Below are 271,318 nucleotides of genomic sequence, written 5' to 3'. Positions count from 1 at the left end.
CAAGGGGGCCCTACAAACTGACATCAGGAACCTGGACTGCTGAATTTTCTTTCCCAGGGAAAATGGAAAAAGGATGTGCCCAGGGGCCCCTGGCCCTGACTGCAAAAAATCCTTATATCGAAGGATGGACCCCACACCGAAGTTGTCCCCACCTCAAACTTGTGCTGCCCTGATACACCCAAGGGAGCCCTACAAACTGACATCCGGAACCTGGACTGCTGAGTTTTCTTTCCCAGAGAAAATGGAAAAAGAATGTGCCCAGGGGCCCCTGGCCCTGGGCAGGGACATCACTACAAAAAATCCATATATCGAAGGATGGACCCCACACCGAAGTTGTCCCCACCTCAAACTTGTGCTGCCCTGATACACCCAAGGGAGCCCTACAAACTGACATCAGGAACCTGGACTGCTGAGTTTTCTTTCCCAGGGAAAATGGAAAAAGGTTGTGCCCAGGGGCCGCTGGCCTTGGGCAGGGACATCACTACAAAAAATCCATATATCGAAGGATGGACCCCACACCGAAGTTGTCCCCACCTCAAACTTGTGCTGCCCTGATACACCCAAGGGAGCCCTACAAACTGACATCAGGAACCTGGACTGCTGAGTTTTCTTTCCCAGGGAAAATGGAAAAAGGATGTGCCCAGGGGCCCCTGGCCCTGACTGCAAAGAATCCTTATATCGAAGGATGGACCCCACACCGAAGTTGTCCCCACCTCAAACTTTTGCTGCCCTGATAGACCCAAGGGAGCCCTAAAAATTGACATCAGGAACCTGGACTGCTGAGTATTCTTTCCCAGGGAAAATGGCCAAAGGTTGTGCCCGGGGGCCCCTGGCCCTCTGCTGGGACCTCACTGCAAAAAATCCTTATATCGAAGGATGGACCCCACACCGAAGTTGTCCCCACCTCAAACTTGTGCTGCCCTGATAGACCCAAGGCAGCCCTACAAACTGACATCAGGAACCTGGACTGCTGAGTTTTCTTTCCCAGGGAAAATGGAAAAAGGATGTGCCCAGGGGCCCCTGGCCCTGACTGCAAAAAATCCTTATATCGAAGGATGGACCCCACACCGAAGTTGTCCCCACCTCAAACTTGTGCTGCCCTGATACACCCAAGGGAGCCCTACAAACTGACATCAGGAACCTGGACTGCTGAGTTTTCTTTCCCAGGGAAAATGGCCAAAGGTTGTGCCCGGGGGGCATTGGCCCTGACTGAAAAAAATCCTTATATCGAAGGATGGAGCCCACACCGAAGTTGTCCCCACCTCAAACTTGTGCTGCCCTGATACACCCAAGGCAGCCCTACAAACTGACATCAGGAACCTGGACTGCTGAGTTTTCTTTCCCAGAGAAAATGGAAAAAGAATGTGCCCAGGGGCCCCTGGCCCTGTGCTGGGACCTCACTGCAAAAAATCCTTATATCGAAGGATGGACCCCACACCGAAATTGTCCCCACCTCAAACTTGTGCTGCCCTGATACACCCAAGGGAGCCCTACAAACTGACATCAGGAACCTGGACTGCTGAGTTTTCTTTCCCAGGGAAAATGGCCAAAGGTTGTGCCCGGGGGGCATTGGCCCTGACTGAAAAAAATCCTTATATCGAAGGATGGACCCCACACCGAAGTTGTCCCCACCTCAAACTTGTGCTGCCCTGATAGACCCAAGGGAGCCCTACAAACTGACATCAGGAACCTGGACTGCTGAGTTTTCTTTCCCAGGGAAAATGGAAAAAGGATGTGCCCAGGGGACCCTGGCCCTGACTACAAAAAATCCTTATATCGAAGGATGGACCCCACACCGAAGTTGTCCCCACCTCAAACTTGTGCTGCCCTGATACACCCAAGGGAGCCCTACAAACTGACATCAGGAACCTGGACTGCTGAGTTTTCTTTCCCAGGGAAAATGGAAAAAGGATGTGCCCAGGGGCCCCTTGCCCTGACTGCAAAAAATCCTTATATCGAGGGATGCACCCCACACCGAAGTTGTCCCCACCTAAAACTTGTGCTGCCCTGATAGACCCAAGGGAACCCTACAAACTGACATCAGGAACCTGGACTGCTGAGTTCTCTTTCCCAGGGAAAATGGAAAAAGGTTGTGCCCAGGGGCCCCTGGCCCTGACTGCAAAGAATCCTTATATCGAAGGATGGACCCCACACCGAAGTTGTCCCCACCTCAAACTTGTGCTGCCCTGATAGACCCAAGGGAGACCTACAAACTGACATCAGGAACCTGGACTGCTGAGTTTTCTTTCCCAGGGAAAATGGAAAAAGGATGTGCCCTGGGGCCCCTGGCCCTGACTGCAAAAAATCCTTATATCGAAGGATGCACCCCACACCGAAGTTGTCCCCACCTCAAACTTGTGCTGCCCTGATAGACCCAAGGGAGCCCTACAAACTGACATCAGGAACCTGGACTGCTGAGTTTTCTTTCCCAGGGAAAATGGAAAAAGGATGTGCCCAGGGGCCGCTGGCCTTCGGCAGGGACCCCACTACAAGAAATCCTTATATCGAAGGATGGACCCCACACCGAAGTTGTCCCCACCTCAAACTTGTGCTGCCCTGATAGACCCAAGGGAGCCCTACAAACTGACATCAGGAACCTGGACTGCTGAGTTTTCTTTCCCAGGGAAAATGGAAAAAGGATGTGCCAAGGGGACCCTGGCCCTCTGCTGGGACATAACTGCAAAAAATCCTTATATCGAAGGATGGACCCCACACCGAAGTTGTCCCCACCTCAAACTTGTGCTGCCCTGATACACCCAAGGGAGCCCTACAAACTGACATCAGGAACCTGGACTGCTGAGTTTTCTTTCCCAGGGAAAATGGAAAAAGGATGTGCCAAGGGGCCCCTGGCCCTGACTGCAAAAATCCTTATATCGAAGGATGGACCCCACACCGAAGTTGTCCCCACCTCAAACTTGTGCTGCCCTGATAGACCCAAGGCAGCCCTACAAACTGACATCAGGAACCTGGACTGCTGAATTTTCTTTCCCAGGGAAAATGGAAAAAGGATGTGCCCAGGGGCCCCTGGCCCTGACTGCAAAAAATCCTTATATCGAAGGATGGACCCCACACCGAAGTTGTCCCCACCTCAAACTTGTGCTGCCCTGATAGACCCAAGGGAGCCCTACAAACTGACATCCGGAACCTGGACTGCTGAGTTTTCTTTCCCAGAGAAAATGGAAAAAGAATGTGCCAAGGGGCCCCTGGCCCTGGGCAGGGCCCTCACTGCAAAAAATCCTTATATCGAAGGATGGACCCCACACCGAAATTGTCCCCACCTCAAACTTGTGCTGCCCTGATACACCCAAGGGAGCCCTACAAACTGACATCAGGAACCTGGACTGCTGAGTTTTCTTTCCCAGGGAAAATGGAAAAAGGTTGTGCCCAGGGGCCGCTGGCCTTGGGCAGGGACATCACTACAAAAAATCCATATATCGAAGGATGGACCCCACACCGAAGTTGTCCCCACCTCAAACTTGTGCTGCCCTGATAGACCCAAGGGAGCCCTACAAACTGACATCAGGAACCTGGACTGCTGAGTTTTCTTTCCCAGGGAAAATGGAAAAAGGATGTGCCCAGGGGCCCCTGGCCCTGACTGCAAAGAATCCTTATATCGAAGGATGGACCCCACACCGAAGTTGTCCCCACCTCAAACTTTTGCTGCCCTGATAGACCCAAGGGAGCCCTAAAAATTGACATCAGGAACCTGGACTGCTGAGTATTCTTTCCCAGGGAAAATGGCCAAAGGTTGTGCCCGGGGGCCCCTGGCCCTGACTGCAAAAAATCCTTATATCGAAGGATGGACCCCACACCGAAGTTGTCCCCACCTCAAACTTGTGCTGCCCTGATAGACCCAAGGGAGCCCTACAAACTGACATCAGGAACCTGGACTGCTGAGTTTTCTTTCCCAGGGAAAATGGAAAAAGGATGTGCCCTGGGGCCCCTGGCCCTGACTGCAAAAAATCCTTATATCGAAGGATGCACCCCACACCGAAGTTGTCCCCACCTCAAACTTGTGCTGCCCTGATAGACCCAAGGGAGCCCTACAAACTGACATCAGGAACCTGGACTGCTGAGTTTTCTTTCCCAGGGAAAATGGAAAAAGGTTGTGCCCAGGGGCCGCTGGCCTTCGGCAGGGACCCCACTACAAGAAATCCTTATATCGAAGGATGGACCCCACACCGAAGTTGTCCCCACCTCAAACTTGTGCTGCCCTGATACACCCAAGGCAGCCCTACAAACTGACATCAGGAACCTGGACTGCTGAGTTTTCTTTCCCAGGGAAAATGGAAAAAGGATGTGCCAAGGGGACCCTGGCCCTCTGCTGGGACCTCACTGCAAAAAATCCTTATATCGAAGGATGGACCCCACACCGAAATTGTCCCCACCTCAAACTTGTGCTACCCTGATAGACCCAAGGGAGCCCTACAAACTGACATCAGGAACCTGGACTGCTGAGTTTTCTTTCCCAGGGAAAATGGAAAAAGGTTGTGCCCAGGGGCCGCTGGCCTTGGGCAGGGACATCACTACAAAAAATCCTTATATCGAAGGATGGACCCCACACCGAAGTTGTCCCCACCTCAAACTTGTGCTGCCCTGATAGACCCAAGGCAGCCCTACAAACTGACATCAGGAACCTGGACTGCTGAATTTTCTTTCCCAGGGAAAATGGAAAAAGGATGTGCCCAGGGGCCCCTGGCCCTGACTGCAAAAAATCCTTATATCGAAGGATGGACCCCACACCGAAGTTGTCCCCACCTCAAACTTGTGCTGCCCTGATACACCCAAGGGAGCCCTACAAACTGACATCAGGAACCTGGACTGCTGAGTTTTCTTTCCCAGGGAAAATGGCCAAAGGTTGTGCCCGGGGGGCATTGGCCCTGACTGAAAAAAATCCTTATATCGAAGGATGGACCCCACACCGAAGTTGTCCCCACCTCAAACTTGTGCTGCCCTGATAGACCCAAGGGAGCCCTACAAACTGACATCAGGAACCTGGACTGCTGAGTTTTCTTTCCCAGGGAAAATGGAAAAAGGATGTGCCCAGGGGCGCCTGGCCCTGACTGCAAAAAATCCTTATATCGAAGGATGCACCCCACACCGAAGTTGTCCCCACCTCAAACTTGTGCTGCCCTGATAGACCCAAGGGAGCCCTACAAACTGACATCAGGAACCTGGACTGCTGAGTTTTCTTTCCCAGAGAAAATGGAAAAAGAATGTGCCCAGGGGCCCCTGGCCCTGTGCTGGGCCCTCACTGCAAAAAATCCTTATATCGAAGGATGGACCCCACACCGAAATTGTCCCCACCTCAAACTTGTGCTGCCCTGATACACCCAAGGGAGCCCTACAAACTGACATCAGGAACCTGGACTGCTGAGTTTTCTTTCCCAGGGAAAATGGCCAAAGGTTGTGCCCGGGGGGCATTGGCCCTGACTGCAAAAAATCCTTATATCGAAGGATGGACCCCACACCGAAGTTGTCCCCACCTCAAACTTGTGCTGCCCTGATAGACCCAAGGGAGCCCTACAAACTGACATCAGGAACCTGGACTGCTGAGTTTTCTTTCCCAGGGAAAATGGAAAAAGGTTGTGCCCAGGGGCCGCTGGCCTTGGGCAGGGACATCACTACAAAAAATCCATATATCGAAGGATGGACCCCACACCGACGTTGTCCCCACCTCAAACTTGTGCTGCCCTGATACACCCAAGGGAGCCCTACAAACTGACATCAGGAACCTGGACTGCTGAGTTTTCTTTCCCAGGGAAAATGGAAAAAGGATGTGCCCAGGGGACCCTGGCCCTGACTGCAAAAAATCCTTATATCGAAGGATGGACCCCACACCGAAGTTGTCCCCACCTCAAACTTGTGCTGCCCTGATACACCCAAGGGAGCCCTACAAACTGACATCAGGAACCTGGACTGCTGAGTTTTCTTTCCCAGGGAAAATGGCCAAAGGTTGTGCCCGGGGGGCATTGGCCCTGACTGAAAAAAATCCTTATATCGAAGGATGGACCTCACACCGAAGTTGTCCCCACCTCAAACTTGTGCTGCCCTGATAGACCCAAGGGAGCCCTACAAACTGACATCAGGAACCTGGACTGCTTAGTTTTCTTTCCCAGGGAAAATGGAAAAAGGATGTGCCCAGGGGCCCCTTGCCCTGACTGCAAAAAATCCTTATATCGAGGGATGCACCCCACACCGAAGTTGTCCCCACCTAAAACTTGTGCTGCCCTGATAGACCCAAGGGAACCCTACAAACTGACATCAGGAACCTGGACTGCTGAGTTTTCTTTCCCAGGGAAAATGGAAAAAGGGTGTGCCCAGGGGCCCCCTGCACTGGGCCCCTGGCCCTGACTGCAAAAAATCCTTATATCGAAGGATGGACCCCACACCGAAGTTGTCCCCACCTCAAACTTGTGCTGCCCTAATACACCCAAGGGGGCCCTACAAACTGACATCAGGAACCTGGACTGCTGAATTTTCTTTCCCAGGGAAAATGGAAAAAGGATGTGCCCAGGGGCCCCTGGCCCTGACTGCAAAAAATCCTTATATCGAAGGATGGACCCCACACCGAAGTTGTCCCCACCTCAAACTTGTGCTGCCCTGATACACCCAAGGGAGCCCTACAAACTGACATCCGGAACCTGGACTGCTGAGTTTTCTTTCCCAGAGAAAATGGAAAAAGAATGTGCCCAGGGGCCCCTGGCCCTGGGCAGGGACATCACTACAAAAAATCCATATATCGAAGGATGGACCCCACACCGAAGTTGTCCCCACCTCAAACTTGTGCTGCCCTGATACACCCAAGGGAGCCCTACAAACTGACATCAGGAACCTGGACTGCTGAGTTTTCTTTCCCAGGGAAAATGGAAAAAGGTTGTGCCCAGGGGCCGCTGGCCTTGGGCAGGGACATCACTACAAAAAATCCATATATCGAAGGATGGACCCCACACCGAAGTTGTCCCCACCTCAAACTTGTGCTGCCCTGATAGACCCAAGGGAGCCCTACAAACTGACATCAGGAACCTGGACTGCCGAGTTTTCTTTCCCAGGGAAAATGGAAAAAGGATGTGCCCAGGGGCCCCTGGCCCTGACTGCAAAGAATCCTTATATCGAAGGATGGACCCCACACCGAAGTTGTCCCCACCTCAAACTTTTGCTGCCCTGATAGACCCAAGGGAGCCCTAAAAATTGACATCAGGAACCTGGACTGCTGAGTATTCTTTCCCAGGGAAAATGGCCAAAGGTTGTGCCCGGGGGCCCCTGGCCCTCTGCTGGGACATAACTGCAAAAAATCCTTATATCGAAGGATGGACCCCACACCGAAGTTGTCCCCACCTCAAACTTGTGCTGCCCTGATAGACCCAAGGCAGCCCTACAAACTGACATCAGGAACCTGGACTGCTGAGTTTTCTTTCCCAGGGAAAATGGAAAAAGGATGTGCCCAGGGGCCCCTGGCCCTGACTGCAAAAAATCCTTATATCGAAGGATGGACCCCACACCGAAGTTGTCCCCACCTCAAACTTGTGCTGCCCTGATACACCCAAGGGAGCCCTACAAACTGACATCAGGAACCTGGACTGCTGAGTTTTCTTTCCCAGGGAAAATGGCCAAAGGTTGTGCCCGGGGGGCATTGGCCCTGACTGAAAAAAATCCTTATATCGAAGGATGGAGCCCACACCGAAGTTGTCCCCACCTCAAACTTGTGCTGCCCTGATACACCCAAGGCAGCCCTACAAACTGACATCAGGAACCTGGACTGCTGAGTTTTCTTTCCCAGAGAAAATGGAAAAAGAATGTGCCCAGGGGCCCCTGGCCCTGTGCTGGGACCTCACTGCAAAAAATCCTTATATCGAAGGATGGACCCCACACCGAAATTGTCCCCACCTCAAACTTGTGCTGCCCTGATACACCCAAGGGAGCCCTACAAACTGACATCAGGAACCTGGACTGCTGAGTTTTCTTTCCCAGGGAAAATGGCCAAAGGTTGTGCCCGGGGGGCATTGGCCCTGACTGAAAAAAATCCTTATATCGAAGGATGGACCCCACACCGAAGTTGTCCCCACCTCAAACTTGTGCTGCCCTGATAGACCCAAGGGAGCCCTACAAACTGACATCAGGAACCTGGACTGCTGAGTTTTCTTTCCCAGGGAAAATGGAAAAAGGTTGTGCCCAGGGGCCGCTGGCCTTGGGCAGGGACATCACTACAAAAAATCCATATATCGAAGGATGGACCCCACACCGACGTTGTCCCCACCTCAAACTTGTGCTGCCCTGATACACCCAAGGCAGCGCTACAAACTGACATCAGGAACCTGGACTGCTGAGTTTTCTTTCCCAGGGAAAATGGCCAAAGGATGTGCCCAGGGGACCCTGGCCCTGACTGCAAAAAATCCTTATATCGAAGGATGGACCCCACACTGAAGTTGTCCCCACCTCAAACTTGTGCTGCCCTGATACACCCAAGGGAGCCCTACAAACTGACATCAGGAACCTGGACTGCTGAGTTTTCTTTCCCAGGGAAAATGGAAAAAGGATGTGCCAAGGGGCCCCTGGCCCTGACTGCAAAAAATCCTTATATCGAAGGATGGACCCCACACCGAAGTTGTCCCCACCTCAAACTTGTGCTGCCCTGATAGACCCAACGGAACCCTACAAACTGACATCAGGAACCTGGACTGCTGAGTTTTCTTTCCCAGAGAAAATGGAAAAAGAATGTGCCCAGGGGCCCCTGGCCCTGGGTAGGGCCCTCACTGCAAAAAATCCTTATATCGAAGGATGGACCCCACACCGAAGTTGTCCCCACCTCAAACTTGTGCTGCCCTGATACACCCAAGGGAGCCCTACAAACTGACATCAGGAACCTGGACTGCTGAGTTTTCTTTCCCAGGGAAAATGGAAAAAGGATGTGCCCAGGGGCCCCCTGCACTGGGCCCCTGGCCCTGACTGCAAAAAATCCTTATATCGAAGGATGGACCCCACACCGAAGTTGTCCCCACCTCAAACTTGTGCTGCCCTAATACACCCAAGGGGGCCCTACAAACTGACATCAGGAACCTGGACTGCTGAATTTTCTTTCCCAGGGAAAATGGAAAAAGGATGTGCCCAGGGGCCCCTGGCCCTGACTGCAAAAAATCCTTATATCGAAGGATGGACCCCACACCGAAGTTGTCCCCACCTCAAACTTGTGCTGCCCTGATACACCCAAGGGAGCCCTACAAACTGACATCCGGAACCTGGACTGCTGAGTTTTCTTTCCCAGAGAAAATGGAAAAAGAATGTGCCCAGGGGCCCCTGGCCCTGGGCAGGGCCCTCACTGCAAAAAATCCTTATATCGAAGGATGGACCCCACACCGAAATTGTCCCCACCTCAAACTTGTGCTGCCCTGATACACCCAAGGGAGCCCTACAAACTGACATCAGGAACCTGGACTGCTGAGTTTTCTTTCCCAGGGAAAATGGCCAAAGGTTGTGCCCGGGGGGCATTGGCCCTGACTGAAAAAAATCCTTATATCGAAGGATGGACCCCACACCGAAGTTGTCCCCACCTCAAACTTGTGCTGCCCTGATAGACCCAAGGGAGCCCTACAAACTGACATCAGGAACCTGGACTGCTGAGTTTTCTTTCCCAGGGAAAATGGAAAAAGGTTGTGCCCAGGGGCCGCTGGCCTTGGGCAGGGACATCACTACAAAAAATCCACATATCAAAGGATGAACCCCACACCGACGTTGTCCCCACCTCAAACTTGTGCTGCCCTGATACACCCAAGGGAGCCCTACAAACTGACATCAGGAACCTGGACTGCTGAGTTTTCTTTCCCAGGGAAAATGGAAAAAGGATGTGCCCAGGGGACCCTGGCCCTGACTACAAAAAATCCTTATATCGAAGGATGGACCCCACACCGAAGTTGTCCCCACCTCAAACTTGTGCTGCCCTGATACACCCAAGGGAGCCCTACAAACTGACATCAGGAACCTGGACTGCTGAGTTTTCTTTCCCAGGGAAAATGGAAAAAGGATGTGCCCAGGGGCCCCTTGCCCTGACTGCAAAAAATCCTTATATCGAGGGATGCACCCCACACCGAAGTTGTCCCCACCTAAAACTTGTGCTGCCCTGATAGACCCAAGGGAACCCTACAAACTGACATCAGGAACCTGGACTGCTGAGTTTTCTTTCCCAGGGAAAATGGAAAAAGGATGTGCCCAGGGGTCCCTGGCCCTGACTGCAAAAAATCCATATATCGAAGGATGGAGCCCACAACGAAGTTGTCCCCACCTCAAACTTGTGCTGCCCTGATAGTCCCAAGGGAGACCTACAAACTGACATCAGGAACCTGGACTGCTGAGTTTTCTTTCCCAGGGAAAATGGAAAAAGGATGTGCCCAGGGGCCCCCTGCACTGGGCCCCTGGCCCTGACTGCAAAAAATCCTTATATCGAAGGATGGACCCCACACCGAAGTTGTCCCCACCTCAAACTTGTGCTGCCCTAATACACCCAAGGGGGCCCTACAAACTGACATCAGGAACCTGGACTGCTGAGTTTTCTTTCCCAGGGAAAATGGAAAAAGGATATGCCCATGGGCCCCTGACCATGACTGCAAAAAATCATTATATCGAAGGATGGACCCCACAACGAAGTTGTCCCCACCTCAAACTTGTGCTGCCCTGATAGACCCAAAGGAGCCCTACAAACTGACATCAGGAACCTGGACTGCTGAGTTTTCTTTCCCAGGGAAAATGGAAAAAGGTTGTGCCCAGGGGGCCCTGGCCCTGACTGCAAAAAATCCTTATATCGAAGGATGCACCCCACACCGAAGTTGTCCCCACCTCAAACTTGTGCTGCCCTGATAGACCCAAGGGAGCCCTACAAACTGACATCAGGAACCTGGACTGCTGAGTTTTCTTTCCCAGGGAAAATGGAAAAAGGATGTGCCCAGGGGCCCCTGGCCCTGACTGCAAAGAATCCTTATATCGAAGGATGCACCCCACACCGAAGTTGTCCCCACCTCAAACTTGTGCTGCCCTGATACACCCAAGGGAGCCCTACAAGCTGACATCAGGAACCTGGACTGCTGAGTTTTCTTTCCCAGGGAAAATGGAAAAAGGATGTGCCCAGGGGCCCCTGTCCCACACTGCAAAGAATCCTTATATCGAAGGATGGACCCCACACCGAAGTTGTCCCCACCTCAAACTTGTGCTGCCCTGATAGACCCAACGGAACCCTACAAACTGACATCAGGAACCTGGACTGCTGAGTTTTCTTTCCCAGGGAAAATGGAAAAAGGATGTGCCCTGGGGCCCCTGGCCCTGACTGCAAAAAATCCTTATATCGAAGGATGGACCCCACACCGAAGTTGTCCCCACCTCAAACTTGTGCTGCCCTGATACACCCAAGGCAGCCCTACAAACTGACATCAGGAACCTGGACTGCTGAGTTTTCTTTCCCAGGGAAAATGGCCAAAGGATGTGCCCAGGGGCCCCTGGCCCTGGGGAGGGCCCACACTGGAAAAAATCCTTATATCGAAGGATGGACCCCACACCGAAGTTGTCCCCACCTTAAACTTGTGCTGCCCTGATACACCCAAGGGAGCCCTACAAACTGACATCAGGAACCTGGACTGCTGAGTTTTCTTTCCCAGGGAAAATGGAAAAAGGATGTGCCCAGGGGCGCCTGGCCCTCACTGCAAAAAATCCCTATATCGAAGGATGGACCCCACACCGAAGTTGTCCCCACCTCAAACTTGTGCTGCCCTGATAGACCCAAGGGAGCCCTACAAACTGACATCAGGAACCTGGACTGCTGAGTTTTCTTTCCCAGGGAAAATGGAAAAAGGATGTGCACTGGGGCCCCTGGCCCTGACTGCAAAAAATCCTTATATCGAAGGATGCACCCCACAACGAAGTTGTCCCCACCTCAAACTTGTGCTGCCCTGATAGACCCAAGGGAGCCCTACAAACTGACATCAGGAACCTGGACTGCTGAGTTTTCTTTCCCAGGGAAAATGGAAAAAGGATGTGCCCAGGGGCCGCTGGCCTTGGGCAGGGACCCCACTACAAGAAATCCTTATATCGAAGGATGGACCCCACACCGAAGTTGTCCCCACCTCAAACTTGTGCTGCCCTGATAGACCCAAGGGAGCCCTACAAACTGACATCAGGAACCTGGACTGCTGAGTTTTCTTTCCCAGGGAAAATGGAAAAAGGATGTGCCAAGGGGCCCCTGGCCCTGACTGCAAAAAATCCTTATATCGAAGGATGGACCCCACACCGACGTTGTCCCCACCTCAAACTTGTACTGCCCTGATACACCCAAGGCAGCCCTACAAACTGACATCAGGAACCTGGACTGCTGAGTTTTCTTTCCCAGAGAAAATGGAAAAAGAATGTGCCCAGAGGCCCCTGGCCCTGGGCAGGGCCCTCACTGCAAAAAATCCTTATATCGAAGGATGGACCCCACACCGAAGTTGTCCCCACCTCAAACTTGTGCTGCCCTGATACACCCAAGGGAGCCCTACAAACTGACATCAGGAACCTGGACTGCTGAGTTTTCTTTCCCAGGGAAAATGGCCAAAGGTTGTGCCCGGGGGGCATTGGCCCTGACTGAAAAAAATCCTTATATCGAAGGATGGACCCCACACCGAAGTTGTCCCCACCTCAAACTTGTGCTGCCCTGATACACCCAAGGCAGCCCTACAAACTGACATCAGGAACCTGGACTCCTGAGTTTTCTTTCCCAGGGAAAATGGAAAAAGGTTGTCCCCAGGGGCCGCTGGCCTTGAGCAGGGACATCACTACAAAAAATCCTTATATCGAAGGATGGACCCCACACCGAAGTTGTCCCCACCTCAAACTTGTGCTACCCTGATAGACCCAAGGCAGCCCTACAAACTGACATCAGGAACCTGGACTGCTGAGTTTTCTTTCCCAGGGAAAATGGAAAAAGGATGTGCCCATGGGCCCCTGGCCCTGACTGCAAAAAATCCTTATATCGAAGGATGGACCCCACACCGAAGTTGTCCCCACCTCAAACTTGTGCTGCCCTGATAGACCCAAGGGAGCCCTACAAACTGACATCAGGAACCTGGACTGCCGAGTTTTCTTTCCCAGGGAAAATGGAAAAAGGATGTGCCCAGGGGCCCCTGGCCCTGACTGCAAAGAATCCTTATATCGAAGGATGGACCCCACACCGAAGTTGTCCCCACCTCAAACTTGTGCTGCCCTGATACACCCAAGGGAGCCCTACAAACTGACATCAGGAACCTGGACTGCTGAGTTTTCTTTCCCAGGGAAAATGGCCAAAGGTTGTGCCCGGGGGGCATTGGCCCTGACTGAAAAAAATCCTTATATCGAAGGATGGAGCCCACACCGAAGTTGTCCCCACCTCAAACTTGTGCTGCCCTGATACACCCAAGGCAGCCCTACAAACTGACATCAGGAACCTGGACTGCTGAGTTTTCTTTCCCAGGGAAAATGGAAAAAGAATGTGCCCAGGGGCCCCTGGCCCTGTGCTGGGACCTCACTGCAAAAAATCCTTATATCGAAGGATGGACCCCACACCGAAATTGTCCCCACCTCAAACTTGTGCTGCCCTGATACACCCAAGGGAGCCCTACAAACTGACATCAGGAACCTGGACTGCTGAGTTTTCTTTCCCAGGGAAAATGGCCAAAGGTTGTGCCCGGGGGGCATTGGCCCTGACTGAAAAAAATCCTTATATCGAAGGATGGACCCCACACCGAAGTTGTCCCCACCTCAAACTTGTGCTGCCCTGATAGACCCAAGGGAGCCCTACAAACTGACATCAGGAACCTGGACTGCTGAGTTTTCTTTCCCAGGGAAAATGGAAAAAGGTTGTGCCCAGGGGCCGCTGGCCTTGGGCAGGGACATCACTACAAAAAATCCATATATCGAAGGATGGACCCCACACCGACGTTGTCCCCACCTCAAACTTGTGCTGCCCTGATACACCCAAGGCAGCGCTACAAACTGACATCAGGAACCTGGACTGCTGAGTTTTCTTTCCCAGGGAAAATGGCCAAAGGATGTGCCCAGGGGACCCTGGCCCTGACTGCAAAAAATCCTTATATCGAAGGATGGACCCCACACTGAAGTTGTCCCCACCTCAAACTTGTGCTGCCCTGATACACCCAAGGGAGCCCTACAAACTGACATCAGGAACCTGGACTGCTGAGTTTTCTTTCCCAGGGAAAATGGAAAAAGGATGTGCCAAGGGGCCCCTGGCCCTGACTGCAAAAAATCCTTATATCGAAGGATGGACCCCACACCGAAGTTGTCCCCACCTCAAACTTGTGCTGCCCTGATAGACCCAACGGAACCCTACAAACTGACATCAGGAACCTGGACTGCTGAGTTTTCTTTCCCAGAGAAAATGGAAAAAGAATGTGCCCAGGGGCCCCTGGCCCTGGGTAGGGCCCTCACTGCAAAAAATCCTTATATCGAAGGATGGACCCCACACCGAAGTTGTCCCCACCTCAAACTTGTGCTGCCCTGATACACCCAAGGGAGCCCTACAAACTGACATCAGGAACCTGGACTGCTGAGTTTTCTTTCCCAGGGAAAATGGAAAAAGGATGTGCCCAGGGGCCCCCTGCACTGGGCCCCTGGCCCTGACTGCAAAAAATCCTTATATCGAAGGATGGACCCCACACCGAAGTTGTCCCCACCTCAAACTTGTGCTGCCCTAATACACCCAAGGGGGCCCTACAAACTGACATCAGGAACCTGGACTGCTGAATTTTCTTTCCCAGGGAAAATGGAAAAAGGATGTGCCCAGGGGCCCCTGGCCCTGACTGCAAAAAATCCTTATATCGAAGGATGGACCCCACACCGAAGTTGTCCCCACCTCAAACTTGTGCTGCCCTGATACACCCAAGGGAGCCCTACAAACTGACATCCGGAACCTGGACTGCTGAGTTTTCTTTCCCAGAGAAAATGGAAAAAGAATGTGCCCAGGGGCCCCTGGCCCTGGGCAGGGCCCTCACTGCAAAAAATCCTTATATCGAAGGATGGACCCCACACCGAAATTGTCCCCACCTCAAACTTGTGCTGCCCTGATACACCCAAGGGAGCCCTACAAACTGACATCAGGAACCTGGACTGCTGAGTTTTCTTTCCCAGGGAAAATGGCCAAAGGTTGTGCCCGGGGGGCATTGGCCCTGACTGAAAAAAATCCTTATATCGAAGGATGGACCCCACACCGAAGTTGTCCCCACCTCAAACTTGTGCTGCCCTGATAGACCCAAGGGAGCCCTACAAACTGACATCAGGAACCTGGACTGCTGAGTTTTCTTTCCCAGGGAAAATGGAAAAAGGTTGTGCCCAGGGGCCGCTGGCCTTGGGCAGGGACATCACTACAAAAAATCCACATATCAAAGGATGGACCCCACACCGACGTTGTCCCCACCTCAAACTTGTGCTGCCCTGATACACCCAAGGGAGCCCTACAAACTGACATCAGGAACCTGGACTGCTGAGTTTTCTTTCCCAGGGAAAATGGAAAAAGGATGTGCCCAGGGGACCCTGGCCCTGACTACAAAAAATCCTTATATCGAAGGATGGACCCCACACCGAAGTTGTCCCCACCTCAAACTTGTGCTGCCCTGATACACCCAAGGGAGCCCTACAAACTGACATCAGGAACCTGGACTGCTGAGTTTTCTTTCCCAGGGAAAATGGAAAAAGGATGTGCCCAGGGGCCCCTTGCCCTGACTGCAAAAAATCCTTATATCGAGGGATGCACCCCACACCGAAGTTGTCCCCACCTAAAACTTGTGCTGCCCTGATAGACCCAAGGGAACCCTACAAACTGACATCAGGAACCTGGACTGCTGAGTTTTCTTTCCCAGGGAAAATGGAAAAAGGATGTGCCCAGGGGTCCCTGGCCCTGACTGCAAAAAATCCATATATCGAAGGATGGAGCCCACAACGAAGTTGTCCCCACCTCAAACTTGTGCTGCCCTGATAGTCCCAAGGGAGACCTACAAACTGACATCAGGAACCTGGACTGCTGAGTTTTCTTTCCCAGGGAAAATGGAAAAAGGATGTGCCCAGGGGCCCCCTGCACTGGGCCCCTGGCCCTGACTGCAAAAAATCCTTATATCGAAGGATGGACCCCACACCGAAGTTGTCCCCACCTCAAACTTGTGCTGCCCTAATACACCCAAGGGGGCCCTACAAACTGACATCAGGAACCTGGACTGCTGAGTTTTCTTTCCCAGGGAAAATGGAAAAAGGATATGCCCATGGGCCCCTGACCATGACTGCAAAAAATCATTATATCGAAGGATGGACCCCACAACGAAGTTGTCCCCACCTCAAACTTGTGCTGCCCTGATAGACCCAAAGGAGCCCTACAAACTGACATCAGGAACCTGGACTGCTGAGTTTTCTTTCCCAGGGAAAATGGAAAAAGGTTGTGCCCAGGGGGCCCTGGCCCTGACTGCAAAAAATCCTTATATCGAAGGATGCACCCCACACCGAAGTTGTCCCCACCTCAAACTTGTGCTGCCCTGATAGACCCAAGGGAGCCCTACAAACTGACATCAGGAACCTGGACTGCTGAGTTTTCTTTCCCAGGGAAAATGGAAAAAGGATGTGCCCAGGGGCCCCTGGCCCTGACTGCAAAGAATCCTTATATCGAAGGATGCACCCCACACCGAAGTTGTCCCCACCTCAAACTTGTGCTGCCCTGATACACCCAAGGCAGCCCTACAAACTGACATCAGGAACCTGGACTGCTGAGTTTTCTTTCCCAGGGAAAATGGCCAAAGGATGTGCCCAGGGGCCCCTGGCCCTGGGGAGGGCCCACACTGGAAAAAATCCTTATATCGAAGGATGGACCCCACACCGAAGTTGTCCCCACCTTAAACTTGTGCTGCCCTGATACACCCAAGGGAGCCCTACAAACTGACATCAGGAACCTGGACTGCTGAGTTTTCTTTCCCAGGGAAAATGGAAAAAGGATGTGCCCAGGGGCGCCTGGCCCTCACTGCAAAAAATCCCTATATCGAAGGATGGACCCCACACCGAAGTTGTCCCCACCTCAAACTTGTGCTGCCCTGATAGACCCAAGGGAGCCCTACAAACTGACATCAGGAACCTGGACTGCTGAGTTTTCTTTCCCAGGGAAAATGGAAAAAGGATGTGCACTGGGGCCCCTGGCCCTGACTGCAAAAAATCCTTATATCGAAGGATGCACCCCACAACGAAGTTGTCCCCACCTCAAACTTGTGCTGCCCTGATAGACCCAAGGGAGCCCTACAAACTGACATCAGGAACCTGGACTGCTGAGTTTTCTTTCCCAGGGAAAATGGAAAAAGGATGTGCCCAGGGGCCGCTGGCCTTGGGCAGGGACCCCACTACAAGAAATCCTTATATCGAAGGATGGACCCCACACCGAAGTTGTCCCCACCTCAAACTTGTGCTGCCCTGATAGACCCAAGGGAGCCCTACAAACTGACATCAGGAACCTGGACTGCTGAGTTTTCTTTCCCAGGGAAAATGGAAAAAGGATGTGCCAAGGGGCCCCTGGCCCTGACTGCAAAAAATCCTTATATCGAAGGATGGACCCCACACCGACGTTGTCCCCACCTCAAACTTGTACTGCCCTGATACACCCAAGGCAGCCCTACAAACTGACATCAGGAACCTGGACTGCTGAGTTTTCTTTCCCAGAGAAAATGGAAAAAGAATGTGCCCAGAGGCCCCTGGCCCTGGGCAGGGCCCTCACTGCAAAAAATCCTTATATCGAAGGATGGACCCCACACCGAAGTTGTCCCCACCTCAAACTTGTGCTGCCCTGATACACCCAAGGGAGCCCTACAAACTGACATCAGGAACCTGGACTGCTGAGTTTTCTTTCCCAGGGAAAATGGCCAAAGGTTGTGCCCGGGGGGCATTGGCCCTGACTGAAAAAAATCCTTATATCGAAGGATGGACCCCACACCGAAGTTGTCCCCACCTCAAACTTGTGCTGCCCTGATACACCCAAGGCAGCCCTACAAACTGACATCAGGAACCTGGACTCCTGAGTTTTCTTTCCCAGGGAAAATGGAAAAAGGTTGTCCCCAGGGGCCGCTGGCCTTGAGCAGGGACATCACTACAAAAAATCCTTATATCGAAGGATGGACCCCACACCGAAGTTGTCCCCACCTCAAACTTGTGCTACCCTGATAGACCCAAGGCAGCCCTACAAACTGACATCAGGAACCTGGACTGCTGAGTTTTCTTTCCCAGGGAAAATGGAAAAAGGATGTGCCCATGGGCCCCTGGCCCTGACTGCAAAAAATCCTTATATCGAAGGATGGACCCCACACCGAAGTTGTCCCCACCTCAAACTTGTGCTGCCCTGATAGACCCAAGGGAGCCCTACAAACTGACATCAGGAACCTGGACTGCTGAGTTTTCTTTCCCAGGGAAAATGGCCAAAGGATGTGCCCAGGGGCCCCTGGCCCTGGGGAGGGCCCACACTGGAAAAAATCCTTATATCGAAGGATGGACCCCACACCGAAGTTGTCCCCACCTCAAACTTGTGCTGCCCTGATAGACCCAAGGGAGCCCTACAAACTGACATCAGGAACCTGGACTGCTGAGTTTTCTTTCCCAGGGAAAATGGAAAAAGGATGTGCCCAGGGGCGCCTGGCCCTGACTGCAAAAAATCCTTATATCGAAGGATGGACCCCACACCGAAGTTGTCCCCACCTCAAACTTGTGCTGCCCTGATAGACCCAAGGGAGCCCTACAAACTGACATCAGGAACCTGGACTGCTGAGTTTTCTTTCCCAGGGAAAATGGAAAAAGGATGTGCACTGGGGCCCCTGGCCCTGACTGCAAAAAATCCTTATATCGAAGGATGCACCCCACACCGAAGTTGTCCCCACCTCAAACTTTTGCTGCCCTGATAGACCCAAGGGAGCCCTAAAAATTGACATCAGGAACCTGGACTGCTGAGTATTCTTTCCCAGGGAAAATGGCCAAAGGTTGTGCCCGGGGGCCCCTGGCCCTGACTGCAAAAAATCCTTATATCGAAGGATGGACCCCACACCGAAGTTGTCCCCACCTCAAACTTGTGCTGCCCTGATACACCCAAGGGAGCCCTACAAACTGACATCAGGAACCTGGACTGCTGAGTTTTCTTTCCCAGGGAAAATGGAAAAAGGATGTGCCCTGGGGCCCCTGGCCCTGACTGCAAAAAATCCTTATATCGAAGGATGCACCCCACACCGAAGTTGTCCCCACCTCAAACTTGTGCTGCCCTGATAGACCCAAGGGAGCCCTACAAACTGACATCAGGAACCTGGACTGCTGAGTTTTCTTTCCCAGGGAAAATGGAAAAAGGTTGTGCCCAGGGGCCGCTGGCCTTCGGCAGGGACCCCACTACAAGAAATCCTTATATCGAAGGATGGACCCCACACCGAAGTTGTCCCCACCTCAAACTTGTGCTGCCCTGATACACCCAAGGGAGCCCTACAAACTGACATCAGGAACCTGGACTGCTGAGTTTTCTTTCCCAGGGAAAATGGAAAAAGGTTGTGCCCAGGGGCCGCTGGCCTTGGGCAGGAACCTCACTACAAAAAATCCTTATATCGAAGGATGGACCCCACACCGAAGTTGTCCCCACCTCAAACTTGTTCTACCCTGATAGACCCAAGGGAGCCCTACAAACTGACATCAGGAACCTGGACTGCTGAGTTTTCTTTCCCAGGGAAAATGGAAAATGGATGTGCCCAGGGGCACCTGGCCCTGACTGCAAAGAATCCTTATATCGAAGGATGGACCCCACACCGAAGTTGTCCCCTCCTCAAACTTGTGCTACCCTGATAGACCCAAGGGAGCCCTACAAACAGACATCAGGAACCTGGACTGCTGAGTTCTCTTTCCCAGGGAAAATGGAAAAAGGTTGTGCCCAGGGGCCCCTGGCCCTGACTGCAAAGAATCCTTATATCGAAGGATGGACCCCACACCGAAGTTGTCCCCACCTCAAACTTGTGCTGCCCTGATAGACCCAAGGGAGACCTACAAACTGACATCAGGAACCTGGACTGCTGAGTTTTCTTTCCCAGGGAAAATGGAAAAAGGATGTGCCCTGGGGCCCCTGGCCCTGACTGCAAAAAATCCTTATATCGAAGGATGCACCCCACACCGAAGTTGTCCCCACCTCAAACTTGTGCTGCCCTGATAGACCCAAGGGAGCCCTACAAACTGACATCAGGAACCTGGACTGCTGAGTTTTCTTTCCCAGGGAAAATGGAAAAAGGATGTGCCCAGGGGCCGCTGGCCTTCGGCAGGGACCCCACTACAAGAAATCCTTATATCGAAGGATGGACCCCACACCGAAGTTGTCCCCACCTCAAACTTGTGCTGCCCTGATAGACCCAAGGGAGCCCTACAAACTGACATCAGGAACCTGGACTGCTGAGTTTTCTTTCCCAGGGAAAATGGAAAAAGGATGTGCCAAGGGGACCCTGGCCCTCTGCTGGGACATAACTGCAAAAAATCCTTATATCGAAGGATGGACCCCACACCGAAGTTGTCCCCACCTCAAACTTGTGCTGCCCTGATAGACCCAAGGGAGCCCTACAAACTGACATCAGGAACCTGGACTGCTGAGTTTTCTTTCCCAGGGAAAATGGAAAAAGGATGTGCCAAGGGGCCCCTGGCCCTGACTGCAAAAATCCTTATATCGAAGGATGGACCCCACACCGAAGTTGTCCCCACCTCAAACTTGTGCTGCCCTGATACACCCAAGGCAGCCCTACAAACTGACATCAGGAACCTGGACTGCTGAATTTTCTTTCCCAGGGAAAATGGAAAAAGGATGTGCCCAGGGGCCCCTGGCCCTGACTGCAAAAAATCCTTATATCGAAGGATGGACCCCACACCGAAGTTGTCCCCACCTCAAACTTGTGCTGCCCTGATACACCCAAGGGAGCCCTACAAACTGACATCCGGAACCTGGACTGCTGAGTTTTCTTTCCCAGAGAAAATGGAAAAAGAATGTGCCAAGGGGCCCCTGGCCCTGGGCAGGGCCCTCACTGCAAAAAATCCTTATATCGAAGGATGGACCCCACACCGAAATTGTCCCCACCTCAAACTTGTGCTGCCCTGATACACCCAAGGGAGCCCTACAAACTGACATCAGGAACCTGGACTGCTGAGTTTTCTTTCCCAGGGAAAATGGCCAAAGGTTGTGCCCGGGGGGCATTGGCCCTGACTGAAAAAAATCCTTATATCGAAGGATGGACCCCACACCGAAGTTGTCCCCACCTCAAACTTGTGCTGCCCTGATAGACCCAAGGGAGCCCTACAAACTGACATCAGGAACCTGGACTGCTGAGTTTTCTTTCCCAGGGAAAATGGAAAAAGGATGTGCCCAGGGGCGCCTGGCCCTGACTGCAAAAAATCCTTATATCGAAGGATGCACCCCACACCGAAGTTGTCCCCACCTCAAACTTGTGCTGCCCTGATAGACCCAAGGGAGCCCTACAAACTGACATCAGGAACCTGGACTGCTGAGTTTTCTTTCCCAGGGAAAATGGAAAAAGGATGTGCCAAGGGGCCCCTGGCCCTGGCTGCAAAAAATCCTTATATCGAAGGATGGAGCCCACACCGAAGTTGTCCCCATCTCAAACTTGTGCTGCCCTGATACACCCAAGGCAGCCCTACAAACTGACATCAGGAACCTGGACTGCTGAGTTTTCTTTCCCAGAGAAAATGGAAAAAGAATGTGCCCAGGGGCCCCTGGCCCTGTGCTGGGACCTCACTGCAAAAAATCCTTATATCGAAGGATGGACCCCACACCGAAATTGTCCCCACCTCAAACTTGTGCTGCCCTGATACACCCAAGGGAGCCCTACAAACTGACATCAGGAACCTGGACTGCTGAGTTTTCTTTCCCAGGGAAAATGGAAAAAGGTTGTGCCCAGGGGCCGCTGGCCTTGGGCAGGGACATCACTACAAAAAATCCATATATCGAAGGATGGACCCCACACCGACGTTGTCCCCACCTCAAACTTGTGCTGCCCTGATACACCCAAGGGAGCCCTACAAACTGACATCAGGAACCTGGACTGCTGAGTTTTCTTTCCCAGGGAAAATGGAAAAAGGATGTGCCCAGGGGACCCTGGCCCTGACTGCAAAAAATCCTTATATCGAAGGATGGACCCCACACCGAAGTTGTCCCCACCTCAAACTTGTGCTGCCCTGATACACCCAAGGGAGCCCTACAAACTGACATCAGGAACCTGGACTGCTGAGTTTTCTTTCCCAGGGAAAATGGCCAAAGGTTGTGCCCGGGGGGCATTGGCCCTGACTGAAAAAAATCCTTATATCGAAGGATGGAGCCCACAACGAAGTTGTCCCCACCTCAAACTTGTGCTGCCCTGATAGACCCAAGGGAGCCCTACAAACTGACATCAGGAACCTGGACTGCTGAGTTTTCTTTCCCAGGGAAAATGGAAAAAGGATGTGCCCAGGGGCCCCCTGCACTGGGCCCCTGGCCCTGACTGCAAAAAATCCTTATATCGAAGGATGGACCCCACACCGAAGTTGTCCCCACCTCAAACTTGTGCTGCCCTGATAGACCCATGGGAGCCCTACAAACTGACATCAGGAACCTGGACTGCTGAGTTTTCTTTCCCAGGGAAAATGGAAAAAGGATATGCCCATGGGCCCCTGACCATGACTGCAAAAAATCATTATATCGAAGGATGGACCCCACACCGAAGTTGTCCCCACCTCAAACTTGTGCTGCCCTGATAGACCCAAGGGAGCCCTACAAACTGACATCAGGAACCTGGACTGCTGAGTTTTCTTTCCCAGGGAAAATGGAAAAAGGTTGTGCCCAGGGGGCCCTGGCCCTGACTGCAAAAAATCCTTATATCGAAGGATGCACCCCACACCGAAGTTGTCCCCACCTCAAACTTGTGCTGCCCTGATAGACCCAAGGGAGCCCTACAAACTGACATCAGGAACCTGGACTGCTGAGTTTTCTTTCCCAGGGAAAATGGAAAAAGGATGTGCCCTGGGGCCCCTGGCCCTGACTGCAAAAATCCTTATATCGAAGGATGGACCCCACACCGAAGTTGTCCCCACCTCAAACTTGTGCTGCCCTGATAGACCCAAGGCAGCCCTACAAACTGACATCAGGAACCTGGGCTGCTGAGTTTTCTTTCCCAGGGAAAATGGAAAAAGGATGTGCCCAGGGGCCCCTGGCCCTGACTGCAAAAAATCCTTATATCGAAGGATGGACCCCACACCGAAGTTGTCCCCACCTCAAACTTGTGCTGCCCTGATACACCCAAGGCAGCCCTACAAACTGACATCAGGAACCTGGACTGCTGAGTTTTCTTTCCCAGAGAAAATGGAAAAAGAATGTGCCCAGGGGCCCCTGGCCCTGGGCAGGGCACTCACTGCAAAAAATCCTTATATCGAAGGATGGACCCCACACCGAAGTTGTCCCCACCTCAAACTTGTGCTGCCCTGATACACCCAAGGGAGCCCTACAAACTGACATCAGGAACCTGGACTGCTGAGTTTTCTTTCCCAGGGAAAATGGCCAAAGGTTGTGCCCGGGGGGCATTGGCCCTGACTGAAAAAAATCCTTATATCGAAGGATGGACCCCACACCGAAGTTGTCCCCACCTCAAACTTGTGCTGCCCTGATAGACCCAAGGGAGCCCTACAAACTGACATCAGGAACCTGGACTGCTGAGTTTTCTTTCCCAGGGAAAATGGAAAAAGGATGTGCCCAGGGGCGCCTGGCCCTGACTGCAAAAAATCCTTATATCGAAGGATGCACCCCACACCGAAGTTGTCCCCACCTCAAACTTGTGCTGCCCTGATAGACCCAAGGGAGCCCTACAAACTGACATCAGGAACCTGGACTGCTGAGTTTTCTTTCCCAGGGAAAATGGAAAAAGGATGTGCCAAGGGGCCCCTGGCCCTGGCTGCAAAAAATCCTTATATCGAAGGATGGAGCCCACACCGAAGTTGTCCCCACCTCAAACTTGTGCTGCCCTGATAGACCCAAGGGAGCCCTACAAACTGACATCAGGAACCTGGACTGCTGAGTTTTCTTTCCCAGAGAAAATGGAAAAAGAATGTGCCCAGGGGCCCCTGGCCCTGTGCTGGGACCTCACTGCAAAAAATCCTTATATCGAAGGATGGACCCCACACCGAAATTGTCCCCACCTCAAACTTGTGCTGCCCTGATACACCCAAGGGAGCCCTACAAACTGACATCAGGAACCTGGACTGCTGAGTTTTCTTTCCCAGGGAAAATGGCCAAAGGTTGTGCCCGGGGGGCATTGGCCCTGACTGAAAAAAATCCTTATATCGAAGGATGGACCCCACACCGAAGTTGTCCCCACCTCAAACTTGTGCTGCCCTGATAGACCCAAGGGAGCCCTACAAACTGACATCAGGAACCTGGACTGCTGAGTTTTCTTTCCCAGGGAAAATGGAAAAAGGTTGTGCCCAGGGGGCCCTGGCCCTGACTGCAAAAAATCCTTATATCGAAGGATGCACCCCACACCGAAGTTGTCCCCACCTCAAACTTGTGCTGCCCTGATAGACCCAAGGGAGCCCTACAAACTGACATCAGGAACCTGGACTGCTGAGTTTTCTTTCCCAGGGAAAATGGAAAAAGGATGTGCCCTGGGGCCCCTGGCCCTGACTGCAAAAACCCTTATATCGAAGGATGGACCCCACACCGAAGTTGTCCCCACCTCAAACTTGTGCTGCCCTGATAGACCCAAGGCAGCCCTACAAACTGACATCAGGAACCTGGACTGCTGAGTTTTCTTTCCCAGAGAAAATGGAAAAAGAATGTGCCCAGGGGCCCCTGGCCCTGGGTAGGGCCCTCACTGCAAAAAATCCTTATATCGAAGGATGGACCCCACACCGAAGTTGTCCCCACCTCAAACTTGTGCTGCCCTGATACACCCAAGGGAGCCCTACAAACTGACATCAGGAACCTGGACTGCTGAGTTTTCTTTCCCAGGGAAAATGGAAAAAGGATGTGCCCAGGGGCGCCTGGCCCTGACTGCAAAAAATCCTTATATCGAAGGATGGAGCCCACAACGAAGTTGTCCCCACCTCAAACTTGTGCTGCCCTGATAGACCCAAGGGAGCCCTACAAACTGACATCAGGAACCTGGACTGCTGAGTTTTCTTTCCCAGGGAAAATGGAAAAAGGATGTGCCCAGGGGCCCCCTGCACTGGGCCCCTGGCCCTGACTGCAAAAAATCCTTATATCGAAGGATGGACCCCACACCGAAGTTGTCCCCACCTCAAACTTGTGCTGCCCTAATACACCCAAGGGGGCCCTACAAACTGACATCAGGAACCTGGACTGCTGAGTTTTCTTTCCCAGGGAAAATGGAAAAAGGATATGCCCATGGGCCCCTGACCATGACTGCAAAAAATCATTATATCGAAGGATGGACCCCACACCGAAGTTGTCCCCACCTCAAACTTGTGCTGCCCTGATAGACCCAAAGGAGCCCTACAAACTGACATCAGGAACCTGGACTGCTGAGTTTTCTTTCCCAGGGAAAATGGAAAAAGGTTGTGCCCAGGGGGCCCTGGCCCTGACTGCAAAAAATCCTTATATCGAAGGATGCACCCCACACCGAAGTTGTCCCCACCTCAAACTTGTGCTACCCTGATAGACCCAAGGGAGCCCTACAAACTGACATCAGGAACCTGGACTGCTGAGTTTTCTTTCCCAGGGAAAATGGAAAAAGGATGTGCCCAGGGGCCCCTGGCCCTGACTGCAAAGAATCCTTATATCGAAGGATGCACCCCACACCGAAGTTGTCCCCACCTCAAACTTGTGCTGCGCTGATACACCCAAGGGAGCCCTACAAGCTGACATCAGCAACCTGGACTGCTGAGTTTTCTTTCCCAGGGAAAATGGAAAAAGGATGTGCCCAGGGGCCCCTGTCCCACACTGCAAAGAATCCTTATATCGAAGGATGGACCCCACACCGAAGTTGTCCCCACCTCAAACTTGTGCTGCCCTGATAGACCCAACGGAACCCTACAAACTGACATCAGGAACCTGGACTGCTGAGTTTTCTTTCCCAGGGAAAATGGAAAAAGGATGTGCCCAGGGGCCCCTGGCCCTGGGCAGGAAATTCACTGCCAAAAATCCTTATATCGAAGGATGGACCCCACACCGAAGATGTCCACACCTCAAACTTGTGCTGCCCTGATAGACCAAAGGGAGCCCTACAAACTGAAATCAGCAACCTGGACTGCTGAGTTTTCTTTCCCAGGGAAAATGGAAAAAGGATGTGCCCAGGGGCCCCAGGCCCTGACTGCAAAAAATCCTTAAATCGAAGGATGGACCCCACACCGAAGATGTCCCCACCTCAAACTTGTGCTGCCCTGATAGACCCAAGGGAGCCCTACAAACTGACATCAGGAACCTGGACTGCTGAGTTTTCTTTCCTAGGGAAAATGGAAAAAGGATGTGCCCAGGGGCCCCTGGCCCTGACTGCAAAGAATCCTTATATCGAAGGATGGACCCCACACCGAAGTTGTCCCCACCTCAAACTTGTGCTGCCCAGATAGACCCAAGGGAACCCTACAAACTGATATCAGGAACCTGGACTGCTGAGTTTTCTTTCCCAGGGAAAATGGAAAAAGGATGTGCCCAGGCGCCCCTGGCCCTGGGCTGGGGCCTCTCTGCAAAGAATCCTTATATCGAAGTATGGACCCCACACCGAAGTTGTCCCCACCTCAAACTTGTGCTGCCCTGATAGACCCAAGGGAGCCCTACAAACTGACATCAGGAACCTGGACTGCCGAGTTTTCTTTCCCAGGGAAAATGGAAAAAGGATGTGCCCAGGGGCCCCTGGCCCTGGGCTAGGCCCTGACTGCAAAGAATCCTTATTTCGAAGGATGGACCCCACACCGAAGTTGTCCCCACCTCAAACTTGTGCTGCCCTGATAGACCCAAGGGAGCCCTACAAACTGACATCAGGAACCTGGACTGCTGAGTTTTCTTTCCCAGGGAAAATGGAAAAAGGATGTGCCCAGGGGCCCCTGGCCCTGACTGCAAAGAATCCTTATATCGAAGGATGCACCCCACACCGAAGTTGTCCCCACCTCAAACTTGTGCTGCCCTGATACACCCAAGGGAGCCCTACAAACTGACATCAGGAACCTGGACTGCTGAGTTTTCTTTCCCAGGGAAAATGGAAAAAGGATGTGCCCAGGGGCCCCTGTCCCACACTGCAAAGAATCCTTATATCGAAGGATGGACCCCACACCGAAGTTGTCCCCACCTCAAACTTGTGCTGCCCTGATAGACCCAACGGAACCCTACAAACTGACATCAGGAACCTGGACTGCTGAGTTTTCTTTCCCAGGGAAAATGGAAAAAGGATGTGCCCAGGGGCCCCTGGCCCTGGGCAGGGAATTCACTGCCAAAAATCCTTATATCGAAGGATGGAGCCCACACCGAAGTTGTCCCCACCTCAAACTTGTGCTGCCCTAATACACCCAGGGGGCCCTACAAACTGACATCAGGAACCTGGACTGCTGAGTTTTCTTTCCCAGGGAAAATGGAAAAAGGATGTGCCCAGGAGTCCCTGGCCCTGACTGCAAAGAATCCTTATATCGAAGGATGGACCCCACACCGAAGTTGTCCCCACCTCAAACTTGTGCTGCCCTGATAGACCGAAGGGAGCCCTACAAACTGACATCAGGAACCTGGACTGCTGAGTTTTCTTTCCCAGGGAAAATGGAAAAAGGATGTGCCCAGGGGCCCCCTGCACTGGGCCCCTGGCCCTGACTACAAAAAATCCTTATATCGAAGGATGGACCCCACACCGAAGTTGTCCCCACCTCAAACTTGTGCTGCCCTAATACACCCAAGGGGGCCCTACAAACTGACATCAGGAACCTGGACTGCTGAGTTTTCTTTCCCAGGGAAAATGGAAAAAGGATATGCCCATGGGCCCCTGACCATGACTGCAAAAAATCCTTATATCGAAGGAAGGACCCCACACCGAAGTTGTCCCCACCTCAAACTTGTGCTGCCCTGATAGACCCAAGGGAGCCCTACAAACTGACATCAGGAACCTGGACTGCTGAGTTTTCTTTCCCAGGGAAAATGGAAAAAGGATGTGCCCAGGGGCCCGTGGCACCGACTGCAAAGAATCCTTATATCGAAGGATGGACCCCACACCGAAGTTGTCCCCACCTCAAACTTGTGCTGCCCTGATACACCCAAGGGAGCCCTACAAACTGACATCAGGAACCTGGACTGCTTAGTTTTCTTTCCCAGGGAAAATGGAAAAAGGTTGTGCCCAGGGGCCCCTGACCATGACTGCAAAAAATCCTTATATCGAAGGATGCAACCCACACCGAAGATGTCCCCACCTCAAACTTGTGCTGCCCTGATAGACCCAAGGGAGCCCTACAAACTGACATCAGGAACCTGGACTGCTGAGTTTTCTTTCCCAGGGAAAATGGAAAAAGGTTGTGCCCAGGGGCCCCTGGCCCTGACTGCAAAGAATCCTTATATCGAAGGATGGAGCCCACACCGAAGTTGTCCCCACCTCAAACTTGTGCTGCCCTGATACACCCAAGGCAGCCCTACAAACTGACATCAGGAACCTGGACTGCTGAGTTTTCTTTCCCAGAGAAAATGGAAAAAGAATGTGCCCAGGGGCCCCTGGCCCTGGGTAGGGCCCTCACTGCAAAAAATCCTTATATCGAAGGATGGACCTCACACCGAAGTTGTCCCCACCTCAAACTTGTGCTGCCCTGATAGACCCAAGGGAGCCCTACAAACTGACATCAGGAACCTGGACTGCTTAGTTTTCTTTCCCAGGGAAAATGGAAAAAGGATGTGCCCAGGGGCCCCTTGCCCTGACTGCAAAAAATCCTTATATCGAGGGATGCACCCCACACCGAAGTTGTCCCCACCTAAAACTTGTGCTGCCCTGATAGACCCAAGGGAGCCCTACAAACTGACATCAGGAACCTGGACTGCTGAGTTTTCTTTCCCAGGGAAAATGGAAAAAGGATGTGCCCAGGGGCCCCTGTCCCACACTGCAAAGAATCCTTATATCGAAGGATGCACCTCACACCGAAGTTGTCCCCACCTCAAACTTGTGCTGCCCTGATAGACCCAACGGAACCCTACAAACTGACATCAGGAACCTGGACTGCTGAGTTTTCTTTCCCAGGGAAAATGGAAAAAGGATGTGCCCAGGGGCCCCTGGCCCTGGGCAGGACCCTCACTGCCAAAAATCCTTATATCGAAGGATGGACCCCACACCGAAGATGTCCCCACCTCAAACTTCTGCTGCCCTGATAGACCCAAGGGAGCCCTACAAACTGAAATCAGCAACCTGGACTGCTGAGTTTTCTTTCCCAGGGAAAATGGAAAAAGGATGTGCCCAGGGGCCCCTGGCCCTGACTGCAAAAAATCCTTAAATCGAAGGATGGACCCCACACCGAAGATGTCCCCACCTCAAACTTGTGCTGCCCTGATAGACCCAAGGGAGCCCTACAAACTGACATCAGGAACCTGGACTGCTGAGTTTTCTTTCCCAGGGAAAATGGAAAAAGGATGTGCCCAGGGGCCCCTGGCCCTGACTCCAAAGAATCCTTATATCGAAGGATGGACCCCACACCGATGTTGTCCCCACCTCAAACTTGTGCTGCCCAGATAGACCCAAGGGAACCCTACAAACTGACATCAGGAACCTGGACTGCTGAGTTTTCTTTCCCAGGGAAAATGGAAAAAGGATGTGCCCAGGCGCCCCTGGCCCTGGGCTGGAGCCTCTCTGCAAAGAATCCTTATATCGAAGTATGGACCCCACACCGAAGTTGTCCCCACCTCAAACTTGTGCTGCCCTGATAGACCCAAGGGAGCCCTACAAACTGACATCAGGAACCTGGACTGCCGAGTTTTCTTTCCCAGGGAAAATGGAAAAAGGATGTGCACAGGGGCCCCTGGCCCTGGGCTAGGCCCTGACTGCAAAGAATCCTTATTTCGAAGGATGGACCCCACACCGAAGTTGTCCCCACCTCAAACTTGTGCTGCCCTGATAGACCCAAGGGAGCCCTACAAACTGACATCAGGAACCTGGACTGCTGAGTTTTCTTTCCCAGGGAAAATGGAAAAAGGATGTGCCCAGGGGCCCCTGGCCCTGGGCTGGGGCCTCACTACAACAAGTCCTTATATCGAAGGATGGACCCCACACCGAAGTTGTCCCCACCTCAAACTTGTGCTGCCCTGATAGACCCAGGGGAACCCTACAAACTGACATCAGGAACCTGGACTGCTGAGTTTTCTTTCCCAGGGAAAATGGAAAAAGGTTGTGCCCAGGGGCCCCTGGCCCTGACTGCAAAGAATCCTTATATCGAAGGATGGACCCCACACCGAAGTTGTCCCCACCTCAAACTTGTGCTGCCCTGATACACCCAAGGCAGCCCTACAAACTGACATCAGGAACCTGGACTGCTGAGTTTTCTTTCCCAGAGAAAATGGAAAAAGAATGTGCCCAGGGGCCCCTGGCCCTGGGTAGGGCCCTCACTGCAAAAAATCCTTATATCGAAGGATGGACCTCACACCGAAGTTGTCCCCACCTCAAACTTGTGCTGCCCTGATAGACCCAAGGGAGCCCTACAAACTGACATCAGGAACCTGGACTGCTTAGTTTTCTTTCCCAGGGAAAATGGAAAAAGGATGTGCCCAGGGGCCCCTTGCCCTGACTGCAAAAAATCCTTATATCGAGGGATGCACCCCACACCGAAGTTGTCCCCACCTAAAACTTGTGCTGCCCTGATAGACCCAAGGGAGCCCTACAAACTGACATCAGGAACCTGGACTGCTGAGTTTTCTTTCCCAGGGAAAATGGAAAAAGGATGTGCCCAGGGGCCCCTGTCCCACACTGCAAAGAATCCTTATATCGAAGGATGCACCTCACACCGAAGTTGTCCCCACCTCAAACTTGTGCTGCCCTGATAGACCCAACGGAACCCTACAAACTGACATCAGGAACCTGGACTGCTGAGTTTTCTTTCCCAGGGAAAATGGAAAAAGGATGTGCCCAGGGGCCCCTGGCCCTGGGCAGGGCCCTCACTGCCAAAAATCCTTATATCGAAGGATGGACCCCACACCGAAGATGTCCCCACCTCAAACTTCTGCTGCCCTGATAGACCCAAGGGAGCCCTACAAACTGAAATCAGCAACCTGGACTGCTGAGTTTTCTTTCCCAGGGAAAATGGAAAAAGGATGTGCCCAGGGGCGCCTGGCCCTGACTGCAAAAAATCCTTAAATCGAAGGATGGACCCCACACCGAAGATGTCCCCACCTCAAACTTGTGCTGCCCTGATAGACCCAAGGGAGCCCTACAAACTGACATCAGGAACCTGGACTGCTGAGTTTTCTTTCCCAGGGAAAATGGAAAAAGGATGTGCCCAGGGGCCCCTGGCCCTGACTCCAAAGAATCCTTATATCGAAGGATGGACCCCACACCGATGTTGTCCCCACCTCAAACTTGTGCTGCCCAGATAGACCCAAGGGAACCCTACAAACTGACATCAGGAACCTGGACTGCTGAGTTTTCTTTCCCAGGGAAAATGGAAAAAGGATGTGCCCAGGCGCCCCTGGCCCTGGGCTGGAGCCTCTCTGCAAAGAATCCTTATATCGAAGTATGGACCCCACACCGAAGTTGTCCCCACCTCAAACTTGTGCTGCCCTGATAGACCCAAGGGAGCCCTACAAACTGACATCAGGAACCTGGACTGCCGAGTTTTCTTTCCCAGGGAAAATGGAAAAAGGATGTGCACAGGGGCCCCTGGCCCTGGGCTAGGCCCTGACTGCAAAGAATCCTTATTTCGAAGGATGGACCCCACACCGAAGTTGTCCCCACCTCAAACTTGTGCTGCCCTGATAGACCCAAGGGAGCCCTACAAACTGACATCAGGAACCTGGACTGCTGAGTTTTCTTTCCCAGGGAAAATGGAAAAAGGATGTGCCCAGGGGCCCCTGGCCCTGGGCTGGGGCCTCACTACAACAAGTCCTTATATCGAAGGATGGACCCCACACCGAAGTTGTCCCCACCTCAAACTTGTGCTGCCCTGATAGACCCAGGGGAACCCTACAAACTGACATCAGGAACCTGGACTGCTGAGTTTTCTTTCCCAGGGAAAATGGAAAAAGGTTGTGCCCAGGGGCCCCTGGCCCTGACTGCAAAGAATCCTTATATCGAAGGATGGACCCCACACCGAAGTTGTCCCCACCTCAAACTTGTGCTGCCCTGATACACCCAAGGCAGCCCTACAAACTGACATCAGGAACCTGGACTGCTGAGTTTTCTTTCCCAGAGAAAATGGAAAAAGAATGTGCCCAGGGGCCCCTGGCCCTGGGTAGGGCCCTCACTGCAAAAAATCCTTATATCGAAGGATGGACCTCACACCGAAGTTGTCCCCACCTCAAACTTGTGCTGCCCTGATAGACCCAAGGGAGCCCTACAAACTGACATCAGGAACCTGGACTGCTTAGTTTTCTTTCCCAGGGAAAATGGAAAAAGGATGTGCCCAGGGGCCCCTTGCCCTGACTGCAAAAAATCCTTATATCGAGGGATGCACCCCACACCGAAGTTGTCCCCACCTAAAACTTGTGCTGCCCTGATAGACCCAAGGGAGCCCTACAAACTGACATCAGGAACCTGGACTGCTGAGTTTTCTTTCCCAGGGAAAATGGAAAAAGGATGTGCCCAGGGGCCCCTGTCCCACACTGCAAAGAATCCTTATATCGAAGGATGCACCTCACACCGAAGTTGTCCCCACCTCAAACTTGTGCTGCCCTGATAGACCCAACGGAACCCTACAAACTGACATCAGGAACCTGGACTGCTGAGTTTTCTTTCCCAGGGAAAATGGAAAAAGGATGTGCCCAGGGGCCCCTGGCCCTGGGCAGGGCCCTCACTGCCAAAAATCCTTATATCGAAGGATGGACCCCACACCGAAGATGTCCCCACCTCAAACTTCTGCTGCCCTGATAGACCCAAGGGAGCCCTACAAACTGAAATCAGCAACCTGGACTGCTGAGTTTTCTTTCCCAGGGAAAATGGAAAAAGGATGTGCCCAGGGGCGCCTGGCCCTGACTGCAAAAAATCCTTAAATCGAAGGATGGACCCCACACCGAAGATGTCCCCACCTCAAACTTGTGCTGCCCTGATAGACCCAAGGGAGCCCTACAAACTGACATCAGGAACCTGGACTGCTGAGTTTTCTTTCCCAGGGAAAATGGAAAAAGGATGTGCCCAGGGGCCCCTGGCCCTGACTCCAAAGAATCCTTATATCGAAGGATGGACCCCACACCGATGTTGTCCCCACCTCAAACTTGTGCTGCCCAGATAGACCCAAGGGAACCCTACAAACTGACATCAGGAACCTGGACTGCTGAGTTTTCTTTCCCAGGGAAAATGGAAAAAGGATGTGCCCAGGCGCCCCTGGCCCTGGGCTGGAGCCTCTCTGCAAAGAATCCTTATATCGAAGTATGGACCCCACACCGAAGTTGTCCCCACCTCAAACTTGTGCTGCCCTGATAGACCCAAGGGAGCCCTACAAACTGACATCAGGAACCTGGACTGCCGAGTTTTCTTTCCCAGGGAAAATGGAAAAAGGATGTGCACAGGGGCCCCTGGCCCTGGGCTAGGCCCTGACTGCAAAGAATCCTTATTTCGAAGGATGGACCCCACACCGAAGTTGTCCCCACCTCAAACTTGTGCTGCCCTGATAGACCCAAGGGAGCCCTACAAACTGACATCAGGAACCTGGACTGCTGAGTTTTCTTTCCCAGGGAAAATGGAAAAAGGATGTGCCCAGGGGCCCCTGGCCCTGGGCTGGGGCCTCACTACAACAAGTCCTTATATCGAAGGATGGACCCCACACCGAAGTTGTCCCCACCTCAAACTTGTGCTGCCCTGATAGACCCAGGGGAACCCTACAAACTGACATCAGGAACCTGGACTGCTGAGTTTTCTTTCCCAGGGAAAATGGAAAAAGGATGTGCCCAGGAGTCCCTGGCCCTGACTGCAAAAAATCCTTATATCGAAGGATGGACCCCACACCGAAGTTGTCCCCACCTCAAACTTGTGCTGCCCTGATAGACCCAAGGGAGCCCTACAAACTGACATCAGGAACCTGGACTGCTGAGTTTTCTTTCCCAGGGAAAATGGAAAAAGGTTGTGCCCAGGGGCTCCTGACCATGACTGCAAAAAATCCTTATATCGAAGGATGCACCCCACACCGAAGATGTCCCCACCTCAAACTTGTGCTGCCCTGATAGACCCAAGGGAGCCCTACAAACTGACATCAGGAACCTGGACTGCTGAGTTTTCTTTCCCAGGGAAAATGGAAAAAGGATGTGCCCAGGGGCCCCTGGCCCTGACTGCAAAGAATCCTTATATCGAAGGATGCACCCCACACCGAAGTTGTCCCCACCTCAAACTTGTGCTGCCCTGATACACCCAAGGGAGCCCTACAAACTGACATCAGGAACCTGGACTGCTGAGTTTTCTTTCCCAGGGAAAATGGCCAAAGGTTGTGCCCAGGGGCGCCTGGCCCTGACTGCAAAAAATCCTTATATCGAAGGATGCACCCCACACCGAAGTTGTCCCCACCTCAAACTTGTGCTGCCCTGATAGACCCAAGGGAGCCCTACAAACTGACATCAGGAACCTGGACTGCTGAGTTTTCTTTCCCAGGGAAAATGGAAAAAGCATGTGCCCAGGGGCCCCCTGCACTGGGCCCCTGGCCCTGACTGCAAAAAATCCTTATATCGAAGGATGGAGCCTACACCGAAGTTGTCCCCACCTCAAAATTGTGCTGCCCTAATACACCCAAGGGAGCCCTACAAACTGACATCAGGAACCTGGACTGCTGAGTTTTCTTTCCCAGGGAAAATGGAAAAAGGATATGCCCATGAGCCCCTGACCCTGACTGCAAAAAATCCTTATATCAAAGGATGGACCCCACACCAAAGTTGTCCCCACCTCAAACTTGTGCTGCCCTGATAGACCCAAGGGAGCCCTACAAAATGACATCAGGAACCTGGACTGCTGAGTTTTCTTTCCCAGGGAAAATGGAAAAAGGATGTGCCCAGGGGCCCGTGGCACTGACTGCAAAGAATCCTTATATCGAAGGATGGAGCCCACACCGAAGTTGTCCCCACCTCAAACTTCTGCTGCCCTGATAGACCCAAGGGAGCCCTACAAACTGAAATCAGCAACCTGGACTGCTGAGTTTTCTTTCCCAGGGAAAATGGAAAAAGGATGTGCCATGGGGCCCCTGGCCCTGACTGCAAAAAATCCTTATATCGAAGGATGCACCCCACACCGAAGATGTCCCCACCTCAAACTTGTGCTGCCCTGATAGACCCAAGGGAGCCCTACAAACTGACATCAGGAACCTGGACTGCTGAGTTTTCTTTCCCAGGGAAAATGGAAAAAGGATGTGCCCAGGCGCCCCTGGCCCACACTGCAAAGAATCCTTATATCGAAGGATGGACCCCACACCGAAGTTGTCCCCACCTCAAACTTGTTCTGCCCTGATAGACCCAAGGGAACCCTACAAACTGACATCAGGAACCTGGACTGCTGAGTTTTCTTTCCCAGGGAAAATGGAAAAAGGATATGCCCAGGGGCCCCTGGCCCTGGGCAGGGAACTCACTGCCAAAAATCCTTATATCGAAGGATGGACCCCACACTGAAGATGTCCCCACCTCAAACTTGTGCTCCCCTGATAGACCCAAGGGAGCCCTACAAACTGACATCAGGAACCTGGACTGCTGAGTTTTCTTTCCCAGGGAAAATGGAAAAAGGTTGTGCCCAGGGGCTCCTGACCATGACTGCAAAAAATCCTTATATCGAAGGATGCACCCCACACCGAAGATGTCCCCACCTCAAACTTGTGCTGCCCTGATAGACCCAAGGGAGCCCTACAAACTGACATCAGGAACCTGGACTGCTGAGTTTTCTTTCCCAGGGAAAATGGAAAAAGGATGTGCCCAGGGGCCCCTGGCCCTGACTGCAAAGAATCCTTATATCGAAGGATGCACCCCACACCGAAGTTGTCCCCACCTCAAACTTGTGCTGCCCTGATACACCCAAGGGAGCCCTACAAACTGACATCAGGAACCTGGACTGCTGAGTTTTCTTTCCCAGGGAAAATGGAAAAAGGATGTGCCCAGGGGCCCCTGTCCCACACTGCAAAGAATCCTTATATCGAAGGATGGACCCCACACCGAAGTTGTCCCCACCTCAAACTTGTGCTGCCCTGATAGACCCAACGGAACCCTACAAACTGACATCAGGAACCTGGACTGCTGAGTTTTCTTTCCCAGGGAAAATGGAAAAAGGATGTGCCCAGGGGCCCCTGGCCCTGGGCAGGGAATTCACTGCCAAAAATCCTTATATCGAAGGATGGAGCCCACACCGAAGTTGTCCCCACCTCAAACTTGTGCTGCCCTAATACACCCAGGGGGCCCTACAAACTGACATCAGGAACCTGGACTGCTGAGTTTTCTTTCCCAGGGAAAATGGAAAAAGGATGTGCCCAGGAGTCCCTGGCCCTGACTGCAAAGAATCCTTATATCGAAGGATGGACCCCACACCGAAGTTGTCCCCACCTCAAACTTGTGCTGCCCTGATAGACCCAAGGGAGCCCTACAAACTGACATCAGGAACCTGGACTGCTGAGTTTTCTTTCCCAGGGAAAATGGAAAAAGGATGTGCCCAGGGGCCCCCTGCACTGGGCCCCTGGCCCTGACTACAAAAAATCCTTATATCGAAGGATGGACCCCACACCGAAGTTGTCCCCACCTCAAACTTGTGCTGCCCTAATACACCCAAGGGGGCCCTACAAACTGACATCAGGAACCTGGACTGCTGAGTTTTCTTTCCCAGGGAAAATGGAAAAAGGATATGCCCATGGGCCCCTGACCATGACTGCAAAAAATCCTTATATCGAAGGAAGGACCCCACACCGAAGTTGTCCCCACCTCAAACTTGTGCTGCCCTGATAGACCCAAGGGAGCCCTACAAACTGACATCAGGAACCTGGACTGCTGAGTTTTCTTTCCCAGGGAAAATGGAAAAAGGATGTGCCCAGGGGCCCGTGGCACCGACTGCAAAGAATCCTTATATCGAAGGATGGACCCCACACCGAAGTTGTCCCCACCTCAAACTTGTGCTGCCCTGATACACCCAAGGGAGCCCTACAAACTGACATCAGGAACCTGGACTGCTTAGTTTTCTTTCCCAGGGAAAATGGAAAAAGGTTGTGCCCAGGGGCCCCTGACCATGACTGCAAAAAATCCTTATATCGAAGGATGCAACCCACACCGAAGATGTCCCCACCTCAAACTTGTGCTGCCCTGATAGACCCAAGGGAGCCCTACAAACTGACATCAGGAACCTGGACTGCTGAGTTTTCTTTCCCAGGGAAAATGGAAAAAGGTTGTGCCCAGGGGCCCCTGGCCCTGACTGCAAAGAATCCTTATATCGAAGGATGGACCCCACACCGAAGTTGTCCCCACCTCAAACTTGTGCTGCCCTGATACACCCAAGGCAGCCCTACAAACTGACATCAGGAACCTGGACTGCTGAGTTTTCTTTCCCAGAGAAAATGGAAAAAGAATGTGCCCAGGGGCCCCTGGCCCTGGGTAGGGCCCTCACTGCAAAAAATCCTTATATCGAAGGATGGACCTCACACCGAAGTTGTCCCCACCTCAAATTTGTGCTGCCCTGATAGACCCAAGGGAGCCCTACAAACTGACATCAGGAACCTGGACTGCTTAGTTTTCTTTCCCAGGGAAAATGGAAAAAGGATGTGCCCAGGGGCCCCTTGCCCTGACTGCAAAAAATCCTTATATCGAGGGATGCACCCCACACCGAAGTTGTCCCCACCTAAAACTTGTGCTGCCCTGATAGACCCAAGGGAGCCCTACAAACTGACATCAGGAACCTGGACTGCTGAGTTTTCTTTCCCAGGGAAAATGGAAAAAGGATGTGCCCAGGGGCCCCTGTCCCACACTGCAAAGAATCCTTATATCGAAGGATGCACCTCACACCGAAGTTGTCCCCACCTCAAACTTGTGCTGCCCTGATAGACCCAACGGAACCCTACAAACTGACATCAGGAACCTGGACTGCTGAGTTTTCTTTCCCAGGGAAAATGGAAAAAGGATGTGCCCAGGGGCCCCTGGCCCTGGGCAGGGCCCTCACTGCCAAAAATCCTTATATCGAAGGATGGACCCCACACCGAAGATGTCCCCACCTCAAACTTCTGCTGCCCTGATAGACCCAAGGGAGCCCTACAAACTGAAATCAGCAACCTGGACTGCTGAGTTTTCTTTCCCAGGGAAAATGGAAAAAGGATGTGCCCAGGGGCCCCTGGCCCTGACTGCAAAAAATCCTTAAATCGAAGGATGGACCCCACACCGAAGATGTCCCCACCTCAAACTTGTGCTGCCCTGATAGACCCAAGGGAGCCCTACAAACTGACATCAGGAAACTGGACTGCTGAGTTTTCTTTCCCAGGGAAAATGGAAAAAGGATGTGCCCAGGGGCCCCTGGCCCTGACTCCAAAGAATCCTTATATCGAAGGATGGACCCCACACCGATGTTGTCCCCACCTCAAACTTGTGCTGCCCAGATAGACCCAAGGGAACCCTACAAACTGACATCAGGAACCTGGACTGCTGAGTTTTCTTTCCCAGGGAAAATGGAAAAAGGATGTGCCCAGGGGACCCTGGCCCTGGGCTGGAGCCTCTCTGCAAAGAATCCTTATATCGAAGTATGGACCCCACACCGAAGTTGTCCCCACCTCAAACTTGTGCTGCCCTGATAGACCCAAGGGAGCCCTACAAACTGACATCAGGAACCTGGACTGCCGAGTTTTCTTTCCCAGGGAAAATGGAAAAAGGATGTGCACAGGGGCCCCTGGCCCTGGGCTAGGCCCTGACTGCAAAGAATCCTTATTTCGAAGGATGGACCCCACACCGAAGTTGTCCCCACCTCAAACTTGTGCTGCCCTGATAGACCCAAGGGAGCCCTACAAACTGACATCAGGAACCTGGACTGCTGAGTTTTCTTTCCCAGGGAAAATGGAAAAAGGATGTGCCCAGGGGCCCCTGGCCCTGGGCTGGGGCCTCACTACAACAAGTCCTTATATCGAAGGATGGACCCCACACCGAAGTTGTCCCCACCTCAAACTTGTGCTGCCCTGATAGACCCAGGGGAACCCTACAAACTGACATCAGGAACCTGGACTGCTGAGTTTTCTTTCCCAGGGAAAATGGAAAAAGGTTGTGCCCAGGGGCCCCTGGCCCTGACTGCAAAGAATCCTTATATCGAAGGATGGACCCCACACCGAAGTTGTCCCCACCTCAAACTTGTGCTGCCCTGATACACCCAAGGCAGCCCTACAAACTGACATCAGGAACCTGGACTGCTGAGTTTTCTTTCCCAGAGAAAATGGAAAAAGAATGTGCCCAGGGGCCCCTGGCCCTGGGTAGGGCCCTCACTGCAAAAAATCCTTATATCGAAGGATGGACCTCACACCGAAGTTGTCCCCACCTCAAACTTGTGCTGCCCTGATAGACCCAAGGGAGCCCTACAAACTGACATCAGGAACCTGGACTGCTTAGTTTTCTTTCCCAGGGAAAATGGAAAAAGGATGTGCCCAGGGGCCCCTTGCCCTGACTGCAAAAAATCCTTATATCGAGGGATGCACCCCACACCGAAGTTGTCCCCACCTAAAACTTGTGCTGCCCTGATAGACCCAAGGGAGCCCTACAAACTGACATCAGGAACCTGGACTGCTGAGTTTTCTTTCCCAGGGAAAATGGAAAAAGGATGTGCCCAGGGGCCCCTGTCCCACACTGCAAAGAATCCTTATATCGAAGGATGCACCTCACACCGAAGTTGTCCCCACCTCAAACTTGTGCTGCCCTGATAGACCCAACGGAACCCTACAAACTGACATCAGGAACCTGGACTGCTGAGTTTTCTTTCCCAGGGAAAATGGAAAAAGGATGTGCCCAGGGGCCCCTGGCCCTGGGCAGGGCCCTCACTGCCAAAAATCCTTATATCGAAGGATGGACCCCACACCGAAGATGTCCCCACCTCAAACTTCTGCTGCCCTGATAGACCCAAGGGAGCCCTACAAACTGAAATCAGCAACCTGGACTGCTGAGTTTTCTTTCCCAGGGAAAATGGAAAAAGGATGTGCCCAGGGGCCCCTGGCCCTGACTGCAAAAAATCCTTAAATCGAAGGATGGACCCCACACCGAAGATGTCCCCACCTCAAACTTGTGCTGCCCTGATAGACCCAAGGGAGCCCTACAAACTGACATCAGGAACCTGGACTGCTGAGTTTTCTTTCCCAGGGAAAATGGAAAAAGGATGTGCCCAGGGGCCCCTGGCCCTGACTCCAAAGAATCCTTATATCGAAGGATGGACCCCACACCGATGTTGTCCCCACCTCAAACTTGTGCTGCCCAGATAGACCCAAGGGAACCCTACAAACTGACATCAGGAACCTGGACTGCTGAGTTTTCTTTCCCAGGGAAAATGGAAAAAGGATGTGCCCAGGCGCCCCTGGCCCTGGGCTGGAGCCTCTCTGCAAAGAATCCTTATATCGAAGTATGGACCCCACACCGAAGTTGTCCCCACCTCAAACTTGTGCTGCCCTGATAGACCCAAGGGAGCCCTACAAACTGACATCAGGAACCTGGACTGCCGAGTTTTCTTTCCCAGGGAAAATGGAAAAAGGATGTGCACAGGGGCCCCTGGCCCTGGGCTAGGCCCTGACTGCAAAGAATCCTTATTTCGAAGGATGGACCCCACACCGAAGTTGTCCCCACCTCAAACTTGTGCTGCCCTGATAGACCCAAGGGAGCCCTACAAACTGACATCAGGAACCTGGACTGCTGAGTTTTCTTTCCCAGGGAAAATGGAAAAAGGATGTGCCCAGGGGCCCCTGGCCCTGGGCTGGGGCCTCACTACAACAAGTCCTTATATCGAAGGATGGACCCCACACCGAAGTTGTCCCCACCTCAAACTTGTGCTGCCCTGATAGACCCAGGGGAACCCTACAAACTGACATCAGGAACCTGGACTGCTGAGTTTTCTTTCCCAGGGAAAATGGAAAAAGGATGTGCCCAGGAGTCCCTGGCCCTGACTGCAAAAAATCCTTATATCGAAGGATGGACCCCACACCGAAGTTGTCCCCACCTCAAACTTGTGCTGCCCTGATAGACCCAAGGGAGCCCTACAAACTGACATCAGGAACCTGGACTGCTGAGTTTTCTTTCCCAGGGAAAATGGAAAAAGGTTGTGCCCAGGGGCTCCTGACCATGACTGCAAAAAATCCTTATATCGAAGGATGCACCCCACACCGAAGATGTCCCCACCTCAAACTTGTGCTGCCCTGATAGACCCAAGGGAGCCCTACAAACTGACATCAGGAACCTGGACTGCTGAGTTTTCTTTCCCAGGGAAAATGGAAAAAGGATGTGCCCAGGGGCCCCTGGCCCTGACTGCAAAGAATCCTTATATCGAAGGATGGACCCCACACCGAAGTTGTCCCCACCTCAAACTTGTGCTGCCCTGATACACCCAAGGGAGCCCTACAAACTGACATCAGGAACCTGGACTGCTGAGTTTTCTTTCCCAGGGAAAATGGCCAAAGGTTGTGCCCGGGGGGCATTGGCCCTGACTGAAAAAAATCCTTATATCGAAGGATGGACCCCACACCGAAGTTGTCCCCACTTCAAACTTGTGCTGCCCTGATAGACCCAAGGGAGCCCTACAAACTGACATCAGGAACCTGGACTGCTGAGTTTTCTTTCCCAGGGAAAATGGAAAAAGGATGTGCCCAGGGGCGCCTGGCCCTGACTGCAAAAAATCCTTATATCGAAGGATGCACCCCACACCGAAGTTGTCCCCACCTCAAACTTGTGCTGCCCTGATAGACCCAAGGGAGCCCTACAAACTGACATCAGGAACCTGGACTGCTGAGTTTTCTTTCCCAGGGAAAATGGAAAAAGCATGTGCCCAGGGGCCCCCTGCACTGGGCCCCTGGCCCTGACTGCAAAAAATCCTTATATCGAAGGATGGAGCCTACACCGAAGTTGTCCCCACCTCAAAATTGTGCTGCCCTAATACACCCAAGGGAGCCCTACAAACTGACATCAGGAACCTGGACTGCTGAGTTTTCTTTCCCAGGGAAAATGGAAAAAGGATATGCCCATGAGCCCCTGACCCTGACTGCAAAAAATCCTTATATCAAAGGATGGACCCCACACCAAAGTTGTCCCCACCTCAAACTTGTGCTGCCCTGATAGACCCAAGGGAGCCCTACAAAATGACATCAGGAACCTGGACTGCTGAGTTTTCTTTCCCAGGGAAAATGGAAAAAGGATGTGCCCAGGGGCCCGTGGCACTGACTGCAAAGAATCCTTATATCGAAGGATGGAGCCCACACCGAAGTTGTCCCCACCTCAAACTTCTGCTGCCCTGATAGACCCAAGGGAGCCCTACAAACTGAAATCAGCAACCTGGACTGCTGAGTTTTCTTTCCCAGGGAAAATGGAAAAAGGATGTGCCATGGGGCCCCTGGCCCTGACTGCAAAAAATCCTTATATCGAAGGATGCACCCCACACCGAAGATGTCCCCACCTCAAACTTGTGCTGCCCTGATAGACCCAAGGGAGCCCTACAAACTGACATCAGGAACCTGGACTGCTGAGTTTTCTTTCCCAGGGAAAATGGAAAAAGAATGTGCCCAGGCGCCCCTGGCCCACACTGCAAAGAATCCTTATATCGAAGGATGGACCCCACACCGAAGTTGTCCCCACCTCAAACTTGTTCTGCCCTGATAGACCCAAGGGAACCCTACAAACTGACATCAGGAACCTGGACTGCTGAGTTTTCTTTCCCAGGGAAAATGGAAAAAGGATATGCCCAGGGGCCCCTGGCCCTGGGCAGGGAACTCACTGCCAAAAATCCTTATATCGAAGGATGGACCCCACACTGAAGATGTCCCCACCTCAAACTTGTGCTCCCCTGATAGACCCAAGGGAGCCCTACAAACTGACATCAGGAACCTGGACTGCTGAGTTTTCTTTCCCAGGGAAAATGGAAAAAGGTTGTGCCCAGGGGCTCCTGACCATGACTGCAAAAAATCCTTATATCGAAGGATGCACCCCACACCGAAGATGTCCCCACCTCAAACTTGTGCTGCCCTGATAGACCCAAGGGAGCCCTACAAACTGACATCAGGAACCTGGACTGCTGAGTTTTCTTTCCCAGGGAAAATGGAAAAAGGATGTGCCCAGGGGCCCCTGGCCCTGACTGCAAAGAATCCTTATATCGAAGGATGCACCCCACACCGAAGTTGTCCCCACCTCAAACTTGTGCTGCCCTGATAGACCCAAGGGAGCCCTACAAACTGACATCAGGAACCTGGACTGCTGAGTTTTCTTTCCCAGGGAAAATGGAAAAAGGATGTGCCCAGGGGCCCCTGGCCCTGACTGCAAAGAATCCTTATATCGAAGGATGGACCCCACACCGAAGTTGTCCCCACCTCAAACTTGTGCTGCCCTGATAGACCCAAGGGAACCCTACAAACTGACATCAGGAACCTGGACTGCTGAGTTTTCTTTCCCAGGGAAAATGGAAAAAGGATGTGCCCAGGGGCCCCTGGCCCTGACTGCAAAAAATCCTTATATCGAAGGATGGACCCCACACCGAAGTTGTCCCCACCTCAAACTTGTGCTGCCCTGATACACCCAAGGCAGCCCTACAAACTGACATCAGGAACCTGGACTGCTGAGTTTTCTTTCCCAGAGAAAATGGAAAAAGAATGTGCCCAGGGGCCCCTGGCCCTGGGCAGGGCACTCACTGCAAAAAATCCTTATATCGAAGGATGGACCCCACACCGAAGTTGTCCCCACCTCAAACTTGTGCTGCCCTGATACACCCAAGGGAGCCCTACAAACTGACATCAGGAACCTGGACTGCTGAGTTTTCTTTCCCAGGGAAAATGGCCAAAGGTTGTGCCCGGGGGGCATTGGCCCTGACTGAAAAAAATCCTTATATCGAAGGATGGACCCCACACCGAAGTTGTCCCCACTTCAAACTTGTGCTGCCCTGATAGACCCAAGGGAGCCCTACAAACTGACATCAGGAACCTGGACTGCTGAGTTTTCTTTCCCAGGGAAAATGGAAAAAGGATGTGCCCAGGGGCGCCTGGCCCTGACTGCAAAAAATCCTTATATCGAAGGATGCACCCCACACCGAAGTTGTCCCCACCTCAAACTTGTGCTGCCCTGATAGACCCAAGGGAGCCCTACAAACTGACATCAGGAACCTGGACTGCTGAGTTTTCTTTCCCAGGGAAAATGGAAAAAGCATGTGCCCAGGGGCCCCCTGCACTGAGCCCCTGGCCCTGACTGCAAAAAATCCTTATATCGAAGGATGGAGCCTACACCGAAGTTGTCCCCACCTCAAAATTGTGCTGCCCTGATACACCCAAGGGAGCCCTACAAACTGACATCAGGAACCTGGACTGCTGAGTTTTCTTTCCCAGGGAAAATGGAAAAAGGATATGCCCATGAGCCCCTGACCCTGACTGCAAAAAATCCTTATATCAAAGGATGGACCCCACACCAAAGTTGTCCCCACCTCAAACTTGTGCTGCCCTGATAGACCCAAGGGAGCCCTACAAACTGACATCAGGAACCTGGACTGCTGAGTTTTCTTTCCCAGGGAAAATGGAAAAAGGATGTGCCCAGGGGCCCGTGGCACTGACTGCAAAGAATCCTTATATCGAAGGATGGAGCCCACACCGAAGTTGTCCCCACCTCAAACTTCTGCTGCCCTGATAGACCCAAGGGAGCCCTACAAACTGAAATCAGCAACCTGGACTGCTGAGTTTTCTTTCCCAGGGAAAATGGAAAAAGGATGTGCCATGGGGCCCCTGGCCCTGACTGCAAAAAATCCTTATATCGAAGGATGCACCCCACACCGAAGATGTCCCCACCTCAAACTTGTGCTGCCCTGATAGACCCAAGGGAGCCCTACAAACTGACATCAGGAACCTGGACTGCTGAGTTTTCTTTCCCAGGGAAAATGGAAAAAGGATGTGCCCAGGCGCCCCTGGCCCACACTGCAAAGAATCCTTATATCGAAGGATGGACCCCACACCGAAGTTGTCCCCACCTCAAACTTGTTCTGCCCTGATAGACCCAAGGGAACCCTACAAACTGACATCAGGAACCTGGACTGCTGAGTTTTCTTTCCCAGGGAAAATGGAAAAAGGATATGCCCAGGGGCCCCTGGCCCTGGGCAGGGAACTCACTGCCAAAAATCCTTATATCGAAGGATGGACCCCACACTGAAGATGTCCCCACCTCAAACTTGTGCTCCCCTGATAGACCCAAGGGAGCCCTACAAACTGACATCAGGAACCTGGACTGCTGAGTTTTCTTTCCCAGGGAAAATGGAAAAAGGATGTGCCCAGGGGCCCCTGGCCCTGACTGCAAAAAATCCTTATATCGAAGGATGGAGCCCACAACGAAGTTGTCCCCACCTCAAACTTGTGCTGCCCTGATAGACCCAAGGGAGCCCTACAAACTGAAATCAGCAACCTGGACTGCTGAGTTTTCTTTCCCAGGGAAAATGGAAAAAGGATGTGCCCAGGGGCCTCTGGCCCTGACTGCAAAAAATCCTTATATCGAAGGATGGACCCCACACCGAAGTTGTCCCCACCTCAAACTTGTGCTGCCCTGATACACCCAAGGGAGCCCTACAAACTGACATCAGGAACCTGGACTGCTGAGTTTTCTTTCCCAGGAAAAATGGCCAAAGGATGTGCCATGGGGCCCCTGGCCCTGGGTTGGGGCCTGACTCCAAAGAATCCTTATATTGAAGGATGGAAACCACACCGAAGTTGACCCCACCTCAAACTTGTGCTGCCCTGATAGACCCAAGGGAGCCCTACAAACTGACATCAGGAACCTGGACTGATGAGTTTTCTTTCCCAGGAAAAATGGCCAAAGGATGTGCCAGGGGCCCCTTTCCCTGGGCTGGGCCCTGACTGCAAAAAATCCTTATACCAAAGGATGCACCCCACACCGAAGTTGTCCCCACCTCAAACTTGTGCTGCCCTGATAGACCCAAGGGAGCCCTACAAACTGACATCAGGAACCTGGACTGCTGAGTTTTCTTTCCCAGGGAAAATGGCCAAAGGATGTGCCATGGGGCCCCTGGCCCTGACTGCAAAAAATACTTATATCGAAGGATGGATCGCAGACCGAAGCTGTCCCCACCTCAAACTTGTGCTGCCCTGATAGACCCAAGGGAGCCCTACAAACTGACATCAGGAACCTGGACTGCTGAGTTTTCTTTCCCAGGGAAAATGGCCAAAGGACGTGCCCAGGGGCCCCTGGCTGGGCCCTGACTGAAAAAATCCTCATATCGAAGGATGGAGCCCAGACCAAACTTCTCCCCTCCTCAAACTTGTGCTGCCCTGATAGACCCAAGGGAGCCCTACAAACTGACATCAGGAACCTGGACTGCTGAGTTTTCTTTCCCAGGGAAAATGGCCAAAGGATGTGCCCAGGGGCCCCTGGCTGGGACCTGACTGCAAAGAATCCTTATATCAAAGGATGGACCCCACACCGAAGTTGTCCCCTCCTCAAACTTGTGCTGCCCTGATACACCCAAGGGAGCCCTACAAACTGACATCAGGAACCTGGACTGCTGAGTTTTCTTTCCCAGGGAAAATGGCCAAAGGATGTGCCCAGGGGCCCCTGGCCCCTGGCTGGGGCCTGACTGCAAAGAATCCTTATATCGAAGGATGCACCCCAGACCGAAGTTGTCCCCACCTCAAACTTGTGCTGCCCTGATAGACCCAAGGGAGCCCTACAAACTGACATCAGGAACCTGGACTGCTGAGTTTTCTTTCCCAGGGAAAATGGAAAAAGGTTGTGCCCAGGGGCCCCTGACCATGACTGCAAAAAATCCTTATATCGAAGGATGCAACCCACACCGAAGATGTCCCCACCTCAAACTTGTGCTGCCCTGATAGACCCAAGGGAGCCCTACAAACTGACATCAGGAACCTGGACTGCTGAGTTTTCTTTCCCAGGGAAAATGGAAAAAGGATGTGCCCAGGGGCCCCTGGCCCTGACTGCAAAGAATCCTTATATCGAAGGATGGACCCCACACCGAAGTTGTCCCCACCTCAAACTTGTGCTGCCCTGATACACCCAAGGGAGCCCTACAAACTGACATCAGGAACCTGGACTGCTGAGTTTTCTTTCCCAGAGAAAATGGAAAAAGAATGTGCCCAGGGGCCCCTGGCCCTGGGTAGGGCCCTCACTGCAAAAAATCCTTATATCGAAGGATGGACCTCACACCGAAGTTGTCCCCACCTCAAACTTGTGCTGCCCTGATAGACCCAAGGGAGCCCTACAAACTGACATCAGGAACCTGGACTGCTGAGTTTTCTTTCCCAGGGAAAATGGAAAAAGGATGTGCCCAGGGGCCCCTTGCCCTGACTGCAAAAAATCCTTATATCGAGGGATGCACCCCACACCGAAGTTGTCCCCACCTAAAACTTGTGCTGCCCTGATAGACCCAAGGGAACCCTACAAACTGACATCAGGAACCTGGACTGCTTAGTTTTCTTTCCCAGGGAAAATGGAAAAAGGATGTGCCCAGGGGTCCCTGGCCCTGACTGCAAAAAATCCTTATATCGAAGGATGGAGCCCACAACGAAGTTGTCCCCACCTCAAACTTGTGCTGCCCTGATAGACCCAAGGGAGCCCTACAAACTGACATCAGGAACCTGGACTGCTGAGTTTTCTTTCCCAGGGAAAATGGAAAAAGGATGTGCCCAGGGGCCCCCTGCACTGGGCCCCTGGCCCTTACTGCAAAAAATCCTTATATCGAAGGATGGACCCCACAACGAAATTGTCCCCACCTCAAACTTGTGCTGCCCTAATACACCCAAGGGGGCCCTACAAACTGACATCAGGAACCTGGACTGCTGAGTTTTCTTTCCCAGGGAAAATGGAAAAAGGATGTGCCCAGGGGCCCCTGGCCCTGACTGCAAAAAATCCTTATATCGAAGGATGGACCCCACACCGAAGTTGTCCCCACCTCAAACTTGTGCTGCCCTGATACACCCAAGGCAGCCCTACAAACTGACATCAGGAACCTGGACTGCTGAGTTTTCTTTCCCAGAGAAAATGGAAAAAGAATGTGCCCAGGGGCCCCTGGCCCTGGGCAGGGCACTCACTGCAAAAAATCCTTATATCGAAGGATGGACCCCACACCGAAGTTGTCCCCACCTCAAACTTGTGCTGCCCTGATACACCCAAGGGAGCCCTACAAACTGACATCAGGAACCTGGACTGCTGAGTTTTCTTTCCCAGGGAAAATGGCCAAAGGTTGTGCCCGGGGGGCATTGGCCCTGACTGAAAAAAATCCTTATATCGAAGGATGGACCCCACACCGAAGTTGTCCCCACTTCAAACTTGTGCTGCCCTGATAGACCCAAGGGAGCCCTACAAACTGACATCAGGAACCTGGACTGCTGAGTTTTCTTTCCCAGGGAAAATGGAAAAAGGATGTGCCCAGGGGCGCCTGGCCCTGACTGCAAAAAATCCTTATATCGAAGGATGCACCCCACACCGAAGTTGTCCCCACCTCAAACTTGTGCTGCCCTGATAGACCCAAGGGAGCCCTACAAACTGACATCAGGAACCTGGACTGCTGAGTTTTCTTTCCCAGGGAAAATGGAAAAAGCATGTGCCCAGGGGCCCCCTGCACTGGGCCCCTGGCCCTGACTGCAAAAAATCCTTATATCGAAGGATGGAGCCTACACCGAAGTTGTCCCCACCTCAAAATTGTGCTGCCCTAATACACCCAAGGGAGCCCTACAAACTGACATCAGGAACCTGGACTGCTGAGTTTTCTTTCCCAGGGAAAATGGAAAAAGGATATGCCCATGAGCCCCTGACCCTGACTGCAAAAAATCCTTATATCAAAGGATGGACCCCACACCAAAGTTGTCCCCACCTCAAACTTGTGCTGCCCTGATAGACCCAAGGGAGCCCTACAAAATGACATCAGGAACCTGGACTGCTGAGTTTTCTTTCCCAGGGAAAATGGAAAAAGGATGTGCCCAGGGGCCCGTGGCACTGACTGCAAAGAATCCTTATATCGAAGGATGGAGCCCACACCGAAGTTGTCCCCACCTCAAACTTCTGCTGCCCTGATAGACCCAAGGGAGCCCTACAAACTGAAATCAGCAACCTGGACTGCTGAGTTTTCTTTCCCAGGGAAAATGGAAAAAGGATGTGCCATGGGGCCCCTGGCCCTGACTGAAAAAAATCCTTATATCGAAGGATGCACCCCACACCGAAGATGTCCCCACCTCAAACTTGTGCTGCCCTGATAGACCCAAGGGAGCCCTACAAACTGACATCAGGAACCTGGACTGCTGAGTTTTCTTTCCCAGGGAAAATGGAAAAAGGATGTGCCCAGGCGCCCCTGGCCCACACTGCAAAGAATCTTTATATCGAAGGATGGACCCCACACCGAAGTTGTCCCCACCTCAAACTTGTTCTGCCCTGATAGACCCAAGGGAACCCTACAAACTGACATCAGGAACCTGGACTGCTGAGTTTTCTTTCCCAGGGAAAATGGAAAAAGGATATGCCCAGGGGCCCCTGGCCCTGGGCAGGGAACTCACTGCCAAAAATCCTTATATCGAAGGATGGACCCCACACTGAAGATGTCCCCACCTCAAACTTGTGCTCCCCTGATAGACCCAAGGGAGCCCTACAAACTGACATCAGGAACCTGGACTGCTGAGTTTTCTTTCCCAGGGAAAATGGAAAAAGGTTGTGCCCAGGGGCTCCTGACCATGACTGCAAAAAATCCTTATATCGAAGGATGCACCCCACACCGAAGATGTCCCCACCTCAAACTTGTGCTGCCCTGATAGACCCAAGGGAGCCCTACAAACTGACATCAGGAACCTGGACTGCTGAGTTTTCTTTCCCAGGGAAAATGGAAAAAGGATGTGCCCAGGGGCCCCTGGCCCTGACTGCAAAGAATCCTTATATCGAAGGATGCACCCCACACCGAAGTTGTCCCCACCTCAAACTTGTGCTGCCCTGATAGACCCAAGGGAGCCCTACAAACTGACATCAGGAACCTGGACTGCTGAGTTTTCTTTCCCAGGGAAAATGGAAAAAGGATGTGCCCAGGGGCCCCTGGCCCTGACTGCAAAGAATCCTTATATCGAAGGATGGACCCCACACCGAAGTTGTCCCCACCTCAAACTTGTGCTGCCCTGATAGACCCAAGGGAACCCTACAAACTGACATCAGGAACCTGGACTGCTGAGTTTTCTTTCCCAGGGAAAATGGAAAAAGGATGTGCCCAGGGGCCCCTGGCCCTGACTGCAAAAAATCCTTATATCGAAGGATGGACCCCACACCGAAGTTGTCCCCACCTCAAACTTGTGCTGCCCTGATACACCCAAGGCAGCCCTACAAACTGACATCAGGAACCTGGACTGCTGAGTTTTCTTTCCCAGAGAAAATGGAAAAAGAATGTGCCCAGGGGCCCCTGGCCCTGGGCAGGGCACTCACTGCAAAAAATCCTTATATCGAAGGATGGACCCCACACCGAAGTTGTCCCCACCTCAAACTTGTGCTGCCCTGATACACCCAAGGGAGCCCTACAAACTGACATCAGGAACCTGGACTGCTGAGTTTTCTTTCCCAGGGAAAATGGCCAAAGGTTGTGCCCGGGGGGCATTGGCCCTGACTGAAAAAAATCCTTATATCGAAGGATGGACCCCACACCGAAGTTGTCCCCACTTCAAACTTGTGCTGCCCTGATAGACCCAAGGGAGCCCTACAAACTGACATCAGGAACCTGGACTGCTGAGTTTTCTTTCCCAGGGAAAATGGAAAAAGGATGTGCCCAGGGGCGCCTGGCCCTGACTGCAAAAAATCCTTATATCGAAGGATGCACCCCACACCGAAGTTGTCCCCACCTCAAACTTGTGCTGCCCTGATAGACCCAAGGGAGCCCTACAAACTGACATCAGGAACCTGGACTGCTGAGTTTTCTTTCCCAGGGAAAATGGAAAAAGCATGTGCCCAGGGGCCCCCTGCACTGAGCCCCTGGCCCTGACTGCAAAAAATCCTTATATCGAAGGATGGAGCCTACACCGAAGTTGTCCCCACCTCAAAATTGTGCTGCCCTAATACACCCAAGGGAGCCCTACAAACTGACATCAGGAACCTGGACTGCTGAGTTTTCTTTCCCAGGGAAAATGGAAAAAGGATATGCCCATGAGCCCCTGACCCTGACTGCAAAAAATCCTTATATCAAAGGATGGACCCCACACCAAAGTTGTCCCCACCTCAAACTTGTGCTGCCCTGATAGACCCAAGGGAGCCCTACAAACTGACATCAGGAACCTGGACTGCTGAGTTTTCTTTCCCAGGGAAAATGGAAAAAGGATGTGCCCAGGGGCCCGTGGCACTGACTGCAAAGAATCCTTATATCGAAGGATGGAGCCCACACCGAAGTTGTCCCCACCTCAAACTTCTGCTGCCCTGATAGACCCAAGGGAGCCCTACAAACTGAAATCAGCAACCTGGACTGCTGAGTTTTCTTTCCCAGGGAAAATGGAAAAAGGATGTGCCATGGGGCCCCTGGCCCTGACTGCAAAAAATCCTTATATCGAAGGATGCACCCCACACCGAAGATGTCCCCACCTCAAACTTGTGCTGCCCTGATACACCCAAGGGAGCCCTACAAACTGACATCAGGAACCTGGACTGCTGAGTTTTCTTTCCCAGGGAAAATGGAAAAAGGATGTGCCCAGGCGCCCCTGGCCCACACTGCAAAGAATCCTTATATCGAAGGATGGACCCCACACCGAAGTTGTCCCCACCTCAAACTTGTGCTGCCCTGATAGACCCAAGGGAACCCTACAAACTGACATCAGGAACCTGGACTGCTGAGTTTTCTTTCCCAGGGAAAATGGAAAAAGGATATGCCCAGGGGCCCCTGGCCCTGGGCAGGGAACTCACTGCCAAAAATCCTTATATCGAAGGATGGACCCCACACTGAAGATGTCCCCACCTCAAACTTGTGCTGCCCTGATAGACCCAAGGGAGCCCTACAAACTGACATCAGGAACCTGGACTGCTGAGTTTTCTTTCCCAGGGAAAATGGAAAAAGGATGTGCCCAGGGGCCCCTGGCCCTGACTGCAAAAAATCCTTATATCGAAGGATGGAGCCCACAACGAAGTTGTCCCCACCTCAAACTTGTGCTGCCCTGATAGACCCAAGGGAGCCCTACAAACTGAAATCAGCAACCTGGACTGCTGAGTTTTCTTTCCCAGGGAAAATGGAAAAAGGATGTGCCCAGGGGCCTCTGGCCCTGACTGCAAAAAATCCTTATATCGAAGGATGGACCCCACACCGAAGTTGTCCCCACCTCAAACTTGTGCTGCCCTGATACACCCAAGGGAGCCCTACAAACTGACATCAGGAACCTGGACTGCTGAGTTTTCTTTCCCAGGAAAAATGGCCAAAGGATGTGCCATGGGGCCCCTGGCCCTGGGTTGGGGCCTGACTCCAAAGAATCCTTATATTGAAGGATGGAAACCACACCGAAGTTGACCCCACCTCAAACTTGTGCTGCCCTGATAGACCCAAGGGAGCCCTACAAACTGACATCAGGAACCTGGACTGATGAGTTTTCTTTCCCAGGAAAAATGGCCAAAGGATGTGCCAGGGGCCCCTTTCCCTGGGCTGGGCCCTGACTGCAAAAAATCCTTATACCAAAGGATGCACCCCACACCGAAGTTGTCCCCACCTCAAACTTGTGCTGCCCTGATAGACCCAAGGGAGCCCTACAAACTGACATCAGGAACCTGGACTGCTGAGTTTTCTTTCCCAGGGAAAATGGCCAAAGGATGTGCCATGGGGCCCCTGGCCCTGACTGCAAAAAATACTTATATCGAAGGATGGATCGCAGACCGAAGCTGTCCCCACCTCAAACTTGTGCTGCCCTGATAGACCCAAGGGAGCCCTACAAACTGACATCAGGAACCTGGACTGCTGAGTTTTCTTTCCCAGGGAAAATGGCCAAAGGACGTGCCCAGGGGCCCCTGGCTGGGCCCTGACTGAAAAAATCCTCATATCGAAGGATGGAGCCCAGACCAAACTTCTCCCCTCCTCAAACTTGTGCTGCCCTGATAGACCCAAGGGAGCCCTACAAACTGACATCAGGAACCTGGACTGCTGAGTTTTCTTTCCCAGGGAAAATGGCCAAAGGATGTGCCCAGGGGCCCCTGGCTGGGACCTGACTGCAAAGAATCCTTATATCAAAGGATGGACCCCACACCGAAGTTGTCCCCTTCTCAAACTTGTGCTGCCCTGATACACCCAAGGGAGCCCTACAAACTGACATCAGGAACCTGGACTGCTGAGTTTTCTTTCCCAGGGAAAATGGCCAAAGGATGTGCCCAGGGGCCCCTGGCCCCTGGCTGGGGCCTGACTGCAAAGAATCCTTATATCGAAGGATGCACCCCAGACCGAAGTTGTCCCCACCTCAAACTTGTGCTGCCCTGATAGACCCAAGGGAGCCCTACAAACTGACATCAGGAACCTGGACTGCTGAGTTTTCTTTCCCAGGGAAAATGGAAAAAGGTTGTGCCCAGGGGCCCCTGACCATGACTGCAAAAAATCCTTATATCGAAGGATGCAACCCACACCGAAGATGTCCCCACCTCAAACTTGTGCTGCCCTGATAGACCCAAGGGAGCCCTACAAACTGACATCAGGAACCTGGACTGCTGAGTTTTCTTTCCCAGGGAAAATGGAAAAAGGATGTGCCCAGGGGCCCCTGGCCCTGACTGCAAAGAATCCTTATATCGAAGGATGGACCCCACACCGAAGTTGTCCCCACCTCAAACTTGTGCTGCCCTGATACACCCAAGGGAGCCCTACAAACTGACATCAGGAACCTGGACTGCTGAGTTTTCTTTCCCAGAGAAAATGGAAAAAGAATGTGCCCAGGGGCCCCTGGCCCTGGGTAGGGCCCTCACTGCAAAAAATCCTTATATCGAAGGATGGACCTCACACCGAAGTTGTCCCCACCTCAAACTTGTGCTGCCCTGATAGACCCAAGGGAGCCCTACAAACTGACATCAGGAACCTGGACTGCTGAGTTTTCTTTCCCAGGGAAAATGGAAAAAGGATGTGCCCAGGGGCCCCTTGCCCTGACTGCAAAAAATCCTTATATCGAGGGATGCACCCCACACCGAAGTTGTCCCCACCTAAAACTTGTGCTGCCCTGATAGACCCAAGGGAACCCTACAAACTGACATCAGGAACCTGGACTGCTTAGTTTTCTTTCCCAGGGAAAATGGAAAAAGGATGTGCCCAGGGGTCCCTGGCCCTGACTGCAAAAAATCCTTATATCGAAGGATGGAGCCCACAACGAAGTTGTCCCCACCTCAAACTTGTGCTGCCCTGATAGACCCAAGGGAGCCCTACAAACTGACATCAGGAACCTGGACTGCTGAGTTTTCTTTCCCAGGGAAAATGGAAAAAGGATGTGCCCAGGGGCCCCCTGCACTGGGCCCCTGGCCCTTACTGCAAAAAATCCTTATATCGAAGGATGGACCCCACACCGAAGTTGTCCCCACCTCAAACTTGTGCTGCCCTAATACACCCAAGGGGGCCCTACAAACTGACATCAGGAACCTGGACTGCTGAGTTTTCTTTCCCAGGGAAAATGGAAAAAGGATATGCCCATGGGCCCCTGACCATGACTGCAAAAAATCATTATATCGAAGGATGGACCCCACACCGAAGTTGTCCCCACCTCAAACTTGTGCTGCCCTGATAGACCCAAAGGAGCCCTACAAACTGACATCAGGAACCTGGACTGCTGAGTTTTCTTTCCCAGGGAAAATGGAAAAAGGTTGTGCCCAGGGGGCCCTGGCCCTGACTGCAAAAAATCCTTATATCGAAGGATGGACCCCACACCGAAGTTGTCCACACCTCAAACTTGTGCTGCCCTGATAGACCCAAGGGAGCCCTACAAACTGACATCAGGAACCTGGACTGCTGAGTTTTCTTTCCCAGGGAAAATGGAAAAAGGTTGTGCCCAGGGGCCCCTGTCCCACACTGCAAAGAATCCTTATATCGAAGGATGGACCCCACACCGAAGTTGTCCCCACCTCAAACTTGTGCTGCCCTGATAGACCCAACGGAACCCTACAAACTGACATCAGGAACCTGGACTGCTGAGTTTTCTTTCCCAGGGAAAATGGAAAAAGGATGTGCCCAGGGGCCCCTGGCCCTGGGCAGGGAATTCACTGCCAAAAATCCTTATATCGAAGGATGGACCCCACACCGAAGATGTCCCCACCTCAAACTTGTGCTGCCCTGATAGACCAAAGGGAGCCCTACAAACTGAAATCAGCAACCTGGACTGCTGACTTTTCTTTCCCAGGGAAAATGGAAAAAGGATGTGCCCAGGGGCCCCTGGCCCTGACTGCAAAAAATCCTTAAATCGAAGGATGGACCCCACACCGAAGATGTCCCCACCTCAAACTTGTGCTGCCCTGATAGACCCAAGGGAGCCCTACAAACTGACATCAGGAACCTGGACTGCTGAGTTTTCCTTCCCAGGGAAAATGGAAAAAGGATGTGCCCAGGGGCCCCTGGCCCTGACTCCAAAGAATCCTTATATCGAAGGATGGACCCCACACCGATGTTGTCCCCACCTCAAACTTGTGCTGCCCTGATAGACCCAAGGGAGCCCTACAAACTGACATCAGGAACCTGGACTGCTGAGTTTTCTTTCCCAGGGAAAATGGAAAAAGGATGTGCCCAGGCGCCCCTGGCCCTGGGCTGGAGCCTCTCTGCAAAGAATCCTTATATCGAAGGATGGACCCCACACCGAAGTTGTCCCCACCTCAAACTTGTGCTGCCCTGATAGACCCAACGGAACCCTACAAACTGACATCAGGAACCTGGACTGCTGAGTTTTCTTTCCCAGGGAAAATGGAAAAAGGATGTGCCCAGGGGCCCCTGGCCCTGGGCAGGGAATTCACTGCCAAAAATCCTTATATCGAAGGATGGACCCCACACCGAAGTTGTCCCCACCTCAAACTTGTGCTGCCCTGATAGACCCAAGGGAGCCCTACAAACTGAAATCAGCAACCTGGACTGCTGAGTTTTCTTTCCCAGGGAAAATGGAAAAAGGATGTGCCCAGGGGCCCCTGGCCCTGACTGCAAAAAATCCTTAAATCGAAGGATGGACCCCACACCGAAGATGTCCCCACCTCAAACTTGTGCTGCCCTGATAGACCCAAGGGAGCCCTACAAACTGACATCAGGAACCTGGACTGCTGAGTTTTCTTTCCCAGGGAAAATGGAAAAAGGATGTGCCCAGGGGCCCCTGGCCCTGACTGCAAAGAATCCTTATATCGAAGGATGGACCCCACACCGATGTTGTCCCCACCTCAAACTTGTGCTGCCCAGATAGACCCAAGGGAACCCTACAAACTGACATCAGGAACCTGGACTGCTGAGTTTTCTTTCCCAGGGAAAATGGAAAAAGGATGTGCCCAGGGGCCCCTGGCCCACACTGCAAAGAATCCTTATATCGAAGGATGGACCCCACACCGAAGTTGTCCCCACCTCAAACTTGTGCTGCCCTGATAGACCCAAGGGAACCCTACAAACTGACATCAGGAACCTGGACTGCTGAGTTTTCTTTCCCAGGGAAAATGGAAAAAGGATGTGCCCAGGGGCCCCTGGCCCTGACTGCAAAAAATCCTTATATCGAAGGATGGACCCCACACCGAAGTTGTCCCCACCTCAAACTTGTGCTGCCCTGATACACCCAAGGCAGCCCTACAAACTGACATCAGGAACCTGGACTGCTGAGTTTTCTTTCCCAGAGAAAATGGAAAAAGAATGTGCCCAGTGGCCCCTGGCCCTGGGCAGGGCACTCACTGCAAAAAATCCTTATATCGAAGGATGGACCCCACACCGAAGTTGTCCCCACCTCAAACTTGTGCTGCCCTGATACACCCAAGGGAGCCCTACAAACTGACATCAGGAACCTGGACTGCTGAGTTTTCTTTCCCAGGGAAAATGGAAAAAGGATGTGCCCGGGGGGCATTGGCCCTGACTGAAAAAAATCCTTATATCGAAGGATGGACCCCACACCGAAGTTGTCCCCACTTCAAACTTGTGCTGCCCTGATAGACCCAAGGGAGCCCTACAAACTGACATCAGGAACCTGGACTGCTGAGTTTTCTTTCCCAGGGAAAATGGAAAAAGGATGTGCCCAGGGGCGCCTGGCCCTGACTGCAAAAAATCCTTATATCGAAGGATGCACCCCACACCGAAGTTGTCCCCACCTCAAACTTGTGCTGCCCTGATAGACCCAAGGGAGCCCTACAAACTGACATCAGGAACCTGGACTGCTGAGTTTTCTTTCCCAGGGAAAATGGAAAAAGGATGTGCCCATGGGCCCCTGGCCCTGACTGCAAAAAAGCCTTATATCGAAGGATGGAGCCCACACCGAAGTTGTCCCCACCTCAAACTTGTGCTGCCCTGATACACCCAAGGGAGCCCTACAAACTGACATCAGGAACCTGGACTGCTGAGTTTTCTTTCCCAGGGAAAATGGAAAAGGATGTGCCCAGGGGACCCTGGCCCTGGGCTGGGGCCTCACTACAACAAGTCCTTATATCGAAGGATGGACCCCACACCGAAGTTGTCCCCACCTCAAACTTGTGCTGCCCTGATACACCCAAGGCAGCCCTACAAACTGACATCAGGAACCTGGACTGCTGAGTTTTCTTTCCCAGGGAAAATGGAAAAAGGATATGCCCATGAGCCCCTGACCCTGACTGTAAAAAATCCTTATATCGAAGCATGGACCCCACACCGAAGTTGTCCCCACCTCAAACTTGTGCTGCCCTGATAGACCCAAGGGAGCCCTACAAACTGACATCAGGAACCTGGACTGCTGAGTTTTCTTTCCCAGGGAAAATGGAAAAAGCATGTGCCCAGGGGCCCCCTGCACTGGGCCCCTGGCCCTGACTGCAAAAAATCCTTATATCGAAGGATGGAGCCTACACCGAAGTTGTCCCCACCTCAAAATTGTGCTGCCCTAATACACCCAAGGGAGCCCTACAAACTGACATCAGGAACCTGGACTGCTGAGTTTTCTTTCCCAGGGAAAATGGAAAAAGGATATGCCCATGAGCCCCTGACCCTGACTGCAAAGAATCCTTATATCGAAGGATGGAGCCCACACCGAAGTTGTCCCCACCTCAAACTTGTGCTGCCCTGATAGACCCAAGGGAGCCCTACAAACTGACATCAGGAACCTGGACTGCTGAGTTTTCTTTCCCAGGAAAAATGGCCAAAGGATGTGCCATGGGGCCCCTGGCCCTGGGTTGGGGCCTGACTCCAAAGAATCCTTATATTGAAGGATGGAAACCACACCGAAGTTGTCCCCTCCTCAAACTTGTGCTGCCCTGATAGACCCAAGGGAGCCCTACAAACTGACATCAGGAACCTGGACTGCTGAGTTTTCTTTCCCAGGGAAAATGGCCAAAGGATGTGCCATGGGGCCCCTGGCCCTGACTGCAAAAAATACTTATATCGAAGGATGGATCGCAGACCGAAGCTGTCCCCACCTCAAACTTGTGCTGCCCTGATAGACCCAAGGGAGCCCTACAAACTGACATCAGGAACCTGGACTGCTGAGTTTTCTTTCCCAGGGAAAATGGCCAAAGGACGTGCCCAGGGGCCCCTGGCTGGGCCATGACTGAAAAAATCCTCATATCGAAGGATGGAGCCCAGACCAAACTTCTCCCCTCCTCAAACTTGTGCTGCCCTGATAGACCCAAGGGAGCCCTACAAACTGACATCAGGAACCTGGACTGCTGAGTTTTCTTTCCCAGGGAAAATGGCCAAAGCTGTGCCAGGGGCCCCATTCCCTGGGCTGGGCCCTGACTGCAAAGAATCCTTATATCAAAGGATGGAGCCCAGACCAAAGTTGTCCCCACCTCAAACTTGTGCTGCCCTGATAGACCCAAGGGAGCCCTACAAACTGACATCAGGAACCTGGACTGCTGAGTTTTCTTTCCCAGGGAAAATGGAAAAAGGATGTGCCCAGGGGCCCCTGGCCCCTGGCTGGGACCTGACTGCAAAGAATCCTCATATCGAAGGATGGAGCCCAGACCAAACTTCTCCCCTCCTCAAACTTGTGCTGCCCTGATAGACCCAAGGGAGCCCTACAAACTGACATCAGGAACCTGGACTGATGAGTTTTCTTTCCCAGGGAAAATGGCCAAAGGATGTGCCCAGGGGCCCCTCACCCTGACTGCAAAAAATCCTTATATCGAAGGATGGAGCCCAGACCAAACTTCTCCCCTCCTCAAACTTGTGCTGCCCTGATACACCCAAGGGAGCCCTACAAACTGACATCAGGAACCTGGACTGCTGAGTTTTCTTTCCCAGGGAAAATGGCCAAAGGATGTGCCCAGGGACACCTGGCCCCTCCATGGGCCCTGACTGCAAAGAATCCTTATATCGAAGGATGCACCCCAGACCGAAGTTGTCCCCACCTCAAACTTGTGCTGCCCTGATAGACCCAAGGGAGCCCTACAAACTGACATCAGGAACCTGGACTGCTGAGTTTTCTTTCCCAGGGAAAATGGAAAAAGGATGTGCCCAGGGGCCCCTGGCCCTGACTGCAAAAAATCCTTATATCGAAGGATGTAGCCCAGACCGAAGTTGTCCCCACCTCAAACTTGTGCTGCCCTGATAGACCCAAGGGAGCCCTACAAACTGACATCAGGAACCTGGACTGCTGACTTTTCTTTCCCAGGGAAAATGGCCAAAGGATGTGCCCAGGGGCCCCTGGCCCTTACTGCAAAAAATCCTTATATCGAAGCATGTAGCCCAGACCGAAGTTGTCCCCACCTCAAACTTCTGCTGCCCTGATAGACCCAAGGGAGCCCTACAAACTGACATCAGGAACCTGGACTGCTGAGTTTTCTTTCCCAGGAGAAATGGCCATAGGATGTGCCAGGGGCCCCTTTCCCTGGGCTGGGCCCTGACTGCAAAGAATACTTATATCGAATGATGCACGCCACACCGAAGTTGTCCCCACCTCAAACTTGTGCTGCCCTGATAGACCCAAGGGAGCCCTACAAACTGACATCAGGAACCTGGACTGATGAGTTTTCTTTCCCAGGGAAAATGGCCAAAAGATATGCCCAGGGGCCCCTGGCCCTGACTGCAAAAAATCCTTATATCGAAGGATGGAGCCCACACCAAAGTTGTCCCCTCCTCAAACTTGTGCTGCCCTGATAGACCCAAGGGAGCCCTACAAACTGACATCAGGAACCTGGACTGCTGAGTTTTCTTTCCCAGGGAAAATGGCCAAAGGATGTGCCATGGGGCCCCTGGCCCTGACTGCAAAAAATACTTATATCGAAGGATGGATCGCAGACCGAAGCTGTCCCCTCCTCAAACTTGTGCTGCTCTGATAGACCCAAGGGAGCCCTACAAACTGACATCAGGAACCTGGACTGCTGAGTTTTCTTTCCCAGGGAAAATGGCCAAAGCTGTTCCAGGGGCCCCTTTCCCTGGGCTGGGCCCTGACTGCAAAGAATCCTTATATCGAAGGATGGAGCCCAGACCAAAGTTGTCCCCACCTCAAACTTGTGCTGCCCTGATAGACCCAAGGGAGCCCTACAAACTGATATCAGGAACCTGGACTGCTGAGTTTTCTTTCCCAGGGAAAATTGAAAAAGGATGTGCCCAGGGGCCCCTGGCTGGGACCTGACTGCAAAGAATCCTTATATCAAAGGATGGAGCCCAGACCAAACTTCTCCCCTCCTCAAACTTGTGCTGCCCTGATAGACCCAAGGGAGCCCTACAAACTGACATCAGGAACCTGGACTGCTGAGTTTTCTTTCCCAGGAAAAATGGCCAAAGGATGTGCCCAGGGGCCCTTGGCCCCTGGCTGGGACCTGACTGCAAAGAATCCTTATATCAAATGATGGAGCCCAGACCAAAGTTGTCCCCACCTCAAACTTGTGCTGCCCTGACAGACCCAAGGGAGCCCTACAAACTGACATCAAGAACCTGGACTGCTGAGTTTTCTTTCCCAGGAAAAATGGCCAAAGGATTTGCCCAGGGGCCCGTGGCCCCTGGGTGGGACCTGACTGCAAAGAATCCTTATATCGAAGGATGGACCCCAGACCAAAGTTGTCCCCTTCTCAAACTTGTGCTGCCCTGATAGACCCAAGGGAGCCCTACAAACTGACATCAGGAACCTGGACTGCTGAGTTTTCTTTCCCAGGGAAAATGGCCAAAGGATGTGCCCAGGGACACCTGGCCCCTGGCTGGGCCCTGACTGCAAAGAATCCTTATATCGAAGGATGGAGCCCAGACCAAACTTCTCCCCTCCTCAAACTTGTGCTGCCCTGACAGACCCAAGAGAGCCCTACAAACTGACATCAGGAACCTGGACTGCTGAGTTTTCTTTCCCAGGGAAAATGGAAAAAGGATGTGCCCAGGGGCCCCTGGCCCTGACTGCAAAAAATCCTTCTATCGAAGGATGGAGCCCAGACCAAAGTTGTCCCCACCTCAAACTTGTGCTGCCCTGATAGACCCAAGGGAGCCCTACAAACTGACATCAGGAACCTGTACTGCTGAGTTTTCTTTCCCAGGGAAAATGGAAAAAGGATGTGCCAGGGGCCCCTGCCCTGGCCCTGACTGCAAAGAATCCTTATATCGAAGGATGCACCCCAGACCGAAGTTGTTCCCACCTCAAACTTGTGCTGCCCTGATAGACCCAAGGGAGCCCTACAAACTGACATCAGGAACCTGGACTGCTCAGTTTTCTTTCCCAGGGAAAACGGCAAAAGGATGTGCCCTGGTGATCCCCCAAACCCTGTCCAAAGTACTCACCGTCCTTCCATGAGACAGCCCCGGGAGCCCCCCATAAACTCTTCTTCTCCAGCAGCTCCGTGCAAAATTTGGCTGAGGCAAACCCTCGCCCTTCAATAACCTCCCCCACAGGGACCCGCCCCTCCTCCTCATCAACTTAACAGCTCGCACCTGTGGCTGCTCTGAGCTCTCATCATGCTAACAGCTCACACCTGTGCCTGCTCTGAGCCCTCATCAACTTAACAGCTCACACCTGTGCCTGCTCTGAGCACTCATCAACTTAACAGCTCACACCTGCCACTATTGCCACTCTCCAACAGCGTCTCTTGGTCTCTCCGTCTCCAGCACACAGCCCACTTCTCACAGACACAGATCCAACAAAAATCTGCTACAGGTGTCAGCTTTTCTTAATCCACATGGTTACACGATTAAAACACATACATGCATTGATGGTCATTGAGAGAAAGCTTTCCCCTGGAGAAAGCAGTCCTTTTGCCGGCACACTTTGATACACCTTCAGAAAAATCAGAATCTGCACCAACTCCTAAGACCCCTGCCGAGGAACCTAGCCCTGCCTGAGACACCCAAAGCTGCAGACCTCGAAAAAGGAGGGGAAAAGTCAAGCTTGGAGTGGAAAAAGAGGATAGAAGTACAGCAGCCTTTAAAAATGCCTGCACGGAGCAATAGTGGGAACCAGTCACATTTCTTCTTTCCTTGCTTTCTGTGATGACATAAATAGGAAGTAAGAACACGTTAAACAAAAGGCAGAGCTAGGATTTTACAGGTCTTTATTTTGGCAGGCTGCATGACAAACACCTCTTCCAGGACTGTGACGCCTTTTGGAGAATGGCAGAGAACGGAGGCAAAAGGTGCCGGGAGCCCTTTCTGTTCCCTTCAGCCCTTGCAGCTGCTTCGCTGGTTTCAGGGCACTCGCTTGGTTCGTTCCTAGGGAAAAAGGCTAGGGCATGATTTTCAAAACTACTGCCCGTCCCCAGTCAGAGTTTCCTACATTCCTGGGTACAAATGAGTGGATCGAGAGAGGGCTTCTTTCCAAATGAGTTTAGCCATAGATTCCTATTCTTTACCAATAGCTATAAAAATGAAACACTTGCCAGGTTTTAGTATTCTACACACACCCCTCCTTGGGAATTTTGGGGCAGCTTTGGGTCCCTCTGCGGGACGGCACCCAGCGTGACTCCCTCCACTCATTCGTCACCCACCCGCTCCCGCACCGCAGTGTGCGTCCCTCTCCTAGCGACTTTGGGGTGCCCCAAATGACATCAGAGCCTCGAGTCTTCAGCCCCTTTTCCTGACCCCCGAAGAAGGCACAGGATGAGTCCAACTGCCCCGAACAGCAGCCCAGCACTCCCTTCCAGCCCTTCCCACACCTCCATCCCCCAGAAAGGGACTCCGCCGCAACAAGGAAGGGGGGACAGCCCCCAGAAGGCTCGAAGCTCCCGCCCCGCCTCGCTGTCGCGGGCCAGGGGCAGAAAGAGGGAGCGGCAGAGGCGGCGGGGACGCGGCACGGCCGGCACGGCACAGAGCGGGGGCCGCTCGCAGCACGATGCCGGCGGAGCCGCAGGTCCGGCAGCGGCGGGGCGGGGTCCGAGCGGCGCGGGGGATCCGCCGAGAGCTCCGGCCCCGTGCGGAGACTCCCGCAAGGCCCGGGGGGCGCCGGGCTCCGGCCCTCGGGGCTTTATTCTCCGGCGCCCTGAGCCCCGCGGCTGCGGGGGAAAGAAGGGAAGGGGCGACGGGAAGAGAGGAGGGAGAGCGGGACATGCGAAAGGGCGGGGAGGGAGGTCGGGCTGCGGAGGAAAGCGGGCGGGGAAGGGAAAGGCCGACAGGGCAGCAAGAGGGACGGTGGACAGAGGAGGGAGAGAGGGGGAATGGAACGGAGCAGCGGGGCAGGGACAGGACAGGAAGGAGCCGGGTTTGGGGGGGACACGGAAACGGGGGAAAGAGAGGTAACTGAGGGGAATACGGGCAGGAGGATGGAGCGGGAGAGAGAGGGACAGGAGGGGATCCTCCCAGCGCCCCGGCTCCGCCCCGGCGCCCCGCTCCGCCGCTGCGCTCGGCAGAGCTCGGCTCCGTTCGGCTGGACTCGGCTCCTCGCCCAGCTTCGGCTACTTTCGGCCACGCTCGGCTATTTCCGGCCGCATTCGCCTCCATTCGCCTCTTCGGCAAAGCTCGGCTCGCCTCGGCTGAACTCAGCAAAGCTCGGCTCCGCTCGCCTCCTCGGCCCCTTTCGGCCGCTTTCGGCCACGCTCGGCTATTCCCGCCCGCGCCCGCCTCCATTCGCCCATTCCCACACCTCGGCTCCCTCCGCCCGGCCCCGGCTCCCTCCGGCTCACACATTTCCTCAGGGCACCTCATTCCAGGGCACACAAACTGCAGCCCCTAAAGGCTTGCGGCTCTTTCAACAAACACACACTTGCTCCTTTAGGACAAGAATAGTTACATCTAAAAGCAATTCCCTCATTTTGCATCTCCTTTTTATTTAACCCCCCCCAAAATCCCATCCATATCACAAGGAATGTGCAGTTCTGGTTCCCCCACCCTCCGTACCCTATTTGTACAAAGGACCTGGGCACAGCACACACTCAAAATTCAACTGAATAAAGCCCGGCTTCAATAATCAGAACAACTGACGTTTGTTTACAAATTAGGTGCAGTTTTGTACGGTGCTCCGTACTCTCGGAGCCAAGTCGAGAAAAAAGAGCTACAGCACTGGAACCTAAGTTTTAGCAGCCAAGTCATCTGTAACTTGTGCCATAAAGTAAACCAAGGATAACTACAGTATTATCTGCTGAAGTTCTCCACTGTGGGTTTCTGGTACAGCAGCACATGCTTTACTCCCAGCAAAAGCTGCTCAGGTGGGAGCCAGGAAGCCAAGTCTCTCCACTTTGTCTGAACACCATCTTCCAGGAAGGTACTGCTTCCTCTCTCCCAGGCTCCCTTCAGCAAAGTAGCAAATACAGAATCCGGTGCCACAGGAGGCTCTCGGCTGACCTCCTTGTGGTTTTCAAACTGTTTAAAGCAAAACCAGGCTGAGGGGAGGAGGTGAGGGTAGGAGGGGCCACCATATATCTCACAGACCAACGCTGCAGCAGAATGCAATTCTGGTTGCTGAGGCAATACCAAACACCTGCTGCAAACCGACATCAGGAACCTGGGCTGGAGAGTTTTGTTTCAGAGTGAAAAGGGCCAGTGTTCATGTTCAGGGGCCTGTGGCCCTGCGTGGGCAGCCGCCTCCAAAAATTCTGGACAGTGCTGGATGTGTCCCAGACCCAGCCTCCCCACTAATTCAAACTTGTGCTTCCTTGAGAGTTCCAAGCGGATCCTGCAAACTGACATCAGGAGCCTGGGGTGGTGATCTTTCTTTCACAGGGAGATCGGTGTGGTCTCGTTAGGGTTGTGTAGGCTATTGTTAGTCGGGATGGTTAGGGCGAGGTTCGGGCTGGGGTGAGGTGTGGTGCATGTGTACTCTAATTTGCCTCCTTAGCTGTACCCAGTAGCCCTTATCTCCATTGGACTGTCTAGCCCTCAAGCCCTCCCTCAGCCCACAGGCTCTGTGTGTCACCCTCAAGCCCCACCTCTGCCCTTCAAACCCTCTCTCAGCTGCCCCTCAGCTCCTGTGTGTCATCCTTAATCTCTCTCATTTGCCCCACAGCCCCCAGCTTCTCTCTGTCACTCTCCAGCTACCCCTGCCCCCTAAAAAACTCTAACCCTCAAAATGTCCTAAAACCCCAACAAAATTCTCAATATTGCCTTAAAAGACCCTTAAAATACACTAAAAATACCCTAGTTCTTAAAAAAATCCTTTTTAAAACCCTAAAAATTAAAAAAAATCCCTAAAAATATCCTAAATGGTCATAAAAAAGCTCTAAAAATAGCCAAAAATCCTTAAAATGTCCTGATAAGACTCTTGAAAAACCTAACAATTCCTTCAAAAACCCAAAAAATACTATACTCATAAAGAAGTCCTAAAATTACTCTCAATAGTTCTAAAAAATCCCTCATCACCTGCCGAGTTAGACATTGGGTGAGGAATTAACTTGGGCTAGAAATCCATTTCAGATTTAGGTTTTGAATTAACCAACTTGTTTAGTCTGTTAAATTTTCTGTGTTAGAAAAAGCCTGTAGCTCGCAAAACTGCCTCAAACAAGGTGAAAGGAATGTGAACTTCCAAGCTAGAGGAAGATAAGAGGGGCCCCTTGGACCTTGAAACAAGAAGTAAGCCAAGACTGAGGCTGCAGGAGATGAACGGACAACCAGACAGCTCTCTGAACAAAGACTGATAAGAACTAATTGTAGCGCGATGAATATGCATGAATGTATTGCGAAACTTAATGCATATGCAACAGGCTGGGGGACAAGGGGGAGTTTGTCCTCTCGGAGGGCGCGCATGTTCGTTAAGGAGCTCTCCTGCATACGTCCGGCGCTGAATAAAGATACATACCTACTTCGCGACTCTTACTAGCTGTGGAGTTTTTTTCCGCAAATCACGAGAACCCTGTGGAAAACCTGTGTTATGTCATTGGGGCGCGGGGACAGCGGGGGCTGTGGGCGTGATGGAGCGGGAGCCGCGGGCGGCACTCGCGGGGGTGGGCCCCGGGACAGGCGCGGCACCGCGGGCTGCGGCTCTGCCCCGGCCCACCCCGTGTCCGCCGGAGCGCGCCCCGCGGCGTAGCTTCCAGCAGCAGGTGCCGGCAGCATGGACAGCTGCCTTTTGAGCCTTGTTCTCCCCTTGGGTTTTACAGAAGGTGACAGACTCGTCCCTTAAGGGTCCAATGTTTATTTTAAACATTTATCCTGCAGCGGGATAGTTCAGGTAACAACCCCTCCGTTGCTTTGCACTGCCTTACCTGGCCTACCCCTCCATTTCCTTTCCTTTCCTTTCCTTTCCTTTCCTTTCCTTTCCTTTCCTTTCCTTTCCTTTCCTTTCCTTTCCTTTCCTTTCCTTTCCTTTCCTTTCCTTTCCTTTCCTTTCCCTTTCCCTTCCTATGTCGCCTTCCACTGCCTCCCCTTGCCTTGCCTGGACCCCTTGCCTTGCTTTCCCTTGCCTGCCCCTCTGTTGTTTTCCCTTGTTTAACACCCTCTTACCTAGCGTTTCTTATCCTTCCCTTTCCTTGCTTTACCTACCCCACTCTTTCCTTGATATTGTTGGCCCCTTGAATTGCCTATCCCTCCTTTGCCTTTCCTTACCGACTAACCCTTCCCTTCCTTTGCCTTGCCTACCTCTCCCATGGCGTTGTCCGCATTTGGACATACGACCCTGGGGCACGGGCGGTCACGTCCCGTCCCTGCCCCCTCCTCGCTATTCTCTCTCGTGTTTTTGCGTCGAGGGCAGCGCTTCTGGCCTCCCGCTCCCTCGGTATTGTTCGGAGCCGGCACTCAATCCTGCAGCGCGCACCAGCTGCCCGCTCCTCGAGTCCCTCTCTCGGGGTGTCGCTCTGGGGTCAGCGCCCTGCTCCCCTCCCGCCCTCAGCAGCTCCAAACCTATCAGAACTATCGCTCGCCAGGCACACCAACCCTCGGCCAATCAGAGCGCCTCTTGCTTCGAGTCATCTGTTGCCAGGCAGATCAGCAGAACTCTGCGCCACCTGCCCGGTCCCGCCGGGCTGCGCCGCCGGCCCGGACCGCAGCCTCTCCGGGGAGGGGCTTTGCGGAGCGGGGAAGTGCAGATCAGCCAGCCCAGCATCCCCTGATACTGTCCGAGGGTTGTGGCTGTGGTGGGTGCCAAGAGTGGCCAGTCTGGGTTGGGGACAAGACTTGGCTTCGGGCCTTCCGGAGGTTTTGGGTGCCCCAGGAAGAGTCGGGACTTGCGAGGTGAGGCCAAAAGAATAAATTTTATTGGGAGGAGGTAAATGGGGTCCTCCCACACTGCATTGACCCTGGCATCGAGGGGAAACCCAGGCATCTAGGGTGTTGAATGGGGACACCCTGGGGTCAGGCAGGGACAAGGTAGAATCAGGTGGAGTGAGGTGGGGTTAGTAAGGGTCAGGTGAGTTGGGATGGAGTCACGCAGGGTTCAAGCAGGGTCACATGGGGTTAGATAGGGTCACAGCTGGGGTCATAGCCAGTGTCAAGGAGAGGTACAGGGTTGGCAGGGGTGAGACCGAGGTCAGGTGGGGTCAGTCAGGGGGTCACGGTCAGTCAGGTCCAGGCAGTGTCACACAGGGTCAGGTGAAGTCAGGTGTATTCAGGAAGGGTCAAAAAAACTCAGGCGAGTCACAGTTTTCAGGAAAAGTAATAAAGTAGTCAAGTGGAGTCAGGCCAGGGTCAGGGTGAGCCCAGGGGCTGGCAGGGCACCATGCGCAGGCGAAAGGGGGGACAGCGCAGCACCGTGCCCGGCGACCCCTTCAGCCCCGGCAATCCCCCCGGGCCCGGCTCCAGACGGAATTCCCGCAGGATCAGCCCCAGAAACACGAAGAGCTCGGCCCGCGCCAGCCCCTCCCCTGGGCACGATCGCGCCCCGCAGCCGAACGGCAGCAGCGACCGCGAGGGAGCACCCGGGGCCAAGAACCGCTCTGGGGGGCGATAGGTCAGGTTTGAGAGGGGTCAACGGGGATGGAGGGGGACCCACAGGCTTTAGGGGGGACCGAAGACTTTGGGATGGACCCACAAGTTTGGAGGGAACCTGGGCATTCCCCAGGTTGGACCTCGGGGTTCAGAAGGGAGACACAGCAGTTTGGGGTGACCCGGGGGTTGGAGGGAACCCTGAGGCTTGGGAGACACCCCAGGGTGACAGAGAGGATTCACATGCTTGGGGAGGGTTCAGACACCCGAGGGGAGGGGGGGTCTCAGGGGTTCGGGGGGTGGGGGGTCAGAGGGGAGGAACAGACGGACCCACAGGTTTTGGGGGGTACACAGATATATGAGGAGAACTAATGGGGATGGGGGGAGAACCACAGGTTTGGGGGGGGGGGTGTGGATTTGGGGTCATTCAGGCATCAGGGGACACTAATGACACCAAGGTGTTCCCAGGATACCCAGGAATCCGGGGAAACTCCATGGTTGGGGGAACCCAATTTGATGTTTGAGGAGACCCCAGGAGTTTGGGGGGGCACTCAGAGTGCAGGTGTACCCACATACCAGGCAGGAAGAGCTCGGGGTGCTGCCAGATGTCAGGGTCCTGTTGGGCTGCCAGCAGATTTGGGACCAGGACAGTGCCAGCCACCACGGGGAGCCCCCCAAGACTGGAAGGGGACAAGGTGCACGGAGATAGACTGGGGTCTGCTGGGGACTACTGAAAACTACATGGGCCATACTAGGACCTACTGAGGCTCTGTGGGGGCTGCTGGGTATTACTGGATGTCTGTTTGGGTCTACAGGGTCCATACTGGGATCTGACAGGTACTACTGGGAGTTATTTGGTATCTGTTGGAGTCTACTGGGGCTCTCTGAGGTCTTCTGGGATCTAATGATGCCTATTGGAATTTACTGATGCTATACTGGAATCTACTGGAGCCATACTGAGACCTCCTAGAATTTTTTGGGGTCTACTGGCATACTGGTGGGACCTACTAGTGCCATACTGGGATCTGCTGTGAACTACTGGGTGTCAATTGGTGTCTATTGAGGCCATACTGGATCTGCTGGAGTCATATGGGAGCTCTCTGGTATCTGGGTATCTGCTGAGGTCTACTAGGGCCATACTGGAGTCTACCAGGACTCACTGGAAACTGCTGGAGCCATAGTGAGCTTTTCTGGGGGCTACTGGATGTCTACTGGGGTTTTAGAGGGCTACACTGGGACTTACTGGGATATATTGGGAACTCCTGCTGGGATCTTCTTGGCTCTGCTGGGGCCTACTGGGGCTATTGTGGGGTCTCCTCGGATCTACTGGGTGTCTGTTAGGGTCTACTGGGGTCATTCCAGAACCTGTTAAGGCCTAGTAGGAGGTACTGGGGTTATTATGGGGCCTTACTGGGGCCTAATGACTCTTACTGAGATTTACTGGGGTCTCTTGAAGCCTACTGGGTCCTACAGGGACTTACCAGGCCGTACTGGTCTATTGGCGTCTACTGTGGCCCTACTTCTACTGGGTCCCCCTGGGATTTACTGGCACCTACTGGAGTCTTACTAAGGCCATACTGGGACCTGATGGGTCTTACTCACTGGGGTCTAATGGGCTCTGCTGGGTTCTCCTGGACCCTACTGATGATACCAGGTGGTCCCTTACTGGTCTGCAGTGGTTCCTCTCAGTTCCCCCTCACCCAGACTGGTTGTAGCAGCTCCTCCCAGCATCTCCCCCACACTGGCACCGCTCTGTCCTGGTACCTGGTATGGCGCAGGGCGCAGTGGGGCAGCGCCAGGGGTGCAGGGGGCCGCAGACGCAGGGTCTCACTGACGGTGGCCTGAAGAAGGGGCAGGCGCCCCATGTCCCCTGGCCCAGGGGGTCCCTGTGCCCCCTCCAGCTCCGCCCGCAGCCGAGCCTGCAGCTACACAGGTGGAGCACAGGTGTGCCATGTCTGTCATGGGGCATCAGGGGAGAGGGTGCATCCCAGGGTGCACACAGTGGCAACGGGATGACAGGGGGACTCCACAGAACCCCAGACCCACCCCAACTCACAAACCTGCCCTTAGGACCCCAAACAATCCCCAAACCTGGCCCTCTCCCTTGGGGACCCCTTTGAGCCCCAGATCCCTCCAAACCCCCAAACCTGCCCTGGGACCCAAGCACCCCCCACAGACCTGATCCTCCTTGAGGACACCCCCGAGCCTCCAGATCTGTATCTTGGGACCCTCTGTCCCCAGACCCTGAGTCACCTCTCCATGGAAACCCCAAACCAAGGAGCCACATGGGGACACAGACACAGCTCTGAAATGTCTGTGACATCCATGTGGCACCTCAGGGTGGTGCAAGGGCATGGTGTCAGCCATGGGGAGGAGGACATGGGGGACATGCAGGACACAGGTGGGTATATAGGACCGCCAAGTACACACATGGAACCTTGGGACTGTACAGGGAACACATGGTGCCACACATTGTCTGGGGGCAAAGCAGCAGGAAACTCATGGAGAAGGGAACATGAGGGACATATAGAACATATACAGGATGTGGGTGGGGACATAGGACCCCTGGAGACACACAGGACCCTCCAGGCCTGCATGGAAGACATGGAAGGACATGTGTTTCACCTCAGGGCGGTGCAGCAAGAAGGCCACAGCCCAGCCCAGAGCAGCTGCCGTGGTCTCAGTGCCCCCAATGAACAGGTCGACCAGCGCCATGTGCAGCCGGGGGGGGCTCAGGGGCCCCCCCCGTGCCCCAGAACTACGCCCCAGCAGCGCCCCCAAAACTGTGTCCAGGGGAGGGGAGGGACACGCCTGGCAAAGGAATGATACATGTTGGGAGTTTCTCCTGATCCCTGGCTGCCCCCAAACATGGGAGTCCCTTCCAAATCCACCCAAACCCCTGGTTCCACCCCCAAGCCTTACATCTCCCCAATCCCACATCCCCCCCAGACCCTCGGGTCCTCCCATCCCCTTGGGTCCCCCCAAAACCTCTGTTTCCCCTAAAATATGTGGGTGCCCCCAAGCCCCCGGGCACACCCCCAAACTCCTGGGTCCTTCCAGACCCCCGTGTATTTTCCAAACCCCTGGGTTTCCCCTGACCCTCTGTTCCAACCAGGCCGCTCCTGACCTCTGGCTCACCCCCAGCTCTCTGGGCCTCCCCACCTGGTGCCGCTGGATCTGGGCCTCCACAAAGGTGTCACGGTGCTGGACAAGCCGCAGCAGCTTCCGCAATCCTGGGTTGGGCAGGCCCTGGGCATAGGGACTCCATAGGGACCCCCAACCCCCAAGAAATCTTTGACCTCAGAGAGACACCCCCTCCCCCAGAGATGCTGTGTAAGTGTCCTGAGCCCCACAGAAAATCTATGGCTGCTCCCCTGGGCCATACAGACCCTATAGGCACCCTCAGCTCCATAGAGACACTTTGCCCCACCTTAGCCCTATAGAGCCCCCACAACTGCCCCTCCCAGGCCTAAAGTGCTCTCCAACACCATATAGATCATGTAACACTCACCCTACCCCATATAGACACAATAACCCCTGTCCAGCCCCATAGAGATCCCATAATTCCCCTCCTAGGGTTACACAGTTCCTTCCCACTGCCATAGACACCACCCAAGCCCCTATGGACCCTATAAGCTCCCTGTCAGCCCCACATACCCTTCTCCAGTCCCATACAGATCCTATAACCTCACTCTCAACCCCATACAACCCCACCAGCCCCATATCCCTCACATGGGCCACATAACCCTGTGACTCACAACCCTTCCCAGGGCCCTACAGCCCCCCTATAGTCTCCCACAATTCCCTCATTGCCCCCATGGGGCTCTGTAGCCCTAGGCTCCATAGACCCTCATGCAGCAAAAAGGCCGCAGCCCCATAGGCCACCCACAGGATCTGCCAGGCTCACCCGCAGCAGGGGCAGCAGGTCAAGCGCGCGTACGCTGCTGTGCCCCCAAACCTGCAGCAGCTCCCCCAAGCAGCGGGAGAAGGCCCGGAGCTCCCCTGGAGGGGGCACCTGGAGGAGAACACACCTGTGTACTGTCCAGTACTCAAATTCTCTCTGGATCCCCCAGAACACCCCCAACATCATTTTAGACACTTGGGTCCCCTCAAACTCCTGTGTGCCCCCAAACCTCTGCCACCCACCCACAAATTGCTCAGTCCCCCGAACAGCTGGATGTCCCCTCCACAAACTCCTGGGTCCCCCCCAAACCCCTGGGCCCCATAAAAACTGGGGTCCTCCTCCAAACCCCTGTCTCCAACCTGGCCCCCCCTCAAATCCCCACCAGGTCCCCAAAGAGGAGGCGTGCGATGGTGCTGCAGGTATGGAAGGTGAACACCTCAAAGGGGTCTAGGGGAGCTTCTCCATGGGAACGTAGCTCCTGGGGGAACAAGAAGGTTAGAGAGATCCCTAGGGTGGTTTAGGGGGTTGCAGGAGATAAGTGGGAAACTCTAATGGAGTTTTGGGGACTTACAGGTATAATGCCCTTTTGGGGTGCAGAGGGTGAGGTTTGGGTGGGTCAGTTTTGGGGGAAAAGAAGTGTGGTGTGGGTGCAGGGTTTGGGGACCAGGTTTGGGATGCAGAGATTGGGGACTGAATGCAGGGGACAGGGTTTGGGGGGCAGTTTTCAGGTGCAGGGACATGGTTAAGGTACATGGGTGGGGTTTGGGTGAAGGGAGTGCATGGGGCAGGGTTTTGCTGGTCAATATTGTGTGGGGATCTGTTTTGGAATGCAGGGAGGAGTAGTTTTGGGGGTGTCAGGGTTGCAGGAGGATCAGTTTGGGGAGAAGTCAGTTTCAGGGTCTCACCTCACACAACTCCTGGCCCTGCAGCCAAAGGAGGGGCCCAAGACGCCCCCCAGCCCGTGCCAGTGCCCCCCGCACTGCTCCCCGCTGCCGCCGCCAGCCAGGACAAGGGCCTCCCAGTGCCAGGTCCCGGCCCCCCTGTGACACCAGTGACCCTGGCGTTGGGCAGGAGGAGTCAGGGACACCCCAGAAACCCCCCCAGCCCCACCTCCAATACACCAGGGGTGTTCTGCAGGGCCCCTCTACCTCATAAAGCCTCCTTCAACCCCACAGCCACCTCCTCCACGGGACCCTCCTAATCCCACCAGGAATCCTGGAGGTTAAAGGGTGTGTCTGGTGGGGCAGAGACCTCTAGGGACTGCTCTAGCCCCTACAGACAACCCACCCCTCCAGAACTGCCCCCACCCCCTCCCAGTACCCATGTCCGCAGCCCCATTGGGACCCCCTCCAAATCCTGTAACAATCCCTAAAATCTCATAGGGATGCCCTCAAAACCTGTAAGGACTTGCCATCCCATAGGCCCCCCAAACACTTAGTGACCCCACCTCCCCAAGCCCCACAGAGAACCCCACAAACCCCATAGTGACTCCCTTCAAATCCCCCGAAGGGCTTCCCCACACACACTCCATAGCGACTGCCCAAACCCCACAGGAACCCCTCCAACCCCCCTCAGCACAGCCCACCGGCCTCCCCTGCCCTCATACCCAGGTAACTGGTGGGGCGCCCCAGCCAGTCCCCCCAGTGCCGGACCAGCGCCTCACGGATGGTCGCCACCGAGCTCGGCACCAGCACGTCTGGAGGGAAGAGGAGGGGCTGGGGGCGACTCCAAAACTGGAGGAGATCCCAAACCAAGTGGAGAGTCCTGGCGGGGGATTTTGCGGGGAGCATCGAGGGATTAGGGCCCCAGGAAAGGTGTGTGGGGTTTGAGGAGAGGTCTGAAGTTTGGGGAGGTCCCCACGGCAGGGGGAAAGGGCAGGGCTGGGGGTTCGGAGAGTCCCTAAGGAGTAGAGAGAGGGAGGTTTGGGGGGCCGTGGGGTCCCAGGACAGGTTCGGCCGAGGTCCGTTTCGGGGTGCCCGCCCCCCTTCACTCACCGCGACCCCCCAAGCGCAGGCGCAGCACGGGCCCGTGCCGCCGCGCCAGGCGGCTCAGGTGTAGCGCCCCCTGCGGGTGCAGCAGGTGCAGCGCGCCCAAGCGCGGGCCGCGCCCATCGCCCCGCCGCCGCAGCGACAGCCACAGCGACAGCGACAGCAGCAGCGACAGCAGCAGCACGCACAGCAGCGCCATGGCCCGCTGGGGGCGGTCCGCAGAGCCCCTATATTGGGGAACCCCGAAACCACGCCCCATGGAGCCCCACCCCTTAAGTCCTGCCCCTCACAGGCGGTGCACGCGCACCCCACCACGACAACCCCATCCTTTGGAAGTATGAACTGGACCCTAAGCCTCGCCCCATAAAGAGGGCCCCTTGAAACCCACCCCTTGAGGCTCGGCCCTTTTATAGGAGGCTCAAAGCCCCGTCTCTCATTAAACCTGGCGCCTCGGCGGCCGCTGTGCCGTTGTAAAGGGGAGTCCTGCCCCTGGAGGCAGCCCCCCCCATCCTCTATAAAACAGACCCGTAAACCCTGCCCCAGAATCCCTGCCGCTAATCCCTAACTCCCTCAAAATGACCCCACCACTATAAAAGTGTCCTCTCAAGCCCTGCCCCTCCAAACACCACCTTAGAAAGGGGACATGTTAAGCTCTGTTCTCTCGAGGCCTGGTCTGCAATTGCACTGAACTCCGCATCAACTTCCCAGGTGCACCCACTCATTCCTCCCCCTTGGGGACCCCCTGAGTCCTCTGTGGGTGCCCCTAACTGAAATTTCCCAATAACCACCCACCCTGGGAGTGCCTCATCTCTCAAATCCTGACCTCCCCAAATATCCCCTAGTCCAATCCCCACAGCCCTTGTGGGGTGGGAGCCCCTAAGTCCCTGCACCTACAGCCTCCTTCATGGGTGCCCACCCCCAATTTCCCTCACTCTGGCAGCAGCATTTGAGGGTCAGAGGCATTTACTGGGGTCCAGCAGTAGTGAGGGGGGTCTCCAATAGAGCATGAGTCCTAGAGATGTCCCTTTGAGGGGAGACATCAGGATATGGGGAAGACAAGGACATGCTGCTCTGGGACCATCACCCTGGGGAGACCTTGGGGACATGCTGGGAACATGGGAACACCCTGTTTGTCACCATGGGGAGACTGGGGGGACAGCCCGGGGACAGGTACACACTGGACAGGGACACCCTGGGGACAAGGGACTGACATCTTGGGGATATTCTGGGCATGGACACTTACTTGGAGGGCAACCCCTGGGGACATCCACTGTAGGGAAAGGGGACCCACAATGACATGTAGGGGCACGGAGACAGCCACCTAAGGACCCCCAAATGGGGCAGGGAGACAGTGCCACTGCAGGGGAAGCGGCACAGGGGACACCCAGGCTGGGAGGCCTCTGGGGGATGGGTGGACACAAGGACATCAGGAGGCACACAAGGACACTGAGGGAGGACAAGGCCACCATGTGGTGGGGGGAAGGCAAGGACATGGGCTGGAACAGTGTGTGTGTGGGGGGCTTTGTGTAGCAGGGGTCCCAGGGAGTCTTGGGGGGGGGGGGGGGGCAGGGTAGATTTTGGGGGTCCCGGGGACTTCTCAGATGTTTGCACATCTCAGGGTGGATTTGGGGGATCCAGAGGGTGGTGAGAGACCCCAGGGAGTCAGGGGGGACCCTGGGGTAGATTTGGGGGCATCTAATGGGGGTTGAAGGGTCCCAGGCGGGATGGGGGTCCCAGTCACTCGGGTGTACCTAGGGTGGATTTAGGGGGTCTGGAGGGTTCCAGAGAGTTTGCGGGGATTCTGAGGGTGAGGTTTGGTGTTCCAGGGTCTGCCTGGTGCATCAAAGAAAAGCTTTCCCCCCGGCACTGCTTCGGTGCCTTGCAGTAAAATTCCCCCTGCCTCGCCTCAGTGCACCACCAAAGGCCCCCCGCCTATGCCTCCTCTACTCTACAGCCCGGGGGCACCCAGCCCTGGAGACTCCAGTGAGGATGGGGCAGAAGCTGCTGCTGATTTCATCTTCCCCTCGGGCCCTGTGGGCTGGGCCACCAGAACTGCGGGGTCACCTCACCAACACCAGGGTCCCATCCAAGGCAGAGCCCACACACGGGACGTGGTGGTGCAGGTCCAGGTCCACGGGATGGGAGTTTAGCACCCTTCAGGTGTACTGTAAAAGGGGACAAGGGTCCAGCCAGACCTTACCTTGCTGGACCCACAGGGTCCTAGAGTTTACTCCCATCCAAGCACCTTTTAACTGGAAGCACTGGAATCACCCTGGAACTGGGTACCCAACCTTGAACTGGGTGCACCGATCACCCAATTGCCAAATGCAACTGTGGCAAACCTGGTATTCTTAGAGCTAAGCACCCCACAAGCTGGGACCAGCATCCCCTAACAGGGACCACTGGGATACACGTGACACAGAACCACCTCCTAACTAGGTTGCCTTAATAGGAAGATTGCAGACTGGAACTCTCCCTTACTGGAAAAACTGTGATCCTCATCTTCCCAGGACAACCCACACTAGCTCTGCGAAGTGTCACCTGTTAAAACAGACCTACAAGGCACCCCATGGTGGGTGTCACTGCCCCTCCCACACTTGCAAGTGCAGTGCAGTGGGCAAAGGAACAGAACCAGTGGAAGCCCTAAGGACCCCCATGGATCAGTTCAGTGCCCAAACCAGCTTACTCTCTTCACTCTGGATCCTACTGGGGGGGCTGGTGTAACCACCCCACTGACAGAGGCCCTCCTGCCCCCTCAACGCCTTATTTTTCCTCCACCAGTGCTGAACCCTGCCTTCCCCAGCTAGGGACAGAAGGGGACTGCTATGGTGTATGTAGTTTAACTCGTTTTATTTAGACTTGAAGGTAACTACGGCCCAGTGGGACCGTGACCCAGTAGAAACGCAGCAGTACATCAGGACTGGGGTGGGAGCGGGTGAGCTGCAGTGGGATGTGGTGCCCAGGCTGCTCAAGGAATGGTCAGTTGATGAGAGAAGGGTTTACGAGAGCTGCCCGCAGTCGGTGATGGTGATCTTCTTGCTTGTTTTGCCATCTTTGGAGCCACAGCGCTCCATGGCCTCCACCACATTCATCCCCTCCTTGACGCGGCCGAAGACGACATGCTTGCCATCCAGCCTGCCGGAGAAGCACCAGTAACAGCTGGCCCCCGATATCCCCCAACAGAGGGCATCTCCCAGATGCAGACCCCCATGCTTCTCCTCCCATAGCCCATGACTCACCACTCAGTCTTGGCAGTGCAGATGAAGAACTGGGAACCGTTCGTATTGGGGCCGGCATTGGCCATCGACAGGATTCCAGGACCCGTGTGCTTCAGGATGAAGTTCTCATCTGGGAACTTCTCCCCATAGATGGATTTGCCTCCAGTGCCATTGTGGCGTGTGAAGTCACCACCCTGTGAAAAGGCAGCATTTCAGGTCATGGGTGCCAACACTCTGGAACTGGGTGCAACGTCTCACTCTAAATCTACCAGTATCCAACTCCAACAGCCAGCTGAGTGCCAGACTGCCTGACCCACCCACCCACCCACTGCAGCAGGAGCACCACGCACCTGGCACATGAACCCAGGAATGATTCTGTGGAAGCAGGACCCCTTGTATCCGAAGCCCTTCTCACCAGTGCTCAGAGCACGGAAGTTTTCTGCAAAGGCAATAAAACCCCACCATGAGAAACTTTATTTGTTGAGAGTTCAGGACAGTACTAGGGCTTGGTGCAGTTGCAGTGCAGCCAAAATTGCTTTACCAACCTGCTGTCTTCGGGACCTTGTCTGCAAACAGCTGTGAAGACAGGAAAGGCATTTGTCAAATCTGGGTTGATGACTGGCCACTGTCCCCCATGCCCAGAGGCCACCTCCACACTGCAGGGATCCCCCCAAACACTGCTCAGCGCCCAGGGACACTTCTCAGCCGTGCCAGCAGCTCTAGATTCCTCCCGCATTACACCGTTATCTGCAAGCTCTGAACTAACAGCTGTGCCATCGCGCATCTCACTAGCGGGGCAGAGAAGTGTTCGTTCCGCTGGCCTGAATTAAATTAAACATTAATGTGCCTGAAGCCTTCCTGGGCGGGGCGCGCGCGCCGCCTCCCAACGCTTCAGGAGGATTTTCGGCTGGATGCGCCACCCGTGCGGGAACGCGGCCCCGAATCTGCAGCAGCCGCGGCGCCCGGAGGAGGCCCAGCCGCGCCAGGGATGCTCCGCGCCCCGGGCGGGGCGATAAATGCTTTGCCCTCCAGCGACAATCCCGCGGTGATCGGGTTGCCAGCACCCTCCGCCAGCATCCCCGGACTCGGGAAGCACTGCCCGGGAGCCCGACACGGCTCATCCCGATGCTCCGGGGGCCTTGCGATAAAATGGCGGCGAAGCAGCCACAGCCGCGACCCGCAGTGGGGGGGGAACTGCCGCGCCCCCCCGGTCCCAGGGCGGAGCGGAGGCGCGGCGGGAACGCGGCGGTGGCGACGCCAGCCGTATTGGGATGCAGCGGTAGCGGCCCAGGTGCGGATGGATTCCCGTGGGCGATGGCGCGCCCTGGGCTGGCACCGCGCCGCCGCTCCGGGCCCTTTGTTCGCCCCGCCGGGCCGGGGGCGCCGCGGCCCCGCAGCCACACCAACGCGCCCCCGCCGCGCACGCGCAGCGCGGGCTGGCCCCCCACCGGCCCCGCGCACCCGGCAAGGAAATGGCACCGGCGCCCCCCACCCCCCCTCAGTCGCCTCCCGCGCCCACCTCGAAGGTGACGCGACCCAGGGGCTCGCCATTAGCGGCGATGTCGAAGAAGACGACGGGGTTGGCCATGGCGAGACACGAGCAGTACAGCAGACTCTCGTCCGGGCGGCGGGCGCGGCGCAGCAGAAGGAGCGCAGTTCCCCGCCGCCCATTATATAGGGTGGAGGAGGGCCCGCCTCCCCCGCAGCGCCGGCCAACGGCCGTTGGTGTAGTGGCGGAGTGGCAGGGCACGCAACCAATCGGCGGCGCCGGTTTGAAAGCGGGGGGAAGGGGGAAAAAAAGCGCGGGCGGGGCGGGGGCCGCGGTCCGGCGCTGGGCAGGGCGCGGCGCGCATGCGCCGTGCGGAGAGCAAGGAGCGGCGGGATGGGGCGGGAGCGGCGGCGGCGGCGCGGGGCCGGGACGCGGGGCGGATGCGGCGGCACCAGGGCGTGTGGGGCTTGGAGCTGCTGGATCTGCGGCCCAGCCCTGGCAGCCTACCGCCCGACGTGGGGAGACACCGATTCCCCTCCTCCGCCGTCCGACCGCAGCGCCGCCCAGCCGGCCCCGGTTAATGATTGACGCCACAGGCCCGGTTCACCGCCCGGCCCGGCCGCCGCTGCTCGGGGATAGGGCAGGATCCCCTCGCTACTCGGCACGCACCCTCTCCCCCTCTGCTCGGAGAGAGAGCTGGATACTCCAGCCACCCGAGGCCCTCCCCTGCTCGCTCAGAGCTGGGTCGCGGGGCCAGCCCCACAGCGGGACGACAAAAGATGGGGGGACACGCATGACCCTGCAGAAGGATCCTTTAATAGCCATCGGGGACATACAGGGCAACCCGCCGCGGGGGCAGTGGGAGCTGAGTGCTACACCCCACACCAGACCCGTGCGGTAGAAGGGACAGCAGCATTTGCACATTGATGGGGGGCACGGGCAGCCCCGCAGTGACACACTTGCCTTTAAATATGGGGAGTTTCAGGGGAGCAGTAGTGTTTCTACACTATGTACAGCCTTGTGCTTCTGGGGGGGCTCAGCCCCTCTGTCCCATCGCAGCCCTTTGAGAAAGCCCCCGCTGTGGGGGGTCCCAGCTCTGCAGCAGGCAGGGGCACACAGTGCTGCCCCCCAGCCCCGGGAGGAGGGCGAGGATGGCTCAGTTATTCTCGAAGAGAGAGAGGAGGTCATCGTTGCTGCTGCTGGGCAGGTCGGGGGGCCCCAGGTAGGAGAGCAGCTCATCAGGATTCGTCAGCTCAGGCAGGAGCTGGAGACGGCAGTGTGTGATGATCAGCTCCCTGCAGCTTCTGCCCACCCCCCCACAGCACCTGGGGTCCTGAGCCACCTTGTCCACCCCCCTGAGTACTCACGTCGAGGGCAGCCTCCGAACCATCGCCCGCCGCAGCCATGCCGGGTGCGGGGGGGAAGACGAGGTCGGCAGCGTGGGCCGGGGGTCCCAGGGGTTGCCGTACCACTGCGCCCCGGGAGTGCAGCGTGGAGCTCGGCTGGCTGCCCGAGGGAGCGCTGTGCAGCCCTGTCTGCACTGCGGGGTGGGACGGCTCCATTCGTCCCGGAGGGGGAAGCTGGGCAGCGGGGGGAAAGAGCATAGCCATGAGATCCTCCCTCCCCTGGGACACCCCAGCCCCCCCAGAGTGAGACATGAGAGCTTGGGGGAGTCTCTCCACCCATAGCGCAGCTCACCTGTGCAGGCAGAGAGGGCACAGGAGGCTTCTCAGGGGCCAGAAGGCTGCCTGGGATGTTGGGCTGGTAGGAGATGGAGGAGGGGCCTGGCGTGAAGTCACTCAGTGTTGAGGTGCCAGGGACACCAGCGGCAGCAAAAGGTTCTGGGAAGCCCCCAGGACCCAGAAAGCTGGAACCTGTGAGAGGAAATGGGGCAATTGGGGGGCACACACACAGGGATAGGGTTCAGTCCTGTCCCCCATGGATCCTGTCCCCCATGGATCCCCCCTGTACCTGGGGTGCCATAGTCGGTGGCAGGCCCTGCTGGAGGTTGTGACAATGCCGGGAAGGGCACAGAGCCAGGCCCCAGGGCCGCAATCATCTCCATGATGTTGGGCAGCACCATGTGCGCAGGACTTAGTGTCCGGCACCGCTTCAACGCTGGTCCCTCCTGCTCCTCCTTGATATGGACATCAGGTTTGATAGGGACGGGTTTCCAGCTGCAGGTCGGGTCAATGGTGATCTCCTCATGCTCTGAACTGGGGGCAGCAGGAGCACAGGAGAGGTGAGGTTGGGGGCACTGGCTGCACAGCCCCCAAGTACTGGCACAGGACCAGGCACGGATGGACAGACAGCCAAAGGGAAGGCACTTACTTCTGGATGTAGATCAGGATGCCCAGCATGTACTGGTCAACCTCCAGCCCCTCCAGCAGGGCTGTCTTACTGTGGGCAGAGTGAGAACGGAGTGAGGTAAGAGAACCCCCACCAGACAGGAGCCTCCCCCTAAGGCAAGAAATACTCCTCTCCCAGGGCAGGAAATACATCCCCCACAGGTAGTGAAACACACCCCATACCCTTCAGGCAGAGACACCAGGACATGGCCCCATTGTGGACCCCACTCACTTGCAGACAGGACACCGCCACGTCCCCCTCTCACAGTTGAGCTGCAAGTACGACTCCAGGTCAAAGCACTGTGGGAAGAGCAGCTGAGATGCAGGAGGCAGGATATTGGGTGGGGGATACCTCCAGCACCCTGTCATCACCACGCCCTACCTGTATGTGCCGGCAGTCATGGCCCCTGGCTGGAAGCTGGATCCTCCGGAAGGTGATAGGGCACTTGAGGGACACCTTGATGGCTGTCTGCTCCACACCGTCCTCACCATTGGGCCCTGGTGTCCCCGGGATAGTCCCACTGCTGAAGTTGCGCTTGACTGGGAAGGTGGGGGCACCAAGGGTCAGAACCAGGACCCTGGCATGGGGGTGGAACCTGGGCAATACTGCACCATCACCCCCATGCTGCTGTGGCCTCCCTGCCACAGTGCATCCTCCTAACCCCTCAGACCCAGGTGCTCACTTTTGGTGATACAGTGCTCAGCGGGGAGCAGGCGCTTCTTGATGAGCCCCTGCAGCACTGAGCGCACCGAGGGCCGATGCACCAGCTGCAGGACGAACAGGTGGGACTGTGGAGAGATGGGAGGCTGAGCTGTGGCCCCAGCCACCACCCTCCCTCTCCTGGTACCCTCCTGGTGACTCACACAGCAGCAGGCGGTGACAGTGATCTGAATAGTATTTCTGCCGGGCTGGCAGACGTGCTTCAGGTAGAGCGGCTTGTGGGAGGTCTTGTTGTCACCACGCTCAATGGTGAGTGGCGTGGCGTTGACGCTCACCTGCACAGAGGCCGGCCAGTTGGTGTTCATCTGCCGGTCCTCGTGGTGGTAGCACTTGAACTGCAGCTCCAGGTCAGGCCTGGGGACAGGCAGGGTGTGGGCAGGGGGTGTGTCCACACGCGAGCCATGGCACCACCATGTCAGCACACCATGCTGCTCCAAGCCATGCAGAACCATGCAGTGCTAAGCCATTCTATGTTACACTGAGTCATATGGCACTGTGACAAACTCCAACAGTACCACAGCACAGCACTGTGCCAGGCCCACCACGTCCCACCATGCTGAACACTAAGACAGCAGGCTGAACCACGGCAAGTACAGCTGTGCCACGCTTCGCACCATGACGCAGGACAGTGTCATGCCAAGTCATACCAGGCCACACACCCCCGTGCCACATGGCACCATGTAGTGCCTAGCTGTGCTGCCCAGCACAGCCCCACTCCACACAGTGCCATACAGCACCCCCCGAGCAGCACTGCATGACACTACAAAGCTTCCCCACCTCATCATGAGGGTTTTGTAGACAGAGTCACGGAGCTGGAAGACGTGGTTGCTGACAGCCAGGTTGTGCTGCAGGCGGAAGGGCTCCAACACCACGCCATCCCGAACCGGGAAGGTCAGTCGCAACTCCTCACCGGGGGCCGGCCCTGTGGTACACCACCATCAGGGAAACCCACACCTTCCCCTCCCCTGGGCGCCAGCCACACCCCAGCCATGCCCCAGCCACACCCTGGCCATGCCCCAGCCGTGCTCCTCCCACTGCATGAGGATCCACCTTGCAGGAAGCCCAACCTCCACCACGCTACCCTGCCCACCCCGGAAACCGCACCCCATGCAATGCAGGAAGCTCCTCCTACCCGAAGTGACCCCACCCCTGGGGGCCACCCCACTCCCACCGCTGTAGAGGAAACCCACCCCACCGCAGATTCCTGCCGCTAGTCCCAGGAAACCGCACCCTATCCAAGCCCCTCCCGATCCAGGTGGTCCCACTCTTAAAGCTGAAGCCCCCCACCAAACCAGCACTCCTGATAAGGCCCTGCCCCCTGAGCCACACCCTTTTAACAAGCCCCTCCCACTAGTCACAGGCAGCCCACCCCCTGCCTCAGTCAGCCCCCAAACCCTGGCAGTGGTCATGCCCTCTTCTCTGGCGCCTCTCCCACCCTCCACGTAAAGGGGCAAAGGCCACGGAGCTGTCAGAAGCGAGGTCTACACCGGACTGCTCGAGGCATGGGGGTCATCTCTGTAAAACACCCCCCTCACTCACACCAGGGACACCCACCTGAAGGGGACGGGTGCAGGGGGGCAACGCTGGGCTTCATGTCTGCCAGGAAGGGCGACTTGACATCCTGACCAGGGGACGCATAGGCGGGGATACCACTGCCTGGTGTCATGGGCGGCGTGGGGTTCCCGGCCAGCGGCGAGCTGGGGTACCCCGGCAGTGACCTGCCCGGCTGTAGAGGCAGCATATCTGCCCTCAGCGTCCAGCCAGGCCAGCAGAGCCCCCACCCCACCCGCTGCCAGACTCACCCCACTGACGGCTGCTTGGCTGTAGGTGCTGAAGCTGGCGCTCTGCCCATTGAACTGGTCAGCTGGCTATGGGAGGAGGAGGGTCTCCAGGGGCTGGCACCGGGGGATGGTGGACACCCAGACCTCCACCCCTTGCCCACCGTTCCCCCTGTGGTACCTTGTAATAGGGTCCAGCACCGCCTGAAGTGGAGAGGTACTGGCCCATGCTCTGCTGCAGCCTGTGGCCAGGGTATGAGGGGGACGGAGCGGAGGACTGGGGGGCGCTGGGGGCATACTGGGCACCAGCTGCAGCGTACTGCCCGCCCTGGAGGTACTGCTGTGTTGGGTACCCCTGTAGGGCCAGGGAGTCAGCACCAGTGGGAAAGGGGGTCACCGTGTGCCACAGCCTTCACCAACGCAGCGCTCACCTCACTAGAGTATGCCCGCTTGAGGCCCTGGCGGGGCAGCTGCTGGCTCTGGGGAGGTCCAGGGTAGGTGTGCTGAGGCACTCGCTGTCCACCATAAAGGGGGCCAGTCCCGGGTGCCCGCACTGGGCTCATGCTCACAGGGGAGACACCAGAGGGGGCCACAACACCTGCCATGCCAGCTGGGCTCATGCTGTTGGGGCCACGGGGTCCAGCATGGGGCAGGAACTGGCTGCTGAAAGACTGCCCTGTGCCCATCTGCAGCAACGAAGAGAGAAGAGTCATGGCAGGGCAGGGGGGCTGTCAGCTCCCCAGTTCTGCCACAGCCAGGCTCTTACCGCACTATACTGGCTCAGCTCCTGGCTCTGTTTCTCCTGCAGTGCAGCCACCGTCGCTGTGGCTGTGGCCGTGGCCGTGGCAGCAGCAGCAGCCACAGCAGCAGCTGCTGCTGCCTGGGTGAAATCAGCAGTAGCCCGGCTGGCATGCGAGGGGAGCCCTATCCCTCCAGGGCCACTCGGGCCACCATTGTAGCTGGAGAACAGAAAAGCAGAAAGGGGAATGCAGTGGCCCTGCATCAGGGCACACACCAGGCCACAAAGCACAGGGCTGTCCTTACCTGGCAGCGAAGCCCGGCCCACTGGGGTAGGCAGTGCGCCCATAGACACTTGGTTGCACATACCCCTTTGCTGGTGCCCCCTCAGCAAAGGGCTGCTGTGGCAAGAACGGCGGTGAGCTCATGCCTGAGCTGGTGCCTGCCATGCCAGGCAGCAGTGGGGTGCTGGAGCTGCTTCCCCCAGGGCCCATGGGGCTGCCAAAAACCTGGAGGGTGCAGTGGGAGGCAGCGGGTCAGGCAGGGGCAGTGGCATCCAGGTGCAGTGGATGCCTGGGGAGGGGGTGCTGCTGGTACCTGGCTCTGTGAGGGGTTGCTGACACCCCAGACAGTGGTTACCACGGAGAGGGATCCCGGTGGCTGATTGGTGCTTGGTTGCCAAGGAACAGCCTCGTATGCAAATGAACCATCACTAGAAAGAAAAACAAATTAATGAAGATGAAGGACAGAAGGATGGAAGGACAGAGGGATGGAGGGATTGAGAAAATGAAAAGATGAAAAATGCAAGGGATGGAGGAACAGACAAGGGGATGGATGCATGGATGGAAGGATGGAGAAATGGATGGAGAAATAGATGGATGGATGGATGGATGAATGGATGGATGGATGGATGGATGGGTGGATGGATGGGTGGATGGGCGGATGGAGGGACGCTGCCCCGGCGCCCACCCGTGGGGCGCAGGCGGCAGCGAGGGTTTCATGGGGTTCATGGAGCTCATCAGCGGGTGTGGGCTGGGTCTTCCGAGGCCGCGGCGGGCACTGCGGGACGGCGGCACCGTCTGTCACTGGGGCTGCGGGAAGCAGTGGAGTGGCGGGTGAGGGGCGGCCGCCCCCGGAGAGGCTCGAGCGGGGGGACAGCCCGTAGGCTTCGCGACCCCCCAGCCTCCGCGGCCGGGACTCGGCGTCCGGCCTGCGGCTGGCACGGGGCGCCGGCCGGCACGCGCCGCCCCTGCTCCGGGCCGCCCCCCCGCTCCGGCCACCGCGGCGTCAGACCTCCCCGGGGCGGCGGGCACCGGGGGCTGCCCCCGCGCCTGCGGGCGGGGGGAACCACGGGGACTTCCCGGGGAAGGGACGGGGCCCCCGGCTCGGCATTGCGCCCCAGCGCCTGGGGTATTTCCAGCCGGGCCCGGCAGCGGGGGGCCGCGGGGTCACCGGCGCTTTCGGTTCCTCCCGGCGCCGCGGGAGGGCGGCGGACACGGGGGCGTCGGGAGGAAAGACACGGACAGGGAACACCCCGCGGCGGGCCTGCCCCGGCTCCCGGGAACCGCCACCATAGCACCGCCGGTGGTGACAGCCCCCCTCCGCTCCTTCCCCGGCGGCACCGCGGGGACAGGCCCCGGGACCGGGCCCCCCCCCATTGCCATGGCAACCACCCCCACCACCCCCGGCACGGCGGGGGGGCTCGCCGGGGCACCGCCGGCCCCGCCCGTCTCCCGCCCCGTCCGCCCGCCCGGCGCTCCCGCTCTCACCGCGGCGGCGGCCCAAGATGGCCCTGGCGGCGCGAGGCGCGCGCGGCTGCGCGGAGGCTGCGCGGGATCTTCAGCCGCGCGCGGCCGCGGCTCCGCGGGGGGCGGGGCCCAGGGGCGGGGCCGGGCCGCCGCCGCGCACAATGGGGCCGCGCGCTCATCAGCATGCAGGCCCCGCCCCCGCCCGGCCAGGCGCGGATAGCCGAGCGCCGAGGAAGGGCGCGGGCTGCGGGAGGGGGGAGCGCGGGAGCGAGCGCCGTGTGCGGAGCGCCGTGGGCAGCGCGCGTGGGGCCACGCCACGGGCTGTCCCCGCACCACGGGCTCTGCCCGCATCACGGGCTGTCCCCGCATCACGGGCTGTCCCCGCGCCACGGGCTGTCCCCGCACCACGGACTGGCTGTCCCCGCATCACGGGCTGTCCCCGCATCACGGGCTGTCCCCGCGCCACGGGCTGTCCCCGCGCCACGGGCTCTGCCCGCATCACGGGCTGGCTGTCCCCGCGCCACGGACGCTGCCACCGCAGCAGCGGCACCGCGACACGCGTGGGCATGTGGCACCTCGCACACGTGTACGCGTGCGGACGGTTTGCTCGCGGGGACGCGGAGCCCCACGCACCACGTGGACGTTGCGCGGTGACATCGCGTGCAACCCTGTATGTGACAGCACAGCCACGAGTGTGTGACGGGGCGTGGCACGCGAACCCCCCGACCTCCCTCCTGCAGCTGAAAGACCTGAGTCACACGGAAAAGTGGCGGTGGGTTCCGAGATCCCAGCTGAGATTGCCCCCGTCGCCCCCACCCCCAAAGAACGTCCTGTGGGAGGACGCGGTGGGCTCTGGAGATGCCAACAATGATCCCCGTTTGAGAGATCACCTCCCTCGACCCCCACTCAGGATCTCCAATGGGAGGACACACCACCCAGCACCCGCCCTGTCTGTCCCTGTGGGGGCTCACAGCCGGGGGACGGTGCAGACGCAGAGGGAAAAACATGCTCCCCAAGGACAGGTACAACTGAGACAAGGGCACAGCACTCTTACACCTGTTTGGGCCCTCAGGACGTGCAGATGCACTATCTCCTTCCTCCAAGAGGCAGTGGCTGCACAGAGGCAAGTCCAAGACTGAGACGAACTGGGCAGAACCTGATTCATTGCACTGGACACCCCCACAGAAGAGCTGTGGGGACCAGCCCCTCTTGGGGGGTATGGGACACCCCCAGAGAAGCGCCCCAGGGACCAGACATGCCAGGGGTCTGGGGGGCCATGGGTCTTACCCACCATGGCAGCACGCAGCCCCCAGACCCTCATGCTCCCAGGGCAGCTGTACTGGAGCCACCCTGGCATGAGGCAGACAAGGACTCCAGGCACCAGTGTGGGGTTGACAAGATCTGTAGTTGAGGGGGGGAGGCGAGCAAAGGACAGAGAGATGAACAGACAGATGGAGGAGCATGCTGCGCCGCGACGGCGCTCAAGCCAGGTCCTTGAAGGCATCGAGGTTGAAGGCTGTATCGAGTAGCCGCTGCAGCTCTGTCAGGTGGGTTTTCTTATTGCCAGTGGCAGGGGCAGCTGCTGGCTCCCGCCCTGCATACCTACCAGGGAGAAGGTGGGCCATGAGAAGGGTCTGTACCGACCAGTTCCCTCCCAGCCTCTCACCACCCCGTGTCCTTACCAGACAGGCTTTGCACGGTTGATGGTGGTGCGAAGCCGGGGTTTGACATAGTCATAGTAACCCTGGTTCTTGTGCTCCTCCTGGCACCACACCAGCTCGGCAGCTGGGTATTTCTGGGCTTCTCGCTGGAGGAGGTCAAAGGGGAACGGGGAGAGCTGCAGGGGACACAGAGTGGTGTCACAGGAGACATGGGGCAGTGTCTCGGGGGCTACAGAACCCCCAGCCCACAGATCATGGTGGCAGAAGGACCCTACTCACCTGCTCCACCCTGGTGATGGCCACATCGGCCTCCATCTGCCGGGCCTTGCGCTCACGGGTCAGGTCATAGTACACCTTGCCAGTGCAGAACAGCACCCGCTTCACCTGCTCGGGGTTCTGGGCTGCAGGGCCACTGTCAGGGATGACACGGAGGAAGTGGGTGCCTGCCAAAGAAGAGAACGGCACCCTGAGCCACAGCAGTTCACAGCACTGTGCCAGCAGCCACTGCACCCACATGCCATGCCAGCCCCTTCCAGGACCCTGAGAGGCAGAGTCAGTTGACCCAGGTACAGCAGGCACAACTCCCACCACAAACCATCACATGCCACTTGGGGCTACCAAATCCCAGCTGCAAGTGGCTGTTGATGGAGGAAGCACCATGGAGCCAAGTCTCCCAAGGGTGCCAGGCTCAGCCTTAATGAGGCTCTGGTGTGCCAAGGAGGCCCTGGCCTCACTCGGCCAGCCTCCACCATGGGGAGGCTGCTGTCAGGCAGACTTTACCCAAGGCGACAGACTCCTGCCCTTCACCCTGCAGAGCAGCGTGGGAGAACACAGGCAGCTCTGTGCTACTTGTACCTGGCAGCATGTCATCAAAGCTGGAGCGGGCTTCGGGGTGGCGCAGCAGTGACTTTGGAGTGAAGATTATCAGCTGGAGTGGGGGAGAAGAGGCAGAGCAATGTGGTCAGACCTGCCAGAAACACCTCCCCTACAAGCCAGTGCTGGAGCAGCCACCTGCCTGCCCTCCCCTGCCCATCCTGCCTGAGCAAGGGAGCAGCTGCCAGAGATTTGCTTCTCAACTCAGCTGCAGTGTTCTGCTAGATTGGGCACTGATTCCCAACAGCACCAACCATCCCAGCTGGGATGTCCCCTGGGGAAGAGGCGGAGGGGCTTCCAGCCTGTCCCATGGCTAGAGCTGACTGGAACTGGCTGAAGTAGGTCATGTAGCAGTGTCTGTTGGCTTCAATAGCCCTGACCTCCCCATGGAGTTTGGGAAGGGGTCACAGCCCTTGCAACCCACATTGAGACAGCAGCCGTACATCAAGCGCCAAGCCAGTCCTGAGCACAATAAGCTCCTTGGCCAGGCAGCAGCCAACTGCCCATGTCTGAGGTGCAGGAAGAAGCTGCACCCAGCCCAATCCCAGTCCAGGGAAATATCCAACAGGAAGACAGCACCCTGCCTGGGCACCAAGCTGGGCATGGAGCTGCTGGCACTGACCGGTTTGCGGAAAGGCAGGAGGATCTGGCGCCGGAGGACGTGGAAGAAGTTGGCTGGAGTGGAGCAGTTCACGACAATCCAGTTGCACTCATAGAGCTGACGCACATCAAAGTCATCCAGCTTCTGTCTTGGCCAGAACGGGTGAGGGGATTTCAGGAAACACAAGGTACCTCTTGGCCTTGTGGCTCCAGTAGGAGGTAGAGGAGTGGTCCCCAGCCCTCCCTCCCCTCCCTCCTTCCCTCCCCTCCCTCCCCTTCTCTCACTCTTCAGAGCACACAGAGATCCTGGAGAGGCTCCAGGGCTGTGCTCTCCACCTTGGTCTGGCCATAAGGGTGGCCAGCAACCCCCTCTCATGCCACTTTCAGGGCCACCTCTCCCTTGGACTATGCCACAGCCCCAGGTTCCATGGAGGTGCAGCCTGGGCACCAGGTTCAGGCTCTTTCCCCACACCCTCCAGCCAGCATGAGACCAAGGCATCCCATGCCTCCTGCCATCAGCTCCCACTGTGCTAAGCCCACACGGGTGTTGCTGCCCTCCACTGAGCTCAATCCAGGGCACAGGAGGGCCAGGCTGAGCACCACACCATGGGGGCCACCACTCACAGGGAAGACATCAGGATCATCATTGCACATCTGCAGGAATCGCTCTGGGCGGGCAGAGGAGTGCTCGGGACCCTATGGGGACCAAGAAGGCGGAAGGTCATTGCAGGCCAAGGAAAGCATGAGAACCCGAAGTCAGGCACTCCCACATCATGAGTAGTGCCACTGCTGTCCAGGGTTCCACCTCCAGGGTGAGCCTTACCATGCCCTCCATGCCGTGGGGAAGCAGCAGGACAATGCCGTTCTGCCTGACCCACTTGGCCTGCCCGGGACAGATGAACTGGTCGATAATGCATTGAGCAGTGTTGTGGAAATCCCCAAACTGGGCTTCCCAAAGCACCAGGGCATTGGGACTGGCCATGGCAAACCCCAGTTCAAATCCTGAGAAACGGAAGAGCAGTGAGAGGGTTGGGCTGCCCTTCCAGAGTGGCATCACCCTGGGCAGTGAGCACATACCCACTCACTCACCCAAGACACCGTACTCTGACAGGGAGCTGTTGCAGACAGTGTACGGAGCCTGGTTGGGCCAGAGGTGGTTCATGGGGATACAGGTCCTCTTGTCCACATTCTGATCATGAAGGACATGGTGGCGATGGCTGGAAAAGGGAGAAGAGTAACTTCATCATCAGCCTTTGGATCCCTTCCAGAAGGGCTGGAATTGCCTTTAAAGCCTCCAAAAGCAGGGCTTTACCTAAATGTCCCCCTCTCAACATCCTGGCCACTCAGGCGGATGTGGATGCCCTCTTTGAGCAGGGAGCCAAATGCCATGTACTCTGCCAGGGCCCAGTCGACTGTCCGGTTCTTCACCATCTCCCCACGGGTTTTCAGAATACGGCTCAAACCTGCCGGGACAGGAACTGGTTCATAGGCAGCACAAGACAGAGCTCCAGTGACACCACGTTTGTTCCACAACCAGCCCACGGGTTTTGCTTGTTCTGAGGCCCTCAGGGCTCCAGGCAGGGTCTCAAGAATGCAGCACCCAGGGAGAGGATCCCCACCCTTGACCTGCTACCCACCCATATTGAAGCAGTCCAGTATGTCCCTTCCTTCCAGGCCACATCCCAGCCCTATCTCACATCTCTCCAGAACAAATGCCCAGTCTGGCACAGCTTTCACAAGCTCCTACCTCCATGGATAGTGAAATCCTCCACCGGCACCGAGCTGGCCACTTGACCAATGTGCGTCAGGTCCTCTTCATTGAGGCCAGTGGAAGGGCAGGTCATGCTCCGGGGCTGCCCGTCCAAAGTGAAGAAACCTGTCAGAGAAGGAGAAACACCATGCTGCAGGAGACGTGCCAGATCCATGGGAAGACCTCAGGTCACAGACACCCTCAAGCAAAGGTAGAGACACCAGGAACGGGAAGGGCACTACTAACCTCCCCTGTGGGGTGGCTCACTAGAAAATCTCTGCCATGGATCTAGAGAGGCCGGGTGCCTTGCTATGGCCTCTAAATCGCTGCTAGTGACTTACCTGGCCAAGGTGAGTCCAGCCAGTGTTTGATGTGCAAGATCTTCTCATCCTTGGATCTGGCATGGGCCTCCTCACAAATCTTATCGTACTTGGCAATTTCCTCCTGAAAGGCAGAACCAAGAAAAACATTAACGGGGGATCTCTAAACGAGGGTGTTGAGTCTGAGGACCTTGGTGAGCTTGCAAGGGTGCTGGAGGACAGAGGTGGTCCCAAAGCTGTGCAGTTCAGCCTCAGAGAGCACAGCCACAGCTGGGACCCCTGTACCCCAAGGCATAGCTCTGCTACGCTCAGAGCTGATATCTTGTGTCCAGTCCTACTGATGCTGAAAGGTGGTGCCAGGGCAAGCAGGGCTGGTGGAACCTCTGTGCCGTGAGCTGCCCAAGCAGCAGAACCGGGACAGGATCTGCCCCAGGTACCCGTGGCCACAGCAATCCCAAGCACCGAGACCTGCCTGTGCTGCAGTGGCCCAGAGCTGCATGGCCTGTTCCACATTGATCACAGGGTGATCCTTGAACTAGATGTTCCTGCACTTTTCAGAGCTGGCACAGTTCAAGGATGAGCCTTGGCTCTGAACTCCATCGCTGCAAGGTCTGCAGCACACACCCAACCCCAGCACAGCTCTGCCACCTTTAGGTTACAAGCACAAGAACGTGATTCTTGTAGGCCCATGTGGGCCCTTCATATGGGTCACACCCAGGTCTGAGCCATGAAAGTAGCCTGCCCTGGAGATACCACCAGCAGTTTTCCCCTTTCAGGCCCCGCAGATGGTACCTCATACTCCGGCTGATTTACCACCCCCTGGGAAATCAGCAGCTCTGCGTATTTCTGCAACACTGGCTTCTGTTTCCGGATCTGTTTGTACATCAGGGGTTGCGTGAACATAGGTTCATCCATCTCATTGTGTCCGTTGCGCCTGTAACAAACCTGCCAGAAAAGGAAAGATGCCTGCCTGTGACCTACCACTCCAAAAGCACTTGGCAGTTACCTGGGTCATGTGAGGGAGGGTCCTAAGCAGCCCAGGAGGGACCCAAGTACACCCATGGCAGAGTCCCAGCCTCAGGGACTTGTGCCACATTCCTCACCAAGTCCACCACCACGTCTTTGTGGAAGGTGCTTCGCCATTCTGCTGCCACATTGCAGACATAGACCACGGCCTCAGGGTCATCGGCATTGACGTGGAAGATTGGCGCGTTGACCACCCGGGCTACGTCAGTGGGGTATGGGGAGGAGCGGGCCATCCGGGGGTCTGTTGTGAAGCCAATCTGTAGCAAGTGAGGGCAAACAGGATAAGCACAGTGTTACCAACTACATTTGGGATACAGCTTTGCTATGCAGCTCCTTCTTTGGACACTGATATCACAGCTGGCTCAGCATGAGGCATCTGCACTTTGCTGTCCCAGGAAATTGTTCACACAGCTCCAACAGCAGCTCAGCTGCAGCTGCTGGGCTGCAGATGCATAACCTGCCTGTCTCCTGTGTCTGGACACAGTGGCACATCCTGATACCTGCTGCAGCTGTGGGGACAGGCTGGTCTCAGTGAAACACCTCTGGCTTCCATGGCAGCAGACAGGATCGGCCCTGTCAGACCTTGCACACTGAGTACCAGACTGGGCTCAAAAGCTGCTGCTGTTGAGCAGCTGTGTGAGAAGCACCCCCTGTTGACCCCAGGTTAAGGCTCCTGCCACAAACACTGGCAAGGGAAACAGCTGCTGTTGGTACCAGCTACTCCCTGCCTCAGAGCCTGCAGTGACAGCTCTGCCAGGGACCCACAGGCACAGGGTATTTGCTTCTCACCTGGTTGTTGACCACAACATGGACAGTGCCGTGGGTGGTGTAGGAGGGAAGGTCACTCAGGTGAAATGTCTCGTACACAATGCCTTGCCCTGCAAATGCAGCATCTCCATGCAGGAGGATGGACATCACCTGGGAGAGGGTAAGCCGTGGCGGTCATCAGGGACAGAGAGCAGGGAACCACCAGGAAAGGGCCCAGCTCTCCTCCCCATGAGCTTTCAGCATCCCAGAAAGGACATAGAGTAGCTCATCAACATATCCAATGCCTTCCCAGGGGATGGGAAGGGAGTCAGCCACGGCTGACACACCACTGGGCAGAGACTGTGGCCACCAGCACCCCCCCAGCAAGGGCAGCACACTTGGGGCACCCTGAGCAGAGAGCAAAACAACAGCCGGTATGCCCCAGCTGGGCAGCAAGTCCCATTCCCAAATACATACATCTCACAGCAAAGCCTTTTTCTCACTGGGGGGAGAAGAAGCCTGGTTCTCTCACACTTTCAGCCCAGAAGCCCCATGGGCAGCAGCAGGCCCAGGAGCTTCAGAGCCACTGATGTTATTTTGTCACCATCCCAGGGGCTGGCTAAGGACACCGCCTGCCAGGCGAGGACAGGACCAGTCTATTTATATCCAGCCCATGGGGTGTAGGAGGGAGGGAAGCACTTTGGATCTCACTTCCACTTTTTGGGATTGGAGACAGGTCTGCAATGAATCACACAGCAAACAGCTCCCCACAGCCCCTTCCCACCAGGGTGTGGAGAACTGCCTTCTGTTGCCAGCTCCAGCTTTCCCAGTCCCAGGAATGGTTATCTCTAGTCACACTGAGATCCTGCTGCCAAGCCCCCCAAGGTGTGGTGCTTGGATTGCCTTGGGGTTCCCCTCATGTCCCTTCTTCCAGTCATGAGCTGTGCATTTGCTGCGTCCACAGCCCAGCTCAGTTCAGAGATGAAGAAAGCAGCAATGGGAGCCTAGGGTGGGCAAGCACCTCCAAAAACAAAAGGGAAGGATAGGGGAGCAAAGCCAGGGTGACAGTAGGGGAAGGGGCCCATCAAACAGAAAGCAGACAAGTTACTTCACTTTCCCACCAGCCTGTCTCCACCAAAATCCATCCAGCCTAGGCCACGTCACTATACGCATCTGAGCAGCACTCACCTTCTTCCCCTCCGTGTCTCCACAGTAAAACTGCTCTGCCTTAGTCTTGCCTTGAACAACAGGATCAGCTGCTTCCAAATGAGAAGGATTTGCCACCAAGGAAAGGGTGATGTTCCTGTCAGTGACGCGGTTAATCCGCCGATGGTACATTCCCAGATGGTACTTCACGTCACCAGAGCCCTGGTGGAGGGGAGAAAAGAGTCACTCCAGAAGCATGAGCGGCTTATGGGGCATGGAAGGAGACAGAGAAGTGCTGACCCCAAGGCTGAAAGAGAGGAGCGTTTTTTGGACGTACTGCCACAACACAGCAGGCACTCACTGCAGGAACTGAACGGGCACCCAGGAAAGCCTGTTCCAGATGCCAAACCACCACCAACTTCAGACATGCATCCAGCCCATCTAAATAGAGCTGAAGGTGTGGGGGATGAAGCAAGTGTGGTGGGCTGGGCAAAGACTCTGAATAACAGGTAACACTTGCCTGAGCTCTACCCACACTGCAGCAGCATGGCCATCCATGATAACCATTCCCAATATGCAGCCACCTCGAGACCCTAGGCTGCTGCTTTCTCACCTTGATATCCCACTGAAGTTCATGACAGGATCAAACCAGCCCAGCCCAGCTTCCCAAAAGCCAAATCATCCCAGCTTATGAGGATGAAGCTTTGGAGCATGAGTTCATTGCAGTGACAGAGCTGCTTCTGGAGCTGCTTTAGAACCCCAGACAGGGACCAGGGGCGCAAATAAACTTCTGCTCCTGGCCACCTCTCAGCAACCACCCCAAAGCTGCTTCATGCCCTGGAGAGCTGCCAACAGCCAAGTTTGTGCTGGAGACAATGGCACATGTCACCCCCAAGAGAGGCAAGGACAGACCCATACTGGCACCTCTACAAAGGTTCCCATCACCCGGGTGTGCTTGCAACGTGGAAATCCTCGCAACACCGCTGCCACTGAGTTACACCAGAAGCAGTGGCACAATCCAGCCACAACCCTTGGGAGCTGCTCAGGGACAGGCAGCAGCAGCCTGCTGCAGGCATGGGAGAAGCTCACCTCATCAGCAGCCTCCAGCTTGGAGTCAAACTGGCAGAATATCTGCTCCAGCTCTTTCCTGATCACGTTGGCAAGAACATTCAGGCGTCCCCTGCAAAAGCAAGGCCACTGCTGACAGCCACTGAATGCTGATGGTGATCTACAACCCCCACTGCCACAGGCCACACCTCCTGTGATCGCTGTGGGGCCACCCAGATACAGGGACTCCCTAAGAGGAGTCTGAAGATCTCCCAGCACAGGGATGGGTTGGCCAACACAACATCCTACATACTTGCTGAGATGCCCCAGGGTGGGTAGGTGCTGGGATTCCAGCATGATTCCAGCTCTGACCTCAAGCCACCACCCCTCTCCAGATGAATTTACAAAGAAGCTGGAAAGACCCTGATGAGCAGAGAGCAGCCTCTCAGCTGAAGGCCTGAGCTCTTCAGCTGAGGCTCATCACCAACCAAGATCAATTTGGTGATGGTAGAAACCAATGTGCCCTCCAGTAGCAAACCCCAGCAGCTCCCCCCACCTTCTACGTGCACCAAGGAGCACCATGGCTAGAGGCAAGGTTACCTGTGGGGCATTCCCATGATCACATAATCCACTCCCTTCTCACTTGACTTATCAATAATGGTCTTTAAGGCTGGGATCAGCACTTCGCATCCCTCCAGACCAAAACGCTTCTCTGAAGACCATTTCCGATGGAGGAACTCCTCAAACCTAGGAGGCAAAGGGAGGGAGGGAGGGATCAATGAGGGCAGAAAGCAGAGAAGGGACAGGGACTGCACCAAGGGAGCCACAGCACTGACTGATGCTCAAGCTGGTACCATGCAGCGCACAACATTCACTTCAGTGTCTTCCCAGAGTTCAGCTGGCCATTTCCCCCCACTCCAACACCATGCCACACTTAATCCTCATTTTTAGACCTTTTCTTTCAGGCTCATCCACATTTTCAGGCTGTTTGCCAGCACCTCAGCCTGCCACACTGGCAGCTCAGCTGTGCCAACCTGCTCATTAAGCTGATGGCAACAGAAGATGTCATGATGTGACTCAGCTGGTGACTGCATCACTCTGGCTGGGAGGAAACCTCCTGGGGAAGATATGGGGAAGGTGAAGCCAACCCCCAGGGTACCTGGTAGAGCGGACCAGCCTGGCCAGCAGCGTGCGCTTCTCTTCATTGGTGAACTGCATGATGCCTGGGGTCTCAAACTTCTGCCGGATCCACTGGCACTGCTCCAGGTCGTTGATGAACATGAACTCCACACCAATGTGCTGGCAGTATGCCATCTGCTCCAACAGGAAGTGAGGGGGCATCAGACAACAGCCAGGGCTCCAGCACCTCAAACCCCCAAAGGACTGGCACTTGCAGCACCCTGCTGGCTCATAGGGCCAGGGGCTCCTCATTTCCCCATTTACCCTTTCAGCCAAACAGCCCTTCTATGCCAGCAGGGTGTAGCAGGAGGGGGATCCTGGGGGAACCTAGCCGCCAGCCCTGCAACAGCCCCACTTCAGAAGCCTTGCTTGAGTTGTATTCCCAGGAAAAGGGATGCAGCAGGACATGTTTCAGTATGCTGCAGGGCAGCTCGGACCATGCACATGACTCAGCATCAAGCTGTTTAATTCCCTTTCCCTGAGGGGCCCACAATCATTCCCTCAAATCCTTTACATCCACCTCAGAGGAGAGATTTTCCCTCTTCACGGCATCACTGTGAGCAGTCCAAAATCCTGTATCACAGGGCAGGGGAGAATCAGAAGAAGCTCCTCCCACAATGAGGAGCCCTTTCCTGCAGATGGGCTAAGATGTCGGCACAGTTTTGCTTCTTCCAAGGTCTCAGCAGAGATCATCTGAACAGCCTGCAGCGTGCCTGAGCTACTTGAGATCAGTCCAAGCACAGGAGGGGATGAAATTTGGCAGGAAAGGGGAACTGCCTGTACGAGCTGGAAGCCCCAGCCCCAGAGGTCTCAAACCTGCACCAAAACCCTCTGATGGATGCCCATGCAGGACAGCAACACTGCTGCAGTGCCAGAAGAGGGGATCACAGGCCTCCAGCCCACTCCGGTGCTCTGCAAGTACCAGCTGCTGTTTCAAACTGGAAAGCATAGCTGGAGAGGTTTCAAAAAAGGCAACATCCAGCTGCCTGGGTTTGCTCCACCTTGAGCAAACCAAGTGCATTGCTGCAATGCAGCAGAAAGCTGGAGACAATCAGAGCTGAGTGGGTTACTCGAGGCGACTCTTGTGAGTGGGGCGAGTGCTGATAAGCACTTCCCAAACTGAAAATCTTAAAATGTGCAGGCTGACCCAGGACTTTCCAAGGACAACTGCTCTGCCTCTGGCCCTGGCTGCACACAGAGCTGGCGAGACCCCTGCCCTCCTCACCTCGAGCCGACGGATGATTTCCCGGAGTGGAAGAGCTGATTCATTTCCACCGATGAAAGTAGTTGTGGGCAAGTGGAAAACTTTGTCGAGGTCAGATTCATCCAGACCATAAAAGCCTGCAGGATTTGTCATGGGTGGGAGAAGCAAGAGAAAGAAGGAAGGAAGAGGGACGTGGATACCATCACACAGGGACCAGGTACGTTTGGGAGAAGTGAGAAAGGGACAAAAAAAAAGCAGCATAAAAAAATAATAAGCATGGATGGAGCATAAAAAATAATAAGCATGGAGGTTTATATGAATAAAAACCAAGCCATAATTAAACGAAAAGACATTAAGCACAGAACAATTAGTTATTATGGAAGGCATCACAGGAAATGTACCACAAAGCAATGTATATGCATGGAAATGGGCAATTAAAATCCAGGGTGAGTCAGGGAGTTTGAAACCCCAAGAACACAAAAAACACACAACAAATTATAACAAAGGGGAGAGAAAAGAAACAGGAATTGAAGAGTCACCAAGCACATCAGAGGTATTGGCACACAGCGATAAATGAAGAGTCAACACAGAGAAGGAAACAGTTAAAACAGACACAACCAAACAGACAAAACCCCAAGGTGGAAGAGACAGAGAAGCAAGAAAGAGAAAAGGCAACAGGGCTCTGATGGACTCTCCTGAATAGCTCAGCCCAGGAGCAGGGTGGTCAGCAGACATTCAGAGGTTCGGCTGCCCAGGTACCCTCTCACCCCAACCAACAGCTTTTTAATTAGAGCTTTTGCCTAGCTCTGCTCAGTAAATCTCCACCCTTTGGTGCTGGCAGCTGACAATTTGGAGGCAGCTCCTCCTACTCATGGTATGGGGCTGTGGGGAGCTGAGCTGGGCCTGGAGAGGGGCCAAGCAGGCCTCAAGAGCTGGAGGTTGGGATTTAGGGATGCAGGCGAGTCCTGCTGTACCCCAAAGCCATCAGAGATGCCTCACTACCCGCTGAAGCTCAAGGCTGTCTTTGGGGAAACTGAGGCACAGAGAAGGAGGGGCAGTGCTGATCTCGCTAAACCAATGCAGAAAGGCAGAAGCAGGTCCAGGAACTGGAGAGTCCCATGACCCTTCTGAACCAGGAGCTTGGACGAAGGACTCAGTCCACAGCCCTGGCACCTTTTTCAGGCTTCTGCTCATCCCTCCCGCACTCCCAACAAGGCCTGGTCCCAAGGTGTTTCCTAACCCCAGGGCAGAAGCTGCAGCAGACACACATACCACTACTTCTCCCAGCTTCCTCCAAACCAGTCCAGGACCCCAGATTTTAGAGAGGGAGCTTTTAGAGGACCTGTTCTTTTAGAGAGGGGTTGGGGAACACCATCTAAGCATGGCAGGGCAGTGTGACCCACCTTCCTCAGAGGAATGGGTGGCAAAAACTGGCCCCTCCTGAGCTGGCCCCTTCATTGAACTTCATCTTAAAAGTCTATCCCTTGCTGACTGGTCAGGAATGGACAGTGAGCTGTAGACAGCCCACTCCCTGGAAGTGTTCAATGCCAGGCTTGGAGCAACCTGGTCTAGTGGACTGGGTAGTATGAAAGGCCCCTTCCAGCCTAAGCCAGTCTGTGATTCCATGATGACAGGGCTGCTCATGGCTCGTTCCTGTGCAGCCTTGAGGGGCGAGTCCAGAAACTGGGAACACTCCAGTCAGCCTGTAGTGGACACATGCCTGGCTGCCACTGCTGTTCATCCCCTCTGCTCCTGCCACACTAGAGTCCCAGGAGAGGGAATTAAGCCAGACCCCAGCAGCTCTGCTCCAGAGCTATGCCTAGGAACACTGAACCAGACAGGAATTGAGAGTTTGGCCCCATGTCTCTGGGACTTCTCTTTGGTTCCCATTCAAACAGAAATCCCAGAGAGATGCAGCAGGGAGCATCCCACACAAACTGCCTGTTGAAGGGTTTCAGGGAATCCTCAGTAAGTTGCTGAAGCTTGCAGACCTGCAGCACAGGGCTTTGGCTTATTCTGCTGCGATGCTTTGAAGACACTCTGGCACACTTTGGGAGTATCAGATTTTACAAGGAGTTTTAGGACATTTAAGCATCTTTGCTTCTTTGCTGCAACCTGACAGCTCTGACAACACTCAGTATTTATAGGCAGCAACACCATTGGATGGAGGAAGGCAAGGGACAAGATGCCAAATTTTCCCTGAGACAAAACCAGGAGAAGACAGCTTCGATTTTTGGGAGTCTTGAACCAATGAGGGAGATTGAGGCCTTGTAAAATTAATATTCACAACAAAACATGTACTCTAGCAAGCCAGGCATGCAAGCACAGTATAGAAAAGGCCAGCAAGGCTCAAACTGAGGATTTATACAAGGCAAAGTGTACTAACCACACACCTACATCAAGACTTTGAGTAGAAATTAAAAATAAAACATGCCACAAAACTCAGAAGTGGTGAGAGATGGGAGTGGTCCACTTTACCAGCTCAGTTCATGCCCAGAATAACCTATTCAAAGAGAGTCCTGCACTCCAGAAGGTTAAGGGTTCATTAATTGCATACCTCCTACTGTTAACACTCTCAGCCGCTCCTTGAACACTGCAAGGTCTGGGGAGGGCAGGGAGGGGGGATGTAGAAAGGGACAAGACAGAGAGATGCAGTCAAAGTTAGTATAAAAAATCTGGCACTGTGAAAACTAGTCATGGAAAGCACAAGTCAAAAAAATACAGTATTTAAAATACAGGCAAAATCCAACAGAGGCAAAAGGGCAAGGATGGAGGATGACTACACACTAGGCAGAAGAGGAATCTTCGTGGGAAGTCTGATGAGAGGAGGGAGGAGCAGGAGGGGAAGGGGGCATCAGACACTGGGGAGTAGTTGAGCTGCACGGTTTGAGATCTCCTTTTGCACCCTGATGGGAGAGAGGGTGGCCTGGCATCTTCATTTGCCACGACCGAAAGCATCCTGCCAAGCTGCATCACAGGGACTGGGACCCTCTGAAGCTGGGAGCTGCCTCCCACCAACACCTGCTCCAGAGGGTTTGCTCTGCTCGTGCTACTGGGAGGATTTCAAGGTCAACCTATGGAGGTAAGGCTGCTGCCTTTGCACAGAGGAGGACTGGGGTGTTGACAAGCAGGCAGTTCATAAGGAAGACAGCAAAGATGGCAGCACAGCAGGCATGCACAGCCGTCTCTCTGGAGCATGCTTGGTGCAGGCAGGAGTGCCGGCACACTGCAACAGTGGGCAAGCATGAGCACCAGAGCTGCCTGCCCAGCTAGGTTAGGTGACCCAAGTGCCTCAATCTCACCTAGGTTACAAAAAGACTTGGAAACACTTGTCATTTGGGTCAGCAGGGAAAATCAGACACTTCCCCAAAGTGGGGAAAAGGAAGGTGGGAACACCTCAAGCCCAGGTCCCTGCAGGGACTCGCCTGGCTCTTCCTGAGTTGGAGGAGGATTTCTATCAATTTCCCTTTGCATGAGGCAGAGGCAGCTGCCTTCCACGGGGAGAAAGACAGACAGACAGACACTTAGACACACACAGTCTTCCACACACCACCTGAATTTCAGTGTACTAAGGTACTATTTCTTTCTTTCTATTTTCAGGATCATACTGGGTTCCTGTAGTCATCCTGTCCTTGTTTTACACACTTACCATGCCAGACCAGCTGCAGTGGAAGACCAGGATGAGATTACTTGCATTTTTTTTAAATAGAAAAGACAAGAGAAAGGGGAATTGGGTGGCTCCAGCCCCACCACTCCTCAGAGTGAGTAGCCCTGGGTAGGTTTTCTCTCTCTGACACTTTCCCCGAAGATTGAACTGCTTAATCCAAAGAGAGCTTCCAAAACAGAACCAAACCAGTTGCTAAACAAAAAGCAATTTAGAAGAAGGATCAATTTCTGCTATTAACAATTCAACTCATTTGAATCACAGCACTGCCACTTAAACTGTTGGCAAATGTGATCACACTACAAAAGCTGACCTTTAAAGGACTTTGCCGTTCAGAAGAGGAAACAAGATTGTTTCCAAGTTTCAAAACAACTCCTGTTATTAACCACCCTGTTAAGTGCTACACACTCCTTCAAAGCAAAAAAAAAAAAAAAAAAAAAAAAAAAACCAAAAAAAAAACCACCAAAAAAAAAAAAACCAGCAGGATCTGCTTACAAATTGGCTTTTTCTGCCACAAGCAGGCAAAACCCAACCTTAGTTATAGCTGGAGTTCTGTCTTCTGCACCACCACAGCTCCTTCCCCACTTCCTGAACACTATTTGCAAGCTAAGTTCATTCAGTTACAGCTAGGATTGACTAGATGAGGTTTTTCAAGATAAAAATATCAAGGGAAAATTTATTCCATATAAATAATACTTAGAGTAAATAAAACAAAGTCTTTTGCTAAGACCTAGCCACCTGAGTGTGAGGTTCCACCATGAGACACAACCCCAGCACGAGCTGGCAGGTGCCACCATTATATCTTGTGACCAGGACTCGTTATTTCCTATGAATTCATGGATCCCTGGGAAGCAAATCAACACCACTAGCCACAATGACAGGTATTTTAATATCAAAGCCACAGATTAACAGAGATTAAGCTTAAGGGCTTGCTCAGACACAAGAGATCCCATGCTGAGGCTCCTTCCAGCTAATGCCTATGGACTATCTACACCTGAATGCTTCCCACCACAGTGAGAAGCATGTCAGAGTCCAGACTATGGGATGAAGCAGCTTCCTCATCATCCAGTGAACTGGTCCAACCAAAACCTACTCCCTTCCCTACCTCCCCTGGTACATGTAATCCTGTCCGAAGGTCCAGCAGGTCCAGGGCTGGTGTCCCTGTTGCTGGCAGATGAATAAGGAATCAAGGCGGTTTACATGCACCGTGCATTCTGATCGGCTGCTTCGATTGGTGAGGTTAGTAATCATCACTGCTGCTCTACTCTACGTTAGGAGCATGAGCATGCCTCTGGAGCACTCGGAGTGCCAGGGAACCACCCTGGGAAGCACCAGTGTGGTGACAGAGTTCAGCAACCTCATCCTGGCTAGAAGAATGGTAGCAAACTACAGAAAACAGCTCTAAAGCACATGGAGAGGTGCTGGGTTTAAGCACTTTCAGATCAGGATTTCAAGTCCTGAGAACCACACACACTTCTGTACAACACTCATGCAGCTCTCACTCAAACGCGTTGGAATTTCCACCTCTCTACTTAGACAGGAATGCATCCCAAAGCTTCCTTGTTATGATCACCAGTAGGAACTCATAGCTCAGTCTTGGACAAAGGGCAATTAAAGGATATACAGATGCTGGGGCAAGCTGGAAGTTCAGGAGAGCAGCCTCAGCCCCGCAGAGATGAACCCAGTACATTCACTCCCAACTCTGAGGGTCCCCAAGGGCAGCAACAGGAGCTGAGAGAACAAGCCTCCAGCTCTCACCCAACAAAAAACCTCTCTGCTTTGCATTTTTCGAAGATGCAATTGCTTCCAGCCCTTCTGGGTTTTTGCTTCTGGGTGAGCAAGATCAGTGATAACACTGTTTGGTACTCATTGAAGAAACATGAGCTGAGTACTGGAGTGACAGCCGGAGGGTGGCAGGACTGCACTGCTGCTGCTACCGGCAACTACAGTTTTAGAGTGATCATTACTAAGGAAACTTCAGACCCCTGGCCTGTGAAGCAATCTACCTACGAAGCTGTGAAATAGAGGGGAGCTCAAGCAATGCAGCACCAACTGCTCTCAAAGCCCTCACCCAGTTTGTCTGTGGATGTGATAATATCGGCAGGAAGGGAGGAGTCCAGATCTGCATCCAAGATGCCCAGTGGATCGAGTTGTGCTACATGGTGCCCTCGAATCTATGAAATGCATCAGGAATGGAAAGGAGAACAGGAACCAAAAGGGAGAGAAAAACAAAAGAGGGGAGGGGTAAAAAAGTTAAATTACATTAGAATTAATTTGCAGAGTAATTCTCACCGACGTTTGGAGAAACAGTTACTGGCGCATCATCAAAATTTACACAACTAATGCCGAGAGGATCAAGCTTTGCAATGTGGTGACCCCTGACCTGGAAGCAACAACACAGATTAGTCATTAAAACAAGTTAACTGAAGAGACATTTCTTTAAAAAAAAAGTTAGAAAATTTAATTCAGAGTTTCCCTCTTTACATTTTCTGCTGAGCTACCTCAATTCTAGTTGCAGCTAAATCCTGCAGAAATTGGGTTTACTGTCACGTACAGCACACAGGAGAGTGCTAACAGCCATCAGGACTGCTCTGTTCTACCTGACACCAGGTTTGGCAGGGGTACAGGGGGATGGCAAGCTCCTTCACAGCAGAGACAGCATCTAAGGGTCTCCTGATGCTTTCCCAGTGTCCAGCTTGGGCAGCTCCTCTCTACAGATGCAGTACTTCACACTGATGGTCTCCTAAGAATCACAGGTACATGAAGAAGCAATTTGCCCAGAGAAGCTGTGGCTGCCCCATCCCTGGCTCATGTTCAAGCCGAGGTTGGATGGGGCTTGTGGAGCAACTTCAAAGGTTGTATGTGTCCTTGCTTGTGGCAGGGGGTGGCAGGGTGAAACAAGATAAGCTTTAAGGACCCTTCCAATCCAAACGATTCTGGGATTATATGAATTTTCTGGCTTTTGGCAGATATAAGTGTTCTCTTGGCAACAGAGCAAACAGGCATTGCCACTGGCAGCAGTAGCTCCTGAAAGGCCAAGGAACATGTCTGAGGAACGTTTGCCCAGATGCTCTGCAGCAGGTCACAGTGTCCCTCTGGAGAGAGGAGCCCACCGCAGAAGCTGGAGCACTCTCCTGTGAAGGGCCATGGAAATAACAAAGAGCTTTTGTACCAAGGGAGTCCTGACAGCTCCTGGCAGCAGCAGTCAGGCCAGGAATTCCAATGCTGGGTCTGAATCCACATTGGGTACCACAGAGAACAGGAGGCGATGAGGAGTTCTGGGGTTTTGCTGCTGCAGAGGTAGGTACCCACAGACAGATCCTAGCACATTAACTGGGTAAACTCAGGTCATCTTGGTGGCCAGCACTCTCCAACTGGTGAGTCACAGGTTACTCCTTGACAGTTTCAGGCTCAGCAATGCTGGGAATGGGGCAGGAAATACAACTGCCATGGTACAGGGTGCAGCCTTCCTTGCAAACAACACTCTGGGCATCAAATCTGCTACCAGTTAGGAAAAGCACTCAAATACAAGTGGATTATTAAACCTCTTGTACAAACCAGACACAGTGCTCTGAACTTATTTACTAGAGCTCATTCCTATTTAGAGCATCCCGTGGGGATTTTAAGATGTGATTTTTGTGGTTTTACCAGCCAAGGAGCCTGAAATCAGTCATCAGCATTAAGGCAAACTGAGAAGAAAGCACCATTACCCCTTGCTCTCTGCAGGGCCAGGTGACATCATAGTCCTGAGCACTGATGGCCACAGGACAGCTCCTCTGGGCCAGTTCTGGCTGTGAACCATTTGCTTGTCCATCTCTCAGCAAAGCACAGGGGTGAGTCCATCACATAACAGTCAGCAGGATGGAAGCTCACCATGCTGCTCCCCATGGCCAGGATGCTCTCAGTGGGACGAGGAGGCTACTTAATCCAGCAAACAGCTTTGAGCTGGGGACAGCTGGTGGCTTTTAGATTACCTCAGCAGTTTGCAGGTACACAGAAAATCCTCAAATCAGTGGGAGAAAACACCTTTTTCCCCAACAGGAGCCATGCTGTTTGTTAGTGTCCATATGCAACACAAGCCAAAACAAGGAATAAGAACGATGCTCCAAGGGCTGGAGCCTCTCTTCTCTGGAGTCAGGCTGGGAGAGATGGAGGTGTTCAGCCTGGACAAGAGACAGCTCTGGGGGAACTCAGAGCCCAGTCTAGTGCCTAAAGAGAGCTGGAGAGGGAGTTTGGACAAGGGCCTGGAAGGGCAGGACATGGGGAATTGGCTTCCCACTGCCAGAGAGCAAGGTTAGATGGGTATCAGGAAGAAATTCTTCCCTGTGAGGGTGGTGGCCTTTTATTTTAGGACCTTGGAAGTTCTGTCAGCAACAGTGGGAAGCAGGATGGGTGCTCCATGACACTGCTAAGCATGGCAGGAGCCCACAGCATTGGGGCAGCATTCCAAACAGCAGCAAACCACCCAGTGTGGAGAAGATCTCCCCCTCCCTGCCACCCTGTTTCGATGACAATAGCTTTAATCTTCTTATTGTCCAGCAACATATTAGCTGAGTTTCTGCCCCAACAGAGCAGCTGCTCCTATTCCAAATGAGGCAGCCCAGCTCCTATCCTTCATGCTCTCCATGCAAACATGTGCATCATTCACACTAACTCCAGCCCACCTCAGCCACTGCAAGCCCCTCTACAAAAGATGTGACCCTCCTTGGCACAAAGTCCCCTTACCTGATACGCCCTGATGAGAGATTGCACTGCAAGATGGTCCTCTACCAGTTTATCCACATTAGGCTGAGCCTGAATGAGGGACTGGGCTTGGGACAGGGTGGAGAGGCTGGTAGTCAGTGGAGGGGGGCTTTGGTAAGCCGTGCCTGGAGCAGCTCCAGCATTGGCGTTGCGAAAAAAGATGTCCCATGACTAGGAAAAAGGAAAGAAGAGTGGTGACCAGGGTCTTCACTTGCAGTCCAAACACCTCCTCAAGGTTACAGAAGACTCAACTTTACTGCCAAAGCAGGGGACAGAATTGCCTCCTCCCCTGTACCTCAGCTCCATGCAGATGCTGCTAAGAGCACCCACCTGCCTTGAACAAAAGAGCACTGATGATCTCCCACTATTCCAGCTGCATCACTACCCACCTCCCATCCATCTGGATTGTTTCTTTTGGCATGAGGCCAACCCCAGAGCCACCCCTCCTTTGGCAGTGGCACCAGGACAGGACAGTGATACCCCATCCCTTGGCTCTGCTCTTGGAACTGAGCAACAAGCCCCAGCCTGGACTTCCAGCTCATTTTCTTCTCCCCAGGGGAGGCCACTGCTCTCTAAACACCCCAGTATTTTCTGAAAAATATTTCTGCCCTGTAAATACATCTCTTCTTCTTTCCATGGTCTGAATGGCCAAAGACCTAAATACCAGCATAAGCTGTGTTGTTCAGCCCTCAACCAGCAATATTTTTATTTTTCTATCTCTTCTTCAATTTTCCCCCATCCTTTTGGTGACACCAATAACAGCACTACAGAGGTATTCCCATACCAGCTCTCCCATGCCCAGAACAAGGCAGCTGCTGCAATGCTCCTGTTCCCTTTGCAGATGGGAGTTTTTGTCCCCTGGAAGCAGGGTGGAAAGGACTGAAAATCTGCCCTTTGCTGGAGTCACCCCAGCTGAGCTGTTCCCCCAGAGCTCCTCCAGTTACAGCACCTATCACATGCCCCAGGAAGGTATTTCCAGTCCCAATTCACCCAAATACCCCATTGTCCCATCACATGGTGAATAAATTTAGAAACAGGTCACGCTAAAGGAATATAAATAAGATCTGGAACATTTTGACACTGATAAACAATCACTCCTCCAAGGGGAAAATAAAGGGAAGACAGAAAACACCCAACCCTGTTCTGACTGCTAAAGGAAATTTCAGTGGGAAAAGAGGGAGAGCTGCTTTTTGTTCCACCCCAGCTTTTCCCTTCCACAGGCTCACAGAGCTCCTGGGTACCCCCAAAGCCATCAGCTCCTGTAAACAGAGGGACAAGCACCCAGGAATGGGCTCTGTGCCCTTGGGATGGAGAGGAACCTGGCTGGATACTTTGCTTTGGTTTAATTTTGGTTTATGTACTGGCAAATAAAGACAGGCAAGAGAAAAGGAGCACCTGTCAACCTGAGAGGGGGTGATGGGGACAGACACGGAGCCAGGGGTGTTGCCCTTATAACCTTCTCCCTTCTGCCATTCATTTCTCTTGGAGTTGCAATTAGCTTCTGTTTTGGAAGAAAAAGTTCACTTTAAACTCTGCAAACAAGGTGTGGCACTTTCACTGAGTGCTTTATTGCTCCACATAATGATGCCTGCATGGCACAGGGCAGGCTAGGACTGTGATAAGGGCCATAAAGACATCAGCTTTCAACTTGCTGCAGTGGTTTTAAATTCAAGAGAAGGCAAGGGCTATCCCATGGGTTTCTGAGGAGCACAAAGGTGCCTCTGGAGCTCACATCTACCATGGGAGAGGCTGCCCCATCAGAGTTATCCTGCTTTATCATGGAAAGGAGAACTTTGAACTTAATCCAGCACTTGCCAAAGGTAACAGCAGTAATAAACTCAGGGATTATCGTCCTCTGACTTTTCTGTGCCCATGGCAGCTCTGTGAGTGCTCCACTTGCTTTTATACCCTGTATAGATGCATACAGGATATAAGATACATAGATATACATTTTGGCTCAGATTCAAGGCATTTTCAGACAGTCCCACAGCTGCAAGCCAAAACATTAGCCTGGACTGGCTTTCCCAGTGCTCCTCCATGCACTGGCAAAGCGGGATTGGTGAACCAGCTGCCTGCCACACACCAGAAGAGTTCACTCTTTAGGTGGATCCTGAGCTCAGTTCTGTGACTGGAGCTCAGGGCAGGCTCCTCTATTGAGAACAATCCCAAACCAGCTCACCAAGCCAAACCAGCACCTTCTACCAAATTCAACTTCTGAAGAAGGGTGTGGGCTCATACTGTCATGTCCCAGTTTCTCAGCTTGGAGATCAGGCATGCACACCAAGGGAAGAGGGGTAACATTTCCCATCAGCTTCCATTTGGAGCCGAGGTACAGGGGAGGAGGCAGTTCTGTCCCCTGAAGCACTGAGGGTGCTTCAGGCTGGGACGTGCATAAGGGACAAACTGCTTCCTGCTCTTTCCCCTGCCACGGGCTCCAGAAGCATCAACCCTACTTGGCATGGCCTGCAGGTCTGGCAGCACTTCCTGCTCCAGCAGGGAGAAGATGATGAACGTCAGAACTTAAGGCTGCAGGAGGATGAGGAGTAGCCTGAACCAAATTTAAGGCAAATCTGATCTTTGCTGAGAGGAGGCAGTCAAGTAGCAACCAATACGTTCATGCTGTGCACGCTGCTGTGTCCTTTATCAACCCAGATAAGGACCTTCAGTTTTCTGAGGGTGATGGGATCATCAAACCCCTTTCAATTTAAAATCCCAAACATTGCAAAGTTAAAGGGTCTGTGTTAAGGGCTGTTTCATGTATAGATCCATGGGGAGACCTGTGTCCTGGTCACCCAGTTCAACCCAGACTTCAGGGCTGCTGCTTAGGGAGACTGAACCGACCTGAGATGTATGCAGGTACCACCCACCTGCAGCCACAGCTGTTTGGCCACCTTCCCTGAAGCACCCATGATGTTGCTTAGGGTATGGTCAAATGGAGGCCAGGAGGATGGTGTCCCCACTTTTAAGGGGACACAGACCCAGGAGCAAGCAGCACTGACTGACCCCATGGCAGCCCACCGGCACCCATACCCCATGCCTTCACCTCTTCTTTCTCCCACTCTAATTTTTATTATTTTACTGTTATTCTTATCCAACTCTGTTCATTGGACTTGAAAACTGGAGGTCAGCTAAAGGATTCCATGCAGAAAATGTCCTAAAATAACCTTTTTATCTTCCCTATTTTAAGCAAGCACTAAAGCTTGCTCTGCAGTTTAAGCCCCTGGTGTCTACACGGAGGAAATGAATTCAGGGTGCTCAGCTGGGACCATCACACCAGCAGCAAGCCTCAGAAGTTTTTGGTGACAACAGCAAAGGCACTCCAGCTCTTCCCAATTGAACAAGTCCCTCGTCCCTGGTGGGACACACCACAGCAAGGAGCAGCTGGTCTCTGCGCTACACAGGGATAGAAAAACCTCAGCCAGGTCCCCATGACAGCCTGACTCCATCCAAGAGCTCCATCCTAGCAACTGACCCTCCATCTGGCAGGACAGAGGACAGGAGTGGCACTTTCCTCCCCTGGGCAGGGCACACAGGCTGATGAAGCCTGCAAGCCAACACAACTAGAGACAGCTGCAAGCCCAGACAGAGCATAGCAGCTCAGCATCGGGGGACCCATGAAAAAGTGCAGGGAGCACAAAGGAGTGGAGAGGAGCTGCGACAAGGTGGAGTCCACGCAAGAGACAAGGCCAGAATGAGGCCAAATCTGTAGATCAGCAGTCTGGCTTTACACACACAAGCTCAAAGCCAAGCTTAGCTACGTCCGCCCCAAAACAGAATACCACCCATGCCTGAGACAAAAAAAAAAACAGTCACAATGTGGAGAATACCCTCCTTGCCCCCCTTTCCCCATCCTCCACTCTGGAATCAATCCTCTTGATGAGCCACCAGAGATGAAAAAATACAGCATTGGGAGCTTGCTACAAGTAGATTCCCAGAAGCCATTCCTTGTATCCACTTGTGATCCAGGATGCTGCCGATGTCAAGCCCATGGCGTTTCCTCTTGAACAGAAAAAGCTCCTCTTGGTTCTTGCTCAAGGAATCACTGCTGTTTCTTTCAGGCAAAGTGAGGCAGACGGACCATCCACAAACATCCAGCCCCGACTGATGAATTCACTCCTCCTCAAGAGGTGGTACTTACCTGCACCCACTGTTCAGACACACAGAGAAGTGAAGGTGATGTCCTGGCAAGGTTGATCCTTACCTTATGTACACTTTTGGGATTTTCCAGCCAAGCATAATACATTTCCTCAACATAGTTTGAACTAGTCCCACTCAGAAATGGCTCGGCAGCCACCGGTGCACTGTAGCACCTGAGCTGTTGGAACGTCCTGGGTGCTGCCGGTCTGTGTTGGGAAATTGTCTTTACAGTCTGTGAGGCCGTCAACGGCCTCAGTTTTGCTGCACAAGTCCTTAAGTTAAGCATTTTTGTCCCGTTGCCTCACACAAGTTCCTGTTGAGGGCGAACAGAAAAGTGGGTTACAAATTACTTCAGGAGAGCACTGAACAGAGACCACCCCCTCCTCAAGTACAGAGAACCGAGCTTAGGATCAGTTTTTAGTTTGGATTAATCCCTCCACCCTGTCCCACAGCACGGTCCCTGATGGCTTGGAAATACAGTTTTCACTCAGTACATTCAGAATGACCAGGTCTGCCTTTCCTATCCCTGGCAACATTGCACTGTCATCTCCCCTGTCATGACAGTGCGAAGCAAGTCTGTTTGGTGGGTACCCAACACCAGCCTCGAATGAGCCACTGCACACCAAAGCCACCCACATCTCTTGATTTCAGCTTCTTCCATCACTCTCCTTCCCAGGCTGGTCTGGGCTTCCGTGACCACTCTGCTTGTTTATTGTGATGTGCACCAGGATAATGCTGGGAAGAAACCATCCACAGGGAAAATCGCTTGCAAAGTAGGGGTATAGTAGTGCAAAGCACTTGAGAAGTGGGCTCCAGAAAAGACTGCTGCTCCTCAGAAGCCCAGACCCATGAATATCATTGCAGGTGGAAGATCCAGAGAGGGGCTCTCCCCTGCTCAGAGAACCCAGAAAAGTAATCTGGAGCCGGTGTAGGACCTCTGAGAGGTCTCACCTTGCAGTAGGGCATGTACTGGGAGGCCTGGGGGTTTGCACAGGGTCAGCCGTGGGGTTTGATGCACATCCAACCAACCACTGCAGCCCAAGGAAAGCGGTGGAAATCATCCTGAAGGAAGTGCAGGCACTTGGAGCAACTCCTCTTGGAGCTGCCCTTTCCACCCAGCTCCTCCCGCAAGAGGTAGGACCCAAGACTAGAGGTGACCCAGCTGGCTGGTTTCCATATCCCAGACCAGTTTAATGAGCAGCAGCCCAATGTCAAAGCAGTTACCATGTGTACACCAGATTAAAATGAAATTTCTTTTCCTAGTCCAGGGACTAGGAAAAGAACACACCTTCATGGCCAGCGTTTTGCTAGCCAGCCTTCCAGGTTTGTCTTGCTGAATCTAGTTCAGACACTGAGCTCTCCCCTGTAGTGACCAGTAACAGGACCCAAGGGTTGCACCAGGGGAAGTTTAGGTCAGGTATTAGAAAAAAGTTCTTCACCCAGAGGATGTCTGAACACTGTAACAGCCCCCCCAGGGAAGTGGTCAAAGCACCAAGTCTGAGAGTTCAAGAAGTGTTTAGACTGTGCTCTCAGGCACAGGGTGTGACTCTTGGGGATGGTCCTGTGCAGAGCCAGGAGCTGGACTTGATGATCCTTGTGGGTCCCTTCCAACTGAGCATATTCTGTGATTCTGTAGTTCTGGCTGCCCGGCATGACAGGCTACACTTCCCACTGCAAACTATAAGGTTTTGGTTCAAAGAGCCTGAGGAAGACCCAGATTCACCTGAATTCAGATAAAGTGTTTGACAGATTTACCCATAGGAAAAAGGGAACCATTTGTTGTTTCCACCCTGCCCACAATAACACCTGGCAAGGAAGGCCAGCAGGTGCAGGACCACAAGTGCCACAGCACTGGGAATTCTCCCAGTTCACCCTCATCAGATCTACACAGTACAACACACTTTATTTTTCTGAAAGGCTAAAAAAGTCAAGAATGTTCAGCCTAGAGAAAAGAAGGCTCCAGGGAATCTTTAGAGACCCCCACAGTCCCTAAAGGGGCTCCAAGAGAGCTGAGGAGGGACTTTAGACAAGGGCCTGCAATGACAGGTCAAGAGAGGATGGCTTGCCACTGCCAGACAGTAAGGTTAGATTGGATATTGGGAGGAAATTATTCCCTGTGAGGATGGTGAGATCCTAGTACAAGCTGTCCAGAAAAGGTGTGACTGCCCCTGGATCCCTGGAAGTGTTCAAACCCAGGGTAGATCGGGTTTGGAGCAACCTGAGCTAGCGCAAGGTGTCCCTACTTATGGTGGGGGGGACAGAACTGGATGATCTTTAAGATCCTTTCCCACCCAAAGCATTCCATGATTCCGTGATATTTCAGAGAGCCAACTGAATCTGGTGCCAGAGCACAGGCATGCATATGGGAGGGAAAAAGCTTTAGGACAGAAGTAGCATCATCATCTCCAGTTTCAAAACCAGTTCTGGTGCTGTCACTCAGCAGCATCCAGTGACCTCTCTGGAAAACAGTGAGGTTAATACCAGAGTTTGACCCAAAGTGAGCAGAACTAGCTGCTCTTTGAAGATCTCTTGAAGCAAAGGTTAGCTAGGAGCCTGGACAGAGAAAGGCAAGCTTGGAGCTGGGATGAATGCAAGTTGGATCAAAATAGAGAACCAGAAGCAAGAACGTAGGAAACCAAGTAGGAGATAAGGAATATCAGGGTCACACAGAAATGCAAAGGTCAGACTTCAAGTGCCAACTGAGGAGTGTGTAGAGGGGCAGCCAGTCACAGCTCAGACCTCACCAAAAGGTCATACCTCAGGAATGCCTGCAACAGATGACGGCCCAGAGTGCGCCAATAAGCAGATTAAAGTGCTAAGTGTGACCCACCGGCAGTCGGGTTGGGGACACCAGCCTAGAAGGCAGGTACTTGATAAGGACTTGTGACTTAGAAATACTTCCTAGGTTAAAAACAGCAGGAATTCTACCTTCTAGGAAGTGGTGGGGGCAGAGCCATCGGCTACAGCTACAGCTGATCCAGCACCGGGCACCGTCGGGCGAGGGCCTCAGAGCGGGCGGGGGCCGGGGCAGACCCTCCGCGTCCGCTACAAGGCCGACCCCGGCCCACCAGAGCCCTGCCGAGACGTCCACGAGGCGCCGCGGGCTCGGACGGCATTCCCCGGGCGGGCAAACGGAGCGGATCGGCCCCGCGGGGGAACCGGGGTGGGCGCGGGGGGCCCGGGGTGGGCGCGGGAAGGGGCAGCGGAACCCCCGCCCCGGCCCCGAGCGCGCCAGGCCCGCCTCCCCCCGCGCCCGCCAATCACCGTCCGCCGCCGCCGCCCGGGACCGGCGTCCCTCGCTGGCTATAGGCCCGCGGCGAGCAGCTGAGCCTTCCCATTGGCCGCAGGCCTGCCCATCTCGCCGCAGTCCCGCCCCCCTCGCTCCCCTCCTCCCAGGCGCCCAGGCGGCGCCAAGGACACCGGGGCGCGACCGCGGGCGACCGGCCCGGCGCGGCCCCCAGCGCAACCCCTGCCCTGCTCCGGTGCCAGCCACGGCCCCCGCTCCCTCTCCCAGCCCTCCCGCCCGGCTGGGTCCGGCCCTACCGTCCGGCCCTGCCGCGGAACCCACCGGCGCGTCCGCACACCCCACTCGTGGTCCCGGCTCTGACAGCAGCCCCGACCGCCGGCCCCGCCCCGCCCCGCCCTTGCGTCACCACGTCGCGTCCCCACGCCCCTCTTGCCACGCCCTTCGATCCCGGCCCAATGCGTCTGCGCCGCCTGGCGTGACCGTGGGCCCGGGCCGGGGCGCGGCCCAGCATGAGGGCGCCGGAGGGGCGCGGGACGGGGCCGGGGTCCGCTCTGCGGCCTGGGACCCCGCCATGGCCGGACAGCTGGACACGGCCTGGGGACCCTTGGCATGGCCTGGGGACCCCCGACATGGCCGGAGAGCTCCCACACGGCCTGGACACCTTGGCATGGCCTGGGGACACCCACCGTGGTTCATGGCTCACAGCCCTCATCGTGGCTTGGTAACTCACCATGGCTTCAGGACCCCAACTATGGCCTGGGCACCTCTGCCATGGTCTAGGGACCTCCACTGTGTTGTGGAGAAGCTCTTGCTCTGGGGTACCTCAGGCTTTTGGGAATATCCCACCATGTGTGACAGCCAGCGGATGTCCAGCAGGGCACAGGAGGTGTTCTGGGAGATCTCCGTTTCTGGCAATTTCCTGACAATGAGTCATGGTGGTGCCAGTCTCGGCCACAGGAGCTATGCAGGGCTGGATGGACACTTTCAGGAAGTGAAACAGGTCCAGGAAAACACCCCAAAAGTACGAGTCCATGCAAGCCCGGCCACGCACATCCCCCGGCCCTCCCAGCATGGTGCAATCTCTGGCACACCGGATGGACATGAGGATGAGGAGTGCCCCTAAAGGCTGTGTCTCTGAAGGCCATGTCCCCATGGTGGCATGAGTGGGTACAGGAAATGTAGCGGGCAGCAGGTTCCTTCACCTACTGGTGTTGGGGCAGTGAGGCAAGTGGGGTGACAGAGCAGGCACAGCTGGCCATGGCACCAGGGGTCTGGGCAGTACGGGAGTGTGAAACATGCCAATCGCTTGGTTTTAAAAATTATAAAAGTTTAATAATATTAAAATTATTATAAAAATAGTAATACAATAAGTAATAAAAATTTAGAGTTAAGACAATTACAAGACAAAGAATAAAGAACAAAGAATTACAGACGTCCGGATGTTTTTGGACACTAAGCTACCAAAAATATGTCTTGTGAACAAAGGAATAATCCTTAAAAGCAATAACCTGTTGCATATTCATACATCTCATACATGATGCATAAATTCCTTGCAAATTAAGAACTTTTCTGGGTTTTGTCAACTTCTTTCCCTGAATGCTGGTGGTTCCATAAAGATGGAGAGAAGGTGGAAGAATGATTGTCTTTTCCGATAAGGAGGCTGTAACTCTTTATGTGCCCTCTTGCTGTTATCTCTGTGCAAAGAATTTCTTGATTATCTCATCTCTTTCTTGAGCTAGTTAAAAAGTATCTTACATCGCAGAGTTTCTATTTTAACATTGTTATAACCTAAAACTATATTTAACATACCACTCAAGAGAACTAATACAGCATAACCTTCTAACATTACACATATAATAATAATTTTAATATTTGTGAAAAGCTAATCATAAAATACGCATTTTTCACAGGAGGAAGCTGTGGGGAAATGGTGGAGTGGCAGCACTTGCACCACCGGCCCCTTCCGGGACACTGACAATGATGGGTGTCATCACAGCTGGGCTGGACCTGGGAGCTGGCACTGAGTCCAGCTCCCTGCTGGGTCAACCAAATAGCAGACTGGCACATGGTCAGAAGCCTCACACATCAACCCCAAACATCCCCTCTGCTCTCTGCCCCACACACCAGCTCTGGGGCATCCTTCTGCTCTGCCCCACCATCCAACTCCGGATCATCTGGTCCTGGAGTATCCCCTGCTCTGCTCCATGCTCTGCCTCCCCACTGCACTGCAATCAACCCCCACCCCCAGCCTCCAGTAATTGGACAAAACCGGGTGTTGCGAAACCTGGAAATCCCACTCTGACAGCGCTTCCTTCTGGAGGCTCTTGAAAACCAGCCACACTGACGCCAGGCTCAGAGAGCAGCCAAGCAGCACTGCAGGCAGGACAGGCAGGAGCAGGCAAGCAAGTGCCTCAGAGGTTTGCAGATAGTGTGACGTCTCTGCCCAGGATTCTGCAGTCAGTGGCGGCAATGGCATTTGTCCCTGATTTGGACACACTGGAGAGCAGCAGGTAAGAATAGACATGCTGGAGAGAACTCTGGGGATGTGATGCTGCATTCCTGACCCTGACTTCACTATCTCCCTTTGCCTTTCAGCCTGAATGAGGAGACATTTTATGGCCCCAACTGTCTGTGCCCACAGAAGGTAATGCTGTGGTGGTGGGAGTGGTAGGGTCCAGGTCATATGGAAGCCAGGCTCTAATCCTACATCCCCTTTCTTCCCCAGAAGCCCCGACTGGACTTGGAGGGGACATCGCCTGGGGTGGGCATCCAGGTGACAGTGACAAAAGGAACCCTTTCCAGGACCTTTCACCAGGCTGCTGTCCTGGTGGTTGCTGTGACCAAGCTCCTAAAGCAGCCATCACGCAAGGACTTTTCTGATAGTGACCTTGGCAGCTTCTTGGATGATATTTTTGGTATGAGGGGATGTCAGGGGTGGCACCCCAGCCACAGGATATTCTTGGGGGATATTCTTGGACCTAGGAGCAGTATCCTCCTGACTGTCTCTCTCCCCACAGAGCCCGTCTCCTTCCAGTGCATCAGAGGCAGTTATACTCGGGCACCCGTTTTCCGCTACACTCGCTCGCAGTCCTTCGACATCCTGGACATTGACCACAAGTGCTTCGTGCTGGAGTCACCCACCCAGCTGGTGGCCCTACACCTACAGGGACCCTCTGCTGGACAGAAAGGTGAGACCATATGCTCCCATCCCAATGCCCTTGTCCCCAAACCCAGGACTACCTAGGAGCCACCCCACAACCCCAGGACCACCCATTTACCTGTCCCTTCTCTCTGCAGTGAAGCTCAACATTGCTCTGTACCGTCCCCGGCCATCGCAGGGCGGTCCAGGGTCTGGAAAGATGCCGGTGGCGTTGGGTATCAAGGGCTACCAGCTCTACATGTCATGTGTGATGAGTGGCACCAAGCCCGTGCTGCAGCTGGAGGTGAGCAGGGGGTCCCACCAGTCTTTCCTCTGTGGGGCTGGGGGCTCCATTCCACCTTGACGCCCATTTCACCCCCCTGGCTGTAGGAAGCTGACATCAGGAGGGATATTGAGAGTGTGGAGCTGACCCGCTTCATCTTCTACCGCCTGGACAGCCCATCTGAGGGGACCACCCGCTTCGAATCGGCCGCTTTCCCTGGCTGGTTTGTTTGCACATCCCTGCAGCCCCGCCAGCCTGTCAGCATCACAAACACCCCAGACCAGGTGAACATTGCTACCTATGAGCTGAGTGGGCGCTGAAGACCCTGCATCAACCCAACCGGCAGTCACCGGTTTTCAGGCTGTATGTACTAAGTACAACCCTCTGGGACACAACCCCCCTCCCCATCTATTTCATGTGAAATAGCAGCTCTGGGCCCCATGGGCTCGAGCCACCCTAGCCTATATTTATTTATTTATTGTGTCTGCCTATTACTTTGGTACTTATTTACTGTGCCTACATATTTATTTTTGCTTTTAACTTGAGTGTGGATGGAGGTGGAAATAAAAAGTTTTCTAGGACAGCATTGCTCAATTCATTGCTTATGGGGGATGGAGTTATGGTTGAGAAAATCCTTCTGCTTTGGCTGCTTTTTGGGTAAAAATCCAGGGCGTGGGGGTCCCACAGCACAGCGACCACCCTGACCATGCAGGACCCTCCACCACTCTGTCTCCATGCCCACACCACAGCGGGGAGGTGACTGAGGTGGTCATCCCATGGTGGATCCCCAGCAGCACTGGCAGCTGCCTGAAACTGTCACCTCTCCCCAGCTGTGGCCAGCACATGGCATGGTGGGCCATGTAATAAATGGGCAGGAGATGATTCTCCTTAAAAATGCCTTTATTTAGTGAGATCAGCTCGGGTAGGGGCCCGACAGGCTATGCACATGCCGCCGCTGCTTCCCAGAGGGACGCCGAGGAGGAGGAAATGCAGCTTTGTCTGCTTCACATGCAGGCGGAGCTGGGGGATCCGTCCTCACAGGAGTGGCAGGATTTTTCCCCTTCTTCCTCGCAGTCTGTGCTATGGTATAGGGTCCTCATGCTATTTGAGGTCTCTGTTGGTTAGAGCGACAGATTAAAAGCATCTCTCTAGGTACTAGGGTTCGTTGCTTACCCTTCTGCAAGTGTCCCGCAGGACAATGAGTGGTGTGGCATGACATCACATAATATCATGTGCTGTACTGTTGGTTTTGGCCCCTCTTGTTGGGCCTCAGGAGGCTCCCTTGATGGGGAAAACCTCCTTTAGCAGTTCTCTGTCCAGACTGAGAGATGCATGGGACTCTTCGGTCTTCAGGTTGTTGTTTTGTTGTTATCAGAAAGTTGGCACGCTGTCTATACCCAACTTAGCACGCAGGGAAACACCGCAAAATGGCTACAGGATATACAGTTGCAAGGTCTTTTAAAGTTGTTTCATCCAATTAACTCTTAAAAGGTACTTTATTTCTACCTTTCTACCTATGACTCCCCTTGTCTGTCCATGTAACTAACCTCTGCACTGTGGCTTTCCTCGTCCAATCACTCTGTGCCACCAACACTGCAGAAAATGGAGTAGATGAAGAAGAAGAAGCAGTTTGGGACAACACCCAAAGACCTCCATCTTGCCTTCATACTAAAAATTCCCAAAACCTAAATGTTTCACCCTGTGACAAACTACAATATTATCTATTATCTACTATCTATTATCTCCATTATCTATTATCTAGTTCACAGTCTGGTAGACTCTAGTCTATCTTGAAGTCTTGGGAGCTTTCTCCATGGGTGTGGCCGGGTTCCGCGCGGCACGGCGCGGCACGGCGCGGCACGGCTTGTCACGCGTGTCATTGCGGCCACCCGCCTGCAGGGGGTGACTGCCGGAGGGGACGCGTTGTCACGCCCCCTGCCCTCTCAGCCAATAGCGGGGCCGGAGCCGGCGGCTGGCTCTCCCCATTGGCCATCTTGAAGAAGGCGGCGGCCAGTAGCGGCGGCGCGGCGGTCGTTGTGCCGCGGGCGCCGGGACGGAGCGCGCGGGAGCGCCCGGTGAGGGAGCCCTGGGGCTCGGTCTGAGGGGTGCCGGTACTGGGGCCTGTGGGGACACGGGAGAAGGGCGCTGTGAGGCCCCGCGGTGCGGGGAGCTGGGATCTGTGGACCCTCCGGGGCGGGTACCTTGTGGGGCGGCCAATAAGGGAGCCAGAGCCGGCATTTGGCTCTCTCCATTGGCTGCCTTGAAGAAGGCGGTGAGCGCGCGGGAGCGCCCGGTGAGGGAGCCCTGGGGCCCGGTCTGAGGGGTGCCGGTACTGGGGGTGCGGTGTGTGTGACTGTGAACCCGCGGGAGGTGCCCACAAAACGGGCACACTGACGCGGTTTGGGAGAAGGCAGTGTGGGAGCTGGGGGGTCGTGCTGCTCTGGGGCTCAGCGGAAGTCTTTCTTCAGACTGAGCCGTGCACAGTTGACGTGTTGAGTAGCATCACACTGTGAAGGTCAGGAAGCTTAAGCTCCGATCTGCATCTGGGCAATATCATGTGCAAGGGAGTTTCTGGAAACAGTATTGCCAGGCTCCCCAGACAGGGAGTTCAAGAGGTGTGCAATGTAGTGTTTGCGAGTAACATAAATCCACTGTCATGAGTGCACATTCTTTGAGGACTGAGACCGTCCTGTGTGCACTGCATTTCCTGTCATCTCTTTGCAGTACAACAGAGGAGCCAGCTGCAGAATTGCCAAGGAACCGAGGAAAGGCTGAAATGCACAAGTGCAATGTAAGTTAGGAGGATGTTTGGCTTGGATTAGATGATATGTAAAGTTCTGAAGTATAGCTGGCTTTCCCCCCAGGCCTGTGTACAAAGAACCAGCTCCTATCAGGGCCTCGCTGTTTGGGCTCTGACCCCACAGCACCCTGGCACCAGTCTGTAGTTACTGGCAGCAGGAGCAAAGGAATGGTTTGAGTGCTGGCATTTCCCAATGGCTGATGGTGTCTCTTCTGCATATTTTACGAGACTCTGTAAAACTTTCTAATCTCAGCTTCTGGCTCTGGCAGAACAAGCCTTGCTGCTAAAAAATTCAGATTTGGAACCAAATCTCAAGGAAAGGGTGATGGGAGTCTCGCCACTGCTTTTTAATGGCAACTTCCTGGAATACGTTAATATCAGGAAGGGGCATTTTCTGTTCATACAGCAGGAAAATGTGAAGAGAAAAAGCAGCATCAAAGAGAAAACTAGTCCCTGTGGCCAGGTTCTGGGAAACACCACTAATACGATAAAAATGAGAGAAGATTCATGACCTTTCTTTTCGGCATAGTGCAGCACTTGGGCAGAACAGAGGATGGTGCCCTCACTCTCTAGGCTCTTTCTAACAGATAACAATTTACACAAGCATTAATCTTTGCGGAGGGCTGAGCTGCTACCCTGTAGCAGGGGGATGGGAGAACTCCACAGCTGGCTGCTAACAGAGGGCTCCAGTTCTGTGCAGAGGAGGAGGAGGGGATGACAGAACTGTGGGACCTGACAGTGGCCTGCTGTCCCACCTTCCTGCTTAGCTGCCAGTGCCTGGACAGCTGCAGGGCTTGTGGATCACCCCACTGCAGTGAACACTGGCCAGGATTCTCTGAGGTACCACTATGATCTGGAGCATGGCATGACCTCAGCTATCTGTGACACATGGGGCAGTTTGGGAGCCTCCAAACCCACTACCTGCCAGACCACTGCCTGCAGGAATCATTTTGGTTAGTTTTGTTGTCCATGGAAGTTTTGTGACAACCTTGCATGTTAATGGCTTGTGTTGCTTTTCTGTTGCCACACAAAAGAAAAATAATTAGTAGTATGTGGTAGTATTCCTTGACAGGTTTTTGATTTCTGAAAGCTACTCCTAAGATCCTGTGTCTGAGACAACCAGCAGTGGGTTAGATATTTAACTCTTCCTCCTTTTCTTATGGCTGATAAATAACCTAATAATTTGTTAAATAACCTGATAACTTACTGGACTTTTACAGACCCTTTTTAAAGGACTGGACTAATCACCTGAATCCACCCTTAGAACCAGTTTCTCAACTCAAGCCTGTAAGTACAGAGCTTTTGAGTCTTTCATGCTTTAAGTGAGTCTGGGCAGAATGGTGTGCCCTGTCACGAATTAGTGTTTTATGGCTGCTTAAAGAATCATTGGCAAAGGTATCAGCACAAGAAGGTTTAATATTAAAGTGAAAGCATGACAAAGTTCATTTTCAAGGTTCACTCTACTACTTACTGGATGGTTAAAGTACATAGAGAAAAAGGAAGCAAAAATCTAAAATCAATCCATCTGAAACCAAAACCAACCCAAAAATTATCTGTGTGGAATCTGGGGGAGTGGAGCAGGGAAAGGGAAGGGTTACTATATAAGGGAATAAGGAAGTTTGATTGAGTCACAAGATTTAGAGCAGACTGCTTGTTAATCTGAGCACTGGGCTTGACCAACAATTTAGGCCTGAAGGCTTTAATAGCACTTAAATGTAACAGCACTTAATGAATAGGTTAAATTAAATAATTTAACAAAAGATTCATATAGAATTTACTGTAGCACAATAATAACTTGCTTACAGGCCTGACTTAAAAATCTAAAGTATTTAAGAACCAAAGAAAGCTACATTCATGGAACATTTGCTCTAGCATACTTAAACACACATAGACCTAGAGAGTTTGTATAAGGTATATATCTGTGAAAAATTCCCCTTGAATTCAGTGAAGAACTCATGTTGATGCCTTTGTTTTGCTGTTGACAAAGGCAACAAACATAAGATATTAGGAAAAAGTTTTTCACAGAAAGAGTGATAAAGCTCTGGAATGGTCTTCTCGGGGAGGTGGTGGAGTCACCATCCCTGGATGTGTTTAAAAAAGGACTGGATGTGGCTCCTGGTGCCACGGTTTAGTTGAGGTGTCAGGGAATGGGTTGGACTCAATGATCTTGAAGGTCTCTTCCAACCTTATGATTCTATGAGTTCCTGACTCCAAATGGGGAACATACCACAGATTGCTAAATAGCTGGCAATGCGTCATGCATGGTTTGACAAGGAAGTGAATTTTCTCAGTAAGTTATGGTCAAACCAATCAGTAGTCAGGTTTGGATACTGGCGTTTAGAGTGACCACTGAAGGCATTAGACATGCCTCTGAGAGCACAGGGGGTTAAAAGCAGAGAACTCCCAGGGGAACTCTCTCTTCTGTTCTGGTCAGCGAAGAGTTCAGACCTCCCCTGCCCAGGGAAGGGAAGCCAGGTGGCCTGAGGCTGAGGGAGGCTGGAGCCCCAGAGAGAGAAGGGGGTGAGGGGAATGGAACCAGGCCAGCCCCCCACAGGCCAAAAGGGTGGAGAAACACTGAGATGTCCCAAGCAGCCCCCCAGAGTTGTGGGGAGAGAGAGTGAGAAAGAGCCTGTTCCACCTGGAAATTTGATATCATGTGCTGGCAGTACACCGAAGAGAAGACAGAGGTAGGGGAGAAGAAGGTGCCCAGCCTTCTGTGAGATCTCAGCTGTCCTAAGAGCCCAAAACTTTTAAGCCTTTCCTGAGAAAAAAAGGCTTTACAAAACACTACTCCTCCTAGATTTAAAAGAGAAAAAAAACAGTCTAAGACCTGAGATGTTAAAAGAAGAAATCCTAAGTAGGAGGAGATGATGGAATGGCCTTAGCTAGATTTTTCTTGTATAGCCATAGGTTGAACCAATTTCTCCTGCAACACAAGAGACTACATTTTCAAGAGGATGCAATAACTTGAGCCAAGACAGTGCAGGAGTAGAGTAAGCAGAGAAAAAAATTGAGAAGGGTGTAGTAGTGCCCTCTGTCTTCAAGGAAGAAGATCTCTGTTCTCAAGACCCTCAGCCCCAGGGGAGGAGAAAATGGAGGAGACTGTTTGTCCCAAGATGAGAAACTGTTGTTCTTTTAGTCCTTAGCAAAGCATCCTTAAAAGGAACCCTATGAGCAGTTTCAGTCCATGCATGGTGGTGAGAGCACTGTATCATAGAAAAGAAGGTATCACAATAGCAAATTTTCTCCAGGTAGTTGCAATTGTGTTTCCTAGGAGTCTCTAGTACAGGAGAGACTCCTTTCTCCCTTGATGAACTAAAAATTAATTATCTGAAAGGTGGTGACTTGATCAAGAATTCAGAGTTATTTCTCAGTGTATTTTAGGAGAAATTAGATAGGGGAGAGGAGGAATGTTTTGAGGAGGTTTTCATTCTAGATTCTCTGTGGTTTTTTTATTATAGTAGTAGAGTAATAAAGCTTTTTCCTTTGTTTTTAAGCTCAAGCCTGCTCTGCTCTGTTCCTGATCACATCTCACAGCACTGATTTAAAGAAAGTGCATTTTCATGGGAGCACTAGCATTGCACCAGCATCAAACAATGACAGTCAACTAGCTGTTTTTCAAAGTTGGGCTTAGTTAGGAGTTTCAGTTTGGGAGACTGCTCCTTTGCCCATGTTTTGGTGGGTGTTGTGTTATTGTCCTGTTGACAGCTGCTTTGTCACACGACTGTCCCCTGGGCAAGCTGTCAGGGTCTGACCAAGCTATGTTCTCCTTGGACCTGACACCTGCTTTGTCTTTCCAGGTTAACAGGAACAAGAAAGATATTCTTGGGACTGTGATGGAGGATGCTCAAGAGATTGGCAAGCTTGGAGCCAAATCCACACAGCACACTTGCCACACTGCTCTGAAGAAGCCTTCAAATACATCTCAGAGAGCAGGAGGGGTGTGTCCAGTGCAGCCAGGGAACAATGCGATGTTTCCTGCATCTGTACAGACTAGAGACATGCTCCCATCTTCAAGCTCTGGTCAACTAAATCCAGGCAGGAGCCAGAAGTTTGCACAGGAGTCTGTCACTGCAGCAGAACCTCAGGTGGGAAGTGACCACCCTCTTCCAGGAGCACCTCACACCCTGAATGTGGGGCTGCAGGACAGGCTTGTCTGCAACAAGGAAAACCTCAGCCCACAAGCCTCCACATCCTCAGAGCTGATCAACACTTTCCAACCTAGTGAAAACAGTCTTAAGAAGGAGAGAGTCTTGGTCCACAGGCAATGCCCAGCTGTAATGTCAAGGCCCATTCTGGGTCCAAAAGGCAGAACGAGTAACCACCAGCCTAAGGAAAACCCAATTCTGGATAAATTTAGGAAAGCCCTGCCAGAATCAAAGAGCATGTCTCAAAATACAACTATCAGAACTCAGCCACTGCAGCCCTCTCAGTTCCTTCCTACTTCTGCTAATTTGATACATAAAAGCCCAGGGACAAAGCAGGGAGAAAGGACTGCTGTGAGGCAACCTGTCACAGCTCCAAGGGGAAGTCTTAAGCAGCACAGCCAGCCTCACCCAGTGAGATTTCCTGCCAAGCCTCCCACCTTGGGCAAGCCCCAGGGGAGCACAATCCTGAAATCCAACCTGAACCCAGGTGTCACTTTGCCATGGCCAAGGCCCATGCTTAAAGAAGTGATGGGCAGGAAGGACATGAAGGTGATGCCTCCTCGACACATGGCAGCATCCCAAGGAACAAGTCACCCAAACCAGTCTCCCAGCATACACAACTCCAAAACTCACATCTCTGAGGATGATTTGAGAAGTAGGAGAGAACAGCTTAAACCAGAGCTGTCCAAGGCAAGTGGCATGCAGGCTAGGCGCGTTCCAAGGATCCCATCAGCTCCAGATCGTAAGTAAGTGGCAGCTCTGGCCGCCTGGGTCCTCCCTCCATGAAACCAGCAGAGTTTAAAGGGTTTAACTGGCTGAGTCAGCACTATCCTGCTGAAAATTGAATCCAAAGTCTTTTATCAGCCCAAGCTTGTTGGGAGATTGGTGCTCTGAAAAAGATGGGGTTGGGGATAGTGTTGGTTGGCACTCTGGGTTCCTCTCCCACCAATTCAGTAAGTGGAAGGAGAGTGTGTGGCCACTCTCCTGCTTTGGTCTCAGGGCTTCTGCTTGAGAGTGTTTTCCTTTCCCTGTCTAGAGCTCAGGGGTGTTTCTGAGATAGCAATACTGATTTTTTAAGCACCTGAAGTTGGCTAAAGGAAGACTGCAAGGAAAAACAGCCAGCTCTTGCCAAGCTACTGTCTGCTGGGGTGGTAACTGTGATCTCTCCATCCTTGGACAGGAAAGAGCTGGAGGAATGGGTGGCATCCAAAGGCAAGACCTACAAGCGGCCACCGATGGTGCTGCTTCAGAAGCAGGCAGTGAAGCCATCCTGCATAAAGGTCAAAGCAAAGGAGAAACAAGAAAATCCAGAGAAGCGCTGCCAAGAAAAGATCAACAATATATTAACTGAATGCCAGAAGCTCATTGAGGAGGTGGGAATAGGAAAGGAGCTGCTTGAATGAGCTTTTCCTGTCCTGAAGCATGCCATAGGATGAGGGCCATGTCCCTCCAGTAGCTAAGAGGGATTGGGAACAAGTGTTCAGTTGCCAGAGGGGAAACATAGGAAAATAAAAATCCTCATAAAGTTATGGGTAGGCCAAAGGCATGCAGTGAGCTGTGCTGACTGGGAGAATGGAGAGATACCCTGTCAAAAACAACAGGTTTAACCCCAGCCAGCAGCCAAACCCCGTGCAGCTGCTCAGGCAGTCCTCCACCAGTAGGACTGGGGAGAGAATCATAAGGGTAAAAGGCAAATAATTGATGGGTTGAGGAAAAGACAGTTTCATTGGGAAAGCAAAAGCTGCACACACAAGCAAAGCAAAATATCAACTCCCTCCCATGCCCAGTTAGGTGTCCTACCAACTCCAGGAGAGCAGGGCCCCATCACATGCAGTGGCGAGTTGGGAAGACAAACTGCATCATTCCAAATGTCCCCCTACTTTATATACTGAGTATAAGGTCTGGAATGTCTCTTTGGTCTGTTGGAGCCACCTCTACCACCTCTGTTGGTATCTCCTCTCAGCTTCCCACACATCCCCAGGCTCCTTGTGTGGCAGCATATAAAGTAGAAAAGGTCTTGGTCCTGTCCAAATCCTGCTCAGTAATAATGAAAATATATCTTATCATCACTGTGTTTATCACAAATCCCAAGCACAACCCCATACCAACCACTGGGAAGAAAATTAATTCTACTCAGCCAAAGCCAGCATGGACCTTGTGTGTGCCACTGACAGCGTCCTGGAACCTGGCAGTGCAGTCTGGCAGCAGTAGCCCAGGCTGATTGAGCCAGCTTGAGGTAGATCCCTGGTGGGTAACTTGCTGAGAACACTGACCACTAGCCCTGCTCCAGGGTTTACTGTCCCTAATTAATGCCAGCACTGGAGTCTATCCTTCGACACCTTCCTGGAATCCTAGACACAATTATCCAGGGGGAAGGTAGAGGCACGACAGTTTTTACCTGCCATGGTAATGTAGGAGATTTGCAAAGCTAGACTTTTGAGGCCCTCCTCCTGGTGAGTGCTGGGAGCTGTGGTCAGGCACAGACTGCTTCCTGGTGCACATGCTTGTCTGTGCCATGGACACCTTTCTTCAGCCCCTTACCCTTCTCCTTGCAGGGTGCCCATGCAGAGGAGATCTGGGAAATGCTGTCCCTTGTGCCCCAGGCAGAGAAATTTGCCAAATTCTGGATCTGCCAAGCAAAGCTGCTGGCCCGGAGCGGCCCCTTTGATGTGATGCAGCTGTACGTAGAAGCAGTCTGTGCTGGGGCTGAGGTGAGTGGGACATGGCACCTCCCTATGTTCCCTGTCTCCGTTCTGGAGGGCTTCCTCGAGATCCAGGCGCCAGGTTTTGGAATGAGCTTAGCAACATTAGCCTCTGGTGAAGAAGTCCTTTAGAGCTGCCAGTCCCATTCCATGCTGCAGGATGTACCCATGCAGGGTGGGCACGCAGCCATCTGTGCTGTGTACTGATGGATCCCGCTGGGCAAAGGGGCATACTGCAGCCTCTTCCTGCTGTCCTCAGCATAGGCTGTTGCAGTGCAGCAAAAGCCTTTCCTCCTGTTCAGCTGTAACTCTGCTTTCCATTCCCATGCTAGACCTGCCCTGACCCATGTTCTGCTTTTCCTGCAGCCAATTGAAGAGGTCAGGAGAGCTGCTATAAATATTTTGAAGAATGGAGGCCAAAAACTGGAAGGTAATCCAAGTGTTGTGGGGCTGACTGGAGCACTGGCCGGTGGGGGTTCCCTGGTGTTGCCAGCCTGGAGGCAACACGGTTTACAGTCTGTCCCAGCACTTCGTGTCCCTCCTGATGAGTGTTGTTAAGGCCTGGAGGCCTGATCTGAAAAACGGGACACTTACTCTGTCTAGCCTAGGGAGGGTCCTGGCCTGGCAAGCCTCTGCAGGTGGGCACTCTGCCCCTGTCCAGAGTGCCGAGGTGTAATCCCTCGCCTGTGGCTGCTGCAACTGTGTTGCCCTTTTCCTTTCCTGCCAGGAGAAAAGGCAGAGGAACCCATTCTTCAGGAGGCTACCACGCCTTGTCCAGGTGAGAGGCAGTCCACAGTGTCAACTCCAGGCCTGGTGGGGAGACCCATGACCTCCCTTCCCTCCTCAGTGAAGTTACAAGTTACATCTGCATGCAGGTAAGGCTGAACCTCCTGCTCCAGGTAGCACATATCCTCTATGCCAGTGGTCCTCTGCAGAGTTTACCCAAGGCTCTTCTTCTCTGCACAGAGGAAGGAAGTTCCTGGAAGGCTCAGAATTGAAATTTGTAACACCCGTGCGGCGCTCACAACGGATTGAGAGGGTTGGGAGTCACTACCCAGAGATGCTGAAAGACCATGACCCTGTGGTGTCATCCCTTAGTGAAATTCTGGATGCTGAGGAGGAGACTTGCTTCTTCTTCCGTAAAAACAAGGCTTTGCCAGAAGTGACAGAGCTGGAGGGTTTGAGTTCATATTCCCCCAAGAGCTCCTGAGAGGTTCCCAGCAGGTATAAGGCTGCCTGCCCACTGTGCTGCCTCATACGCGCTCCCTAGACTGCTCTTGCTGTCCCACATATGTAGAGGGGAGGGGATGGCAGAGAATAAGCATGTTTTAAATATCTAATTGCAGTTTTAAACATCTATAAACATTAAACTTTGCAGTGGACATGTGTGTGGGCTGGTGAGTGGTGTGGAGACACCAGCTGTGTCTCGTGGGATTGTGTCCCCCAGGACTGCCCTCAGCTCCTCTGCCATGACACACACTTCTGGTTTTCCTGCTGTAGAATGGCGTCAGTTGGATTACAATGGTCCAGGCACCTCCCAGTGTCTGGAAGCAATGTCCTGAGCAATTTGCACTGGAACAGTCTTGTGCCCCACCTGGACAACATCTGTATGTCCCCTACTGAGAGGCAGACCCAGTGTCTGTAGGCACAGGTGGTAGCAACGGCTGTACCTGAGCAGCTGGGGGACCTGTAGTGTCCCAGCAGCTTCTGTGCAGGCTTCCAGGCTGACAGCAGAACCAAGGGTTGCAGAGGACCTTGGGGTACAGCAGGCCAGGTCCCCAGCTCCTGGGGACAGATGAGCCCTGTAAATGCACGCAGGCCGCCTCTGCTGCTGTCCCTGCACTTGGAGCAGGCAGCAGCACAAGGTACCAGGCAAGAGCTTGGAGATACTCTCTGCTGTGAATAGTGACCATAGGGCAGTTGTGGAAGGTGGGGGAGCCCTACTGTCATCGACCCAGCCCCAGCAAGCAGTGGTCCTGGCCTCATCATGCCCTTTCCTCCTCTCCCTCACCCCAGCCTTGGTTCAGCATCTCTATGGATGCTGGCAGAAGTCTCAGAGCAGTGTCCCAGAGTTCTGGCATGGGGCTGGCTCCACTCTGTGGAGTGATGCTGGCCTGCCCCCCTCTGCAGAGATGGGGATAGCTCGGGGCTGCCACCTTCTCCCTAGGAGCTTGTGCTTGTCCCAGCTGCTGGGCAAGGACTTGGGGACTGCCCTTTGCCCCCACCTCTCAGGTGCAGGGACAAAGCAGTTTTCCTTTAAAACCAATTTTATATCTCTGCGGTGCCAGGAGTTTTGAGTATCTTTTATAAATAGAAAAGGGTAGAAAGAAAAGAACAGCAGATGCAGGGGCAGGTGTCACCTCCAGAGCCCCCCACTCCACCCAGCAATGCAGTGCTTGTGGCCAGGCCCAGAGGCTAAAGGGGCAGGAGCTGCTGGGACCCCGGCTGCTGCAGTGGGGCTTCCAGTGATACTGCAGTAGTGGCACCGCCTGTTCACCCTGGTGTTGGATGCCCTCAGGCTGGCATTGAGCTGGTGGAAGAGGAATGAGATAAAGGAGCACCAGGTAGATAAGAATTCAAGGGGCAAGAGCTAGCAAACCTGGGGACCCTCTCCTGACTCTGGGCAGTCAGGAGAAGGTCCCAACTACCCAGGGACAGGTGTGACAAGGGCTACCAGCCGTCCTGTGGCCACCAGAGGTGGTAGCTGGCCATGAGTGCAAGTGGTCCAGGGCCACTCAATGTCCTCCCATGGGCAGCATGACAGCAATTGTGTTGTGCTCAGGCTTCTCCATCATCTTCCTCCTCCCCACTTGAGTCCTGGGGGACCTGAGGCAGTGCAGAAGGGGCTCAGTGGGCACAGGACCCCAAGGGCATCATTGTAGCAGGATGCTCATGTCCTTCTGCCCCTCTGTTCCTGTCACCCACCTGCTGGCCAGGGCCACCATGCTGGGCCAGCCAGGGAGGAAGGGCAGTGACTGCATCCCCTGAGTCCCGGTGAGAGTGCTCCACCGTTGACTCATGGGCCATCTGCAGGGGGGTGGATAAGGCTCCCAGAGAGAGGCTGGCACCAGCCAGCCAATGGCTTGGGTGTCCACCCAACACCTCTATCAGTCCCATGCCCCCTCAGGCAGGGAGGGAAACTGAGACACAGTGGGTGACAAGCAGGGCCTGGGGGCTGCGTACCAGGACAGGGGGTGCCCGGAAGAGGTAGCTGAAGGGGTAATAGAGAAAGTTGATGAAGGAGGCAGCATAGAGGTCTGCATAGCGCATCAGCTGGTTGGCAAAGAGCGTCTGACGTGAGCCACAGCGGAACAGGCTGCCCATCTTCCCATAGCACATGTCCATCTCATGTGTAACTTTCTGTGGGTGCAGCAGGACAGTCAGGGCACCCGATGGCCCCTGCGGGCCCCCCCCCAGAGGAAGTTGTGGCAGGGGGTTGAGCTGAGCTGTGTGCCAGCAGGCACAGTGCCCTGGGTGTCACCTGGATCCGACGCTTGATGGAGCTGATGTCTGGGCGCTCACTACTGCCACTGTCCAAGTGCCTGGAACGGAGCAGACCCGGCTTAAGGGCTCACCTGGAGGGTTCCCTACAGGTGCTCCTATCCCTGCCTGTTTCCCACCCCAACCGACTCACTGGTACAGCTCGGCCAGGAAGAGATCCAGGCTCCGCAGCTCCTCAAACAGCTCTGCAAGGGCAACAGGGCCAGTTCAGTGCAGGAGCATCACCCACTGCCCAGCACAATCAACAAAGAGGGTCAGGGCATGGCCCACTCAGGCAGTTTGGCCATCAAAGGGTGTAGGAGGCTCCAGGCCACCTCCTCCCCTTGAATGGTAAAGCCTGTGTCCCCAACCTGGCACTGCTCACCACTCTTCTCTGTCCAGACCTGCAGCTCACGGGCCAGCTCGGGCACCACCAGAAAGGTGCGCCAGCCCTGCCGCTTCTTGGATTTGAGAATGTCACCAAAGATGTGGTCCCCCATGTAGAGGATGTCTTTGCCCTTCACACCCAGGAGGTCACACACCACATCTGAGGAGCCTGTGACAGCCAGGGGTCACAGTTGTGGGGGTGGGCATGTCCCCCTCTGCTGCCCACAGAGCCCAGACAGAGCCCAGCTGGCTGCTTACCACCGGAGTAGACAGCACAGTGCTGGAGAGGGCCAGTGTATGTCCCCATGCGCAGCTTCCCTGTGTCCTGCAGAACAGAGACACTGTCACCTGTGCCTCCTTGGTGTCCAATCAGCTGTGAATCTACCTTGCTGTGCCCACAGGACCCCCCTCAGTGCCTAAGCAGTGCCCACCACCCCAGCTAGCCCTGCAGCAGGGAAGAGGTCCCCACCGTGTCAACTTGGCGCAGGACGGTGCCCTCAGCAAAGAAGAGGGGCTTGCGGGTGTCCACCACGATCAGGTCAAAGTAGGACCTCCAGGGGCGCCATGGGACATCAGCCTGTGGATGCCAGGGCAGGAGTCAACAAGAGGATGCTGATCACACCCTGTGCCCCCCACCCAGCCCACACTGGGGACAGACTCACCTTGTCCTCATTGCTGAAGTCGAACAGATAGGACATGATGGCCTGCAAGGACATCTGGCATCATCACTGCTGCCCCCAGGCAAGGCAGACCTCTCGGGGTCTGGAGGTCAAGGTGACTCCGAGAATGCAAAAGTCCTTGCTTCCCAGCCCACGCAGCCAAAGAAGAAGTCGGAATGCCCAAAGTAGGGTCGGCTTCTCAAGGTTGTTTATTTTTCTTATCTCTAACACGCTTTCTCAAGGAGCTGCGGTCTGTCTAGCAGGTCAGTCTGTGGCAGACTCCCACACCCTTGGGCTGGTGTTACCACTTTATACCAAAAATTACGTGTACTATGTTTACAATAATGTGCCAATATCTGTCATTTACGTTGGACAGTGTCTCTACCTTAAACCAATAGAAAAGTGTCACCATCACAGCAAGACATGGAGGGCAAGGAGAAGGAGATGGTCAGGACACACCCAAATCCCTCCATCTTGTCCCCTTGAACCCCTTCTTCTAAAACACTAAAATTCTACCTTTTCACCCTATGTTAATCCAACTACCACACTACTCAAACCCTTGTGGCTTGTAATTCCTCATACAAAGTTGGCAGTTTTTTTTCCACAGGCTAAAATCTAAGGCACAGGTGTGTTTGACTTCATACCAAGGTCTCCGAGCCCTCTGCCAGGGTCTCAAGACAGCCACGGCAGCCAGAGGGAGGTCCTGGGTTCCCACACAGACCCTGCCTGTGCTTCAACACAGCCCCTCTGCCTCCCCCATGCAGGGCAGGCTGCACCTGGTGGTGGGGGACATGGACACCCCCTACTCACATCAGTGTAGGTGTAGTCACTGTTGGTGGCCAGGAAGACCTTCCCCACCTCCTTCATGCGGCTCAGCAGCAGCGGCACACGGGGCTAGTGAGGGGCAAGTCAGTGGTGAGAAGCGCAGGTGGGGCCACAAGGAATTGACTGAGGGGAGCAGAGTAGGGAGGGGTCCCTAGGGGTCTGTACAACTCACATCCTTCACCACATATTTCTCCAGGTTCTCTAGCGTCTTCTCCTTGAGGCAGCCCTGCAGAAAGAATGGGGTGGGGCTGGCCAAAATCTCCCAGGGTGTGCGTGTGAGAAAACCCTGTCACTCTCAGCACCCAGCACCACCAGCCCCTTGTCCATTGCACCCACAGAGAGGTGGACATGGTCCATGGCCTCGCGCACATCCTGGTACATGCTGCGGAAGGACATGAAGAGGTTCCCATGCTTGTAGCCGGTCTCACAGCTGCAACAGTCAGGAGTGGAGGGGGTGAAAGGGCTGCCCTGCTAAGGGAAGCTCCACCCAAGATTTACACCTGTCCAATCCAATACCAAGCCCCCACCCACCCACCACCTCCCTCTTACTTGACATATCTGGAGCAGTTGGTGAAAAAGTCCACGAGACAGGCATAGAGGTGGGCCTCTGTGAGGGAGGGGGTTGTGAGAGGGGGTGCAGGGCAGGACAGCACCCTAGAGTGGTGGGAGGGCCAGGGCAATGGGGGTTCTCACTCACCTGTGAGGTTGAAGAGGGTGTTGAGGATGTGGAAGCGTTTCATGTCATCCCGCTGGATGAACTTGTTGGGGTAATAATGGAGGATTTCGGCTCTAGGGAGAGAGCACGGAGCTGCACTCCACCCTGAGGGACCCCCAGCTTCCCCCTGCCCCAGGGGTGGTGAATTCCCAGACTCACCCCTTGAGGAAACGGAAGCCATGGGCACAGACCAGCAGGTTCCCGTGGGAATCCACCTTCAGCAGGTTCCCATACAGGGCATCAAACACCAGACCCCTGCATCACACAGCTGTCAGTGGGTGGGGGGCTCACTTCCCCTCCCCTCCTGTCTCTGGTCTCTGGGACCCCCTCCACAAACTGACCGGGTGGGGAAGGTAGGGTCATATTTGTAGGCAAGGATCTCAGGAGGGTACCCAATGGCAACAAGGTGCTCCAGCAACAGAGTGAAGGCCAGCTCCTCGTAGTCAGGGGACTTGTACACTGCAGGGGGGAAAAGGGTATGTGGGCAGGGGCTGGGGGAATCCCACCACTACCCCACCTGGCTTTAGGGGCCCCCAAAACGCACTGGCCAAGGTGTAGTCCATGTCAAAGCCGAAGCACTTGATCTTCTCCAGCGCCAGGCTCCGGTTGACGAAGATCCTGGGGGTGACCACAGGGGGAATTATGGGGTGAGGAGAGGTTTAGGGCTGGGGGTGGCACAGGGGAAGAGATGGAATCGTGCTTCCTAAGCCCAGTCCGTGGTCAGTGCTCTGGAAGGGTTGTGTGCTCATCACAGCCCAGGGCCTCCACAGCAAGTTACTGGAGCAGAGAAATGGGCTGTGGAGCTGGAAATGGAGCTGGAGTTGGAAGGGGGGATAGTAAGCCCCTGTTTGGACCTGCCCCCACCCCGGCATGTCGACATGACATCCAGGGCCTCTGCCCCCTCCCGTACCTGCACCCCGAGGCCCTTCCTTCGGGTCCTGCTCCCCTCCCTACCTGTCCTTCCCCAAGCCCCGGCCCCGCATCCCCAAGTCCTGCTGCCCCCATCACTCGTCAATCCCCCCGCAGTCCCCAGCCCACCGGTGCTGGCAGTCCCTCCGCAGGGCCCGGGGGTCGCCCTGCCCCGGGCCCCGGGCCGCCGCTGGGCCCCGCTGGCCCTCGCTGCCCATCGCCACCGCCTCCGGCCACCGCCTCCGGCCGCCGCCGCTTTAACGGGGCCCGACGGCACCGCCCCGCCCCGGGGCGGCGACCCCAAATGGGGCGGCCGTGCCCCCGTGCTCCCCCCGTGCGGTGCGGACACCTCTTCACGCGTGGCTCCCGCACACGGGGAGTGCTCCCTGTGCCCTCCCCGAACGGGGCTCCGCGCTCCTCGGCGCCGTCCCCCCACCCCGGAGCCCCGGGCTGCAGTTTGCCCAGCGGCACCGCTGGCAGCGGGCAGCTCCCGGCGGCGAATCATTAACTGGGGTCAGGGACCGGCCCCGCCGCCGCCCCGGCGGGCGCTGCGTGTCCGCCCCAGCCTCCCACCGGGGGAGATGGGGAGGACGGAGCGGCCCCGGCCCGTGGGACACGGGGATCCCCGCCCCACGCGTCCCCACGCGGCACATAAAGCGCCTCTCGAAACCCTCGTGTGCCGCCCCCCGGGACCAGCCCCCGCCCGCAGCCCTCCCGGCTGCCCCACCGAGGCTCTTGCGACACCCGGGGGACGCTGACGTGGGGCCCCGGGCCCGGCCTTGACCCAGCCGGGGGGAGCATCCCTCAGCACATGGAGGACAGAGTGTCCCAGGGCTGCGGAGGGACGGATACAGGCCCGGACACACACCCACACATCGCCCCACACGGAGGATAGGGCTGCCGAGCGGGCAGGAGCCACCCCCAGGTGCACGGCCCCGATAACCCCGGCGCACGGCTGTTTACAGCCCCGCCCATGATACAGCGGGCACGTGGGGCTCTTATCTTTATGCCCAGCTCCCTCCTGGGGCCCAGGGCCAAGGTAGGGGAAGGCTATGGGGCAGCATTTGGGGCCCCCACCATATCCCAAATCCCCAGAACCACAGGCAGCACCGGCGTACGAAGGAAATCTTTATTAAGTCCGAGGTAGCAGCAGTGACAGGGGGCCAGAGGGCAGCCCCCCCAGGACCCCCGAGCAGGATGGTGTCCACAGCACTACAGCAATGGAGGCAAAGCTGAACACTGCACAGCCTGCAAAAGAGGACTCCCCAGCCCTTTGTTCCAGGGCAGGCAAGGACCAACCTCTGTCCTTCCCCCAAGAAATCACTACCAGGGGATCGGTAGAAGTGAGAAAGTGGCCCCCAGTAACTGCTTATCTACAGCTACAGCAGACCAGGGGGGTCACCTGGGGGCAGATACAGCCCTGGCAGTGCACCCCCATAATGTTAGCGCCAAGACAGTTATATTAAAAAAAAAAAAAAAAAGATACTTCAGTGACAGCACTGTGCGCAGATGGGCGCAGCCGCCACCCCACAGCAGGCAGCTTCAGTGGCTCCTCGAGGGAGGACAGCAGTGGGAAGCAGGAGCAGTGGGAGCCCTGGTGCCCTCACACCTTCCGGAGGGCAAACTTGAAGACAGCCATGATGGCAGCGCTTATGAGGCCGGAGATGGGGACAGTGACAAACCACGCCATGAAGATGTTTCGGAAGAGGCGCCAGTCCACTGCCTTCCTGGAGCGCAGCCAGCCCACTGAGACAACTGAGCCCACCTGCACAAGGAGTCAGGACACAGCTCAGCACCAGAGCAGCCATCTGCACCTCCAAAATGTGCTCCTTCATCCCTCAGGCCAGAGCCCTGGGTCCTGCTCGAGCCTGTGGGGACCTCACAGAGCACAGGCAGGCAGTGCAGGGCCAAGAGTTGCCACCCCAGAGGGGTGACAGGACCAGGATGCCACAGCACTTGGGCTCCCATGGCCTCTTGGCAGAGCCTAGGGGACCATTAAAGGGGTTTTGTTCTCCCATGATTTCCCGAGTGCCCCAGAGACCCACCCTGAGGCTGGGCAGCCGCTGCCACCTCACATTGAGATGCAAGCAGCAGAGCTGGGAGCTGACAGTGGCCAGTGGCCCAGAGCAGGGCCTCCCACACAGCTCAGTCCTATGAGCACCAGGATTTGGGAACACTGTGCTCACACTGAGCCAAAGCCAGCCCCCGCTACCCCTCCTACCTTGCAGTGGGTTGTGCTGATTGGGAGGCCGACATTGGAGGCAATGACCACTGTCAGTGCTGATGCCAGCTCAATGCTGAAGCCACTGCAGGGACAGAAAACAGATCAGAATAGGGGCACTGCATACCCCAAAGCACCCGGGGGCTCAGCTCAAGGCAGCAGCTTGGCTCTCCACACCCCCAGATGAACCCCCCAGGATGCAGCGAGGTGTTGGAGCCATGCAACCCCAGGTCCACCACTGAAACCCCCAAGAGAGAATGGAGAGGGGCTCCTGGAGCAGAATGCAGCTCTCAGGCTGCATGGAACCTCTTCTCTGCTCCACAGTAGCCCTTACCTGGATGGTGTGATGGGAGTCAGGTCCTTCCCCATCGTCTGGATGACTCTCCTTCCCCAGATCCACAAGCCAATGCAAATCCCTGCACTCCCATAGAGAAGCAGCCAGATGGGAGTTGCCGCCCTGGTAGCCACATCGCCCGTCTGATAAACCAAGAAGAGTGCAACCAGGGGCCCAATGGCATTGCTGGAAGAGAAAGAGGATCTGGTCTAGAGGGCCAGAGGCTCTTAGCAAGATAGAACATCCCTGGAAGTATGCAAGGCCAGGTTGGATGGCACACGGAGCAACCTGGTCAAGAGGAACATGACCAGGCAGGGAGTTGGAACAAGATTTAAGGTTCCCTCCACCCAAAACTATTTGGCGATTCCATGATTCTGTGAGCACTAGCCCCAGGTAGCAGCCTCCCTGGCTCCCACTAACTCCACTAACCTGACATCATTGCCACCATGAGCGAAGGAGCCAAAACAGGCTGTGAGGATCTGCAAGAACTGGAAGAGTAGAGCCACCTCTGGCTTGTCCTGCTCATGCCACTCTTCCAGGGAGCTACTGCTGCCCTTGCGGTCGCTGGCACCCAGCTCTGCCTGGGCTGTGTTCAGGTCCACGTCTGCAGCCGCGTGTGCATCTGCCACTGCGTTGCAGTAGCTCGTGTAGCTGTCCATGCGGACCCTCTTCTTAGTGTCCACCACAGACCAGCTGAGCTTCTCCCCCTCCTCGCTGTCCCTGGCACGCAGAGAGTCCAGAGGCATGCCACAGATGGCCATGGTGTAGGAGGTATAGCTGTTATTGCGCCGCAGGGGCTTGTCCCCCGAGTCCCCCATGCAGTCCCCCATCTTGGCTAGGTGCAGCTTGTGCAGCAGCTCCTTGTAGAGGCCGGAGTCCTTATGCACGGTGTGGTACTGGTACTGCCCACCTGAGCCCAGCTGGTGGCCCACTGCCTGGCTCAGGTGGACCAGGTTGCCATTGGGCAGCCGCACAGCTCCTGCCAGCAGGGACAGCGGGTGTAGGGGTCAGCACCAAGGGCTGCCTGGGGTTGGGGAAGTCTTACGACCCAAATCACCCCCTGCTACTCACCACTGTCGATGCTGGTTTCCTTCAGGTCGAGGCTGGGAAGCCTCTCCTGTTCTGGGGCCTCCTCCAGCTCCCCCAGGTTGAAGGAGACCATCCTCTCCTCCACCACTGCCCGGGGTGGGGTGGCTGACCCTGCATCACCAGCCGCGCCCTTGGCATCCCCCAAGGGCATCTTGGCCTCCTCTGGCTCCTCCTTTGGACAAACATTCTTCTCCATCAAGGGGCTTTCAGAAGGACTTGATTTTATCTCTCCTGCAAAGAGGGCCAGCCACCATCAAACCCCTTTCCTCCACTGCACCCAGTGCCAGCAGCAAGCCCACACCCCTTGCCACTCAGATTTATGGCAGACAAATAAAATTTACAGCTCCTCCGCATCCTGAACTTTGGAAACTGCTGGACAGTCACACCTTGTCCTGGGCACAACAGCCAAACCATCTAAGCCAGCTCATCCCCTATTTTTAGACACCCCCACCCACACAGGGTGTGGTGAACGCATTCATGGGGCTTTTATGTCAGTAATGTCTAGTGCAGAGGTTCCTCTTTGGGCCATGTTTGTCCCATCCCTGTGGGCAGTGGGATGCTCTGGAACCACTTCTGGAGCGGCTATGACCCCTGAAGCTGACAGAGAGGCGCCCAGAAGAGCTCAGCTCCTCTACCAGCCCAGCAGCCCCAGCCTGGGCTCCTCTCCAGCTTCCACTGGTGGATGACAAACCCAAACAGGAGCTGGTCTCCACCCCGCAAAGGCAGCCTGGTTTCCTGTCCACCCTGGGGAGCCAAACCAGCAGCACCAAGCTGTGGAACCTGAGGCTGTTCCTCCGCCTCTAACAGTAAAAGCATGTTTTCTCCAGGTGAAAACATGAGGTCAGCTCCTTCAGACAACAACCAAAACCGCCTTCTTGTCATAAACATGACCATTTCCCTGTCACTTTGTTTGTCTTGGGGGCTGGGTTGTGGCATCAACCCTTCATCCTGGCATCCGATCCCAGCAAAACTGTCTCCCCCTGCATGCCCATCTCCTCCCAGGGATGCTCTGGGCAGGCAGGGAGCATGTCTGATAGGCAGAAGAGCCCACCTCAGCTCACAGGCAGGAGTTAAGTTAAACAGCTGGAGGATTGTCAAGAGCAGCCATAAAGCTGTTAGTCACACCCCAATTACAATAGCACAGCAAGGACATCCCCTCATCACCAACTCCCAAGGCCCCAGCTTGCACACATCATTGATATTCAGGGCCACATGCAGTTCTCCAAGCACTGCTCCAGAGGCAGAGCTCCAGGCTGATCCTTTGGATGCCTTTCAATATAGTGTTTTGGATTTTTTGCTACAGGGAAAATATTTCGTCAGCTTTAAACTTGTGATCTGCATCAGTCAGGCCAAGGATTGCTCAGCAGGTATGAGAAGATTAAAGGTTATAACAGGCACGTTGCCTCTTGCCTTCTCTCTCCTCTATTAGAGCGAGACAAGCTGTCTGATACTGCCCACAGCTCCAGGAGAGATCACCCTGCAGATCAGTCAGCCCCAGATGCTGCTCAGCAGCACAACCCTGCTCCTGGGGGGGGTTTTGGGTGCCTGGGTTAGGAGCAGGCAGAGCCCAGTGTGGTGAGTGCCCCAGTGACTCAGAGCCAGTTAATCCCCAAGTGAAGATGAGGATCTGTTAATAACAGCCCCACAGCTAACGGGATCTCCCACTGGGAAGAGAAGCTGGTTAGCCAGAGCGTGCCCTTCCCCAAGGACTGCAGAGGGATGTGGTACTTACGGTCAATTTTCTTCTTCATTCTTGGACATACAAAGAACCAGACGATGAGAGCACAGACAACAGCACTCCCCGCCGAAATTAGGAGGATACCCCACAGAGGAAGTTTGTCAAAGCCCAGCACTAGGAAATAAAACAACGGATCTTTGAAAACCTCTGGGCAAAACCCTCCTTAATATATGACTTTGGTTTTCCCAGGCATAGGGACTCCATCACCTGCAACAGCCCTGAGCTAATCCACCTGCCAGGGAGAAACACTGCTGGGAAGGGATCACTGACCATGCCGAGACCCCAGGTACACTCTCAGCCCCACAGGTCATATCCCTTCAGCAGCTGGCCCTTCACAGCCCTTTCCCCCAGCCAAACCCTGCGGAGTGGTGCATGCCCCAGGCTCCACACAGCTCTTGTCTCCTCATTTGCTGCAATGTCAAAAGAAAAAACACCTCCCAGTGTGGCTGCTACAGCACCAGTGCTGCTTCCCTGCTCCAGAGAGGACACGGACGCTTGAGCTGCTCCCACCCAGAGCTCTCCAGCCCCTGCAGCTGCTGGGGAGAGCAGCTCTTCTGCTCCAGGGGTCAATGGGAGTTTAGGCTTTATGGCATCTGAGGTGATACATGACCCACTTAGGAGCAGTCTCACAGGCAGCCTGACTTTGAGCAGAGGACTGGCACCATACAAGCCCAGGCAGGGCATCAGGCGCTTGTGACTATCCAAACCCTGCATGTGCTGCTGCAAGCAGTGACTTACTGCTCCTGAAGCAGCCCAGACACCTCAGCCAGGCAGAGGTCTGCCTGCAAACCCTGTGCTAAAGCGACCTAGAGCTCACTCAGCAGTTCAGGGCTCAGGATAAACACAGATCCACTTTGGACATGCAAAGTGATCAAGTGATTTTGGAGCAGCCCCAGTGCCCCCAGCAGCACCACTGCAGGCCTGTCCTCCTCTCCCCCATGCTGGAGAGCTCGGAGAACCTGACATCCCTCCAAAAAATTTTCCAGACACTGTTTACAGAGTAAGCCCTGCCAGAGCCAGCACTGCCTGCCCGCATCCCACCTCCAGAGGCTCCTCCACAACAGGAAACCCACACTCAGGCCGAGTCATCCCAGCAAACAACGGAGGTGACGGAGCCTCTAGCTCCACAGGCAAATCCACCTATCCCTGCTGAGCCCCCACTTAGTCCTGCTCATGACCTGTCTCCAGCAACACAGCATCTTAGTTTGGCTTTTCCACCTGAAGCTCAGACTCTGCAGCACACAGCTCTTCTCGACAAGAGTAATTAGCTTGTTTTTAGGGACAGGATGAACCAGGAGGCACAGACCCGTTCCCGGCTCCTAGCCCCACTGCTGGCAGCCTGAAGAGCCTCTTTGGCAGCCAGCAGATACCCGAGTTCTAGCACAGGTAAGAGAAGGGAAGGGGAAGTCATGTTATTGGCCAATCCTGGGAAGTCTAAGGAGAGAGGTCTGGAGGAGTTTAGTTTGAGCAGGTCTCTTTGGTTGGGCAACTACCTAGCCCAGAGAGTGCAGGCTAGCCTGCCGCCTTCCGTAACCGGCACAGGCCAGCCGCCTTCTAGGAGATCTCAGCCCTGTAAAGCAAAAAAGGGGTAAATCGTGCATTTAATAGAGGCTTTAGAAAGAATTCCAAAATTCAGCTTCAAGCATTCTGCTGTGCACTTACAGGGCGCCCCAGTGTACATGATGGAGAAGAGGTTGATTCCCACAGTGCAAGCATAGAAGACGGGCAAAGCTCGCAGGCCGTTGGGAACAGGATCTGCCTGGAAAACACAAACCAGTGCTGCAGAGAGGTAGACTGGGGGCTGTGCAGCAGCTTAGCAACAGATTCTTTCCAGAAGGGGTTTGTGCCCTCAGTCACCTACAGATGACAGCACCCAACAGCCTTTAGGGAACAACCCACGGTCAGATGGCCCCAGCCTCGGAGGGCAGGAGGCAGCACAGCACCTGGATCCCACACGGCTCCCCAGAGAGCTAGGGCAGGCCCAGCCAAGGGTTCCAGCACTCCCAAGCCCGGAACAACTCATCTCTAGCTGGCTTCTGAACCCTTTCCCTGGCCCCCCAAACTGCCACCTACACTTACATTTTTCTTTCCATTCCCCAAGAACTTTCAAAGCTTTTACCCCTTTCCAGCTGACTTGAACAAAATAAAAAGTCCATTAGTCACAAAGGAGCTTATTTGACCACATATCTGGCAGCAAGGCCCTCACCCAGCAGCAGGAGCATTTAATCCCCACTGCTGCCCAGCAATTGGGATTTGGCATCAGGACAGGCACACCAAGCCCTCCTGAATGCCAAGCAGCATGGAGCAACCAGACTGTTCAGCACCAAGATGGAGCGTGACAGGGCCAGCCACACTTTGGGAGTCTGGTTGTACAAGGTTACTGTGACAGTGGTGATGCTGAGCTGTTTCAAAGGGCTGATAAGATCTTAACATCTCTTCAATCATTAAGAGGTAAAACTTAAAGGAATTCAACCTCAGATATGCAGAATAAAATGCTGGAGCTTCTCTGCATAGCTAGGGTCTCAGGTGGAAGGAATGTGGTTTCCCCAGCCTCAGGAACAATTCTGTCCCTCCCAGCTGAGGAATGCCATGGCTGTGGATAACCACCTTCACCTGCAGCCTACCTCATGGAAAAGAAAAAAAGTCCTTACACCAGGATTTTGGAAAAGCCCAGCTGACAGCCCTGGTCTTATCAATTCTGAGCTACTTCATTACTGGGAAACAGGGCTGCTCCTGCTGAAGCCAGGCAAGACAAACCCCCATGTTTCAGAGGGGAGATGATGCCCCAAAACCCTCCCAGTCCACTCTGTAGAGTGGTCACAGGCCCCATTTTCCCACTACTTCAGCTCCCAAAGGGCTCCCCTGATGCCAACATATACACCCAGGATGTGCCAGGAGAAGCCCTGGTGACCATAGACCAACCAACAGGTCCATTGAGAGCAGCCACAAAGAGCCCCAAAGTACCAGAAAACAGGGCAGATAGCCTTTACCTTACAGAGGATGAACCTCTGGACGAGGAAGAACAGGACAGCAGACATGGTGCCCGAAAGAAGGGGTGAGATGAACCAGGACAACACTAGAAAGTGGGAGGCACAGTCAGCATCCTGCTGCTGGAAAAAGAAGCCCAGGGACACATGGGGTCCGTGGCTGGGGTGGTCCTGCTGGCTGGACTTACCAATCTTCAGCAACTCGGACCACTTGACACCTTCTTGCCCTTGGGCCACCAGTGAGAAGCCAATGGTCGCTCCAACGATGCAGTGGGTACCAGAAATGGGGAGCTTCAAGAATGAAGCCATCAGCTGCCACACAGCAGATCCTGCAAAGAAGCAGCCTGCTAAGAAAGCCATCACCCTGGGACACAGTGCTCCTACACTGAGACCTCCCTGTGCCTTACCAGACATGGCGCTGATCGAACCTGCCATCAGCAGCTGCTCTGTGGAGTTGTACATCTCGACATCAATCAGACCCTTCCGGATGGTCTCGCTGACCTTGGCTCCCAGCAGGACAGAGCCCACCGTCTCAAAGATGCTGGCCAGGATGCAGGCCTGCCGCAGGGTCACCACCCCCGAGCCCACGGCCGTGCCGAAGGAGTTAGCCACGTCGTTTGCGCCAACAGAGAAGGCCAGGACGAAGGCAATGATGAAACCCAGGACCAGCATCCAGAGGAAGTCAGCCATGGGGGCGGTGAGCACCGCGGGGGTCGACTCCATGGCGGGGACGGGGCGATGGGTTAATAAATTAGGTTTCAAATTAAATAGAGGGATCGCTATAGGGCTCGGGGAGACCGCGACGTCCTACGGGCCCGTCGGTCGCAGGGGATGGGGGCCGGGTGCCGCGCCATGGTCTGCGCCGCTCGTCATCCTGTGGGAAAGGCAGAGCTGAGCACCGCAGGAGCAGGCACTCACCGGGCGAGCACCGGACGAGCAGAGCGCGCGCAGGGCGAGCACCGGCCCTTCCCGCCGCCGGTAACGGCCGCTCCCGCGCGCGCCACCGCCCCCTCCCGCCGCCATGCGTGTGTGCGCGCGCCTGCCCGTCACCTCCGCTCACCGGCTGGGCCGCGCCGGCCGCGCCAACCAGGAAGCCGCAGCTGCGGTGCCGCTCTGGCCCCGCCGCCCTCGGGGCCGCTCCCCGCCGGTGCCGGTCCCCGCCGCTGCCGGTGCCGGTGCCGGTGCCCGCCGCCCGGACTGCCGCGGCCGCAGCGCCCGGCGCCTTTAACACCGCCCTCCGCCCCACGTGACCGCGGCCCCCGGCCCCTCCGGCCCGGCCCCGCCCTCGCTGCCCATTGGCCCGCCCGCCGGGGAGGGGGCGGGGCCGCGCCGCCATTGGGCAACGCCGAGCACGGAGCCGGGCCAGGCCCCGCCCCCGCGCGGGCAGCGCGCCGGAGAACCACGTGCGCGCCGGGGGAGGGACGGCTCCGGGACGGCGCCGGCACCGCACCGGCGCGGCACCGGGACGGCACCGGGACGGCACCGGCACCGCACCGGCACCGCACCGGGACGGCACCGGGACGGCACCGGGACGGCACCGGCACCGCACCGGCACCGCACCGGGACGGCACCGGCACCGCACCGGGACGGCACCGGCACGGCTCCGGGACGGCACCGGCACCGCACCGGCTCCGGGACGGCACCGGCACCGCACCGGCACCGCACCGGCACGGCACCGGCACGGCTCCGGGACGGCACCGGCACCGCACCGGCTCCGGGACGGCACCGGCACCGCACCGGCACCGCACCGGCACGGCACCGGCACGGCTCCGGGACGGCACCGGCACGAGAATGGCATGGCCTGGCACCGGCACGGCATGGCCCAATGTGGGCTCTGCTCTAGTGTGGCACGGGCACAGCCCAGCACGTGTGAGGGCTCAGGCTGGGCTCCAGCACAGCCTGACACAGTTTGGCATGGATGTGGGGATCCGTGTGGGTCTGGCCCACATGTGGAACAGTTCTGCTCAGCTCCAGCATGACCAGCCTCTGCCAGGCACAGCAACAGTGCTGCACCAGCTCAGGCGGGCACTGAGCTGCTGAGCGCTGGGCTGGCACTCCAGTGTGCCTCAGTCCCATGCCAGTTTGAACTGGCAGCAGGCATGGGCCTTGTGCCTGCACTGATTGGGACCAGCACCAACCCAGGGGCTCCCACCGGCCTCAGCAACCACACGTAGGGACTGAAACCAGCAGCCACCAGCATCCAGCTGAGTGGTGGCAGGTCAGGGGATCCTGCAAGATCCCAGGAGGTTCCCAGGAGGTCCTGCAGGGTCCCCCCAGCACGTCCAGCCTGGGTGACACAGGCAGGGGTGAGCCCCTCCAGTGTGCAGCCATCTGTGCACGCGTGTGCACATCACACGCGAGGGGCATGCGTGTGCCCTGAACAGGGGGAGCGCCGGTGCCCGTTCCCATCTCGGGGTGATCATTGCCCAGCAGGAACCACGGCTCAGTGGTCAGAGGCCACGGGCAGCCCCAGGGCAGGGGTTGGCCGGCACGGGAAGCTGGGGTGTCTGGCCAGGGGTTGTGCCGCCCCACGGGTCAGTGGCTGAGGGCTGGCCACGGCCGGGCCATCGCGTCACGGGGACGCTAGTGACAAGGGCTTGCAGATGGCACCGGGTACGGGGGGAAGTGGCCAGGGTGCCCCAGCCCTGCTGCATGGCTGCCCCTGCGTCACCCGGCCAGAGTCCGTCCTGTGTCCCCATGGGCCCCGTGTCCCAGGCCACGTGCAGCACTGGGTGCACAGAGCCACAGCACAGCCCGGGCTGGGCCTGGGGGCTAAGGAGGGACGTGTACCTGGAGCCTGGGGACCCCTTGCCACTCTCAGCTCGCCAAAGCATTAGCAGGGGATGACCCCATGCCTTTCCCCTGTCCCCACTCCGCATTCCTGTAACCACTGGGTGTCCCAGTCTGCCCTAGGTGTGTGAAGTGAGGAGGAAACTGGCAGGAGTCTGGATGAAGCTGCTAGGATCCATGTTCTGGGCCCCCAGATCCCATAACCCTGTATCCCAAAGCTGAGAAGGGATCCAGGTGTGTCTACACCCCTGCAGGGGTGGGGGCAGGTCTGGGGAGCAGTGCTGGGCATAGAGGGTGAAGGAACGGGTACGTGGGGTGCAGCGCTGAGTGTGTGGGATGCACCAGACATGGGGCACGGCACAAAGTGTGCAGGTGTGTGGCCAAGTGTGGAAGGGTATGGCAGTGAGCCTTGCAGAGGGTACAGAGCCTTGCACATGGGGAGCAGCATTGATCACAGAACTGAATGGATGGGGCGCAGGGCCACGGATATCCTGGGAAGGAGCAGGCCCTTCGAGATGCCCCCAGGACACTGCAGGATCCCAGCACTGGGAGGGGATCCTTAGACCTTTGTCAGCTTCACTGCTACAGTGATCCCCACCCCTGAGCAGTGGGACTGTGACACTGGAGGCACTTAAAGCAGTGAGGCAGCATCTGGGAGCTGCTGGGAAACGCCCCGGGAAACACTCCAGCCTGTAGCCGTCTCACCTACAAACTACATCCCCCCGCCCCAGTAACACCAGTAAGTCTGTAACTCCTGCACTGGGTGCCTTTGATGGATGCTGAGTGTGTCCTGAAGTCCACCTGCTTGGCATCACCACTCCCAGTCCTGGTGCTGGCTTTGACCTGCAGGTCCCTGCACGTGCCCTGGTGTTCAGCAGCATCACTGGGCATCCCAACACTCATTGGCACACTCTGGACCTCTTAAGTGTCACCAGCACTCCGAAACCCCCAGCACCGAAGCTGTTGGTGTCTCTGCCTACCTGGGCTCCACTCCTGACTGATCCTCTTATTTCATGTTGTCCTACTCGGTTGTTAATTGGTAATAAATTAAAATTAATTTTCCTGAGTCAAGTGTTTTGCCCATGACTTAACTATTGAGTGATCTCTCTCTTCTAACCTCACCCTAAAAGTTGTTTCACTGCTCTCACCCCTGCCACACGTGCCTACATGGCCCCTCTCTGTGTCACCAACTGGGCACCGTAAGTGCGGTCATGTTCCATGAGAACTTACACGATGCAGATTCATGAATAGTTTGGTTTGTTGGAGCAACAGAAAAGCAGGTTCAGAATAAATGCACGAAGCACTGAGTGTTAATATGTCATGACAAAAGGTATAGAACAGAATAAAGCATTCCGGGGTCTGTGTGTTGCTGGAGGCTGGGAAGCACCCAGAAGCACTCTGGACAGCAGCCAGACACAAGGGTCCTGTGGCAGAGCTCCACAGGGACACCTGCACAGGCAGCCCACCTTTTCCTGGTGTTCCAGTAAGCTGGGATGGAAAAAGCCCTGTCAAGGTCAGCCCCAGCTCACTCATCCAGCTCCTTTCCTTGCCATGCATTTCTCCAGGAGATCCTGCCCAAGCATATGAAACAATCTCACCTGCATGGGAGACCTCTTCCACTCACTGTGTGCTGGTGGATCACTGGCAAAGGTATTAGTGAAAACAAACCTGAATCACATTGTGGGTAAGGTTGAAAGTGACAACATTGGGATCATCTGGTCCCACCTCCCTCCTCAAGCAAGGTCATCTGCAGCACATTGCACAGAATTGTGTCCAGACAGTCCTGGAATATCACAAGTGGGTGAGATCCACAACCTGGGCAACCTGTTCCAGTGCGTGGTCACCTGCATAGAGAGGTTCTTTCTCATGTTCAGGTGGAATTAATGTGAATTTGCAAAAACACAACAAAAGGTCATGTCCAGGGTCACTGTATTGCTTACAGCATGGATAATACATGTAGTGAAAATCAAATTAGAATCAATTTGAATCAGTAGCATCATGGGGCTCCCCGCACCCCCCTCAGTACCCAGGGGACCCCTAGGCCCTGCAGTGGGCACCCATGTGAGTTTGCTTCCAGTACAACACAATTGATTTTGCTGCTGGTCTTTATTTAAAAATACAAATATTCTCCAAATATTCTGCTGGGTTCTGGCTGGCTGGCTCAGGCACCTGCGAGGTGCCTGTGGACAGAGGAAGCTGCTAAAGTGTGGCAGGCTGGGTGTGAGGGTGTGGAGCAGTGCTGGGCACCCCGTGGGCCGTGGGCACCACTGGGGAGCTCTGGGCAGAGCACCGAGTGCCAGCTGACAGCACCACAGTGCTTACTGGGCACCCAGAGCTCCAAACACCTCATGCCACCCAATACTGCTTCGGCAGCTCCCCTCCGCCCCGCCAACTCACTTTCTCCTCTTCCTCCACACATGGAACACACAACACAGCACCATTCCCAGCAGCATTGAGCCAAGGACCGCCACGATGCCTTCAATGCAGAACTTCTGGAAAGAATTAGCATCCACAGCGTCTGTGTTTGCCCTGCCCAGCACCGTGTTTGGGTCTGCCCTGCTATCCGCAGCGGTCGGCTCTGCCCCGGTGCTCCCAGCGCTGGCGGATCTCCTGCTGACAGCGCTGTTGAGGTTCAGGCTGTTCACACCTGGAGGACCAATTGTGCACGTTAGCATGTCCTGCACACCTCTGGCAATCTCGCTGGAGGGCTGGCATTGCCAACAAATGTTCTTTCTCACTTCACTAGCAGCTCTGAACAAGGGAATATCCTGTGGTGACATTTCCATGGCTTCGGTAGAAACCAAGGGAACTCCCAAAGGCCTTGCAAGTCCCCACTCTCTGGACCCTCTCTCTCCTCTCAGATTTGCTTACACTTTGGAGTAGCCTTAATCCAGTTCTTCCAGTGTCTGCCTTTGCTCCCTGCTCCTGGGGATTCTTCCCATGCGCCCACAATTTCTGTTGTGCTCTGGCCAGGGATGATCTGACTGGGCAAACACAGTCCCCCAGGACTCAGCTGGAGACACAACTGGCAGTACGGACTCTGCACCACCCTTGCAGCTCAGCATGACATGGAGAGTCCCTCAGTGAGGGTCTGGTGTGTGTGGGGGGGTGCTATGGTGTGCCCCTACATGCACCTGAAACCTCAGCTGCCCGATTGTGTTGGGCAGGGGTGACCTGTACCCACCTCCTAGTATCATCCTCAGCTTCCTCAGGATTTCATGTAGCAGTCTGGATGTCTCCACAGAAGATTGTCCCCTTTCATCTTGATACTCTGGACCTTGATGCAAAGAATAAAGTTGCATTTTGCCCCCAGCAAACCCTGGAAGCAGCCCTCAGGCCATGCAGTCGGTCAGGACTGACGAATGACTCCTAAAGTGCCAGGGGAGTTCCAGTGCAGAGTCCAGCCCAGAAGCTGGGAAAGCCCTGCCTGTGCCCACAGCTGCAACCAGACCACACAAGGAGCTCCTCTCATACCCTGGAGCACCATCGGTCCTGACAGAACAACAGAACAGGGAAGAGGCTCACGGAAGAACACAGCACACCCAGGCTTTGCTCCCTGTCCCTAGGGATCCTTCACATTTGTCCACAACTCCTCTTGCACTTGCCCATCTTTCCCTTTCAGGGCTCAGCAGGTGCTGCCCTGGATGGAGACTGATGCTGAAGGATACAGCTGTCCCCACGGACAGGACCCCGGGGGCTGGACAGAGAGCTTGGAGGGAGCACAACTGTCTGACCAGCCAGCCCTTGGAGTGAGGTGGACAAAACCCATTCCTGTGTCAAGGTGAGCCACCTCCAGCTCTCCCTCCCCAGCCCATCACCCACACCCCCAAGGGGATACAGTCAGGCCCTCTGGGGAGATACCTGAACTTCCCTCTCCCTTGCTGCCTTTTCTGCAGTACGGACAGCATTTGCCTGCCCCCAGTTTTCAGGACTTGTCTCCCACTTACAACCCGTGGCAGGACTGCTCCGTGCCTGGATAATTTTGAGAGCATTCCTATATCCTGGACGAGGGCCTTCCCCAGGGTTGGCCAGCACTGACAGGGATCAGGGAAAAGTAAACTCTCAGCATGGCTCAGGCACAGAGTTTGCAGGAGGATGATGTAGGGTGCCCCTCAGCCATGCTGATCTGAGAGTGCACCCCTCTGGAGCCTGGTTCTGAGGAGGGATCGCCCCTTGTTGTGTCAGGGCCTCCAGGGTCTCACAGCAAGGCCTGGCATGCAGGTGCTGGGGCAGGGACATTAAATCCAGAGTCACATTTCCCATAACTTGCTGAGGGCTGCCCAGGTGGCCTCATTCCCAAAAGAACTAAGTTCTGAAATCCCTGAGAAGGGAGTGTGAGAGCTGGTGAGCATCATGTTGCACCCACAGAGTGTCCGAGCGTGTGTCCCTGGGACAGGAACAGCAAGAGCCTGCAGCCCAGAGGTGACAGTCACCGCAGAGCTGCTGCTGGCACTGGCAGCTTGGCACGGGGCAGAGCCTGCGGCCAGCCGGGGCTGAGCGGCCAAAGGACAGCGACGACCCACACACCTGAGTGAAAGGCCCCGGCGCTTTGCCCAGGGCCTGGCACCTCCTGACCGCCTTCCTGAAGCGCCTCCTCCTGCGCCGCCATACGCTCCAGAGCTTGGGAGAGAAAGAGTGCCAGGTGAATTGCCAGTCACAAAGAGTGCCAGGTGAATTGCCAGTCACAAAAAGTGCCAGGTGAATTGCAACTCAGAAAGAGTGCCAGGTGAATTGCCAGTCACAAAAAGTGCCAGGTGAATTGCAACTCAGAAAGAGTGCCAGGTGAATTGCCAGTCACAAAAAGTGTCAGGTGAATTGCAACTCAGAAAGAGTGCCAGGTGATTTGCCAGTCACAAAGAGTGCCAGGTGAATTGCCAGTCACAAAAAGTGCCAGGTGAATTGCCAGTCACAAAGAGTGCCAGGTGAATTCCGAGTCACAAACAGTGTCTGGTGAATTCCGAGTCACTGCTGCTCCTCAGATCTGTCAGAGCTGCGTGCTGGCCCTGGCCTGCCCACCTACCCATGGCCTGTGCTTGCCACGGAGCAGCCCCAGCGTGTCGGGCTGGCAGGGCCACCAGGAGCAGGGTGAGAGTCAGGGCCCAGCGTGCCTGCACCATGATGCAGCTGCTGCTGCTGCAGCCCGCAACACCCGACCTGCACTGCGCATCTGCAGGGCTGGGCTCTGCAGCTCCACAGGCACTTTGTGACCTCATGGGGCCTTCTACCAGCAACGTTCTGCCATCTCCAGGGTGGGCACAAGTGTTCCCCAGCTGCTGGTGACCGGTCAAGCAGAGCTACCAGATTCAGCCCTTCCCCAGTGTGGAAACCCAGGGCACCGGGAAGATTCCACCAGGAATGTTTCTCTGGCTGCTCTGGGGTGTCCTGACCCCCAGGGCAGCACTGACTTTGACCCTCACTCATGGAGAAAACTTCCAAAGCCTCAAGGTTAACCAGAAACCACAAAAGTGTGAAATAGATTGTAGAGAGTAGTGGAGTATGTCACACGGGTGAGAATCTTAGCTTTTAGGACTTCTAGTATGTTATAGATGGGTTCAAGATGGAGGATATAGGGTGTTGTCTCGAGTTCATTTTACTTCCTCTTCCTTCATCTTCTTGGGTTTAGGTGGTATCTTGTAATTGGGTAGAAAAATCCACATTTTGAATTGGAAAATGTGGATCTTTAGGGCTCAGTTATTGGGTTGGAAAGGAAAATCATTTATGTGTCACTTCTTAATTGGGTAGCTTAGTTTTTGATTAGACTTAAAAGGCCTTGTAACAAGAGATCGTTGGCCATTTTTGTGCTGTTTTTTGTGCATGCAGAGTGTGGTGCAGACAGCGTACTGAAGTTTTGATAACAGTAAACAGAAGCTGAAGAACCAAAAAAGTCCAATGCATCCCTCCTGACACAGAACTGCTCCAGGAGGGTCTCCCCTGCCAGGGGAGCCCAGGGAGTTGCCCAAGTTGGGGCTCACAAACTCACAGCCCAGCACACACAGGGTTCTCTGGAGAGCTGCTCTAGTAAACTCTGCAGAGACCACCTGGGACTTTACAGAGCAAATCCCAGTGCTCCTGGAAGTGCATGATGGCATCAGGCAGCTGCTGGTGTGGACCTGCCCTGAACTTGGACCAAACACTTCCTGGAGTTCCCCTGGAGGAGTCAAGTCAGGAGCTGGGGATTATCTCAAAGCCTTCGTGCCCCACATCATCCTCAACAAGGACTGTCAGCTGGCACATGGAGCTGTTCGCTTACTTTGCCCCTCATGGAGTAAGGAGCATCCTCAGGAAAGCAAATAGAACTTGTGGGCTGAGATAAAAAACATTTAATAATTGAAATACAGTAAAATAATAATAACAAATTTTAAAAAAGGAGGGAGAGAACACCCAAGAAAACAAGTGATGCACATTACAACTGCTCCCCAATGCCACAGCAGCCCCCAAACCCCTGTGAGCCCTTTGTTCCGGGTACTCCCTCACACTGGGCACAGGGCACGCCTTGGCCAGTTCAGCTGTGCCAGCCGTTCTTTAGGGCACCTCCTCCCTGGCACAGCACCGAGACACAGAAAATTCCTTGGCTCAGGGCAAGCAGCGCCGTGGGGCCACCTCTCCTGTCTCCTGCGGGATTTGCTGCTCATCCCACAGGCCCAGAGCACCACTGCAGGGCTGCCCTGGCCACCAGCACCCCCCGTGCCTAGCACAGGGCCGGGGGACATGGGCAGCGCCCGGCACAGCCCCGGGAGCGGCCCCGGGAGCGGCCCCGGGAGCGGCCCCGGGAGCGGCCCCGGGAGCGGCCCCGGGAGCGGCCCCGGGAGCGGCCCCGGGAGGGGCAGCGGCGGCGGGGCTCGGGCGCCTCCTGCAGGCCCCGAGCGGCACCTGCAGCCGCGCCCCCCGCGCGGGCAGAGCCGGGAACGGCGAGGGGAGGGGGAGCCGGAGGCACGGGGGACACGGAGAGCGCGGGCAGCGGGGCACCGGGGACATGGCGCCGCGGGGTTCGGGCGTCCGCTGCTGCTCGGGGCGGCGGGAGGTCCCAGCGGTGCCACCGGGGGACCGGGAGCGCCTCGGAACCCGCAGCGGGCGGGAGGGGCCTGCCGGGCGGGCGGAACAGAAGCGCGCCGGGCGGGTTCCGGGCGGACCGGAAGCGCGGCCGATCCCGTTGCCGTGACAGCGGGCCCGGGCCGCCATGGAGGCCGCGCTCACTGACATGTACGACCAGGCGCTGCTGGGCATCCTGCAGCACGTCGGCAACGTCGAGGAGTTCCTGCGCATCCTCTTCGGCTTCCTCTACCGCAAGACCGACTTCTACCGGCTGCTCCTGCGGCCCGGGGACCGCCTGGGCTTCCCGCCCGGCGCGGCGCAGGCCATGGCCCTGCAGGTACCAGCGGGGCGCGACGCGGCCGGGCCTTGCTGCCGCGGGCCGAGCGAACGGGCCGTGTCTTCCCGGCTGCGCGGTGCTCGTGTCGGGCCGGCGGCGGGGTTCGTGCGGGCAGGGCGGGGGTCGGCGTTGCCCGGAGGAGCGCAGAGCAAGGCAGGAGAGGTGCCTTGAAGCGGGGGAAAGCGTCGCCCTCGTAAGAAGACGGGAAGCCCCCGAGGCAGGCGAGGACTGCGAGACCCCGGTGGGAAGAGCCGGGTTCGACATCAGCTCGGACGTTGGCCCGAGCTTGGGTTCGTGTCTGGTGTACCCTGAAGAGTTTTTGGTATGGGCAGAGTGAAGGAGATGCAGCGTTCCTGCCGTGGGAAGGGGTTAGTGTGGCCTCCTGGCTGCAACCAGAGGTTCCCCGAGTGTGGGGACGGTGTGCAAGGGGCTCATTCCTCCTCATCCTTGCCCAGCTGCAGTCCGGGGGATGCACTTCTGAGCTACTGCTTTGCATGATCCACGCAGGGCTGGTGCTCACCTCTCCCACACCCTCCCCTCTGCTCAGTGCGTGGGGAGGAGAGCTGGAGTGAGTGGCACGAGTGTGTGTCCTGTTGTGATGGTGCTGGCAGGGCCATGTCCTTTGTCCTGCACCTCCTGGACCCAGAGGAAGACTCAAATCGAGCAGGTGTGCCAGTCCGCTGCTGGAAGTACTAAATCTGCCTCCAGAATGTTCCTGGGAAACGAAGGAGGGCATTTTAGAAGGTGTTTACAGTGCCAAAGGCTAGCACTGGGGTGGGAGACCTTGCAGGCCGTTCAGGAGGCAGCTGCAGGGTCTCAGTGGCCATCACCCCTTGCTGCAGACGCAGCAAGGGCCTCACGTCTGACCTCCAGCCTGCACTGGACAGGCATGGCTGGGAGCCAGGTGAGGGGTAGGGTTACATCTCCTGGATCACATCTGCTCCTGCACCTGTCTGCCTGGACACAGCCAGTGCCAGGTCAGCTATCCTGCAGCTTCTCTTGGGGCAGCTCATCCTGCTTGCCTCTTGGAGACACTGTCTGAGACCAGGCATGCGAGTGGTCCCTGTGTGAGCCCTGAAGTGTGGGGAAAGGGAGGCTTCATTGGAGCTCCCTCCCAGCCGAGGGCTGAATCTCACCACTCTGCTTCTCCCTGGAGTAACCAGCCCTCTTGCCAGGCTAGGGTGAGGTTGGCTCTGAGAATACAATCCTAGAAACAATTCCAAAATGCTGCCAGGAGTTTCTGAGGTGTGCTTGATGTAACCATTGGAGTTTTCAAAGAGTCATCAGCTGTTTGTTTTGGTGACTGAAGCAGCTCGGGGTAGGTATGTGGTGCAGAGAGGAAAGAGCAGGTGCCCCAGGCGTGTGGTGCTGCTCATTCCCTTCTCTGGGCAGAGCTGGAGCGCTGCTCACTGGGTTTGCTCTTTCTCTCCCAGGCATTCCGAGTGTTTGAACGGATGGCCAGGCAGGATGATGAGAAGAGGCGCCGGGAGCTGGAGGCGAAGCTGAGGAAGAAGGAGGAGGAGGAGGAGGCAGCTGCAGCCGCTGAGAGGGTGAAGCTGTGTCCTGCAGCTCAGGAGATCGAGGTGGAGACAACGGAGCACATCCCAGCTCCAGAAGCTGGGGAAGCTGAAGGCACCCAGGAAGCAGCTGCAGCCCAGGGTGCTGCAGCCCCCAGCCCAGGGTCAGTGGAGCCTCCAGGGGCTGCTGCCCCAGCAGAGCTGCCCACGTAAGAGTCTCTTACTTTCTTCACACTCCTGGTGGGGGGAGGCAAAACTGTGGACAGGGCATCCTCTGTTCTCTGCACAGCTCTTTTTGGGTTTTGACCTTCCTCTGCAGGCACTCAGCCTTTCGGGAGGCTGTGAGGATTACCCTTGCAGGCTTCCAAGGCCAGAAGCACTGTGTAACTCCCCACAGGAGGGCAGTAGTTGTTGTCCTGTGGGTGGATCAGCGTTTCCCACTCTGGTCTGAGCAGAGGAGGTGGCATATCCTGTACATGGCCCTACAAAGCTGGGCTGGGCCGTGCAGCTCATCCACAAACTGGTTATGGTGTGCATTTTTCCTTTTCTGGCACTTCTAAGGCTCACAAGGAAGTGCTGGCACCAGCCTGCAACCTTTTTGTGAGTGCTGGACTCCCTGGCGTGCTGGGAGACATCCCAGAAGCTGTATGGGAGTGTGCATGGATACCTGCAGTACCTGCAAGTTGGTGCTGGGAGTGTGCACAGATACCTGCGAGTTGGTCTGTGAGTGTGCATGAATACCTGCAGTACCTGCCAGCTGGTGCTGGCAGGCCTGGCCTGTGACAGGGGTTTGGAGCCCTCTCGAGGTCTCTGACCCAGCCCTTGGCTCAGAGCAGGGCCAGCTTTGAAGATGAAGCTGACTTTTCTCTTTAGCTAGGCGTGGTGGCTTTCCAGCAGTGCCAAGCAGGCTGCATTTGTGCAGAAATGTCATTGAGTCAAAGTCCTTCCACAGCTTCTGGGACACTTCCAGCCTGACTCTGCTGAGCAGCAAGATGCGAGCTGCGGAGGGTCAGTGTGGCCTCTCTGAGCCATGTACTTGAATGCAGGTCCTGTACAGGCTTCACTCGTCCTTCCCTGGCATCACCTTGACCCTGAGCCAAGTCAGAGCTGCCCAGCCCTTACTCAGGGCCCTCATGCCTCACTGAGGTTCAGACTCCCGTGTTTCTTTGCTGACCAAGCTGGGGGAGTGGTGCTGTGAGCTGGCTGTGCAGGCTCCATCTCCTCCCGTGCCCGGTGTGTTCTGTGCTCAGGCCCCGTGTGACGGCTGTGCCGACCCTCTCCGATCACCACAATGGTCCTGACCAGATGTGGGGCTTTGCTGTGCCTCATCCCTGCTGTCCCACTGGTGCTTGGTGAGGAGGGAAGCTGGGGCTGGTGATCCCTGTCCTCCCAGCCAGTTTTGGAGGTGTCATTGGGAAGAGCAAGCTGCCAGAAAGAAGTGGACCACTGAAAGAACCCCAAATCCTTTAAGGACTGGGATGGCTGATGCCCCTGAGGGGCAGAGAGAATTCAGAGCTCAGATTTTGGGGCATATTCTGTATGCCTCGGCATATGGGAGGTACAGTCTGAGGACCAAAATCTTGGGAGGAGCAAAATGATAAATGGCAGGAGCAGAGAGGTTTGGTTCTTTCCTCAGGAGATGGCTGGGCACTCAAACAGGCTCTGTGGTCATGGCTTCAAGGCTGCCAGAGGTCAAGGAGCATTTGGACAATGCTCTCGAGCAAATGGTGGGATTGTTGAGGTTGCCCTGTGCAAGGCCAGGAGTTGGACTTGATGATGCTCGTGAGTGCCTTCCAGCTCAGAATATTCCGTGATTCCATTATTCTAGGACAACGGTGGAGTCAGGTTCTTGGCTGGAGGCCGTGTTGGAGAAGAGCCTGAGCTCTGGCTGTGCTGGGGAAGAGCCTTAGATTGGCCACCACTGGGGAGGGGGAAGGGGGACCGGCAAGGACTTACGTGTAACTGGTGTGCATCCCACGCGGTAAAGATAAGCCAGGAGCCAAAAATGAAATCATCTGCAATGCCTGTCTTGGAGCTTTCTTGGTAAAGATGGGGGTGCCAGTCTGACCCCGATCCCTGGGCAAAATTAGCAAGTCAAAAAAAAGCCCTGCTAGAGTGCACAGCAGGGGCCTGGGTGTGTCCAGCCCAGCTGTCTCCCAGTGGAGAAGAGAGGGAGAGATTGGAGGCCCAATGAAGCCGTGAGCAGAGGGATCTGGGCTCGGCTGAGTGCCAGTTGCTCATATCCCCATGGAGGCCACGTTTGCTGTGGTTTGCCCCATGAAGTTTCACCTCAGGACTTTGGTTATGGGGCAGCAGCTGGTGTGAGGAGAGTTCAGCTGCCTGAAACAAATGTCAGCGCTGCGGGAAGGAAACTGGAGGGATCAGGAAGGAAGGTGGGGGGCTCGTGTGGGAGCAGGATCAGTCTGACAGCGAGTGTGGTGGAGCTGAGAGTGTGTGGTGAGAACCTGGTTAGAACTCAACCCTTGCATGTGCCACCCTCTGTGTCCTGGCACTGCTGGAGCTTGGCCCCTGTCAAACCTCAGACACTCAGATGCTGTTTTGCAGCCTGCAGCTGTGGCACTGAGCACCAAGCACTGCATGGCAGCTGTCCTCTGGGTGTTGCCGTGAATAGAAGGTGCCTTCTGCTGCATATAGCTGCCACTGCAACTTCTGCCCTCCCCAGTGGGCTCTTCTGCCTCTTCTCTTGCTGCTCCCACCGCCCCAAACTCACTGGTGGGGTGGAACAGCTGCAGCCGCCTTGGTGCCTGCCCAGTTTAAACACGTGGTGGGTGAGACCGGGTGCAGGAGGCTCCGTCCCAGCCGCATGAGTCTCGTGGTTTCCAGCCAGGGGAATGGGGTGGCTGCGGGCTGGAAGTGGGGCAGGTTTGGCCCGGGTTCGTCTAGGCGCTGCAGTTGGTTTCCGAGCCTGTGGGGGGCACTGGAGCCCCCAGGAAGGCAGCGGGGGCCGGGCGGGCACCCCCCGACAGACTATTAATAATTTAACCAACTGCTTAATTCTCCACAGCCCCTTCCTTCTGAGTAAAACCCGGAGCTACCAGCCTGAGTACGAGGGGCGCATGAGTAATGCACAACTCTGGCAGCAGGAATGCAGAAAAGAGCTTAAACAAAAATATTTTCCATCTCCCCTTCCTTCTCCCCGCCCCTCCAGCCGCTGGTGAAGAAAACCGCTGCCACTAAAATCTATATAAAAACTTGCTCATTCTGTCAACCTGACGGCTCTGGAAATGTAGGGCAGGTACCATCCCAGATCTGCCAGCTCCCATCAGAGCCTCGCGCTGCACCCGGATGCTGGGGTATTGGTTGGGAACATCTTACAAAGCACAGTGAGATGGTAGCAGCTTTTCCAGGGTTGATCCAGATGAATCAAGCCAGTTTTGCAGATGTGGAGGTTTTCAGGGCTCAATCTGGGGCTTGGCCAGGTCTCTCCAACTCCCTCACCTTCCCCACTTGTGAAAGGCAGGTGAATCAATTCCTCTTTGCTGCCCTGCATCTTGCTGTGCCAGATCTCCCAGCAGCAGCTGGTCTAAACACACCGAGGACGGAGGTGGCTTTGGAGTGACACTCATGCCAGGAGCTGTGCCAAGGGGGACAGAGGTCTCTGTGCCACAGAAGAAGCCAGGCTCCTCTTGCAGCTGCCCCAGTTGTTCCAGCTGTCCCTCCCCAGTGGTTGCAGCTATCTTGCTGTCCCTGCCTTGCCAGGAGGGTAGCAGGCCACAGCCCTCCTCACACTTCACCACGGGGCTGTTCTTCCTCGCGGTGCAGCTGCACAGTCCCAGCTCTGGCTCTTCCCCCATCTGCTCCCAGAAGCCATCCTTGCCTGAGCTCAGCTCCTAATTTTGAACACCTCTGCTGCCCAGCACCCTCCCCTTCCCCCAGCTTGGATTCCATCCTGCATATATTTGCCACACAGCATTTAAAATAGAGCCTGGCAGCCCACGTGTGGCACTGCGCAGCCCGGCCTGTGCTTGTGCTTTATGACTTTGGTTCCTGGCTTCCCTCTGCTCCTTGCTTTCTCCCAGTGTGAACTGGGGGGGAAGCTCTCATCCCCCTGTCCTGTGAGTCCCTTCTCTTACTCCATGCATGGGCAAGAGATAGTGCAGGAGGCTGGGAAAGGCAGTCCTGAAGCCTGTGCATGATGGTGAATGTCTCACCTTCATGTGTTTCTCCATCCAGCTCTTGTGTCTCTCCCAGGTGCTCCAGCCATGTGTGCTCAGCTCTGGTCTGTACCTTAGAGATCATCTAGGCAGGTGAGGTCTCTGAGAGGAGGATCTTTGGGTGTGGACGGCACAGCCAGGGCTGGAAGCAGGGCCACTGGGGCATGGACCAGCGTGCCAGGTGGACCCAGGAGGATGGGCAAGTCCCTCATGCCTGAGGAAGCCTTTGGCTGCTGCTGGGCAACATGCAGAGCAGAATGAAACCTGGGGTCTCTGTGGCCATTCACCTTCTGTGGTGGGGAGAGAAAAGAGGCAGCAAGAGGAGTGGGCTGAGGTGAGGAGGGGGCTCTTCATGGCTCCCCACTTTGTGGGGCCTTGAAGGAGACCCTTGAGGTGTTCTGGAGTCTGTGAGTGGGGAAGGCGCTGCGCTCACCCTGTGCACACAGTGCCGTTGTGCCAAGGAAGGGGGCAGACGGGCTGCTGCCGAGCAGCAGAGCCCTGGCCACGCTGCCTGCCCTGGTCACCTGGTCCAGGTGAGCCCTGCCAGCAGGCCGGTCTCCCTGGCATTGCTCTGCTGTCCCTGGGAGGGGGTGTTGGGGCTCAGCAGTGACCTACAAAAATCTGTGGTGTGCTCCCTGGCTTGGTGAGAAGCTGACTGGGATTGAACTAGAATGCATTAATCTGGTGAGCTGACTCCTAACATTCCAACTTTCCTGAGACCCACCATTCCCGGAGCCCCCACGACCTGGAGTTAACCCTTTGTGAGATGCACTGGGAGCATCCCTGGGATGACACAGCAGTGCTCTGGGAAATTTCCATGAGGCGCCTGTGTGAATCTAACTCAACTTAGCAACGGCTTGGCTTTGCTGGAAGCCCAGATGGCATTTTGTTGTGAGGTGCCTGCAGGATGGGCTTCCTGGCATGGCTGAATCCTCCTTGAGGTGCCGGGGACAGGAATTTCACTGCTGGTCACCCTCTTGTTGGGGAGTAGAGCTATGAAGAGGAGCTGTTGCTGCACGCTGCTAACTTCAAGGCTGGCTTTGTTTGTCTCAGAGACTGCATTGTCCCAAGCTTTCTCCTCTCATGCCTTTTCCATTCGGAAGGGAGGGGAACCCTTAGGTGCTCAGCAGTTTTGTCTGGGACTGTCCAGACCAGAAGCCAGTTAAACTGGTTTCCTTCCCCACTGCCCCTACGGACTTTCCTGATGAGCTCACCTCAGAGTCCGTGCTGTTCTTCCAGCCTGACCTAGAAAGGAGCTGATCTTGATCCATATTTAAGGAGAATCTGTCCTGGTTCCGATTCCTCTTATGCACGTGGGGCTGTGCACAGGGAATTCCTCCAGCACGGCCAAGGCCTGTCATGAGCAAGAGTCAGGCAGAGCTCAGAGAACGGCCTGACCTGATACAGCCAAGCTCCATCTGGCCACATATCCTGTCTCCATCAGCAGCAGATGCTGGGGGAAGAGGAAGAGAACAGAATGAGCGGTGCAGTGATGCTTTCTCTGTGCCTTCATCCTACCCTGATTAAATAGTGGCTCAGTGGTTTCTAAACACTTGGTCCTTCAGCCCTTTGTGGGGATTATTTTCCCTTTCTGAATTTCAGCCCTCCCATGCTGGGGGACTCTGCAACAGCATCCTGCAGCAGGTCCCATGCTGCACTGCCATGTGGGGCTGCTTTCTCCATGTGGGTGAAGAGGCATTGAGTGGGTCCCCAGTCCCCTTCTCTGCCCTCTGTGGGGTTCTTCTCTTATGTCCATTTTCTCCTTTCAGTCTGTTTTTGGGCTGAAGGGTCATCATTTCCATGCTTGTTTCTCACTTGAGCATCCCCTACATGATTGTCCAGTGTTCTGAGTGTTATCCCCATGTTTGTGTGTGGACCCACTGGTGTTCTCTGCCTCCTACCCTGTTTCTTTTCTCCTTGCCTGTCCTGCTTTTGCAGCGAGGCCAGGAAATCCTCTTCCAGCCACACGGTACCTCTCACAGTAAAGTGACATCACTCCAACCCCTTTCCCTGCCTTCCCAGCTCTCCTCAGCGCTGGCAGCTTTTTCAGGTGGGAGCAAGAGCTTCACAGGAGCTCTGTGTTGGTGAGACCTTCTTCTGCTGGCACGCCCCAGCATGTCCTTGGCTCCTTATGTGGCACTGAGGCTTTTGGCCCTCAGGGTCTGCAGCGCTGCACTCGCAGTGCTGTTGTGTTTGGTTTCTGGGAGGAATGTGTCCAGGTAATACCAAGGGAAGCAGGGAAATGCAACTTAAGTCATCTTTGCTAAGTGGAGTCTTTCTTGCAATGGAGAGGAGCCACTCCTGCTGGGAGAATTATTTTAATCCATATGCTTTCTCCCATGGTTGTGGGAACTTAACTGCTCAGGAAGCATCCTTTCAAAGGGCTGAAACACTTGGGCTGAGGGATTTCACGCCCTTGTCACTCAAGCCTTTTGCAGATGATGAGGAACAGTCAGGGTCCAATTTTCCAGTGCTCTTATGGAGAACCAGGCCCCTCCAGTTTGGTAGCTGAGAACAGCAGCAGAGTGCCAGTTTCCGTGTGCTGCACTGAACTGCTAAGGCTTTTGGTTGCTCTACCAAGGTACTGAGCTCCAAAATTAGGTCCTGGGACCAAAAATAACTAAATTAAAGCCTATAAATTTTTCTCTCAACAAGCAGAAAATCCCAGGGCTGGAAACCAAGGGACAGCATGTGCCCAATTTTTAGGTAAAAAAGCAATCGCTGTTTGCTTGGTTTAATATTGCAGTGTCCACCAAAAGGGGCCTAACATGGAAAACTACCTGGATTGGGCCAGGTTATGTTGGTGGTGCAGGGGTCTGAGAGGCCACCTGTGTGTCCTCTACTCCCACAGCTCCATCCCACTGGCTTCCTTTGGCCTTATCCCCCTTTCCCAGGGCAGCCTGGTTGGCTGCATGTAGGTCTCTCTCCCAGGAGATCTGTGAAGCCCAAGGTTGTATAAGCTCTGTGCAAACAATAAAGATCCCAGGGGTCTTTTCCAGACGGTGGCATGTCCTGCTGTCCTTGACCTAAATATCCCAGCAATAGTGAAATTTAGCCCCCTGGTGCTGGCACTCCAGCACTCTTCTGCAAGCCGGTGGTGGCATTTCAACTTGCCTAATGTCAGTAAGTTGGCGCTGTCGAACAGCTCTGTAAATAACTCGGGATGCAAAAGGGAAGGCTAAAAGCTCTCCTGAAGTGAGTGAGCTTGGAAAAGAGCAAGGCTCTCCTGCAGCAGGGAGGGGAGCAGAGCATCTCAGTGGGGCTGGTGAGATAATGGGCTATGGGGAGCTATTGACAGACTTCTGCCCACTTTGGGGGTGAAGAAGACTTTCCAAAGCTGGATTTGGGTACTCCAACAAACCAAACACACCTGGGTTGGAAAAAGTCCTGAGGATTGGGACGGCCCTGGACCACTGCTGTGCTCAGGGCTGGAGCTTGCTGCTGGACAAGGAGTATCGGAGAGGATCAAGACGGATCAGAGTGGATCCTAAAGCTTACTGACTGCAGTGTGACTTGAACTGTAAAGGAAGGGATTTGGCATTCAGCTTGCTTATTGCTGTGCCAGAGTCCTCATTAGTTGAAGTGCTGGTACAGAGAAGCCTTTGTGGAGCTCTGGGTGCCTCCTGGACTCCAGCGAAGGTCTGGGAGCCTCAGTCTACGTTTTCCTACCCTGGCACTTCCCAGGCAGAACCCAGAGACAGGAAGTGCAACTGTCCTGATGTTTTGATGCCAAAAGATGTTAAATCTGGAGGTGGGGGGGAGGGAGGCTCCTTTGCAGATTGCTTGCAGAAGGAGTGCAAAGCTGGGATTTTCCGTGCACACAGTCCCTGAAGCTTTGGGAATGCAGCTTTCTGGCTTCCCTACCTGTTGCTACAGCACCCACACTGGAACCCTGAGGAGCAGAGGGCACACTTTACCCTCATCAAAATAATCATAAAAGCTGGGGTTTTTTTTAGCTTTGGCTGAAGCTTGGTAGCAGCTTTTTGGGGTGCACAGACCTTCCTGTAGCTTGAGGCACTTTGGGTTCTCATCTGGAGGGCTAGTAGGCAGCAGTTCTGGAAATGTGTATTCCAGTAAACCTGTATTCTGTTGGTGTGCTGGTGTCTTTGGGTGAGCGTGGCCTTCTGCAGCGATGCAGACCGGGCTCTGCCTGCCCCCTGCCTGCCTGGCTGGCTGGCACTGCTCTGTGATTTCTGCCCTGCTGGGCTGCGTGCAGCCCCTTTAGTGCAGGGAGGGCAGGATGCAGGGGTGGTGCAAGGTGCTTCCCCAGGAGGGAGCAGCAGGGATTTGTGGTAGTGTGAATGCCTGGAGGCTGCCAGGGGCCTGACGGGCCACGCTGGGTGGGTGACCTGAGTGTTGCCACGGCAGGAGGATGGTGGTTGCTGACATGGTGCTGGTTCCCAGCAGCCCTGTGCTACCTGCAGCAGCAGTTTCAGGGGGACAGACTGTGGGCTGCTCCTCTCATCCTTCCTCAGTATCTCCACAACTGGCCTGACATGTTTTCCTTAAAGCTGCCTAAATAATTCACCTTGACTAATAGCAAACAGCAGTGCCAGCTCTCGAGGAAGATTTCTGGGAATGCTGGTGATGCGAGGGTGTCTGCTGTACTGGCCACTGAGCTATGGCAGGCTTGACTGCTAGATCCAGGTATCCTGGACTTCCCTTCCTGAGAGGACAGGGATCATGCCCCCAGGCTGAGAGGATCACCTTCATTGAGATCTCAAAATCCTTGAAATTTTTTCCTTCTTCTTATGGGGGAAAAAAGAGGTCCATTGGCATTTTGCCATATCAGTTCCCTCCCATGACACTTTCCCACCTCTGCTCCTCATACTGCTGTGTCTTTTCCTCAACTTTTGCTTGCTTGCACCAAAACTCCTCAGTGAAAGGGAGCTAGGTGATCTGCCCTGCTTCTTCTCAGTTCAACCAACCAGATCCTTTGATGTGTTTGGTTCCTGCTCTTCATTTGTATCCAGCACTTTGTTCACAGAGGAGATGCTGCAGCTGTTGAGTTCCAGGGACAGAAAGGTGTTCAGCTGATTGTCCACAGAGCAAGGATTGCGGCTGCCATTTCCACATTGCTCAGCTCATCGTGCGTCACCAACCCACGGAGCTGGGAATCCCGGAGTAAGAAATGCCCAGAAGTCTGTGTATCGGGCTTGACATACGGCTCCATCCTCAGACATGCAGCATGTCCCTGCCACCTCTCAGGGAGTCCTGGTCCCCAAGTGCGGCTGCTGAGGGTCTCACCCCGTGAGTAGGGAGGGAGTGGCTCCAGTCCCAGGGACAGAGCAGCGGCTGCGCCATGTGGCTTTGAGGAGTGGGAAACAGATCGGCTGCTTCTCGACGGTGCATTGTTAAAGGTTTCACCTCCCCCAAAATGACACATTGCGAGCAAAAATAGAACAAGACAGAACACATAGACCCACCCCCACCATCCCCACCACCCGACAGCCAAGTGCACGCAGTGCCAAACCCTTGGGTTTAAAAGCTGGTGCTTTGTCACCCTCTCTCCCCTCAGTCCTGCCACCACCTGCCCCAGCCCAGCAGGCGTTCAGGCAGTCCAGTGAGTGACTGTCGCACCAGGAGCAGCCATACTGCTGGGACAGTCGCCACCCAAGTCATGCTGTGTGCTGGATCTGGCCTCTCCCTTCATCTGGGGGGTCTGGGGATGGGAGCAGGAAGTTCTCTCACCCACTGCACAGTGGTGATTTTCAGATGCCTTTGGCCAGGAGAGCCACCTCCAGCGTGGCAGCATGTCTTGGCCCAGCATGCTGTGAGGCAGAGCTGTCTCCTGTGAATGGTGAGGGAAGCTGCCTCCCAGCCAAGGAGCAGGGTCCAATTCTGGAGTGCCACTGGTGTGTGCTAAGCACAGTTGGACCAGGCAGAGATCTGGCTGGAAAACCTCCAGGAAAGGAAGAGTTGCTCCAGGAGGTGGTAGAGCTGTCAGCCGTTTGTCAGCAGTGCCTAACAAGGCTGCGGCCTGCCTTCACCACCCTGGATCCTCCATGACTCCAGAGCTGGAAGTTACCCTGGCAGTGAAATTATCCAGGCTTTGAGAGTCCCCCAGGGAAGCTCTTCAGGGGTACAAAGCCCATTGCATGGATTTTTAACATTGGAAACAGGGCTGAAGCAGAGGTTGGTGGTGTCTTGGGTAAACACCTGGAGGGATTTGGACTGGGTATTGGGGAGGAGTGGAGAAGTGATGGCACTGGAACTCACACCCTCAGGATGAGCAGCTATGGCTGCAGGGAGGTTTAGGCATGAGGGGGAACTTCTCCCCCAGAAGCTGGATGAGGGGCTGCAGGGCCAAGGGAGTGGGGCTGAGCTTGTTCAGTGAGCTGCACGTGGTGGCAGATGTGGCAGTGACATGTCCCTCCTTTCTGGAGAGTGACAGAGCTGTCCCACAGAGACAGCTGGGCTGGGAGTAGGGCTGCTGTCCTGCACAGTCCCTGTACTGTACAGAGACACTGGACAAAGTCCTTGCAGAGCAAGTCCTGCCTCAGTTTCCCTGCGGCACAGTTAACACTGGTTGTGGGGCTGGTGAGTCCACTCATGCCCTCACAGGCAGTGAGATTGCATTTGGTAACCTCCGAGTGGGGCCACAACATCCAGAACTGCCTGGCTGGGATCTGCTCTGCCCTGGCGCTCTTCCCCTGAGGAAGAGAAGGCGCATCCAGGGCAGACCTGGTGGCTTTGTGACAGCAAGGGATTGCTGTAGTTATCTGTGCTGGGGCCATGTGGTACGTCTCACCATGTCTGCCTTTGTATGAGTGGATTTCTCCCATTTTTCATGACCTGCAGCTGGTCTCACGAGCCTTGGCTGGGCATAAGCCCACTGCCTCCTCCTGCTCCCTTTTGAGTTTTTCCCAGGCGAGGTCTGGGGGGAGCAGGCCAGTGGAAACAGCTGTTTGATGGTTCTTGTCTGGTTCATTCATGATTACGGGGAGCCAACACTTGGAATGACTTCCTCCAGGTGACTTGCTAGCAGGTTCAGGAGGAGCTAGGTTGGGCTCTGCCTTGGCTAGCATGGCCACTGAGCCAAGAAAGCTGGGCTTCTCATGAAGGGAGGCTGCAGAGAGCTGAAGGGTGGTGCAGGTAGGACTGTGGGGTGTCGAAACCCCCTCCATGCTCCTGCCCCGAAGGTCACAGAGGAACAGAAAGTGGCCGACACTGCTGAGAAGGAAACATTCTCTTAGGAGGAAAAAAACCCAGCTGGGTTTAAAATCGGGTCAGATTTGTCCTCTGGTTCACCATGTGGCCATGTGGCCAACCTGGGGTGTAGGGCAGGAGTCTCATGAAGCTGTGCTGTGCCTGGCCAGATGCCACAGCATGGGTAAACATCTTGTTGAGGGCATTTAACCAGCCAAGCTGCCCCAGGCTACACACAGACCCTCCTCCCTGCCAGGGGCTGATGCAGGGTGGTCCCTGAGACAGCTGCGCCTGGAGAGCCAAGGTGGGTGCCAGCACTGGGCTGTTCCGAGGTGGGGACCAGGGGACACATGAAACAATGCCTGGGGCCATGCCACCGCCTCCCAGCACGTTTGCTTCCCTCGGGGCTGAGCGCTGGGCCCTGAGGACCCTGTCACCACAGCCCCTGGTCGCCTGCACCATTCAGCTCCTCGCCCTCCAGCCTGTTTGACTCCTACAATCCGGGGGCGGTTGGGAAGCGACAGCTGGAGCCAACGCACCAGCCCGGTGCACGCTGCCATGCCAACCCTGTTTCCATGGCAATGGGCACCCAATGGGCGCCTGCCAGGCAAGGCCAAGATGCCCGAAAAATAATGCGATGCCCCCTGAAATGGCCAGCTGAGGCTGAGAGCCGCTGAGCGCCGCCACTCCCAGCAGTGCCTTCAGTGGGAGCAGATCAGAGCCACCCCAGTCCACGGGTGTAGCAGGGCAGGTGAAACCCTTGGTGAACCCGGTGAAACCATAAGGAAAAGAAATGGGGAGGTGTGCACAGCCACGTTGACAGCCCCCTCTGGCTGTCTTACAGCCTAATTTAATTTAAATAGATGGCTCTTACATAACCCTCAGGGCACTGTGCTGCTGGAGCCAGCCCCACCCCATACTAGTGAGGGCCCCCCCGGGTGGGGGTGCCAGGAAGGCAGTGGGGCACAGGAAGAGGCTCCCCAAGGCTGTCTGTGCCCTGGGGCTGCTCTTCACAAGCCCCCCCTTTATGTAAGTCCCTGAACCCCATGTTTATCCAGCTCCACATTGAAGCCTAGGTGGGTATCAAAACATTTTAAAATAACTCTGCCTTTTGTTAGCACCACAGCTATCTTTAGAAGAGATTTGATTTTATTTGAAAGCCCTCTCTGTGAGGGTTCAGTGGAATAGATCCCCAGCCCAGCAGTTTAAAGGGATATAGGTGTGGTAATCTCCTTTCTTGGCTGGAAACACTGTATTGATTATTGCTTATCGATCTGATAAACTCCATCTTACCCCTGCAGCCATCTCCTCAGCTTTTCTGACATTTCCACATGCCCTCCCGTTTGGTTTCTTGCATCCTGTACTCAGGCTTCCTGTTCTCTCCAGGCCCTGATCTTTCTGACATTTAACATGTCACCTCTTTCTCCCCCCACCAGGAGACAGGAGCAGTTCCAGACAAACCCTGACAGCTACAATGGAGCTGTGCGAGAGAATTACACCTGGTCCCAAGATTACAGTGACCTGGAAATTAAAGTGCCTGTGCCCAAGCACATTGTCAAAGGCAAACAGGTAAAGTGATGTGAATAGCATCTCTTTAGCATTTCTCTTTCCTGGGAAAGCTTTCCTGGGAGACTGTGTTTTGTATTGAAGGACCAAGATGTGATTGTACCTTGTTCCACAGTGTGAGTCTGGTGAGGACTGAGGTCACAGCCTGTCTGTGTTCCTTTTGTGTTGCAGTGTCCTCTGCTCCATCTCAGCTAGGTTCCCTGGCACTGCTTTGCCCTTTCTGTGCTTTTTCTTTCTGCTTCCTCTACCTGCATACTCACACATGTGTTTTGGGGCCTGGCTGGGGATAGATGCCCTTCCTCAGTTGTTCCTCTGGCTCTGAGTGTCTTCTCTTTGGAAGCAGGAGCTGCTGGAACGGCTCCTCTGGCACTGGGGAGCTGGATCAGGCACAGCCCCTGTGTGGCTTGACCTGCTCTAGATGGAAGGGAGCCGGCCTGGGCTGGAGGCTGCGGGCCAGCCCCTCCCCCTGGCTGCCTTCCTGCACAGAGAGGTCTCGCCTCTCTCTTTGGCTCAGGCAGGAACTTCCCTGTTCTTGTGGTCACGTTGTTTTTCCTGTACCACTTCTGTTGCCTCCTGGTCAGGGACCCAGAAGGAGTGTGCCCATGGCTGGCCTTAGCTGGACCTAGAAGTTTGAACTCTTTCCCAAGTGTTGCCCTTCCTTCTGTATTTTTCCATTTGGGAAGCCTGTGCTCCCCCACCTCCTGCCTCTCCTCTGCTTCCAGGGTGGCTGAAAGGAGCACACTGGAGTTTGTCACTGGCTTCAGCCTACACAGCTCCTCAGCATGCCAAAGAATGTCACTGGCAGCAGCAGCAGCAGCCTGGGCCAGAGGGGTGAGGGGGCACACGGCTGCCACAGGCACAGCAGGGCACCAGGAAGATGCATCTCTCCCAGCGGGTCTCTAAAACAAACCCAGACTGTTTCTTGAAAGGATTCTGGGGTGTCCAGATGGATATTCCATCCCTCTGTGTCAAATTTTGATCACGATTCCTCTCCCTGACTTAAGGAAGTTTCCTCCATGCCAGGGAAGTTGTGTTCTTGCCAAAAACCCCACACAGGCCTCTGTCTGCTCCATCCGTGTCCATGGAGAGATGCAGGAGCTCACAGGAGTGGAGATGGGATATGGTTTCCTGACCTTTCCTTGGTTCAAGACTGTGCCATTGCTGTGGAAGAGTCCCTGCACCTCAGAGTGGGCAAAGGAGGCTTCAAGACACCCCCTTCCCATGCCAGTGCCATGGCTCTGCCTACCCTTGCCCCACTATCTGCCCACACTGCCCTCTTGAAGCAATTGGTTGTTCAGATGCTGGACTTTCCTTCTCCTTGCACTCTTTTTCCTGGTGTTTTGTTCATCCATCCTTTTTGGGGCTCCTCTTGGCAGCTGAGTGTCCATTTCCAAATGATTCTGTGTATTCCCAGCATTGGGGGAATGAGAACAGACAAGCTGGGTCCTGGGTCAGAGCAGGAGGACTCAGCCATTTAAAAGCTCTATGTACTTTGGACATATTGTTCATGGGTACTTGCACAAGAGCAACATTCTCTCACATTCAGACAACTTCATATTTTAAAAAAATTACCAGGTTTTTGGCTTCTGCCTGCCAGGACAACATTAAAAATTTCCCCTTTTGGTCCCTGGGCTCAGAGTGCACCGAACTCTAATGCTGCTCAGTCTTCCTTATGGCACTTTTTGGGTTTCAGGCTGTTGCTATGGCACATTTTGCTCTGTGAGCTTAAGGTTTCCTTGTATGGAGCTCAGGTGTCCTTGGAGCAGGAATGGGCGATTGGGTAGATGAGAGCATCTTCCTTCATGGTCCCCACCTCTCTGATCTACTTGTGGGCACAACAGAAGCCCACGGATCTGAGCACTCAAATAGAGATGATGACTCCAGGCCTCTCTCTTTGCTGAATTCAAGAGGAGACAAGCTCAATTCCTCTCTCAGTTTGTATTTGCTTGTTTGAGCTGTGTGGGCGGGCGTGGGCATTCAGTGTGCACAGAAATCACTGTGGTGAAAAGGCCACAGCACACAGACGAGAGCTGGCTTTCCTTGGGAGCAGCCAGGTGTTTTGGGGAGCAGAGGTGCTCACAGGGAGCACATGGGAAGGGACAAGATGCTCTTGGCCTTCCTTCAGGTGTGGGCTGTCCACAGGTACCCCCTTGTGCACACGTGAGTCCTCTCAGACGTGTCCCTCCATGTACAGAGGGGCAGGACTCCCTAGCAGGGCCTGTGCTGCCTCTGTCCCCACTCCTGTCCCCACTCCTGGGGGGCTGGTGTGCTGGGTGCAGGTAGAGACAGATGTTGAAATTGCTTCTCAGGTTGTCTACTTGCACAGCAAAATGGCCAGGTGAAGTCTTCCCAGATTGTATCTCTTCTTCCATTTGGGTCTCTCTGCTCCCTCTCCCAGTGCTGGTCCCAGAGCCACCTAAAAGGTGTCCTTTGGTGCCACCAGCTATCCTGTGCAGCCACCTGTGAATAAAACCCTCTCACATTTGGTTGTTCTCATCCATGCAGAACCCACAGACACAATGCCTGCCACAGACTGTGCCTTCCATGTCTCCAGCTTTGGAGTCACCTTGCTTTTTTCCCCCTGGTCCTTTCTGGGCAGGCCCTGTACCGTGCTGAGAGCACAGCATCCGTAGCTCTGTCCCTGCACCCAGGAACGTGAGCTGGTGATGGTAGTGGAGGGCAGAGCCTCATCCCCATGCCTTGTCTCTGCAGTAAGGTGTCAGCACTGGGCTGGAGGGAGCTGCTCCAGGGAGGGAGCACCTCCTTTGGAGATGTTTTCATCCCAGGGCAGCTGCTCTTGCAGAGGCTGTCCACTGCTACATGTCAGGTGACAGTCTGTTGTCCTCTGCCATGCTCACATCCCTTCCCCGATCCCCTGTGAGCACAGGCTGCTCCCGGCCATCGCACTGGAGCTCAGTTACCAGGTGCCATGCGTGCTGGGCCTCCTCTGCTCCTGCCAGAGCACGCAGCAGGTTTGGGGGCTGTACCCTGGTGACATCAGTCAGACACAGCTGCGGTGCCCTCCCTGGCTGGAGCAGCTCTGCCTGTCTTCTGCCTGTGTGGAGCTAGTGAGCTGCTGGAAGTCTCCTAGGTAATGGATAATGTAATAACATTTCAAATGAGATCTGCAGAGCAGGAGGAAGATCTGGGGGAACTCTGGGAGAGAATGCAGGCAAATCTCACTGCAGTCTCCTCCTCTCGGGCCAGCGCTGGGGGCCACACTCCTGCCCCTTCCCAGCCAGGTCCTCCCTACATCCCCTGGCTTGGCATGGACTCTGCTGGCAGCACCTCAGGGCTAGAGGGGACAAGAAAGAACATATGGTCTCCACAGAGACCGAGGGTACTGCGTGCCTCTCACAGCCTGCCTCTGTCTCCCCAGGGGACAGCCATGTCACCTGCACGGCAGGTCGGAGCAGGGTTCCCCATATGGCTGCTGTGGGCGGGAACTGGCCCCGTTCCTGGGGACGGAGCTGCCCCTGTAGCAGGGAAAGCGTGCTGCAGCATTCCTCCTGCACGCGGCCCCTCCTCACACACCCGATGGGAGGCCTGGGCTCAGCCCAGTTCTGGCTCCAGCAGCAGAAGCAGAGCCAAGGAGCAAGCTTTCAGCACGGTGCAGCAAATAGGAGATGACCTGCTGCAGCCCTAGAGTAGGAACCCCCACACTATCAGCCCCTGCTCAGCTATCAGGATGGCACACACTCATGCCCAGCTTGTCACGGTGACAGACAGGCACACTCTTGAAGAGCTCTCTCACAGCAAGTAGATGTCCAACCTTTGAATGCTGTTTGGAGGCCTGTAGCATTACTGGTCTTCTTTGAGGGGAAACTGAGGCACAGGGTAGAACCAGCTGCCTTGACTCCTTCAAGGGTCCCCCCGATTTCTGGGCTGTACTGCTTTTCCTTCCCTGAAGAGGTTCTCTCTCTTCTCCAAACTGTTGCTTTTTGCTATGAGAGAGCAGCGGGATTCTCACCTTGCTGCTACAGGCAGGGCTGGAAGTTCTTCTCTCTCTCATCTCCTGCAAGTGCACTTGACCCCAAACCCCAGCCTGCACAGTGAGATGGGAAGCAGGATTATTGTGTCTGTCTTTGTTTCCAGGTGTCTGTGGATATCAGCAGTGGTGCAATTCGTGTAGCAGTGCTGGAGGGAAGCAGCCAACACGTCCTCATGGAAGGGAAACTCACCCACAAGATCAACACGGAGAGTTCCCTGTGGAGCCTGGAGCCTGGGAAGTGTGTTTTGGTAAGGGTGGTCTACACCAGCTTTGTCTCCTTGGCTCGCAGCTCTGCTGTGCTTAACCTAGGAAACTGGAGCAGCTGGAAGTCTGAGCCAGCTCTAGATGTGTCTGGCTTTGCCTGTCCAATGTCTGGCTCATGCTGCCCTTGACTGTGTGCTGTGCCTTGCCTCCTACTCCTGACTTGCCTGTCAGGGTGCGGGCTGAGCAGCACGACTGTCAGGCTGGGCAAAGGGGTGCCCAGCTCCAGCTGAGGTCAGGCAGCACAGCCGTCACTTGAGGGTGGTCACTGTCCTCAGCCCCAGCACTGCAGTGCTGGTCCTGCACACCTGGCCTTGCTGACTGCCTTCCAGGATTTTGCTACCTATGACCACCTTTGCCCTATCCTTTTCCACCCAGAGGCTTTTCCAGGAGAGTTTCAGGAGTCCCAAAGCTGTTGTGAGACCCAGGAGGGGACACGTGCTGTCTCCTGGGAGGGAGTGAGCTGGCTCCAAGCCTTTCTCCCTGTGGCACGAGGGTGACAGCAGATGGGCACGCAAATCCAAGCCCTCACAGTGGAAAATGGAGTGGAAATGTGCTGCCAGAGTCAGGAATCCCGTGGATGGTGTCTGGGGAGGCTGCACAGTGCCACTCGACCACTGCTGATCTGCAGGGATATACCTCGAGTGACAGGCTGGTGCCAAAAGGCTGAGTGAGGTCCCTGCCAGGGAGAGGAGCTTCTCCGATGCCGCTAGGCCATTGAAGGGATGTAGTAGTGGCATCCTTAACCTGCACTTTGTAAATATTCATAAACATTTTGAAAATTAGCTTATCTGGGACAAAGAAACAATCCTGGAAAGGCATAAACCCATTGAAGAGGAGGTGGCCCTCCTGAAGATGGGTGGCTGCTCCGCAGTGTGGATGGAAGTCTGGAAGTCCCTGTGGGTGTTCCCAGCATCAGCACAGGAAGCAGTGTCTCTTCAGAGACACTTCCCGTCAGAGGCTGGGAACGGTGCGGGTGGAGCAGGGCTCGCTGCCTCCTGGAGTGGCTGCGGGCAGCGCGGGGAGCAGAGTGGGCCCGTCACCCCCAGCCCCAGAGCTGGGTCTTGCCTCGAATAGCACGAGCCCAGGCTTGTGAGGATCTCCAGCTGGCTGCCAACATATTGATGGTGGGATGAGATCTCGCTTGAAGAATTGTAAGGTAACTGGAGCAGAGTGAGTAATCCTCGCCCAAAGCATCTCCTTTTTCCATGCGCTGAGTAGCCAGGAGTGGTTTGTGCCTCCTTCCAATTCATTCATCAGGGGACACCCACCCTTGTGGGAATGCATTGCTTCCTTCAGTGCCTGGATGGGGTCACTGGGGTTTATTTGGAGCTTATGGGGCATGTGGACCCTTTCTGTGCCCCAGTTTGTGCATCGCTCTGTGTGAGCTCCAAATGCAGCAGTTGGGCTGTCTGCCTTCTGCAAGATGCTGCAAGGTGCCACCTGGCTTTCCTGTGGGACCCAGGGATGGCATTCTCTGGCACGGTGTGGATGCAGCCAAAATGGAACTCACCCAGGGCCAGTGCTGGGGCTGCCTGAGGAGATCCTGCCTGCCTTGGGGACTGCTTGGGGCTCCTTGGTGGCCCTGTCCATGCTGCGTGTTCGTGGTCTGTGAATTGAGGTGATCCCTGCAGCAGAACTTGGTGCCAAGGAGGTGGAATCTCTCTTGCTTGGTCCTATCTGTCTGAAAAGGTCTCAGTTCTGTGCAGAGAGGCTGTTGAGTCCTGTATCCTCTTGCAGGACGTCAGGGATCATCAAGATCCCCAGATTCTTCAAGAGGCTGCAGTAACAGCTTTTTCACTGTCCTCAGCCTCCCTGGTCTCCTCCCAGCTCCCTTCTGGGATGCCATTCACAGGTGCACCACAAGCAGACTCCCTTCTCCTCAAGCTCTTACGCTGGGAAGATTTTTTTGCCTTACAACCCTCCTGGTTCTGCTTCCCCCATCCTGCCTGGTGTTCTTATTCATATATCATCTTCATTATGTCACTCTCACTCCAGCAGCCCCAGAACTCCCCTCACCAGCATTCAGAGACCACTCTGCCTTCCGCCTCCTGCTCCATAGAGCTCTCCCAGCTGGAGCCCAGGCTGACACCAACCTATTTCTCATCTCATCCTTTGGCACACCCGTGTGCATGGCAGCAGAATCCAGCTGGCATTGTTCCGCAGTGCTCTGGCGACATGGGGTGGGGGCCTGTCCATACCTCCTGCTCGGGATTTTGTCCCAGGATGGTGCCCCTGCCTGTGGCATGCCACACGATACCCTGGTCCTGGGTGTCATCCCTGTACTCTCCCTTCTCTGTCACACCCGCTTGCTTGTTGAAAGTGAGATTAAAATAACCTTGCTGTTTTTAGCAATCCCCACTGGGTGTTGTGCACAACTCCTTTTGGTATTATTTTCGTTGTGGAGGATTTTTCTCCCATTCCTTCTCTTTTTCTCTTCCTCTCAGCCTTTGTTTTCCATGTTTGGGCTTTTGTCAGCAAGTTCCTGCCTTGAACGTTTATTACAGTCTTGGTTTGCCATCCTGTGAGCCATGAGGCTGAGGGGATGCAACTCGGGGTGCTTGGCCCTGCCCTCCCCGTGCTGCTGAGAACAGCATTGCTGACTCCTCTGTCCCCCTCAACACCTCACAATGATTTCTGAGGTGACTTTGGCTGCTGTGATTCCAACAGGAAAGCCAGCAGGTGGAGGTTGTCTTCCCATGACCTGCTTACACCCTTGGAGGCATCTCTCCAGGTTTGACAAGGTATTTGGCATCAGTGAGGAAACGTTGTGCTAAGGCGAAGCCCAGCACCGACAGTGAGGGGTTGTGACCTTCCCAGCAGGGTGTGGAGATGGGACATGACGCTGTGTCCATGCCAGTGCTGCCTGTCACCTGCTGGAAGGTCTCTCCTGCTGAATGTCCCATTGCTCCTGCAGCAATCCTCCTTGCAATCCACCATTAGCTTAGTGCTTTTCCAGGGAACAGCCCATCCTGGAGTGGCTGAGAGCTCATATCTTGGACACTGGCATGAGGACACTGCCAGCTTCAGATACAGCTTGGGGCTATGCCTCCTGCAAGCCTCCCTCTCCTCAGGCCACAGTTGCAAAGGCTGTTCCTGCCTCCCTGTGCACCCCAAAAGGCTCAGCTGGACTTTTACCCCATTGGGACCCACCAAGCAGACCCGAAATCTGGCTGAGGGCACGGGCACACCGCAGGGACCTCATCCTTCCTCAGTGGCTCTCAGCACATCTGGGGCCCTGGGGGGCCAGCCAGAGCTGTTGTCTGGAAAACTCAGCAGCAATGTCAAGTGTAGGCAAAGCTTTGCCTTGTCTCGAAGTGAGAAATATAATCAGGTTGGGGTTTGTCCTTGTAGAAGAAGCCATGGTCTCTCCTGGAGCCCCCCACTTTCCAGAGCTCTCCCCGGCAGTGCCCACAGCCTCGTGGGAGCCTGTCAGCTCAGTGCCAGAGCCTCTTCCTTGGGCAGGTGGGTGAGGACTGGCATGTGTGGGGAATCACCCAGAGACCTGCCATGGCCTCTCAGCTCTCCCTTACTTGCACCTTTGGGCAGCCAAAGTGCTTGTTGGGGGATCCAGCTGCATCTCCATCACCACTGGCTCTCATAACCCAGACACTCAGCCAAGCAGGGCTGGATCCACAGAGGACATTGCCAGAAACTGTCCAGGAAAATAGCCTGTGGCTGTGTCCCCCATCCTGGAGGTGGGACCTGTCTGTGGCAAGTCCTCCAGCACTTCCTTGAACCACAAAACCACAAACTCACGTGAATAGGGCAACCTTTGCCCTGACCCATGGACATCTCATTTCAGAAACTGAGGTTCACTTGGAGTGAGTCTCACTGTGACAGCTTTCATCCTGGAATAAAGAGGGATGAACGGATCACCCCAGGCAAGCTGCAGAGGTGTGCAGATGGTGTGGTAGGGTGCCAGTGAAGGAAAAGGGTTTGGTAGGGAAGGAAGGGAGGATGGGTTTTCATCCCAGATGCTCTGGGATGAATTTCCCATTCCCCAGTGCTCTGGGGTGGCTTTGGGGTGATGCCTGAACTCAAACACTTGTCCGTCCCTCTGCCAGCATATGGCTCTCTTGGGGCCGTGTGTGCTTCACAGCAATGCCATGTGAGCATGGCTTGTGCTGGATCCCTCACTAGGAAAGTTCACAGCTTGCCAGCAGCACCACGGGGTCATCCCTCATGTTCCAAACCTGAGGAGCCTGAAGGGTGTTCCTGCTGCAAGTGTGGACAGTCGGGGTTGCTGCCCCTCCACTTTGCTTTCTGTCTTAGGGTGATGTTCTGGGGGCTCCTCCGCTCCCCACCTGCCCACCCAGGGTTGGGAAGCCCAGGAGCAAACCCTCAGTGGCTCTCCCTCCCCTCCAAAGGGGAACTGTGCAATTAAAAAGAGAACAAGCATGCCTGTCTAGCTGGAAAAACTAACGCCTTCCCCAAGCTGGAATATTTTACTGGCTCTGCTCTCCCAGAAGGATTAAACCTCAGCCACCCCCTCCTGTATTAATTGGTTCCTTTTCTTCACACCACAGAGAAGCTTGGCTCCGTAACAGGAATGGCTGTCCGTGTTCTCCCCTCCGGAGCTATTGAGCTTCCTGGGAGGTTTGAGCAAATTGTATTGTCTGCCTTTATTGATGATTTTGCAGAGGCCGACGAATGCCATAAATCTGCCCTGCTGCTGGGATTAGTGCTGAAATAACATGGGAGGAAACAGCCCACTCTTCCTGGAAAAGCTAAAAGCAGGTTGGAGTTCCTGTTGCAGGATGCCCCATGCTGGCCTCAGCACAGCCCCGTGGCCAGCCAGCTCTGCTCAAGGCACTGCCATCGGGGATGCCTGGGACTACAGGGCTTTTCCCAGTGAGGATGTTGGCTGGAGCAAGGAGATGTCCCCTCTCCTGGTCATCTCTCCGGGGCTGCTGCTGAGCTGCGGTGCCGCGGGAAGCAGGTGCTCGCAGCCAGAGGGGTGGCACAGAGCAGCAGCTGATGTCCTTGCCTCCTTTGGCACTCATGCTGCTGCCCACCGAGCCAGTGCCAGGGGAGCTGAGGCCAAGGTTCCTTCTAGGCTGGGGAAAGGCAGGGTGGCTGCACTGCCACACCAGGAGCTCTGGCCCCACACTCCACTGGACACAGCCTCCTCCTCTGACAGTCCTGGGCTCTGTCACTGCTGCTGTGTCAGCCATGCAGCCCCGGGCCAGTGTCACCCCCCGGCAGGCGCTGCTGAGGGACACTGCTCCTGACTTGGAGCCGTAGCTGAGATTTCATCCTTGGGGTGTGAGCTGGGGCTGTGGGGGCCCACAGCAGGGTTGTGCACAGCCTTTGGCTGCTGAGGAAGGGAGGCACAAGCATCCCTCCCCCTCTGCCAGCTGTGAGGCTGGATTGGTGTGAGCTTGACTTCCACTCGTGGGCAAGCCCCATGCTGCTGTCAGCCGAGCTCTGCATCACTGCCGTGGAGCTGTGAGGTGGGCAGGGGAGCCACATCCTCAGCAGGCCAGGGCCTCCTCTCCCCGTTTGCTGACCTACACCTTGTCCCCAGATCAGCCTGAACAAGGGGGACGAATACTGGTGGAAAGCCATCCTAGAGGGTGAGGAGCAGATCGACATTGACAAGATCAACAAGGAGCGCTCCATGGCCACAGTGGACGAGGAGGAGCATGCTGTGCTTGATCGCCTCACCTTTGACTACCACCAGAAGCTGCAGGGCAAGCCCCAGAGCCATGAGCTGGTAGGTGATGGCTATCTTGTGCCCATCCTGGCCCTCCCACCTGCCCTTCAAGGGTCCCATCTCCAGAAAAAGGGGCCCCATGGATCTGCTCCATCTCAGAGCTCTCTTCACGCGTCCCCCCACACTAACATTTCGGGGGGATGAGGTTCTGCTGAGCGATCTTTTGCCGTGCACTCCTGTCTTCCCCTTCCTGGCACCCTGGCAAGTGCCTGTAAGCCCAGACTCCCTGCACCAAGGATGGGCCCCACATCCCTACACCTCTCTCCCAAGCTGGCCCTGCTCAGGGCTGGACCTCATGGGCGTGAGCTCAGCCCGACCCAGGAGCTGCCCTGGGTGCTGACTGCCCTGGGTGCTGTCTGCCCTTCCCCAGGCAGCGAGGAGGAGCACAGAGGTGGTGTGTGCCCTTGGCAATGACCACTGCCAGCCAGGGAGGAAGGGCACTGCTGCCCACACCCCTTCCCATGGGTCAGGTGGTCACACAGCCCCAACACCTGTGGGGTGAGGTGCAGGGGAGAGCAAGGGGTGTGGGGAGCAGTGTGGCATCACCCCAGGCTGATGGAAGCCTGCGACCTCTTTGCAGAAGGTGCATGAGATGTTAAAGAAGGGCTGGGACACCGAGGGCTCGCCATTCCGCGGCCAGAAATTCGACCCCTCCATGTTCAACATCTCCCCCGGCGCAGTCCAGTTTTGACAGTGGCAAAAACAACTGAAAAATAAAGCAGGGAGAGGCGACCTCCCCGCCCTGGATGCCCACCAGGATCCTCACACCGAGCACCAGTGCCTGGGACTCACTGATCCACGCTGCCAGCACCCATCCGTGCTGTGTGGGGAAGCCTGAGGAAGTGGGCAGATTTACATCCTGTCATCACAGCAAGCTGGGCACCAGGACCCCTCTGCGCCCCTCCCCTCCCCTCCAGCTTCCGATGCTCCATGTTTTTCTGGAATAGAGGGGGCATGTTGGGTCACATTGGGTGACAGTTTTGGTGGAGGAGGATATTGCTTTCCGGGTTTCTGGGGATGCGGAGACCTTGCTACCCTAGCCCTGGGCAGCTTTGTCCCTCACAGGTGGAGATGGGTGCTGGGTATGGGCAGTGGGGATGGGGAAGCCTGCCCCTGCCTGCCTCTGCCAGCACCCTGCCCACCTGGCACCCCCAAATCCTCTCACCAGTCCCACTCCAGGGTGTCCCGGGAGGCTGTGCTGCCCCTGCCCTCTACCCAGCCCCAGGGGAAGCTTTCACCTGGCTTACCCTCCTTCACCTCTTCACCAGAAGGTTGTCGGGACACAGGAGTGGGCAGAGACCACAGCCATCCCCTAGGGTTTGCTCCCCCTTTGTCAGGGAGCAGCAGGGGTGCTCCCCACAGCACTGGCATCAGGGGGGCTACAGGCTTACCCCTCCTAGCCAGCAGCTGGGCAGGAGCTCTGAGACGGGTTTCCCTGGCATGGTACTTAGGGGTCTGGGAGTGGGTCCAGCCTGGCTCTCACAGCTTCCCACCAGCCCCCCACCCTGGAGTGTGCGGGCTAGGGGCCCCTGGCCATTGCCTTGTCCAGCTCCCCGCTGCCCACCCCCCGTTTGCAATAAACACTTGTCACCGTGGGGCCTCTGAGTGATTCGGTGCCACCCTCGGGGAGATGAGTGTGCCTGATTCTCCACCATCACCTTGCTTTTGGGACAAGGACAGGGACAGCGTGCCTGGGGTGTCTGCCGGCACGGGCTCCAGACACTGGGTTGGATGTGGTGAATGTGGGATACCTGGGGGAGAGTAGAATTTGGGGTCCTTCAGGGTGTGGATATAGGATTCCTGGGGGAGAGCAGAATTTGGGGTCCTTCAGGGTGTGGATATAGGATTCCTGGGGGAGAGCAGAATTTGGGGTCCTTCAGGGTGTGGATATAGGATTCCTGGGGGAGAGCAGAATTTGGGGTCCTTCAGGGTGTGGATATAGGATTCCTGGGGGTGGAGGGAGTGAATCTGGAGATCCCTGGGAGGGGCTAGGTACAGGATACCCCGAGGAGGGCTGGATTTATGGGCTACGTGGGTGCGGGGATGGAATGTGGGATCCCGGGGGGGGGCCTAGGTTTTGGCGTCCTTGGGGTGCGATATGAGATCCCTGGGGAGAGGTGCTGGATTTTTGTGTCCCTGGGGCAGGGGGGTGGATATGGGATCCCCGAAGCTGGCTAGGCTTCCTGTGGTGGGTGCTTTGGGGATGCCACCCCCGTGGTGTCACCCACCACTCCCCCCTCTCCCCTCCGCCAGCGCCGGCATCTCCCGGTGCCGATGCGCACAGCGGGCCCGCGGCCCCCCCGGTCCCCCCAGCCGCCCACGGTCCCCATGGCAACGGCAGCGCCAGCCACCCGCCGCCCACCCGCGCCCACCCACCCCTCCGGATGGGGGGGACACCGCTGTCCCCGGGCCCCGGGGCTGCTGCTGGTCTCGGGGGTGGCCCCTTGTATGTCCCCCGCACCGAAATCCACCCCCGCACCCTGCCGCTGACACTGGGGGTCTTCAAGGTGCCCTTGGGGGACGCCGGGGGCGATTCTGTCCTGCCCCGACCTCTCCCGGGTGTTGTGCTTAAGGAGGGTTGGAGCCTGGAGGGGTTGTTTGGGGTGACATCGGTGCGGGCGGAGGGAGCTCGGTATTGGGGGGAACGGGGGGGATTCCCCGAGGGGGGGAGAAGGCAGGGCACGGATGTGGGATCTGTGAGCAGGTTATCTGGATATTGGGGCTTTTTAAGGGGAGCATGTGGGATCCGGAGGGGGTGCGGGTTTGGGGTCCTTTGCGGGGGGGTTGTGAGATTCCTGAGAGGGGTCTGGATCCCAGTGGTGTTGCGGGGAGTGAGGATTTGGGTCTGGATTTGGGGTCCTTGGGGGGATCCGTCAGAGGGAGTCTGGACACAGGGCTGTTTGGGGAGGACTCCCGGGAAGGGGCGTCTGGATACGGGGCCTCTAGGGGTGGGGGCTAGTTATCCCGCTCCCGGGGGAAATTTGGGATAAAGGCTCCCTGGGCTGGGGGGTCTGGCTGTAGGGCCCTCGTGGAGACAAGGGGGATCCCCCGGCGTGCGGGGGCAGGTCCGAGGTGGGGGTGCCCGCGGAGGGGCCGGGGATCCCGGCGGGGGGGCGGCGGGGGCTGTCCCGGGCTGGAGCCTCCCCCGGCCCGGCGCCTCCCCCCGCCCCCCGCGCCGGGCGGAGCCGGAGCCGAGCGGAGCCGGTGCCGGGGCGGCTCATTGCGGCGCGGCGCGGCGGCAGCATGGCCACCACCGTGCCCTGCACCCGTTTCACCGACGAGTACCAGCTCTACGAGGAGATCGGCAAGTAAGGGCGGCGGCACCGGCCCGGCCCCGGCCCCGGCCCCGGGGCGCGGCGGGGGCGGGGGGTGCTGCCCGGGGCTCGGGGAGCCGCTCGGTGCAGACGTGACGCATCCCCCCCCCTCCTGCCCCCCCGGGATGGGACACCCGGGACTGGCCCCCCCCGCCCCCCCGGGACCGGCCCCCCCCCAGCCCACCCCCCCCGGGACCGGCCCTGCCCAGCTCCCCCCCCCCGGTACTGCCCTCCCCCCGGTATTGGCCCTGCCCCCCCCAATGGCCCCCACCCCTTATACCGCCCCCCTCCCGGGGCCTTCCAGCCCTCCCCGGCAGCCCCGGACCCCTCAGCTCCTCGGGGCCCCCCCTCCCCACAGCCCCTCCTGGTCCCCGTAGCCCCCTTGTTCCCCATCCTTATGGACCCTCACCTTTAGGCTCCCCTGATCTGTCCTGGTCACCCCAGACCCCTCCTCCGTCCCTCCCGATCCCCTGCAGTCCCCAGTCTCCTGTCCCCAGAGACCCCCACTCAGTCCTTAGAGCTGCCCTTGACCCTATGGGCACTCCATCCTTACAGACCCCCCCCCAATTCCTCCTCAACCCCCCAGTTTTCACAGATTCCCCCAGCACTCCTAATCCTGCCCCTGGCTTCTGCAGACCCCCTCAGTCCTTAAAGCCCCCTTGCCCCCCATTCTCACAGACCCCTCCCCATCCTTACAGACCCCCCAGCCCCCCAGTGTTCCCTGGTCCTTATAGATCCCCATTCCTCCAGATCCCCTCCAAAACTCCTACAAACCCCCACCCCCTCCAGTCCTTACAGCCCCCCCGGTCCCTTCCAAATCCCCCACCCTCCTCAATCCCCCTCCCTAGTCATTTCAGCCCCCCTATAGACACCCCCCCATTTTCCAGACCATCCTTGAATATTTATAGGCACCTGCTCCATTTTAGATCTCCTCCCTTTTCAGGACCCCCTTTGCCCCTCACCCTGATGGATTTCCCCATCCCTCCAGCCCCCCCATTGCCATGGACCCTCCCCCATCTCCATAGACCCCCCCCCATCCCTCTCCCCTCTGGTCCTTTTAGCCCATACACCCTCCATCCCCTATTAGACCCTTTTGGACCTTATATAACTCCCCAAATCCACTCCCCCTTCGGGTCCTTACAGACTCCAGCCCTCCTGGCCCCCCCGGGCCTTAAAGACTCCCAGGTCCCCTCTGCTGCCCTGAATCCCTCCAAGCCCCCCACAACATGAGCCCCTCGGGTGGGCATTGTGGGGAGCTGAACAGGAGCTGTTTTGGGGGGGTTCTTTTGCCCCCAGGGCCATGGGGGTTGCATTGGCTGGGAGTAAAATGAGGGGAGCGGGGAGGGGGTCAGACCTTCCGTGCGGGGGGCTGCACCACCACCTCCCCAGACTGGGGGAACATTTTGCAGGGGTGGCTGTAGTCCCTTCGAGGGTACCAGTAGGGGGAACATGGTGCCAATCGGGGGCTGTTCTCTCGGTCTGCCCAAAATCCAGCCCATCCTGGTTGCCATGGCAACGTGGTCCTGTTTCCCCCTTCCCATCTCTCGGTGTAGCCTGCCAGCCATCACGCATGTGTCCCCTCCTCACCGGGGTAGGGAGAGATATTGCTCTCGCCAGAGGGAAACTGAGGCATGCCTCGGGCTATGACATTGTGCTCCCCCCGCAGGGACTGGCGCCCACCGTGTCCCCTGTCCTGGGGGCCACATGCGGGAGGGAGGGGTCAGGGCCCTGGGAACCCCCCCTTTTCCCCTGGTGGTGAGAGGGTCCCCACTGTTTTGGTCAGCATGGGGCCCTTGGTGCCTGAGGACGTGGGGACGGGGGGCGGTGGCAGGAGGCAGCCAGGCCCTGCACCTTCCCAGGGCACACACGGCCCCCTCCCCATGGCAGGACTGGGGTGGTGCTGGTCTCAGCCACGTCCCCAGCCTGTTTTGGGGATCTCCTCTGAGTGCTCTGATGCTGCCTTGACCCCCCCACCAGGGAGGGGCCTGTCAGGCAGGGGACAGGCAGGGGACGTGCAGGGACACGGGTCCTGGAAGGGGGACAGGAGCTGCTGGCACTTGAAGGGGCTGCCGGTGCTTCTGCCTGGCATGGGCACGACCCTGCTTTTCTCATCTCTGTCCCTGTCCCTGGGGCATTGGTGGCTGCCAGCTCCCCGTTCTCAGAGCTGGGTCCCATGCCCGCTGCCACCACCACCGCTGTCACCGCCACTACCATCATCACCATCACAGCCACCACGGCCACTGCTGCCATCCGGGCCACCCACTGTTCCCATGGCAACTAGCTGCCGGTGCTGGATCCTTCCTGCGACCCCCCCCCAGCGATGGTGCGTGGCACCGAGCCCCCCCTCCACCCTCCTTCCCCCGGCCGCCCCCCGATGCCCCCCAGCGCACCCCGGCCAGGCCCCAGCACGTCCCACCCTCCCCACCCTGCCCACCCCCGTGTCGGGGCTCACCCCCGGTGCTGAGTCACTGTGGGCGCAGCCCCCTGACCCGGGGTGCTGAGTCACGGGTGGGAGCCGCCCCCACGCACCCCGAGGTGCTCGGGGCGTGCTGAGCCCGTCCCTCCCCAGGGGAGCTTTCTCGGTCGTCCGGCGCTGCGTCAAGCTCTGCACTGGCCATGAGTACGCTGCTAAGATCATCAACACCAAAAAGCTCTCAGCCAGAGGTAGGACCCCCAGCAGCCCTGGGGCTCCCTGACACCCCTCGGGCGCCGCTCCCGGATGAGCCTGGTGCCCGGGAGAGCTCCGGTGCCCATGGCACCTCTGAGCCTCGGCTGCCTGTGGGGCCCGTGACACATGTGGCACTGTGACCCCAGTGGTGCTGGTGGCACTGGGTGCTGGTGGGGAGGAGGGGTGAATGCTCTGGGGGGGTCTGGCCCTGTCTGTCCCCATCATCCCCCCGCTGCCTCCCCCAGGGCCCCTCAGAGCTTCATCTGTCCCTGAGGGGTGTCCTGCAGGTGTGAGCAGATGGAGGAGGGGAGGGTGTGCACGCACAGGGGTGAGCTGTGTGTGTGCACAGGGGTGTGCAGTGTGTGCGCACAGCCGTGTGTTCATGGTGCGGCTGTGCACACGCTTGTGAGCAGGGGGTACCTGAATGTGTGTGCACAGGTGTGTGTGTGTGCCTGGTGTGCACCCAGGTGTGAGCAGAGCGTGTGTCAGCAGGGTGTGCGCATGCCAACAGTGAGTGTGCGCTGGCACAAGCGGGTGGGCACTGCTGTGTGTGCACATCTGTGAGCAGAGTGGGTGCCTGTGGGGTGGGGTGTGCTCACAGCTCAGCAGTGGGGGTGTACAGGTGTTTGCAGGTGTGGGATGTGTGACAGTGTGTGGGGATGTAGATGTTTAGGATGTGCACCTGGATAAGAGGCAGCGGAGACTGGCACAGGGTGTGTGTGTTCTGTGTGTGCACAGGTGTGTGTCCCTGTGCACAGGTGTGAGCAGTGAGTGGAGCGGTGCACACACGTGTGTGCGTGTGTGAGCTGTGAGCACATCTGTGCACGTGTCTGTTTGCCCTTGACTGCAGACACGTCCAGAGGTGCAGCTGCACACACAGGTACAGGTGTGCCCTCATGCAGTGGCTGTTGCAGGCACACACGTATAGAGTGACACACACAGAGCTGCACAGATGTGCACACCTGCACACACCTGCACACACCTGCACACGCAGGAACCGCCAGACACGGGAACATCTGCACACTCCACATCACATACCAACACAGGTACAGTGATGCACACAGGTGCAGCCACACACGTTGCACCTGTGCACACAAGTGCAGCCATGGGGTTGTGGGGCTGCACACACAGGTGCACACAGGTACAGCCACGCTCCCGTGTGTGCGCAGCTGCAGGACACGGACACCCCCGCACACCCACACACCTGTGCACAGGCACGCGCAGCCTCACACACGGGCACACAGGTGAACGTGCACACCTGTGCACACCCGCAGTGTGTGCACACCTGCATCCACGTGCACTCCCCGCCCGTGTGCGCCTACCTGCAAACCTGGACACACTTGCACACCTGCACACCCCACATGGGCACCTAGGGCTCCTCTGGCTGGGGTGGGGCTGAGGGCAGGTGATGGGGCGTGGAGGGGGCCGGGCAGGTGCCCCCCTGACTGCTGCTCCCCCAGACCACCAGAAACTGGAGCGCGAGGCGCGGATCTGCCGGCTGCTCAAGCACTCCAACATCGGTGAGTGACCGGGGACGCCGGGGGTCTCACCACTGTGGGCCTGCCTGGGGCCCCCAGGGACACCCGGAGGGACAGCCTGGGGCTGTGTGGGGTCCCACCCTGGGGTCCCTCTGGGTGCCACCTTTGGGACACTGGGTGTGGGTGTCTGGGCTGCATGTGACACAGACACACACAGGTGGCACAGGCACACACAGGTGACACACACATGGGTGACACGCACACACGGGTGGCACAGACACACATGGGTGACACACACCACACGGGTGCCACGTGTGGTGGCTGGGAGAGGGGGCCAGGGAGTTCGTGGGGGGCTGAGACTGAACCTGTCCCTGTCCCCATCTGGTCCCCACAGTGCGGCTCCACGACAGCATCTCCGAGGAGGGGTTTCATTACCTCGTCTTTGACCTGTGAGTGCGGCAGGAGGCTCCCCGAGCTTCGGGAGGGGCTCAGGGGACCCTGGGGGCTCCTGGGGGGTCTCAAGGTGATGTGGTGCCTGGCTGTGTTTCAGGGTGACGGGTGGTGAGCTCTTTGAGGACATCGTGGCGCGGGAGTACTACAGCGAGGCTGATGCCAGGTGAGCTTCCAGCCCCCACGCACCCCCTAAAGCCCTGGACACCCCCAGCCACCCGTGCCCGGCACTCGGGGAGCCTGCAGGGATGGGGCAGCTCCAGCAAGGCAGGCAGGGGGCCCCAGTGGGAGGGGGGCTGCACCCCCTCGGCCCCTGTGTTACTGTGACCCCTGCACTGCCTCCGTCCTGCTGCTGGGTGGGGTGGGCCCCCAGGTGGGGCGCCCCCGTATTCCACTTCCTACCCCATGCTCCCCACTCTGCCGCTGAGTCCTGGCACTGTCATGACCTGTGCTGGGGGGGCTGGTGGCAAGTGGGGGGCCCCAGGGCCCCTCCTGTGCTGCCCCCAGCCCCCCAGTGCCCTGTGTGCCGCCGTGTGCCCCTCCCCGTGGTCTCTGGCCTTTCACAACAGTGTTTCTCCCCCTCTCTCGTTCTCCCCATCTCCGCCCCCCCCGTCCCTGTCCCCCTCGTGCCCCTCACCTCCTCCATGCATTCTCCCCATCCCTCTGTCCCTCTCGTCTCCTATCACACGTTGCTCGGGCTCCGTGCGTGTCCGTGTGTCCATCTGTGTGTCCGTCCGTCCGACCGCTGCCCTCCGCTCGCTGCCCCCCAGCCCCTGCCCTCTGTTTTGCCTCCTACACCCGTCCTTGCCCCCGAAATGCCTCCTACCCTCCCATCCCCCTCTCCTGCCTCGTTCTCCCACCCCGTACCCCAACCTGTCCCCCCACCCTGACCCCCACTCCTTGCCCCCCACCCTGACCCCCACTCCTTGCCCCCCACCCCTTTGCCTCATCCCACCCCACCAACCTGCCCTCCCATTCCCACCCCCTTTACCTCATCCCGAGCCCCATCCTGCCCCCGTCTCCCGCCCTTGCCCCTCCATCCCGCACCCCTTCACCCCATCCTGCCCCCCTCCCGCAGCCTTTGCCCTCTCCTGCCCCCGAATCCTGCCCCCTCTCCCACCCCTAACCCTCCGTCCTGCCCCCCCGCCCCCGCCCCCCGTTCTGTTTTGCAGTCACTGTGTCCATGAGCTCTTTGCCCGCGTTCCTCCCACCCATCACTTTGCCCCTGAGCAGAGGGAGCCGCAGGTCAGTATCTGGGGGGGGCCGGGGGGGCCGTTTCCCCCTCGCTGCCCCCACCCGCCGCTGCCCCCGCTTCCTGGCCCCCGCTCCGCTCCTCAGGACCCGCTGTGGGGCTTTCTCCTCAGTCTTTTTTCTCCCTGACCCCCTTTTTTGCCCCCCCCACCCTGCTCCCAGGGAGGTTGCCCCTCCTCACGCCCCTGCTCCCCCAGCTAGGCGGGGTCCCCTTCACCCCCATTTCAGGCTCTCATCCCCTTGCTCCTTCCCTCTTTCTTTCTTGTCTCGTCTCCATCCGCCCCCTCATCCCCTGTTCCCCCTTCCCCCGTGAGTCCTGTCTGGGGGATCCCCGTGTCTGGGCGGCAGCAGGGATGGGGGGCTCCCCTGGGGGACGGGGGTGGGCAGCAGAGCCCCCTGGGGTGACCCCCGTGGCTCTGTGCCGAGGCTGGAGCTCACCCGGTGGGCGCGGAGGGGCGACCCCCAGGCAGGGCCCCCCAAGAGATGATCCCACCGGTGTGACCCCCTTGGAGCGACAGCCCTGGGGTGATCCCCAGGGATTGACTCCCAGGCAGCGATCTGCCCCCAGGGCCGGTGCCCCCAGGAGGGAGTGACGCCCTCAGGGGTGACCCCTCCTCAGGCAGTGGCATCCCCACAGGCGTCGCCCAGGCAATGACCCACCCCAGTGGGACTCTCCCCAGGGGTAACCCCTCTGTGTGACCCCCCCAGGTGGGGATCCCCCAGGGGTGGCCCCCTGGCAGGGGCACAGAAGGGTTGTCATGCACAGCACCCACAAATCCAAGGTCACCACTTGTTTCTGTCACTGCCCTGGCTGCAGTGGGACGGGGGGGCCGGTTTGGAGCTGCAGGTTGTGCACGGGCTGTGGCGGGCGGGGGAACAGCGTGCCTCTGACCCCCTCCCATTTGCACGCAGCCACTGCATCCAGCAGATCCTGGAGGCTGTCCTGCACTGTCACCAGATGGGGGTGGTCCACAGGGACCTCAAGGTAAGTGTGTCCCCCAACCCCCATCCCCCCCTCTGCCCCGAACCCCCTGCCCAGTTCTGGAGGTCCCCACAGGCTGGGGGTGGCCCTGGCCTGCTGGGTTCTGGGGAGTCACTGAGATCTCGCTGGGCTTTGGGGATCCCCTCAGCTTTGAGCACTCCCATCCCCCTTTCCTGGGGATGCACCTGTGCCCCCATTGTGGCACGGTTCTGCACTGCTGGGGGGTCTCATTGCACCTCCCAGCTGCCATTGCCCCAGGGGCAGTGGGAGCTGTTGGGGATGGGGGCACAGGTTAGGATTAGGGAGGTGGACCTGCTTGGGGCAACCCGGGGACACCCTGAGTGACAGCCTGGGTGTCCTGCTGGGGATGTGTGGGGTCCCACCTCTGCGTGCCACCTTTGGGATGCTGGATGTGGCTGTGTGGGCCAGCTGGAGCTTGGCTTGGGGGTCAGGGCAGGACACAAGAGGACGATGGGTGGGATACAGGGGCATGCTGTGGGGGGGGATGCTGGGATGAAGTCAGGGAGACACAGGAAGACCCCGATCTGGCCATGGGGCTGTGCCATCCGGCACCCTGGACCATTGGCAGAGGGCACCCATGGCCACAGCCCCACAGCACAGGGCCAGCTGATGGGCAGGACCTGGTCAGTGGCAGCAGTCACATCCCTCTACTTGCCACATCCCTCCTCTCTCTCCCCACCCGTGTCCGTGCCCGGTGCTCCCTGTGCCTGCGTAGCCAGAGAACCTGCTCCTGGCCAGCAAGTGCAAAGGGGCAGCGGTGAAGCTGGCAGACTTTGGCCTCGCCATCGAGGTGCAGGGGGATCAGCAGGCCTGGTTCGGTGAGTGCTGGTGCCCCCCTGCCCCCCCAGCCCCAGCCCCTGCCCGCTGTGCCTGCTCAGCAGGTCCCTGCGCTGTGTCTGTCTGTCCCTCCGTGTCCGCTGAGCCCCTGCTCCGTTCCTGCTGCATCTGCCCCGTGCCCACCTCTCCCTATTCCCACCGCGTCCACACCTCTGTGCCCACAGCACCTCGCCCTGTGCCCGCCATGTCCAGCCCTGCCCAGCAATCCCTGCCCCACGCCCTGTCCCAGGCCTGTGTGCTGTCCTGGTCCCCTCCCGTTGTGGCTGCCCTGCTCTCCTCACCCATCTCTGTCCCTGTGCCAGGATTTGCGGGCACACCTGGCTACCTGTCCCCCGAGGTGCTGCGCAAAGAGGCCTATGGCAAACCAGTGGACATCTGGGCGTGTGGTAAGAGCCAGTCCCTGCCAGTCCCTGCCCCTTCTGTGCCCCCATCCCAGACCTGCACCCGCTCCCAGTCCCGAACCCTGCCCTGTCCCCACCCCAATCCCTGCCCTGATCCTCGCCCAGCCCCTGCCCAATCCCATCCTCATCCCTGCCCCATCACTGCCCACTCCCATTCTGGCACTTTCCGAGATCCACTCTAGTCTTATCCCATTCCCGTCCTAGTATCGCCCTCTTTCCCATCCCATTTCTATGCTGGTCCCAGTTCCTGTTCCAGCTCTGACCCCATCCTGAGGCCATCCCGTGCCACGTGTCCTGGCAGTGCCACACCGTCCCCGTCCGTGCCACCCTGGCAGCACAGGGGACAGGCCACTCTGGGGATAATTGCTTTGTCGTGGGGACACTGCAGGGCCGGAGGGAGCCAGGGGGGTTCGGGGTCCTGCCCTGCCCTAACCCCGCTCTCCCTGGCCCAGGGGTCATCCTGTACATCCTGCTGGTGGGCTACCCGCCGTTCTGGGACGAGGACCAGCACAAACTCTACCAACAAATCAAGGCCGGGGCCTACGATGTAAGTGCCCGGTGCCAGGGCCCCCGGCTGGCCCACAAACTCCGGAATTCCTTAACTACTGGGAGCGACGGCTGATCTTCAGCAGGCAGGGCCTGGGGGTGGCTTTGGTGGCTAGCTGGGGATATGCAGGGGTGTGGAGTGACACAGGTGCCACGGCACTGCCCCTCCACAGCGGTCACTCCCGTGTCCCTGTGCCCCCCCAGTTCCCTTCACCTGAGTGGGACACAGTCACCCCTGAAGCGAAAAACCTCATCAACCAGATGCTGACCATCAACCCCGCCAAGCGCATCACAGCCCACGAGGCCCTCAAGCACCCGTGGGTCTGCGTAAGTGCAGAATGTCCCCCCGTGCACATCACCCCGGCCCGCTGACCGCTGGCACCTGGCGCTGACCCCGCTGTCCCCCCCAGCAACGTTCTACCGTGGCCTCCATGATGCACAGGCAGGAGACAGTGGAGTGCTTGAAAAAGTTCAATGCCCGGAGGAAGCTCAAGGTGAGAGTTTTGGTGGGGAGGAGTGGGCTGGGGACAGTGCTGATCCTGCCAGCACCAGCCTGCCCCTCCATGGGGCTCTCCTGTGGGACCCTCCCCTGCCCGCTGTGGGACCCCTGCCCACTCTGGCAGCACCCGGTACACCTGGTACAGCACGTTCCTGCCCCAGCACCGCCAGGGTGTTCCCGTGCCCTGCCTGGGGCACAGTCCCTTCCCATCGGGTGTTGCAGTCCCACCCTGGCGTGCCTGGTGCTCTGCTGCGGGTTTTGGTGCCATGCCAGTGACACGAGGTGTGGCACTGTGGTCCTGCCCTGTCCCTGCCCCGTGCCCTGGCTCCAGCCTGGCGCTGTCCAGCTGCACCCCCAGCCCACCCTCTATCCCACTGCCCCCTCCCATGGCTCCATCCTGGCCCTCGTCCTGCAAACCCCCCTCCCAGTTCCTAATTCCCCATTCCCAATTCCCAGTCCTGTGGGCCTCATCCTGTGCCCATCACCCCATCTGTCCCCATCCCACCCCACGCCCCAGGGCCCTGTGTCCCTGTCCCCGCTCACGCTGCCCCTCCCCGCAGGGTGCCATCCTCACCACCATGCTGGCCACCAGGAACTTCTCAGGTAAGGGGGGGCTCCCACTGGCCGGGGGGGCCGGGGGCCGCAGTCCCCCTCCATCCCCCCCGGGCCGGTGCCCCCCTCTCTCTATCTCGCTATCTTTCTCTCTTTCTCCCCTCCCTTCCTTAACCCCCCCCACCCATTTTTTCCCCATCGGTGAGGACGGGGCATGTGGTAGCCACGGTGGGGGCAGGATGCGGCCCCCCCGCCCCTCGCACACAGCAGCAGGTAGCGCCCGGTCCCCGCGTGTCCCCCCACTCTGGTGCTGCCGGGGGGCAGCACGGGGAGCGGGACGGAGCAGCGCCAGCCACCCCAGGCCCGCGGCCAGCGTGATGGGCACCCCGAGAGCCCTCGCTGGGGGGGGGGCGGTGGGGGTCCCGGCCGCAGCCCCTCCGCCCCCCTAACAGGAGCTCCGCTCCCTCTCTCTCTCTCCCGGCCCGCAGTGGGCAGACAGACCACCGCTCCTCCCACCATGTCGGCGGCCGCTGCCGGGGCCCCGCTGGGGCTGGTGGAACAAGGTAGACGCGTCTGCAAAGGGCCCCCCCGGCCCCCCGGCCCCGCTTGGTCTGTGTGTCCCCAGATCCTCCATCCCCCACGGCACCCTCTTCTCCCGACCATCCTCTTCCCTGCCTCCCACCTCCCCAACGGGTTTTTCGGGTGCCCTCCTCGGAAATCGGAGCGCATGCATGGCCCCCCCGGCACTGCCCCCCGGCACTGCCCCCCGGCACTGCCCCACAGCCTCCCCGTCCCCGCTGTCCCCCGGCCGCCACCCCGCAGCTGGCCCGGGGGTCTCTGCGCCAGCCCCCACCCCGGGCCGGTGGTTCGGGGGGGACACGCTGGTGGCACCGCCAGCTCCGCGTCTGGGCCAGTCCTGGGAGCTGGGGGTGGGGGGATAATTTCGGGGTGTCCCCCCACTGCTCCCAGCCCTCGTGCACACAGGGGGGGCACAGCGCTGCATGGAAGAGGGGGCAAACGGGCCGCATGTCCCGTGTGCCCCCGTGCCCCCCCTGCGTCCCCAGCCCGCATGTGCCCCCCCCGCATGCCTGTCCTCCCAGCATGCGCCTCCCCACAGCTTCTGAGAGCTGCAGCCAGTGTTTGTGGTGCCGCGAAACACTCGGCGGGTCTTAAACCATCCCCCTTACCCACCAAGGGCTACCACTGGCCCCCCTGCCAGGGGTCCCCCTCTCCCGCCCCCCAGTTTGGCTCTGGTTTAAACCCCCACCTCTCAGCACCCGCCTGCTTTCAGAGGAGGGACCAGGACCCTTGGGAACCCCCTGCTAGGGACTCCTGAGGAGACACAGGTCCACGGGGGAGGGATGTGTGGGTCATCTTCCCCTCCTTTGGGGCTGATGGGTGCCAATCTGCTGTCACTGGACTTGTCACCACACATCTCCCCCCAGCTTGTGCTGCCAGCTGGGGGAGGGGTCCCTCAGTGTGGAGGAATGATGAGGATGCTCGAGGTGACACCCCCTGCCCCCCACAGCCACTTGTGCCCCACCATGTCCCCATCACCCCCTGTTCCCCCACTGGCCAGAGATCGTGGTAGCAGTGACAGATGCTCATACCCGTGCCTGTCCTTGTCCCCCTCCAGGGAGACAGGGGGGCACAGGCGGCTGTCCCCACCCCCTGTACTCAACTCACATTTTTTATGTTCTTTTTTTATGTTTTTCCCCTTTTCCTCCTTTCCCCCCTCCCCATTTCTCTCTTGCCCCCCTCCCCACTCCTCTCTCTCGCTTTCCTCTCTGCATTTCTCCAAGGTAAGCCAGCCCTGCCCCCCACGTGGGGGCCACCAGGATGGGGACCCCCCTCAGGCTGGGGGCAGCTCAGTGGGTCTGAGGACCCACTGAGTTTGGGGACCCTTCCCTCCAGGATGGGGACACCCTGCCTGGAGAGGGATCTCCACAGGTTGAGGACATCCCTCCCCAGATGGGGACAGCCCCCCAAGGTTGGGGACCCTCCTGAGTTTGGGAACCTCCCACTAGGAGGGGGACACTCCCCAGGATGGGGATGGCCCCACAGGGTTGGGGAAGCCCCTCCCTGGGTGGGGACTCTTCCCCCAGGATGGAGAACTTCCTGAGGCTGGGGACTCCTCCAGGTGGGGAACACCCTTCCCAGCATGGAGAACCCCCCAAAATGGGGATTCCCTAGGATGGGGACACCCCACCCAGCATGGGGACACCCCTCAAAATGGAGACCCCCTTGGAATGGGGACACCCCTCCCTGCATGGGGACCACCCCTCTAAAACGGGGACCTCCCCCAGGATGGGGACAGCACCCTGCTCGTGTGTCCCCTCTCTCTGACACGGGGATGGCGGGTGCTGCCAGCGCCCAGGGTGGGATCAGGGCGGGTGGCCGGGAAGAGTCTGGGTTTGGGGGGACGTGCAGCGTCCCTTGTGCCGGGGCGCGCTGACGCCGTGTCCCCCCGCAGCAGCTAAGAGCTTACTGAACAAGAAGGCGGACGGCGTCAAGGTGAGGGGCAGAGGGGCCGGGGGGCGGCCAGGGCGGGCTCCTCTCCCCGCTCCATGCCACTGAGCCCCTTCCATCTCTCCCCTCCAGCCCCAGACCAACAGCACCAAAGGCAGTGCCGGCGTCACCAGCCCCAAGGGGACCCTCCCGCCCACCGCTCTGGTAGGTGCCCCCCAGCCTGCACCCCCAGACCCCCGTCCCATGGGACCCATCCCACCAGCCCATCCCTGACCAGCTGTTCCTGGGCTCGCTGGGGAGGGGGTGTCCCCAGGATGGAAGGGGGGCAGGATGTGGGCACAGGGTGACCCCGCTGGACACAGCAGGTGGGTGAAGGGCGCAGGCATGGACAGCCCCGTGTCTCCCTCAGCCGTGGGGACGGTGACGTGGGTGCAGGACACGGTCACGCAGGTGTCCCACACACGGGCAAGGTAGGTCCAGGACACGGACACAGACATGTTCCTGCCATGGGGACAGCAAGGTGGGTGCAGGGTAAGGGTGCGAGGGTGTCCTGTGACACGGGGAGCGAGGTGGGTACAGACATGAGTCTGGGGGTGCCCCAGCATGGCAACAAGGTGGGTGCCACGGACATAGGTGCCCCATAATGGGGACAAGCCACAGGCAGGAGGATCTTGGTGACACAGATGGAGAGGTGGGTGAAGGGCTGGGGCTGGGGACACTCTGCGATGCCAATGGCAAGGCAAGGCAGGTGTAGGTCACAAGGATGGGGCTGCTGACTGTGACCTCACAGGTGAGATTAGGCAGGATCCAGACGCAGGACTGCCCAGCTGGCACAGGTAAAGGCATGGCTGTCTGGAACATCATGTGCAGGATTTCGGGGTGCTTTGGCAATGCCAGCAGCAAGGTAGGTGCAGGATGTGGGTGCAGGTGCCCATTATGGCCTTCATGGCACAAGGGGTGCAGCACAAGGGCATGGTACCATGAGGGCAGGATGCAGGCAGGGTGATGCCCAGCTGGCATGGAGTGCTGTGCACCGGGGAAGGTGTGCCTGGCTGGTCAGTGAGTGCAGGATATGGAGAAAGGAGTGCCCACCCCACACGGTGAGGGTGGGATGCAGGCAGCAGGAAGCTGTGGGTGGAGGTGAGCAGGATGTGGGCACTGAGGTGCTGAGGATCCAGACATGGGAATGCCTGGGATGCAGGCACAGGGATGCCCAGGATTCGCAGATGCACGGTGAGTGGAGCCCCTGGGCACCGGGATGCAGGACAGGGGCACGGAGCTGCCCCCCAGCCCAGCCCATCCTTTCGGCCTCACTGCGTCTCTCCCCCGGCTCTGCCCATCTCTTCCCCCCTTTTCTTCCCCCTCCATGTCTGTGAATTAAACCATTTGGCTTTGCTGGACTAATGACTCTCTGCTTCTCTCCCCCCTCTCTATCCCCTTCCCAAATCTGGTCTGGGTCTCTCCTCGCCCCTGTCCACGTGCTGCTCAATCCGTCGTCCCCCCTCGTTGTCCCCTCCGGGCTCTCGCTTCCCCCACCCCCGCCTCTGTCTCTCTCCCTTCTCCTGTAGGAGCCTCAAACTACCGTAATTCATAACCCCGCGGACGGCGCCAAGGTACCGCTGCCCCGCGTTCCGCCTCCATCCTCCCCCAGCATCAGCCATGGCGCGGGGGGTGACGTGGACGAGGAGCGTGCACGGGGCGCGGTGGCAGCGGGGTCCCCCCGCGGCGTCCGGCGTCCTCGGGGTCCTGCCAAGCCCTGGTCGGGCTTGTCCCCCCTCCCCGTCCCCCCCGGGGCCAGGTCTGACCCCCTGTTTGTGTCTCCCCCCCACCGCCGCCGTCCCGCGAGCAGGAGTCCTCCGACAGCACCAACACCACCATTGAGGACGAGGACACCAAAGGTGACGGGCGAGGGGGCGGCAGGGCTGCGCTGGGATGCACTGGGAGGGAGCTGGGATGCACTGGGGCGGTGCTAGGATGCATCGGGTTGCACTGGAATGGCACTGGGATGGTCTTGGAATGCACTGGGATGGTGCTAGGATGGCACCAGTATGCATTGGGGGTGCACTGGAATGGTACTGGGATGACCTGGGATGGCTTCGGGATGCACTGGGATGGCACGGTGATGGACAGTTGTGGAATGCACTAGGATGGCACTAGGATGCATTGGGATGCACTGGGAATGTGCTAGAATGCACTGGGGTGGAGCTGGAATGACACTAGGATGCACTGGGGTGCACTGGAATGGCACTAGGATACCCTGGGACGGTGATGGGATGCACTGGGATGGCACTGGAATGGCACTGGGATGGCAGCTGGCCTAGCACCAGAATGCATTTGGTTCCCTGGGGTGCACTGGAGTAGCACTGAAATACATCGGGATGGAGCTGGGATGGCGCCAGGATGCGTTGGGGTGCACTGGAATGGCACTAGGATACCCTGGGATGGTGATGGGATGCACTGGGATGGCACTGGAATGCACTGGGATGGCACCAGGGTGCATTGGGGTGGCACAAGGAGGCACTGGGAGCGTGCTGGATGGAATGCACTGGAATAGAGCCGGGATGCCTTGGCACCAGGATGCCTTGGACTGCACTGGAATTGCACTGGGATGAACTGGGGTGGAACTGGCATGGCACCAAGATGCAGTTGTGCACTGTGATGTGCTGGGGCAGCACTGGAATGCACTGGGTGGGATTTGGGATGGCAGCAGGATGCACTGGGATGGCACTGGGACATTTCTAGGATGCACTGGGGTGGGTGTTCAAACACACTGCAATTGATCTGGGGTGTGCTAGGCTGGAGCTGAGCTGGCACCAGGATTCATTGAGATGGCACCAGGGTGCTCTGGGAGCATGCTGGGATGCACTGGGAGGGTACTGGGAAGCGTTGAGGTGCACTTGGATGGAAATGGTGTAGACTGGGACATGCTGGAATGGCACTGGAATGGCAACTGGGGTTAATTGAAAAGGCACTGGGATGGCATCAGGATGCACTGCAATGATACTGGGACGTGGTGGGATGGCACCAGGAGGTGTTCTGTGCAGAACTGGGCTGTACTGGGCTGTACTGGGATGCCCCAGTACGTTGGCACTGAGGTGTAGCGAGAAGTCACTGGCACAAACTGGAGTGTCCTGTTACACCCTGAAGTAGGACTGGGTCATACTGGGATGGAAATGGGCAGTGTTGGAGTGCACAGAGGTGGCACTGGGATGCACTAGGAGGGCATAGGAGTGACACTGGGACAAATTGGGATGTAGTGGAGCAGCACTGAGGTGGTTGGAGCACATTAGGGTGACAAAAGAATGGACTGGGGAGCACTGGGATACAGTAGAATGGTACTGAGATTGAGATGGAACTGGGGGATACTGGAATGCAGTGGACTGGTACTGGGATGTACTGGGAAGCAGTGGAATGGTACTGGGATGTATTGGGATACACTAGAATAACTCTGGGACGCCGGAGATTGGCACAGAGATGCAGTGAGATATTACTGGGATGCACCAGTGCAAACTGGAGTGTACTGGTATGCTCTAAAATAGCACTGGGAGATACTGGGATGGAACTGGGCTGTGGCACTGGGATGCACTGAGATGAAACTGAAGTGACTGGGATGGCATCCGATGAAATGAGTCATTGGGATATAGTGGGATGGGCTACACTGGAATGATGCTGGAACACGCTCCAATTGCACTGGCACACACTGGAATTCAGCAGCAAGATGCTGGCATGCACTGGGATGGAACTGGAGTGAACTGGGATATACTAGAAGGGCACTGGGACACAGTAGGTTGGCACTGGGCTGCATTGAAATGCAGTAGGATGGTCGGGAGACGTACTGGGGTAAACTGGGGTATGTTGGGACACCCTGGAATGGTGTTGGAACACCCTGGGGTGTGACTGAGACGTACTGGAATGGCACTAGAGTGTACTGGGCTGCCACTGGAATGCAGTAGGATTGAACTGGGGTGTACTGGAATGCACTGGGACGCATCAGAGCACACAAGCAGCTCTGGGATGCACTAGGACTGCGCTGGGATATATCGGGATGCACTTGCATGGAACTGGGAGGGTACTGGGATGCACTGAGATGGCACTGAGACACAGTGGGATGGCACTGGGAAACACCAGTGTGGAACTGGGTGTTTTGGGAGGTGCTAGAATGGCAGGGGGATGTACTGGGACTCACAGGAGTAGTGCTGGGAGGCAGTGGGAACTACTGGGACGTGCTGAGCAGGCACTGGGATGCTTGAGCATGCTGGGAGGGCACTGGGACGGCACTGGGACATGCAGGGGTGGCACTGGGCTAGCAATGAGACGTGCTGAGAGGATTATGCCGATACTGGTGTAGCAGAGCTGTGGGGGTCCTGGGAGTACAGTGGTCCCCATCTGTCCCCAAGGGGTGTCTGTCTGTCCCCACAGTTTCTGTGTCTGTCCTCGAGGTCCCTGTGTCTGTCCCTGTGGTCTGTCTTGACTGCCCTCATGGTCGGTCTGTCTGTCCCCAAGGTCCCTGTGTTTGTCCCCGTGGTCCATCCCCATGGTCTGTCTGTCTGTCCCCAGGGTTGTTCTGCCCTCCAGGTCTGTCTGTCTGTCCCCATGTCTGTCCCCATGCCTCCCCTTCATGTCCCATGTCCACCCCAACATCCCGTCCACCCACGCCACGGTGGGCCGGGGCGGTGGCGGTGACAGTGGCGTGCCCCCAGCCCGCAAGCAGGAGATCATCAAGATCACGGAGCAGCTCATCGAGGCCGTCAACAACGGCGACTTCGAGGCCTACGCGTGAGTGGGGCGGCCGGCGGGGCGGGGCCGGGCGGGTGGGGCCAGGTGGGGCCACTCACCTGCTGCCTGCAGGAAGATCTGCGACCCGGGGCTCACCTCCTTTGAGCCCGAGGCACTGGGCAACCTGGTGGAGGGGATGGACTTCCACCGCTTCTATTTCGAGAACTGTGAGTACCTGAGCTGCCTGGGCCACCTGCCCGTCCTGCCCGCCCTGCCCAGCCCAGCCCCATCCCTCCCATCTCCTTCACTGTCCCATCTCTCGCCCACTGCCCGCCCATCGTGGTCACCTCGCTCGCCTGTGCCCAGCCCTCCCCTGCTGGGCCATCTGTCAGCCTGCACTGCCACCACCCCTGCCCCTTCCCATGCCCCTTCCCATGCCCCTTCCCATGCCCCTTCCCCTGCCCCATTCCCTGTCCCCATCCCTGCCCCTTCCCCTTGCCTGTTCCGATTCCATCCCTGCCCCTTCTTCTGCCCATTCTCTGTCCCTTCCCTGTCCCCATCTCGATTCCATCCCAGCCCCATCCCTGTCCCCATCCCAGCCCCATCCCTGCCCCATCCCTGCCCCATCCCAACCCCATCCCAACCCCACCCCTGCCCCATCCCAGCCCCATCCCTGCCCCATCCCAGCCCCGTCCCAGCCCCGTCCCAGCCCCATCCCAGCCCCCTCCCAGCCCCACCCCTGCCCCGTCCCTGCCCCATCCCAGCCCCATCCCAGCCCCATCCCTGCCCCATCCCTGCCCCATCCCAGCCCCATCCCTGTCCCCATCCCAGCCCCGTCCCTGTCCCATCCCAGCCCCGTCCCAGCCCCATTCCTGCCCCATCCCAGCCCCATCCCAGCCCCATCCCTGTCCCCATCCCAGCCCCATCCCTGTCCCATCCCAGCCCCACCCCTGCCCCATCCCTGTCCCCATCCCTGTCCCCATCCCAGCCCCGTCCCTGTCCCATCCCAGCCCCGTCCCAGCCCCATTCCTGCCCCATCCCAGCCCCATCCCAGCCCCATCCCTGTCCCCATCCCAGCCCCATCCCTGTCCCATCCCAGCCCCACCCCTGCCCCATCCCAGCCCCATCCCAGCCCCATCCCAGCCCCATCCCTGCCCCATCCCAGCCCCATCCCAACCCCATCCCAGCCCCATCCCTGTCCCCATCCCAGCCCCATCCCAGCCCCGTCCCAGCCCCATTCCTGCCCGCCCCGCAGTGCTCTCCAAGAACAACAAGCCGATCCACACGACCATCCTGAACCCGCACGTGCACGTCATCGGCGAGGACGCGGCCTGCATCGCCTACATCCGCCTGACGCAGTACATCGACGCGCAGGGCCGGCCGCGCACCAGCCAGTCCGAGGAGACGCGCGTGTGGCACCGCCGCGACGGCAAGTGGCAGAACGTCCACTTCCACGGCTCGGGGGCCCCCGTGGCCCCGCTGCAGTGACGGTGAGGGCAGGCTCGGGGCTCGGGGGGCACGGCGAGCCCCGGCTGGGGCTCACCGGGGTGTCCCCGCAGAGCTCGCGGTGGCTGTCCTGGTTCCAGCCCGATGGAGACGGCGATGGGAGCCGAGGCGGCAGCCGGAGCTGCGGCCCCCCGAAGCACGCGTCCGCATGCCTGTCCCCCCTCACCCTGGCCCCTGCTCCCCCCCTCCGGTGCCTGTGTTTGCAGAAAACAAAAAGACAAAAAAAACAAAAAGCCAAAACGAGGAAGACCACCAAAAAAAAAAAAAAAAAAAAAAAAAAAAAAAAAAAAAAAAAAAAAAAGGGGGAAAACCCACCCCAATCCCAAACCCACCCACACCCCCAAACCCAACCCAGCCGCTCGGCCACAGGCGAGGGCGCTGGGGGGCTCAGCCCCCCCCCTTGGCCCGTCTCTGCTGGGGGGGAAGGGGGGTCCCGGCCCCCCTCCCGGCTGTGCTCGTGGCGTGTTGCTGTCGCTGGTGGTGGATGTTGTTCTTTGGGCTCTGCTTTGCTCTGTCCTGCCCCAGCCCCTGTACATAGAGAGAGCTATTTATTTTTGAATTCCCACGGGGGTCCCCAGCAACGGGGGGCTGCCAGGGGGTGAGTGAGGTGGGGGGGACACGCACAGACTCTCTCCCCTCCACCCCAGTCCAGTGCCTCCCCGGGGAGCGCTGCCCGTGGGGGCCCGAGGCCAATCCTGGGCTCTGCTGCGCGGGGAACACGCGGGTGCCTTTGGGAGGGGACACCCCCGTGTCCCCCCCCGGCGCCCCGTGTCACGGGTGCCAGCCCCGGGTGCTGGCAGGGGGTGTGGGTGCCGTGGCAGGGGGCAGAGGGCAGCTGGGGGGCGTTGGGGCTCGGGGTGGGGGGCTCAGGACGATCCAGCCAGCACTGACGCAGCATCGGAAGCACTTTAGACTAAGAGAATGGGTCTCTTAGGGGGCACAGGCTGCTCCGCCGGCCCCCCCAGCACGGGGGTCCCGGCAGCACATCCTGCACCCCCCTCCCACGGCCAGCGCTCGGGGGGACCCGGCCGCCCCGGCCCCCCAAGCCCACTCCACTCCCAGGCACTCCCCACGCGGTTCCCCAGGGCATCCCCACCATGCTGAGGGCTGGTTTTGGCTGGGGGGGAGGGGGCGGGATGGGCGGGGGGATATTAATTATTTTTTAATTATTCTGATGATTTCTCTGCATGCCCTTTGCGCGGGAGCAACCCTCGGGCGCTAACGCTGTATGTTGAGGAGCTGAGCTGTTCCTGTCCCATGAATGCTGGTGGATCGTTGCCAAATTTTTCTCCTTCCTCCCCTTTTCTCTCATTCTTTTTCTGTCTCCCCCTCCCCCAGCATATCCCCCCCATGCCCCTCCCCCCAGAAAAACCCCTTTGTCTTTTCTTTCTGAGCCTTGTAAGTGTAAAAGATGACTCTGATTTCGTTTTTGTCTCGGGAAAACTGCAAATAAATTATGAGGAAAAACCAATGATCATTAAAGTAAGAGGTGAAGGGGGAAGGCCCCGTCCCCGCCGGGGTGCCCAGGACGTGTCTGTGTGAAATGCCACCCGGGACGCTGCAGAGAGGGAACAGGGCTGCGACTGCCAAAGACGACTTTATCCCCCGGCCGGCGCAGCCAGGGCACAGAACACCCGAGGTACAGCCCAAGCCCAACTTTTCCGTTCCCAAGGAGGAGGAAGAGGAGGCAGTGAGGGCTGCTGGGGCCTGGCAGGTGCTGAGCCCCCCAGCCTGGCAGGTGGGAGCAGGGGAGGGGCTCGGGGTGCAGGGCAGGCTGGTAAGCTCCCCCCATCCCCCAGCACCGGGACACAGCTCCAGGCTCAGCAGCGTGGGGAGGAGCTGCCAGGGAGGCACAGAGCACCCCCAACCCAGAAACCTTTTTCCCTTCCCCCTTCTCCCACCCCCCAGCTCACCCTTAGGACACAAATACATAAAAGCTGCCTGGGATGGCAGCGGGGGGTTCTGCCTGCCCCCTCAGCCCCCCGGACAGAGTGGGGGGCTCCTCCAGGCTCCCAGGGGGTGTGAAGGCAGGGGAATGCATGGCCGGGCATCCCCTGGTCCCAGCTGTCCCAAGAACAGTGAGGGTGGGGGGTCTTCGGCGTGGACCACCCCCCCTGGGTGCCGGCCTGGCGCCAGCCTTGGTGTCCCCACAAGGTGGACAACAGTCACATCAGCCCAGGGGGCTGAGGAACCCCGGCCCAGCCCCAGGAACAGCCCTGGGGGGGCTGTGGAGGGGGGTGCAGGGCTGGTGGTCCAGAGGTGGAGACCCCGGGCTCCACTTCACATGATTTCACAGCAGGAGTTCTGCTTTCGGGCCTAGGAAGAGAAGGAAAACCATCGGTGAAGCTCCCCGAGGGTTTGGGGGTCCCACACATCCCCTGTCCTGCCAGAGGTGGACAGAGCACGAAGGCTGATGGCCCGGAGGCTCCTTTCCGTGTGGCCAGAGCTGGTGCCAGGAGCTGGGATGGACAGGGGCCAGGGCAGGGTGCAGGACACCCCAGGGAGGGGCTGGCGGCTGCAGCTGCGGCCTCCAGGCTCCCTGCACCCCTCCTGGGGGAACAGGGGTGATCCCTGCCCGGCACGCAGAGCTGTGCTCCCCAAGGATGACTCTGCACCCCTCCCAGCTCCCCTGGAGAGGGGGTCACCCTCACACCCACCGTTTTGTAGAAGGCTTTGGATTGTGCGCCCAGCACCTCTGATTTGGAGACCAGGTCGTCCAGCTTCTCCCCGCGCTCCAGCAGTGACTCCATAGTGTTGTGCTGCCAGAGAAAGGTGTGCTGAGCCCCAGCAGCAGCCCCACTGCACCCTGCAGCTCGGGATGGAGGTGCCACCACCCCTCCTGCCACCCTCCTGCAGCCCCCCAGCTCTGGGAACTTGGCCCGGCCAGCTGGGAAAAGCCCAAGGAGAAAAAGGGCAAGACAAAAAGAGGAAGAGGAAAGGGAGCTCCCACCCCAGGGAGGTCTCTGGGGAATGGCTTGGGGTGACTCTCCCCTGCCCCATTGCATGCCCCGGGGCCCCCACGGGCCTGTGCAGGCACGAGCATCCAGCCCTGCAGCCTCACCAGGATGATTTTGGTCTCATCCAGCTCCGCCTGCACTCGGGTCATCGGGTCAGCATCACGGGGGTTCTGGGGAGAAACAGCACGGTGCTGGTGCTGGCACCACCACAGGGACTCCGGGGGGGCACCGGGGTCCCAGCACGTGCCAGGGCTGCCCGGGTATCTCCCCTGCACTTCTCAGGGCTGCAGGGAACACGGAGACCCTCTGTCCTGGTGCCCTGCGGGGTCCCGGGGCTCTGTACCTGGTACTTGCTGAGGTATCCGTCCAAGGCAGAGTAGTTGATGTTGGCAGGTGACACTGAAGGCCAGTCCATCTTGCTGACCTGCCTGGAGAACTCATCCAGCACCTGCCAGGGGAGGAAGCAGCAGTGACCACCCAGGAGCCACAGCTGTGGGGCCACAGTGGCTGGAAGGGTTTTGCTCATCAAAACAGGAGATCTGGAGGTTTTTGGGAAGGGACCTGGCAGCTCATCCAAAGCCCTGCCATGGCAGGGACGCCTCCCACCAGCCCAGGCTGCTCCAAGCCCTGTCCAAAGTGGCCTTGAACACTTGCAGGGATGGGGCAGCCACAGCTTCTTTGGGAAACCTGTGTTAGTCCCATCACCCTGCAGGGAAGGACTTCTTCCCCATATCCCACCTAACCCTGCCCTCTGGCCATGGGAAGCCATTCCCCCTTGTCCCAGGTCTCTCTCCAACTCCCCTGGAGCCCCTTTAGGTACTGGAAGTGGGTCTGGGGTCTCCCTGGAGCCTTCTCCAGGCTGGACAGCCCAGGTCTCACAGCTTGTCTCCCTGGCAGTGGCTGGAGAACTGCCAGTGGAGAAGGAGCTGGAGGTTCTGGTGCCAGTGGGCACATGAGCCCAGCTATGCCAGGCAGTGGCCACGCTCTGTGCTGGCACTGCCAAGGGCCCTTGAGGGTCCAGTTCTGTGCCCCTCATGGCAAGGAGGGGCTGGAGCGTGTCCGGAGCTGGGGAAGGGGCTGGAGCCCCAGGAGGAAACACAGACAGACTTGGCAAGGCCGAGGTGGGCAGCCCTGACCAGAAGTCCTGCGTGTGGCAGGGCAGGAGGTGCAGGAGCCCTCACCTTGTCCAGCAAGGTAAAACAAACACGCTGGGGGTACTCATTGTCTGCAATCACCACTCCGGCCAGCCCGTCGCTCCGCACGTACACGTGGCACAGGTAGTCTGCCAAAGAAACTCCTGTCAGAGGGGCAGCCAACGCCCCGAGCCCCCCAGCACCCACCGCCCTCCAACCAGCCCCCACAGCCTCCCCCAGACTGCCCCGGAAGGTGTCATCACACCTGCATTTCTCATTGCTCCCCTAGGAAAAGCTCAAAATTTGGGGCTCAGCCCAAAGGCCCAAGTGTCCCACAGCATGGGACACAAAACTGACATCCCACAGTAAATAAAACCCAGTGGGGAAAGGGCTCAGCCCGATTTTAACCAATAACAACGCTGGGCTGCCATCAAAGAGGCTCCAGCAGCCAATCCAGGCTGCCTCCCACGAGTCCTGGGGCTCCAGAGGCATGTGGAGCAGGACCGGGAGGCTGGAATGAGGTGGGAATTTGGGATGTGGAGCCATGGCAAAGCTGGCACAGCCACCCCTCAGTGGGGTGGTCTGGGGAGCTGGGGGGGCTGCAACGCCAGAGCTCCAGGGAAACCGAGGGAGCCAGGGAGAGCACAGGCACTGGAGCAGGCCCCTGAGAAGCTCTGCAGGCCCCTGAGAAGCTCTGCAGGTCCCTGCAGGCCCCTGAGAAGCTCTGCAGGCCCCTGAGAAGCTCTGCAGGTCCCTGCAGGCCCCTGAGAAGCTCTGCAGGTCCTGCAGACCCTCTGCCACGCTGTGCTGGGCTCCCAGCCGCCCCAGCAGCTCCTACCATCAGCGCTGTCCCCCCGGGCTCTGTTTTGGGGTGACTTTCCCCAGAATGGGGCCAGGGGAAGCTCTCACCTTGCTCCTTGACAGAGGCCCTGCTGCCCAGCGCCGAGCGCTCCACGATCAGCTGGCTCGTGAACGTCATGAACTCCTGCACGCTGCGGGGACACGGCGTGGGCTGGGACACGGCTGGGACACAGCTGGGACAGGGCTGGGGACACGGCTGGGGACACGGCTGGGACATGGCTGGGGACACGGCTGGGACATGGACACAGCTGGGACAGGGCTGGGGACACGGCTGGGACAGGGCTGGGGACAGGGCTGGGACATGGACACGGCTGGGACACAACTGGGGACATGGCTGGGACACAGCTGGAGACACGGCTGGGACATGGACACGGCTGGGACAGGGCTGGGGACACGGCTGGGACATGGACACGGCTGGGACATGGACACGGCTGGGACATGGACACGGCTGGGACATGGACACGGCTGGGACATGGCCCCCATGGCACCGGGCCAGCAAAGTCTGCCCCCAGCTGCCCCTGAACCCCCGAGGAGTGGCAACCCCCGAACGGGCACCCGCAGTCTCCAGGGGAGCACCCAGAGCCCCCCAGCTGCAGTGACAGCCTGGTGTCCTCAGGCTGAACTCGCTTTTTTGGGGATTTAGCAGAAAGCAGAAATGCCATGGAACCACTTAGCAGAAAGCAGAAATGCCTTGCTTTTTGGGGATTTAGCAGAAAGCAGAAATGGCACTGCAGCTGGCTCTGCCTGGCCAGCACCTGGTGACCAGCTGCATCGTGGAAGCACGGAATGATTTGGGTGTTTGACCCCCCAGGCACCCAGCCACCACCATGAGTCAAAGCTAAAGGACATCCTTAAGCCAGACCGGCTCTAATTTGGAACACATTCCTGAGCCCAGGCTCAGGCCTGTCCAACAGGCTCCTTAGTGAGCCCTTGTCACCCCACAGCAAAGGAAAAGAGGCCAAAAATAATGAGCAGGAGTCAAGTAAACCCATTTCCAGAACGCCACCACATCCTGGCCATGCTGGGATTAGCCAATGTGAGGGAACACGCTCCCCAGTTCAGCTGGAAAACCCCAGGAAGGGACATTTTATCAGGGAGTGCATTACAGAGCTGGCCAGACAGCAGGGAGTGGGACAGCTGCTGCCTGGAGGTGCCAGGGAAACGTCCCTGGACCCAGGCACTGGTGTGGCACAGCCCGTGGTTCTCTGACCGCCTCCCACTGCTGGAAGCAGCTCCAGAGGGGAAATTGCCTCAGCTTACATCCCTCAGAGGGGTCTGCACCGCTCCCAGCCCGGCCACCAGCGCCACAGAGACTCTGCACTGCAGGGAAAAGTCCAGCCCAAGGATCCCTGAGCATCCTGAACACTCCTGCTTCACCAGAGAGGGAGCACGGACACCTCCCCCCGAGAGGAGGGACCCAGCCCCCATCCACCACCCCAGGGGTTCACATGAACCACGGAGAAAACATTTAAAACATTTATCATCAGCGAGTCCAACTACGTGCCAGTTAGACCCCAGGATGCATCTTCAGGGACTGCTCCTCCACTGGGAGTGCTGGTTTTGTTTCCCAGTATTCTGGAAGGAACTGGGCACTCAGCTGCTCACTCTGCCTTCCCGACCCTGCCAAATTCCTTGGCAGTCGTTCAGCGGGCAGAGGCGCGGGCACAGCCCGGCCCTGCACTCCTGCCCAGCAGGTTATCCCAGAGCAGCCCTGAAACACGCCCTGAACATCACACCTGGGCCAGCATCCCCGTGAATAACCCGGGACAGGCACAGACACCCTGCTCCTGGAAATCCCGGAGCTCTCCTCGGGCACGGGCACAGCCCGCCGAGGGGGCAGCCCTCAGCACGACCACACGGGCAGTTTCTGGGGGTTTGGGAAAATGAGCTGCAGCCACAGCGTGCTGTGGGGTGCACCTGGAGCCACTGGCACATCTGGCCGAGAAGGAGCTTTTTTAGACACTCTTACTTCAGCCTTTCCCCTGGAACTGCAGAACCAGACGTGCCTGAGGCACCAGAAAACTTGGCAGGGAAAGTTTGGTCCCAGAGGAATTTCCTAACTCCCCTACCCTGCCAAGCAACAATAACCTATTCCAGAGCTCCAGGAGATTCTCAGGAGCTGCTGGAGCTCCCTGATCCCCCTGTGGGCAGCCTGGAGTGGCACCTGGGGCTCAGCCAGCTCACCTGAGGGCACTGGATAACCTGGGCAGAGCTCTGTAGGCTGGGAAGAGCTGACCCCGCTGCCAGGCGTTCCTGAGCCCCGATTCTGTGGCCTGGGCGTGCTGGAGGTTTGTGGGGCCCCGCTGCTGGCTGGGGCTCCGGGAGCTTCACTCCACTGCTGAGGCTGATCCCTCACTCCAAGCAGGTCCCAACTCCCCAGGAGCAGCCCTGGGGCTGCTCCCCCTTAGGAACAGCCCCTCCCTGCTGCCAGTGCAGCTGCAGTGAGGGCAGACCCTCCAAAGCCCTGCCTGTGCTCCCCCGGGGCTGCGGCACGCACCTGGACCTCTGGAAGAAGCTGAAGCTGGACACGTCGTAGGCAGCTTTCAGCAGGCGCACCCTGGGCTCGCCTTTGTAAAGGACACTTAGGCTGTAGAGCCTCATGGCGGCGGCTCTGGGGCTGCGGAGAGAGGGCGGAGGGCTCGGGCTGGGCCTGCGGGCCGGGACAGCCCCGGGGCTCCCCCAAACCCCCCTCCCGTCCCGGACAGGTGGAGCCCCCAGCCCCACGCCTGCCTGCTCAGCCCGGCCCGGCACGGCTCAGCCTGGCCCAACCCAGTATAACCCACTATAACCCAGTAAAATCCACCCCAGTATAGCCCAGTATAGCCCAGTAACACACAGCCCGGTATAGCCCAGCACCCAGCCCAGTAAAATCCACCCCAGTATAGCCCAGTAAAACCCAGTCCAATATAACCCAGTAAAACCCAGGACCCAGCCCAGTAAAACTGAGTAAAACCCCGCAGAGTATAACCCAGTATGGCCCAGTATAACCCAGTAAAACCCAGCCCAGTATAACCCAGTAAAACCCGGCCCAGTATAACCCAGTATGGCCCAGTATAACCCAGTAAAACCCAGCCCAGTATAACCCAGTATGGCCCAGTATAACCCAGTAAAACCCAGCCCAGTATAACCCAGTATGGCCCAGTATAACCCCGTAAAACCCAGCCCAGTATAACTCAGTAAAACCCAGCCCAGTATAACCCAGTATGACCCAGTATAACCCAGTAAAACCCAGCCCAGTACAACCCAGTATGGCCCAGTATAACCCAGTATAACCCAGCCCCTCCACCCAGTGTAACGCGGCCACTGCCCAGTACAACCCAGCCCCAGCCATCCCCCGGCCCCAGCAGCCCCGGCCAGCCCCGCCAGCCCCGCCAGCCCCGGCCATTTCCGGGCCATCCCCGGGCCCGCCCGGTACCGGCGCTGCGGTCCCGGCGGCGGCCGAGCGGCGATGGGCGCGACCCGGAAGTGGAGCACAGCGGCCGGAAGTGCCGGCCCGGAGCGCCGTGGCACTCCTCCCGGCCTGCGCACGCGCCAAGATGGCTCCGCCCCCTCAGCCTTCTGACCAATCGGCGCCCGCTTCCCCGCTCTCCGGCGTCCCCCGGGAGGCCAATCAGCGCCGAGCTGGGGTGGCCCTGTTCCTCGGGGCGGCCAGCAGGGGGCGCTGTGCCCGGCGGGGCCGCGGGGGCGGGGCCTGTTCGGCTCCGTGGGGCGGGGTCCCGGGTGGGCCGGGGGTCCCGGGTGGGCGGGGTCCCGCGTGGGTCGGGGGTCCCGGGTGGGCGGGGTTCCGGGTGGGCGGGGTCCCGCGTGGGTCGGGGGTCCCGCCGTGGGCGGGGTCCCGCGGTGGGCGGGGTTCCGGGTGGGCCGGGGGTCCCACGGTGGGCGGGGTCCCGGGTGGGTCGGGGGTCCCGGGTGGGCCGGGGGTCCCGCGGTGGGTCGGGGGTCCCCTGTGTGGGGTCCCGTCCCCATGGCGTGGTGACCCCTCTGAGCAGGGGGAGCAGCCTCCCCCGGGTGCTGGGGCCCGCCCTGGGGAGCGGGGACCCCTCCGTGGGGCGGTTCCGCCGTGGGCAGTGGGGACCCCTCCGTGGGGCGGTCCTGCCCTGGGTGGAGGTCCATCCATGGTGGGGGGCAGGGGCTGAACCTCCCCAGGGTTTCGGAGCCCTCCGCGGTGCGAGGACCGCTCAGGGTGGGCTGCCAGGACCCTCCTGTGCGGCCGGGGGGAGCAGTGGGGTGCTGTGGGGTGACCCTGTGTCCCCCAGACCCTGCTCTGCCCCCAAACCCCGTGCCCTGCCCGGAGCCCCCGCAGCCCCCCGGGGCTGTCACCCCGGCGCCCCTCCGGGCTTCCCGGGGATGGGGCGACGCTTCCCGGAGCAGCGCCGGGAGGTTTCGGGGTCTCGGACCTCCACAGTCCCCGATTTGCGCGACGCCGGGTGCGACACGTGGCTCCGGGGGTGCCGCATCCCCCTCCTCAAATCCGGCCCCCCGCCCGGTCCCGGCGGCGCCGGGGCGGATCCGCTCCCCTCCGCGGGGTCCGCCGGCCGCGCCGTGCCCGCGGTCGCCATGGGAGCGTGCCGGTTGCCAAGCCGGCCGCTGGAGTGCTTGCCACCGCCATCGAGCGGTTGGCGTGACAACGGGGACACGGGTGACCCGGGGCGTGGTGCTCCGCGGGGAGGGTCCGGGCCGAGCCGGGCCAGCGCACCGGGGGTCTGCAGAGCTGGGACCCCCGCCCCGGGATTGATTTATTAAGGGAGCGAGCGGGAGAGGTGACCGGAGCCCCGGCGGAGCGGAGGATGTGCGGGCACAGCGCTGATCGCCCTGGGGCCTCGGGCCCCGCTCCCGGCCCCTCCGCTTGAGGCCACCGGGACCCCCTCGGCGGGCGCCGCGCTGGCCCGGCCGATGAGATAGCGCGGCGAAGGTGGAGCATCAGCGAGGCTCGGAGCAGCCCAGCGCCGCCGGACAGCCGCCAGCGCAGGGCAGGGGCTCCCCCAGGCCAGGCACCACGGTGGGCACACAGCGGCTGAGGGGGGCACGGCTCGGCCCGCAGCCCACCCCGCCCCGCACCTGCCCCCATGCTGGATCACCGAGCCAGGATGGAGAGCAGCAGGAAGGAGAAGGTGAGGCGGCTGCAGGGCGGTGCTGGGTGCCCAGTGGGTGTGGGGAAGAGTGCAGACCCTCACCGGGGTTCCAGCCTTCCCTGGAGCGGGGCCAGGTGCTCCCAGCACCTCCCGAGGTCACCGGGGGCAGCCCGGGGGTTCCCAGCCCTGAGGTCACCCCCCAGCACAGCCCTGAGGGCTCATGATGGAGCTGGGAGCGTTTGTGGGACATCCTGCATCCCAGCATTGCCCCGGGCGTCTTGCAGCCGCTCAGCTGCATCCCCAGGATGAGGTGGGGCCTGTCACCTCCTTCAGGTGGCTGTCATCGTTGCCACTGAGGCAGGATGGCACCGGGCTCATTCCCAGCTGTCTGTGGGAAGCATCCTCTCCCAGATGGGTTGAGCTCACGGGGTCATGGGTGAGGACACTGGAGACATGCCCTGCTGCCAGCTGGGACACCAAGGGGACACCCAGGGGACACCGAGGGGACTCATCACATGCTGGACCAGCAGGGATGGGTGTCACTGGCCACTGCAGCCAGCAGCCACATGGTTCCCAGCTCCATGCCTTTTGTGGGATGCACTGGAGCACACCATTTCCATGGGAAGCTGAGAGCCAGGTAATGCCATGTGGGAAGACCCAAATCCTGCCAGGGAAGGGCCAAACCCATTATTTTGAAGGTGAATAGGGACATGTGGTGCTGAGGTGGAAAAAACCCTGGAGAAATAAAACTGGGACTCCCAAGTACCAGCCTTGGGATGGGGAGCCTCCGGCCATGGCAGATCTGGGGCTCCCATGCCAAGGGGTGCCATGGGATGGATTAGCACCGAATACCTTCAGCCAACAACCCAGGAGAGATTATCAGATCCAGCTCCACACTTTCCTGGCAGGATTTTTCCAATCGTTCTGGGCCAAACACCCTCAGGATCAGGGCAAACCTCACCACAATGCTGCTCTGGGTGCCCAGCCCCATTCTGGGGGGATCCGGGCTGCACTGAGGGCCAGGTGATGTGCCAGGATGGAGAGCAGCTGGACTGAGCCAGGCAAGGTTTGGGAGGCTCCAAACTACGTCCCAAACGATTTCCTGAGCCCCCCACCCCAAAACCTGTCAGGAAACAGCAGCGGCCTCGAGGCAAACATCTGTGTGCCGGGAAGAGGCTGGAGCCCAGCCGGAGGCCGGTGACTAATGAGCCCTAATGCTGCCGGCTCCAGCTCCATCTGACAGCCGGGGCACCTGGCCCCAGCCCTGCTTCTAATGGGGGCTGCGCCGAGCCCGGGGTTGCTACGGAAAGGATAAACACGGATCCTGCTTGCCAGGTGCTTCCCTGGAGTGGGCCCTGCGGCTCTCCCTGGCAGCGAGACAAGGCAGCAATCCCCAAGAATATTCCTGCCTGCCCTCTGCCCTCTGTTAGCCACACGTTTGTTGGGTGAAAAATGGTGCCCACGATTCCCAGGGGGATGCAGGGAGAGGGGTGCCCCAAGGGGAACAAGGAAGACACACCAGCATGTCCATCATGAAAGAATCCCATATCCTCAGTGGGAGTGCTGTGCTCCTCAATGGCATGGCCAGCACTCCTTGCTGGGAGTGACTCTGGGATTCATCAGAGCCACAGCCACCCAAAAAAATCAGCTGGGTGAATTCTCCACAGCCACCCAAAAAATTCAGATGGGTGACAGGGATGGCAGAACCCCAGTGCCAGCCCTGGTCCCCAGGAACACCAGAGCTGAGCATGGCATCCTGCAGGCAGCACCAGGAGGGGGTCGGTGCCTTGTGACAGTCCTGTGGATTCCCTGATGCCCCTGTTCAGTGGGAGGAGAACAGCAGAGTGATAGGATAAGTCATTTCAGGGTTCCATGTGCCCATGGGGAAAACAGGGCTGGGAGAATGGAAACTTGGAGCTTCCCAAACTTCTTGCAGTTCAGGCCCCTTGCATCCCAAATTCCTAGTCCCTGGCTGATGCTGTGTGGTGTGCAGGTGGAGCAGATCCTGTCAGAGTTCCCTGGTCCCTGGCTGATGCTGTGTGGTGTGCAGGTGGAGCAGATCCTGTCGGAGTTCCGTCTGAAGGAGGAGGACCTGAAGAAGGTGATGTACCGGATGCAGAAGGAGATGGACAGAGGGCTCAAGTTGGAGACACATGAGGAAGCCTCTGTCAAAATGCTGCCCACCTACGTGCGCTCCACCCCCGAGGGCTCCGGTACGGCCTCACTCCCAGTCCCTCGTGTGTCACCCCTTCCTCACACCCCATCAAGCTCCACGTAGAAGGCTGAGCCTACCAGGAGCCCATCACCTTCTCCCCTCTCCCTGGCTTTGCAGAGGTGGGAGATTTCCTGTCCCTGGACCTGGGCGGCACCAATTTCCGTGTGATGCTGGTGAAGGTGGGCGAGGGGGAGGAGGGGCAGTGGAAGGTGAAGACGAAGCACCAGATGTATTCCATCCCGGAGGATGCCATGACTGGGACGGCTGAGATGGTCAGTGGAGCGCACAGGGAGGGCATCCATCCCATCCCATCCCATCCCATCCCATCCCATCCCATCCCATCCCATCCCATCCCATCCCAGTCCCTTTCATCGTTTCAGTGGGAATGCTTGGGGGGACACACCCATCCATCAGCCAGCAGAAGCTGGGGGTGTCCAGGCCTGGGGAGCCCATGCTGGGGGACAGCATCTGTCCAAGGGTAGTGGGAGGGTGGGGACATCTCTTGGGAAAGGCTGGACCTCCTCTCTTCCAGCTCTTTGACTACATCTCCGAGTGCATCTCTGATTTCCTGGACAAGCACCAGATGAAGCACAAAAAGCTGCCCCTGGGCTTCACCTTCTCCTTCCCTGTGCGGCACGAGGACATCGACAAGGTGAGGGGGTGTCCGGGCAGCACAAGGGTTAGGGGTCCCCAGGCCTCACCTACACCCCAGCCCCACTTCGGTCTGACCCCCATTCCAGGGCATCCTCCTGAACTGGACCAAGGGCTTCAAAGCCTCTGGCGCGGAAGGGAACAACGTGGTGGGGCTGCTGAGGGACGCCATCAAACGGAGAGGGGTGAGAGGATCAGACTCTGCTGGCTCCACCGTGGCACACCCCGGCACCCGCGGCTGGCCCTGCCAGGGGCTCACTGAGCCTGGCCGTGCCTGCAGCAGGGCCACTGGAGCCCGTGTGTCCCCAGGAAGGGACCACTGGAGCGCAGCCGTCCCCATGCTGGGGCTGCTGGAGCCAAACATGGCCCTGGGCAGGGATGCTTCGTGTCTGTGCGCACACCTGTGTATGACACGTGCCCAGGTCCCCACCCCTGGGGACAGTCCACCCAAACCTGCCTGCTGTGAGACAGCCTGAGCCCCATGAGCCCACAGTGGTCCCTGTCCCCAGGACTTCGAGATGGACGTGGTGGCAATGGTGAATGACACGGTGGCCACAATGATCTCCTGCTACTACGAAGATCACCAGTGCGAGGTTGGGATGATTGTGGGTAAGATGCCCCTTCTGCAGGGACACGTGGCTGGACATGGGGCACTGTCCCATGGGCCTGCTCCCCTGCTGCTTCCCCCGTCCTTTTGGGAGACATTCCAAGTACAGAGAGGTGGCCATGGCACTCTGCTGAGGTGTCTGGTGGCTGGGACACCCGATGGCATTGCCTGCCCCAGCATGGTTGGGGCACTTTGAGAGTAAAGGGGGTGGTCATCGTAACAGGGCTGGTCCCCAGAGGGCTGCCCTGCCCCCAGGCTGTTGGTGGCTCTGGCCTGTTGGTCCCCACCACCCTCACAGGGTAGGATTTCTTCCCTGTAGCCAATCTAAATCTCCCCTCTTTTAGTCTAAAACCCTTTCCCCATGTCCTGGAACCGCTCTTGTTGTCAGTCACCAGGTTGGGGAGCGTCCCTCAGGCTCCATAGGGGTCCCAACCCTGCCCTGGCACCTCTGGACCGCCTCCAGTTCTTTCCCATTACTCCACAACACCGCCCCAGTTTTATCCCCGTCAGGAGGGGAGGGCTGTGGTGGGGGGCATCACCGCTGTCCCCCCTGCCCAGAGCCATCCCCGGTTCCCGGCAGGGACGGGCTGTAACGCCTGCTACATGGAGGAGATGCACAACGTGGAGCTGGTGGAGGGCGACGAGGGCCGGATGTGCGTGAACACGGAGTGGGGCGCCTTTGGTGCCTCTGGGGAGCTGGACGAGTTCCTCCTGGAGTACGACCGCGTGGTGGACGAGACCTCACTTAACCCCGGTCAGCAACTGTAAGGAATAGGAGAGATCCAGTTCCTCTGGGCGTCCCCCGTCCCCTGCGCCACGCCGGGCTCAGCCCCGGCACGGGCGTGCTTCGCCCCGGGCCGTGCCCGTGCGCAGGACACATCCAGCAAGGAGCGGGGCAAGGAACGAGGGGGTGCTGTGGGATGTGACCCCTCACATCCCAGATCTGATGCCCCCCTGGCCTATGCCCGCCCCAGGTACGAGAAGATAATTGGGGGGAAGTACATGGGGGAGATCGTGCGGCTGGTGCTGCTGAAGCTGGTGGATGAGAACCTGCTCTTCAATGGCGAGGCCTCTGAGAAGCTCAAGACTCGTGGCACCTTTGAGACCCGCTTCATGTCCCAGATCGAGAGGTGCGAGGCTGGGGGGTGGCACCCCCAAACCGGCCTGCCAGGCTGCTTCGCACTGGGAGGTCTGTGCCCTCCCTCCACGCTGGTCCAGGCATGCTGAGGAGTCTGTGCTCCCTCTCTGCACTGGGCTGTCCCACAGGGGATCCCCCTGTTCCATCGTCCCAGACCAGTCTGATTGACTGCCTCCTTTTGGGGTCCTTTATCCTGTGACCCCACAGCAGTCTACTCTGACTGTCCACCTTGGGGTCCCTGCGTTCTGCCACCCAAACCGCAGTGTCCCCTTGTCACGGGGGCCATTGTGATCCCATCATTCCATACCTGCCTGCTCTGTCCCATGTTGGGGTCCCCATGTCCCATCACCCCACACCAGCCCGCTCTGACTGACCCAGCTGGGGTTCCCCATCCTGGGACCCCAAACAACAGTCCCGTGCGAAGATCCCGATCCCATCACTCCTCCATCCCTCTCCAGCTGCCTCACCCAGGGTCCCCACCCTTCAGCCTTGGCTGAGCCCCTTTTCTCCCCCCACCCCAGCGATTCTGATGACCGCAAGCAGATCTACAACATCTTGTCGGCCTTTGAGCTGCTGCCGTCGCGGACAGACTGCGAGATCGTGCGCCGGGTGTGCGAGAGCGTGTCCACGCGGGCTGCCCAGATGTGCTCGGCCGGGCTGGCCGGTGTCATCAACCGCATGCGGGAGAGCCGCAGCCAGGACACCCTCAAGATCACGGTCGGCGTCGATGGCTCCGTCTACAAGCTCCATCCCAGGTGGGGATCCCCAGGCCCCGATGGCGTCCCCGTCCTCCCCCCTCATCCCCCAAGCCCTGACCCCATTTGTGACCCCCTGTTCCCCCGACTCCCCAGCTTCAAGGACCACTTCCACGCCACGGTGCGGCAGCTGACGCCCGGCTGCGACATCACCTTCATCCAGTCGGAGGAAGGCAGCGGGCGCGGGGCCGCCCTCATCTCAGCCGTGGCCTGCAAGATGGCCTGCATGATGGGGCAGTGAGCTGGACTTGGAGGGGCATGGCAGGGGCCGGTGGTCCTGCTTGGAGCGCTCTGGGAGCAGACACGGACGTGGCAAGGAGGCAGCTCCGGCCCCCCAATAAACGGGGTGTGTGTGGACTTCTCTGGGGCCGCTTGGGCCAGTGATCCTCTCCCCCCGTGCTGGTAGAGAGACCCCCACGGGGCTGCCCCACATGTTTGGGGTGGCCAAGGAGCTTCCCGTGCCCTCACCTCCCTTCCCCATCCTCACACGGCTGCAGCAAGGGGGTCTCCGGCGCAACCCAGCCCCTTTGCCAGGAGAAAGCCCCCCCAGGGGGGTTGGTCTAGGGATAAGGGGCTCTCTGGGGGTACTGTGGGGGGATGTCAGGGTAGAGGAGCTCCCCACCAGTGATCCCTGGGGTGCAGAGGCTGAGCAGAGTGCACCAGAAATGGACCAGATGGAGGAGGGCATACTGGGGGGATCCCCTCCAGCCATGTCCCCACCCGTGTTCCCTGGAAGGTCTGGGGCACCCCAGAGATTTGAGCTCACCAGAGGGTCTGGAGCAGAGTCTTGGGGTCCCTCTGGGGGGGTCATGGCACCCCAGGGTGCCAGGGGTCCTTTAAGGATCTGGCAGTACCAGAGCGTATTGTGGCTCTCTGAAGGCTCTGGAAGCAAGCCAGGGTTTGGGGCCACTCTGAGGGTCTGGAGCAGCCCAGGGTGAAGGGGTCCTGCTGGGACACCACGGGGTGTTGGGATCCCCACTCAGGGTGCGGGGTCAGCCCCAAGGTACGTGTTATAGCCGCGATATTTGGGGCCACTGCAGGGGTCTGGGGGTGCCCTGGGGCACGGGGCACCCAGGATCGAGGGACATCTCAGGGTGCTGGGCTACCTCTGGGGCACCCGGGACCGGGGGGGACTGGATCACCACGGGGAGTGGGGCCAACATGGGTCCTGGGACTACCGAGGGATCTGGGTGTCCTCGCAAAGTGGGGGTGCCATCGAGGGGCTGGGGACACGGGGGGTGGCCGCGTCACCCCAAGGGACAAAGCCAGGCAGCGGTGCTGCTCCCGGAGGCCCGGCTCCACGGCTGGCACTGGGGTCCCTCACTGCGGGGGGACAAGGGGATCCCTCTGCGCCGCCGCTGCAGCCTGCAGGATTCCCTGCCTTCTGATTGGCTTGCACCAAGAGGCATCTTGAGCTCTGATTGGTGGCAGCCCTCAGAGACCTGCAGATCTCTGTTCTGATTGGCCAGGGGCAAACAGAAGAGATTCCCTGCACTCTGATTGGTTGGAATTAAAGTTTAAAAAAAAAAAAGAAAAAAAAAAAAAAAAAGGGGTGTGGGATTCCCCGTGCTATGACTGGCTGGGATTGCAGAAGGGATTCCCCGTGCTCTGATTGGCTGGGATTGCAGAAGGGATTCCCCGTGCTCTGATTGGCTGGGACTGCCGAAAGGATTCCCCGTGCTCTGATTGGCTGGGACTGCAGAAGGGATTCCCCGTGCTCTGATTGGCTGGGACTGCTGAAGGGATTCCCCGTGCTCTGATTGGCTGGGATTGCATAAGGGATTCCCCGTGCTCTGATTGGCTGGGACTGCAGAAGGGATTCCCTGTGTTCTGATTGGCTGGGACTGCAGAAGGGATTCCCCGTGCTCAGCGCGGACAGTGCCAATGCCGGCCAGTGAGGACGATCCCAAGCCCACAGCAGTGCTGGTGACAAGTGGGTGACGAGGGACAGTGCCACGTGCAGGGACGGCTGCAGTGCCAGGCACAGGGTGCAGCGAGGGGACCATGACAGCCGGGACCACCCAGGCGTGCGAAAGGAACCGCTCGCTCCAACCCACATGAGATGCATCCCCACAGAACTGCTGGCACCTTCGGTGCCACCCTGGCCCTGCTGCGGGCAGGCCAGGCCCAGACTGTCCCCTGCCAGTGCCTGGTGCCATACAGCTGTGTCACCGTGTCCCCCCAGCGCAGACAAACAAGACCCAGGAGCCAGAGGAGGGACTTTACTGAGGGGGAGGGGGATGCCAGGGCTGCGGGGGCATCAGGGGCTGGAGGGGCGTCGGGGTTTGGGGGCACTCGGGGCTGTGCCTGTGGAGAGAGGAAAGAGCAGGGCGTGAGTCAGGGCCAGCACCCTACAGCCTGCAGCAGGGAAGGTTCAGAAACCACAAGCACACTCCCACCCCGTCGGCAGGCATGGGGTAAGGGATGTAGGGTGCAAAGTGTGGGATACAGAGGGGGGTATGGGATCAGGATGTGGAGTGCAGGATCAGGATGTGGGTGCAGGATGGGGGTGCAGGATCAGGATGTGGCTGCAGGATGGGGGTTCAGGATCAAGTTGTAGGGTGCACAACACAGTGCAGGACAGGGGCTGTGGGATTACCATGCAGGGTGCAAGACATGGTGCAGGATGCAGGATGGGGATGTGGGGTGCAGGGCACAGGGTATGGGACATGGGGACGCAGGATGCGAGGTGCCGGACACAGGATGCAGGATCGGCCCATGGGATGCAGGATCAGGATATGGGTGGGCACTGACCGTGCTCAGGAGCGGCAGATGCCCATGGCACTGCAGATCTCCTGGGGCGTCTCCCCGTTCTGCAGCGCCTCGCTGATCTTGTCCCGGTACTTGTTCACTATCCGCTTGCACACCTTGCCCACAACCCGGCCCAGCGCCTGGCAGCCCTTCCGCATTGCTGCTGCCACCGCCGACTGCCAAAGCCACCACAGGTCAGGGGGCCACGGGGAGAGGGCCCCTAGCCCAGCCCCCCAGACCCTCATCACCCCTCACCTCGTCGGGGTCGTCACCTGCCAGCGACTGTATCTTCTTCAGGACCTTGGTGCACAGGCTGCACTTAATCCCCCCGCTTTGCCCCACGCCGTCCCCGTCAGCCGCATTCCCCTGTGGGGACACAGAACACCCTCAGGGCTGCCTGGACCCCTGGTGGCCCTGGCAGTACTTGGGGTCGGGGTCTCACCAGGGCCAGGCTGTCGCGGAGCTGTTGGCACTGCTGCTCCCAGCCGCAGCGCGTGGCCGTGGCCGTGTCCCAGCACCCGGACGCTGGGTCACCCTGGCAGGGCAGGGGTGCCGTGGCCTCTGCTGCTGCACAGGGACAGGACAGTGAGCGTGGATGCAGGTTGGGTGCCCATCACTGAATTCCCAAACTCCTAAACCACCTGCCCCAGGTATTCAACCCCATCCCCACCATCCCTCATGCCTGTGCTCACATCCTCCTGCTCCCACTGCTCCTAGGTCCCCACATAGACCCCGTCCCCAAATGTCCCCAGGTGCCGGTCCCAACACGGGCACCGTGCCCATCACCCCTGGGTGCTTGGGCAGAGCCCATCCCTGCCACCCCCAGGTGCTTGTTCCCATCCCTGCAGCCCCCACCATCCCTCCTGACTGTCCCTTTGTCCTCCTTCCCACATCCCCGAGTGCCTGTCCCCACACAGACCCCATCCCCATCACACACAGGTCCCCACACAGAGCCCAGCCCCGCAGCTCAATCCTCCAGGCTGCCATCCCCCTCGTCCCGTGTCCTGTCCCGTCCACCTCGGGGTGGCCGTCAGGAGGGTCCCCATCACCTGCCAGCAGCAGCAGCAGCAGCAGGAAGGTGGCAGACATGGCGAGCCCACAGCAGATCACTGACAGCGGGTGCCTGCCTGCGTCCCGACACCTTTTATAGAGCGCTGGGGGGTGGGGGACCAAAACCCCAAAACCCAAACCCCTGAGAACCGAGCACGGCTGCTCCCCAGGGCCCTTCCTGCCTCACAGCTCCACCCCGCAGGAAGGGGTTACGGGGGGACCTGGGGAGCTCAGCACCCAGCCTCGGCCCTCGGGGAAATCCCACGAGTGGGGCGGGAGGGACAGCCCAGACCCCGAGATCCGTCCCGACATCGGGAGGCTGTCCCGGCTCCGCCTTGGCCCCCTCCGGGCTCTGGGGAGCCCAAGGGCGCAGTGTGCCCGCGGGGTCGGTCCCGGTGTCCCCCCTGGGGTCGGTCCCGGTGTCCCCCCTGGGGTCGGTCCCGGTGTCCCCCCGGTGTCCCCCCTGGGGTCGGTCCCGGTGTCCCCCCTGGGGTCGGTCACGGTGCGCCCCTCACCCCTCGTGTGTCCTCCATCCCACGTGTGCCCCTCATCCCCCGCCTGTCCTTCATCCCACGCGTGCCCTTCACCCCACGGCTTCCGAAGGGCCCCCGGGTCGGTGCCGGTGTCTTGCTGTCCCGGTGTCTGTCGCGCTGTCCCGTGTCCTGCTCCCCTCCATGTCCCGCTATGGCCCCTCCATGTCCCGCCCGGTCCCGCCCGGTCCCGCCCGGTCCCGCCCGGGGCTCTGGCCCCGCCCCTCAGCGCGTCTCGCGCCGGCTCTGACGTCACTTGGCCGCGCGCGGCGTTCGCGCCTTTTCCCGCCGCAGCCCCGCCCCCATGGCGGGACCCGGTCCCGGTGCCGGCGGCGACCCCGGGCCCGAGCGTGACCGGCCCCGGGCCCGAGCGTGACCGGCGGGGACCCCGGGCCCGAGCGTGACCGGCCCCGAGCCCGAGCGTGACCGGCGGGGACCCCGGGCCCGAGCGTGACCGGCCCCGGGCCCGAGCGTGACCGGCCCCGGGCCCGAGCGTGACCGGCCCCGGCCCCGGGCCCGAGCGTGACCGGCCCCGGCCCCGGGCCCGAGCGTGACCGGCCCCGGGCCCGAGCGTGACCGGCACCGGCCCCGGGCCCGAGCGTGACCGGCACCGGGCCCGAGCGTGACCGGCACCGGCCCCGGGCCCGAGCGTGACCGGCCCCGAGCCCGAGCGTGACCGGCACCGACCCTCGGCCCGCGACCCCCCAGCCCGTACGTGACCGGCGGGACCGGGCCGCGACCGAGCGGCTGTCCCCGTGCGGGTACGGGGGAGACCCGGTCGGGGGATCCTGTGGGGTCTGCGGGTACAGGGGATCCTGTGGGGTCTGCGGGTACAGGGGGGATCCTGTGGGGTCTGCGGGTACAGGGGATCCTGTGGGGTCTGCGGGTACAGGGGATCCTGTGGGGTCTGCGGGTACAGGGGATCCTGTGGGGTCTGCAGCCCCGGGGGGATCCTGTGGGGTCTGCGGGTACAGGGGATCCTGTGGGGTCTGCGGGTACAGGGGGATCCTGTGGGGTCTGCGGGTACAGGGGGGATCCTGTGGGGTCTGCGGGTACAGGGGATCCTGTGGGGTCTGCAGCCCCGGGGGATCCTGTGGGGTCTGCAGCCCCGGGGGGATCCTGTGGGGTCTGCAGCCCCGGGGGATCCTGTGGGGTCTGCGGGTACAGGGGATCCTGTGGGGTCTGCAGCCCCGGGGGATCCTGTGGGGTCTGCGGGTACAGGGGGGATCCTGTGGGGTCTGCAGCCCCGGGGGATCCTGTGGGGTCTGCAGCCCCGGGGGATCCTGTGGGGTCTGCGGGTGCAGGGGATCCTGTGGGGTCTGCGGGTACAGGGGGATCCTGTGGGGTCTGCAGCCCCGGGGGATCCTGTGGGGTCTGCAGCCCCGGGGGCTGGCCCGTTGGGGCTGGGGGTGGCTCCTGCGTGCCCGGGGGTCCCGGTGCCAGCGGGGAAGGGGATTGTGCCGGTGGGAGCACATTTGTTGGGGGGCACTGGGGCATGTCCGGGGGCTGTGCCGGGCCTGGGTCCATCTGGAAGAGGGGTGGCTGCGGGGATGTGGTGGCCACGGTGTGTTTTGTGGGGACTTCAGGTGTCCTGCTCTGTGGGGGCATTGTAGGAGAGGATGGTGCGGTCACCAGGATGAGTTTGGGGCTGCCCTGCGTTGGGAGGAGAGGGGAGGAAGGAGGGCTGAGGGCTGCAGAGTGCTGCAGGGAGGGTCAGACCCGCACATGGTATTTTGGGGGTGGGGAAGATCATTTTCAGGGGGATGTTGTGCCTTGGGTGGGAGCCAGAGTCTCAATTCACCCGTTTATTTTCCAGACCCATCGTTGGAGCCCCACGCCATGTTTTCCGAGCAGGCGGCCGCCACGGCGCAGGGGCTGCTGGCCCCACCCTCGGCCGAGCCCCCCACCTTCCCCAGGGTGGCTGTGTCGGGGTACTCGGACTGCTCGCAGCCCTTCCAGCTGGGCGAGCGCAGCTTTGCCCGGCAGTACTCGCACATCTACGCCGTGCGCCTTGCGGGCATGCGGCCTGGCCTGGAGCGGCGCGCTCGCAGCCGATGGGGTGAGCCCGGGAACCCCTCAGCACGGGGGAAAGGGGAAAACACTGCCCTGGGAGAAACAGAACACTGCCGAGGAAAAACACTGCCCCGGGAAAAACAAAACACTGCCCTGAAAAAACACTGCCCTGGAAAAACACTGAGTGTCCAGGGGGAGCGGCTGGGGGGGCTCAGGCTGGAGAAAAGGAGGTTCAGGGGAACCTTCTGCCTCTCCATAATTTCCTGGCAGGAGGCAGCAGCCAGTGGGAGGGTTGGGCTCTGCTCCCAGGGAGCAAGGGCAGAACAAGAGGACACAGCCTGAAGGTGCAGCAGGAGAGGTTTAGGTTGGCTATTGGGAAAATTCCTTCATGGAAGGGGCTGTCCAGCCCTGGCAAAGCTGCCCAGGGCAGTGCTGGAGTCCCCATCCCTGTGGGGAAGTAACGGCTGTGTGGATGTTGCACTTGGGAGCGTAGGTTAGTGGTGGCCTGGGCAGCAAACATCTGTGGAGCTTAAAGCCTTCAGGTTTTATCTCGGTGTTTGACCAGATTTATATCTGGAGTGCAGAGATGAGTGTTCCTCAGGCTGGACGTACCCTGGGGCCAAGATCCATCCCTGTTGGGGGAGTCCATCCCTGCCAGGCTGGGATCCACCCAGAACCTTCCTGCAACCTGAGCAGCTCCAGTGTACCCAGTTGTGCCAGTCCCCAGCAGCGTTTTACCCTTGGCAGGGGCTGTGCAGCACAGCCAGATCAGCCCCCAGCTCTGGCATGCACAGGGATGATGGGACCATCCATTTGCAGGTGGATTATGTGGCAATCCTGCTGCAGCTCCCACCTGGAGTACTGACCTTGGGACAAACTGCATTTCCCATCACAGATGGAAGGGGGGTGTGGGCAGGGAGAGCCCCATTGCCTTGGTCACATCGCCCCACACATTTCAGGGAGCAGGAGTTGAGTGTGAGGTTTGTCAAGGTGGGGCTGGGGGGCCCTGGCCAGGAAGTGGGGCACAGGAGGGTGCACAGGGGTGAGAGGTGCTGGTTGTGCCGGGGGGGTGTTTCCTGTCCTGGGGGGGTTGTGGTCTGCGGGTGGGACCCTCACGCTCAGAGTTTCCATCCACGGGATGAAGCAACTGGGGCTGCTGGGGCTCTGCCCCCCCTCCCCGGCCCGAGATCGAATTTCCTTCAGCTTTGCCCTTCTATGGGCAAAAACCCCTTCAGTGGAAGCTTTTGGGCCAGACGCCTGTTCTTGTGCTCTCCCCAGCCCCGTGGGCTGCGTGGAAGAAAAGCCAGCGCTGGTCTTTGGTTGGCCACCCTGCGCTTTGCCAAGTGTGACAGGATCCAGTGGTTTGTAAACTCCACCTCCTGGAGTCCTGGGACGGGACCAGATTTTGGGGTTTGTTTCCCAGCAGGAAACGCCTGCAGGCAGAAATCTGGAGAGCACAGCCCCCTCCCCCCTGAACACACATTTTGGGGAGTTTGAGCCAAAAATAAGAGACTTCAACGGGATTGTTTTTGTTCTGACTCAGAGTGTTTGCATTCCTGGGCTCGAGAATCCATGTTTCCAGTGTGGGGTGCCAGGGATGGCAGCGGGGTGCTCTCCCTGGGACAAGAGTCACGCTCAGCAGCGCGTGATGAGCAAAGTGGGATTTTTGGGAGAAGTGTCACCCAGAAAGGACGAGGAGCTGGTGCAGGCAGTGTTGTTTTGGGAGAGGAGACCAGGAGCAGGTTCCTTGCTCCTCTCCGGGGCCTGAGGCTCAGGATGGACTTCACAGGCTGGTTTAAACAGGGAATGACAGTCCCACTGGATGGGAGGACACACACTGGATGGGGCTGGAGCACCTCTGGGTCCCCAGGGGTGGGGTAAGAAGTTTTGGGCTCACCTTGTGGTGAGGGAGATTTTTGCTCCTCAGCCACAAAGTGGGTGCAGCCGGGCCTGCAATGTTTCTTGCAGCTCCCGAGGTCCTCCCAGCCTGCATCCCCTGTGGATCCCTGCCTAAAGCCCAGGGACCTGTCAGCATGCCAGCACCTCCTCTGGAAGGGATGGGGATCCTGAATTCCAGCAGGGGTCTGGGGCAGAGGATCTGGCCCTGGCAGAGATCAGGTTTGGGGGTGTTTGTCATCTCCTGCCTGTCATCTCCAGGATGTTTGGGTTATCCCCTGGGTGAGGAGCAGGAACAGCAGCCCCCTGCCCAAGGTGCCTCGTGGGCCCTTCCTGGGCAGAGCAGAGCAGTTACAGGGAGCTAACACAGCACCATGACCCAGCTTCCCCCCAGCACAGAGGAAATGCCTGCAGGCTTGCAGCCTCTGGAATGCTCCTCGGCCCCATCTGGCCCACACATGTCTGCTGGGCGCCGTGCCTCGAGGAGAAACAGCAGGCTTCCCAAAACTCCCCAGCACCTTGGAGAAGCAGGAGGCTTCCCAAAATTCCCCAGCACCTTGGCGCTGGGGCCCTGCAGCTGCTCCCGCCAGCCCCGCGCCGTGCCCACCGTCCCCCCAGGGCTGCTGACCCCCGGCTCTCCACAGGGAACGACGTTGTGCTGCGGAGGCTCTCGGAGCTGCACGAGGGAGAGAAGTGCTGCGTGGTGGGGACGCTCTTCAAGTCCATGCAGCTCCAGCCCTCCATCCTGCAGGAGATCAGTGAGGAGGTAATGGGCTCACCTCCTCCTCCTCCTCCTCCACACAGCTCGGGGTGGGAGTTGTGCCCGCACACCTGAGAGCTCAGCTGGGCTTCCATGGCTTCCCTGTGCTCGCTGTAGCCAGGGAACTGGCAGAGATTTGAGCAGGATGGCCTGTCTCCAGCCTGTCCCTGAGTGCCACCTTGGTACCAGCGTGTGTGAATACCGTCCACTGTCCCAGGCTGCTCCAAGCCCCATCCAGGCTGACCTTGGACACTACCAGGGATTCAGGGGCAGCTACAGCTGCTCTGGGCAACCTGTGCCAGGCCCTCACTACCCACACATTCCTTCCCACATCCAATCTAAACCCACCCTTTGTACGTCTGTTCCCCCTGCCCACCACTCCTGCTCCGTGAGTGATACTGGTCCATCCGGGCAGTCCCAGCTGCTGGACCCCCAGCTGGGGTGCTGGTGGTGGGGTCTGGGGTTGGGAAGGGTTCTTGGGGGCTGCTGGTCCTTGCTGAGGCTATAACGCTGTCTCTGCCCTCGCAGCACAACCTGGTGCCTCAGCCACCCCTGCCCAAGTACATCCAGCCCTCTGACGAGCTGATGCTGGAGGACGAGCTGCAGCGCATCAAGCTGGAAGGAGCCATTGATGTGCAGAGGCTGGTGACAGGTAAGGGACGGCGCTGGCTCTGTGGTGGCACCCGCCCTGCCGGGGCTGAGCGCCTGCTGTGCCACAGGGACCATCGTGGCTGTGTACGGCTGCGAGCAGGACGACGGCGGGTTCCTGGTGGAGGATCACTGCTTCGCCGACCTGCCGCCACCGCTGCCCTGGAGCGGGCCCAGCTCCGACCGGTGAGGCGGCAGGACTGGGGCTGTGTCCCTGAGCCCCTGGTGCCAAGGGGGCTGCCAGGGGGTCTGGGGCCCCTGCCCCAGCTCTCTGAAGCCTCTAAGTTTGGGAGTCTCTCTGTCCATCCAGGTACGTGCTGCTGGCCTCGGGGCTGGGGCTGGGCAGCGTGAGTGGGGAGGCCCTGCTGAGCACGCAGCTGCTGGTGGATGTGGTGACAGGGCAGCTGGGTGCAGAGGGCGAGCAGAGCTGTGCTGCCCACATCACCCGTGTCATTCTGGCCGGGAATCTGCTGAGCCAGAACACGCAGAGCCGAGACACCATCAACAAGGTACGGCGAGGAGGGGGCTGCGGCCTTGCCGTGCTCCTGGGGCGCTGGGAGGGTGTGGGGAGGGGCAGGGGGGGTCCAGGGCTGTGCCTCACTGTCTTCCTGCTCACCCAGGCCAAGTACTTGACCAAGAAGACACAGGCTGCAAGTGTGGAGGCTGTGAAGATGCTGGATGAGATCCTGCTGCAGCTCTGTGTGAGTGCTTGGGGTTGGCCAGGAAATCGGGTTCCTCTAGGGGAGGGAACCTTGTTCCTGAGGCAGGGTAGCAGTTCGGGATGCAGAGTGGCAAAACCCCCTTCCCCTGCACCCACCTTCCCTTTGAGCACCCCATGTGGAGAGGCAGATCACAGCCCAGCTCCAAATCCTTCTCCAGGGATCTGGCCTCCTCGGTGAAGCCGAGCGAGGTGTCCTGGGGAAGAGGAGCAGCAGTGACACCAGGGCTTTGCTCTGAGCCCCCTTGGAGGGTACTTTGGCCACGATTGATCCCGCTCTGCCCGCAGACCTCCGTGCCTGTGGACGTGATGCCCGGCGAGTTTGACCCCACCAACTACACGCTGCCGCAGCAGCCCCTGCACCGCTGCATGCTGCCCCTGGCCAGCGCCTACGCCACCCTGCGCCTCGTCACCAACCCCTACCAGGCCAGCCTGGATGGTGTCAGGTAAGCAAACCTGCCAGCTCTGCTGCCTGCCAGCGGCGTGGCACACGTTCTGGCATGTCCAGCGTCTGAAGCTGCCCTTCTTTCCTCCGTAATGTAGGTTTTTAGGGACATCAGGACAAAACATCAGTGATATCTTCAAATACAGCAGCATGGACGACTACCTGGAGATCCTGGAGTGGACACTGCTGGCGGGACACATCAGCCCCACGGCCCCAGACACCCTGGGTATGGTGAGGGCTGGGGGGTTGCTGGATGGGGGGGGTTTCCCAGGGGCTCCCCTCCTAATTGCCATCCTCCACAGGCTGTTACCCGTTCTACAAATCTGACCCATTTATCCTCACCGAGTGCCCTCACGTCTACTTCTGCGGCAACGCGCCCCATTTCCAGAGCAAGCTGCTCCAAGGTGGGTCTCGGAGCACCCCCAGATCCTCCTGGGGCTGCTGGGGGGCTCCCGTGCCTGACACCCACCTGTGTTTGCAGGGAAGGAGGGGCAGCGGGTGCTGCTGGTGACGGTGCCGGACTTCAGCGCCACGCAGACCGCCTGCCTGGTCAACCTGCGCGACCTCAGCTGCCAGCCCATCACCTTCTCCAGCTTTGGGGCTGACAGCGAGGATGGGGACATGGAACTTGAACACTGACACAGACTCCTTTGTCTGTCCTCTGGGAGGGTGACAGAGCTGGGGAAGCACTGGAGGGACAAGATGTTCATACCAATATAACTTGATTTATTTGTGTAACAAAAATTGTATGGAGGGGAGAAAGGCTGTGCCCGCCTCCATGGGCCCTGCCCAGGAGAGCAGTACCACCCCTGCCACCCCGCTGGGACACAGACAGCGGGCTGGCACTGCCCAGCTCTGAGGGACAGGGTGGCATGTCCCTGACAGCACCCAGCTGTTGGCCACAATGCCTGCAGTCCTTGGAAGCAGCAAGGTGAGGGGCTGGAGCCCACCTGGACTAGCTGCCTGGGCTCAGGGAGGACGTTGGAAGCGGATGCCAAAGCGTCCGACCGTGGCTCGAAGCAGAGTGAGGGCTCAAGTGTCCCTAGTCCCCAAAGTTCACGGTGTAGGTCTCGGCCGTGGTGAGGGGCTGCGCCGTCCCCGTGTGCAGCTCCCAGCCCTCCGTCTCCGTCACCAGCTCGGTGACCACCTCTGTCTCGGTGTCCATCTCCCAGGTGCCAGCCGTGGGTGGCTCCTGGCTCCAGGGCGCGTAGGCCGTGCTGCTGAAGGGGAAGGGCAGGGCCGTGCTGGGCGGCGGGGCTGGGGGGCTGCCAGCGGCCGTGGTGGCGTTGAGGCGCCGCAGCCGCAGCTGCTCCCGCAGCCGCATGCGGTGCCGCAGCCGCATCCGCAGGCGCAGGCGCTCGCGGGGCGTCATGGGCCGGCCGGGCACCACGCGGCGGATCGGCCGGTTCCCGTTCATGGCCATGATCTCCCGGATGCGCTTCCAGTTGGAGCGCGACAGGACGAAGTTGCACTGGGTGGCCCCGATGTCGTAGAGGACGTGGCAAGTCTTGACGCTGGGGTTGTAGCCCTCGGCCCGCGCCGACACGCGGTACTCGCCCGGGTTCAGGATGCGCCAGTAGTCCCCGCCGCTGGCTGCAGATACGGGGGCGGCGGCGTGGAGTGGGCTGGGGGCCGTGCCGCCAGTGCCCTGCCAGCACCTCACAGCACCTACCTGTCCTGACGTTGTGGTTGATGCCCCCCACCACAATGGTGGCGTTGGCAATGGGCTCTCCCTGCTGGTCTGTCACCACACCCTTGATTCCCCGGTGGATCTGGGTGAGGAAACGGGATGAGTGGAGCCGTGTGGGACCGGTGGGGCAGCTGTGGTCATGTCCCAGTGCACACCTGCTCCATGAAGGTGAGCAGAGACTCCTTGTTGTTCTCCCACTCCTGCTGCAGCTCGCTCTCATGGGGGAACTTGTCACAGCCCAGGTAAACGGAGAGCTCCAGGCAGTTGGTGTGCAGGTAGCTGAAGTCATTCATACCTGCGAGAGCACAGTCGTGCCCACCCAGCCCCTTGCTCACCTGCCAGTGGCCGGGTTGTGGGGCAGCCACGCCACTGGCCCCGACTTACTGCCAGCGCGGGGCCGCCACTTGGCGCCCTGCACGATGCCCATGGCGTCGGTCACGTCCTGCGCGTGGCAGCCCCCGCGGAAGGTCTCGGCCATGGTGAGGTGTGCCGAGGCGTAGGAGATGGCGAGCCAGCGGAACACGGCGTGGTCGGGCGTCTCCTGCAGCTCGGGGCGCTCGTCCTCATAGTCCAGCGGGCGCGGGGCGGCTGCCGGCGTTGGGGGGCTGGGCCGGGCCGTGTCGAAGGGGAAGGACACCAGCTTCTCCCCTCCCTGCAGGTTGGCTCCCAGCACGAAGGGGTTCTTGTCCATCCACGCCATGACAGCCCGTGTCTCCACTGCCACCTGTGAGGCAGGCACAGGGCATGAGGTGTCACCCCCCGCCACCCTCTCCCCGCCCCTGTGCCCTGTGCCGCACTCACCGCCGCATCCTCGGACAGGTAGTGCTCTGGGATGGGGATGTGGTGGTTGGGGAACTGGTGGGGCACCAGCCGCCTCTCCTCGGCTGCCCACAGCGCTGAGGCCAGGTCGGGGAAGTTCTCAAAGAGGTCAAAGCCTTCCTCTGTCCAATGGCCCAGTGCCCAGTTGCCCAGTTCAGAGCCCTGTAGGTGGCCCAGGGCACTGGTGAGTCCAGGGGGCCTGAGTCCCACCACCCATGTCCCATCCCACTGCTCCTGGTCCCATCCCCTTCTCTGAACATCTCAGGTGCCCAGCTTGGAGCCCTGCGGCCAGCCCAGGGCACTGGTGAGCTCTGAGGGGGGGCTGCATCCTACTGCTCTGCCGTCCCATCCCGCTGTCCCGCAGCCCACCCCACATCCTGCCCCACTGCTCCACTGTCCCCCTCACCGCCTCGTGGGCCAGCTCGTAGCCATCGGGGTTGAGGGACGGGACAAGGTGGATGCGGGTGTCGGCGACCAGGCCCCGCACGCGCGGATTCCCGTCCTGGTACTCCTTGCACAGGAACTGCATCAGCAGCAGCAGCAGCTCCCGGCCCAGCGCCTCGTTGCCGTGCAGCCCCGCCGTGTACCGGAACTCGGGCTCACCTGGAGGGGCCGAGGAACGTCAGCAAACACCTGGGACCGTGCCTGGGGGCCTCAGTCCCTCACAGCTCCCTCACCTGTCTCGTGCTCGCCCGGGTTGTCGGAGACCTCCATGGCGTAGATCTTCAGCCCCCGTGAGCTCTTGCCGATGTTGTAGATGCGGGTGATGGTGGGACACTCCTCATTCACCACCTTCATCAGCTGCAGGGTGGGGAGAGATGGGGGCAGTGCTTGGGGAGACAGGCCCGCACCCTGCAGAGAATCTCACGCCCACGGAGGATCCCACCCTGTGAAGATGCCCACCACCACGGAAGTGCCCACAGCCACAGAGAATGCCATGGCCCAAAGATGCGCTCAGCATCACAGAGATGTCCACTCCTCGTGCAGGATCCCACCACCATGAAGGATCCCACAACCATGGGTGCTCCATCCCCTACAGAGGATCCCGCCCCTGCTGGATCTGCCCCCAGCAGAGCCCACCTGCCTCATGTCCTTGTAGGAGTGGTGTCGGAAGTCCAGGTTGTCTGTGGAGGTCACCTCGTTCTGCTGGGTGTAGTAGCTGCTGACAGCTGTGGAGGGGACAGGGACACAGCAGCGGGGGCTGGCTGTAGAGATCCCACCCCCCGTGGCCCCCGGGCTGCTTCGGGGTGACTCTTACCGGAGAGGGGGCACCCCAGGACCTCAAGGCGCAGGCAGAGGCTCCCGTTCCAGCGCTGGGGGTAGATTCGGATGTACCGGGCCACCATGGGCTCAGGGAACTCGCTCAGCACCGGCGTGTCCTTGTCCACGTTGCCGTAGAACATCTGCCCAGGAGGGAGAGATGTACCCAGGAGGCCCCCGTGGCTGCCACGTCACCCACCCAGACCAGTCCCCACCATCTCCTCGTAGCCATTGCTGTACATCACCCAGTGCTGGCTGTCGTTGCTGAAGCCCACGTAGAAGCTGGTGACAAAGTCATCGCTGTGGGAGGACAGGGACAGGCTGGGACGGGGGTCCCCACGCTGCTCCCCCGCCCCACGCCCCCGCTGCAGCCCCAGGTCCCCGTACTGGATCTGGGAGTCGCGGCCCTGGGTGATGACCCCGGTGAACATGGTGACGCGGCGCGTGTCCACCTCGAGCCAGTGCGCCCGGCTGTCGTCCTCGGCGCACCACGCCCCGTCGAAGAAGTCGTCCTCGTTGGTGCCCGCCTGGGGAGCAGGGAGCGGGACGTGGGCGGGGGTCCCCCAGCCCCGGGGCGGGCGCTGGGGTGACCCTCACCTGCATGTTGAGGCGGCCGCGCTGGGCACCCAGGCCGTGACGCAGCATGGAGGAGGCCAGGATCTGGTCATCCTCGATGCGGTGGGACTCCAGCCCGATTGGGGGACACCCTGGGGACAGCAGGGGGTGATGGCTTCCCCCCCAGGCAGGGTGTCCCCGTCACCCCAGGAATGGGGACACTCACTTTTCTTCTCTGCTGGAGGGGCCCATTCCTCCTCATCTGGATCCCACTTCTTTCCTCCTGTTTTTTTGGGTTTTCCTGGCAAAGGAAAAGGCACGGTGAGGGGAACAAGGACAAGTGTGAGGGGACAGGAATGGGGGCTGGCACCCACCTTTGCGGTCCTGGCCCTTCTCCTCCGCCCAGCGCTCTTCCTCCTCCTCCTCCTCTTTCTTGGGCTTCGCTGTTGGTGAGGTGACACCCACCCCAGGGACGTGACACCAGTCCCAGAAACGTGCCACCCACCCCAAGAATGCGACACCCGCCGTGGGGATGGAACCCAGCCCGGGAACACACCACCCTCCCTGTGGCTCTGCCATGGTCCCTGGGGCACACACGCCCACCCCAGGCCCTGCCACCCCGCCCAGCCCCTTCCACCCCTCTCACAGGGTCTGATTTTCTCCTCGTCTGTCTCCATCTTGTCCTCCTTGTCCGGGTGCTCGTGGGGCTTCGTCGGGGGGGGCAGCCCGTAGGTCCCTGGGGGCACAGGGTGGGGGGCTGTGCCAGCCTTCTGCAGATGGGGCAGGGATGGGGATGGCTGGGGGGCCGCGCTGCCCCGTCCCTCCCGGCTCCTCACTCACACTCATCGTAGTCCGGGGGCTCGAAGCCCTCGCCGTAGTCCCCATCGGTCACCGGGCCAGGCAGGGGGGGCTGCGGGAGGGGCTGCGGGGGCGGCTCCTCCGGCTCTGCTTGGAGGAGGGAAGGGGCTGTGCTGGAGATGGGGAGGCACTGAGGGTCCCCATGTCCCTGCAGGGTGCCCCCTGTCCCCTGTGGGGTCAGCCCCCCCTGGGCACCCACATTTCCCTTTCGGGTTCCCCATGTCCCCACCAGACCCCTCTGCATCCCTGTAACTGGATGGCCATGCCCCCAAGAGATCCCCACAAGTGTCCCCCCAGGAGTCCCTCAAGCTCCAATGTGAGATCCATGTCCCTGCAGAGTTCTCCATGGCCTCACAGGGTGCCCATGTCCCTGCAGGGTTCTCCATGCCCTCACAGGGTGCCCATGTCCCTGCAGGGTTCCCCATGGCCTCACAGGGTCCCCATGTCCCTGCAGGGCTCTCCATGCCCTCACAGGGTGCCCATGTCCCTGCAGGGCTCTCCATGCCCTCACAGGGTGCCCATGTCCCTGCAGGGTTCCCCATGCCCTCACAGGGTCCCCATGTCCCTGTAGGGTTCTCCATGGCCTCACAGGGTCCCCATGTCCCTGCAGGGTTCCCCATGGCCTCACAGGGTCCCCATGTCCCTGCAGGGCTCTCCATGCCCTCACAGGGTCCCCATGTCCCTGCAGGGTTCCCCATGCCCTCACAGGGTGCCCATGTCCCTGCAGGGCTCTCCATGCCCTCACAGGGTGCCCATGTCCCTGCAGGGTTCTCCATGGCCTCACAGGGTCCCCATGTCCCTGCAGGGTTCTCCATGCCTTCACAGGGTCCCCATGTCCCTGCAGGGTTCTCCATGCCCTCACAGGGTGCCCATGTCCCTGCAGGGTTCCCCATGGCCTCACAGGGTCCCCATGTCCCTGCAGGGTTCTCCATGCCCTCACAGGGTCCCCGTGTCCCTGCAGGGCTCTCCATGCCTTCACAGGGTGCCCACGTCCCTGCAGGGTTCTCTGTGTCCCTACAGGACCCCTCTATATCCCCTCAGGACCCCCGTGTGCCACCAAGAGATCCCCACGCCCCTGCAGGGTCCCCTGTGCTGTCCCCATGCCCAGCCCAGCTCCAGGCTGTGCCGCTTCCCCGGTTCCCAAGGCTGGGGGCTGCCCCCAGCCCCACCCTGAGCAGTGCCAGCCCCCGTGTCCCCATCCTGCCACGTACGCGGCTCCTCGGGCCGGGGCCAGACCCGCTCAGGTCTCCTCCTGCCCGGGGGCTTGGGGGGCTTCTGCTGCCGCCGGACGAACTCGACTGGGGACACAGAGGGTGGCGCTGGCTTCGTGCTGAGGGCGGGGGGGACGTGCCCCCCGTCCCTCCCCGCGGGCAGCGCCCGGCTCCGTACAGTCCTCGTAGTCCTCCCGCTCCAGCTGCTCGTTGTAGTCCAGGGTCGGCGGCTCCGGCTCCTCGGGAACCTCTGCAGACACGGGGCACAGGGTGGCACTGGGGTGGGCACAGCGTGGCACTGGGGTGCAGGCAGGGACAGCAGGGAGGTGGCACTTAGGCAAGGGTGGCCCTGGGGCACAGAGGAGGTGACACCTGGGAGCAGGGAACTAGTGCAGAGCGCAGGAAAGGGACACCAGCGAGGAGGGAGGCGGCCCTGGCGTGCAAGGCGAGGGCGCTGGGATGCAGGGAGAGGGTGCTGGGACAAAGGAAGGTGACATGGGTGCAGGAAGGTGGCATTTGGGAACAAGGAGGTGCCCGTGCTGCAGGAGCGTGGCCCTGGGGAGCTGGGACATGACAGGGGGTGCAGCAAGGTGACGTTTGGGGACAGGGAGGTAGTCCCAACACACAAGGAGGTAGCCCCAGAGCGCAGAGTGGTGGCCCCAGCCTGCAGAGGAGTGTCCCCAAGACAGGGTGGTGGCCCTGGGGACTGGGCACTCACCTGGCTGGGGCTCAGGGTTCCAGTCCTCCCCACCTGGCCCCCAGCGCTCATTTGGTGGCTCTTCCAGCTCTCCTGGGGACAGAGCGAGGGGCTGGCACGGCCTCCAGCCCCTGTCCTGCCCCCCCAGCCCCACAGGGGGAAGAAAATCCCACGGGAAGCGAAGTGGAGGACAGAGGGGAAACCCACGGGGACAAAGCCCAGCCAGCTGTAGGTGCTGCTGGGCAGGATATGGGGTGAAGCTCTGCTGGGCCGAGACCTCCCACCCCAACCCCACCAGTGCAAGAGGGGTGTCCCCAAACTCACCTCGGACACCTCCATCCTCCTCCTCCTTGTGAGAAGGCTCCAGGAACTCGGGGATCTCTTCATTCTCCTTGCCCTGTGAGGGCTGGTGGACAGTGGGGGGGCTTGGTGGCACCGGTGGTTTCTTGCCAGAGGATTTGGTGGCCTTGGGTGGCTTCTCCTTGGGCGGCTTCTCCTTGGGCTTTTTGGAGCCTTTTGGGGGTTTTTCGGAGCCTTTTGATGGGTTTTCTGAGCCTTTCGGTGGCTTCTCCTTGGATTTCTTGGGGGGTTTGTTCTTGCCCCGGTCTTTGTCCCTGACCTTGTCCTTGTCCTTATCCTTCTTGGGGCCCCGGGGTCTCTCCTTGGGCTTCTTGGGGGGTTTTTCCTTCTTCCCCTTCCTGGGTTTCTCAGGCTCCGGCAGCGACCCCGGGGAGCCTGAGGGGACAGGAGGGGGAGCCGCCGCCCCGGGCAGGGTGAGCGTGGCGGGGCCGGGCTGGGGAAGCCGCGTCCCGCCGGCCCCGCTGCTCGGGACCCCGCCGCGACCACTCACCCGCGCCGGTGCCGGTGCCGGTGCCGGTGCCGAGGTCGGCGCCGAAGCCCAGCTCAGTACCGGCCCCGTCCCGGTCCCCGCCGTCCCCGGGTGCAAGGAAGCCGCGCAGAAACTCCTCGATCTCGGCGTCGGTGAGCGCGGGGGGCCCCGGGGTCGCCCCCGGTGCCGGTACCGGCAGCAGCGGCAGCAGCGCGGCCGTCAGCAGGAGGCAGGAGCGGGGCGGCCCCGCCGGGACCATCGCGCTCCGCACCGGCCCCGCTCCCGAGAGCCCCGCGAGCCCCGGGCGGGCGGGCCGGGGGCGGCGCTGCGGCCGGGGGCGGCACCGGGCGGCACCGGGACCGGCGCTTCACGGACCGGGCGCCGACACGACGGCACTGCCGCCAGCCCGGGGCTGGCACTGCACCGGGACCGCCGGGAGCCCGCACTGACACCGCGCGGGACCGGCACCGGGACCGGCACCGAGACACCGGAACCGCGACACCGGCACTGACCCACACCGGCACCGGCACCGGGACACCGGCCCCGGCACCGGGACTGACCCACACCGGGACCGGCACCGGGACACCGGAACCGCGACACCGGGACCGGCACCGGCCCCGACCCACACCGGGACCGGCACCGGGACACCGGCACCGGCACTGGGACTGACCCACACCGGGACCGGCACCGGGACACCGGCACCGGGACTGACTCACACCGGCGCCGTGCGGGGCCCGGTTTGCCGGTGCTGGGGACCGGCAGGAGACCGGTGCCACCGGCCCAGCCGCACCGCCCGGCCCCGGGGCTGGCACCGGCACCGCGCTCCCAGCACGGCGGGCACACGGCTGCTTCCCGTGTCCCGGCACCTCCGGTGCCCCCTGAACACACACTGCACATGGAACGCACACGGAACACACGGAGAACACACACTGCACATGGAACACACAGAGAACACACACTGCACATGGAACACACACGGAACACAGTGCACATGGAACACACACGGAACACACGGAGAACACACACTGCACATGGAACACACAGAGAACACACACTGCACATGGAACACACACGGAACACACGGAGAACACACACTGCACATGGAACACATGGAACACACACGGAACACACTGAGAACACACACTGCACATGGAACACACACAGAACACACACTGCACATGGAGCGCACACGGAACACACGGAGAACACGCATGGAACACACACGGAACACACACAGAGAATGCACACTGCACATGGAACGCACACGGAACACACAGAGAACGCACACTGCACATGGAACACACACGGAACACACACTGCACATGGAACGCACACGGAACACACGGAGAACATACACTACACATGAAACACACACGGAACACATGGAGAACACACACTGCACATGGAACACACACAGAACACACACAGAACACACACTGCACATGAGATCCCACATGGAATACACACAGAACATGAGATCCCACACAGAACATACACAGAACACACACTGCACATGGAGCACACACAGAACACACACTGCACACGAGACCCCACACCCCCACACGGGTCACAGACTGCCCACAGACCCCGCACACGCCTGGCAGATGATGCTGGGGGTGCACTGGGTGTCTGCCCCTGCACTGGGGTGATGCTGGGGGTGCACTGGGTGTCCCCCCACCCGCCCGGCCCTGCGCTGGGGGTGATGCTGGGGGTGCACCGGGTGTCCCCCCCTGCACTGGGGTGACACTGGGGGTGCACTGGGTGTCCCCCCACCCGCCCGGCCCTGCACTGGGGGTGCACTGGGTGTCCCCCCCTGCACTGGGGTGATGCTGGGGGTGCACTGGGTGTCCCCCTCTGCACTGGGGTGACACTGGGGGTGCACTGGGTGTCCCCCCACCCGCCCGGCCCTGCACTGGGGGTGCACTGGGTGTCCCCCCCTGCACTGGGGTGATGCTGGGGGTGCACTGGGTGTCCCCCCCTGCGCTGGGGTGACACTGGGGGTGCACTGGGTGCCTCCCCCTGCACTGGGGTGACACTGGGGGCACACCGGGTGTCCCCCCACCCGCCCGGCCCTGCAGGCTCCCCGGGCCCCGGCGGTGGCAGGGCCACGTGGCGGCTCAGGCCGCCAGCATCGTCACATGCGTGATCCCCCCTCGGCACACGCGTGGCCCCCCGGCCGTGACTCACTGTCCAACGATGCCGGGGCCTGCCGGGAGCTGGGGGGGCCCCACTGCACCTCCCGAGTCTGGCATTACCGACACCAAACCCCTGGCGTCCCGCCCCGGCTCCCACCGGCATCCTGCTGCATCCATCACCAAAGAAAAGCCCTTTTATTCTTGCTGGGGAGAGCCCGGGGGGAGCAAGGAGAAGGAGGAGCTCGGGGGAGGGACTCGGAGAAGCCCCCCAGCACCTGCAGGAGGGGTGGCTGAGCTGGGACCCCCCAACCCCTTCCCTCCTTCTATTCCTAAAGTGACACCAGGGCAGGAAACTCGGAGAGGGAGGGGCTGGGCTGGGCTTTTCCTTGTTCACAGTGAGTCTGGGGGTGGGGAGGGGGGTCCCACGCGCTTGGCCGGGCTGGAGCTGCGCTGCAGGGGGGGTTTTCGCTCCCAGTTCAAATCCCCGGAGCATGTTTGGGGTGAGGGAACAATGGGGAGAGCAGGGAGAACACAGGGTCACACGTGGCAAGCTGAGTGTGCTCAGGGTGCTGGGGAACAGGGCCAGGATTCACCTGTCCTGGTCATGTCAGACCCTGCAGGATCCCAAAATCATTCTGATGAGCTTTTCCAAAAATACAAAATTGGGAAAATGGCTTCTCCAGTGTGGCTGCAGCAGGTCCAAGGTCACGGGGTGGGAGGGAGCAAAGGGGGGAGGTAAATTTATTCCCTGAAAATTCCCATGAGGGATTTGTCACGCCCTCCTCCCCAGCTGGGATGGGACCCTTCCTTCCCCCACCCAAGGGCAGCTATGGGGGCCAGGGGGCAGCGCCCGGGGGCTGGGGAATGGCACTTCACTGAGAGACAGAGAGAAATGGAGGAGAAGAAAAAGCCACGTGTCGTTTGGAGAGTCGGGCAGGAGCTGGGTGGTCTCGGGGTCTGGAGCCCCCCAGCAGCCCCCCTACTCGATCAGTTCCACGTAGTTGGCCGGGAACATCCCGAAGTGGCCGTCGGGGCCGTAGCCGCGCCACCAGCCCTCGTCGATCATCTCGATGTTGGTGATGATGTTCTCGGGATCAAAGGAGATCTCGGTGTCATCAGCTGCAGCGGGACAGAGAGGGGAGTGGGCTCAGAGCACCTGAGCCACCCCAGCCCGGGGCTGCCCAGGGAGGTGGAGCTGCTGGGGGAGTCTATGGAGGTGCTCCAGGGGCTGGAGCCCCTCTGCTCTGGAGCTGGGAATGCTCACCTGGAGCAGAGAAAGCTCCAGGGAAATCTTGGAGCCCCTCCCAGTGCCTGCAGGGGCTCCAGGAGAGCTGGAGAGGGACTCGGGCCAAGGGAGGGAGGGACAGGACAAGGACAGTGGCTCTGAGGGTCTCACCAGCCTGGTAGTCATAGAGTGCCCGGGCACAGAGCCCCTTCCCCGCCAGGTCCAGGGGCTCCTGGTACTCCACCCTGTAGTCGTATTTGGCATCGTCAACTTGCTCCTTCAGGAAGGAGAGGAGAGCAGGAATTACCAGGAAAGCAGCGGGAGGGAAGAGAACAGCAGCGTCCAGTGCCCAGGAATGTCCATCAGCCCCCCGAGGCCGGGGGACCCCTGGCTGGAGGCCCCAGGTGCCCTCTGGAATAAAGCCTGGGCTCCAGGGAAGCTGTGCCACGTGTCTGCCAGATCTCATCCCATGGAAACACCGGGGAGCAGCGGCAGACACCCCTGGACCCCGGGGATCCCTGCTGCAGCACAGGAGGTGAGCTCCAGCTTCTGAAGCGTTTCTGCCAGCACCTGGGCTGGCTGTGGTTTGCTTTCCTTGGGAAAGGCTGAGGGTCACTGAGCCCATCTCCTCCGGAATCCTTTGGAACCTGCTGCACGCTTCCAGAAGGAGAAAAGGCTTGGATGGTTTGGTGAGCACAGGGGAAACCAGAGGGGGCCCAGGGCAGCACAGCCCAGCCCCACAAGGAGCCACTGGAGAGCCCTGGATGCACCAGGAATGAATGACTGGGATTGCCAACGCCAGTGGTCCAGGTGTGCAGAGAAGCAGGAGGAGGAGGAAGGGCTGTGAAAGAGGCTGATGGATCCTCTCCCCACAGTGGTTCTGGCACGTGGCACTGACAACAGCTACAGCAGCCCTGGGGTGCAGGAGGGGTGCCAGGGCCTCAGCACCAGTGTCCCCCACTGGGAGCACTGGGAAGGGACACAGCAGCACCCCTCTGCCACCCAGGCGCCTCCTGAGCACACCTGGGCTCTGGGGTTCTGCCAGAAACCCCAGATTTTCCTATGATTTCAGCCCCAAAAGTGTTCCAGGCTCGTCCTAGGGATGGGACAAGCCACAGCTCCCACACAGATCCCAGAACTCACCTGGGGGGGCTCCTCGTAGATGGCTGAGGGCTCCGGAGGCTCCTCGTACAGATTCTCCTCCACGTGGGACCCTGGCACACCAGAATTGCACCCAGAGTCTCGTCCTAGGGAGGAACAAGGGACCTGTCCCCAGAGCCATGCCCTGTCCCTCAGCTGGCCCAGGCTGCGAGCCGGGTGTCCCTGGGACATCCAGCCAGGGCAGGGAGCGAGCAGGGCTCTGGGGAGCGGGCAAAGGACACGGGAGAGAGCTGCCTCTGACAGGGAAGGGATGCATCGCTCACGATGGAGAGCTTCCCGGGGAGGGGAAGGGCTGGAGCAGAGGTCCTGGCCAAGAGCAGCATCTAGTGGCGACAGTGGCCTGGGGACAGCGGAGCTGGAGCCCAGCACGTCCCTGCTCCAGGGACAGGTGGAACTAGGTGGTCTCTGAGATCCCACCCAAGCAAAACCATGATCTGGGGACAAGGCCAGCCCTCAGTGCCACCCACAGCACCCAGGGAGACCTGTGGGCGCAGCCAGCCCTTCCTGGAATTCCTTCCTGCCCTGACCACTGGCAAGTGGCTGGGCAGGGACGCCTCCCACCCTCCCAGGCTGCTCCAAACCCCTGTCCAGCCTGGCCCTGGGCACTGCCAGGGATCCAGGGGCACCACAGCTGCTCTGGGAACCTGTGCCAGGGCTGCCCACCCTGCCAGGGAACAATTCCCAATTCCCAGTCTCCCATCCACCTCACTGCCAGCAGGAAAGAGCCCAGAGCAGCTCTGGAGCAGGGAATCTCCTGCAGGGGAGTGCAGCCACCTGGGCTGGGCCCCGGGGCCCTTTGGAAAAGCCCCAGCCTGACTGCCAGAGCCCCTGGGGCAGGTCTGGGGGGAGGCTGGGGGTGCACAGAGCCCAGTTCCAGCCCGAATTCCAGAGGAGATATCCTCATCCCCCAGGCACCGAGCCTTCAGCTGAGCACGAGCAGGAACCACCCTCATCCTCAGCATCACACTCAGCCCTGGCTGCAGACAAAGCCCAGGGGGAACCAGCCAGAATCTCCCAGCCCGGCCTCCAAATGCCCAAATGGTGAGATCCGGCTGCGAGGGGAGGAGGAGGAGGAGGAGGAGGAGGATGAGGAAGGCTTTGGGCAGGCAGGGAGCCAGGCACGTACCTGCTGCGGGTGCTGGGGAGGCCGGGGGGGACGCCCAGAGGTCGGGGCTGGGGGAGGCAGGGCTGGAGTTGAGCTCCTTGTGCAGGAAGGGGCTGCGCAGCTTCCCTGCGGGGAGAGGAGGGGGCTGCAGCAGCTCCCAGCCCGCCTGTGCCCCCCACACTGCCCGGCCACCCTCCCAGGCAGGATTTTCCAGCCCTAATCCTGCCTTAGGGAAACAAGTTTGGCAACTGGGCACAGCAGCAGCCGAGGGAAAAATGAAAAATTAAAAAAAATATTTAAAAGGATTTTTTTGAGGAGGGGGAAGAGCTGGAGGGGCCTGCCTCTGGCTCTCCATGGAGACTTTTAGGGCACCAAAGTTCAGACATCAGACTGGGAGGGGATGATGCAAACTGGTTTCTGCCAGTGCATTTCCTGTGGCAGGAGGTGACTGAGCTGGTATCTCCTCATCTCCACCTCCAAACCAAACAAAAGCTGAGCAGAATTCCCAGACAAGCCCTGCCAGCACCAAGATTCCTGCCTACCCTCATCTCTCATCAACTCCAGGGCATTTATCTCCCTTTCCTCCATGAAAACCATCAAATCCTAATGAAACATCTCCAAGTCGGTCTCTCCTCATGATGCCTAACCATCCAAAAAGATATTTTCCCAGCGTGGCATTCCCTCCTCTGCCACCCCTGGCTCGCCTGCCCAAGGCAGCAGGATTCATGCTCCCATCACCAAGTGAAAGCGATTATTCTGAACCAGTTCAAGGTGCTTTGGAGGTGGTTGGGCTAAGGAGGATGAGGAGGAGGGGCAGAGGCAGTCACCCAGGGGTGTCACGCACCCGTCACAGCTACTTCCTCAGCTGCTCTCAGCTCTGCTTTGCAAACTTCCTGATTTCTATCTGAGAGATCAGATCAGGCTCTTCCTACAGCACAAGGTTCTGCTTGGCTGGGGCAGTGCAAAAATCTGGGTGAAATTTCATTCAGTCGGGGTAGATTGCGACAGTGGTTTAACAGATCAAACTCGAATTAAAAAAAAAACAATAACCAAAACCTTTAAGGCTCAGAAGGGGAACCAGAGTTGGGAAATGTGCTCTGTCATTAAAACCTGGCTGGACAGAGCCCAGCAGAGAACATCAGTGTGCAGAGAGCTGTCAGCTGCACCCGTGGCCTCGCTGCCCCCCGGGACCCCTCCAGCAGAGACCCAGCGGGGCCCGGGGCCGCCCCAGCACCCCCCGTGTCCCCAGGCCGTACCTGGCTGTGCCGGCACCCCCGCGTCCCCCGGCCCCGCTCTCTCCCTTTGCTTGAAGATGTCGCGGGGGTTGACGGCTCTCTGCGCGATCAGCGTGGCCGCCTCCTGCCCGGGTGGTGCCAGTCAGGGCCAGCGGCTGGGGCAGGGCAGCAGCCCCTCTACCCGGCCCAGGGCAGGGCAGCAGCCCCTGTACCCAGCCCAGGGCAGGGCCAGCAGCCCCTGTACCCGTCCCCAGGCTCAGGGCAGGGCCAGCAGCTGGGGCAGGGCAGCAGCCCCTGTACCTGGCCCAGGGCAGGGCAGCAGCCCCTGTACCCGTCCCAGGGCACGGCCAGTGGCTGGGGCAGGGCAGCAGCCCCTGTACCCGGCCCAGGGCAGGGCAGCAGCCCCTGTACCCGTCCCCAGGCTCAGGGCAGGGCCAGCAGCTGGGGCAGGGCAGCAGCCCCTGTACCCGGCCCAGGGCAGGGCAGGGCAGCAGCCCCATCCCCAGGCCCAGGGCAGGGCAGCAGCCCCTGTACCCGGCCCAGGGCAGGGCAGCAGCCCCTGTACCCGTCCCAGGACACGGTCAGTGGCTGGGGAAGGGCCAGCAGCCCCTGTACCCGGCCCAGGGCAGGGCCAGCAGCCCCTGTACCCGGCCCAGGGCAGGGCCAGCAGCCCCTGTACCCGGCCCAGGACACGGTCAGTGGCTGGGGCAGGGCCAGCAGCCCCTGTACCCGGCCCAGGGCAGGGCCAGCAGCCCCTGTACCCGGCCCAGGGCAGGCCAGCAGCCCCATCCCCAGGCTCGGGGCAGGGCCAGCAGCTCCTGTACCCATCCCCAGGCTCGGGGCAGGGCCAGCAGCCCCTGTACCCATCCCCAGGCTCGGGGCAGGGCCAGCAGCCCCTGTACCCGTCCCCAGGCTCAGGGCAGGGCAGCAGCCCCTGTACCCGTCCCCAGGTTCGGGGCACGGCCAGCAGCCCCCGTCCCCATCCCCATCCTGGGCCAGCAGCCCCATCCCCAGGCTCGGGGCAGGGCCAGCAGCCCCTGTACCCAGCCCAGGGCAGGGCCAGCAGCCCCTGTACCCGTCCCCAGGCTCGGGGCAGGGCCAGCAGCCCCTGTACCCGTCCCCAGGCTCGGGGCAGGGCCAGCAGCCCCTGTACCCAGCCCAGGGCAGGGCAGCAGCCCCCATCCCCATCCCCATCCCGGGCCAGCAGCCCCAGCCCTGCTCACCTGGGCTTTCTCCACCGACTCACTCCTCCTGACGCCCCTGCGCTCCTCGGCGCGCTCCTCCTGCGGCGGGGACAGCGCTGGGCAGCCAGCCGCCCTCCGGCCCCGCCAGCCCCCTGCCAGAGCCCCCTGCCCCCCACACGCCCCCTCTGCCCCCCAGGAGCTGCGGTGGAAGGGGGATGAGGGGCAAACCCCGGATCCGGGAGGGAGACGCGGGAATTCTGGGCTGGGAGCGGGGACTCGGTGTCACGGAGCTGTGGAACGGTTTTGGGTGGGAAAAGCCTCCGAAAGCACCAGGTCCAGCTGCTGCCAGCACAGCCAAGGCCACCACTGACCCACGTCCCCAGGTGCCACAGCCACACAGCTGTGTGCCAGCGCTGCCCTGGGCCGGACAACCCTTTCCATGAAGGAATTTCCCCAGTATCCAACTTAAACCTCCCCTCTGCAACTTGAGGCCATTTCCGCTTGCCTTGTCCCCTCCACCATGGATAACCCTCGCCTAGGGCCAACACCAGAGCTCACCCACTGCTGCTGCTCCCTGTCCCTGTTCTCAGCCTCCTGCTGCTGCTGGAGTCTCCTGTGGGGACAAATGGGTTAAAACTGAGGATTTGAGACCTCACCTCACCACCCCAAGAGCCTGGGAATAGCACCTAAAGGTTATCTCTCACTTTGGTAATGCTCCTCCTCACTTCAGGGCCAGACAAGGTGCTACAAGGTGCTCTCCTTGAGGAGAGGAGCACGAGGAGAGGGGCAGGAGCTGCTCCAAGAGGTGGGATCATTCCAGGGAAATCTCTTCCTTGGGAATACGGACATGAGCATCTCTATATGGGAGATGGGCAGATTTCCCCGGAGTCATCCCCGTGGGGCTTGGAGCTCCCTGGACCTCTGACACCCCAAAAACAGGGGCCATGGGTGCCAGGCAAGAGTTTGGTAAGCAGAAGGGAGAGCAGTCCTGGAGCAGGATCCACGGGCAGGGGGACTCGGGGGTGATGCTGGACCAGCAGCCAAGCTCCTTGGGGGTTAGCCAGGGAGATGAGGGGTTAGCCAGTCCCTCCTCAGCTGGAGTGAGATCCCCTCACATCTGTTCTCTTAAAGGAGATTTCCTGGGACTGCAGCAATCCCCGCAGCGGGAAATGCATGGCATCCACCACTCGCTAAGGAACAAACTCTGCTGGAGCGGGGGCAGCTCAGAGAGGCACTGACGGGGACCACAGGGACCCCAGGGAGCAGGACAGGCTCTGATCCCCAAAACCCCACTCACTTCTGGGCTTCGATTTCACTGGATCTGGCTCTGAACATCTGCTCGCGGCCCGCCGCCTCCTGCAGCTCCCGCTCGCGCCGCTCGCGCTCCAGCCGCTGCCGCTCCTCCTCCGCCCTCCTCTTCTCCTCCAGCCGCCGGTTCTCCTCGTCCTTCTGAGGGCAGAGGCGCGGGGCCGTGGGCGGCGGGGCTCCCCGGGGCGGGGGTCCCGCTGCCAGCGCCGGAACCCCCCGGGAACCTCTGCACCCGGGGCTCATGGTGGGTCTGGGGGCACAGGGCGGGTCTGGGGCTCATGGTGGGTCTGGGGGCACAGGGCGGGTCTGGGGGCACAGGGCGGGTCTGGGGGCACAGGGCGGGTCTGGGGGCACACGGCGGGTCTGGGGCTCATGGTGGGTCTGGGGGCACAGGGCGGGTCTGGGGGCACAGGGCGGGTCTGGGGGCACAGGGCGGGTCTGGGGCACAGGGTGGGTCTGGGGGCACAGGGCGGGTCTGGGGCTCATGGCGGGTCTGGGGGCACACGGTGGGTCTGGGGGCACACGGTGGGTCTGGGGGCACAGGGCGGGTCTGGGGGCACACGGCAGATCCCGGGGCTCATGGTGGGTCTGGGGGCACAGGACGGGTCTGGGGGCACAGGACGGGTCTGGGGGCACAGGACGGGTCTGGGGCACAGGACGGGTCTGGGGGCACAGGGCGGGTCTGGGGCACACGGCAGGTCCCGGGGCTCATGGTGGGTCTGGGGGCTCAGGGTGGGTCCCGGGGCTCAGGGTGGGTCTGGGGCACACGGCGGGTCTGGGGGCACACGGTGGGTCTGGGGCACACGGTGGGTCTGGGGCACACGGTGGGTCCCGGGGCTCATGGTGGGTCTGGGGGCACACGGTGGGTCCTGGGGCACACGGTGAGTCTGGGGGCACACGGCAGATCCCGGAGCTCATGGTGGGTCTGGGGGCACACGGCAGATCCCGGGGCTCATGGTGCACCCCGGGGCACTTTTCCAGTCAGGAGGTTCACATGTTATTGCTTAACCCCATAAAAGCCAAGGTGAAAGGGGAGGAAAGAGGGAGCAGCCCTGGCAGAGCCAAAACCCCGTTTCCTCCCCCAGCTGGGGTGTGCCAGGGGCTGGGAGTGCCAGGAGAGCCGAGGTGCATCCCAGCCCTCCCCAGCCCTGAGCCAGATCCAGGTGAGCCAAAGGAGATGAGGCAGCCCCTTCCCCTCAGGACGCAGCCCCTCCTCTCGGAGCACCCCACGGCAGCAGCTCTGCATCCCCGATTCCAGGCAGGACTCCCCAGCTCCCAGACACGGAACAAAAACTGGAGAATCATCTCCAGCCAAGCCCACTTTGGCTCCGAGGCGCACTTTCACTCACCTCTGCTTTGGCCCAGAAATTGTCCTTATTGACCCTCTTGATCTCGGACATCGCGTTCGTCTTCTGGTACACAGAGCCCTGAACAAGGCACAGAGAAACCACCTTTCTGGCATATTTTGTCAAAAGTCAGCCCAAATCAGCGCAGCCTGGGACTCCCCTTGGAGGTTCCCATAACCTGATGCTTTGCCCCACGATTTATGGAGGGCTGGGTGAGGCCAGCGATGTGCACGTTGCCAAAATAGGGAATTGCTGGTCCTGGCACAGGTGGCTGCTGTGCCCTGGGAGTGCCCAAGGCCAGGCTGGATGGGGCTTGGAGCAACCTGGGAGAGTGGGAGGTGTCCCTGCCCATGGCAGGGGGTGGGACTGGGTGGGCTAGAGCCCCTTCAGGCACAGAAGGGGCTCCCTGGACCTTCCCTTCCTCCTCCAGGCTGAACAATCCACAGAGCTGCCCCTTCCACCATGGGATGAACACGGTCCCAGACCTTTCCTCCCACCCAGAGGTACCCAAAAGCCCTCAGTGACCCAACTGACCACGGGAGCCTGGGGCCCCGAGTCCTGGAACTTGCTGCTCTCCTTGTGGAAGCTGTAGTTGGCCCCGGAGGCCTTGGCCACCTTCTCCATGATGAGCTCGGGCTCCACGTCCTCCTCTGCCCGGGCATTGATGGTGACGTGAGCCCCCTGAGCAGGAGGAGCCAGGACAGCGGTCAGGGGGTCACTCTGGGAGCCCCCAGACCCACCACCCTGCCCTGGGAGGTCCTGCCTGTGCTCCCGAGGGAAGGAAAAGGCTTCTGCCGAGGAGGAGGAAACACCCAGAGGGATTTTTGGACTGGAAGATGTCCCTGAGGGCGGCAGGGGGGTAGGCAGGGATGGCCTCAGGTCCCTCCCACCCAGAGCATCCGGGGCTGCCTGAGGGGAGCAGGGTCAGACCTTCAGGAAGTTGGCCACGGTGCTGACGTGGTTGGCACAGGCTCCTTTCCGCACGTCATTGACACCTTCCCCCGTCTGCAAGGAGACACCGGCAGCTCACCTGAGCCCCTCGGGCTGCAGCACCTGCATGTGAGCCTGGGCCCCTCCCCAAGCTCACCTGGGCCCCTCCCCAGCTCACCTGAGCCCCTCGGGCTGCAGCACCTGCATGTGAGCCTGGGCCCCTCCCCCAGCTCACCTGAGCCCCTCCCCAGCTCACCTGGGCCCCTCGGGGTGCACTGAGGGCTGCAGCACCTGCATGTGAGCCTGGGCCCCTCCCCAAGCTCACCTGGGCCCCTCCCCAGCTCACCTGAGCCCCTCGGGCTGCAGCACCTGCATGTGAGCCTGGGCCCCTCCCCAAGCTCACCTGAGCCCTTCCCCAGCTCACCTGAGCCCCTCCCCAGCTCACCTGAGCCCTTCCCCAGCTCACCCGAGCCCTTCCCCAGCTCACCTGAGCCCTTCCCCAGCTCACCTGGACCCCTCCCCAGCTCACCTGAGCCCCTCCCCAGCTCACCTGGACCCCTCCCCAGCTCACCTGAGCCCCTCCCCAGCTCACCTGAGCCCCTCCCCAGCTCACCTGAGCCCTTCCCCAGCTCACCCGGACCCCTCCCCAGCTCACCTGAGCCCTTCCCCAGCTCACCTGGACCCCTCCCAAGCTCACCCGAGCCCCTCCCCAGCTCACCCGGACCCCTCCCCAGCTCACCCGGGCCCCTGGAGCTCTGCAAGGGGCTCGGAGGCGTCCCCGGAGCCGTGTCCTCCCCAGGCTGGCCCCAGCTGCCCCGAGGGCTGTCCCCACTCACCCAGTTGACCAGGACGTATTTGGGCAGCCCCGAGTTGGGATCCTTCACGCGGCAGAAGCCGTACATCACCTTCCCGCTGTTGAGCTCCTCCACCATCTCCTGCAGCCCCCCGTCTGCCCGGGGGAAGGAGAGGGGTGAGTGCAGCCCCCCGGGCGTGCGGGGAGCAGCCAGCCCCGTCCCAGCTCTGCTGGATGTGGCTCACCAGGGGCTCGGAGCCCGTGCTTGCTCTGCAAACACGGCCTGAGCATTTACCACCCGTGGGAGCCAAGCCCCCGCCTCTGCTCGCCCACTGCCACCCCCAGCAGCCTTCATCACCCAGCTCCTCTTCCTCGGGCCTTTGCAAACCCCACACGGGCCGATCCTGGATCTCAGGCCTGAGAGAGAAGGGGAAGGAGCTGCTCACGCTCAGTCAATTAGAAGCTTTAATGAGAGCAGGCAGCTGCCAGCTTTGCCCACAGGTTCCTGCACAAAGCCCGGCTCAGAAGCACCTCTGTGAGCGGGGCAATGGGGCTGGGAGTGGCGGAGGAACTGGCTGAGCCTTGTTCCTGCTTTGCAAGTAGAGAAGGAACCAAAAGGGCAGCACGGGGCAAGGTCCTGCCAGGGCAGCACGGGGAAACTCCTGCCTCGACGCCTCCCTCCCTGTTACACCCACCTAGAGTGGTCTCAGTGCTGGTTTGAGCACCTGGGAGTGAACCCCAGAGGGAAAATCCCACACAGGGCTCAGGCAGGGGCGATGGAAAGGGACCAGCATTGCCCCCACTACATCCATAACTACCAGGAAAGGAGGAAAACCATCAAAAATGCAGACTCTCATCTCAAAAATATTCCCCCAGACCACAGTTCCTCCTGTGCTGGGCTGGCTGAGCCCTGAAAAGTGGGAAAAGAGCCACTGGTCCCTGTCAGCCCTGGCAGGAGCAAAGAGACCAACACAGCTCACTCCGCTCTGCAGCATCACCCGATCACTTCCTTCTCCCTATTAAATATTTATGATTTGGCTCTAAATTTGGCTCCAAACCCGGCAGGGAAGTTGAAGGTTGGAAGTCTGAAGCTGGTTGGTGAGCGCTGGCTGGGGGGAGCTCGGGGCATGCTCTCTGCAGCTCCCCAAAACTCCCCAAAATTCCCCAAAACCCCATCTGGGATTTGACAAGAGTCCTCCTCAACAGAATTCCCCAGCACCAAAGCCCTGGCTCCGTGGGCTCCACCTGTGGGACATCCCAGAAACTTCCACAGGCTGGGAAAAGCACTTGGAAATCACAGGAGAAGCTGGGGAGGGATGAGAAGATGCAAATGCCAAGCGTGGGGAAACCAGCCTGGTGCTGCTGCCCGGAGGCTTCGGCTTCACAGCCAGCGGGGCTTGGGTGGGAATCAGACAAAAACAAAATAAAATGAAAAAAATAAAACAGAACTGCAGGAAGAAGGGAACTGGACATGAGGGGATTTAGGAGCACCGAGTAGGGAGGCCTGGATGAGTGAGTGGCTTTGGAGGACCACGTGGCCCTGCCTAAATCCGGGATCTAAAATACTTGAGGGGTGCAAAGAGGGGCCAAGATCCAAACTTTGCATCCCCTGGAAGGGAGGCAAACGAAAGGAAAGGGGAAGCAGAGCTGGCACTGAGGCTCTGCTCCAGGTCCCTCACTCTGAAATCCCACTGGACACCCCGACACAGCTCCCAGCCCTGTCCCAGCAGCATGGGCACCCCAAAACACCCCCGGGGATTAAACCCCCCGACATCTCAGGCCCCAGACACCTGGAAATGGGGGATGGTCCCCAAAATCCTCACCTCCAGAGCCAGCCACTCGCAGGTCATTGCTGTTGCCTTCGTAGGTGAAGAGAGCCCTAAAATGAAGGCAGAAATGGGATTTTTGGCCAGCACAGCGCTTATCTGGGGTGTTCCCACACCCCTGGCGCCTCCCGAGGGGCAGAGCCCCAGAGGGACCCGCCACCCCCAGCCCGGGGACCCCCTGAGCCCCCCAACCCCGTCCCCAAATCCCCCCGTGTCCCCCAGACCCACCGGCCCATACCTGCCCTCCCCCCCCGCCCATCCCCATCCCCTCCCCACCCCCTCGCATGGCCCCGCACCCCCATCCCCCACCCGCCACCCACATCCCCGAGCCCGTCCCGGCCCCCACCCCCACCCATCCCCACCCATCCCCGGTGCCGGTCCCGGTGCCGGTGCCGGTCCCGGTGCCGGTGCCGGTCCCGCACCAGTCCGTGCGGCTGCCCGCCGCCACCACGCTCCCGTAGGCCTCCTGCAGCGCCCGCCCGTTCTTGGCCAGGTTCAGCGCCATGGCCGCGCCCGCTCCGCCCGCCGGTGCTACCGGCACCGCCCCCGGTACCGCCCCGGGGTGATACCGGCACCGCCCCGCCGTGATACCGGTACCGCCCCCGGTACCGCCCCCGGTACCGCCCCGCCGTGTACCGGCCCCGCCCCCGGCCCCGCCCCCGGCCCCGCCCCCGGTACCGCCCCGGGGTGATACCGGCACCGCCCCCGGTACCGCCCCGCCGTGTACCGGCACCGCCCCCGGTACCGCCCCCGGTACCGCCCCGCCGTGATACCGGCACCGCCCCCGGTACCGCCCCCGGTACCGCCCCGCCGTGATACCGGCACCGCCCCCGGCACCGCCCCCGGTACCGCCCTCGGCCCCGCCCCCGGTACCGGCCCCGCCCCGTGCAGCCCCGCCCCACCAGGCCACGCCCACGGCCCATAGACCCCGCCCCTAATTTCACAGGCCACGCCCCCGTGAGGCTAGACCACGCCCCCGAGCGCGAGAATCCCCCCAAATTGCAGAGCCCGCCCCCAAAAACCCCGGCAGGGAGACCCCCCAACAGACAGGCCCCGCCCCTTGCGGGGTCCCTGCGGACCCCCATCCCCGGGGCTCCCGGGGCTCCCGGGGCTCCTCTGCCCCGGGGCGGTCCGGGGTACCCGGCCCGGTTCGATTCTGGGAGACCCCCGCCCAGCGGGGTCCCGCAGCTCCGGTTCTCGGGGACCCCATCCCGCGCTGTCCCGGTTCTCGGGGACCCCATCCCGCCTTGTCCCGGTTCTCGGGGACCCCATCCCGCCTTGTCCCGGTTCTCGGGGACCCCATCCCGCGCTGTCCCGGGACAGCCGCCCCGGTTCTCGGGGTTCTCTGCGGCAGCGCAGCCCCGGCAGCACCGCCCGCAGCCCGCGCAGCGCTCCCGCGGCCCCGGGGGCAGAAAATCGCCTTTTTCGGGGTTTCCCCCATTTCCCAGCCTGAGGAGGGGCACAGCGGGGATGTCGGAGGGTACCGGGGCTTTTTGGGGCTGTAAATGCGTCTCAGTTTCAGCCCCAGTTATCAAAATGGTGCCGCTCGCCCCGCCGTGGCGATGACCCTCCCGGAGCGGCGCTCTCGGGGGGCAGCCGGGGGACACCGGAGGGGGCTGCGGGAGGGAGCGGCGGCGGCCCCGGAGGTGTTAATGGGACATTAGCGGCTCATTGTCCCCCCGCCGCCCACACCCGGCCGGCACCGCGGGGGAAGCGCCGGCCGGGCCCCCTTTCTCCCCCCGAGCCTTCCTCCACCCGCGGGGCTCCCTAAAGCTGGGAGAGCAGCAAGGACGGGGAAATGGAAGGGGGGATTCCCCCCAAAAATCCTGCGGCGTCTCAGCTCCCCCATCCCCCGCGGGGCCACGGGGGGAGCAGCTCCCCGGTGAGCCCCCCACCACCTTCACGCACGGGGGAAGAACGGGGCCGAGCTCTCCGTGCCCCGGGAGGGTGAGGTGGGGGCAAGGAGCCCCCCAGAGCCCAGCTTGTCCCCAGAGGTAGGGATGGTCCCCAGCTCCCGGGGAAAAATGAGTCTGGGGGAATGGGGTGGGGTGGGAGAGGGGGAATGGAGGGTCCTGGGGTGCCCGAGGGTCCTGAGGCACCTCAAAGTCCTGGGGTCCCGACTTCCAGACCGCGGCTGGAGGAACAGCGGAGGGTCCTGGGGTGTCCGGGGGTCCCGAGGTGGCTGAAGGTCCTGGGGTGCCCGAGGGTCCCACCTTACACCCCTCACCCGCTCCACCCCATGACCCCGGAGCACCGGGAGTGTCAGCTCCTGCTGGATGGAACCCTTGGAGGCAGCTCTCCACCTACAAAAATGGTGGGAAACACCCCAAAACTGCAGGGCTGCCTTTTTTATGATTTAGGAGGTCGTAGGAGGGCAAAGCTTCGAGGCACCAGGGGAGCGGGACATTCACGCCCAACACGTTCCCTGCTGGGAACCAGCCCCCTCCTCACGCCTTCAGGATTCATCCCAGGTTATTTACGGGAAATAGGGGCAAAAATAATGCATAAGGTGATTATTTATAATTTTTAGCATGGTGGGACTCACACAGACCCCCGGACGTTTCCACACCCCTACTCCATGCGCCCCTAAACAAGGAGCTGTCTGGGGAGAAGGGGCAGATGTGAGCTCCCCATTCAGCACGTGGCTGGAAATGTTAATTAAACGCAGGGCAATAAAACATCTGGAGGGCTGGGAGCGGGAAGGGCCAGCCGGCACGACCCCCCGCAGCTGCCTCCTGCTTTTCCTTGGGAATCTTGGGCAGGGGGGACCGGGGTCACCAGCGATTTCGATGGTACAAAAGCCTTTTCATGAAGTATTTCAGGCAAAGCAACTGAAGAACCTTTGTGGCGCGGAGCGAGGGGCGGCCGGGGGGCGGTGGAGTCTGGTGGCCCCAGGGGTTTGGGGGCTGGAGATGGCTGGAGATCGGGGTTCACGGTCGGGCTGTGGGTGGTGGCACGGGACAGAGACAACGTCTGGAGGTGATGGATTAAACCCCGCTTGGTGCCACCCCACCAGCCCCGCAAGCGCCTGCCATGCGGGAACGAGCCCACCCTGTGAAAAATAATAAAAAAATAAAAGGGGGAAAAGGCTTTTCGGATGAGTCTGTCCCGCCGGCCGGTCCCGTCAGGGCAGGACCCCGCTCCCAGCGTGGGGAGGGATGGGCACGGCCCTCTGCGCCTTCCTGGGGCGAGGGACGGGGGCACCGGGGTGGGCTGGGGCCGCTCCGGCGTGGGGACACCCATGGGTGGGGTGGGTCCCCCGGTGGGACGCGGGCTCTCCCGCCCCGCGGAGCACACAAAGGGGGTGCGTGCACCCCGGCAGCGCAGGAATGGTGCACGGAGGGGCACCCCGGCGGGGATGGGGCACCCCGGCGGGGATGGGGCACCCCGGCGGGGATGGGGCACCCCGGCACAGGAACAGGATGGGGGGCACCCCGATGGCCGGGGACACCCAGGGCACGACGGGGACACCAGGGCGGGGCGGGAGGGACACGGACGGAATGGGGGGGACCGTCACTAAGCTGAGAACACTCGGACGTGCCAGAAGCGTCGCCCCGCGTGGAATGGGGGGAGCACGGGTGGGATGGGAACGCTCGGGTGGGAGGCGACACCCTGCGTGGGACGGGGCGACCCCGCTGGGGCACCCCGGGCCAGGAGGGCGAGCCCCGGGCCAGGAGGGCGGCACGGAGGGCTGGGGGGAGCTCCCGGCCGCGCGGGGAGCCCCGGCGGCGGCGGCACCGAGCGGCGCCCCGCGGGCAGCGCCGGTGCGGAGCCGTGCGGGCCCGGCGGGGCGGCGCGAGCCCCTGCCCGGCCCCCGGTGTCGGTTTGCATCCCGGCTCCTCCCCGCCCCGCCGCCCCGCGCATTCCCGACCCTCCGGGCGGTGGCGGCGGCGGCGGCGGGGCCCGGCGGGGCCGGGGCGGGACCCCACGATGCCGCAGCTGGAACCCACGGGGGGAGACGACCTGGGGGCCCCCGACGAGCTCATCGCCTTCCAGGACGAGGGCGAGGAGCAGGACAAGGGCGCGGGGCGCGGCTCGGCCCACGGGGACCTGGACGAGCTCAAGTCCTCGCTGGTCAGCGAGACCGAGAACCGGGGGGGCCCCGGCCCCGTGGCCGGCCCCGGCCCCGAGGTGAGGCGAGGGGCGGCGGGGAGCCGGGGGGAGGCGCCCCCCGCCCGGCCGCGCTCCGCTCACCGCCTCTCCCCGCAGGCGGAGCGGCCCCCGCCGCCCCGGGAAAGTTTCCAGAAGCCGCGGGACTCCCTGGCAGAAGGTACCGGACCCCCCTCCCGGCGCCCCCCCGCTCCCCGCCGCGTCCCCCGGGAGCGGCCGACACTTCCCAACTTCTTTGTTTCCGCCCCCGGCTGCGGGCGGGACCCCTCGTGTGCCCCCCCCCTCCCGTCTCCGCTCCCCGTCTCCTCCGGTTCTCCCCCCGGTGTCCCCCCACGGCCGTGTCCTCGCCCCCCCGTGTGTCCCCCCGTGTCCTACTCCCCTCGTGTCCGCCCGCCCCGGTCCTCTCCCCGCTGCCCTCGCCCCCCTCCCCCAATTCCCCCTCCCGGTCCTCGCCCCCCCGTGTCCCCTCTCCCACCCCACCGGCCTCAGGTCCGCCCCCCGTCCCGGTAACCGGCTCCGGTAACCGGGCGCGGGCGGATCGGCGCCCCCACGGTGCAGCCGGGCTCGGGACGCCCCCGGGGCTGGCTCCGGTCGGGGGGTGCCCAGCACCGGGACCCGCCACCCGCCGGGACTGACCCGTGCGGCCGAGCCCCCCGCCCGCGGGGCCGCGCTGCCCCGCGGCACGGACACCCCCAGAGGAACCGGGGACACCCCGAGAGACTTGGGCACCCCCAGAGGGACCTGTCCGAGCGCCTCCCCTGCGGGGATCCCCCAAAAGAACCCCCGAAGGGAATGGGCACGTACTAAGGTGCCCCCCAAGTGGGAACCCCTAGAAAATCAAGGACCCCCCCCAAGCGATTTGGGCCCCCCAGAGGGACCCACCCACGCCCCGCAAGTGGGGACCACCCTCCACGAGAGCCGAGGACTCCCCCAAAATCACTTGGGCGCCCTCCACCAAGTGGAGACCCCCGGAAGAACCGGGGGGCAGCCCCAGAGGGACATCCCCGGGCCCCCCCTGCACCCGGCCTTGCCCCCCAGCCCGCCGCCTCCTGACGCCCCCCTCCTTCTCTCCCCAGTGGTCAGACGACAGCAAGATGGGGGCTTCTTTAAGGGCCCCCCCTATCCCGGCTACCCCTTCCTGATGCTCCCGGAGCTGGGCAGCCCCTACCTCGCCAACGGAGCCCTGTCCCCCGGCGGAGCCCGCACCGTAAGTGCCCCCCGGACCCTCCCCAGCCTCTCCTCGCCTTTTTGTGGGTGCTCAGGGCCCCCCCTCAGCCTCACAGCCCCGTCCTGCAGGACAGCGACCACCTGATGCTAAAGAAAAAGGCCAAGATTTTTGGTTTCTTTCCTTTATTTTTGGTTCACTTTGCCCCTTTGGAGGGGGAGGGGGGGGGGGCTTTGAGTTTGGGGGGCTTTACTCCGGGGGACCCGCCCCGAAACCTGACCCTGAGCTGCTGCTTTTCTCATTTAAAAGGGTTTTAAAGCCGTTAATGGGCCAACACTGGCCGCGGGGGGAGAAGTGATTAAGCAAATTGAGCGAGAACTGGGGGGGCGCGGGAGAAGGGAGAGCGACCCCCTCCCCTCAGCGGAGCCCCTCGACCCCCCCAAACCATCCCGCCCAACTTCTTGGGCAGCGTCCTGGAGTAATTTCGGGGATACGGAGGAGTTTTGGGAACAGAAGGTGCTCCCGGGGAGGAATTCCCAGCCCCCCGAGGGAGGAGGGAATTCCCGGCCCTCCGGGGGTCCCGACCCTCGGGGGGGATGCTGGCCTGGGCCGCGGTGCCCGGGCTGGAGCCCCCCTCGCTCCTGAGTGTCCGCGTGTATTTCTCGCTCCGCTGATGCTTTTCCACGCGTTATTGCTCCGGATCCGTAGGGAACTCTGTTCCCACATGGAATGTATATGGGATAACAGTGTTGTGGCGTTTAGAACGGTTTGGAATCCCGGAATCCGGCTGGTCGGCGCGGAGGGTTTTCCGTATTTTCAGGGTTTTCCTACTTTTGCTTTCCTGGAAGCAACCGGGTTGGAGTGGCCGTGAAGTGCAAATCCGGGATGGGGAGGGCAGATAAGCTAATTATCCCGGTGTTTTGCCGGCGGCTGGATAAAGGTTGTATTCCCAATTTGTCACTCTTGGGATTATGAGGTTTTGGGGATGAAGCACGACTGACCGCGATGCCAAACACTGGCAAGGAATCCGGGATAATGAGAAGGGATCGGGGTTGGGATCCTTCACAAGCGGCCACTAACGATGATTTAATGAATCCCAGAAAAGGGATTAATTAGGGGCTGGAGCGGGTGTGCCTCCCGGATGTTTGAGAGGGATGACTGGGGTTGGGAAAGCATGGATTTGGGAATGGATTTGGGCTGAATTCCGGCGGAATGGGGCCTCCAATTAGTGCGGGGTGTGTGGGGGGGAGCTGGATGCTGCTGGGTGAGTTTTGTGATGCTGCTGGATCCCACTCAGGCACAGCTGAGCTCTGTGCCCACCACCAAACCCTCTTCCCTGAGCTCCCACGGCCACAGGGATCCCCCAGATCCCAGGGTGCCATCGTGGCCACGGGTGGGCACAGTGTCCCCGATCCCATCTTGGATCCATCTGGGCACAGCATCCCCGGTCCTGTACCAGGTCCTGCAAGGCTCAGCATCCTCAGGCAAACAGAAAACAGCCGGGCAGAGCATCCATCCTTGGTCCTGGTCTGGGTCCAGCCGGGCACAGCACCTTCGACCCGGTGCAGCATCCTCAATCCCACACCAGATCCTGCTGGCACAGCGTGCTCCGTCTCCTCTTGGATCTGGCCTGGCTCAGCGTCACCGCTCCTGCTCCATCCAGGCATCCCTGGTCCCGTATGGAATCCGTCTGGGCACAGCATCCTGGATCTGCCACGGGATCCACGCAGACTCAGCCTCCCAATCCCTACTGCAACCTTCCGGGAGCGGAATCCTCGATCCCGCACCCGACCGAGCTGGACGCAGCACCCTGATCCCCTCCGGGTCCATCCAGGCACAGCCTCCCAATCCTGTGGGATGGAGCACCCTGATCCTCTCCCGGATCCATCCAGGCACAGCCTCCCAATCCTGTGGGACGCAGCACCCTGATCCCCTCCTGGATCCATCCAGGCACAGCCTCCCAGGGGAGCAGCACCCTGATCCTGTCCTGGATCCATCCAGGCACAGCCTCCCAATCCTGTGGGATGCAGCACCCTGATCCCCTCTGGGTCCATCCAGGCACAGCCTCCCAGGGAATCAGCACCCTGATCCTCTCTTGGATCCATCCAGGCACAGCCTCCCAGGGAATCAGAACCCTGATCCCGTCCTGGATCCATCCAGGCACAGCCTCCCAGGGGAGCAGCACCCTGATCCCCTCCCGGATCCATCCAGGCACAGCCTCCCAGGGGAGCAGCACCCTGATCCCCTCCGGATCCATCCAGGCACAGCCTCCCAGGGGAGCAGCACCCTGATCCTCTCTTGGATCCATCCAGGCACAGCTTCCCAATCCTGTGGGACGGAGCACCCTGATCCTCTCCGGATCCATCCAGGCACAGCCTCCCAGGGAATGAGAACCCTCATCCCCTCCGGATCCATCCAGGCACAGCCTCCCAGGGGAGCAGCACCCTGATCCTCTCCTGGATCCATCCAGGCACAGCCTCCCAATCCTGTGGGATGCAGCACCCTGATCCTCTCCCGGATCCATCCAGGCACAGCCTCCCAGGGGAGCAGCACCCTGATCCTCTCCCGGATCCATCCAGGCACAGCCTCCCAGGGGAGCAGCACCCTGATCCTCTCTTGGATCCATCCAGGCACAGCCTCCCAGGGGAGCAGCACCCTGATCCCCTCCGGATCCATCCAGGCACACCCTCCCAGGGGAGCAGCACCCTGATCCTCTCTTGGATCCATCCAGGCACAGCCTCCCAGGGGAGCAGCCTCCCAGTCCCGCCCGATCCCGGGTGCAGCACGGCCCCAGGGCACCAAACCCTCCTCCCGGGAGGGAGGCTGGATGAGCCTGGACACGCGGAACTCCGGGGTGGCAGGAGGCTGCCTTGGGAACCACCTTTTTCTCGTTTCCTTCGTTTTTCTTGCCCCAGCACTGGAGGAAAGAGCCAATCTGCAGGATCCAGCCATCCCGGTGGCCGTGGCATCCAGCGGATTTCGCAGCCGGGTGCTGTGGATTGAACCGCAGGGAAAAGAAAGGTTTTGGAAGAAACCCAAACCACGACAATCTCCAGGCCGGGAGGTGCTCCGAGGAGGTGGCCAGGAAGGTGGTGGACCCTGGGGATGGATGAGTCTGCGGGTGCCAGGACTGATCTGACAGCTGGAGGACTTTTTTATGGAATATCGGGCAGGAAGGCAGTGCTTCTGCATTTCTCCACTCCAAAGCCTTTAGAAATCTGGGATATCTGTAGAAATCTGGGAAATGTTTGGGAATCTGGGTACACAGTGCCTTTGCACACTCCAAACCAGGAGAAGCCCATCCCTCTGCCAACCCACCAAGCACCAATGCATGGATCTCCTGATCTTCAATTTGTGTGAATTCACTTTGCTCCTGAGTTATTTCCAAATGGGATCCTGGATTTGGGAAGCGTCCGTGGTCCCCAAGAAAGTTCTGTCTAGGGAGCATTTCTGGGGCTCTGCTCCGGTGGAGAAGGAATTTGTTGGAATTTAACAATGGCATTGTTTGGAGCAGCGTTTCTGCCTGGTTTTCCTCACGAGGAATCAGGAATTGGGGACCTGTCGGGCTGTGTTTGGCTCCCTGGGATCATTCCCAACAGCACAAAGGTCTCCAAGGTGGATGGGAGGGAAATACTCTGGATGTGCCTGAGCTGGATGGATGCAAATCCCCATTGCCGTGATGCCGGATCCATTCCATCGGGATCGCGCGGAGCTGGTGGGTTTTACCCCAAACCCAGAGCGAGCCGGGCCCGTACCGGGCTGAAATCTCATCCCGGCATCTTTCTCCTGCTTGGGAAGTGGACGGGAACCAGGCACGGCACTGCCGGAGCAGCGGAGCCGAGACCACGCACAGGATTGGCATTACTCCCAAAAAAACCAGTTTAACCCCAGGAATTCGAGTCTGGAGGCGAGGATTTAAATAAATCCAAACCTTCCTCAGGCGTGGAATTCCATCCAAACAGCTCTCCCGACGCCACGCCGGTGTAATTAATGCACCTCGGTGTAATTAATGCTGCGATCCCAAAATAAATGAGGGAAAAATCCATAACCTGGGCTTATTCCGGCTTTTTTTGCGCCACTCCTGCAATGAATTCCCGAGGATACAGAGCTGTATCTGTCTCCTAAAGAAAATAGATCCTAAACTGCGCTGCTGCCAAGGAAAATGATTAAAATACGGATTTTTGGCAGGAAAAAGGGCTGCTCCAAAAACCGGGCGGGTCTCGCTGGCGGTTCTGGCAGAGCGGGGAGGGTTTTTGGCATCGGGATGCGGCTGGAGGTGTTGGAATGGGGGGATTTTCCGGCGTGGGGGCTCGCTCGATGCTCAGCATCCTCGGAGCGCGGCAGCTCCTCCTTCCTCCTGCACTAATCTGGGATGTTCTGGTTTCTTTGGGATTTGCCCCCATCAGTGCCGCCTTCCTTCCCCACCTGGTAAATATTACGGAAAATCCCTCTTTTTTCCCACTTTTTGGCTCGTCCGTGTTGCTCTGCGCAGCTGCTGGGCTGACCCAGTCCTTCCCGGCCCGGAGCCCTGCCCGTGCCTCAGTTTCCCTACTCCCAGACTCCCGCCTGCTCTGCAGAGCTGCCGCACACAATGGCCCCTTTATCCCCGCTCCTTAATTATGCTCTTCGGCTAATTACCCTGCGGGCGGAGTTTGTAGACCTACGGGAGGTTTCCACTCCCCCCCACCCCCCAAATCTCCCTCCTCCCTCCTTTTCTAACACGATTCCCAAATTAAAGCGATGAAGTAAGTGCTCGGGGCGCCTCTGCTCAGCCCTGGGATTGTTCCGGGACTGAGGCGCATTCATCATCCTTCTGGAATTCCCAGCAGCTGCTTTTCATTAGTTTTCCTTCCTTGAAGTCGCTGGGAGGGAAGAGGAACCCGGGGGGAAGTGCCCGGTGCATCCTGGATGGAGGAAGAGGAGGGATAAGGGAAGAAGGGGTCGGGCTGTTCCGTCTCTGGGAGTCGGGGCAGAGGGGAGGGAAGCTTGGCCGAGGGGAGGCTGGGCTGCCCCTTCCCGCTTTGCCTCTTTCCCGTGGTTTTTGGCAAGGATTTCACCCTTTTGCCAAGGATTTCGGCCCGGGCATCCCCGGGGCACGGGGCAGCGGCCGTGCCAGCCCCGGCCCGAGGATGCCCGGGGCGCTCTGGTGGGTGCAGGACATGGATGAGACAAAAACCTGGGCCAGCAGCAGGGCTCGGGGCCACGGGCTGTGGGGACAGGGAGGACGGGGCTGGGAGTTGGGGTCCTCGGTGGGGGGAGGCACCCGTGGGTGGGGGGAGCTCGGGATGCTCGGGGCACCCAGCATGGAGCAGCTCGGTGGCCACCGTGCTCGGTGCCAGGGCCACCCCGGGCTGTCCCCAGGGCCACTCTGAGCTGTCCCCAGGGCCACTCGGGGCTGTCCCCAGGGCCACCCCGGGCTGTCCCCCACTCTGAGCTGTCCCCAGGGCCACTCTGAGCTGTCCCCCACTCGGGGCTGTCCCCAGGGCCACCCCGGGCTGTCCCCGGGGCCACTCGGGGCTGTCCCCAGGGCCACTCGGGGCTGTCCCCAGGGCCACTCTGGGCTGTCCCCCACTCGGGGCTGTCCCCAGGGCCACTCTGAGCTGTCCCCGGGCCACTCTGAGCTGTCCCCAGGGCCACTCTGAGCTGTCCCCATGGCCACTCGGGGCTGTCCCCAGGGCCACCCCGGGCTGTCCCCGCTGCTGTCCCCACTGGCAGCGCTCCAGCCTCATCCCTCCCATCCCACCCCTCCCATCCCACCTTCCTCTGCACATCTGGGACCCAGCTCCTCGTGGTGCCACCCGCTGTCCCCAGGGGGAGGACCTGGCATCTGTGGGTGGAGATCAGCTTGCACAAGTGCCACCTCTCCGAGCTCATCCCAAATTGAGGGTTTTTTACTTATTTTTCGTCTCCCAGCCGCTTTTCCCACCTTCCCATCCCAGTCCCGTTGGCATTTCCCATCTGGTATCTGTGGCTGTGTTATGGGAATGACAAATTTCTGTTGTTAGGGTGTCACAAACCCTCATTCCCACCCCAAAATCCTCGTCCCCACCTTTGACACCCTCTGCCTGCCCTGTGTCACCCCAAAAATGCCAGAAGGGGCCGTGGTAATGTCTCCTGCATCACCCCCTGTAGAAACCCAAAATCCTGTTGGGAAAATGGAAAATAACTCTTATGAGGAATTTTTGGGGCTCTCCCTGGGATGTGGGGATGCAGGAGACCCCCTCCCCAAGAAGTCTCCTGGCTGGAATTTGTCATCCTGGTGTTCATGGGCAACATCTGGAGGAGATTATTTGGCTGGGAAGCGGATGGATGGCGGGGGTGGGGGAGAGATTTATGTCTCCTTGCCTGGGCTGTAAATCCAGCTGTAATTGGGATTTCTCCCTTCCCAGTTATCCCAGGGAAGCGGAACGCAGCAGCTGCGCCTGGGGCTGGGGGCCGGGATGCTCCTGGCTTTTCTCCCCGATTTGTGGCATTGGGGTGATTTGTTGGGGTGTGAAGGACACCCCCTCCTGCCTCAGGAGGGCGAGAGGCCAGGTCCCTACTTTCCCCTCTTCTTTTCCCCCCTTCCCATTCCCTTTTTCCCTGGTTTGGGGCTTTCCCCAGTCCCCGTTGGTGCCATCCCTGGTGCAGCCCCAGACCCTTCTGCCAGGGCAGATTTGGGTTTTTCCCCAACTTCTTATGCCCAAGCACAAAGTTTGAAGGAACTGTATGATGCACTGAGCCCAGAATGCCTCTTTCTCTCAAAAATCCCATTCCCTGTCACTTCTGGAGCCGAATTTGGGTGCTTTTTTCCCAAACAAGCGGGTGACACTGCTCAAAGCTGGATCTTGGGATGCCCTGGGGCTGCAGTGGCCACACCTGGACAAAGATTTTGGGGGTCTCTGTTAAAGATCCGACAAACCCCCATTTTCTGCCTTAATGCTTGGCCTGCCCTGTCTCGCCTGGCACGATTTTGGGATGAATTTTAGGGGAAAAGGGAGCAGAGGCGGGAGGGGGAAGGGCTGTTGGTTATCCTGCAGCTGGGTGAACAGGCTGGGAATCTGGGGGGTCTCTGGAGGGGCTCGGGGCACTTTGCAAAGCCCTGGGAATTGGGGCTGGGAAAGGGATTGGCATGAGGGTGGGTGCCTGTGGGAATCTTCCTGGGTGCCTCCAGCTCTCCTGGGGGTTTGGGGATGGGGGTGAAGCGCTGGCGTGCTGGGCTCACCTGCATCTTCTCCGTGGGGGCTCCTGAGGGACCCTCTCTGGGCCGGAGCCTCTGCAGGCAAAGGGCAAAGGCAGCAAAGCTCCTGCCCCAGAGCCTCTGGCAAAATGGGCCCAAACATCCCAAAGAGACCTTTTCTCTCCCGAAACGAGGCCGGTGAGGAGCGAGGCTGAGCCTTTGATCCCGGCAGAGAGGAGCCTGGGGACAGGGAGATGGGGAAAAGTGATGGGGTGTGCAGCAGAGCCTGGAGGACGGAGCTGGGACACCTGGAACCCAGCCTGGAGAACCCATTTCCCCAAAAACCCCACCTCACCTGTGAGCACGGCAGTGCTGGGACACACAGCTGGGAGCAGGAGAGGCTGGGACACACAGCTGGGTGCTGGAATCCCGGGACACGGTGACAAACTGCGATGGGACACGGTGACAGACCAGGCTGGGACACAGGACACGGTGACAGACCCCGCTGGGACATGGGACATGGTGACAGACCACACTGGGACACAGGACACAGTGACAGACCATGCTTGGAACACAGGACACGGTGACAAACTGCGATGGGACACGGTGACAGACCAGGCTGGGACACGGGACACGGTGACAGACCAGGCTGGAACACAGGACACAGTGACAGACCCCACTGGGACACAGTGACAGACCAGGCTGGGACACAGGACACAGTGACAGACCCCGCTGGGACATGGGACATGGTGACAGACCACACTGGGACACAGGACACAGTGACAGACCACGCTTGGAACACAGGACACGGTGACAAACCCCGCTGGGACATGGTGACAGACCAGGCTGGGACACGGGACACGGTGACAGACCCCGCTGGGACACAGTGACAGACCCCGCTGGGACACGGTGACAAACCATGCTGGGACACAGGACACAGTGACAGACCACGCTTGGAACACAGGACACGGTGACAAACCCCGCTGGGACACGGTGACAGACCAGGCTGGGACACAGGACACGGTGACAGACCCCGCTGGGACACGGGACACGGTGACAAACCCCGCTGGGACACGGTGACAAACCATGCTGGGACATGGGACACGGTGACAGACCACACTGGGACACAGGACACAGTGACAGACCACGCTTGGAACACAGGACACAGTGACAGACCAGGCTGGGACACAGGACACAGTGACAGACCCCACTGGGACACGGTGACAGACCACACTGGGACACAGGACACAGTGACAGACCAGGCTGGGACACAGTGACAGACCAGGCTGGGACACGGTGACAGACCCCGCTGGGACACAGGACACTGTGACAGACCCCGCTGGGACACGGACAGCAGCCCTGGCACTGCCAGGACCTGCCACCCTGGCTGTGGCACCCCGCAGGCAGCAGCAGCCCCAGCTGGGCTGGTGCCTGTGCAGAGGAGCAGTGGAAATCCCCGAGCCCCCGGTGGACATCGGGGGTCTGGGGGTCCCGGGGGATGGGCTCCAGCAGGGAAGGGGTTATCCCTGCTTTTAATTGGCTGGTAACGAGGACCCAGGACTGGCTCTAATCTCTCTGGAATGTGACCGATTTTCAACTATTTTCCTCTTTTTTTTTTTTTGCTGCTGTTTCACAGCTCGGATCCCCACGTGGGGGGACAGTGGGGGCTGTGTCCCAGCTGGAGCCAAGGGGTGGGGAGGAAGAGGAGGGGAGGGGGGCTCCTTTTTCCACATCAGCGCTGAACCATTCACCAGCTCCCCCCGCTTTGTATATTTTGAAAGAGTCCCCCCTCTTCCTCCCCCTCCCTTCCTCCTTCCCTTCCCCAGGCTCCCGAAACGGCCTCGAAATGAGAATCAGCCTTTTATCCCCCAAAGCTGCCCCCGCTGCCGTCCCCTCGCGCCTTCTCCGCTTACAGAGCAGCCCAGAAAGGCCCTTTGTGGCGGCCGGGGCTGGGGCTGGGGTCCCCCGGGCTGGGGGGACAGGTGGGGGTCCCCAGTGCCAGCCCGGCGTGGCTGCAGGCCTGGCCCTGGAGCTTTGGGACGTTTTGGCCGCCCTGGCACCGCGGAGCCGCCGGATTTGGAGGGTGCAGCAAAGCTGCCCCGTGGGGAACGTCACCCTGGGGGACAGGAGCCCATGGGTGACAGTGAGCCCATGGGTGACAGTGAGCCTGGGTGACAGTGAGCCTATGGGTGACAGTGAGCCCATGGGTGACAGTGAGCCCACAGGGGACAGGAGCCCACAGGGGACAGGAGCCCATGGGTGACAGTGAGCCTGGGGGGACAGGAACCCATGGGTGACAGTGAGCCTGGGTTACAGTGAGCCCATGGGTGACAGTGAGCCCATGGGTGACAGTGAGCCTGGATTACAGTGAGCCCATGGGTGACAGTGAGCCCATGGGTGACAGTGAGCCCATGGGTGACAGTGAGCCTGGATTACAGTGAGCCCATGGGTGACAGTGAGCCCATGGGTGACAGTGAGCCCATGGGTGACAGTGAGCCCACAGGGGACAGGAGCCCACAGGTGACAGTGAGCCCATGGGTGACAGTGAGCTTGGGGAACAGTGAGCCCACAGGGGACAGGAACCCATGGCTGACAGTGAGCTTGGGGGGACAGGAACCCACGGGTGACAGTGAGCCTGGATTACAGTGAGCCCATGGGTGACAGTGAGCCTGGGTTACAGTGAGCCCATGGGTGACAGTGAGCCCATGGGTGACAGTGAGCCTGGATTACAGTGAGCCCATGGGTGACAGTGAGCCTGGATTACAGTGAGCCTGGATTACAGTGAGCCCATGGGTGACAGTGAGCTTGGGGGGACAGGAACCCATGGGTGACAGTGAGCCTGGGTGACAGTGAGCCCATGGGTGACAGTGAGCCTGGGTTACAGTGAGCCCATGGGTGACAGTGAGCCTGGGTTACAGTGAGCCCACGGGGGACAGGAGGCTGTGTGAGGGAGGAGGAGCCCCCCGCCCCAGCCCTGTGAGAGTTAACGCCCCCCCAAACTCCTCCTGGGTTTTCCTTCCAGCTGCCTCAGCTCAGCAAGGTTTGTGTTTGGGGAAATTCCTGCAGGCAGCTGCTCCCGCCACATTCCCACATTCTCCAGGCCTGGCATCTCCGGGGAGCCTGCCTCCCTCCCTCCCTGCTGCTGCTGTCTTCGGGAAATGCCTCTGTCCCCCCAAACGCTGCACAAAGCCCCTTTGGGGACACCCCAGTGTCACAGCGGGGTGTTAACCCAGAAAGGGAGAAAAGCCCCAAAACCTCTTTGCCACCAGCCCGTGGGTTGGGGTGTCCTCAGCTGGCTGTGCAGACCAGGCCGGGGAATATTTTGGGGCCAGAGGGTTGTTTCAGAGCTAGGGGATATTTTGGAATTGGGGCGAAGTTTTGGGGCTGGGGAATCTTTTGGGGATAGGGTTTTTTGGAGGGGTGTGGGAATGTTTTGGGGCTGATTGGGATGTTGCGAGGTTGGGGGCGCTTTGGGGCTGGGGATGTTTTCGGTTCAGAGGGTGTTTGAGGCCAGGGCTGGGTGATTTTGGGGCTGGGGATGTTTTCGGTTCAGAGGGTGTTTGAGGCCAGGGCTGGGGTGATTTTGGGGCTGGGGGGGATGTTTTGGGTTCAGAGGTGTTTGAGGCCAGGGCTGGGGGGATTTTGGGCCTGGGGATGTTTTGGGTTCAGAGGGTGTTTGAGGCCAGGGCTGGGTGATTTTGGGGCTGGGGATGTTTTGGGGTCAGAGGTGTTTGAGGCCAGGGCTGGGGTGATTTTGGGGCTGGGGGGGATGTTTTGGGTTCAGAGGGTGTTTGAGGCCAGGGCTGGGGTGATTTTGGGGCTGGGGGGGATGTTTTGGGTTCAGAGGGTGTTTGAGGCCAGGGCTGGGGGGATTTTGGGGCTGGGGGGGATGTTTTGGGTTCAGAGGTGTTTGAGGCCAGGGCTGGGGTGATTTTGGGGCTGGGGGGGATGTTTTGGGTTCAGAGGTGTTTGAGGCCAGGGCTGGGGTGATTTTGGGGCTGGGGGGGATGTTTTGGGTTCAGAGGTGTTTGAGGCCAGGGCTGGGGTGATTTTGGGGCTGGGGATGTTTTGGGTTCAGAGGGTGTTTGAGGCCAGGGCTGGGGGGATTTTGGGGCTGGGGGGGATGTTTTGGGTTCAGAGGTGTTTGAGGCCAGGGCTGGGGTGATTTTGGGGCTGGGGGGGATGTTTTGGGTTCAGAGGGTGTTTGAGGCCAGGGCGGGGGTGATTTTGGGGCTGGGGATGTTTTGGGTTCAGAGGTGTTTGAGGCCAGGGCTGGGGTGATTTTGGGGCTGGGGATGTTTTGGGGTCAGAGGGTGTTTGAGGCCAGGGCTGGGGTGATTTTGGGGCTGGGGATGTTTTGTGGTCAGAGGTGTTTGAGGCCAGGGCTGGGGTGATTTTGGGGCTGGGGATGTTTTGGGTTCAGAGGTGTTTGAGGCCAGGGCTGGGGGGATTTTGGGGCTGGGGGGGATGTTTCAGGATCGGGGCAGGGTTTTTTGGGGCTGGCGTGTCTGGAGCTGCTGGAGGGCAGCGTCCCATCCCTCCCGCAGTACCTGCAGATGAAGTGGCCGCTGCTGGACGTGCCGGCCGGGGCCACGCTGAAGGACAGCCGCTCGCCCTCGCCCGCCCACCTGGTGAGAGCCGCCGCGGGGTGCCGGGCCCGCAGCGCCCATCCCGGGGCTGGGCTCCCCGGGAGCAGGGCGCCGCTGCCCCGGGCTGAGCCTGCCCTGCCCTGAGCCCTGCCCTGAGCCTGCCCTGAGCCCTGCCCTGAGCCCTGCCCCGGGCTGGCCCTGCCCCGGGCTGGCCCTGCCCTGAGCCCTGCCCTGATCCTGCCCTGAGCCCTGCCCTGTCCTGAGCCCTGCCCCGGGCTGAGCCCTGCCCTGAGCCCTGCCCTGAGCCCTGCCCTGAGCCTGCCCCGGGCTGAGCCTGCCTTGAGCCCTGCCCTGATCCTGCCCTGCCCCTGCCCCACACTGCCCCTGCCCCTGCCCCACACTGCCCCTGCCCCACGCTGCCCCTGTCCCACGCTGCCCCTGCCCCTGCCCCACACTGCCCCTGCCCCACGCTGCCCCTGCCCCTGCCCCACACTGCCCCTGCCCCACGCTGCCCCTGCCCCACGCTGCCCCTGTCCCACGCTGCCCCTGCCCCACGCTGACCCTGCCCCACGCTGACCCTGCCCTGCCCCTGCCCCACGCTGACCCTGCCCCTGCCCTGACCCTGCCCCACGCTGACCCTGCCCCACGCTGCCCCTGCCCCACGCTGCCCCTGCCCCACGCTGACCCTGCCCCACACTGCCCCTGCCCCACACTGCCCCTGCCCCACACTGCCCCTGCCCCACGCTGCCCCTGCCCCACGCTGCCCCTGCCCCACACTGCCCCTGCCCCACACTGCCCCTGCCCCACGCTGCCCCTGTCCCACGCTGCCCCTGCCCCACGCTGCCCCTGCCCCACACTGCCCCTGCCCCACGCTGCCCCTGCCCCACACTGCCCCTGCCCCACACTGCCCCTGCCCCACACTGCCCCTGCCCCACGCTGACCCTGCCCCACACTGCCCCTGCCCCACACTGCCCCTGCCCCACGCTGACCCTGCCCCACACTGCCCCTGCCCACACTGACCCTGCCCCGCGCTGCCCCTGCCCACACTGACCCTGCCCCACGCTGACCCTGCCCCACACTGACCCTGCCCCGCGCTCTCCCCGCAGTCCAACAAGGTGCCGGTGGTGCAGCACGCCCACCACGTGCACCCGCTGACGCCGCTCATCACCTACAGCAGCGAGCCCTTCCCGCCGGGGTCCCCGCCCGGCCACCTCGCGCCCGACATCGACCCCAAGACGGGTGAGCGGGGCTGGGACGGGCTGCGGGTGCCACGGACAGGGTGCTCCGAGGGGAGATGGGTGCTCCGAGGGGAGATGGGTGCTCCGAGGGGAGATGGGCGCTCAGAGGGGGGTGATGGGTGCTCTGAGGGGAGATGGGTGCTCCGAGCAGGGAGATGGGTGCTCAGAGAGGGGTGATGGGTGCTAGAGGGGTGATGGGTGCTCAGAGGGGTGATGGGTGCTCAGAGGGGGGAGATGGGTGCTCAGAGCAGGGAGATGGGTGCTCGGAGCGGGGTGATGGGTGCTCAGAGAGGGGTGATGGGTGCTCAGAGGGGTGATGGGTGCTCAGAGGGATGATGGGTGCTCAGAGGGGGGAGATGGGTGCTCAGAGGGGAGATGGGTGCTCAGAGGGATGATGGGTGCTCAGAGGGGAGATGGGTGCTCGGCGCGGGGTGATGGGTGCTCAGAGCAGGGTGATGGGTGCTCAGAGCAGGGTGATGGGTGCTCAGAGAGGGGTGATGGGTGCTCAGAGGGGTGATGGGTGCTCAGAGGGGAGATGGGTGCTCAGAGAGGGGTGATGGGTGCTCAGAGGGGAGATGGGTGCTCAGAGGGGGGTGATGGGTGCTCAAAGAGGGGAGATGTGTGCTCAGAGAGGGGAGATGTGTGCTCAGAGAGGGGTGATGGGTGCTCAGAGGGGTGATGGGTGCTCAGACCGGGGAGATGGGTGCTCAGAGAGGGGTGATGGGTGCTCTGAGGGGTGATGGGTGCTCAGAGGGGTGATGGGTGCTCAGAGAGGGGTGATGGGTGCTCTGAGGGGTGATGGGTGCTCTGAGGGGTGATGGGTGCTCGGAGCGGGGTGATGGGTGCTCGGAGCGGGGTGATGGGTGCTCAAGGGGCTGCTCAAGGGACAGGTGCTGGGGGGCTCGGGGGGCTCGGGGTGCCGTGCCCCCGTTGTGACCCCACTCCCCGCCCCTCTCCCCCCACAGGGATCCCGCGGCCGCCGCACCCCCCCGAGCTGCCCCCCTACTACCCGCTGTCGCCAGGGGCCGTGGGGCAGCTGCCGCACCCGCTGGGCTGGCTCGTGCCACAGTAAGGACGGGCTGACCCTGCCACGGGGTCCCCGGGGGTCCTGGGAGCCCCGCTGCTCACTGGGACCCTCCTGCTCCTCCGCTCTGCCCTCCTCTCCCGCGGGCTCAGCAGGATGCTGCGGGCTCCTGGCGGGGTGGGAAGGGAGGGACTCCCTGCCGCTGGAAAATCCGGGAGTCCTGCAGCTGGAAACCGGTCCCAGGGCGGCCGTGAAGTGGGAAGGGATCTTTCTGCCCCCTGAAACTCGTGTTTTTGTAGGCAAGGACAGCCCGTGTACTCCATTCCTGCCGGTGGCTTCCGGCACCCGTACCCCGCCCTGGCCATGAATGCCTCCATGTCCAGGTGGGTTTTGGGACAGGGAGGGCGCCTCAGGGCCCCCCTGCAGCTGGTGCTGCCTGTGGGACACTTGGCTGCACACAGAGCTCGGGCACAGAGCGGTGCCAGGAGATGGGGGTGGTCTCCTCAGGTGAACAGGCCCCCGCAGGGGTGGCTGGTCCCCAGGGGTGGAGGAGCAGCACGTCCCTGCCATCGCTGGGGCTGGATCAATGCCACCACCTCAGAGCTGGGCTGGGCTCGGGGGCTTTCAGGTGGACTCAGGGTGTCCAGCGTGGATTTGGGGTTATGGGTTGGACTGGGGCTCCAGCACGGTGTCAGGGTGTGCACGGGGGTTCTGGCGTGTTCCCGGGGTTTTTTAGCTCACCTGGGCTGAGGCGGTTTCCAGCGTGGATTTGGGGTTATGGGGCGGCCTGGGGCTCCAGCACGGTGTCAGGGTGTGCTCGGGGGTTCTGGCGTGTTCCCAGAGTTTCCAGCTCACCTCTCTCAGCCCAGGGGCTTCTCCGGGCTCCTTGGCTGCCCGCTGACCTGCCCTGCTCCCGTGTCCCCGCTGCAGTTTGATGTCCAGCCGCTTCTCCCCGCACGTGGTCCCGCCGCCCGCGCACGGGCTGCACCCCTCGGGCATCCCGCACCCCACCATCGTCTCGCCCGTCGTCAAGCAGGAGCCCTCCCAGCCCGGCTCCAGCCCCGGAGGCAGCTCGTGAGTGGGGCCGGGCCGTGGGGCGGGGGCTGCTCCGGGGGGGACCCTGACCCTGTCCTGCTCCTTGCAGGAAATCCCCCGCGGCCGTCAAGAAGGAGGAGGAGAAGAAGCCCCACATCAAGAAGCCTCTCAATGCCTTCATGCTGTACATGAAGGAGATGAGGGCCAAGGTGGTGGCCGAGTGCACGCTGAAGGAGAGCGCGGCCATCAACCAGATCCTGGGCCGGCGGGTAGGGCCGGACGCCCCGGGGACCCCTCGGAGCCCCCGGCTCCCCTTCTCCCGTGGCTCAGACCCACAGCCCGGGCTCTGCCAGCCCGGGAGCCCCGGGAGCTGCTGGGGACTGGGGTGGGAGGGATGGAGCTCTGCAGCCCCGGGCAGGAGGAGCTCGGGGTCAGCAGCGTGGATTTTGGGATTCCAGATGCATTCTAGCACGTATTCGTTGTTTCTGGTGAGCATTTGAGGTCTCTAGCGTGGATCTGGGGTCTCCAGCATGGATCTGGGGTCTCCAGAGTGGCTGTGGGGTCTCCAGAGTGGATGTGGGGGTTCCCAGCCTGGCTCTGGGGTTCCCAGCCTGGCTCTGGGGTTCCCAGCCTGGCTCTGGGGGTTCCCACCCTGGCTCTGGAGTTCCCAGCCTGGCTCTGGGGGTTCCCAGCCTGGCTCTGGGGGTTCCCAGCCTGGCTCTGGGCTCTCCAGCCTGGTTCTGGGGGTTCCCAGCCTGGCTCTGGGCTCTCCAGCCCTGGCTCTGGGGGTTCCCAGCCTGGCTCTGGGCTCTCCAGCCTGGCTCTGGGGGTTCCCAGCCTGGCTCTGGGGGTTCCCAGCCTGGCTCTGGGGGTTCCCAGCCTGGCTCTGGAGTTCCCAGCCTGGCTCTGGGCTCTCCAGCCTGGCTCTGGGCTCTCCAGCCTGGTTCTGGGGGTTCCCAGCCTGGCTCTGGGGGTTCCCAGCCTGGCTCTGGGGGTTCCCAGCCTGGCTCTGGGTGTTCCCAGCCTGGCTCTGGGGGTTCCCAGCCTGGCTCTGGGCTCTCCAGTCTGGCTCTGGGTGTTCCCAGCCTGGCTCTGGGCTCTCCAGCCTGGCTCTGGGGGTTCCCAGCCTGGCTCTGGGTGTTCCCAGCCTGGCTCTGGGCTCTCCAGCCTGGCTCTGGGCTCTCCAGCGTGCTCTCCCCGCAGTGGCACTCGCTGTCTCGGGAGGAACAGGCCAAGTACTACGAGCTGGCGCGGAAGGAGCGGCAGCTGCACTCGCAGCTCTACCCGACCTGGTCGGCGCGGGACAACTACGTACGTGTGCCCCGGCCCTTCCCGGCGCCCGCCGGCCTCGGCATCCCCGCGGTGGCGGCGCTGTGCTTTCGGGGCAGCTGAAATCCCGCTTTGCAGGGCAAGAAGAAGAAGCGGAAGCGCGAGAAGCTGGCGCAGCAGCAGAGCCAGGAGGCGGACGGTGAGTACCCGCGCCGCGCCCGCCCCGGCGCCGCGCCCCGGCGCTCACGCCGCGCCTGTCCCCGCAGGCTCGCTGCCCTCCAGGAGCAAGAAGCCGTGCGTGCCCTACCTGCCGGCCGAGAAGCCGTGCGCCAGCCCGGCCTCGTCCCACGGCAGCATGCTGGACTCGCCGGCCACGCCGTCGGCCGCGCTGGCCTCGCCGGCCGCGCCGGCCGCCACGCACTCGGAGCAGGCCCAGCCGCTGTCGCTCACCACCAAGGCCGAGGCCAGGGCTCAGCTCGCCGTGCACTCCGCCGTCCTCGCCGGCAAGGCGTCCTCCTCCTCGTCGTCCTCGTCCGGGCTCGGCAGCCCGCCCTCGCTGCCCTCCAGAGCCGTGCCCTTCGCCTCGGTGCCGCCCGCGGCGCTGCCGCCCGCCCTGGCCGCGCTGCAGACGCAGCCCCTGTCCCTGGTCACCAAACCTGCTGACTGAGGGACCGGCCTCGCCCCCCGCCCGCCCGCCCCGCTGTACATTGCAGAAGCCACAATCAAGATTCAAACGCAGCCAAAACCATTATTGGTCAATATTTGACCCTTTCTGAACTCTTTGGAAGCAGACTCTGGAGGAAAGGGCTTTCTGCTCAGAGCTGCTGCCAGCAGTCAACCTAAAGACTGTTTTTATTAAAAAAAAAAGGAAAAAAAAAAAGGAAAAAAAATCATGGAATAGACCCTCCAGAAGCTGCCGACGATGGGGATCTCTGGGATGAGCCGAGTGCCCGTCGCTGCCGTGGGGCACAGGGATGAAACCCGCGCCAAACACGGCAGGTGCTGACTGGAGCTGGCGCTCCATCCCGGATCCGGGAGCAGGAACGCCTCCAGCTGCTCCCAAAATCCTGCTCCCGTCCCCAGCTCCGTCCTGGCAGGGCGCGGGTCCTGCCCCGGGGATGCCGCTTCGTCGGTGCTGCTCCTGCCCGCAGTGCTGCTGGGGTGGGCAGGGTCTGGGGCTGAGCCCTGGGAGGGCTTGTGTTTTGATCACCTCAAAATCCTGTTATTTTTCACAAAAGGAAATAAAACTGCAGCTGCAGCTCACGGTGTGAGTGTGGTCTGTGTGGGAAGCGCTCGCTACTTCTCCTCTGCCACCTTCCTGGGCAATACCTCGGGACGGAGCTCCAGCCCTGCTCCCGGGCTCCAGCACCCCCTGACACCTCTGTCGGTGGGCTCAGGGGGATTTCGGGGTGTCCACCACAGTGCACAGCTCGCTGGGGTTATCCGGGCGTCAGGACATGCGGGCTCGGCTGCACCAGTGCCCAGGAAGCTGGGGAGTGGGAGGTGCTGCTGTGTCCTGGCTCCTCTGGGGCTGCTTCTTCCAAACCAGGGATGGAAGAGGACCAGCAGAAAACCCACCCCATGGATTTTCAACCCACTTGGAGCCCTCAGTCAGTTCAACACTTGGGCGCATCGGGACTCTTCCCACTCCTCGTGCTTTAGCAGGAAAAACCTCTCGGGTTTCCCCCTGGAATTTAGGATTTTGTTTCTGTTGCGGACTGGCTCGGAGCCGCACCTGCCTGGAGCTAATTTAAGGGGTTCACAGTCCTGCTGCATTCCCCTCTGGAACCTCCTGCCCTGCTCCCGTGTCCCAGGCCCGCCTGGCTGCTCTGCCTGCACCCCACCTGCACCTGCTGTCCCCACCTGCTGGGACTTTGGTGCATTTGGGGGGATCGGGGACACGTTTTCCTCCTGTTGTGGCATTTCTCTTCTCCTTTCCAGTGCTGAGAAGCCGCCAGGGAAGATTTCTAAGGAACTGGAGCAGCAGCAGGTACCTGTTTGCAGGTGGAGGGGAAAGGGAACTTTGAGGTGACTGAGGAGGATCTGTCTGTGTTTTCCAGGTGTTGGCATCCATATCTGCAGCAGAGGAGACCCGGGTCTGAGGATTTCCACACCAGAGCTGGGCAGAACTACAAAAACCCACACCTGAGCCAGGCCCCAGCTACGTGAGCCCTGGGGTCACACCTGGGGCGGGCGCCAGCTCCAAAACCTCGCGAAAGCTCCCGATGCCTTTGCGAGCAGCAGTGGGAGCTCCGGCAGGAGCGCGGCTGCTTCGTCCAGCTCAGGAGCAGCATGTGGACAGCTGGAACTGCCAGCTTGGAGCAGCCCGGAGCTGCCAGCGGCGAGCCGGGCGTCAGCTCAGGCGGCTGCTGGGTGCCACAAAACCCTCGGGGTGCCCCGAGCATCCTTCCTGTTGTCACACCCAAATCTGGGACACGCTTCCACCCCAAATTATTTAAAAGTCTTGCTTTCAGAGAGAACAAAGCTGTCAGTTGTGGAGGGGAGCGCAGTAACCGCTCGGGAGGAGCGGCCACGGAGCACCGGGCAGGGGTCGGGGTGCGCCCAGAACGCGCGGGGCTGTCGCTGGAAAGAGGCAAAAGGGAGAGTTTTTGGGAAAAGCTGCTCCAAGAGGCTGCGTTCGGCCGGGAGCGCCCGCGGGACGCGCGGCCCCGGCCTGCGGACAAGCAGCTCCTGGAATTGGATTTCATGGGACATTAGAGGCATGGAGGGACCTGTCACAAGGATTAAACCCCAGCCAGAGCCAGACGCCTTCAAACAGATGTTGGGCTTCAGCAGGAGAATATTCCTTTGTT

General features: G+C 58.3%; 17 protein-coding genes across 69 annotated transcripts; 7 read left to right on the top strand and 10 right to left on the bottom strand.

The window, feature by feature from the left end:
- Positions 1–67,941: 67,941 nt before the first annotated feature.
- LOC110478274 (steroid 21-hydroxylase) lies at positions 67,942–74,923 on the bottom strand. Of its 11 annotated transcripts, none has more exons than XM_085559420.1 (10): positions 74,529–74,902; positions 74,141–74,298; positions 73,440–73,574; positions 72,917–73,012; positions 72,538–72,645; positions 71,793–71,879; positions 71,256–71,441; positions 70,395–70,555; positions 69,207–69,310; positions 67,942–68,641 (listed from the first exon to the last, which is right to left on the bottom strand). In XM_085559420.1, the coding sequence occupies exons 1-10, from the start codon at positions 74,779–74,781 to the stop codon at positions 68,394–68,396; spliced, it is 1,536 nt and encodes a 511-aa protein (XP_085415546.1). In that variant the 5' UTR covers positions 74,782–74,902; the 3' UTR covers positions 67,942–68,393. The 11 variants fall into 11 exon arrangements, with proteins under 11 accessions (XP_085415546.1, XP_077645338.2, XP_085415542.1 ...); XM_077789212.2 differs by having other exon boundaries at positions 73,440–73,591; positions 74,141–74,230; positions 74,529–74,897; XM_085559416.1 differs by having other exon boundaries at positions 71,256–71,879; positions 74,529–74,908.
- A 2,432-nt stretch (positions 74,924–77,355) lies between these two features.
- On the bottom strand, positions 77,356–86,702 carry LOC110478300 (peptidyl-prolyl cis-trans isomerase A). 5 transcript variants are annotated; one of them, XM_085559414.1, is made up of 22 exons: positions 86,584–86,681; positions 85,784–85,905; positions 85,412–85,526; positions 85,121–85,323; positions 84,843–85,035; positions 84,508–84,762; positions 84,258–84,431; positions 84,101–84,166; positions 83,853–84,024; positions 83,076–83,220; positions 82,442–82,652; positions 82,261–82,366; positions 81,960–82,117; positions 81,810–81,877; positions 81,561–81,629; positions 81,201–81,445; positions 80,928–81,103; positions 80,597–80,809; positions 78,286–78,316; positions 78,091–78,179; positions 77,762–77,934; positions 77,356–77,657 (listed from the first exon to the last, which is right to left on the bottom strand). In XM_085559414.1, exons 2-22 carry the CDS (start codon positions 85,831–85,833, stop codon positions 77,522–77,524), a joined length of 3,048 nt encoding a protein of 1,015 aa, XP_085415540.1. In that variant the 5' UTR covers positions 85,834–85,905; positions 86,584–86,681; the 3' UTR covers positions 77,356–77,521. The 5 variants fall into 5 exon arrangements, with proteins under 5 accessions (XP_085415540.1, XP_021400529.2, XP_021400526.2 ...); XM_021544851.4 differs by lacking the exons at positions 77,356–77,657; positions 77,762–77,934; positions 78,091–78,179; positions 78,286–78,316 and adding an exon at positions 80,024–80,493 and having other exon boundaries at positions 86,584–86,702; XM_085559412.1 differs by lacking the exons at positions 77,356–77,657; positions 77,762–77,934; positions 78,091–78,179; positions 78,286–78,316; positions 84,258–84,431 and adding an exon at positions 80,024–80,493 and having other exon boundaries at positions 86,584–86,690.
- Positions 86,703–87,948: 1,246 nt separating this feature from the next.
- OGDH (oxoglutarate dehydrogenase) lies at positions 87,949–114,264 on the bottom strand. Of its 8 annotated transcripts, none has more exons than XM_021544848.4 (24): positions 114,203–114,264; positions 110,724–110,972; positions 106,505–106,693; positions 104,072–104,162; positions 100,673–100,717; positions 98,137–98,252; positions 96,892–97,046; positions 96,333–96,479; positions 95,775–95,865; positions 94,728–94,907; positions 93,582–93,710; positions 92,870–93,049; positions 92,559–92,711; positions 91,788–91,890; positions 91,444–91,572; positions 91,009–91,159; positions 90,786–90,913; positions 90,520–90,698; positions 90,321–90,392; positions 89,719–89,841; positions 89,079–89,151; positions 88,503–88,666; positions 88,245–88,399; positions 87,949–88,164 (listed from the first exon to the last, which is right to left on the bottom strand). In XM_021544848.4, exons 2-24 carry the CDS (start codon positions 110,943–110,945, stop codon positions 88,044–88,046), a joined length of 3,096 nt encoding a protein of 1,031 aa, XP_021400523.3. In that variant the 5' UTR covers positions 110,946–110,972; positions 114,203–114,264; the 3' UTR covers positions 87,949–88,043. The 8 variants fall into 8 exon arrangements, with proteins under 8 accessions (XP_021400523.3, XP_085415535.1, XP_021400522.3 ...); XM_085559409.1 differs by lacking the exon at positions 104,072–104,162 and adding an exon at positions 103,851–103,953; XM_021544847.3 differs by having other exon boundaries at positions 114,228–114,264.
- A 1,965-nt stretch (positions 114,265–116,229) lies between these two features.
- LOC110478285 (interleukin-1 receptor antagonist protein) lies at positions 116,230–117,909 on the top strand. 2 transcript variants are annotated; one of them, XM_021544833.4, is made up of 6 exons: positions 116,230–116,416; positions 116,502–116,550; positions 116,632–116,821; positions 116,924–117,094; positions 117,204–117,349; positions 117,436–117,909. In XM_021544833.4, the coding sequence occupies exons 1-6, from the start codon at positions 116,376–116,378 to the stop codon at positions 117,646–117,648; spliced, it is 810 nt and encodes a 269-aa protein (XP_021400508.1). In that variant the 5' UTR covers positions 116,230–116,375; the 3' UTR covers positions 117,649–117,909. The 2 variants fall into 2 exon arrangements, with proteins under 2 accessions (XP_021400508.1, XP_085415561.1); XM_085559435.1 differs by having other exon boundaries at positions 116,632–117,094; positions 117,436–117,782.
- Positions 117,910–119,369: 1,460 nt separating this feature from the next.
- On the top strand, positions 119,370–128,360 carry CKAP2L (cytoskeleton associated protein 2L). Its single transcript, XM_085559427.1, has 9 exons — positions 119,370–119,403; positions 120,053–120,119; positions 121,349–121,415; positions 123,929–125,022; positions 125,457–125,649; positions 126,832–126,987; positions 127,345–127,408; positions 127,706–127,853; positions 127,945–128,360. Exons 4-9 carry the CDS (start codon positions 123,965–123,967, stop codon positions 128,186–128,188), a joined length of 1,863 nt encoding a protein of 620 aa, XP_085415553.1. The 5' UTR covers positions 119,370–119,403; positions 120,053–120,119; positions 121,349–121,415; positions 123,929–123,964; the 3' UTR covers positions 128,189–128,360.
- A 900-nt stretch (positions 128,361–129,260) lies between these two features.
- LOC110478296 (cytosolic purine 5'-nucleotidase) lies at positions 129,261–134,803 on the bottom strand. Of its 8 annotated transcripts, none has more exons than XR_014949884.1 (18): positions 134,083–134,216; positions 133,589–133,662; positions 133,386–133,503; positions 133,204–133,299; positions 133,027–133,118; positions 132,879–132,936; positions 132,666–132,759; positions 132,502–132,555; positions 132,315–132,398; positions 131,508–131,549; positions 131,315–131,422; positions 131,104–131,170; positions 130,830–131,014; positions 130,613–130,664; positions 130,460–130,520; positions 130,162–130,338; positions 129,904–130,005; positions 129,261–129,804 (listed from the first exon to the last, which is right to left on the bottom strand). XR_014949884.1 is itself a non-coding variant. In XM_021544845.3 (18 exons), exons 1-18 carry the CDS (start codon positions 134,169–134,171, stop codon positions 129,757–129,759), a joined length of 1,587 nt encoding a protein of 528 aa, XP_021400520.3. In that variant the 5' UTR covers positions 134,172–134,216; the 3' UTR covers positions 129,261–129,756. The 8 variants fall into 8 exon arrangements, 7 of the variants coding, with proteins under 7 accessions (XP_021400520.3, XP_085415555.1, XP_085415554.1 ...); XM_021544845.3 differs by having other exon boundaries at positions 130,844–131,014; XM_085559429.1 differs by lacking the exon at positions 134,083–134,216 and adding an exon at positions 134,681–134,803 and having other exon boundaries at positions 129,674–130,005; positions 130,844–131,014.
- Positions 134,804–135,068: 265 nt separating this feature from the next.
- SLC20A1 (solute carrier family 20 member 1) lies at positions 135,069–143,529 on the bottom strand. Of its 2 annotated transcripts, XM_021544843.3 has the most exons (11): positions 143,383–143,529; positions 142,730–143,196; positions 142,511–142,651; positions 142,326–142,411; positions 140,998–141,094; positions 139,330–139,449; positions 137,580–137,828; positions 136,938–137,487; positions 136,509–136,694; positions 136,175–136,259; positions 135,069–135,718 (listed from the first exon to the last, which is right to left on the bottom strand). In XM_021544843.3, the coding sequence occupies exons 2-11, from the start codon at positions 143,043–143,045 to the stop codon at positions 135,557–135,559; spliced, it is 1,992 nt and encodes a 663-aa protein (XP_021400518.2). In that variant the 5' UTR covers positions 143,046–143,196; positions 143,383–143,529; the 3' UTR covers positions 135,069–135,556. The 2 variants fall into 2 exon arrangements, with proteins under 2 accessions (XP_021400518.2, XP_085415541.1); XM_085559415.1 differs by lacking the exons at positions 140,998–141,094; positions 142,326–142,411.
- Positions 143,530–147,395: 3,866 nt separating this feature from the next.
- LOC146765657 (uncharacterized) lies at positions 147,396–150,456 on the bottom strand. The gene is made up of 4 exons (XM_085559407.1): positions 150,133–150,456; positions 149,640–149,732; positions 148,297–148,389; positions 147,396–147,759 (listed from the first exon to the last, which is right to left on the bottom strand). Exons 1-4 carry the CDS (start codon positions 150,323–150,325, stop codon positions 147,506–147,508), a joined length of 633 nt encoding a protein of 210 aa, XP_085415533.1. The 5' UTR covers positions 150,326–150,456; the 3' UTR covers positions 147,396–147,505.
- Positions 150,457–152,249: 1,793 nt separating this feature from the next.
- On the top strand, positions 152,250–178,454 carry NUDCD3 (NudC domain containing 3). The gene is made up of 6 exons (XM_021544842.4): positions 152,250–152,481; positions 153,915–154,207; positions 166,759–166,891; positions 170,984–171,127; positions 176,671–176,859; positions 177,440–178,454. The coding sequence occupies exons 1-6, from the start codon at positions 152,290–152,292 to the stop codon at positions 177,548–177,550; spliced, it is 1,062 nt and encodes a 353-aa protein (XP_021400517.1). The 5' UTR covers positions 152,250–152,289; the 3' UTR covers positions 177,551–178,454.
- A 1,554-nt stretch (positions 178,455–180,008) lies between these two features.
- CAMK2B (calcium/calmodulin dependent protein kinase II beta) lies at positions 180,009–198,789 on the top strand. Of its 11 annotated transcripts, none has more exons than XM_085559397.1 (22): positions 180,041–180,167; positions 182,743–182,837; positions 184,302–184,361; positions 184,714–184,768; positions 184,870–184,935; positions 185,540–186,014; positions 186,933–187,005; positions 187,739–187,841; positions 188,163–188,246; positions 188,714–188,808; positions 189,012–189,134; positions 189,218–189,301; positions 189,867–189,909; positions 190,347–190,421; positions 192,332–192,372; positions 192,460–192,531; positions 193,896–193,940; positions 194,177–194,225; positions 197,028–197,103; positions 197,176–197,270; positions 198,299–198,533; positions 198,603–198,789. In XM_085559397.1, exons 6-21 carry the CDS (start codon positions 185,953–185,955, stop codon positions 198,529–198,531), a joined length of 1,353 nt encoding a protein of 450 aa, XP_085415523.1. In that variant the 5' UTR covers positions 180,041–180,167; positions 182,743–182,837; positions 184,302–184,361; positions 184,714–184,768; positions 184,870–184,935; positions 185,540–185,952; the 3' UTR covers positions 198,532–198,533; positions 198,603–198,789. The 11 variants fall into 11 exon arrangements, with proteins under 11 accessions (XP_077645410.1, XP_077645415.1, XP_077645414.1 ...); XM_085559396.1 differs by having other exon boundaries at positions 180,077–180,167; positions 185,942–186,014; XM_077789284.2 differs by lacking the exon at positions 185,540–186,014 and having other exon boundaries at positions 180,009–180,167.
- A 1,338-nt stretch (positions 198,790–200,127) lies between these two features.
- Positions 200,128–206,987, bottom strand: YKT6 (YKT6 vesicular SNARE protein). The gene is made up of 8 exons (XM_021544839.4): positions 206,916–206,987; positions 205,998–206,117; positions 203,549–203,631; positions 202,688–202,788; positions 201,850–201,954; positions 201,611–201,676; positions 201,207–201,308; positions 200,128–200,865 (listed from the first exon to the last, which is right to left on the bottom strand). Exons 2-8 carry the CDS (start codon positions 206,099–206,101, stop codon positions 200,830–200,832), a joined length of 597 nt encoding a protein of 198 aa, XP_021400514.1. The 5' UTR covers positions 206,102–206,117; positions 206,916–206,987; the 3' UTR covers positions 200,128–200,829.
- Positions 206,988–207,994: 1,007 nt separating this feature from the next.
- Positions 207,995–214,295, top strand: GCK (glucokinase). Of its 3 annotated transcripts, none has more exons than XM_021544841.3 (10): positions 207,995–208,611; positions 210,623–210,785; positions 210,905–211,059; positions 211,320–211,439; positions 211,528–211,623; positions 211,948–212,047; positions 212,626–212,809; positions 213,020–213,175; positions 213,705–213,938; positions 214,035–214,295. In XM_021544841.3, the coding sequence occupies exons 1-10, from the start codon at positions 208,567–208,569 to the stop codon at positions 214,177–214,179; spliced, it is 1,398 nt and encodes a 465-aa protein (XP_021400516.1). In that variant the 5' UTR covers positions 207,995–208,566; the 3' UTR covers positions 214,180–214,295. The 3 variants fall into 3 exon arrangements, with proteins under 3 accessions (XP_021400516.1, XP_085415525.1, XP_085415526.1); XM_085559399.1 differs by having other exon boundaries at positions 208,438–208,611; positions 210,566–210,785; XM_085559400.1 differs by lacking the exon at positions 207,995–208,611 and adding an exon at positions 210,355–210,565.
- Positions 214,296–216,145: 1,850 nt separating this feature from the next.
- On the bottom strand, positions 216,146–218,445 carry GNLY (granulysin). Of its 4 annotated transcripts, none has more exons than XM_085559403.1 (6): positions 218,255–218,445; positions 217,739–217,816; positions 217,132–217,256; positions 216,945–217,055; positions 216,693–216,865; positions 216,146–216,245 (listed from the first exon to the last, which is right to left on the bottom strand). In XM_085559403.1, the coding sequence occupies exons 2-5, from the start codon at positions 217,776–217,778 to the stop codon at positions 216,698–216,700; spliced, it is 444 nt and encodes a 147-aa protein (XP_085415529.1). In that variant the 5' UTR covers positions 217,779–217,816; positions 218,255–218,445; the 3' UTR covers positions 216,146–216,245; positions 216,693–216,697. The 4 variants fall into 4 exon arrangements, with proteins under 4 accessions (XP_085415529.1, XP_085415531.1, XP_085415530.1 ...); XM_085559405.1 differs by having other exon boundaries at positions 217,132–217,253; XM_085559404.1 differs by having other exon boundaries at positions 218,327–218,445.
- A 393-nt stretch (positions 218,446–218,838) lies between these two features.
- POLD2 (DNA polymerase delta 2, accessory subunit) lies at positions 218,839–225,469 on the top strand. Of its 2 annotated transcripts, none has more exons than XM_085559402.1 (11): positions 218,839–218,980; positions 220,086–220,328; positions 222,823–222,944; positions 223,467–223,590; positions 223,658–223,772; positions 223,897–224,095; positions 224,207–224,287; positions 224,593–224,750; positions 224,848–224,975; positions 225,052–225,153; positions 225,231–225,469. In XM_085559402.1, the coding sequence occupies exons 2-11, from the start codon at positions 220,109–220,111 to the stop codon at positions 225,386–225,388; spliced, it is 1,407 nt and encodes a 468-aa protein (XP_085415528.1). In that variant the 5' UTR covers positions 218,839–218,980; positions 220,086–220,108; the 3' UTR covers positions 225,389–225,469. The 2 variants fall into 2 exon arrangements, with proteins under 2 accessions (XP_085415528.1, XP_085415527.1); XM_085559401.1 differs by having other exon boundaries at positions 218,877–219,030.
- AEBP1 (AE binding protein 1) lies at positions 225,455–232,965 on the bottom strand. 3 transcript variants are annotated; one of them, XM_031506722.3, is made up of 21 exons: positions 232,690–232,965; positions 232,164–232,574; positions 231,861–231,932; positions 231,321–231,392; positions 231,143–231,229; positions 229,914–230,018; positions 229,720–229,809; positions 229,448–229,516; positions 229,300–229,374; positions 229,116–229,225; positions 228,906–229,045; positions 228,734–228,818; positions 228,517–228,661; positions 228,339–228,427; positions 227,936–228,059; positions 227,665–227,861; positions 227,241–227,420; positions 226,824–227,163; positions 226,595–226,734; positions 226,422–226,521; positions 225,455–226,342 (listed from the first exon to the last, which is right to left on the bottom strand). In XM_031506722.3, exons 1-21 carry the CDS (start codon positions 232,925–232,927, stop codon positions 225,792–225,794), a joined length of 3,420 nt encoding a protein of 1,139 aa, XP_031362582.2. In that variant the 5' UTR covers positions 232,928–232,965; the 3' UTR covers positions 225,455–225,791. The 3 variants fall into 3 exon arrangements, with proteins under 3 accessions (XP_031362582.2, XP_085415520.1, XP_085415521.1); XM_085559394.1 differs by having other exon boundaries at positions 231,321–231,440; positions 232,690–232,956; XM_085559395.1 differs by lacking the exon at positions 231,861–231,932 and having other exon boundaries at positions 232,690–232,956.
- Positions 232,966–234,979: 2,014 nt separating this feature from the next.
- On the bottom strand, positions 234,980–247,440 carry DBNL (drebrin like). Of its 2 annotated transcripts, none has more exons than XM_077789282.2 (14): positions 247,339–247,440; positions 246,914–246,969; positions 245,134–245,246; positions 244,298–244,372; positions 243,902–244,048; positions 243,371–243,448; positions 242,011–242,162; positions 241,272–241,326; positions 240,753–240,812; positions 239,551–239,653; positions 238,316–238,420; positions 237,172–237,275; positions 236,200–236,305; positions 234,980–235,922 (listed from the first exon to the last, which is right to left on the bottom strand). In XM_077789282.2, the coding sequence occupies exons 1-14, from the start codon at positions 247,419–247,421 to the stop codon at positions 235,783–235,785; spliced, it is 1,377 nt and encodes a 458-aa protein (XP_077645408.1). In that variant the 5' UTR covers positions 247,422–247,440; the 3' UTR covers positions 234,980–235,782. The 2 variants fall into 2 exon arrangements, with proteins under 2 accessions (XP_077645408.1, XP_085415519.1); XM_085559393.1 differs by having other exon boundaries at positions 242,011–242,159.
- A 3,339-nt stretch (positions 247,441–250,779) lies between these two features.
- TCF7L1 (transcription factor 7 like 1) lies at positions 250,780–269,763 on the top strand. Of its 4 annotated transcripts, none has more exons than XM_085559391.1 (12): positions 250,780–251,047; positions 251,126–251,186; positions 252,103–252,233; positions 263,898–263,981; positions 265,114–265,178; positions 266,143–266,245; positions 266,501–266,584; positions 267,132–267,275; positions 267,346–267,505; positions 268,440–268,547; positions 268,644–268,704; positions 268,772–269,763. In XM_085559391.1, the coding sequence occupies exons 1-12, from the start codon at positions 250,847–250,849 to the stop codon at positions 269,166–269,168; spliced, it is 1,599 nt and encodes a 532-aa protein (XP_085415517.1). In that variant the 5' UTR covers positions 250,780–250,846; the 3' UTR covers positions 269,169–269,763. The 4 variants fall into 4 exon arrangements, with proteins under 4 accessions (XP_085415517.1, XP_085415516.1, XP_085415518.1 ...); XM_085559390.1 differs by having other exon boundaries at positions 265,046–265,178; XM_085559392.1 differs by lacking the exon at positions 267,132–267,275.
- Positions 269,764–271,318: the final 1,555 nt, after the last annotated feature.

This window comes from Lonchura striata, chromosome 22 (genome assembly GCF_050655825.1).
Source record: "Lonchura striata isolate lonStrDom1 chromosome 22, ASM5065582v1, whole genome shotgun sequence".
Taxonomy (NCBI): Eukaryota; Metazoa; Chordata; class Aves; order Passeriformes; family Estrildidae; genus Lonchura; species Lonchura striata.
The sequence above is the reverse complement of the archived record's forward strand: the minus strand, read 5'-3'. Positions and strand labels throughout refer to the sequence as shown.

Bases quoted from the DNA above. Each gene is read 5' to 3' on its own strand.
- LOC110478296 (XM_085559428.1), bottom strand. From the start codon at position 134,171: ATGGGCAGCGAGGGCCAGCGGGGCCCAGCGGCGGCCCGGGGCCCGGGG. The intron at 131,423-131,507 runs GTGAGTCTGTCC...TGGCATCCACAG, and splicing joins ACTTCAGCAATGAGGACAAG to GCTGATGTCCCATGGCGCCC. The intron at 130,006-130,161 runs GTACGCAGCCCC...ACCCCCCTGCAG, and splicing joins TCCGGGCACCCCCTGTCCTG to ATGGCCCATGAGTCAACGGT.
- LOC110478274 (XM_085559416.1), bottom strand. From the start codon at position 74,781: ATGGGGCGTGGTTTCGGGGTTCCCCAATATAGGGGCTCTGCGGACCGC. The intron at 70,556-71,255 runs GTGAAACACATG...CCACCTGTGTAG, and splicing joins TCTTGCTGCACCGCCCTGAG to CTGCAGGCTCGGCTGCGGGC. The intron at 68,642-69,206 runs GTATGTGGGTAC...ATCGCCCCCCAG, and splicing joins CCCCGAGCTCTTCCTGCCTG to AGCGGTTCTTGGCCCCGGGT.
- LOC110478285 (XM_085559435.1), top strand. From the start codon at position 116,376: ATGGCATTTGTCCCTGATTTGGACACACTGGAGAGCAGCAG. The intron at 116,417-116,501 runs GTAAGAATAGAC...TTTGCCTTTCAG, and splicing joins GACACACTGGAGAGCAGCAG to CCTGAATGAGGAGACATTTT. The intron at 117,350-117,435 runs GTGAGCAGGGGG...CCCTGGCTGTAG, and splicing joins AGCCCGTGCTGCAGCTGGAG to GAAGCTGACATCAGGAGGGA.
- LOC110478300 (XM_085559414.1), bottom strand. From the start codon at position 85,833: ATGAGCTCCATGAACCCCATGAAACCCTCGCTGCCGCCTGCGCCCCAC. The intron at 84,025-84,100 runs GTGAGTCTGGCA...CTGCCTCTACAG, and splicing joins GCCAAGCAGCCGTCAGTGGG to CCGGGCAGGTCACTGCCGGG. The intron at 80,810-80,927 runs GTGAGCTGCGCT...CCCGCTGCCCAG, and splicing joins TGCCCTCTCTGCCTGCACAG to CTTCCCCCTCCGGGACGAAT.
- GCK (XM_085559399.1), top strand. From the start codon at position 208,567: ATGCTGGATCACCGAGCCAGGATGGAGAGCAGCAGGAAGGAGAAG. The intron at 211,440-211,527 runs GTGAGGGGGTGT...CCCCCATTCCAG, and splicing joins GGCACGAGGACATCGACAAG to GGCATCCTCCTGAACTGGAC. The intron at 212,048-212,625 runs GTAAGATGCCCC...GGTTCCCGGCAG, and splicing joins CGAGGTTGGGATGATTGTGG to GGACGGGCTGTAACGCCTGC.
- SLC20A1 (XM_021544843.3), bottom strand. From the start codon at position 143,045: ATGGAGTCGACCCCCGCGGTGCTCACCGCCCCCATGGCTGACTTCCTC. The intron at 141,095-142,325 runs GTAAAGGCTATC...TGTGTTTTCCAG, and splicing joins AGAGGTTCATCCTCTGTAAG to GCAGATCCTGTTCCCAACGG. The intron at 136,695-136,937 runs GTTAGTGGAGTT...TTTCTCTTCCAG, and splicing joins CATGGTGGCAATGATGTCAG to CAATGCCATTGGGCCCCTGG.
- CAMK2B (XM_077789284.2), top strand. From the start codon at position 180,103: ATGGCCACCACCGTGCCCTGCACCCGTTTCACCGACGAGTACCAGCTC. The intron at 180,168-182,742 runs GTAAGGGCGGCG...GTCCCTCCCCAG, and splicing joins CTCTACGAGGAGATCGGCAA to GGGAGCTTTCTCGGTCGTCC. The intron at 193,941-194,176 runs GTACCGCTGCCC...TCCCGCGAGCAG, and splicing joins ACCCCGCGGACGGCGCCAAG to GAGTCCTCCGACAGCACCAA.
- OGDH (XM_085559409.1), bottom strand. From the start codon at position 110,945: ATGCTTAACTTAAGGACTTGTGCAGCAAAACTGAGGCCGTTGACGGCC. The intron at 91,160-91,443 runs GTAGGAGCTTGT...CTGTCCCGGCAG, and splicing joins GGATTTCACTATCCATGGAG to GTTTGAGCCGTATTCTGAAA. The intron at 88,400-88,502 runs GTGAGTAGGGTC...TGTCCCCTGCAG, and splicing joins CCATCACCAGGGTGGAGCAG to CTCTCCCCGTTCCCCTTTGA.
- POLD2 (XM_085559402.1), top strand. From the start codon at position 220,109: ATGTTTTCCGAGCAGGCGGCCGCCACGGCGCAGGGGCTGCTGGCCCCA. The intron at 220,329-222,822 runs GTGAGCCCGGGA...GGCTCTCCACAG, and splicing joins GCGCGCTCGCAGCCGATGGG to GGAACGACGTTGTGCTGCGG. The intron at 224,976-225,051 runs GTATGGTGAGGG...CATCCTCCACAG, and splicing joins CACGGCCCCAGACACCCTGG to GCTGTTACCCGTTCTACAAA.
- AEBP1 (XM_085559394.1), bottom strand. From the start codon at position 232,927: ATGGTCCCGGCGGGGCCGCCCCGCTCCTGCCTCCTGCTGACGGCCGCG. The intron at 231,933-232,163 runs GTGAGTTTGGGG...CTCTGTCCCCAG, and splicing joins GGAGGATGGAGGTGTCCGAG to GAGAGCTGGAAGAGCCACCA. The intron at 228,819-228,905 runs GTACGGGGACCT...GTCCTCCCACAG, and splicing joins GGCCGCGACTCCCAGATCCA to CGATGACTTTGTCACCAGCT.
- YKT6 (XM_021544839.4), bottom strand. From the start codon at position 206,101: ATGAGGCTCTACAGCCTAAGTGTCCTTTACAAAGGCGAGCCCAGGGTG. The intron at 202,789-203,548 runs GTGAGAGCTTCC...TTTCTTTGGCAG, and splicing joins GGCCTCTGTCAAGGAGCAAG to ACTACCTGTGCCACGTGTAC. The intron at 201,677-201,849 runs GTACAGAGCCCC...GTTTCTCCCCAG, and splicing joins GATACCTCAGCAAGTACCAG to AACCCCCGTGATGCTGACCC.
- DBNL (XM_077789282.2), bottom strand. From the start codon at position 247,421: ATGGCGCTGAACCTGGCCAAGAACGGGCGGGCGCTGCAGGAGGCCTAC. The intron at 245,247-246,913 runs GTGAGGATTTTG...TCCCCCGGGCAG, and splicing joins GCGAGTGGCTGGCTCTGGAG to ACGGGGGGCTGCAGGAGATG. The intron at 242,163-243,370 runs GTGAGTGAAAGT...CTCTGCCCTCAG, and splicing joins ATTTCTGGGCCAAAGCAGAG to AAGGACGAGGAGAACCGGCG.
- GNLY (XM_085559403.1), bottom strand. From the start codon at position 217,778: ATGTCTGCCACCTTCCTGCTGCTGCTGCTGCTGCTGGCAG. The intron at 217,257-217,738 runs GTGATGGGGACC...GTCCCTGTGCAG, and splicing joins GCTGCTGCTGCTGCTGGCAG to CAGCAGAGGCCACGGCACCC. The intron at 216,866-216,944 runs GTGAGGGGTGAT...TGGCTTTGGCAG, and splicing joins CAGGTGACGACCCCGACGAG to TCGGCGGTGGCAGCAGCAAT.
- TCF7L1 (XM_085559389.1), top strand. From the start codon at position 250,847: ATGCCGCAGCTGGAACCCACGGGGGGAGACGACCTGGGGGCCCCCGAC. The intron at 251,187-252,102 runs GTACCGGACCCC...TTCTCTCCCCAG, and splicing joins GCGGGACTCCCTGGCAGAAG to TGGTCAGACGACAGCAAGAT. The intron at 267,506-268,439 runs GTAGGGCCGGAC...CTCTCCCCGCAG, and splicing joins ACCAGATCCTGGGCCGGCGG to TGGCACTCGCTGTCTCGGGA.
- NUDCD3 (XM_021544842.4), top strand. From the start codon at position 152,290: ATGGAGGCCGCGCTCACTGACATGTACGACCAGGCGCTGCTGGGCATC. The intron at 152,482-153,914 runs GTACCAGCGGGG...TTTCTCTCCCAG, and splicing joins CGCAGGCCATGGCCCTGCAG to GCATTCCGAGTGTTTGAACG. The intron at 154,208-166,758 runs GTAAGAGTCTCT...TCCCCCCACCAG, and splicing joins GCCCCAGCAGAGCTGCCCAC to GAGACAGGAGCAGTTCCAGA.
- LOC146765657 (XM_085559407.1), bottom strand. From the start codon at position 150,325: ATGAGGTCACAAAGTGCCTGTGGAGCTGCAGAGCCCAGCCCTGCAGAT. The intron at 149,733-150,132 runs GTAGGTGGGCAG...TTCTCTCCCAAG, and splicing joins GTGGCAAGCACAGGCCATGG to CTCTGGAGCGTATGGCGGCG. The intron at 147,760-148,296 runs GTGGGTACAGGT...TTGGTCCTCCAG, and splicing joins GCTGAGGATGATACTAGGAG to GTGTGAACAGCCTGAACCTC.
- CKAP2L (XM_085559427.1), top strand. From the start codon at position 123,965: ATGGAGGATGCTCAAGAGATTGGCAAGCTTGGAGCCAAATCCACACAG. The intron at 126,988-127,344 runs GTGAGTGGGACA...CTTTTCCTGCAG, and splicing joins CAGTCTGTGCTGGGGCTGAG to CCAATTGAAGAGGTCAGGAG. The intron at 127,854-127,944 runs GTAAGGCTGAAC...TTCTCTGCACAG, and splicing joins CAAGTTACATCTGCATGCAG to AGGAAGGAAGTTCCTGGAAG.